We start from the raw sequence: 232,738 nt of genomic DNA, 5'->3' as shown, positions 1-232,738 counted from the left end.
GAGAATGTCATTTGGGCTATTTTAAAATTTCATTGGAAAAATTACATCCCCAAATTCCAATCCATTTATTCTTAGTTCTAACAGGAAGTATGTAGATGTCATTATAGCTTACATTTTGTTACATATGAAGTATAATAAATATGATTTCACAGTTTGTATTGCATTTTTCAAGATAAAGCTTGAATGCAAGCTTTTTCACTATTTACTATAAAATGTAAGTGGCCTTTTTGATATCCTGAACAAAATGCAAAAGGACTGCTATAGTTTGAGTGTGTCCCCTCCAAAATTTGGGTGTTGAAACATAATGGCTCGTGATGGCATTAAGAGTTGGTGCCTTTAAAAGATGATTAGTCTATAGTCTCCTCCCTCAAGAATGGAATTAAGGAACTCATAAAAGAGGCTTCACTTAGCCTTTGGCCCTCTTGTCCTTCCCTTCAGAAGATGCAGCAACTTCTGCATTACCAGACACCAAACCCACCAGAGCCTTGATTTTGGACTTCTCAGCCTCTGGAATTGTGAAAAATAAACTTCTGTGCTTTATAAATTACAGGATAGAATCTTGCAGTGGCAAAAACACAGGGAAACAGATATAACAGAAACATTTTCTCTTCAACAGCAAGTTCACATCTTTATTAACAGAATAACTTTCTACATTTCCTAAATTCATGATGGCAGGAGGTGGAGAGTAACAATTTCTCTTACTTTACTGCCCTAGAAGTTAAATAAGTATTACTTGGTAAAAAATGCAAAACTGCTCTCTTAAGAATTCTGCCGTCAACTACTAATTTTTCTTTTGTGCATTTATCCTGAGTAGGACAGGCTTTGGAAATGTTCCAGTTAATACAAGCAGAGACTTACTGGTTGTAGTGTTTGCTGTGATGTCCAATGTGGTAGTCAGCTAGGGTGGCTATAACAAATTTCTGTAGACTGGGTGGCTAAAACAACAAACATTGATTTCTCATGGTTCTGGAAGCTGGAAGCTTGAGATCAGGGTGCAGGTATGGTCAGGTTCTGGTGAGGACTCTCTTCCTGGTTATGTCCTCACAAGGCCTTTCCTTGGTGCACGAGTGCAGAGAGAGAGAAAGAGAGAGAGAGTGCTTTTGTCTCCTCCTTTTATAAGGGCATTAATCTCATCACAGGGGCTTCACCTTCATAACTTCATTTAAACCTAATTACCTTTCAAAGCCTCATTTCCAAATACCATCAATTGAGGATTAGGGTTTCAACATATACGTTTTGGAAGAACACAAATATTTGGTCCATTGCATAGCACCCAGCCCAGAACCCCCTTCAGGCTGGAGACCCTCATACTCTCTGGTGCAGGGAGTGTTGGCTGCTGACAGGTTACAGCTGAGGCCTCCCAAAGACTTGCCTTCAATGAAGGAAGTGGCCTCTCCCAAGGTCTCCTATCCACAGGGGTGAGGGGGTGGCTACAACAGGGGTGGGAGATGCAAAGATCCAGTCCTCTTGACTCAGTTCCAGACAACCTGAATGAGTCATCCCACCTCCTGAGCGCCCCTCCCCAAGAGGTCACCTCAGGCCAAACTCTGCCGCTGTCCTACTTCCTCATGCCCTCACAAGTGTTTTCTCAATAGACGCCTGCACACAACTCTCTGTCTCAGAATCTACTTCTTGGGAAACCCAACCTAAGACACAAGAAGACCTCATTAACAGCATATTCAAGTAATCAATAATCAAATGATACAGATTTCTCTACATTTTGTGTAGGTTAAGCCACAGTGTAAAAAAAGCAAACATGGTGGATAATGCTCAAAATATAGAATACATGATCAGACACTCCCAGGGCTTGCTGTATGCACTTCGCATATATCACACATACATTCGTGGAAGAGAAATATCTTAGGTCTGTTTGGTACCATATGATTTTGGCTGTCGCAGGAAGTAGTCTCTTTGCTCATTATAACTGATCTCTGAATTCATTACCATAAGAGACTACCAAGTTTTGATCCCATTATGCTAGAATTTATTTTTGTTTCTTAAAGATGTATAACAACAGGGAGCCCAGCTTCAAGCAGGGTATAGTTGGAAAAAATGAAGAGTAAATAAAATGAGTTTGCCACTTCAGCAGAGCTCCTTAAGAATTCCTCAGTATGGATTCTGCGGCTGCATCTAAAATATAGGCCTTTGTTTTTGAATTGATTTATTATACACATAACAATTCCTAGATCATAGATCGTTTCTACTAATTTGTTTCCATCATCAAAACTTATTCAGGCTTCACTTTTTGAGATTCTTTACAACAACTTAAAAAAAGATAACATTAAAACATTAACAGTATGTTTAATAGCAAGTTATTGATGAAATAAGTTATGATGTGTCCATACTATAAAATATCACGCATCTTTTTTTTTTTTTTTTTTTTTCTGAGACAGGGCCTTGCTCTATCACCCACGCTGGAGTGCAGTGGTGTAAACACAGCTCACTGCAGTCTCCACTTTCATGCATCTGTTAAATAATATTTTAATGGTGTGCTTATTGACATAGACTATATTTATTATATATTGGTAAGTTAAATTATAAAATGAAAAATATAGTTTAAAAATTTATAAATTCTAAAAACATTATTTTGGCAAAAGTATAGAAGTAAATAAATCACCATGATATGTGGTTTATGATTTATTTTCATTTATCTTATTTACATCTTTCTACAATTATGTAATAAAAATTAGTTCGATTCTTAAATAGTGCTGTGGAAGTAGGAATTTGCAAAGAATGTTCAGACTTTTCCCTTATGCCGCTTGGGTAGCTGTAGCTCAGTGTTTGGCAAAGTCCAAAGTATTTTTACATAGCACCAACATAGCCTAACTTACATGCAGAGATTCAGTTACAAAGAGGATCTGTCTTCAGGATTCTCTTATTTTTTTAAGGTTATTTCCCCATTATTTCCTTTTCAGTCTTTGAATTTTGTCGTTCCTGCTGAAAGTTTTTTTTTTTTTTTTTTTTTTGAGACAGGTTCTCATTCTGTCACTCAGGCTGGAGTTGCAGTGGCACATCATGGCTCACTGCAGCCTCTATCTCCCCATGTTCAGGTGATTCTCCCACTTCAGCCTCCTGAATAGGTGGGACTACAGGTGTGTGCCACCACTGCTGGCTAATTTTTTTTTTTTTGTATTTTTGTAGACACAAGGTTTCATTATGTGGCCCAGGCTGGCCTTGAACTCCTGAGCTCAAGCGATCTGTCTGCCGTGGCCTCTCAAAGTGCTGGGATTACAGACATGAACCTCTGCACCCTGCCGAAAGTCATTTTTACTGCATAATTATAGAAAGATGTAAATAAGATAAATGAAAAAGAAAAATTATCAATAATTCATAAACCACATATTATGGTGATTTATTTGCTTTCATACTTTTGCCAAAATAATGCATATAGAATTTATAATTGTTTAAACTATATTTCTCATGTTATAATTTAACTTACCAATACATAATAAATATAGCCCATGCCACAAGCACACCATTAAAGTATTATTTAATAGATGCATAAAGATGGAGACTTGGCCAGACATGGTGGCTCACACTTATAATCCCAGCACTTTGAGAGGCCAAGGCGGGCAAATCAAGAGGTCAGGAGTTCGAGAACAGCCTGACCAACATGGTGAAACCCCATCTCTACTAAAAATACAAAAAATTAGCTGGGCGTAGTGGCAGGCGCCTGTAATCACAGCTACTCAGGAGGCTAAGGCAGCAAAATCACTTGAACCCAGGAGGCAGAGGTTACAGTGAGCCAAGATCATGCCACTGCACTCCAGCCTGGGCGATAGTGCAAGACTCTGCAGTGTCACGGATATTGATTTTTCTTTCACAAAGAATCAATACTGTGAAAATGGCCATACTGCCCAAAGTGATTTATAGATTCAGTGCTATCCCCATCAAACTACCATTGACTTTCTTCATAGAATTGGGAAAAACTACTTTAAATTTCATATGGAACCAAAAAAGAGCCCAGATAGCCAAGACAATCCTAAGCAAAAAGAACAAAGCTGGAGGCATCACACTACCTGACTTCAAACTATACTACAAGGCTACAGTAACCAAAACATCATGGTACCGGTACCAAAACTGATATATAGACCAATGGAACAGAACAGAGGCCTCAGAAACAACATCACACATTTACAACCATCTGATCTTTGAAAAACCTCACAAAAATAGGCAATGAGGAAAGGATTCTCTATTTAATAAACGATGTTGGGAAAACTGGCTAGCCATATGCAGAAAGCTGAAACTGGATCCCTTCCTTACACCTTATACAAAAATTAACACAAGATGGATTAAAGACTTAAACGTGAGATCTAACTCCACAAAAACCCTAGAAGAAAACCTAGGCAATACCATTCAGGACATAGGCATGGACAAAGACTTCATGACTAAAACACCAAAAGCAATGGCAACAAAAGTCAAAATTGACAAATGGGATCTAATTAAACTAAAGAGCTTCTGCACAGCAAAAGAAACTATCATCAGAGTGAACAGGCAACCTACAGAATGGGAAAAAAATTTTGCAATCTATCCATCTGACAAAGGGCTAATAATCAGAACCTACAAAGAACTCAAACAAATTTACAAGAAAAAAACAACTCCATCAAAAAGTGGGCAAAGGATATGAACAGAAACTTCTCAAAAGAAGACATTTATGCAGCCAACAGACATATAAAAAAATGGTCATCTTCACTGGTCTTCAGAGAAATGCAAATCAAAACCACAATGAGATACCATCTCATACCAGTTAGAATGGCAATCATTAAAAAGTCAGGAAACAACAGATGCTGGAGTGGATGTGGAGAAATAGGAATGCTTTTACACTGTTGGTGGGAGTGTAAATTAGTTCAACCATTGTGGAAGACAGTGTGGTGATTCCTCAGGATCTAGAACCAGAAATACCATTTGACCCAGCAATCCCATTACTGGGTATATATCCAAATGATTATAAATCATTCTACTATAAAGACACATGCACACGTATGTTTATTGTGGCACTGTTTACAATAGCAAAGACTTGGAACCAACCCAAATGCCCATTAATGATAGACTGGATAAAGAAATTGTGGCACATATACATCACGGAATACTATGCAGCCATAAAAAAGGATGAGTTTATGTCCTTTGCAGGGACGTGGATGAAGATGGAAATCATCATTCTCAGCAAACTAATACAAGAACAGAAAACCACACACTGCATGTTCTCACTTATAAGTGGGAGTTGAACAATGAGAACACATGGACACAGGGTGGGGAACATCACACACTGGGGCCTGTCAGGTGGTGGGGAGTTGGGGGACAGATAGCATTAGGAGAAATACCTAATGTAGATGACGGGTTGATGGGTGCAGCAAACTACCATGGCACATATATACCTACGTAACAAACCTGCACATGTACCCCAGAACTTAAAGTATATTAAAAAATTAAAAAGAAAAGAAAAAAAAAAGAAAAAAGTGGAGACCGCAGTGAGCCATGTTTGCACCACTGCACTCCAGCCTGGGTGACAGAGCAAGACACTGTCTCAAAAAAAAAAAAAAAAAAAAAGCATGATATTTTATAATATGGATACATCATAACTTATTTTGTCAATAACTTGCTTTTAAACATATTGTATGTTTAAATGTTAACTTTTTTTATTTATATAAACAGTGTGTCAGTGGACATCCCTGTGAATAAATCTGTGTACACTTAGCTGGTTATTTCCATAGAACAAATTCTTAGACATGGGATTTCTAGATCCAAGAGTATGTACATATTTAAGATTTTTAAAAACACTCATTGCTAAATTGTTTTCATTTATATTCCCACCAGCAGTAGTTGAGAATACCCTTTCCCCACACCCTTGTCACACTGAATATATAATTATTTTTCATCTTGGCTAATGAAATAGATGAAAAGCAAGATCTTGGTTTTGGGTGCATTTCTTTGATTTCTAATAAGCCTGAATTTTTTAATAAAATGCTTATTGGCTATGCATATTGCTTTTTTTGTGAACTGCCTATTCATGTCCTCTGAACATAAAATATTGAATTCTAATATTTCTTTTATTGAGTTTTAAGAGCTCTGTCTACATATTTATCATATATGTAAAATTACATATGATCTAATGAGTTTTTCTCCAATTTTTCTTAATTTTAAATTTGATTTTCATGGCACAAAGAGTTTTAAATTAGTCAAATGTATAACATTTTTTATTTATAATTCTACCTATGTTGCATTGCTTAAAAAAAGACATTCTGTACCCAAGATCTAAGATGAATGATCTAAGAGGAAATTATACTTTCTCTCAGTAATTTATGGATTCATTTTAAAAAATTTATATTTAAATATTTAACCTACTAAACTTTTGATTATAGCTCCAAGATGGGACTCTAATTTTATTTTTTCCCATTATTTGTCAATTCCAACATTTACAAAATAATCCATTCCTTTCTCTCCTCAAGTGAAATGGTGTCTTTAATATATAAAAATTCTTCAATATATTAAAACCAGTTCTGGACTTTTTATTCTAATGCTTGTTTTGTCTGTGAGTTCTATACCTGTACAATACTTTTAATTAAAGTAATTTTAATGCATTTTGATATCTGATATGACTTATCTCTTCTTTATATTTTTTAAAATTATATTTTATGTTTAACTGTACTCTTCTTTGTCAAAATATCCATTATTCTTACATATTTATCCTTCCATATTTTTTAAATATAAATTTTGGCACATTTCCCCGTTTCCTCCATCTCCCAGATTTTTGGGGGGATTTTCACTGAGATACCATTTAATTTATATTTGAATTTAGGAAGAACTTACTTTTTATAATATTAAAATATCCAGAAACAGAGTTTATCCTTCCATTTATTTATGTCTTTATGACTCTTGGTCAGGATTTGTAGATTCTTTGCACAGGCCTACCACATTTCATGTTCAGTTCATTCTTTTATTTATTCTTTTGAGATAAAATCTTACTCTGTCCCCCAAGCTGGAGTGCAGAGGCGTAATCATAACTTACTGCAGCCTCAAATGTCTGGGTTCAAGTGATCCTCCCACCTCAGCCTCCCAGCTAATTAAAATTTTTTTTTGTTTGAAGATGAATTCTTGTTATGTTGACCAGGCTGGTCTTGAACTCCTGGGCTGAAGTGATCCTCCTGCCTCAGCCTCCCAAAGTGTTAGGATTCCAGAATAAGCCACTGTGCTCAGCCTATTATTCTATTTTTTTTTAAAAATAAGTTCTTATTCATAAATGTTATGGTGCTTTTGACCCTGCATAAGGAGAAAATTAATTTCTTTCAATCTGAAGTAGTTTTATTTTGAAAGTAAATCAACTAGTGAACTTGAATAACTAGTTCACAAATATCATGCAAATTTGAAAAAGTTAAAATATTAATAGTATAAACAATGAAATAAAATCTCCTTCCACCCTTCTCCCTGGCCACCACGTTCTTCTCCCTGTAAGCAACTGCTGTATTCTGTTAGAGCAGAGTTTTAAAAACAAACAAATTTTAAAAGTATATACCTATATAATACACACACACACACACACACACACGGGGAGACAGATATACGAAATATATGCAAAAATTTATCTATGTGAACAAAACAGTGTGCTAAGTAATTTTAAGGAATCAAATGGAAGGCTAAGACCTGAGAAGGAGTCTGGGAGTCTGTTCAAAAACAGAGAGAGAAGCAGATGAAAAAACTCTGGTACTTTTCCAATATTGTCAGTTACCAGTTTATTTAAACTCCAAATGCATTTTCTCACCAAGTTACAGCAAAAGATAAATCTAGAATCCATGCCACATTAACTGCACAAAATATAAATGTCCACCACCTAAGCTTTCCCCTGCGTCAGATGGCAAATAAGATAGGAACCACACATTCCTGGGAGGCAACAGATCAAGAGCGCAAAATGACAAATCAAATTTCTGTACCAAAATGTACTAAGCTTCTTCAATTAGTTGGGAGAAGCTTAAATAAATCAAAACCATGGCACAAAAATAACTTAAAAGCCGTTCCCCAGATAAATTTGTATTATGCTGTAAACAACTCAGAACAGCCACTCAGAATGGTGGTGAGTAAAGCTGGCAAGCTAGCTGGCTGGTGCAAGCCGGCAGCTTTCGTAGTCACTATAGTTCAGCCCAGGGGTCGGGGGAAGTGGAGGGACTGATGAAGCTCTGGGCAGTGGAGGCAGATGGGAGAGGAATAGTAGGTGATTGAGGGGGAGAGGGGGTTGTAGGGAAGGGGGAGGTGCTGATTCAAGCAAACCAAACTCACAAAAGGCTGATTTATAAACAGAAATGCCATTTGTTCATTAACCAGCACAGGGGGATTAGAGGGGTGTTTTATTCACTCTGCAGAAAAACCTGATGTGCTGTCCCATTCTGCAATAGAGTATTCTTACTCTGCGTGATCAGGGTACTCCTGGTCAATAAATACAGCTCTCTATTCCATGGGCAATGCTGGGAAAACCCAGATATATGTTATCCTGTGGTCTTGACTCTTTTTATCTTTTCATTCCAGTCCCTTGTGTTAACATATCATTCCTCCATATACGGACCACGATAATATCATGTGGACCAGACTCACTTTACAGCGTACTCTCTAGTCCAAGTTTCCTGAAGCCTTCCCTCTCTCCTCAGTCCCTTGGTGGGGGCTTTACTGTAGATCGCTGGGAGGTAAGAGTGATATAATGTGACAGTCAACTGCACAGGTTCTGAGCTCCGCAGGCTTTGTTCCAATCTTCGCCTGGCCATGTGCCAGCTGGGTAATCTCAAGTAGTTCTTTAACTTTTCTCTTCCTTGTCAGTGAAAATGGGAATGATAAATAGTACCAACCTCAGCAAGTCACTGTGAAGATTAAAGGAGCTAAGTCATTGCTGAACACCTAGAACTGTGCCTAGTGTATGTAGAACACTCAAAAGTTATTGGCCATTAGTGTTATGGCTACTGCTATGTACTTCTGTTGATTTGCAGTTGTCTCTGCTCAGGAAGAATAAACTATTTTTAACCTTTTGCCCAAATTAGGGAAAAGAAAATGAAATGTCAAATGAGAGACCAGTTTGACCTGATGGTGAAAAGTCTGAAACTTATTCCGTGTTTTAAAGAAATGCAATTGTATTGCTTCCAAATGTGAATATATTGCACCCTAAATACATGGAGAATAAGAAAATAAATAAATTTGTTTAAAGGTAGAGTAAGTTAAAAAAAAAAAAAAGGAGAGAGAACTTAATGTAAAAATACAATTTACAATAAGCAAGTGTTTCCAGAGCACCTAGTATCTACCTGCTTCCATTCTTGCCTTTCTGAAATCTATTTGCAACACAGTAGCCAAAATAATCTTCTAGAGGATTAAGTTTGATCATGTCACTTCTCTGTTCAGAATCTTCCCACCGCATTCAAAGTAAAAACCAATGTCTTGATAATGCTCTACAAAGCTTATATAACCTGCTCACCCCCCTCCTCGGCACCTTCTATGACTTTATCTCTTAATTCCCTCGCCCTTACTCATTCTGCACACTGGACTCTGCTGTCATTTAACTTGCCAGGCATTCCTGCCTTAGGACCTTGGTACTTATGGTCTCCTCTGCCTGGAATCCTCCTCTCCTTCAAAGTCACATCTCCTGCATGGCTTACTCAAATACCACCTTCCCTGACCATCCTACTTAAAGTTGTAACTTCCTCCCCACCCCCATCACTCAGTAGTTTTCTTCCCACCTCTATTTTCTCTATAGCATTTCACCATCTAACTTACTGTATATTTATTGACATATTTTGTTTATAATCTCTCTCACCTCACCCTCCCTGTAATAAAAGCTCCATATGACAGGGATTTTGGTACATAGTGTCCACTGCTACCTCCCTAGTCCCTAGCATAGTGGCAGAGTGAGAGCATTATTTGTGGAATGGATGAATTCAGGAATGATGCTAGGTGCTTTTACCTCTCAGTTATATCTTTTGGTAAAGGTTTGGTTTTCATAATAATATGCCACTAAATGGCAGCTGTTATTATAACCATGGATTTTTACAGATGCCAAGGCGAGCAGATCACCTGAGGTCACGAGTTCGAGACCAGTCTAGCCAATATGATGAAACCACATCTCTACTAAAAATACAAAAAAATTAGCTGGGCGTGGTGGTGGGTGCCTGTATTCCCAGCTACTTGGGAGGCTGAGGCAGGAGAATCATTTGAACCTGAGAGGCAGAGGTTCAGTGCAGTGAGCCAAGACTGTGCCACCGCACTCCAGCCTGGGTGGCAAGAGCGAAACTTCCTCAAAAAAAAAGAAAAAGGATTTAAAGCATCTTTAATTTCTTGAAGCTGGATTTTGAAAATCACTGTTTAACGTGGTTGTCTTTTAAAGGCACTGGACATAAAATTGAGATTCAGAGGAGGAAGTTGTTTTGAACTTTTTACTCAATATAAATGACATATATTGCTTCTGAATTAAGATAAATTATGAATTTTCATATACATTTAATTTAGCCTTTTCTATATTAGCACTAATTCTCCAACCCTTAACAATGATTCTTAAGTGTATTTAAATGGTGTACAATGGCAGATGTGCGGGCCTGGATGTCCTGCTTCTGCACTGTTGGAGATGAGGCCTGTCTACTGAATTTCTGGTTTCTATTACAGCTGATGACATGAAAGAAATGTTTGTAAGAACAAATGTTAGGTTCCAGGCTGTATCCTAATTTAATAGTGTAGTTGAAAAAGGAAAGTTGATGATTCATTCTAAAACCCCTGGGGAAGGAGGGGTGATTGTAAACAATTTGGAAAGGGGCAAGGGAGTCTAATATGAAACCATCGCAGCAATCTTAAACAACAACCAAAAAAATCTTGTCTAAACTTGATTGAATGCTGACTTTTTTTTCCAGAATGATATTAGCTGGGGAAAGACTGTTAACTTCAAAACTTTTTTCTCTCTGATCAGATTTGGGGAGCGGGAGGTTGTAACCATATTAAGTTTTGATAATTCCAGATAATATGAAATGTTGGGATGAAACATTACCCTGAGGTTTTCATAATCGTGGATTTTCCTCAAAGCAGTACACGTGATCGTAGTTTTTTTTTTTCTTTTTTTTTTTTTTTTTTTTTGTTTTTGAGACAGAATCTTGCTGTGTCGCCCAGGCTGGAGTGCAGTGGCATGATCTCGGCTCACTGCAAACTCTGCCTCACGGCTTCGAGCAATTCTCTGCCTCAGCCTCCTGAGTAGCTGGGATTACAGGTGTCCACCCCCACGCCTGGCTAATTTTTGTATTTTTAGTAGAGATGGGGTTTCACCATCTTGGCCAAGCCGGTCTTGAACTCCTGACCTCATGATCCACCGGCTTCAGCCTCCCAGATTACAGGCGTGAGCCACCGCAACCAGCTGATTGTAATTTTTTAAGGGGCCACAACCCTAGGCAAATTTTTACGGAGGAAGGAAGAGACATTTTTTAAAAATGGAAAAAAAAAAAAAAAGAACCCAAAATCTAAGGCACATCAGCCGTCTAAGTAGGTGGGGCAGACAGCTGCCATGGGCAAGGCCCCAAAACCCCTTCCACTGCTTGCTTGTTGATGCCTGCAACTTTGAAAATCAGGGATTTGTTTTCTTGGATTAAGATTTTATCTATTAAAATACGGATAGCCCTGCCTATGATCACAAGTTCAACTTTCTGGGCCATTTTTACCCTCATGGTTATGGCCTCACTGGCTCCAGGTCTAACAGGCCCGGGAGAAAGCACGAGGCCCCTGGCTGGGTGGAGATGAGGCGGTATGTGTGATGGGAGAGGGAGCTGCAGACACCCGTGGGTGGCGAGTATACCAAAGATCATCAGAGTGGGAGGTAAAGCAGAAAGAAAAGCTGAAACCCTTTTCCTGGGGAGAGACCATTTTTACACATTCTTACTAAAGTCTTCCTTCCCTGCATACTGAAGGTTGATATGGTAACGTGATACTAAGAAAGCCCACACACCTGACTCTCAGGTAACCCTAAACCATAGCCTGGATTATCATAGCAGTAAATCCCCCAGCATTAACCAAAACCACTCACTTAACTTTGATTAACGTCTATTGTTTCTCCATAACAACTAGAGACAATGTCTTTATCGTTTTAAAAGGTATTCTGTAAAATACTTCTAATGTGGAGGAATTAATCTTTCTCCCCCACAGTTCTATAAAGGAGTAAAATCAGTGCTGCTGTGTAAAAATGACTCCAGCCTGGCTGTTGTCTGTTAGGCTTTTTGGACTAGTGTTACTAGCTCCATGGTTACCTCATTGAGATAACATGACATTTTATTTTAACTTCTCACCATTTAACTTAGTTATGTTCTTTTATGTAACTTCCACAACAATTTAGTACCCAGGAAGAGGGAAAAAGGGATTTAATAAAATTTGGCTTATTATGCCATTTTTAAATGACGATTTCAGTACAGTACATATCTTTGTTTGTTAGAGCAATGGCATGGCTGTTCGAAAAGAGTCCTCTTGGCTTGTAAAGATTACCAGGTTTTTTCATCATCATTAATTTAATTACCCCATATTTAGCACATATTATATAGCAGACACCTAAGTGCTAGGTACTAAGGCTACAAAGCTGAGGTCTGCCATCCTGGCCTTAAGTTGCTTAGCCTAGTCAGAGCAAGGAGACAGACAAATGACTGTCTGCTAAGAACATGACAGGAGTCTGTGTGAGACTGTGGAAGCCTCCTAACCGATGCTGGGGCTTCAGAAAGCTTTTCTGTGGGGATATCATGTCAAAGTTGAGAGTTTTAAGGATGTGAAAAATGGTGAGAATTAACCAGAAGGGCCAAGCACGGTGGCTCACGTCTGTAATCCCAGAACTTTGGGAGGCTGAGACGGGCAGATCACTTGAGGTCAGGAGTTCGAGAGCAGCCTGGCCAACCCAGTGAAACCTCATCTCTACTAAAAATACAAAAATAGCTGGGTGTGGTGTGGGCACCTGTAATCCCAGCTACTCGGAAGGCTGAGGAGGGAGAATTGCTTGAACCCAGGAAGCGGAGGTTGCAGTGAGCTGAGATCGTGCCATTGCACTCCAGCCTGGATGACAGAGCGAGACTCCATCTCAAAAAAAAAAGAAAAAAGAAAAAAGAAAAAGAAAAAAAAATAGAATTAACCAGATGAAAAAACGGTGGAGAAGTGTTCCAGGCAGAGGGAACAGCATATGCAAAGAAACAAAGGAGAGAACATATTTTCCCATTTGTCTTTGCCTCTGTAGGACTGGGACCAAGATTCTTTCTCATCACTGTTAAAACAAAAACACAACAATGATAACAAAGAAAAGCCCCACTTTATCCTAGCAAGAAAGACCTGGTGCTGATGGTGGTAGCTGACAATGTGCCTCTTTCAGAGGAAGTTTAAGTTCTCTCAAGCTACCTACCAAGAAGGAGAGGGTTGATGCAAGCACTGCGATGGCTTTAACACATCTACATCAGAAAAAGCCAGAGGATAAAACAAGACACAAAGGATGTGAAGCCTTAAGTAGTGGAGTCATGTATCATAAATAGTGATATCGTAGCTCATGTATGTGTATTTCATTTCCTAACTGGTCACAATTTTTTCATATTATCTTTGTTAAATTGTTATAAAAGAGTCCCTTCTTTCTTTTAAAATTCACCACTTAAGAATACTGATACAGTATTATTTGATTCTGAAATATCTGATTCCAGATGAATTTAACCAACCATCTATGAGACCATTCGCCATATTCCAAATGGAAATGAGATATTGAGTGGTTTTACCTCTGCACCTACGAACCTTTCAGAGAAAAGAAAGGAGCTGAAAGCTGTGGAATTAAACTCAGAATATGATGACTTACAGTAGTATCTTGTTTTGTCAAAGGGATATTTGGATTTTTGTGGGAAAATCTATTTTGTATTGCCAGACACACTAGTAATCGAATCCAAGTTACTGAATTTTTTGGCTTTTTTTTTTTTTTTTAATAGATGGGGGTTTCACCATGTTGCCCAGGCTGGTCTTGAACTCCTGGCCTCAAGTGATCCTCCCACCTTGGTCTCCCAAAGCGTTGAGATTACAGGCATGAGCTGCCATGCCCGGCCATCAAGTCATTGAATTTTGATTACACATTCTTTTCCATTGATAATAGTTATGATTTTTAGAAGAGCAATCAAGATCGAGTGCTTGTTGTGAAACATCATAGACTTTCAGAGATGTAAGTTACTTTGGGGATCTAGTCCAACCTTTAGTTCTAAATGAAGCTGAGAGAGGTAACTTAACATGGTGGCCAGAGCAAGACAAAACCAGGGCCTCCAAATTCTATTATATAAGTATTTAAGGCCACTGTGGCTGGGTCTCTCCCAGAAACCAGACTCTGACAGAGATTTGCTTGCAAGAAACACAATGGGGAGTGCCCTTGGAGTAAATACCTATAGGGGAGTGAAGGATTTAGGGTTGGGCAGAGGAAGGAGTTGAGCTGATCAAGTGATTCCCCATGTGCTCAGAGCTGGAACGACCCCTCTGAGTTACCCTGCCTTAAGGCAAGGGCCTGGGGCCTCTATGCCCTGTCCCTAACCGACCAGTCATTGATACAGGCTGCTTTCATGGGGGCAGCATGACCTTGGGCAAGGTGGCAGTCTTTCACTGAGGGCAATTCTGGGAGAAGGACTTCACTGAAGGTGCTCAGTCACCATCACTCCCAGCAGCTGGAGAAGTGAGCACCACAGTCCTTCAGAAGGCTCCGCAGCTTCTGCTATAATGCCAAAGAAGAGATTGGTAATGATGTCTTCATACACGATTTCTCCCACTAGTTAACAAGACCCTCATCAACAGATCCCCATTTTATACTGGGCTCAAAAGAAGTATAAAATATATCATATTGCTAAGATGCTATTAGGAACTCAATAATATTTTTGACAGATAAAAATAAAATAAATTAATCGAAACATTAACTGTGGTTTGAAGACAGCAACCTTTTTTTTTTTTTGAGATGGAGTCTCACTCTGTTGCCCAGGCTGAAGTGCAGTGGCATGGTCTCAGCTCACTGCAACCTCTGAGCCCAGGTTCAAGTGATTCTCGTGCCTCCTTCTCGTGCCTCAGCCTCCCGAGTAGCCAGGACTACAGGCGTGAGCCACCACGCCCAGCTACTTTTTTTGTATTTTTAGTAGAGACAGGGTTTCGCCATGTTGGCCAGGCTGGTCTTGAACTCCTGACCTCTGGTGATCCACCCGCGGTTGGCCTCCCAAAGTGCTGGGATTACAGGCATGGGCCACCGTGCCTGGCCTGAAGATGGTAATTTTTATAAAGACATTTCCCCTCTTACTTTTATAAAGACATTTCCCCTCTTAATTAAAGCTATAATTTGAAATTAGAAATATGATTCATCATGTTACATTAAAATCTGAATATTAGAAAGCCTCTTTGCTTTTTGATTGGCTTTTAACCCACACCATTGTGTGTGTGGGGTGAGGGGGATTAGAAACCAACATATTATTTTAAGATGAAAGAACATGAGGGTAAGCCCAAAGATACAACTTTCATGAAAGGCTTCCCTGTTGTCCTAATTAATTGCACAGAATCCTACGAGGGAAAACCCCTGCTAACTTCTAAGTTAGCTTGATATTCTTTTTTTCATTTGTATCACCAAGGGGTACAAAGTGAATAAATCAATATCCCTGGAACATACATTTAAAAATGCTAAACTTTTTATCTCCCTAACAGTTTCTTGTTTCATTAAGAAATTGGATTAAAGAAAAATCTTCACATTTAAAGCAGGATGAAGACTTGAAGTCTGAAGGATACAACACTAAAATATAAGACATGGTATGTCACATGAAAAATGTGGGTTTGTATTGAATAGCTCAGGTGTTTTCATTCCATCTGGAAGATCATTTGTGCCAAAGGAATATTTAATGTACTTATATACTACTGTCTGTGTGCACAAAATAATTTTGGTCTAAGGAAAAGACATCCCTGTTTTAACCAGTGCTCCAAACAAGAAGCAACCTTCAAGAATAACAGTAACAACAGAAGAACTAAAACATCACAAATTGCATTGAGAACTATAATGAATGGCTTTTTGTGTCACTAAAGCAGCCCCTTGGCAGGCCCAGCTGCAGCTGTTAACATTTCGGGAGCATTCAAATTGGGCAGATGTGCCAAAGTGCGGCCATGCCCCCTTTCCAGGGTGTAGGACATCATGTTTCAGTCATGGGCCTAAAGGAGTGGCCTCAGGAAACCTCACCCAGGAAGTGGCTGCGGCTGTCTCAGGGTTAGTGGTGTAAAGCAAGAGGCTGTCTCTGGTATTCCCTGACTTCTCAAAATGCCAAATAATCAACTAGTTGAAGCTTCAGCTGAGCTTTACCTTTTAAGAATATCATGTACAATAAAATAATATTGATTTGGATATAATCATTCAGAGCTCAAAATAATTTTCATGGAAGTTTATAATTTTTTGCTTTTGTGAATAGTTTGCTAAATAATTTATGATGCAAAGAAAAGGTGGTGACTTCCTGTGGGTCGGAGAGGGCGTGGTGACCTACAGGGAGCTTTGCTAGGATTCCAGAACCAGTGTGTGCTATAGCAATGAGAAACAGGGCAAATATCCTCACCTCTTCCCCCTAAACTACCATACTTCATTCATGTAATGAAGTCACAGTCCACATTTTCCAGCTTCCGTTTTCTTTGAATGAGACATTAGTGTATCAACTGAGCTGCCTTCACTCTAGTCCCCAATATCTTTCCTTTATCAGGAGTGTGTCAACATGAAAACAGAACTATTCATGATTTGTTTTCCTGTAGACAAAGTCACCAGGTGATTATTTTGTCTACAAGTTATTATGTTATTATGTAGATGAATAAGTGCATATTTAGGCCAACAAAACAAAAAAAAAAGCCCTTTAAAAACTTTTAGAAAAGAATTCTGCAACAGAACTGTTTGCTTGGGTTTGCCTACTCCAGAAATGTAGACCTGGACTCAAATAGATATTGCTCACCTTAGCCAGGTATATATAATAATAATACAGGCTTGGCACAGTGGCTCATATCTATAATCCCAGCACTTTGGGAGGCTGAGGGAGGTGGATTGCTTGAGCCCAGGAGTTTGAGACCAGCCCAGGCAACATGGTGAAACCCTGTCTCTACAAAAGATACAAAAATTAGCTGGGCATGGCAGCATGCATCTGTGATCCCAGCTACTTGGGAGGCTGATGTGGGAGGATTGCTTGAACCTGGGAGGCAGAGGTTGCAGTGAGCCAAGATGGCACCACTGCACTCCAGACTGGGTGACAGAGCGAGACTCTGTCTCAAAAACTAAAATAACAACAATAATAAATAATACCAGAAGAGTTTATTTACTTGGAAGTTTATAAAAACCACAAAACATTCGTTGACAATGAAGTTACTCTCTAGAATTAGAACTGTATTTCATAGAAATATGCAATTTTCTTTGCATTATTTTTCCCCCAAACAAATTTAAAGGTTTCTGATATTCTCCATATCTTTCTAGTGAGATCTCTCAGAACAGTTTTGAAAGAACTGAAAACCTTCCAGCAGTGTTTTTTAGTGGGTGAGGGGAGAGGAATTTCAATCAGTAACATCTTAAACAGCTCTCAAATTGTCCTTGGACCAGACCACGGGACTCCACAGTAAGTTCCCCTCTCTGCATACCACAGTCTCAGGAATCTTTCTGATCTTCACTTCCATTGTAATCTAATTCTTGTGCCCTTGCAATTTGATACCTCAGACTGCACCTTCCTCCCCAAGTTCACTACTGCCTGAGCCAGAGACTGTGTTTCCCTTTTTCTGATATCCCACTGCTAAAGGCCATGCTCCCACACCCAGTTCTCAGTCTCTGTACCCTAACTCAAGTCAGCTGGATTCTCCAGTTGCAACAACGGCATTCTCTGAACTTGTGGGTTAATGCCCAGCATTTTGTGTGATCTTTGGTAGTGGAAAGTGATGATTCACACATCTCATGGTCCTCTGGTCTGGAAAGTTCTTAACCACTGTCTATGTAGCATTGAACCCTGGCAAATTCTGAGAAATGGGTTTTCAAGAACCCACTTTAAGAGTGTATCTACCACATCCTATCTATCCAAAAGAATTCTGTGTGTGCTAGAGAAAGCATCACAAGTTTGGGAGTAGACGCTGCTCTCTCCCTATTCAGTGTCAATTAGAATTTTTCCAGTGCATCCCAAGAGGCACCAGATATTGAAGGCAGGACTTTCTACTCTTTTTGCCCTTACAATTCTTACAGTTGACTTCTTCTAGAGGCAGGGGAGTATGTCTTGTTTTAAAATTTATTTTTTTAATTATACGTTAAGTTCTAGGGTACCTGTGCACAATGTGCATGTTTGTTACATAGGTATACATGTGCCATGGTGGTTTGCTGCACCCATCAACTCGTCATTTACATTAGGTATTTCTCTTAATGCTGTCCCTCCCCCAGCGCCCCCTGCCTGACAGGCCCTGGTGTGTGATGTTCCCCACCCTGTGTCCATGTGTTCTCGTTGTTCAACTCCCACCTATGAGTGAGAACATGTGGTGTTTGGTTTTCTGTCCTTGTGATAGTTTGCTTAGAATGATGGTTTCCAGCTTCATCCATGTCCCTGCAAAGGACATGAACTCATCCTTTTTATGGCTGCATAGTATTCCATGATGTATATGGGCCACATTTTCTTTATTGACTCTATCACTGATGGGCATTTGGGTTGGTTCCAAGTCTTTGCTATCGTGAATAGTGCCACAATAAACATACGTGTGCGTGTGTCTTTATAGTAGCATGATTTATAATTGTTTGGGTATATACCCAGTAATGGGATTGCTGGGTCTAATGGTATTTCTGGTTCTAGATCCTTGAGGAATCGCCACACTGTCTTCCACAATGGTTGAACTAGTTTACACTCCCACCAACAGTGTAAAAGCATTCCTATTTCTCCACATCCTCTCAGCATGTGTTGTTTCCTGACTTTTTAATGATCACCATTCTAACTGGCATGAGATGGTATCTCATTGTGGTTTTGATTTGCATTTCCCTGAAGACCAGTGATGATGACCACTTTTTCATGTCTGTTGGCTGCATAAATGTCTTCTTTTGAGAAGTGTCTGCTCATATCCTTTGCCCACTTTTTGATGGGGTTGTTTTTTTTTTCTTGTAATTTGTTTGAGTTCTTTGTAGATTCTGGATATTAGCCCTTTGTCAGATGGGTAGGTTGCAAAGATTTTCTCCCATTCTGTAGGTTGCCTGTTCACTCTGATGATAGTTTCTTTTGCTGTGCAGAAGCTCTTTAGTTTAATTAGATCCCATTTGTCAATTTTGACTTTTGTTGCCATTGCTTTTGGTGTTTTAGTCATGAAGACTTTGCCCATGCCTATGTCCTGAATGGTATTGCCTAGGTTTTCTTCTAGGGTTTTTATGGTATTAGGTCTGACGTTTAAGTCTTTAATCCATCTTGTGTTAATTTTTGTATAAGGTGTAAGGAAGGGGTCCAGTTTCAGCTTTCTACATATGGCTAGCCAGTTTTCCCAGCACCATTTATTAAATAGAGAATCCTTTCCCCATTGCCTGTTTTTGTCAGGTTTGTCAAAGATCAGATGGTTGTAGATGTGTGGTGTTATTTCTGAGGCCTCCATTCTGTTCCATTGGTCTATATATCTGTTTTGGTACCAGTACCATGCTGTTTTGTTTACTGTAGCCTTGTAGTATAGTTTGAAGTCAGGTAGTGTGATGCCTCCAGCTTTGTTCTTTTTGCTTAGGATTGTCTTGGCAATCTGGGTTCTTTTTTGGTTCCATATGAACTTTAAAATAGTTTTTTCCAATTCTGTGAAGAAAGTCAGTGGTAGCTTGATGGGGATAGCATTGAATCTATAAATTACTTTGGGCAGTATGACCATTTTCACAATATTGATTCTTCCTATCCATGAGCATGGAATGTTTTTCCATTTGTTTGTGTCCTCTTTTATTTCAGTTGAGCAGTGGTTTGTAGTTCTCCTTGAAGAGGTCTTTCACATCCCTTGTAAGTTGGATTCCTAGGTATTTAATTCTCTTTGTGGTAATTGGGAATGGGAGTTCACTCATGATTTGGCTCTCTGTTTGTCTATTATTGATGTATAGGAATGCTTGTGATTTTTGCACATTGATTTTGTATCCTGAGACTTTGCTGAAGTTGCTTATCAGCTTAAGGAGATTTTGGGCTGAGACGATGGGGTTTTCTAAATATACAATCATGTCATCTGCACACAGAGACAATTTGACTTCCTCTTTTCCTAATTGAATACCGTTTATTTCTTTCTCTTGCCTGATTGCCCTAGCCAGAACTTCCAACACTATGTTGAATAGGAGTGGTGAGAGAGGGCATCCTTGTCTTGTGCCAGTTTTCAAAGGGAATGCTTCCAGTTTTTGCCCATTCACTATGATATTGGCTGTGGGTTTGTCATAAATAGCTCTTATTATTTTCAGATATGTTCCATCGATACCTAGTTTACTCAGAGTTTTTAGCATGAAGTGGTGTTGAATATTGTCGAAGGCCTTTTCTGCATCTATTGAGATAATCATGTGGTTTTTGTCATTGGTTCTGTTTATGTGATGAACTACATTTATTGATTTGCATATGTTGAACCAGCCTTGCATCCCAGGGATGAAGCCAAGTTGACCGTGGTGGATAAGCTTTTGATGTGGTGGATAAGCTTTTGCCAGTATTTTATTGAGGACTTTCGCATCAATGTTCATCAGGGATATTGGCATAAAATTCTCTTTTTTTTGTTGTGTTTCTACCAGGTTTTGGTGTCAGGATGATGCTGGCCTCATAAAATGAGTTAGGGAGGAGTCCCTCTTTTTCTGTTGTCTGAAATAGTTTCAGAAGGAATGGTACCAGCTCCTCTTTGTACCTCTGGTAGAATTCAGCTGTGAATCCATCTGGTCCTGGACTTTTTTTGGTTGGTAGCCTATTAATTATTGCCTCAATTTCAGAACCTGTTATTGGTCTATACAGAGATTCAACTTCTTCCTGGTTTAGTCTTGGGAGAGTGTATGTGTCCAGGAATTTATCCATTTCTTCTAGATTTTCTAGTATATTTGCATAGAAGTGTTGATAGTATTCTCTGATGGTAGTTTGTATTTCTGTGGGATCAGTGGTGATATCCCCTTTATCATTTTTTGTTGCATCTATTTGATTCTTCTCTCTTTTCTTCTTTATTGGTCTTGCTAGTTGTCTATCAATTTTGTTGATCTTTTCAAAAAACCAGCTCCTGGATTCATTGATTTTTGAAGGGTTTTTTGTGTCTCTATCTCCTTCAGTTCTGCTCTGATCTTAGTTATTTTTTGCCTTCTGCTAGCTTTTGAATTTGTTTGTTCTTGCTTCCCTAGTTCTTTTAACTGTGATGTTAGGATGTTGATTTTAGATCTTTCCTGCTTTCTCTTGTGGCATTTAGTGCTATAAATTTCCCTCTACACACTGCTTTAAATGTGTCCCAGAGATTCTGGTACATTGTGTCTTTGTTCTCATTGGTTTCAAAGAACATCTTTATTTCTGCCTTCATTTCATTATTTACTCAGTAGTCATTCAGGAGCAGGTTGTTCAGTTTCCATGTAGTTGAGCGGTTTTGAGTGAGTTTCTTAATCCTGAGTTCTAATTTGCTTGCACTGTGGTCTGAAAGACAGTTTGTTGTGATTTCTGTTCTTTTACATTTGCTGAGGAGTGCTTTACTTCCAACTATGTGGTCAATTTTGGAATAGGTGTGGTGTGCTGAGAAGAATGTATATTCTGTTGATTTGGGGTAGAGAATTCTGTAGATGTCTATTAGGTCTGCTTGGTGCAGAGCTGAGTTCAATTCCTGGATATCCTTGTTAACCTTCTGTCACGTTGATCTGTCAAATGTTGACAGTGGGGTGTTAAAGTCTCCCATTATTATTGTGTGGGAGTCTAAGTCTCTTTGTAGATCTCTAAGGACTTGCTTTATGAATCTGGGTGCTCCTGTATTGGGTGCATATATAATTAGGATAGTTAGCTCTTCTTGTTGAATTGATCCCTTTACCATTATGTAATGGCCTTCTTTGTCTCTTTTGATCTTTGTTGGTTTAAAGTCTGTTTTATCAGAGACTAGGATTGCAACCCCTGCTCTTTTTTGGTTTCCATTTGCTTGGTAGATCTTTCTTCATACCTTTATTTTGAGCCTATGTGCATCTTTGCACATGAGATGGGTCTCCTGAATACAGCACACTGATGGGTCTTGACTCTTTATCCAATTTGCCAGTCTGTGTCTTTTAAATTGGGCATTTAGCTCATTTACATTTAAGGTTAATATTGTTATGTTTGAATTTGATCCTGTCATTATGTTAGCTGGTTATTTTGCCTGTTAGTTGATGCAGTTTCTTCATAGCATCGATGGTCTTTACAATTTGGCATGTTTTTGCAGTGGCTGGTACTGGTTTTTCCTTTCCATGTTTAGTGCTTCCTCCAGGAGCTCTTGTAGGGCAGGCCTCTCTCAGCATTTGCTTGTCTGTAAAGGATTTTATTTCTCCTTCATTTATGAAGCTTAGTTTGGCTGGATATGAGATTCTGCGTTGAAAATTCTTTTCTTTAAGAATGTTAAATATTGGCCCCCACTCTCTTCTGGCTGTAGGGTCTGCCGAGAGATCCGCTGTTAGTCTGATGGGCTTCCCTTTGTGGGTAACTTGACCTTTCTCTCTGGCTGCCCTTAACATTTTTTCCTTCATTTCAACCTTGGTGAATCTGACAATTATGTGTCTTTGGGTTGCTCTTCTCGAGGATTATCTTTGTGGCGTTCTCTGTATTTCCTGAATTTGAATGCTGGCCTGCCTTGCTAGCTTGGGGAAGTTTTCCTGGATAATATCCTGCAGAATGTTTTCTACCTTGGTTCCATTTTCCCTGTCACTTTCCGGTACACCAATCAAATGTAGATTTGGTCTTTTCAGTAGCCCCATATTTCTTGGACTCTTTGTTCATTTCTTTTCACTCTTTTTTCTCTAAACTTCTCTTCTTGCTTCATTTCTTTAATTTGATCTTCAATCACTGATACTCTTTCTCCCTCTTGATCAAATCGGCTTTTGAAGCTTGTGCATGTGTCATGAAGTTCTTGTGCCATGGTTTTTGGCTCCATCAGGTCATTTAAGGTCTTCTCTACACCCTTTATTCTAGTTAACCATTCATCTAACCCTTTTTCAAGGTTTTTAGCTTCCTTGCGATGGGTTAGCACATGCTCCTTTAGCTCAGAGAAGTTTGTTACTACTGATCTTCTGAAGCCTACTTCTGTCAACTCATCAAACTCATTCTCCATCCAGTTTCGTTCCCTTGCTGGCAAGGAGCTGTGATCCTCTGGAGGAGAAGAGGTGCTCTGTTTTTTGGAATTTTCAGCTTTTCTGCTCTGGTTTCTTCCCATCTTTGTGGTTTTATCTACCTTTGGTCTTTGATGTTGGTGACCTACAGATGGGCTTTTGGTGCGGATGTCCTTTTTGTTGATGTTGATGCTATTCCTTTCTGTTTGTTAGTTTTCCTTCTGACAGTCAGACCCCTCAGCTGCAGGTCTGTTGGAGTTTGCTGGAGGTCCACTCCAGACCCTGTTTGCCTGGGTATCACCAGTGGAGGCTGCAGAATAGCAAATATTGCTGCCTGATCCTTCCTCTGGAAGCTTCATCCCAGAGGGGCACCCACCTGTTTGAGGTGTCTGTTGGCCCCTACTGGGAGGTGTTTCCTAGTCAGGGTACTTGGGGGTCAGAGACCTGCTTGAGGAGGCAGTCTGTCTGTTCTTGGAGCTCGAACGCCATGCTGAGAGAACCACTGCTCTCTTCAGAGCTGTCAGACAGGGACATTTAAGTCTGCAGAAGCTGTCTGCTGCCTTTTATTCTACTATGCCCTGCCCCCAGAGGTGGAATATATAGAGGCAGTAGGCCTTGCTGAGCTCCAGTGGGCTCTGCCCAGTTAGTGCTTCCCTGCCTCTTTGTTTACACGGTGAGCTACCCAAGCCTCAGCAATGGTGGATGCCGATGGAGGGGAGTATGTCTTAACCACAAAGGCAACTGTTTGCAGATCTCACATGATGCTAATTTATCCTGACTCAGCCCACCCTAATTGTCCTTATACCTGACTTATAATTCAAGTATTTTGGTTTTCTACTGGTTTTAGGGATATTGTTAAAATTTCTTCAAGTCCACATTTACCCATTCACTAACCCTATCCACAAAATATTGACAAACTGAGTATTTGAAGAGTATTTGCCTTGCTTTACTTTTATCTGGTACACCTGTCTCCCTATCCTCAAATTCACATACAACAATTCCATATGCCACCTAGTCCATCAAAACAATGGCTTCTACAACTGCCACTTCCCTACATTCTCAGCTTTCAGCTGCAAATGAATTAGTACAAAAAAATTGCTTCATTATTCTACACCATTGCTCACACTGTCTGTTCTGTCCTCTGTTGAAGACCCTTTGCTTTATGCCCAGTTCTTTCTTCTCCCAACTCCCTTGAACTTGAACATTGTGATAGTCAGTGTTATGTGTCAGCTTGACCGGGCTAAGGGATGCCCAGGTAGCTGGTAAAACCTTATTTCTGGACGTGTCTGTGAGGGCGTTTCTGGAAGAGATTAGCATTTGAATCAGCAGCTGAACAAAGAAGATCCATCCTCCCCAATAGGGGCAGGCATCATCCAACTGGTCGAGGGTCTGAATAAAACAAAAAAGTAGAGGCAGGGCAAATCTTCTTCCTTTTTTAGCTGAGACATCCATCTTTTCCTGCCTCAGACATTGGTGCTACTCGTTCTTGGGACTTCAGCCTCAGACTGAGGCTTACATCATCAGCTTTCCCTGGTTCTCAGGCCTTTGAACTGATGTTGAATCACTATACCAGCTTTCTTGGTTCTCCAGCTTGCAGATGGAAGATTGTGGGACTTGGCCTTCATAATCACATGAGCCAATTCCTATAATCAATCTCTGATATTGTTTGAATATTTGTCCCCTCCAAATCTCATGCTGAAATGTGATACCGAGTGTTGGAGTGGGGCTTGGTGGGAGGTGATTGGATTATAAGGGTGGGTCCCTCATGAAAGGTTTAGCACCGTCCCCCTGGTGATGAGTAAGTACTTGCTCTGATTCATGTAAGATCTGGTTGTTTAAAAATGTGTGACACCTCCTCCCTCTGTATCTTGCTTCGGATCTCACCATGTGACATGCCAGCTCCCTCTTTACCTTCTGCCATGATTGGAAACTTCCTGGGGCTTCACCAGAAGCAAATGTTGGAGCCTGCAGAGCCATGAACAAATTAAGTCTCTTTTCTTTGTAAATTATCCAGCCTCAGGTGTTTCTTTGTAGCAATTCAAGAACAGCCTGATACGATCTCTTTGTCTCTCTCTATATGAATATATATGCAGTCACTGTGCCACATAATACATTTCAGTTAACAAACAGCATGTTCAACAATGGTCCCATAAGATTATAATACTGCATTTTCACTGTAACTTTTCTATGTTTAGATACACGATTACTTACTATTGTGTTACCAATGTGTATGGTATTCAGTACAGTAACATGTTTGTAGCCTAGGAGCAATAGGTTATACCAGATAACTTGGGTGTGTAGTAGGCTATACCATCCAGGTTTCTGTGGGTACACTCTGTGATGTTCACACAATGACAAAAGTGCCTAACAAAGCATCTTAGAATGTATCCCCATCATTAAGCAATGTAGTATTGTATAGCTATATACTATTGGCTCTACTTTTCTAAAGAGCCCTGACTAATACAGCCGTCAAACTGTTTCTTGCTTCTCACATCTGACCTCACCCAGGACTTCATTCTTTCAGGCTTACCCTGTGCCTCATGGCTACAGGGGGAAACTTATCTACGTTTTATGCTCTGGCTAGACTAAACTATTTCTTCCCTCTGCATAGGCTATTTCGTCTGCCTGGAATGACCTTCTTTGTCTTTGCTTTCCTGGAGAATGCCTATTTCTCCTAAATAGCTCATATTTTGCATATGCAAAGTTTCCCTCATCATTGCCCTCTTCCTCAACCCAAATTAACCACTGCTCATGGTGAGCTATTATGATACCTTGACATTACTTCTGTTGATTATCATACTACAGTAGTCCCCCTTATCCACAGTTTAGCTTTCAGTGATTTTGTTATAAGTGGTCAACTGTGGTTGGAAAATATATGGGAAATTCTAAAAATAAACAATTTATTAACATAAGTCTTAAATTTTCCACCACTCTGAGCCGCATGATGAAATCTTGCACCATCCTTCTCCGTCCTGCCCAGGATGGAAATCCTCACTTTGTCCAGCAGATCCACACTGTTGACACTCCCTGCCCCTGAGTCACTTTATTTGCCCTCTCTGTTATCAGATCGACTGTCACAGTATCACAGTGTTTGTGTCCACGTCACCCTTAATTTACTTAATGATGGTCCCACAGTGAAAGAGTGGTGATGCTGGCAATTTGGATATGCTGTCAAGTGCTTATGTTAAGTAAAAAGGTAAAAGTTCTCAGACTACTAAGGGAAAAAACTCATATGCTAAGGTTTCTAAAATCTACAGTAAGAATGAAACTTCTATCTGTGATATTGTGAAGAAGGAAAAATAAATTTGTGCATCGTATAGACAGAGTTTGGTAGTATCTGTGGTTTCAGGCATCCACTGGGGGTTTTGGAATGTATTCCCCATGGATAAGGGAGGACTACTGCATATAGAAATTATTTGTTTATGGGTCCACTTCTCCATTCTATTTGGATTTCTTGACATCAAGGCTACATAATGCTTAGGACATATTAGGCCTTCATTTGTTTATTCATTCTTTAAAAAAATATTAATAGACGACCTTATATGTTCCTGTTCTCACAGAGCAAAGGGGAAGGTGAAGGCAGAAATAGCTGTTTTGTGCACATGCATTTTAAGTCAAACTGCATTACAACTTGACCTGATTGCCTTTCTTTTAATTCTGTGATTGACCACTGCTCTTCAAAAAGGCCTTGATGGAGGCCTCATTCGAGTTCAGTGGTTCTCGATTCCTGTGTTTGCTTTGACTTTTCCTTAATAAACAAAACCAAAACTCCAAATGGTCAGTGACAGGCATAACCTTGTGTACCTGAGCATGGTAATGTGTCATTTTACCTCAACTTGGTGTTTTTCACTTAGGAAAAATTTTTGGTCATTATAATCCAGGATTTTTAAAAAAAAATACACCAATTTTTTTAAAATTAGAGAAAATTTAAGACTGAGACATTTAGTCATTTTTCTTGAAAATTTTGTTTTAAAGTTTTTTAAAAAGTTGTTCTCAGCAGAGCTGGCATAGGAGGCAGACAGTGTGGTTTGGTTTGGGGCAGAGGGGCCTGTGGATTCAAGCACATGGAGGTGTGCCAGCCACAGCTTCCTTCCTTCCTCCCCCAGCCTTTGGCGTCACCATTGAGACTGCCCTCTGGCTCAGACCAGAAAGACAGCCACGGTGAAAAAGCCTGGTTCCTAGGATGGGAGGGAAACTGGCCAAATCTGTTTAGACTGTAATGACAACACCAAGAACTACTTTATCACAGTTGCTCATCAGGAGCAAAGGAGGTTGCCTGGGGTTGGGTGAGGAGGGGGCTGGTAACTGTAAATGGGCACGAGGGATCTTACTGAGGGATGAAAATGATCAAAAGCTGATTTATGGTGTGTGGTTGCACAACCTGGTAAATTCACTAAGAACAAAAAACAAATCATTCAGGCCGGGCTTGGTGGCTCATGCCTGTAATCCCAGCACTTTGGGAGGCCAAGGCAGGCAGATCACCTGAGGTCAGGAGTTCGAGACCAGCCTGGCCATCCACCTGAGGTCAGGAGTTCAAGATCATCTTTTGGTAGAGATAGTGAAATCCCATCTCTACCAAAAAAATAAAAAACTCAAAAAACAAAAAGCACAAAACAAAAATTAGCCAGGTGTGTGGTGGCATGTGCCTGTAATCCCAGCTACTCAGGAGGCTGAGGCATGAGAATTGCTTGAACCTGGGAGGCAGAGGTTGCAGTGAGCCGAGATCGTGTCGCTGCACTCCAGCCTGGGTGACAGAGCAAGACTTATTTCAAAATAATAATAATAATAATAATAAGTGAAGGCCGGGTGTGGTGGCTCATGCCTGTAATCCCAGCACTTTGGGAGGCTGAGGTGGGCAGATCACGAGGTCAGGAGATTGAGACCATCCTGGTCAACATGGTGAAACCCCGTCTCTACTAAAATACAAAAAATTAGCCAAGCATGGTGGTATGTTCCTGTAGCCCCAGCTACTTGGGAGGCTAAGGCAGGGGAATCACTTGAATCCGGGAGGTGGAGGTTGCAGTGAGCAGAGATTATGCCACTGCACTCCAGCCTGGCGACAGAGCAAGACTCCATCTCAAAATAAATAAATAAATCGTTCAACTGTACACACTTGAGATGGGTAAATTATATGATATGCAAAATATACATCAATACAGTTATATAAAAAGCAGGGTGTACAATAGTGTATTTAATATGCTACCATTTAAATGAAAAAGTGGGAAACCAAAAAGAAAGGCAAAAAAGACTGAACTTTAATGAAAAGGTATGCAAAAAAATAAATGCTTTCAGTATCTCCGGGCTTAGTATTAACGTGCCAAAATATGAGCACAGGTCCTGGGGGTGGTAGCCTAGGGGGAGAAGGGCAATGAAGGATATCTGTACTGCTGGTCTCCACGGGTGCTGCGCTGGAGGCTTTGGTGGGATGCCTCTCTCTCAACATACTGTGGACTGTACATGAAGCTGTCCTGCAGGCAATTTGATTTCATGTGTGATCCAGCTAAAGCTCTATATGCCACATCAGCAAATGGGAAGGGGGCAGGAGCATACTTGGGTATCATCAGGTGGGCAGCATTAGCGTACGAGGGCTGAGGGGCAGGCCTTTGACAAGGTCAGGCGTTGGGGGTGAAATAACCTCCCCAGAAGGACATTATTCTGAGGGGCGCACAGCCGTATAAAAACATGTTCAGACAATGCCATTAGGGGAGCATGGCTGTCCACAGCAAACTGGACAGGAAAAAGAAGCAGTAACCCATGCTGTCCTTGGTGATCTTCTCTCCAGAGACTTCTGCCTGGAGTTTGGTGACCTGGCCTTGGAAGACATTGTAGAGAGAAGTGCCCAAGGGGTGAGTTTGGGGAAGAGATGTGCCAGTATAAGAATTCAGGTTTGATGATTATTATTTGTAGACGTTGAATTTATTTCACATTTTTGTTTCATGGAGCACAAACATGTTCCCTTTTAAAAAGTCACTGGTAAAGGATTGGAACAATTTACCCTGACTGTATACTGGAGACCCCAGGCACAGATCTACTGAACGACCTGGCCAGAGTCAAGGCCATTCACTAAGGACAGGACCAAAGTCATCATTACTGAAAGTTTTGTGAAAATATCTTTTTGTTTTCTTTTCAAATATTCATATATGTTCACTATTACTTTGAAAAAAAAAAAAAGCCAGATTAGTCCCTTAGAGTCCCTGGACTCTGGCCTTCTTTATTATACTTTGTTTTCAGCCAATTCTAACTTGCTAAGAGGCCAACCCTGATTTCATATGGTATTTACCTTCCTATAAACTGCAGGAACAGACTAAAATTTAGTACTGATTATTTTTAAAGGCTATTTTTTTCAGTTTATAAACCTAAAGGCTGTATTTTAGTGATAAGTAATGAATTGAATAGTGTTCCCCCCAAAATTCATGCTCATCCAGAACTTTCAGTGTCACCTTATTGGGAAATATCACCTTTGCAGATATAATTAATTAAGATGAGGTCACACTGGATTAGGATGGGCTTTAAATCCAATGACTGGTGTCTTTATAAGAGAGAGGAGTGGGAGATTGAGACCCAGAGATACAGAAACACACACAGGGGGAAAAAAAAAGGCTATATGAAGATGGAGGCAGAGCTTGGAACGATGTAGCCACAAGCCAAGGATTGCCAGCCGCCACCAGAACCTGGGAGAGAGGCATGGAGCAGATTCTCAGGCAGAGGCTCCAGAAGAAATCAGCCCTGCAGACACCTGGATTTCAGACTTGCAGCCTCCAGAAATATGAGCTCATACATTTCTGTTGTTTTAAGCCACCAGCTTGTGGCAGTTTGTTTTGGCAGCCCTAGGACACCCACACAGCACACATTTCAAAGTTGCCTTTACTTGAGCAACCCTGCACACCCAGCAGCCTGAGAGACTGTGTTGAAATGTGGAGCAGATCGTGCTGCAGCTCTGCTCAGAGAAGGGGAGTCGATGGAATGGTATGAATGCTGCATGATCTATGCCACCCCCTGCCCTCTCTTACTTCCTTTCGTGTCTTTTTTGCCACACATGCCTTTTTGATATTTTCCCAGCACACCTCATGCCCTTTGCTTTTGTGTTCATTCTGGAATGTTCTTTTGGTGATATACAGACAGCTCCCTAGCTCACCTCACCCAGCACCTATTTAATAAGACTTTCCCTAACCTCTCTATTTAACATCACCACCAGTATCCCTTAGGACCCTTGCAGCTTAATTTTTCTCCTTAGCACTTGTCACTGTCTAGTAGATTATATATTTTACTTATTTATTTCATGGATTGTCTGTCCTCCCCAACAGACAGGGATTTGAGTCTGTTCTGTTCACTACTATATCCCCAGCACCTATGTGCCTGCCACATAGCTGACGCTCAATAAATATTTGTTGGATGAGTGAATGCATACATCGTTGTGCAATTGTACTTTTATGTTTATCTATGACATGCCTAATTTCTGGATACCTTGCATAGGAATAGCTTCCAGAGCTAGCATTAGAACTTATGCTACTGTTTTGGATCCTTGACTTCCCTCCAAAGCTGGACATTTGGCAGCCCAGAGCAAAGAGCATCTGGTGTTCCTAGTACCCATGCTGTGTGCCAACAGAATTAGTATGGTTCTTGGAGGTTGGTGGATTAGTCTGCTTAGGCAAAAAAAAAAAAAAAAAAAAAACACCACAAACTGAGTGGCTTAAACAGCAGAAATGTATTATCCCACAGTTCCGGAGGCTGGAAGTCTGAGATCACAGTGTCAGCCTGGGTGGGTACTAGGGAGGGCCTCTTCCAGGTTGCAGTTGGCCACTTTCCCCCTGTGTCCTCACATGGGGGAGAGAGAGCAAATTCTATGATGTCTCTTCTTAGAAGGGCATTAAGCCCATCAGGAGGACTGTACTTCATGATATCATCTAACCCTAATTACCTCCCAAAGGCCCCATCTCCAAATATCATCACATAGGGGGTTAGGGCTTCAACCTGTAGAATTTTGGGATGGGGGACATAATTCAGTCCTCAGCAGTTAAGTTTCCTGAAACCATCAGTGTCACATCCAGTAATATGGGGCTAAGTAGGCCTTTGTGCAGTAATATCTTCTCTAACAAAAATGAATATAGAATTTTAAATACTAAATTCTTTGGAGTAATATAGGCTATATCTCATTCATATATTGACAACCACCTGAATACAGAAACATATCAATCGTTGATGACATATATGCAGAACCTGTATACACTGAATTATTTACCTCCCACTCTGCATGTTGTGGTGAGTGGTTTAACATGCAACCTAGGGTAGGTTGGAGACACAAATGAATCTCCCTTCTCCTTTCCCTCTAAGATGCTCTAATCTTAAGAATGTGTGCTGTTAACAAGGACAGCACCACAGGTTCTGTATCTCTCAAGTGTCCCTCCAGCATGCCCCAGTGTGAAGCCTTCCTACTCCACAGCAGATGTCTCAGCTGTGTGTCACCCGTTCAGGATGGCTGGGTAGGAGGGTGTGGATGAAGTCACTGCCAATCGTCCCTGCTATGAGAACAACCTAAAACACATGCCCTCCAGACTGTGGGTTAATCATATGCATTTCCTCATAATAATGAAAAGTGGCTTTCGAGGCAGGAAATCAGCTTGGCATCATCAAGTTACGTGACCGTGGGCAAGTCATTTATCCTCTCTGGGACTTGGTTTTCTCAAATTTGTCGGGTCAGCTTCCTTCTAAATTAATATTAAATTGTGACAATGGCCTGTTTTTGTGAAGTGAGGAAAAATAACATATAACCCACAAAGCAGAGAAAAGGGAAGGGCCAAGATGGATTACAATGCACTCATTTTGGAGAAAAAGGCAGATTGAGGGGCAGACCCCATTGCATCTGGCTGGAACTCAGAGAACAATTTATGGTGGGCTCTGTTCCTCCTGCACCTACTCCAAGCTCTGCTGTGTCCCTCCACTCTGCTATGTGGATCCTGGCGGCTACAGAATTTTATGTGCCTGAGGGGAGCATCTGGGCTTCTGAAAATGGCTAGAAATCAAAATAATAGAAATTCTGGGATACATAGAGCATTCTGAGCACCATACGCAAATTTTATGAGGAAAGGAATATTTGCCTTCTGGGAAATCCCTGAGAACGTCTAGCTGCCTTTTGGCAAGGCCACGTGGACACAGGAGCCGGTCACTTGAGGATATGGTCCGGGATGGGATCATCTATGTTCTGTAGGATCTTCTTTAGTTTGGTGCTTTCCAAGGACAGCACAAAATCATGCCTTGGATTGTAGTACTGTGAACACATCTGCCACTCATTTCTATATCCCAAGAAATCAAAATTGAAAGTAGTCACCTGAATGTTGACTATAACTTTTGTATTTCTTTAAAATGAGGTTTTGTTTGCTTTTAAATTTCCGATTTGGAAAGGTCATCTTTAAGTCCTCTGATTCTGAACCTAACTGCATGTTAGAATTACCTGGGGATGGAAGGGTGGATTTAAAATACATATACCTAGGCCCAATCCCCAGAGATTTTGGTATCATAGGTTTGATGGGAGCCCAGCATGATCTTGGAAGCAACTCCACAAGGTTTAAAGACATTGGTAAAAATGATGGCACTAGAAAGTTAGCTATAGGAGGAAATGCACAGAGAACACATATGGATCAATTCTGTAAAAGTCCAGCTTTTATTTTTGACCTATGTGTATGTGTTTTTATGGTTTAAATTGATTCTCCATAGCAAGTAGTTATATTACTTCAATTGAAAAGCTGAGGTAAAACAAAACTTGAGACTTTTTTTTTTTTTTTGAGACTGAGTCTCGTTCTGTCACCCAGGCTGGAGGTGCAGTGGTGCAATCTTGGCTCACTGCAAGCTCCACCTCCCAGGTTCATGCCATTCTCTTGCCTCAGCCTCCCAAGTAGCTGGGACTACAGGCACCCGCCACCACGCCTGGCTAATTTTTTTGCATTTTTAGTAGAGACAGGGTTTCACTGTGTTAGCCAGGATGGTCTCGATCTCCTGACCTCGTGATCCGCCTGCCTCGGCCTCTGAGACATTTTTATAAGAAGTAAAATAAACTCCTAATTTCCTCTATCCTACCCTGAGCAACTGTTTTTATTTTCCAAATTGTCTTCTAGTCCTCCACTAGCTCGTCTATTTTTGTATATTTATAATCACAACATAAATGTCATTTAAAAAATACTGCTTTTTAATTTAAGGTTTACCAAAATATTTTTGACATTTCTGCCACTTCCTAGTGTCCTTTTTAATGATCACATATAGGACATCTTGTTGATGCACTATGCTTTTCTAAGTCATTTTCCTGTTGTAGAAAATGATTTTGCTTTCAGATTTTGGCTGCTATAGATAGTGTTAAAATCTTTGTGCAACTGGATTTTTGCTTTTGTGGAATTAGTTCTTATGGGTAAGTTCCTAGGAGCAGGATTGCTAGGTCAGAGCGACAGAACAACTGTGCGGTTCTTGCTAAATGTTGCAAAAAAGGCAATTTTAAAATACTATGAATATATTTGCTTAGGTATAGAAAAATAGGTCTTGTTATAGTAGTATCAGGCCTGCATAAGCTGGATGAGGGCTGAGTGTACTCCAGTGTAGGAAGTCTTAGAGACATTTGAAGGCAAATACAGGTTTCTACAAGAATCTGAAATTAACAACGTTTTAGTCAGTTTTTATACATACAAGTCAATGGAAATGATATGATTTCCATAGGAATTTTGGAAGATTCTCATGACTATTTTATCTTAATAAAATAAGACTGTACACTCAAAACTTCATTTGAATGGTTGTTCTCCACACTATAGATCATTGCACTCCTCATGGGAATTTTAATAAAAGAGAAATAGCTGCTTGCTTTTGTGGTCATTTGGTATCCAAAACTAAATTACATTTCTTGCTCATAGAATGATGTAGAAAAAAGTATTAAATGAATGAATGTATAATTGTTCTGCTCATTGTTTTTATTTTTATTTATTTATTTATTTTTGAGACGGGGTCTCACTCTGTTGCACAGTTCGATTGCAGTGGTGCAATCTCGGCTCACTGCAACTTCTGCCTCCTGGGCTCAAGTGTTCCTCCCACCTCAGCCTCCTGAGCAGCTGGGACCACAGGCTCATACCACCATGCCCAGCTAACTTTTTTCTGTATTTTTTTGTACAGATGGGGTTTCACCACGTCGCCCAGGCTGTCTATTTTTAATATAATAAAAGATACCCGATCTTCAGATTGACTAATCAAATTAAAGAGAATTAAAGTACTTTTAAGAATAAAAACCTAATATTATAGTCCATGATCAGTTCACTACACACAATTTCCCACACCTCATTGCTTAATTTAAAAATTCAAATAATAATGGTAATAATATAAAATCAATGTCAGTTTAACAATTGCCTGTTGCCGGTGCTGGAGAGGATGTGGAGAAATAGGAACACTTTTACACTGTTGGTGGGACTGTAAACTGGTTCAAACCATTGTGGAAGACAGTGTGGCAATTCCTCAAGGATCTAGAACTAGAAATACCATTTGATTCAGCCATCCCATTACTGGGTATATACCCAAAAGATTATAAATCATGCTGCTGTTAAGACACATGCACACATATGTTTATTGTGGCACTATTCACAATAGCAAAGACTTGGAACCAACCCAAATGTCCATCAGTGATAGACTGGATAAAGAAATTGCGGTAGTTTTTGGCTAGCCAAGATGGCCGAATAGGAACAGCTCCAGTCTTCAGCTCCCAGCGTGAGGCACACAGAAGACAAATGATTTCTGCATTTCCAACTGAGGTACTGGGTTCATTTCACTGGGGATTGTCGGACCGTGGGTGCAGGACAGTGGGTGCAGCACACCAAGTGTGAGTCGAAGCAGGGCGCGGCATCACCTCACCTGGGAAGTGCAAGGGGTCAGGGAATTCCCTTTCCTAGCCAAGGAAAGGGGTGACAGATGGCACCTGGAAAATCGGGTCACTCCCACCCTAATACTGTGCTTTTCTGATAGTCTTAGCAAACAGCACACCAGGAGATTATATCCCACGCCTGGCTTGGAGGGTCCCATGCCCATGGAACCTCACTCATTGCTAGCACAGCAGTCTGAGATCAAACTGCAAGGCGGCAGCAAGGCTGGGAGGGGCGCCCACCATTGCTGAGGCTTGAGTAGGTAAACAAAGCGGCTGGGAAGCTCCAACTGGGTGGAGCCCACTGCAGCTCAAGGAGGCCTGTCTGCCTCTGTAGACTCCACCTCTGGGGGCAGGGCAGAGCCAAACAAAAGGCAGCAGAAACCTCTGCAGACTTAAATGTCCCTGTCTGACAGCTTTGAAGAGAGTAGTGGCTCTCCCAGCACGCAGCTTGAGATCTGAGAATGGACAGACTGCCTCCTCAAGTGGGTTCCTGACCCCCGAGTAGCCTAACTGGGAGGCATCCCCCAGTAGGGGCAGACTGGCACCTCACATGGCCAAGTACTCCTCTGAGACAAAACTTCCAGAGGAATGATCAGGCAGCAACATTTGCTGTTCACCAATATTCGCCGTTCTGCAGCCTTTGCTGCTGATACTGAGGCAAACGAGGCCTGGAGTGGACCTCCAGCAAATGCCAACAGACCTGCAGCTGAGGGTCCTGACTGCTAGAAGGAAAACTAACAAACAGAAAGGACATCCACACCAAAACCCCATCTGTACGTCACCATCATCAAAGACCAAAGGTAGACAAAACCACAAAGATGGGGAAAAAACAGAGCAGAAATACTGAAAATTCTAAAAATCAGAGCACCTCTTCCCCTCCAAAGGAACGCAGCTCCTCACCAGCAACCGAACAAAGCTGGATGGAGAATGACTTTGATGAGTTGAGAGAAGAAGGCTTCAGACAATCAAACTTCTCCAAGCTAAAGGAGGAAGTTCGAACCCATGGCAAAGAAGTTAAAAACCTTGAAAAAAGATTAGACGAATGGCTAACTAAAATAACCAATGCAGAGAAGTCCTTAAAGGACCTGATGGAGCTGAAAACCACGGCATGAGAACTACATGATGAATGCACAAGCCTCAGTAGCTGATTCGATCAACTGGAAGAAAGGGTATCAGTGATGGAAGATCAAATGAATGAAATGAAGCAAGAAGAGAAGTTTAGAGAAAAAAGAATAAAAAGAAACTAACAAAGCCGCCAAGAAATACAGGACTATGTGAAAAGACCAAATCTACGTCTGATTGGTGTACCTGAAAGTGACAGGGAGAATGGAACCAAGTTGGAAAACACTCTGCAGGATATTATCCAGGAGAACTTCCCCAATCTAGCAAGGCAGGCCAACATTCAGATTCAGGAAATACAGAGATCACCACAAAGATACTCCTCGAGAAGAGCAACTCCAAGACACATAATTGTCAGATTCACCAAAGTTGAAATGAAGGAAAAAATGTTAAGAGCAGCCAGAGAGAAAGGTCGGTTACCCACAAAGGGAAGCCCATCAGACTAACAGCTGATCTCTCAGTAGAAACTCTACAAGCCAGAAGAGAGTGGGGGCCAATATTCAACATTCTTAAAGAAAAGAATTTTCAACCCAGAATTTCATATCCAGCCAACTAAGCTTCATAAGTGAAGGAGAAATAAAATCCTTTACAGACAAGCAAATGCTGAGAGATTTTGTCACCACCAGGCCTGCCCTAAAAGAGCTCTTGAAGGAAGCACTAAGCATGGAAAGGAACAACTGGTACCAGCCACTGCAAACCCATGCCACATTGTAAAGACCATCGAGGCTAGGAAGAAACTGCATCAAGTAACGAGCAAAATAACCAGCTAACATCATAATGATAGGATCAAATTCACACATAAAAATATTAACCTTAAATGTAAATGGGCTAAATGCTCCAATTAAAAGACACAAACTCGCAAATTGGATAAAGAGTCAAGACCCATCAGTGTGCTGTATTCAGGAAACCATCTCATGTGCAGAGACACACATAGGCTCAAAATAAAGGGATGGAGGAAGATCTACCAAGCAAATGGAAAACAAAACAAGGCAGGGGTTGCAATCCTAGTCTCTGATAAAACAGACTTTAAACCAACAAAGTTCAAAAGAGACAAAGAAGGCCATTATATAATGGTAAAGGGATCAATTCAACAAGAAGAGCTAACTATCCTAAATATATATGTACCCAATCCAGGAGCACCCAGATTCATAAAGCAAGTCCTTAGAGACCTACAAAGAGACTTAGACTCCCACACAATAATAATGGGAGACTTTAACACCCCACTGTCAACATTAGACAGATCAGTGAGACAGAAAGTTAACAAGGATATCCAGGAATTGAACTCAGCTCTGCACCAAGCAGACCTAATAGACATCTACAGAACTCTCCATCCCAAATCAACAGAATATACATTCTTTTCTGCACCACACCTCACTTATTCCAAAATTGACCACATAGTTGGAAGTAAAGCACTCCTCAGCAAATGTAAAAGAACATAAATTATAACAAACTGTCTCTCAGACCACAGTGCAATCAAACTAGAACTCAGGATTAAGAAACTCACTCAAAACCACTCAACTACATGGAAACTGAACAACCTGCTCCTGAATGACTACTGGATACATAACAAAATTAAGGCAGAAATAAAGATGTTCTTTGAAACCAACTAGAACAAAGACACAACATACCAGAATCTCTAGGACACATTTAAATCAGTGTGTAGAGGGAAATTTATAGCACTAAATGCCCACAAGAGAAAGCAGGAAAGATCTAAAATTGACATCCCAACATCACAATTAAAAGAACTAGAGAAGCAAGAGCAAACACTTCAAAAGCTAGCAAAAGGCAAGAAATAACTAAGATCAGAGCAGAACTGAAGGAGATAGAGACACAAAAAACCCTTCAAAAATCAATGAATCCAGGAGCTGGTTTTTTGAAAAGATCAATAAAATTGATACACCGCTAGCAAGACTAATAAAGAAGAAAAGAGAGAAGAATCAAATAGATGCAATAAAAAATGATAAAGGGGATATCACCACCGATCCCACAGAAATACAAACTACCATCAGAGAATACTATAAACACCTCTATGCAAATAAACTAGAAAATCTGAAGAAATGGATAAATTTCTGGACAAATACACCTTCCCAAGACTAAACCAGGAAGAAGTTGAATCCCTGAATAGACCAATAACAGGCTCGGAAATTGAGGCAATAATTAATAGCTTACCAACCAAAAAAAGTCCAGGGTCAGATGGATTCACAGCCGAATTCTACCAGAGGTACAAGGAGGAGCTGGTACCATTCCTTCTGAAACTATTCCAATCAATAGAAAAAGAGGGAATCCTCCCTAACTCATTTGATGAGGCCAGCATCATCCTGATACCAAAGCCTAGCAGAGACACAACAAAAAAAGAGAATTTTAGACCAATATCCCTGATGAACATCGATGCAAAAATCCTCAATAAAATACTGGCAAAACGAATCCAGCAGCACATCAAAAAGTTTATCCACCACGATCAAGTGGGCTTCATCCCTAGGATGCAAGGCTGGTTTAACATATGCAAATCAATAAACGTAATCCAGCATATAAATAGAACCAAAGACAAAAACCACATGATTATCTCAATAGATGCAGAAAAGGCCTTTGACAAAATTCAACAGCCCTTCATGCTAAAAACTCTCAGTAAATTAGGTATTGATATGACATATCTCAAAATAATAAGAGCTATCTATGACAAACCCACAGCCAATATCATACTGAATGGGCAAAAACTGGAAGCATTCCCTTTGAAAACTGGCACAAGACATGGGTGCCCTCTCTCACCACTCCTATTCAACATAGTGTTGGAAGTCCTGGCCAGGGCAATCAGGCAGGAGAAGGAAATAAAGGGTATTCAATTAGGAAAAGAGGAAGTCAAATTGTCCCTGTTTGCAGATGACATGATTTTATATCTAGAAAACCCCATCGTCTCAGCCCAAAATCTCCTTAAGCTGATAAGCAACTTCAGCAAAGTCCCAGGATACAAAATCAATGTGCAAAAATCACAAGCATTCTTATACACCAATAACAGACAGAGAGCCAAATCATGAGTGAACTCCCATTTACAATTGCTTCAAAGAGAATAAAATACCTAGGAATCCAACTTACAAGGGATGTGAAGGACCTCTTCAAGGAGAACTACAAACCACTGCTCAATTGAAATAAAAGAGGATACAAACAAATGGAAGAACATTCCATGCTCATGGGTAGGAAGAATCAATATTGTGAAAATGGCCATTCTGCCCAAGGTAATTTATAGGTTCAATGCCATCCCATCAAGCTACCAATGGCTTTCTTCACAGAATTGGAAAAAACTACTTTAAAGTTCATATGGAACCAAAAAAGAGCCTGCATTGCTAAGCCAAAAGAACAAAGCTGGAGGCATCATGCTACCTGACTTCAAACTATACTACAAGGCCACAGTAACCAAAACAGCATGGTACTGGTACCAAAACAGATATATAGACCAATGGAACAAAGCAGAGCCCTCAGAAATAATGCCACACATCTATAACTATCTGATCTTTGACAAACCTGACAAAAACAAGAAATCGGGAAAGGATTCCGTATTTAATAAACGGTCCTGGGAAAACTGGCTAGCCATATGTAGAAAGCTGAAACTGGACCCCTTCCTTACACCTCATACAAAAATTAATTCAAGATGGATTAAAGACTTAAATGTTAGACCTAAAACCATAAAAACCCTAGAAGAAAACCTAGGCAATACCATTCAGGACATAGGCATGGGCAAGGACTTCATGTCTAAAACACCAAAAGCAATGGCAACAAAAGACAAAATTGACAAATGGGATCTAATTAAACTAAAGAGCTTCTGCACAGCAATAGAAACTACCATCAGAGTGAACAGGCAACCTACAGAATGGGAGAAAATTTTTGCAACCTACTCATCTGACAAAGGGCTAATATCCAGAATCCACAATGAACTCAAACAAATTTACAAGAAAAAATCAAACAACCCCATCAAAAAGTGGGCAAAGGATATGAACAGACACTTCTCAAAAGAAGACATTTATGCAGCCAAAAGACACATGAAAAAATGCTCATCATCACTGGCCATCAGAGAAATGCAAATGAAAACCACAATGAGATACCATCTCACACCAGTTAGAATGGCGATCATTAAAAAGTCAGGAAACAACAGGTGCTGGAGAGGATGTGGAGAAATAGGAACACTTTTACGCTGTTGGTGGGGACTGTAAACTAGTTCAACCATTGTGGAAGTCAGTGTGGCGATTCCTCAGGGATCTAGAACTAGAAATACCATTTGACCCAGCCATCCCATTACTGGGTATATACCCAAAGGACTATAAATCATGCTGCTATAAAGACACATGCAGCCGTATGTTTGTTGCAGCACTATTCACAACAGCAAAGACTTGGAACCAACCCAAATGTCCAACAATGATAGACTGGATTAAGAAAATGTGGCACATATACACCATGGAATACTATGCAGCCACAAAAAGGATGAGTTCATGTCCTTTGCAGGGACATGGATGAAGCTGGAAACCATCATTCTCAGCAAACTATCACAAGGACAGAAAACCAAACACTGCATGTTCTCACTCATAGGTGGGAATTGAACAATGAGAACACTTGGACACAGGGTGGGGAACATCACACACTGGGGCCTGTCATGGGGTTGGGGGAAGGGGGAAGGATAGCATTAGGAGATATACCTAATGTAAATGACGAGTTAATGGGTGCAGCACACCAACATGGCACATGTATACATATATAACAAACTTGCACGTTGTGCACATGTACCCTAGAACTTTATATAAATAAATAAATAAAAACTTATTCATGTAACCAAACACCACCTGTACCCCAATAACCTATGGAAAAATAAAACATAAATAAAAATAAAATTAAAATAAATTTTTAAAAAACCATTTGCCTGTTGCTAAAAAATTTAAAGGACATTTTTTAATCCCCCCAAATTTACATTTATTTCCACAGCCCTCTATGGCACTTTGTTTTCTACAGAGTAAAATTGATTATGAAAATAGGCTGGCACTAGGCATCAGCTGTCATTTCTTTTGAAGTTTCCATTATTTTAGTCTTTTGGATTTGAGTAATAAATAATTTATAATCTAATTTAAAATATAAATTCTTTCAGCTTTTTGCTTTTCAAAATGCGTGCATTTTTTAAACTACCTGCCTTAAATTTCACACTCTGGGATCATGAAGCATTCTTTTTTCTAAAGGAAGACATGGGTAGTGAAGGTATTAACCTATAATAGCCAAAAGAAAAATGTGTTTTAGACTTAAAATGGAGGCTGTATGAAGCAATAGACAAGGTGCTGGAGAGGAAGTTGGGAGACTGGGGTCTAATTTGCCTTTGTCTTCCATAGCTTTCTCTGAATGGCCTCCCAGCCCTCCTTTCTGGTCCCACCAATTCTCTTTCCCTGCTCCACAATTCCCCAATCCAACACTCAACTCTTCAGCATTTTCTGACCATGCCGTGCTTTTGCAAAATGTTCTGGCCTTGTACACACTGTTCCATCTAACTGTAATGCCATCTACCTCTCCACCTGGAAAATTCCTGATTATCTTTCACAACTCAATTAAACTGTCACTTCTACAGTTAACTCTTCCTTAACAACCAGCAACCTTTCCCTCATCTTAGCACTCCTCACCCGAAAAAACACTCTGACCTGGTCACAGAAGAAATCCGCTCATTTTCTTCTCTTAAGAGTCCTGGAGAAGTACATATTATTCCACTACCCAAATGTTTTGTAAATGCCTACTGTTCTGGATGCTAGGAAAACAGTGGTGAACAAAACTGACAAGCCTCCATGGGGCGTTTGGCCTAATAGGGATAAACAGACAATGAACTAAATAAGTAAATTATTTATGTAGGATGTTAGAAGATGGTAAGTGTTTATGGAGAAAATAGATCAGGGAAGGGGGAAAGAAGTGCTAGGGGAGGGGGTGTGTGTGGAGTAGAGGGGATGCTTACCACGTGAAATAGGGTAGTCAGGGAAGACCTCAGTGAGAAGGAAACATGGGAGTTAAGGCTTGAAGGAGGTGAGGGAGTGGCCAGTGCGGATGAAGACAGTTCCAGGCAAAGGGAACAGAAAATGCAAAGGCCTTTCAGTAGGAGCTTGCCAATATTTCAAGAACAGCTAGAAAGCCCATGTGGATGGAATAGAGTGAGCAGAAATAAGAGTAATGAAGACTAGATTGGCAAAAGGTAGAGTTGGAGGGCCAGATCTTATGGGTCTTGCAGACCACTGTGAGGACTTTGGCCTTTTTTTTTTCTTTGACAGAGTTTCGCTCTTGTCACCCAGGCTGGAGTGCAATGGCATGATCTCAGCTCGCTGCAACCTCAGCCTCTGGGTTCAAGTGATTCTCCTGCCTCAGCCTCCTGAGTAGCTGGGATTACAGGTGCCCGCCACCACACCCAGCTAATTTTTTTTTTGTATTTTTAGTAGAGATGGGGTTTCACCATGTTGGCCAGGCTGGTCTCAAACTCCTGACCTCAGGTGACCTGACCGCCTTGGCCTCCCAAAGTGCTGGGATTACAGGCATGAGCCACCGTGCCCAGGGACTTTGGCTTTTACTAGGACTGAGATAGGAAGCTGTTGGAGAATTTGATCAGAGAACTGACTTGATCTGGGTTACATTTTCAAAGGTTCCCAGAATCTTTGGTTGCTATAGAATATGGATTGTTAGGGGATAAGATGATAAATCAGGCAAGAGAAGATGAGGACCTGGGCCAGGATTGTAGCAGAGGAGGTAGTTGGATGTGGTCAGATTCTGGATCTATGTTGAAGGTAGGCCCAATAGGATTTCATGATGGATTAAATGCAGTGTATGAGAGAAAGGAAGAAATTAAAGATGAGTCAAAGGTTTTTTGGCCTGAACAACTGGAAAGATGAAGCTGCTAATGAAGTGAGATGAAGGTTGTAGAAGGGAGCAGATTTGGAGGGGAAGGCTAAGAATTTGGTTTTGTACATGTTGAGTTTGAGATGCTCTTTAGCCTTTAAAAGAGAGATAACAGGTTGTCAGTTGAATGTAAGAGCTCAGAGTTTTGGAGTGATATCTGCTGAAGATAAAAATTTGGGAGTCATCAAAATGGAATTGATTTTTAAAGCCATGACACTGAATGAAATAATGAAGGGAGTGGTTATGGGAAGAAAATATAAACGGTCCAAGGCCTGAACCCTGGTACTCCAGTGCTAAGTGGCTAAGCATACAGCTGTTATAGCGTGTTCACAAGTTATTGTAATCATTTATGCTTGTCTCACACTTCCACTAAACTGTCATCTCCTTGATGGAAAGAACTGGATCTTATTTCTTGTAACAGCTTTATGTGAAGTATAATTTATGTACCATAACACTGACTTGTTTAAATACACAATTCAATGACTTTCTGTTTTTACTAATTTTATATCTTCAATGACAATTATATGGTTAACACTTAATAAAAGTTTTTAAAATAAATGTTGAATTTTTAAATAAATGAATGAATGTATGTGATTTTTAGGTCAGCCCTTTACATCTCTCGATATCACTTAATTGCATGCAAAACAAGGTGGCTGACTAGAGAATTTTTAATTCTCTTTCAACTTTGAAATTTAAAGGTTCCAAATGTTTGTTTCTGAGGTGTGATAGTTACTTTTATGTATCAACTTGGCCAGGCCATGGGATATCCTGACACTTTATCAAACAATACTCTGGATGTACCTGTGAGGAAGTTTCTGGTGAGAATAATATCTGAACTGGAAGACTGAATAAAGCAGATTGCCCTCCCTAACGTGGGTGGACTTCATCCAATAAATTCCAGACCTGAATAGAACAAAAACCCGGAGTAAGAGGGAACTCCTCTTGCTTGACTGCGTAAGCTGAGAGACATCAGTCTTTTCTTACCTTTAGACTCCAACTGGAAAATCAGCTCTTCTTGGTTTTGAAGCATGATGGCTTCCGGACAAGCACTAATACCATTGACTCTCCTGATTCTCAGGCCTAAGAAGTTCAAGATAAAATTTTGGCAAATCAAATTCAGCAAGATATAAAAAGGAGATAATATGTAGTGAACAAGTGAGGGCTTATTCCAGGAACACAAGGTTGGTTAACATTGTGTTAATGTTTTGAACATTAATCAATGTAACTCATCATTTATTAAGAGATAAAAATCTCTCAGTAGATTTGGATTAAAAGGTAACTTTCTCAACCTAGTAAAGGACATCTACAATACAGAAACAAAAACAAAAAACTTAAGGTTAAGATCATCTTTAATGTTGAAAGATTGAATGTTTTTTTCCTAACCCTGGGAATACAGAAAACGTATCCACTATCACCATTTCTATTCAACATTGTGCTAGAGATCTGTCAAGACAATAAGGAGGGTGAGGGTGGAAAAAGAAGGGAAGAAACAGAAGAAACATAAATTTGAATGAAGAAGTAAAACTGGCTTTATTCACAGGTAAAATTATTGTATTAATAGAAAATCCCTAAGAACCAAGAAGAAATATAATAGAACTTATGAAATCTCAAGAAATAAGGCTATAGATCAGCATGGTGGCATGTGCTGATAATCCCAGCTACTTAAGAGGCTGAGACAGGAGAATTACTGGCACCTAGAAGTTCGAGGTAAGCTTGGGCAACATAGCAAGTCCCTGTCTCAAATTAAAAAGAGAAGAGATATAAAGTTAATATACAAAAGTCCATTGTATTTCTATACAAGAAAATAAACAATATAACAAGCAATGAACAACTGGAAAATGAAATTAGAATTCTGTTTATGGTAACATTAAAAATGAAATACTTATGGAAAATTAAATATACACGAAACCTATAGACTGAAAAATATAGAAGACTGCTGAATTTTAAAAAGGTCTAAATAAATGCCGTGATATATCATATTTATGGTATATCAGACTTTTTGTAAAAACTGACAAATGGATTTTAAAAGAACCAAGAATAGTCAAAATAATTTTGCAAAAGAAACAGTTGCAGAAATTACTCTACCTGATTTCAAGAAGCTATAGTGATCAAGACAGTGTGATTTGTCCAAACAATGGGCATGTAGAGCAGCATAATAAAATAGAATACATAAGTAAACACATACACCTATGATAACTGATATTCAACAATGGTACAAATATAATTCAATGGGAAAGTATAGTTTTTTCAAAAATGGTACCAAAGCAACTAGAAATCTACATGAAAAAAAATGAACCTCAACCCTATCTAACACCATACATAAAAATTTACTCAAAGTGGATTAAAGACATAAATATGAAAGCTAAAATGATAAAACTTCTGGAAAAAATGGGAGAAAATCTTTGTGGCAGTGGAGTATGCAAAGAAAAAGATGTTTTTGATAAGATACAAGAAAAGCATGATTCATGCTATGACAGAAATACTGAACACGTATAATAAAATAAAGTAAAATGAAATTTTAAAAGCACAATCCATACAAGAAAATAATGACAAATTTGATTTCATTAAAATTTTTTTTCTTTTTTTTTACAGAGTCTTGCTCTGTCGCCCAGGCTGGAGTGCAGTGGTGCAATCTCATCTCACTGCAAGCTCCACCTCCCAGGTTCACACCATTCATCTGCCTCAGCCTCCCAAGTAGCTGGGACTACAGGTGCCCGCCACCACGCCCAGCTAATTTTTTGTATTTTTAGTAGAGACGGGGTTTCACCGTGTTAGCCAGGATGGTCTCGATCTCCTGACCTCATGATCCGCCTGCCTCGGCCTCCCAAAGTGCTGGGATTACAGGTGTGAGCCACTGCACCTGGCCTAAATTTTGTTTTTAATTAGCTCTTCTAATGACTTCTTTTAAAATACAAAAATGCAAACCACAGACTGGAAAAATATATTTATAACACATATATTTGACAAAGGACTTTATTGAGAATATAAAACAAACTTTTACCACTCACTATTAAGAAGAAAAACAACCCAATTAAATAGGCAAAAGATTTGAACCAACACCTCACAAAGGAAGGTACGGGGAATGGCTGGTAAGTGCATGAAAATCCATCAGGGAAATGCAACTTAATCATCAAGAAAATGTAAATCCAAATCACAATAAGATATAACTTCGTGTCCATTAGAAAAACTAAAATTTAAAAAACTGGCAACCCCATCTGTGGGTGAGGATGTAAAGCAACCACCAATTTCTTATAAAACAAAATGTGCGCCCACCCTATGGCCCATCAAACTTACTCATAAGTATTTCTTACCCAAGGGAAATAAAAATATATGTTCACAAAACACCATATATTAATACAAGAATGTTCATAGCAGCTTTATTTATAATAGCCAAAACCTGGAAATAACCTGAATGTCCATCAGTAGAAGAACGGCTAAATAAATTGTGGTACGTCTTTACAAAAAAAATTACTCAACAATAAAAAAGCATATTCTTCCAATATATGCAACCATGTGGATGAATCTCGAAAACATTATGCTGAGTGAAAGAAGCCAGATACAAAAAACACACACCGTATGATTCTATTTGAAATTTTGGGAAAAACAAACTAATCAATAGTGACAGAAAGCAGATGCAGGGTGAAATCAGCTAGGATCTAGCCAGTGTTGTCTTGCTAACTAGTCATGCAAGCTTGAGCAGGTCACTAGACCTTCCTGCTCCTTCATTTCCTCAAATATAATAGATAATTAGACAAACCCAGGTCATATGTGCTAGCTGAGATTCAAGGTCTCTTCCAGTGCTAAATTCTTGGTCTCTTCTGCATCCAGACCCATGGTGATATAAAAGGAAAAAATGTATTCGTGATGCTTACATTGAATTCCTAAAACTTAGTATAATTGTCATGAAGTGGTTTTGTCAAAGAAGCGAATCATTGTCTAGATAATTTTTCTTTTGCCAGAGAAAGTTAGGAATTAATAATAAAATAGGCCAGAAAAGTGAAGAAAGGGTTCTAACTGCAGTGGCAGGAGGCCTGGGCTTTTGATAGAAAACGCTGAGTATGGTGGGGAGGGGGGGGAGGGGGGGAGGGAGGGTGGGGGGGGTTAGGCTAAGTAGCAGAAAGAAGTAACAGTTGCAAAAAAAAAAAAAAAAAAAAGAAACACAACATGCAATGAAACTGAAGGCTCAAATCACCTTCCTGCTACATCTAGGAAACTGTAAAGTTAGAACCATTCATTTCCCCAGTAACACATTATTCAAAAGCCAAAATCACGGTCAAACAAATAGACCCCAAAAAATGCATTTGAATGGGAATTTCACTTGGGTCTTCTAGAAGGGACACCTTGCCTGTTTCACGACAATCCCATAAGGGACGTACTGTGCTTGTATTTATCCTCCATTTTACAGGTGGGGAAACCGAGATACATACCAGTGTATTACCCTTCTGAAAAACAAGGCATTTTAAATTTGAAAGCACAACTGGCCTCATGGCTTTAGATAAGGGATTGTGGACCTATAATAACTAACTCGCTGGGTTGTGGTCTGGATTAAATGTGATGATGTATGTCAAGGCCCTGGCACATATTCAGTTCTCTATAAGGGGCAGTTATTACTATTAGAAGGAATAATTAATTTTAGTTGGTAAAATTTCTAAGGTGTCTTGGAGGATGCAGGATTATAAAGATCCTTGTGGCAAGACCACTCAAGACAAAGGAAATTGCTTCAGCCAAGTTAATTGTGTGATGGTGGAGGGTGTATTCTGGGAATGTGAAATAAGGAGATGGTACTGGATTTGAGGATTACAGAAGAGATGAGGCCAGAAAGCTTGGTTGGTGCTACAAATTGTGGATAGCTTGTTGACATGTAACACCAGGAGGCCTAAAAGCTTGGATCTATGGTTGTGGGGGAGCGGAGTTGAAATTTAATGAAGGTCGGACATGGGAATACAGAAAAAATAGAACGTTAGGAAGACTGGGAGGCTCAACCAGGATTTGGCAACCAATATTGGGTAGGGGAGGGTGAGAGGGGGATTCTGGAGCTGAAATGTTTCTGAGACTTCAAGTATGACTCACATCTAGCACAGTTATGACTTGAGATCCAGTGCTTCCATGAAGAAAAGGACTAGGCTTGTATGGAAGGATAAGTTCAATTCAGGATGTGCTGAGTCTGAGATGGATACAGAACAACTGATCAGAAATACAGGCCTGGGGCTGGGAGATGAGTCAGCTGGAGGCAGAAGGGGAGTTGTCCCCTAAAAGATCACAGTGAAACTACCCAAGTAGATGAGATCATTGAGAAAGTACATGTAGCATGAGGCAAATACTATCAATATTAGTAAGCATTACAGGGATGTGCATGTGCTTGGGGGACCTTGTAGTGGGAAGGGCATCATACAAAATTAAAACATCTGCACCTAAGTCCTTCCTGGGCTTTCATATGTATACTCTCATTAATCAATCTTTAACACATAACATTGTGAGGTAGAAAAAAGAGAGAAGAAGGGCAAGCGTTTGTGAAGGTTCATATTTTTGAGGTTAGGAAGAAGAGGAACTAGAAAAAGAAAGAAAGATCAAGTTTTTATAAAGTTGTAGTAAACCTCCAACAGCCAACTTATCATTGTCAGACAGAGATCCTGCCTCCAATATTCTTGAACCTTAAATGAAGATCAGGACTCATACCTAAGATGTGTGTAACAAGCTAAGGGGACATTTGAAAAGTGCCAAGTACAAGGCATAGATGACAAACACTAATCATGGATTGGGCTGGATTTGGTCCAGGAAGACTCAGAGGGAAAACATGTGGGCTGAGTCTTGAAGGACAGCAGGGCTTGGAGGAGTGGAGAGAGCAGAACAATGCAGACCAGGGGGACCCACAGCCCTAAAGGCCAAGAATTTCCTTCCTTCCTTCCTTCCTTCCTTCCTTCCTTCCTTCCTTCCTTCCTTCCTTCCTTCCTTCCTTCCTTTCCTTCCTTCCTTTCCTTCTTTCTCAGAGCCTCACTCTGTCACCCAGGCTGGAGTGCAGTGGTGCAATCTCGACTCACTGCAACCTCCGCCTCCCGGGTTCAAGCGATTCTCATACCTCAGCCTCCTGAGTAGCTGGGATTACAGGCATGCACCACCATGCCTGGCTAATTTTTGTTTTTTTAGTAGAGACGGGGTTTCACCATGTTGGCTGGGCTGGTCTCGAACTCCTGACCTCATGTGATCCGCCCACCTTGGCCTCCTAGGCTTGAGCCACTGTGTCCTGCCGAAGCCAAGAATTTTCTCTGACCTCATATTTACAACCAATGTGTACCAGAAAGTCTCATACAAACTCACAATGCTTACATACTTATGTGGTCATCAGATATGGCACAACAGTGGCTTTGATTTTCCTTTTATACAGGAGCACATTTCAGCTTTTCTTCCAGTTTCCTATTTATTTTAGTTCCAATGTTTAGTTAATACCTTTGATTTTTAAACATTAACTCTTCTAATGTCAGATTCTATGGCATTCTGAATTATTGACATTATGCCTGAAGATTTTAAAAGAACAACTAATTCTCAATTACTTCCAGTTTACTGGTCTGAATGTTGCTCCCCTCCACCTGCAACTTAGGAGGGACCTTGGAGCAAGGTCGTGTCCCAGATTGTTGAGGACGTTTGCTGCTCCTTGGCTTCCCAGCTCCTGTTCCTCTTTCTAAGAGCACTGTGAGTTGCTTGTTGGGAACTAATGGCTCCTCACTGTGGCAGTCCCAGTGGGACTGCTAGTTAAGGAAACTTGCTTCTTGCCAAGAGAGTTGGCCAATCAAATTTTATTCTAGACTAGTGTATCTTGAGCAGGGTAAGTCAAGGACTGTGTAAAAAAAAAAAAAAAAAAAAAAAAAAAAAGGACCAGGATTTCAACAATGATGCTCTGAAGAGATCATCAACCACTTTCTACCCCAGGGCTGCTCTTTCTGAGTCTCACTCTTCAGGTTGTTTTTTCATTCTGGGAGCTGTCCCACATCTTTCTCTTCTCTCTTAACTTAGCCAGGGTCAGTTTCCATTGTTTATAAAAACCAAAACAAAGCAAAACTCATTCACTGACCTGACCGGAAAACGTGATATTTTCAATTGTCTGCCAAAGTTCCCCCCACTGATGTGGAAAATCAAGAGTGATAAGGATGGTTAAAAGAGAATAATTGAGATATTGCGACAAATGATACTTTGTTGGTTTCTCTTTCAGTTACTTGAATCACTGTCGACACACTTGCTTGAAGAAGACACTGGAGAGCCATTCTGTCACCCAGGCAGGAGTGCATTCATGATAGGTAGCCTTACTATGCGGTTCTAGTCTGTACCCTGCTATCTTTTCCAGGGGATGGTTTGTGTAGAGCATGTAGAGTGGCTCCTGTGTTCTCTGGCTTCCTGGTTGAGTTTCGTCCTCCCTCTGCCTTGAGAGAGTAGGGTCTGGGTGTGAGTTCTCTTAGCTACCACCTTAAGAGGTTGCTTCAGTCTGTCTATGCCTAGTGGTGTGCTAGTAAATGTTTAACTGGCTTTCTGCAAAAAAAAAAAAAAAAGTTCTGGTTTACAGTATTTGCTGATTACCATGGTACCGTATTCCCACCATGACCGATTTTAGGCTACCAGTGTGACATCATTGAATACAAGTTGGGAAAAGATGCAGTCAGCTCTCATGTGTCCTATGAGGTGGCTCCAGCACATAGCTGTGTGTGTGTCTCCCAGCATGACTCCTCTCAAGGTGGCCCTGCACTCCACAATTCTTTCTCCTTCGAGCTCTAGGAACTTGCATGATCCCTTTGTGGTCTGCCTAATCCCTGCACATATCTTTGTAAATTGTCCCTTTGTAAGAAAACAAACTGTTCATACACATCCACTCACGTGTGCATGAGAAATTTCACAAATTACCCTAATTTGAAAGTGCCATCACATGGTGGTGGTAACTAGCCTCCAAGGTGGCCCCTAGTGATATCTTTCCTGGTACTCATGAACTTGTGTAGTCCTCTCCCATAATGTATCAGACTTGGTCAATGTGACCAGTAGAATATGGCAGAAGTGATGATGCGTTACTTCTGAGATTAGATCCTAAAAATCACTGCAGCTTCCTTCTTGTTCACATTCTCTCTCTCTCTCTCTCTCTCTATCTCCTCACCCCCTCTCTCTCCCCATTCCCTACCACCACCTCCCTGTCTCAGAGTCTCTCTGGAATTCTCACTTTGGGGAAGCCAGCTTCTGTGTCAAGCAGTCCCATGGAGAGACCCACATGGTAAGGAACTAAGGTCTGCAACAACCATGTGAGCGAGACTGAAAGCAGCTCCTCCAACCCTAGTCCGAACTTAGATGACTACAACACCTGCCAACAGGCTGACTGCAACCTCTTGAAAGACTGAGCCAGAACTAGGTAAGCTGCTCCCAGTTTCTTGACCTTTGAAGACACTGTGTGAGATAATAGATGTTGTTTGAAGTTGCTACATTTGGAGTAACTTGTTACACAGCAATAGAAAACTAATACAGGCACCCTGACTGATCACTCTGTCTTACCCTTCATATCTAGACACTCAACTCCTAAGCAAGACTCATCTGTTCACTTCTCTTATTCTCTGCTGCTGGCATCCTTGTCCAAGTCTGAACTGCTGCAACTGGTAACTGATTTCGTCAATGACTGCACTCTAGCTACAGTGATCAGTGGAAATCTGTTGCTGACATTCTTCTTATTAAAACCCTTTCCTGGCAACATATTGCTTTTAAAATTAAGATGAGAATCTTTATATGGCTCATGTACCTATGGGTGACCATAGCTTTCTTGCCTCCTCAGTTTGTCTTGGGCCGCCCTATGTACTCATGCTCACCTGCCATCTATGCTTCCACTTTACTGGTCTACTTTCTATCCTTCTATCTGCCAAGGTTCTTCCTTGCCAAGCACTGTAGGCACACAGCTTAAAACACCCTTTCCCTGCAAGCTTTTCCTACCTCCTGTCGGCTCAAATAATCTTTCAAGTCTCAGCTTAAATGTCACCTTCTGAGGAAGCCTTCCCTGGCCTCCACCAAGACAGGGTTAAGTCCACCACATTTTACTTTCAAAGCAATCTTATTCAATATTCATCCGAATTTATTGGACCTCTAACAGTCACTGTCTAGAGGTTTGGAATAGATCACATAATATTCCTTTGCCTGTGGTGAGTATGACAATTTTAATCCAAATAATGATTTGTTTTACTAACTGATTAATGCCTCTCTCCATTGTTAGATTGTAAACTCCATGTGGACAGTGACCATTGTCTGTTTGTTTCTCAATGTCTGGCTCAGAGTAGGTGTTCAATTAATATTTGTTGAAGAAATGAAATAGTGAGCTTTCAAGTTAGACAGATCTGAGTTTGAATACTTGATCTACTACTTACAAATAGTGTGACTTGGGCACAGTTTTCTCATCGATAAAATGTGAATAATGACAGTATCTGCCTCTTAGTGATGGAGTGAAGATTGAATCCCATCATCCATGCAATGTGCTTAGAACAGTGCTGGATACTTAATAAGTGCTTATGCAAATGAACCATTTATGATTGAAAACGAATTATATACTGCATTCATGTCACAGAGCTCATTTTGAGACTTTGTCCATATATTGTAATCTGCATTTTCCCAAGTCATTATTTTTCCCCAGAATTTATCATTTTGGTGTTGTTGCTCAGCTAAACTTACTCACTTCCATTCTTTCAGAAATTCTTTGACAATTTGAACAGATGCAACATTTTTTGTTTGCTATAAATTTCCCCACTTAGAGGAAAGATTTGTAACGTACATTTGGGAAAAATGGAAAATGATACACACCCTTCAGAAAGATTTGGTGTCAAGGAATTAACAGCAATAAACAGTAGTAGCTGTATCTAAAGAACATGGCAGATATAAATCAAACTGAAGGAAAAATAGGAAGTTGCATGACTACAGTGTTTGATTATCCTGATCAGGATTATTTATAGCAAATCTTGGCTTGCATTTTTTTTTGAAGGTACTAATTGCATAGAAGAAATAACTTAAAACATACCTGTCAAACTGTCAGTGGCAGGAGGCTTTATGTTTTAGTTTGTTTGGTGAGAATCCTTTATAAGAATGTATCACATGTGTATACACACACACACACACATGCCCACAAATATGATTTAATGAATAATAAATGTATTCTACCTCAGAAAGAAAAAGAGAAAGTTGAGGGAGGTTAAGCTGGGCTTCAGCTTCGTTTCTCACATAAATTTTATCAGCTATAAAAGCTATTTTTAATGTGAAGAAGAAAGTGAGGAGGAGCAAGGAGAGGGAAAATTGGAAAAAGGCAGGCTGGGTACCCAGACATATTTTTACTATGTGGCTTCGTTGTTACTTAAAATCTTATAAATTTCTAAAATGTTGAATGTTGTTCATCAAATATGTACAGATTGCCTTCTCTGTGTAAGTCACTGCTATACATGGCCTCCTGTCTAATGGGACAGATCAGACAAGCAGCAGATACTGTAACACCCTTTAGAAGGGGTTAGGTGCTGTAGCAGGAATGCATATCAAAGGCTAGAAAGGACGGAGAAAGCAGAAATCACATCAAGGGGAGGCACGTAACATTCTGGGAAGAGGTCACAGAAGGTGAGGCTGAGAAAAGTCTATTGTAGTACAGCAGAAAGTCAATACCATGCCAGAGGTGGAGACGACAGTGTACCATGAAGTGAGAAACTCAAGGAAGCTAATAGAGATTAATGGATCTTTTCTCCTAGAAATATGTTGTGTAAAAAATAGGGAGAGAGAATAGTAGATTGAGTGGTTGTCAGGGCTGAAAAAAATTTTTTCATTTTGTTTTTAAAATACAGGAGAACCAAGTAGGATTTTGGGCAATGAAAAAGAGTAAATATGTAATAAAGTATAGGCAAATTTTGGAAAAATGTTCCATACAAGGCATGAAAGACTGTGATGGACATAAGTGAATTTGTTAAGAGTTGGAAAAATATGGAACATTTCTTAACAATAGAGGGTCATCATAAGTATCATCTTAAATGGTGAAAATAGGCAATTGTAGAGATGGAAAAGACAAATACAAAAAGATAGTCTTAATCTTCTAAACAAACATAAAAAACTGAGAGGTGAGATCATCTTTTGGGAATGTGGGAATGGGGATGGGGTTTAAGAATATATAAAGTTTTGGTTCAGCTGTTACGGGGAATTTGAGAAGCAGAAAAAAATATGAATTTACAAGTATTGGCAAGCAATAGTGGGTAACTCAGATATGGAATGATCCAATCAATACTTTTTTTGTGACTTCCTGCAGCAACAGTTGATAGACTAGGAGTATATGTGATAGAATGACAGTAAGGGGAATTCTGTTTCAAGACCTCTGTGAGTCCATGGAGTAGACACCATGAGCAAAGCTTACCTTTCCATGTTGAAATTATTTATGGGCAAGACGTTATCACTGAAATTAAGTGGTGGCAGACATGTCCAAGGAATATTGTAGGGGATTCGATCCCTTAATGAATCTTGTAATGGATGAATGTGTGGAGATGGCAGCTGGTGGGCAACAGAGCAATACTGGAAAGGTGGTGATATAAGGAAATGGTGTCATCTTGTTAGAAATCTTGGAACAAGGATATATAATGGCTGTGTTCAGGAGAGACATTTATGTCCCCTCTCCAAAGGGCCTGTTTTGCTATGATGTAAATATTGGGTCATGTGTATTTTCATATTAAACTTTTTGTAAATAAACTTTTGTAACAGTCAAAAAACAAAACAAAAGAATGACAGTAAGGCATCCTAACTTGGGGACTGAAAAGGGAAGTATGAATGTAAAATTCAGGGAGATTCTAGCAATCTTCAGAAATGGGTCAGATTGCCTTAGGAAGAATTTAATCTGCTGTCACTGGAGGGATTTAAGCAAGGCTGGGTGACCACTTCAGGCTGTTGCTTAGGGTTCTTGAGTACTGAATAAGTGGTTGGACAACAGGACTTTCTACCCCTTTTATTCTTACATTTTGTGATTCCAGAGTAACATGAAGAGCCTCAATGAATTGGCTGAGCCTGTGGAAGAGGAAAGCAAGCAAGTTCTCAAGCCAAGGCTCCCCTCCAAACCTACTGAATCAAATAACGCTGGGAGCAAGACTTTGGCATGCATGTTAAAACTTCCACATTTGATTTTGCTGCATAGCCAGGATTGAAAACCACAGATATGTAAAATGCTAAGTGTTATTCCAGGCCCTTTACAATGTCTGCCTGGTTTAATTACATGTGTTTAAATATGAGGTCAAATGTAAATAATTTTTGGAAGATCTGCCACTTTGGATTTTTCATTCCACTGTTTTTTCTCTGAGTATGGATAATTGAGAACTACTCACTCAGAGAAGTGAAGAGCATGTGAAATAACATAATCTGTATGGAAGTCATTCATTCACAATTAATCAATAGATACATACACTCAGGTAATCAATATATTGAAATTTATTGCTTAACCAAACTGTTTAAACCATCTTAGAATATCTGTAGGCCACAGAACAGAGCTTGAAATCAGATTCTATTAAGACAGAATTAAAAGTGTCAATGAAAAAAAAAGCAATGCATCAAAGATTCACCATTGCTTACCATAGCAATTCTATTTCATTTTACAGTGAAAGTAAAATTAAGGCACTGAAAATGAGATCGAAACATTAAGGAAAGACTATGAGTTTTTCTTTTTATGGAGAGTTTAGAAAAGATTATAAATTCACCACAAGGAAAATGAGAACATTAACACAGGCCAGTGACGAGATTTCAAGAAACTTATTTTTAAAAATAAAAAGAGATGATGTCTTTCTCATCAAAATTACTGAATTATATGGCTAGGGCTTAAAATTCATTATTTTTAAAAAGGAGCATGGAAGTCAGGGCATAAATGTAAATTCAGTAGTTTTTAATATTATCATTCATGGTGTGCTATAGTAGAATAATATCTTTAAGCTCATTAAAGCTATTATAGTTAATTATAATTTTAATAATTATTCATAATATACTTAAAAATATGTTACTTGATGATTTCTTCTTTAAAAAGTTTACTAAAATGACTTTATAGTACTCGTGTGTGTCAGTCAGGGTTTAATCAGAGAAGCCAACCAATAGGATATATATATTGAGATTTATTACAATGAATTGGCTTACATGATTACAGTGGCTGGCTAGACAAGTGTGAAATTTATAGGGCAGGCTGTCAGAAAGGTGCAGGCAGTCCATAAGCAGAATTTCTTCTTCTTCTGGGAAATCTTGGCTCTGCTGCTAACACTTTTCAACTGACTGACTCACAACCAGACTATCTAAGATATTCTCCCTTGCTTAAAGTCAACTGTAGATGTTACACATCTACAAAATACCTTCACAGCAAATCCTAGATTCATGTTTGATTGAATAACTTGGGACAAATGACACCTAAAACTGGCCATTGCAACTTGGTATTTGATTTAATGCATTGTAATGTTAAGATAATATGTGGCATGTTATAGCATTGACTTAAATATAAGTAAGTCAAATCATGTCCTACTAATTCACTGTACTGGAAAGAGGTCTTAACTACATACCCAGAAACCTCCTGGGTTCTAGAACTGTCTTTATGACCTTTGAAGACTTACTCATTTTCTCTGAATCTTGTTTCCTCATGTATAAAATAAGATAGTTGGATTAAAGTCCCTTTCAGATCTAACATTTATAAGTAATTATGTCAACCACATAAAAAATACATATATAGCATGGTTACTACTTAAGTCAACATCAATTCTATATCACTATTTGACAGAAGATACAAAATCAGTGAAATATATCTTCCATTTATAGAAACACATATTATATATTTATGTGATGAATATAGGTTTTTTTACCCTAAAATTTGTGGCAGTGTTCTAACTATATAGAAATCGCTTGCTATATCAGTGATTATACAACATAGAAGTCTTTTGGTTGCAAGAAACAGAAATTTCAGCTCAAAATGGGTTAAGCAAAAAATGGAATTGTTGACTTGAATGAATAGTTCAGGCTAGTCTACTTCCAATATGATCCAGAACTCAAGATTCACAAGGATCCACACCTTATCTTTATTTCCTTATTATTAATGCCATTCTCAGCCTCCACATGGGAGCCTCCCACTGGCTCCAGACTCACCACCATGGATGCAGAAGTCCCAAACTTCACTGTGCAACTTTTAACCTCTAATTCTAATCATAACAGTAGATCATGGAATATCTTTTAACAGTCATTATTTTGTGTCACAAATTTCTAAGCGTAAGGAATAGATGCATTCTAGATAGAAAAAAAAAATTTTGTGGTCTCAATGCCTATTGCTGGATCCTTAACCTCTTTCTGTTTATTTTGGGTAAAGGAACTCATATTCTCAATGGACCTTTCTATCTAGGATTTACATCTTGATTGTGGATCTACTTTCTGAATTCATCTGACTGCAAGCTATCCCTGCCACAAGAACGTCCTAGTGTACTTTCATATTTAACTATTTGTCTTTGCCTAAAGTCGTGTGTTTTTTTCTAACCTTCCTAGTTTGGATCATTCCTCCTCGTCTAACTCATGAAGAAAGCCTGGTTAGGATAAGATGTTCATTAATAAAACCTCAAGGTGAAATTGGGAATACAGTAGCCCCTGTTATTTGCAGTTTCATTTTCTGAGGTTTCAATTACCTGGGGTCTACAACAGTTCAAAAATATTAATGGAAAATTGTAGAAATAAACAATAAATTTTTGAATTGTGCACCACTCTGAGTAGCATGGTGAAATTTTGCACTGCCCTGCTCTGTCCCACCCAAGATGTAAATTCTCTCTTTGTCCAGAAGATCCACACTATAGATGTTCCCTGCCCATCAGTCACTTAGCCTTCTTGGTTATCAGATCAACTGTTGTGGGACAGCAGTGCTTGTGTTCAAGTAACTCTTATTTTACTTAATAATGGTCCTAAAGTGCAAGAGTGGTGATGCTGGCATATTATGATTGTTCTGTTATTATTATTTGTTGTTAATCTCTTACTGTGCCTAATTTATAGATTAAACTTTATTACAGGTATGTAGTAGAGGAAAAGACATGGTATATATAAGGTTCAGTACTATCTGAGGTTTCAGGCATCCACTGAAGGTCTTGAAACATATTTCTGCCATGGCTATTATTAAAAAGTCAAAAAATAACAGAGGCTGGCAAAGTTGTGGAGAAAAAGTAACTAATTTACACTGTTGGTGGAAGTGTAAATTAGTTCAACCTTTGCAGGGACATGGATGGAGTAGGAAGCCATTATCCTCAGCAAAGTAACGCAGGAACAGAAAAGCAAACACTGCATGTTCTCACTTATAAGTGGGAGCTGAATGATGAGAACACAGGGGCACATGTAGGGGGAAACAACACACACTGGGGCCTTTTGGGGGTGGGGTGGGGGGAGGGAGAGCATCAGGAAAAATAGCTAAGGCATGCTGGGCTTGATACCTAGGTGATGGGTTGATAGGTGCAGGAAACCACCATGACACACATTTACCTATGTAACAAACCTGCACATCCTGCACATGTACCCCTGAACTTAAAATTTAAGTTGAAGAAAAAAAAATTTATTGCATGAATACCACATATTATGTATCCATACTTCTGTCAGAGGATACTCGGGTATCTTCTAACTTTTGGCTTTTATAAATGACGCTGCTTTAATAATTCTGTAATAGTGTATACAAATACCTGCTCAAGTCCCTACTTTCCATTCTTTTGGGTGTATACCTAGAAGTAAAATTGCTAGATCATTTGGTAATTCTATATTTAATTTTTGAGGGCCACCATATTGTTTTCCACAGTGCCTGCCCCATTTTATGTTCCCACCAACAACGCACAAGGATTCTAATTTCTCCATATGCATACCAACATTTGTTATTATTATTTTTTTAATAACAGCCATCCTAATGAGTATGAAGTGTTATCTGCCTCTTAATGTTAAAGCCCTTGATCAGTTACCATTTTAGAAACCCCTCCCAGTCAGTACTAGTTTGATTCTTCTAGCCCTGATTGTATTCTTTGATAAAACAGTTAATGGAGCAGTTAGACATAAATGAACTCTTGAGGTCACTTTGTCTACAGTTTTTCACACCTCATTTTTCAAACTCCCTCCTCAGTTTTCAACAAAACTACATCAACTCTGATTTCATCAGTTTCACATAGTGCATGTCCAAATAAGTAATTTTTTTTGTTTTTGATGAAAGAATTCTTCATCTCAAAAGAAAATCTTGAAAATATAGACCTAGTACATACTCTCTAGAATTCAGAGAAATTAAATGACTTTCCCAAGGTCCTCTGGATAGGTAGTAGCAGAGGTAGGATTACAGCAGAAATATATCCAATGAGACAGAAAGCATGCCTAATACCAGTCATTATATGTTCTGTGGTCTGAATTTGCCCCCCTAAATTCATGTGTTGGGAATTTGATCCCCAATGCAATAGTGTTGGCAGGTAGGGCCTTTAGGAGGTGACAAGGATGCCACACCCTGGGATGGCAGAGCAATAAGACAGCAAGAGCCTGGGTCCCAGACATTGTAAAACTGCCATGTTGACCTTGAGCTGCTTAAAGTTATACTTTAATATTGTTTGTGTGGGAGTTATTTAGGCCATGAGGGATCTATCCTCATGAATAGATTAACGCTTATAAAAAGGGCTTGCCAGAGGGAGTCTGGTCTCTCTCTTGCCCTTCCATTCCTTCTGTCACATGAGGACACAGTGTTCCTCCCCTTTGGAGGATGCAGCAACAAGGTACCATCTAACTGAGTTTGATCTTGGACCTCCAGCCTCTAGAAGTGTGACCCATAGATTTCTGTTCTTTGTAAGTCACCCAGTCTCATGTATTTTGTTACAGCAGCACAAAGAGACTAAGACAATATGTATGAAATCTTTTGATTACTCATTCATTACTTCAAAATATATTGCACACAATATTTAACTAGAAAAGAGACTTCACTTACAAAATAGACTAGACTAGTTGTTTTTTATCTCCTACCAACTGGATAAGGAAGATGGTATGGAATCAGAGGAATGGGACATGCTCTCCTAAATATCGTCATTTTAGTAAACAAGAGACCAACACTAAAAAGAAAACCTTACCCCTTCCTGCCAAGTGGATTACACATGAGATATGGTTGAGAAAGTATACGGACATAGTCAATTCTTTCTAAAGAGAAAAAGTATCATAAGTCCACAGTTTTGTTTTGTTTTGTTTTGTTTTTTTGAGATGAAGTCTCACTCTGTTGCCCAGGCTGGAGTACAGTGGCATGATCTCGGCTCACTGCAAGCTCCACCTTTCTGGTTCACACCATTCTCCTGCCTCAGCCTCCCAAGTAGCTGGGACTACAGGCGCCCGCCACCACGCCTGGCTAATTTTTTGCATTTTTAGTAGAGACGGGGTTTCACCATGTTAGCCAGGATGGTCTCGATCTCCTGACCTCGTGATCCGCCCGCCTCGGCCTCCCAGAGTGCTGGGATTATAGGCGTGAGCCACCGCACCTGGCCAAGTCCACGGTTTTAAATGGTTGAGGAATTAAAAATATTTCTGTAAAATACGCTGCACTAATACTATAGGAAATATACAGTTGAAGAAGGTAACATAAGCCATGCTTATAAGAAGATTATAATATTATACAGGGCTAAGACAAGAAATATGAATACTCTAAAGATCAGGGTAAAATAACAGTGCTGAAAGTTTTTTAGAGACTCAAAGGAGGAAAATATCATATTTGGTCAAAGAAAATCCAGAAAGGTTTTATGAAAGATATTTTAGGGGCCTGGCACTTTTAAATATAAAAGATATTTAGGGGCTCGTGCCTGTAATCTCAACACTTTGGGAGGCTGAGGCAGGCGGATCATGAGGTCAAGAGATCAAGACATCCTGGCCAACATGGTGAAACTCCATCTCTACTAAAATTACAACAGTTAGCTGGGTGTGGTGGCATGCGCCTGAAGTCCCAGCTACTTCGGAGGCTGAAGCAGAAGAATCACTTGAACCCAGGAGGCAGAGGTTGCCGTGTGCTGAGATCTCACCACTGCACTCCAGCCTGGTGACAGAGTGAGACTCCATCTCAAAAAAAAAAAAAAAGATATTTTAAAGGAAAAGTGCCATGGTATATACTTTGAAGAGTGGATAGATTTTCAACAGGTAGAATTTGAAGAATTGATGGGAGAGAAGGCCAATACAAGCAAAGAGAAAGCATATGCAAAGACATTAATGAGGACAAACACAAGTGGTATTCCAGAATGCTGTCTTTAGGCAGAGGATAGTCTGTATATATAGGGTGGCTGCAGGATAAATAACTAAAAACATGAGCTGGGAACTCATTGTGGAAATAGTGTAGAATGACAAGCTGCAGAGCCAATGTTCTTCTAACTAGACAGGTAACGGGGAGTTATCAAAGGCTTTTTTTTTTTTTTTTTTGAGACGGAGTCTCGCTCTGTCGCCCAGGCCGGACTGCGGACTGCAGTGGCGCAATCTCGGCTCACTGCAAGCTCCGCTTCCCGGGTTCAGGCCATTCTCCTGCCTCAGCCTCCCGAGTAGCTGGGACTACAGGCGCCCGCCACCGCGCCCGGCTAATTTTTTGTATTTTTAGTAGAGACGGGGTTTCACCTTGTTAGCCAGGATGGTCTCGATCTCCTGACCTCATGATCCACCCGCCTCGGCCTCCCAAAGTGCTGGGATTACAGGCGTGAGCCACCGCGCCCGGCCCAAAGGCTTTTTAAAGCACTGGGTTTTGGAGGCAGATGTTGTGGACAAGCAGTTTCTCTGGGCCTCTGGTTGTTACATGCAAAATGGGGGGATGTGCTACTCCTTCTCTAAGTCTACACACACTATAAAGGCTCCATGTTGAAAGGAGTAACATGCTTTTTGAAGATTCATCTTATATATTGCTCCGTCTCCTCAAATGTCCCATTTCAAGGAGGCAGAGGCAAAAGGTATGGCTGTATCAGTGAGGTAACTTGGTGCAACAAACACATGTTTGTGCACTGGAATAGGTGTAGAATGGATTGGAGCCAGGGTAGCATTTAGAAATCTATTACTACTGTCCAGGGAAAAGGTAGAGGCCCATAACTAGGACAGGTGTAAGATTAGACCACACTAGAAAAGCATAGGGGAAGGAAAAACTATAGGACTTTGCAATCAGTGGAGGAGGAAGAAAAAGGAAAGCACAGATAAGCATGGCTGAGCTTGCAATGATGAGTAATTGGATGGATTATGGTGCAAATCATTTTGCATGTAACGACGTGAGGCCCAGAGAAACTGCTTTTCCACATCACCTACCTCCAAAACTCAGTGCTTTAAAAAGCCTTTGATAACTCCCTCTTACTTGTCTAGTTAGCACAGCATTACTTTTAATGCAAAAACTGCAATTACTTTTGCACCAACCTAATATTAACAGAAGTTAGGAGTTATGAGTTAGGAGGAGAAGTCAGTCTGGGGGTGAGATAGTGGGAGATTATAGGTCTGGTTTGGGATCCGTTGATTTTAAGGTGCCAACGGCCATCTGGTTGTTACTGAGCAGGTAGTTGGATTAGATTAGAGGTAGGGCTACATTCCCAAGAATCATGCATAGTGGTGAGAATGAAATTCATGAGTAAGAGCAAGAGGGAGCTAGAGTTCTGAAGGGACTCCTTTGAGAGTGAAGCCTTGGCAGATGGCTATGTTTAAGAAGAACCTGAGGAAGAAGAGATAAGGATTGGTTGGAGGAGTAAGAAAGGTATCCTACTGTGCTTTGGAAACCCAGGGGTGCCAGATAGCTTATGTTTGCTCCAGATTCACTCTCTACCCTTCATTCTGCTGTCAGCCCCAGAGGCTACTACCCTGTATGGCACCATGACCTTTGTCTTCAGGATGGATCTAGTCAGAGGGGATCAAGAAGATCACTTTCCCCAAAGTGAGAGGTTGCCTTAAGCTGGTTATGGTCCTTCTCCAAAGGTCACTCATTGCTCCTCTCAAGGCACCTGCAAGGGCTGATTCTCTTTCCTTACAGGCTCCATAACTTTTCCTTTCCTCCTCCCTTTGGGCCCAAGAGGTAGTTGCTCAGCTGCTATCTGAATTCATTCTATCTCTTGTTGTTCCCTTAACCCTGCCTTGTATTTAGTCCCTTCTAAACTCTCCTAAACTGTCCTGATTTGAGTGTTCTCTTTGTTTCCTGTTGGGACCCAGACTGATATACCTGTTATACCTGGTAAATCCTAACATGAGCAGTAAGTGCTGACCAGGCCTATGACTGGGAACACTGAGGTTGTTCTATCCTTAATCAATAGCTCCTTTCACTGATTGGCATCAGCAGCAAAATTTAATTTCAACCATAATTCTATCTAGTCCTTGGACTCCTGTATAGATCCTGACATGCAACTGAGTAAGAGGGGCCATTGGTAATCAAACTGAGCTGCCTAAAATGAATACCACACTTTTATAAAGATGCTGATCTATGCATGAAGAAAGTGAATACACCCACAGATAAAAGGGAGGTATCCCTAGGTCTTGATTCACTCAAGATGCTACCAATGAAGTCCTCAGGCTTACTAACTCTCTTCCTCTAAATGTTTTAATCAGATCAGCTGAAGCCATCTAGCTATCACCTATAGTTAGCCTTAATCTTGTTTCTAGAACCATTTCTGGCCCTAGGTAGGTGGGCATAATGTTATTCATTGATTTTACACTGAGTCACTCTTACTCCTCATCCTGCATTGATGTGGGGAACTCAGTCCCTAGGACTGTGTACCTACCTGCTTTGTACTTTCACTTCCAGGTTCTGGATTCTTACTGTTGGAATTTCTTGACCTGAGCATTCCATCCATGTAAAGTACTGGTGATTGCTTGCATTCTCCCAGAATGGGTGGGTATGCTGGATCTTGAGTACTGAGTCTAGTCAGCAGTCTTTGTCTTGAACTAACTTTTTGGTTGTGGATCTGTCTTGAATACTTACATCCTCATGTGCTCATTTTAGAATCAGATTGGCTGTGCTCTGAGACTGTCACTTACAACCTAACCCAGCAGATCTGTCTTCATTCCTAAACCTGACAGGACATAATATGGCTCATTTCATTGCCACACAAGGTTTCCAGGAGATTAATAGTATTAGGTACATTTTTCACACTATGCTATGTGTTTTGCAAAACTGCAAGCATGGACATTCCCCATATATTAATTCAATAAGGAAGTTATTATTCTTGTTTTACCATGAAATAATAGAGGCTCCGATATGTTAAACAGCTTTCCCTAAATATGGAAAGGAAAAACTGGTACCAGCCACTGCAAAAACATAACAAATTGTAAAGACCATTGACGCTATGAAGAAACCGCATCAACTAATGGGCAAAATAACCAGCTAGCATCATAATGACAGGATTAAATTCACACATAACAATGTTAATCTTACATGTAAACGGACTAAATGCCCCAATTAAAAGACAGAGACTGGCAAATTGGATAAAGTGTCAAGACCCATGGGTATGCTGTATTCAGGAGACCCATCTCATGTGCAAAGACACCTAGGCTCAAAATAAAGAGATGGAGAAAAATTTACCAAGCAAATGGAAAGCAAAAAGAAGCAGGGGGTGCAATCCTAGTCTCTGATAAAACAGACTTTAAATCAACAAAGATCAAAAAAGATAAAGAAGAGCATTACATAATGGTAAAGGGATCAACACAACAAGAACAGCTAACTGTCCTAAATATATATGCACCCGATACAAGAGCACCCAGAATCATAAAGCAAGTTATTAGAGACCTACAGAGAGACTTAGACTCCTACACAATAGTAGTGGGAGACTTTAACACCCCACTGTCAACATTAGACAGATTGAGACAGAAAATTAACAAGGATATTCAGTACTTGAACTCAGCTCTGGACCAAGCAGACCTAATAGACATCTACAGAACTCTCCACTCCAAATCAACAGAATATGCATTTTTCTCAGCACTACATCACACTTATTCTAAAATTCACCACATAATTGGAAGTAAAACACTCCTTAGCAAATGCAAAAGAATGGAAATCATAACAAACAGTCTCTCAGACCACAGTGCAATCAAATTAGAACTCAGGATTAAGAAACTCACTCAAAACCACACAACTACATGGAAACTGAAAAACCTGCTCCTGAATAACTACTTGGTAAATAATGAAATTAAGGCAGAAATAAATAAGTTCTGTGAAACCAATGAGAACAAAGACACAACGTACCAGAATTTCTGGGACACAGCTAAAGCAGTGGTTAGAGGGAAATTTATAGCACTAAATGCGCACAGGAGAAAGCAAGAAAGATGTAAAATCAACACCCTAACATCACAATTAAAAGAACTAGAGAAGCAAGAGCAAACAAATTCAAAAGCTAACAGAAGACAAGAAATAACTAAGATCATAGCAGAACTGAAGGAGATAAAGACACGAAAAACCCATCAAAAAAAAAATCAATGAATCTGGGAGCTGGTTTTTTGAAAAGATTAACAAAATAGATAGACAACTAGCCAGACTAATAAAGAAGAGAGAAGAATCAAATAGATGCAATAAAAAATGATAAAGGGGATATCACTGCTGATCCCACAGAAATACAAACTACCATCAGAGAATACTATAAACACCTCTATGCAAATAAACTAGAAAATCTAGAAGAAATGGATAAATTCCTGGCCACATGCACCCTCCCAAGACTAAACCAGGAAGAGTTAGAATCCCTGAATAGACAAATAACAAGTTCTGAAATTAAGGCAGTAATTAATAGCCTACCAACCAAACAAAAGCCCAGGACCAGATGGATTCACAGCTGAATTCTACCAGAGGTACAAAGAGGAGCTGGTACCATTCCTTCTGAAACTATTCCAAACAACAGAAAAAGAGGGACTCCTTCCTAACTCATTTTATGAGGCAGCATCATGCTGATGCCAAAATCTGGCAGAGACACAACAAAAAAAGAAAATTTCAGGCCTATATCCCTGATGAACATCGATGTGAAAATCCTCAATAAAATACTGGCAAACCAAATCTTGCAGCACATCAAAAAGCTTATCCACGATGATCAAGTTGGCTTCATCCCTGGGATGCAAGGCTGGTTCAACATATGCAAATCAATCAACATAATCCATCACATAAATAGCACCAATGACAAAAACCACATGATTATCTCAATAGATGCAGAAAAGGCCTTTGGTAAAATTCAACACCCCTTCATGCTAAAAACTCTAAATAAGCTAGGTATTGATGGAACGTATCTCAAAATAATAAGAGCTGTTTATGACAAACCCACAGCCAATATCATACTGACTGGGCAAAAGCTGGAAGCATTCCCTTTGAAAACCAGCACAAGACAAGTATGCCCTCTCTCACCACTCCTATTCAACATGGTATTGGAAGTTCTGGCTAGGGCAATCAGGCAAGAGAAAGAAATAAAGCATATCTAAATAGGAAGAGAGGAAGTCAAATTGTCCCTGTTTGCAGATGACATGATTGTATATTTAGAAAACCCCATCGTCTCAGCCCAAAATCTCCTTAAGCTGATAAGAAACTTCAGCAAAGTCTCGGGATACAAAATCAATGTGCAAAAATCACAAGCATTCCTATACATCAATAATAGACAAACAGAGAGCCAAATCGTGAGTGAACTCCCATTCACAATTGTTACAAAGAGAATACAATACCTAGGAATACAACTTACAAGGGATGTGAAGGACCTCTTCAAGGAGAACTACAAACCACTGCTCAAGGAAATAAGAGAGGACACAAACAAATGGAAAAACATTCTATGCTCATGGATAGGAAGAATCAATATCGTGAAAATGACCATGCTGCCCAAAGTAATTTATAGATTCAACACTATGCCCATCAAGCTACCATTGACTTTCTTCACGGAATCAGACAAAACTACTTTAAATTTCATATGGAACCAAAAAAGAGCCTGCACAGCCAAGACAATCCTAAGCAAAAAGAACAAAGCTGGAGGCATCACACTACCTAACTTCAAACTATAGTACAAGGCTACAGTGACCAAAACAGCATGGTACTGGTACCAAAACAGATATACAGACCAATGGAACAGAATAGAGGCCTCAGAAATAACACCACACATCTACAACCACCTGATCTTTGACAAACCTGACACAAACAAGCAATGAGGAAAAGGATTCTCTATTTAATAAATGGTGTTGGGAAAACTGGCTAGCCATATGCAGAAAACTGAAACTGGACCCCTTCCTTACACTTTATACAAAAATTAATTCAAGCTGGATTAAAGACTTAAATGTAAGACCTAAAACAATAAAAATCCTAGAAGAAAACCTGGGCAATACCATTCAGGACATAGGCATGGGCAAAGACTTCGTGACTGTAACACCAAAAGCAATGGCAACAAAAGCCAAAATTGACAAATGGGATCTAATTAAACTAAAGAGCTTCTGCACAGCAAAAGAAACTGTCATCAGGGTGAACAGGCAACCTACAGAATGGGAAAAAAATTTTTTGCAATCTGTCCATCTGACAAAGGGCTAATATCCAGAATCTACAAGGAACTTAAACAAATTTACAAGAAAAAAACAAACAACCCTATCAAAAAGTGGGCAAAGGCTATGAACAGACACTTCTCAAAAGAAGACATTTATGCAGCCAAAAGACATATGAAAAAAAATGGTCATCATCACTGGTCTTCAGGGAAATGCAAATCAAAACCACAATGAGATACCATCTCATGCCAGTTAGAATGGTGATCATTAGAAAGTCAGGAAACAACACATGCTGAGAGGATGTGGAGAAATAGGAATGCTTTTACACTGTTGGTGGGAGTGTAAACTAGTTCAACCATTGTGGAAGACAGTGTGGCGATTCCTCAAGGATCTAGAACCAGAAATACCATTAGACCCAGCAATCCCATTACTGGGTATATACCCAAATGATTATAAATCATGCTACTATAAAGACACATGCACACGTATGTTTATTGCGGCACTATTCACAATAGCAAAGACTTGGAACCAACCCAAATGCCCATCAGTGAGAGTCGATAAAGAAAATGTGGCACATATACATCATGGAATACTATGCAGCCATAAAAAGGATGAGTTCATGTCCTTTGCAGGGACATGGATGAATCTGGAAACCACCATTCTCAGCAAACTAACACAGGAACAGAAAACCAAATACCGCTTGTTCTCACTCGTAAGTTGGAGTTGAACAATGAGAACACATGGACACAGGGAGGGGAACAACACCAGGGCCTGTCAGGGGGTAGGGGGGATAGGGGAGGGATAGCATTAAGAGAAATACCTAATGTAGATGACGGGTTGATGGGTGCAGCAAACCACCAAGGCACGTGTATACCTATGTGCACATTCTGCACATGTATCCCAGAACTTAAAGTATAATAAACAAAAGTTATTCTACTATTAAAAAAAACTTTGCCTAGGTAACTCAGTGGTGGGGTGGGACAGCAGACCTCCTGGTAGGGAAATCATTACAAATACAAATTACATCAATGCAAAGAAGGATGTTTGAGGAGTTCAAGGAATTTAGAGTAAAAAATAAATTTTTGGCTGGAATAGTTACAGATTAGTGAAGAGATGGGTCATAAGAAACATATAGGATTCTGATAGGTCTTTATATGGCTGGTATATTAATCAGAGAACCAATAGGATGTATATGTGGATGTGGAGAATGGGAGTGATGAAGGAAGAGAGAGACTGCCTTTAAAAAATGGCATATGTAATTGTGGGTGCTGACAAATCTGAATTCTGCAAGGCAGGCCAGGAGGGAAGAGTTGATGTTACAGCCAGAGTCCCATGGCAGTCTGGAGGCAGACTTCCTTATTCCTTGAGAGACCTCAGCCTTTTCCTCTTAAGAATTTCAACTCTTTCTCCTAAGGCCTTCAATTGATTGGATGAGGTCCATGCATATTATGACTAATTTGCTTTACTCAACGTTTACTGATTTAAATGTTAATCTCATCTAAAAAATACCTTCATAGAGACATCTAGACAGGTGCTTGACCAAATATCTGGGTACCATGGCCTGCCCAAGTTAACACATAAAATTAACCATCGAAGCTAGAAAGAGGAAAGGCAGAGTTGGGTAGGCTATAAATGTTAGATGAATGATTTGGCATTTTAAATTATGTCATGTACATATAGCACCGGGGGCATAGTGGCACACAAATTATAATTCCTTTCCTCTGTAGAAAGATTTTGAAAGTTGTAGGTAATTGAGCAGCATGATCAAAGCAACACTTATAAAAGATTTTTTTGGTAGCATTGGTATGATGTATTGAAATGGAATAAGACAAGGAGAAGGGATAACAGAACTCCATTGCCATGGATCGGGCATGAAGGAATAGATTGATCACTTACTATGTGTCAGGTATGAATATGTGCTTTAGATACGCTATTTCATGTAATGCTCATAAGCATTCTGTAAAGTAGATACTACCTGATCAATGAAAACCTGAGGCTGGGCACGGTGGCTCACACTGGTAATCCCAGCACATTAGGAGGCCGAGGCCAGAGAAACACATGAAGCTAGGAGTAAGAGACCAGCCTGGGCAACAAAGTGAGACTCCGTCTCTACAAAAAAATTTTAAAAATTAGCCAGGCATGGTGGCAGTCACCTATATAGTCCTAGCTTCTTGGGAGGCTGAGTCAGGAGGATTGCTTGAGCCTAGGAGTTCAAGGTGGCAGAGAGCTATGATTGTAGCACTGTACTCTAGCCTGGGCGAAAGAGTGAGACCCTGTCTCAATAATAATAATAAAGAAAACCTGAGACCTCCTCCCTCCCTCTGCCCAAATAAACTTGCCCAAGATCTTACAATCAGTAAATGGTGGAGATAGGATTCAGGTCCAAGCCTGAACCAAACAAGGCTGTTAGTAACAAAAGATAGCAGCAATAGAGCCGATTCTAATAACATTAAGGAATTGAAAGGATTTGTCAACTAATAAGTCTTAGTGATGGACAGAGACAAGGAGATAACTGCACAGTTTTGAAACTGGATAGACTTTTAGCAGGAGAAAACCGGATCTTCAGGAAAAGTAGGATAGTCCATATTTGGAGCTGATTTTAGAAGAGTTAGAGATTTGGGATTTATTCAAGAAGTGTTCATTTAATGGCAATCGTGTGCCAGGCATCATTCTAGGCCCTAGAGATCTATCAGTGAACAAAATAGACTAACACCCCTGTCCCTACAGTTTCCAGTATGGAGAGTCAAAAAATAAATAAGTAAATAAGTTTATGTCAGCACAAAGCATTGTGAAGAAAAGTGGGAAAGGGGAATAAGCTATGGTCAGGGTAGTCAGGGGAGACCTCGTGGAGAATTCATTCAAGTGAAGACTTCAAGGGGGTGAGGAAGCAAGTCATGCGGATGCCTGGGGGGTGGGGGGAGACACATTCTAGCCAGAGGGAACAAGAAGACTGAGGGGAAGGAGAGTAACAGACAAGGTCAGAGTCTCATTGTGTAGGACCTTATAAATTGTAAAGAATTTGGCTTTTATTCTGAACGAGATTGGTGTCATGGATGTGACTTCTATTTTAAAAGCATCACTTTGGCTGCTGTGTTTAAAATAATGTGAAGTGGAGACGGGCATAGTAGTGCACATCTGTAGTCCAAGCTACTTGGGAGGCTGAGGTGGGAGGCACTCGAGTGCCCAGGAGGCTGAGGCTGCAGTGAGAATGTTCAGAATGTTCTGTGTCGGCACTGATAGGCTCAAGACTACAGACCTCATGATGTTCATGCCACTGCACTCCAGCCTGGGTGACAAAGTGAGGTCCCAGTCTCCAAAAAAAAAAAAAAAAAAAAAAAAGAGAGAGAGAGAGGGAAGTGGAATAAGGGTAGAAGCATCGAGATCAGTGAGGAGGCTATTATAACAACCCAGGAAGAGTTAACGGTGGCTTAGACCAGGGTGGAGGCGGTGAGAAATGGTCAGATACTAGATGTATTTTGTAAATAGCAGTCCAGATATGTTGATGATTTGAATGTGAACTGTAGGAAGAAAATGTGTGAATTTCAGCGTAGAATATTTGTATTTAAGTAGCACTATCTAAAAGCTCCCAGTAACATGAAGACTGGAGTGTGAGGAAGGGGACAATAGTGAAGACAGAGATTTGAGAAACATTCACAGCAGTGCTATCTAAGTAAGGCAAACTTTAGAGAGGGTCTCTGAAGCAAAGTGGGTGTGTGTACAAGATGTAAATATACAGCTAGGGAACATAATGGAGGAGACTGAATAGCAATGTGAAGGTTTAGAGAGTAGGAAGAGGAAGCAAGAGTGACAGGGGAATAGGATATTTACCGTCATCAATTCTAACTCACTGGATTTTGTACTTTGTGACTCAGTCTTTGAAAGAGAATGAGTCAACATAGTACTATTATTGCTATTTTTGGAAGTCTCCTACTAATGGTGATATTATCCAATCTTATTTGTGATTAAGGCATTTATCGTTTGCATTATCACATAACACATCTAACAGTTGACAGAACTTTGATTTGACAAATCAGAGGGGTGACTGGTATTCTTTTACCTTTTGAGTGCCTTTTGTTTCAGGCTGCTTAATTTGTACATATGAAAAACGTGTTACACTCACCTGTGATGAGCTGTCTTCTTCTTTGCCTAGGCAGTAACCTCATTCTGGCTTAGATTCTTTTTTTAAAAAAAAATGTATAAAACACTAGGATTAATTCACTGTTCATTTTTTGTGCTTATACATCCTTAACAGGAGCGAAAGTGGCTTTCCCTTTATGTGTTCAAAGGACTCTGTGAATTATAGTTAAAAGCGAGTGTTACATAAGCAAGGACCTCTGTGCACAAACAAGTCCAAGATTGAGCGGCAGAGTGAGGCGTCTCCTCTTTAACAGAAAGAGGCATTGAACTATTCAGAATGTTCTGTGTCGGCACTGATAGGCTCAAGGCTACAGACCTCATGGAAGTGTGGAGTTTTCAACAAATGTCCTCCAACTTGACTAATTTGGATTTGGTTTTTCCTCATGGTCCTAGGTCAGCAATACTCTTTTTTTGCTTGCATCTCATCAGCTATGCTCACCACTGTGCAAACTCGCGGTTATAATTCAGTTAGGCCTCCTCTGCATCTCTACACCCTGTGAAGCATCCCCCTGACACCCTCTCTGTTCCACAGACCACAGAAATTTTTTTCAGCCTGGGAATGCTCCCTTAACCCTTTCCTACTGCTTTGTCTGAATATATTTAGTGACTGAGAACATGTTTACATTATGATTATCATTATCAAGAAATATCTTCTAATGCATAATGAATTCTGACCTAAAGATTTTTTAATTTAGAAGCTTCAGGTTTCAAAAAATATATTTGTACATTTTCTCACCAATACTAATTAACATAAAACAGACTGGAATGAACTTGTAATAGCACTAGCCAGCATCAATTGAGAGATTACCATATGCCAAGCATTTTCTATCTTTTAACTTGTTTAATTCTTAAAACAAGTCTATGAGTCAAGTATTACTGTTATACCCATTTTACAGATAGGACAACTGAGTCTCAGATCATTAAATGTTGTTAAACATGCAGGTCATACAGCTATAAATTGGATTTGAACTCAAGCTGTCTGTCTCTGCAGTCCACATGGAGTTCCTACACTCCTCTGCTTCTGTACTTGTTCAAGAAGAACACTTCATTTATTTTTATAGCTGAGCCCTTTGAGTTTCTTAAGGGTGACAGCATTATTGGCATTTTGGATGGGATAATTCATGGTTGTGCGGGACAGTCAGTCCCACATTTTGTAGACTGTTTCATATACTTAGTTCCTGGCACTGAAAGTCAGTGGTTCACTGCCTGACCTTCATCCATCATTGAGAAATGAAAAATGCCCTCATACCTTTCCAAATGTTTCCCAGTTAAATGTCTCTGGCTGAGAGTCAACAGGGGGAAAGCCTGTATCAATTAAAAATAAATAAATGCATGCGCCCCTGCTTTGTGTGTTTGTGTGTGTGTGTGTGTGTGTGTGTATATACCAGAAGTTTTCTAAAAGTTTCGTAAGTTTTTATAAATAAGTTTACAACTTTTAACAACTGCTATAACTTTAAAAACACAGCAACATAAGTGAAAGGCAGATAAAATAATCAGGTATGAAAATGAGGTCTTTTTTAGGTATGGCTGCAATGCTTCTCTTTATTATTTGTGAATAAACAATTTTGAGGCTAAAGATCATGTATAGTTTAACACTCATTATAAAGTAAGATAAACTCTACTGTTTACCCATCTGCCTAGCAAACTTTTTTTTTTAATAGTGCAAAGGTAAACTTGAATTCAGCCTGTGCCAGATCTCAAAGTCACACATCTGAAAGTCATGATTTTTTTCCTATGTTTATTTTTGGCCGTCAAACTTCAGACCACTACACAAATGCCTGTTGCCTTTTTACCAGCTCCAATCCTTCCTCAACAAAATCATAATAAGCAAAAATATTTAGTAGCGTAAAAGTGAATTTTGGGGTATTGTCTTTTCTAAGCTACGCTAGGTACCCTTTACGAGACTGTACAATTGGAGCTAAATCTTCAAGGTCATCACGTAACTAAACCACTTACAAGGCTGAAATGTGAACTTTTCTTAACTCCATTTTTAAATGACTCCTTCTCAAGGATGTTATAACAATGCTCTGAGCTATGTACTGGGAGGAATACATTTATTTAAGGAGGAAAAAGGGTCAATTATAAGATGTATCTTGAAATAGATACACTTAGAAGTTCCATCCCCTTTTCTTCGCTTATTAAAATAGCCTACCAGCTTTAAACAAAACATTTTATAATTTTATGATGTATCTTAGGAACTGTCAATAAGGTAACAACATTAGGTTTTGTTCTTGCCCTCTATTGCCTAGATGTTTTGCAATATGCTGTCAGTGCTTGAATAACATAGCAGATGAGATGCCTTGATGTCCCTGAGGATTTAAAATTTAGGCCTCTTATTATTAGAACAATTTAATGATGATGTTGAGATTTAAAATAAGAATATCCCTTTGAAAGCTATGATATGACAGACAAACCTACATACTCTGTGGTAGAGCAGAGTGTTGAAATTATAAATCAGGCAAAATGAAAGCAACTCACAAAAAAATGTTTTAGCAGTTTCTTAACATTTGATTTATTGAAACTTCCCTAAAATAATTTTATACCTGAGAAAATAAGGCAGCTCATACTTTAGGAAGTACTTTATCCATGTGTGTATGCATTTTTATTTCATTTTTAAACGTCTAACATGTCACCCATTTTTACTTACCCTTTCTTTGAGCAAGGGTTAGAGACAGCTAAGAGAAATAGGGCATCACTTGCACTTACCAGGCCCTTTTTTGTGAAAGAATATGGCAGTATCCTGTAACTGAAATTTCTGGTGGCTTCCTGCCAGGGGAGTTTGCTTAGCTTGATCTGTGAAAAAGAGCAAACTACTGGATCTGAATAGGTTTCAGATTCCTTATGAAGGTGAAAATGGTCCTTAAAGTATAAAAGGATCTTGTTGGTGAGAAAAATAAAGAGCACTTTAACTGAAATTAAAATTTTTTATCTGCAAAAGGCTGAGTGGATTAAAGGGAGACAGCAAGTAACAAGAGTGACATGTTTAGGAAAAGCTCAAGATGAAAAAAATTGTATTACTGTAGAATGAGGGTTCTACCTAGAAAAATACAGATGAATCAGACTAGGAGTTTAGAATAAGGCATGTAACCTAATCATTCACTAATTCAACAAATATTTGAGCAGATATTATGATGAGTAAGACATGGTCTCAAGCTCTGCTACATACTGGAACTGAGTATTGAACCAAGGGCTCAAGAGTCAGGAGTGGTTTTCTGAACTGGGTTTGGAACAGTGATACGGAGTCTAGCTAGATAAGGGGATGCTGAGGATGGCAAATGGAGTTCTGGGGGAGAGGGCAATGCAGAAAGAAGGAGAGAACTATATTAGCAGTCATAAAAGATATAGTTATCCTGAGAAACTACAATTTAATTAAGCTTAGTGAAATGAGTACACATTCTATTTATGTGGGAAGGAAAGGAACATAAAACAAGTTGGGTATTACAAAGATTCTACAATGGAGATCATGAAAAACTAGAAAGAAATATAAATATGGAAGGAGTAAAGAAAACAAGTTTAAAAAGTACCATCTGGATGGTTAAGAAGTTTAGGAAAAAATGGAAAGAATTAAACATGTGCATTTTATTTCAGCTATTTCTAAAATATATTTATACCTAAACAAATTCTCAGGGGGAAGGGAGGGATAGGGAGAGATTTGTTAAAGGATAGAAAATTACAGCTAGACAGAAGGAATAAGTTCTAGTGTTCTATACCATGTATAGATGTAGGATGACTATAGTGAACAATAACATAGTTTCAAATAGCTAGGAGGATTATGTTCCCAACACAAATAAATGATAAATGTTTGGGATGATGGATATGCTAATTACTCTCTCTGATCATTATAGATTATGGGATCCAAAAATCACAATGATGAATACGTACAATTATTATTTGTCAATAAAAAATAAAATTAAACAAATTCTCCTTCATCATTGAGCCTGACTTCAAGCAGTGAGAATGTTGCCAATGAAATGATAGTGTTGACATAAGTACCATTATTAAGAACAAGACATATGCTAAATTGGGGTAAAATAGGGGTTGTGGCATCCGTATGAAAGAAGTGAAATTAGGCTAAATAAGTTAAAGAAAGACAAAGGTTATCTAAAATAAGCTGAATTACAGGTGATGGGAAAAATCTAAGTCAAGAAAAAATAAGCAAGAAAAAGTTCAAAAGAAAAAAGCATGTACAACTTACTGGTGGAACTATGGTAGCTTAAAAACTGCAATTTGAAGATATATATATATATATATCTACATATACATATACATATTAATTAACTGGATAATGGAGTCAGGTATTTTAGTAATTATGTAGAAAAAATAAATCTTGCAATAAAGGGGAAAAGTTTGGGTTTGAACTTTATATATTGACTGAATTCATCACTTACAGAATGAATTCAATGAACTTTTAGAATGGCTAGAGTCCCTTCCTTTTTACACACACATGTACATCCACTCCTTTCCTATTTAGTTCACATTAAAGAAAATATTTAGGCAAAGATTTTATATGAACTGTTTTGCCCACTTATTTAAAAACAATGACTTACATGATTAAAGTCCAGTATAACAAAACATTGGATTGTTTTTCAGCCTTTTGTTTTATCATTGTATTGACTGCACACAATGTATCTTGTGTGTGAGAGATGTTAGTCTAGTTGTTTTCATATCTATGAAATTCTGCTAACATTTTTAATTTATGTGTGAAAAGTGATTTTAAAAATATATAAAATGACAAATAAATATTTGTCTTTTTCCTCTTATTGCTTCACAAAATCAAATACCCTATATAAAACTTCTGGTATTGCCATTGTAGTGGTAATGCCTACAGCAAACTAGAAATTCTTGTGACTGAAATAAAAAACCCACCAGGAATGATGGCATGTGATTGCTTGAGCCCAGGAGTTAAAGTCCAACCTGAGCAACATAGTGAGACCCCGTCTCTAAAAAACAAACAAACAACTCCAGTGATCCCCAAATACACATCTTTTGAAGATCAAGATCTTTACTTAACAATATATTAGTACAAATAAATATTTATGGTAAAATTTTAATGGTTCAACAGATGTTATTTTTTAAACACGTCACCCATTTGAATAGGCTTTATTTATGATACGATACATAATTTAATGATAAATATAGTCATGCATTGCTTAATGGGATACATTCTGATAAATGCACCACTATATGGTTTCATCATTGTGTGAACATCATAGAGTTTATTTACACAAACCTAGATGGTATAACCTACTCCACACCTAGGTTATATGGTATGGCCTATTGCTCCTAGGCTACAAACCTGTACAGCATGTTACTGTACTGAATACTGTAGGCAATTGTGACACAATGTTATGTGTGTGTGTATAAACACTAAAAAGGTACAGTAAAAATATGATATAAGAGAACAAAATGGTAACGTGGATAGGGCACTTACCATGAATGGAGCTTATAGGGCTGGAACTTGCTCTTAGTGAGCAAGTGAGTGCTGAGTGAAAGTGAAGGCCTAGGACATTATACTACTGTAGACTTTTTATATAAATACTGTACACTAAATTTATATAAAAATGTTTTTCTCTTTTCAATAATTAGCTTACTGTAATTGTTTTGCTTTATAAACTATTTTCTTAACTTTTTTTTTTTTTTTTCAGACAGATTCGCTCTGTTGCCCAGGCCGGAGTGCAGTGGCGCAATCTCCGCTCACGGCAACCTCCGCCTCCCAGGTTAAAGTGATTCTCCTGCCTCAGCCTCCCGAGTAGCTGGGACTACAGGCACTCGCCACGCCTGGCTAATTTTTTGTATTTTTAGTAGAGACGGGGTTTCACTGTGTTAGCCAGGATGGTGTCGATCTCCTGACCTCCTGATCCGCCTGCCTCAGCCTCCCAAAGTGCTGGGATTACAGGCGTGAACCACCACGCTGGCCTTTTTTTTTTTTTTTTTTGAGACAGAATTTCGTTTTTCTTGCCCAAGCTGGAGTGCAATGGCGCGATCTCCACTCAAGGCAAACTCCGCCACCCGAGTTCAAGCAATTCTCCTGCCTCAGCCTCCCGAGTATCTGGGATTACAGGCGCGCACCACCACGCCCAGTTAATTTTTTTGTATTTTTAGTAGAGACGAGGTTTCATCATGTTGGCCAGGCTGGTCTTAAACTCCTAACCTCAGGTGATCCACCTGCCTTGGCCTCCCAAAGAGCTAGGACTACAGGAGTGAGCCACCGCGCCCGCCTTTTTTAACTTTTTGACTCTCCTATAATAACACTTGGATTAAATCACACGGCCGGACGCGGTGGCTCAGGCCTGTAAATCCCAGCACTTTGGAAGGCCCAGGCGGGCAGATCAGGAGGTCAGGAGATCGCGACCATCCTGGCTAACACGGTGAAACCCCGTCTTTACTAGAAATACAAAAATTAGCTGGGGGTGGTGGCTTGTGCCTGTAGTCCCAGCTACTTGGGAGGCTGAGGCAGGAGAATCGTTTGAACCCGGGAGGTGGAGGTTGCAGTGAGCTGAGATCATGCCACTGCACTCCAGCCTGGTGACAGAGCTAGACTCTGTCTCAAAAAAAAGAAAAAAACAAAAAACAAACAAACAACACACACACAGACACACACACACACACACACACACACACACACAGCTGGATGCAGTGGCTCACGCCTGTAATCCCAGCACTTTGGGAAGCTGAGGCGGGCGGATTGCTTGAGTCTAAGAGTTCGAGACCACCCTGGGCAACATGGTGAAACCCTGTCTCTACTAAACATACAAAAAATTAGCCAGGCGTGGTGGTGCGTGCCTGTAGTCCCAATTACTCGGCAAGCTGAGGTGGAAGAATCACGTGAGCCCAGGAAATCAAGGCTGCGGTGAGCTGTGATGGCGCCACTTCTGCCTGGGCAACCAGAGTGAGATTCTGTCTCAAAAAAACAAAACAAACCCCCTAAAAGAAAAAACAAACACACATACATTGTACCCCTGTACAAAAATATTTCCCTTCTTTATATCCTTATTCTATATGCTATTTTCTATTTATTTACTTTATAAACTTTTTTGTTAAAAACTAAGACACAAACACACACATTAGCCTAGGCCAGCATAAGGTCAGGATTCTCAATGTCACCGTCTTCTATCTCCACATGGTGTCCTGCATGGTCTTCAGAGGCAATAACAGGCATGGAGCTGTCATCTCCCACCATAACAATGCCTTTGGATACCTCCTGAAGGAGCTGCCTGAGGTTATTTTACAGTTAACCCTTTTTTTATAAATAGAGGAACATACTCTAAAATAATGGTAAAAAGTTTAATATACTAAATATATAAACCAGTAACAGTCATTTATGATCAAGTATTATGTAATGTACATAACTGTATATACTTTACTTTTATATGACTGGCAGCATAGTAGGTTTGTTTACACCAACATCACCATAAACATATGAGTAAGCTGTTGTTCTATGACATTACAACTGATGTCACTAGGCCCTAAGAATTTTTCAGCTCCCTTATGATCTTATGGAACAGTTGTATATGTGGTGCATCCATGATGGAAACATCATTATGTGACTGTACAATAAACAAATATTTTCCAATTCATAAAACACAAGTAGAGGAAAAAGTTACTTATATTTTAAAATTTTTGAGACTGTAGTGCACATTCATTGTCCATTGTTCAAATGATAATCTGGTTAATCAAATTAGTTTTTAAAAGTTGTGGTACCAGTATTTTAGTGCAAAATGGCAGTTTAGTAAAAATTTGTTCTTCTAGTAAAAGTTATCTTATTACCACATTGAATTCATTGCATGTATGAAAACACTGCACAATTACTATGAAAGAAATTTGGAAACATTACCACTTGTTTTATCTTTTCTAACAAAATAAGAGCTCCCTGTTCTTCAGCATCTACTAGATGACAGGTATAAGCCAGGAACCACACATGCATTCTTTCTAATCTTGGCAACAGCCCTGCAGTGACAAAGATCACCAGTCGCCCGACACCTATCCTCGCCTTCCTTACTAATTGCCTCAGTTTGGTTGGAGGTGGCCATATGTGCAGCCAAAAACTACATTTCCCAGCCTCCTGTGCAAATGGAAATGGCCACGTGATATAGTTGGCAAATCAGATCAATAGTTGGACACTTAGGCACAGTTCTAGAAAATCTCGTTTTCTTTTTTTTGAGACGGAGTTTTGCTCCTGTTGCCCAGGCTAAAGTGCAATGGCCCGGTCTCGGCTCACTGCAACCTCTGCCTCCTGGGTTCAAGCGATTCTCCTGCCTCAGCCTCCCAAGTAGCTTACAGGCACCCACCACCACACCTGACTAATTTTTGTATGTTTAGTAGAGATGATGTTTCACCATGTAGGTCAGGCTAGTCTCGAACTCCTGACCTCAGGCAATCCACCCAACTTGGCCTCCCCATAGTGCTGGGATTACAGGTGTGAGCCAGAAAAATCTCTTTTTTAAAGGAAGGCCAGCTCAGCTGGCATGCTTTCTTTTCTCCTTCCTATTACTTCTACCAAACCAAACCTACAATACTTGAGGTGAATTAGGTAATTATGAGTTGACAAACACATATTGAGAATGGCTGAACAAGAAAACAGAGAAAGCTTAATGTTCCTGATGACATTATGAAGTACACAGTGGACAGATGAGGCCTGGACTGACTACCTCAGACATATGTGATAAAAATAACCCTCGTTTTTCAGGTGAACCCTTGTTATTCCCAGATGAATGCAACTCTCAATTGATTCATCCACAAAGAAAATGTTGACTTTTAGTCTGACAAGGGACAACCAGCTGGTAGAAAACAGAATAATTTGATACATAGATATCAGAAGAATTAATGATCTGATTTAAAAGTGTTTTGAGATCCTTGGATTTAAAGTGTTATATATCATGGAGAAGACATAATGTTAAGGGCTATATAAACATTTCCCTTAATTTTATTTCAATAAATTTCTACCTTGGGCAAGTTTATTTAACCCTAGTTCTCAGTTTACTCATTTTTTAAAAATTAGAGACAGATGGGGTCTTGCTATGTTGCCCAGGCTGGAGGGCCGTGGCTATTCACAGGTGCCATCCCACTACTGATCAGCATGGGAATTTTGACCTGCTCCATTTCCAGCCTGGACCAGTTCAGCCCTCCTTAGGCAACCTGGTAGTTCCCTGTCCCGAGAGGTTACCATATTAATGCCAAACTTAGTGCAGACACCCACTTGGCATAGCACACTATAGCCCAGAACTCTTGTGCTCAATCAGTTCTCCTGTCTCAGCCTTCTGAGTACCTGAGACTAAAAGTGCACACCACTATGCCTGTCCATTTACTCGTTTTTAATACTAGAGAAGTGCACTCAACTATTTCTAAGATTCCTTACAGAGAAAACTATTAACATGCTGTACACATTGGCTTATCATGAAAAAACAATGATGATGACAACCTAACCTGCTCCTGAATGCATAATTCCTCATAATCTTGTGAATACAAGTGAGCCATAAATGTTCATGATACAAACTTTAGTATGTAAGAATCATATTCTCCCTAAGAGTTAGAGGAACAGTTTACGAAGATATGTAGTAATAGATGCAGTACTGAGAATTCACATGAAAGTGCTGAATGGAGTCACTAAAAGAACATGGACTCCAGTCTTTATTTTTGCTTTTCTAGATAGATTGTGCTTTTATTAAAAGAATGATCAAAAGTACCATACAAATACAACACAGGATATAGTGAAAGTTCCCTTATCCAACACTGATATTGTGATTGGTGAAGGGAAAAAGTCAATTTAAACAGAGAAATTTAAAAATGATACATACATATCTTTAATTTTAAATTTTAACTTAAACTACAAATGTATTTCATTTGCCAACAAAATATCTGTAAATTTCTACTCACTTTTTCGAGACTTTTGCAGTTGTTTTGCTTATACTTAATTTGCCAGTAATTTCTTTAGTGACTGACTTTTGTTTCATATTTCACTGGTTTACCTATTTAATTAATTAATTTCAATAACAAGTTTAATTGGTATAAGCAGGTTTGAGAAAAAGGCAACTGACTTCAGTAGCATAAAACTTGTAGTAGGAGCAGAGGTTCACAAATGTATCAGAGGGAATTCTACTAGTTTTGAGCTACAAGCATGTGTTAAAGAACAAGAGCCAGACATGGTGATTTGTACCTGTAGTCCAACTACAAGGGAGGCTGAGGCAAGAGAATCACTAGAGCCCAGGAGTTCGAGGCTGCAGTGAGCTGTGATCATGCCATTGCACCCAAGCCTGGGCGACAGAACAAGACCCTATCTCTAAAAAGAAAAAGTAAAGAAAGAAGGAACAAGGAGCATCAGTTAATCTGGCAAATTAAGTAGATGTAACGAGAACTCCTTATGTGCCTATCATCAGTGATAGATATTGCATAATAAGATGTTAAACTATTTTATTCACACTTTCTTTTAGAACATCGGTCTTTGGAGATTAGTGAACTGAATATTAAAATGACATTCTCACTAACGTCCCCTTTTATCCTTCCCATTTTCCTGTGAGCAAATTCCTGCCTTACATGATACTTTGTTGATGGTCTCCCTGACATCTTCCTTTATGCCTGTGTCTCCCTTGAATCCCGGTTCCTATAGTCATCACAAGGTTGGGAAACCTGTCCCTAACCCCCAATTCCCACAGGTGGGCCAACAATAAGCATCGTCATACTTACCCAGCATTCTGCCTCTGAATTCAGATCCAGGTTCTTGTTCCATGTTGCTTTGTGACCCTGGACTATGTTAATTCATGTTACTTAGTTTCCATTTCTTTTTCTGAAAAAGTAGGAACACTTAGCTTACAGGCGTGTTAGATTAAATGACCATGGGGAAGCTCTGACACAAGTAGACAGTGAAGTGTCCGTTTTCTTTAACGCCATTTCCTTAATACCAGTAATATTTTGCCTTTGCCTGTTACTTCCCATCACATTCCTGACACAGCGCTCTGAACCCTCACAGGCATGCTTGTTGAATCTCCTAGAGGTTGACCACCTGCTTGCCAGCGTGGCATCTCAGCCCATCAAGAGTCCAGATGACTTGCTTGCTTGTCCATATTATTCCCATAGCTACCAAAGCAATCTCCCTGAAGAACTTGGCTGGGTCTTTAGTCTCACTGGTTAGTGTGGGCAGCTGTCCACTTCTCACAGCTCCCTCTGCATACATCCTCTCCACTTCTGATTTCCTCTATAATTGTCATTCAACACACATTAAACATTTACTAAATACTGGTTATATTAGGGTTCTCCAGAGAAACAAAAGCAATGAAAGATAGATCTATCTATCGATCTATCTATCTATCTATCTATCTATCTATCTATCTATCTATCTGTCTGAGATTTATTATACGGAATTGACTCACATGATCATCGAGACTAAATCCCAAGATTTGAAGTTGAAAAACTGGAGACCAGGAGAGTCAGTGGCATAGTTCTAGACTCCCCTGAAGGCCTGAGAACCAGGAGAGCAGATGGTAAAGTTCCAATCTGAAGGCAAGTAGGCTCAAGACCTGAGAAGAGCCAGTATTACAGTTTGAGCCTGAAAAACACCAATGTTCCAGCTCAAAGGCAGTCAGGCAGAAGGAACTCTCTCTTACTTAGCCTTTTTGTTCTATTTAGCCCTCAACTGATTGCGTGAGGTCCACCCACATTAGGGATGGCAGTTTGCTTTACTCAGTCTATAGATTCAAATGTTAATTTCATCCAGAAACACCCTCATAGACAGACCAAGAATAATGTTTGAGCAAATACCTGGGTATCCTGTGATCCAGTCAAGTTGACACATAAAATTAACCATCACACTGGGAATTGTGCTAGTTACTTTGCTTGTATTCTTGTTATTATTTCTGGTCTCAGAGAAGTCATTGCTCCATCTTTCACATCCTAATGACCCCATCTATGAAGCTGACCCTGTCCTCTCCTGCTCCAGAGACCTGCCATACCAATTATACCTTTCTCACAGCCTCAGTTTTTCCTTGCTCTTTTTCTACCTAAAAACATATTAGAGTTTTTCCTTTATCTTTTTTTGTGCAAAAAGAGAAGTTATATATTCTCTGACTTCATTCACTACAACTCCTAGTGATCTAATTTACCTTATTTCTTCTGTATCTATATTCCACTAAAAAGACGTATAGGCCAGGAGTGGTGGCTCATGCCTGTAATCCCAGCACTTTGGGAGGCCGAGGCGGGCGGATCACAAGGTCAGGAGATCGAGACCATCCTGGCTAACACCGTGAAACCCCGTCTCTACTAAAAAAAATACAAAAAAATTGGCCAGGCGTGATGGCAGGCACCTGTAGTCCCAGCTACGTGGGAGGCTAAGGCAGGAGAATGGCGTGAACCCGGGAGGTGGAGCTTGCAGTGAGTGGAGATGCGCCACTGCACTCCAGCCTGGGAGACAGAGTGAGACTCCGTCTCAAAAAAAAAAAAAAAAAAAAAAAAAAAGACTTATAGAAGACAACAATGGCTTTCTTAATCTAACATCTTAGTCTTTGCTTCATTTGATGTTTTGGTAATTTTTTAAAAAACCTACTTGCTTTTCTAAGAGCAAAAGATAAATTTTTTTTTCTCTTTGCTTTGAGAAGTCAGGTCCCTGGTTCTATACCCTCTTCTCTAATAATTTATAAAGTTCCTCTTTCTTGTCCTTTTCTCTTGGGTAAATGCTCCTCATAGTATTTGGAACTCTTTTTTTTTTTTTTTTTTTTTTTTTTTTTGGCATTTATCAAATCCCACTCCATGTTTTAGTTATTTCAATAGTACAGGCTCAAAAGGGAAACACCTGGACTTTGGTAAACTCTATCAGAAAGATTTTCCTGGTTAAAATGTAGTAACATATACATGCAAGCTTTAAGTGACTGGTTCAGATATCTAATAATTCTCTATGAAGGCTTAAGTAATTTGCAAAGCTATTAAAAATTTCTAGCTGAAACGCTCTTTCTCAAAAACTTTTATAAACTGTTTTCTCATGGAGAATACTGCAAATATAAACTAAACTTTCCAGGTGAACAATCTGGCCATATGTATAAAGAGCTCTAAAAATGCATTAATAAATTCCCATTCTTGACATTTATCCTAAGGAACTGGAGATGCCTTAAGTCATCCCTGACTCCTTTTTCTCAAACCCCACACTAAGCCAATAAAAACCCATTTCTCACCACCTTTACTGTTATCCCCACTGTCTAAAAGCCAACATCATTGCCCACCTGGATTACAGCAATAACCTCCTGACTTTCCCTGTTTCTACCCTCTATAGTTTACTTTCACAGAATAGCCAAAATGGTCAGATAGCCCTCTGTGCAAAACCCTCCAATGCTTTCCTATCTCTGGGCATAGAGGCCAAATTCCACTTAGCATCAGAAGTTCCTCTTGGATTTCTTCACCTCCTACAGCTTTCCTATGAACTCTGCTTCAGCTATTCTGGCCTGCTTGCTGCTGTTCCTTAAATATGCCAGATCCACTCCAAACTCAGGGTCTTTACATGCTTCTCTTTGCCTGGAATGTTTTCCTCCAATATCCATCTGGTTTGCTGCCTCACCACCTTCAGGTATTTGATCAAATGCCATTTTATCATTCTTTCCTGACCATCCTATTTAAAACTATAATCCCAAGGCCCCTACATCATCACTTCTTATTCCCCATCCCTGATTTAGTTTTCTCCAGAGCACTCATCACTATTTGATGTAATTTATAGTTTACATCCTTATTGTCTCTCTTTCCTCCTCCCCATGAGGGCAGGGACTTTGGACTGTTTGTTCACTAATGTATCTCCAACATTCAGAGCAGTAACTAGTGTTCAAAAAATAGTAGTTGAATTATTACAAATATCTATGTATAGGGCTGTTCAATGCAACATTATTTATAAAAGTAAAACATTTAGACATTAACAAAATGTCTTAACAGGAAAATAAATCACAATACATCTATGGGATAAATTATGCATTTATGAAAAAGTCATATTTTTACAAATTATTTAATGATATGAAAAATGCTCACCTTATGTTAAGTGGAAAAACACGAAAAAAAGAATAGATAATAAGACCCCAATTTTATTTAAAACATAAAGGAGGGAATACATACAAAAATGTTATTAGTGGCTATCTCTGGGTAGTGAGATTAGAAGTGATATTTGTTTTTCTCTATTTGTATTTTGCAAATTCTTGACAATAAGCTCTACTTTTAAATTCAAAAGACAGAAAATTGTAAAGCTTTGAGGGAAAAAATGCTTCCTCATTCAGCTTCTTTTTAATCCCCTCTAATCTGAATGAATTTCTCACTCCAATTAGAGATATAATTTGCACATATCTTTTGGCACTGATCATATTCTGCTAGTATTTTGTATCCTTATTTCCTCTATTAGGCCATATACTTTCTGAAGGCAAAAACCATGTCTTAATTAAAATTTTAGAGCCTACAAAACCTGTCTTTACATTCGATAATTAGCTGAAAGAAAATGTTTTAATCGCCAGGAATAATGTATAAATGTGTAGTATTAGTTGCTTAGGGAAGCCATCGAGTTATGTAATTTTCCTAAAATGATCTGATGTCCCTCATGACCATTTTGAAAATACTTAGGTTTAAAGCTATATTGTTAATAGAATGATGACTACAGCATAAGCATTTTTAGGGTTTGCCCCATCTTCCTGTTGCCTTTATTTACATATATTTTATTAGTTGTTGGTATATTATATTAAAACTTTTGATTCTGTAGTAAATTTGGAAATGATAGTAGATTTCAGGACATATTGTTAGTTAGGTTAAGCTGGCATAACAAATAGACCATGGCACAAATGGTTCCAAAACATAATGGCTCAAATACGACAGAAGTTTATTTCTTGCTTTAAGGGTGGATGTTCCTGGTTGGCTGACAGTTTTTCTCCATACATTTAGGGTCCCAGTGCCTTCTAATTTATGGCTCCCCAGGTTATACAGCATTGTTCACTGTATGCTATTTGTATTTACAAATCTCTGCTTCCAGCATGTTAGCTTATAAGCGTAGTGAGGGCATAGAATTGCCAGACTCAGCAAATAAAAACATAGGAAGCCCAGTTAAATTTGGATTTCAGGTTATCAACACATTTAGTGTACATTTTAGTATAAGTATATTCCAAATATCACATGGTATATTCAGTATAAGTATCACATAAACATATTTATACTAAAAATTATGTGTTTTTTATCTGAAATTCCAATTCAATTGAGTCCTGTGTTTTCTCTGGCAACCCTTTGAGGGTAGGGATTACATCTATCTCAGTTACGACTGAATCCCCAGAATCTAAAACAGTACCTGTCTACTATAAGATCAAGAAGTATCTCAATAATATTTAATGAACAACTGATTTTCTGTCAGAACCCTTATTGGCAAAGAATACTGATTAATACTAATTAATACTAATACTGCTATTAGTAAGGATTTGTATTAAGCATTAGTGAGGAATACATATTATTAATACTTGTTATTAATAAGAATACTTATTAAGTATCAGCAAAGAATATTTACCAACAGATAATACTTCAATATCAGCATAGCAAACTGCAAATGTTTACCTAAACTTCACGTCTTAGTCAGTTTGGGCTGCAATTACAGAATACCATAAAACTGGCCAGGCGTGGTGGCTCACGCCAGTAATCCTAGCACTTTGGGAGGCCAAGGCGGGTGGATCACTTGAGGTCAGGAGTTCGAAACCAGCCTCACCAACATGGTGAAACCCCGTCTTTACTAAAAAGACGAGAAAATTAGCTGGGCGTCATGGCAGGCACCTGTAATCCCAGCTACTTGGGAGGCTGAGGCAGGAGAACTGCTTGAACCTGGGAGGTGGAGGTTGCAGTGAGCCGAGATCGCGCCACTGCATTCTGGCCCAGATGACAGAGCGACACTCTGTCAAAAACAAAACAAAACAAAACAAAAAACCATAAACCAGATTGTTTATAAAAAACAGAAATTTCTCATACTTCTGGAGACTAGGAAGTCGAAGATCAAGGTGCCGGCAGATTTGCTGTCTGGTGAGGACCTGGTTTGTAGATGGTGCCTTCTTGCTCTGTCATCACATGATGTGACTGAGCTCCCCCAGGCCTCTTTTATAAAGGCACTAATCTCATTCATGAGGTCTCTGCCTAATCACCTCCCAAAGGTCCTGCCTCTTAATATCATCACCTTGGGGGTCAGGATTTGAACATATGAATTTTGATAGGACACAAACATTCAGACTACAGCACTCCAGTAAAATAAATAGATAAAATTGGGTTTTCCTGAGGTATCTGCACAGCTCTGTCCACTCTCTACTGAAACATCATTGACACCCTCAGTGACGCCTTTCCGTTCTCCATGTCTTAAACTCCAAACCTCCCTCTGCAGCACTTCATTTCCTTTCCCTGCTTTATTCTTCCTCTTTAACACTTAACGTGAATATACCACATATTATACTTGTCTACCTCTCCCACTAGAATGTAAACTTCATAAGGACAGGCATTATTTCCCGTTTTATTCATTCCTACATTCCCAGCTCCTACACACAGTAGACATTCAATAAATATTTGTTAAGCAAATGACTGAATAAACACCATTTGTCCTTTAGAAATGAGTTATACATCTTATTAGAATTTACAATTATCAGTAGCTTGATGATATTCACCTTATATGACACAAGATGGCTTTAATCACACAATATCATGATTCTGCCTGCATCAACTCAGTTCACCAAGTCCTGTCCATTCTATCATCACAATGTCTTTGATAATCCTCTTCTCACCTTCCCTGTTGCCACTTCCACAGTGCTTTTATGTGTTCTGTGGATTAATGCAGAAATTGTCAACTGGGCACTGTGGCTCACGCGGTGGCTCCCAGCACTTTGGGAGGCTGAGGGTGGGTCACTTGAGTCAAGGAGTTTGAGACCAGCCTGGGCAACATGGCAAAACCCTATCTCTACTAAAAACACAAAAATTAGCTGAGTGTGGTGGTGCATGCCTGTAATCCCAGCTACTTGGAAGGCTGAGACACAAGGATTGCTTGAACCTGGGAGGCAGAGGTTGTAGTGACCAGATTGTGCCACTGCACTCCAGCCTAGGCTACAGAATGAGATTCCATCTAAAAAAAAAAAAAAAAAGAAATTGTCTAACTCGTCTCCTTGCCCACTGTCTTCTCATTCTAATCCATTCTCCAAATCACTACTGAATTTATCTTTCTAAAATAAGAATCTGATTATTGGGTGTCTTAGTCTGTTTTGCATTGCTATAAAAGAATACCCAAGGCTGGGTAATTTATAAAGAAAAGAGGTTTAAGCTGGGTGCTGTGGCTCACGCCTGTAATCCCACCACTTTGGAAGGCTGAGGCGGGCAGATCACCTGAGGTAATGAGTTCTAGACCAGCCCGGCCAACATAGTGAAACCCTGTCTGTACTAAAAATACAAAATTAGCTGGGCATGGTGGCGGGTGCCTGTAATCCCAGCTACTTGGGAGGCTGAGGCAGGAGAATCACTTGAACCTGGGAGGTGGAGGTTGCAGTGAGCCAAGATAGCGCCATTGTACTTCAGCCTGGGCAACAGGGAGAGACTCTGTCTCAAAAAAAAAAAAAAAAAAGAAAAAAAAAGAAAAAGAGGTTTACTTGGCGCATGGTTCTGCAGGCTGTACAAGATGCATGCCTGGCATAAGACTCTGATTTTTTTTTCTTTTTTTGCTATTAATCTTGCCACATTATTTTCAATTACGTACAAAGATCTAACATGTCACCCTGGGACCATTTCACCCACTGCTCTGTTTGGCAGTCTTTTGTCTCTCTCTTCAGCAATGGTGAGGCGGATACCCTTTCCTCAGGGAAGAGAAATCCATAGTTTGTTGCCCTTGCCAATAACAAAAATGTTGGAAAGTTGAGTGGCAAAGCTGTTGCCATTGGCATCTTCCATGTGAACAATGTCAAAAGATCCAGGGTGCCTCTCTCTGTTGGTGATCACACCAATTCTTCCCAGGTTAGCACCTCCAGTCACCATACACAGGTGACCAGTGTCGAATTTGATGAAATCAGTAATCTTGCCAGTCTCCAAATCAATCTGAATGGTATCATTCACCTTGATAAGGGGATCAGTGTAGCGGATGGTGCGACCATCATGAGTCACCAGATGAGGGATTCCTTTTGTTCCCAGAAAGATTTTTCTCACTTTGCACAACTTGTACTTGGCCTCCTCAGGTGTAATATGATGTACAGCAAAGAGACTCTTGGTGTCATAGATCAGAGAGAAATTCTCTTCTGTCTTGTCAATGCTGATGGCCTCCATGAATCCAGCAGGGTAGGTTATATCAGTTTAGACCTTGCCATCAATTTTAATAAACCGCTGCATGCAAATCTTCTTTACTTCATCTCCTTCCAGGGCATACTTAAGTCTGTTCCTTAGGAAAATGATGAGGGGAAGACACTCTCAACTTGTGGGGACTGGTGGATGGACAAGGAGCAAACATACTGGTCAATTTATCCAGCATCCAGTGCTTTGGAGCTGCTACTCACTTCAGATGCTTCTTGGGACCACAAGCCATGGCTGCGTTAGGCAAGGAAAGAGCGAGCCTCTGCTTTTGGAAGCTTCCAATGATGGTGGAAGGGGAAAGAGAGTGGTATGTCAGATGACGAGAGAGGAAGCAAGAGGGAAACGGGAGAAAGGTCCCAGGCTCTTTTTAACAACCAGACCTTGCAGAAACAAAGAGTGAGAATTCACTCAATCCTCAGACAATGGCACCAAGCCATTCATGAGGGACTTGTCCCCGTAATCCAATCACCTCCCACCAGACCCCACCATCAATATTGGGGATCAGATTTCAACATGAGATTTGATATAGCCAAATTATATCATCAGGGTCACTCCCTGACCCCAAAACTTTGTCTATCACCCAAATAATAAGATTCAAAAATTTTTTAGTTGAGCACATGAAACTCTTCTTGACATGGCCCAGCATCCGGTCCTACCACTCTCCCACACATGTAGTTGCAGCTCGAAACTGCCCTTTCTTACCCATTCATGCATCCTCATGACTTCTGTCTGCCCAAATATCACTTCCTTTGTGAGAGTTAGGTGCTCTATCCTCAGTGCTCACAGTGCTCTTTGTACATTCTCCTAATAACACATATTTTAATAGCTGCCAGCAATAAATGATATTTTGCCAAATCTAAGATGTACATCTTTCCAATATTTCTAAAACTGGAATGGCATCTTACAATCATGGTGTCTTACAATGCTGTCACCAGAAGGTAGTTGTGATGTAGTTGTCTTAGCCTGAACATGTGCAAACTTCCTGGTTATTCCTGGTGGCATGATTAGACAACTGCAAACCCTTGACATTTCAGTCAACTAATCATTTAAAGAAAGGATTTAAATCCTGGTTGTGATCTGAAAACCCTTCATTGATACCTCTGAGTTGCAATAAGAAAGCACCAGCATTGAAACTCATAGAATGGACCCCAACAGCTTGCAAAAAAAACCCAAAGATAATAGTGGAATATTATTTTAAAAAATGTTGCATCACTAATGCTCTTAGCAGAATTCAATACAATGTGGAAAAATTCTATGTGTCATAGTTTAAGTAGCAGCATTTCCCTCCGGCCCCCTCCATGGTCCAAAAATAATGGTGTTTGTTACAACTCATGGTCTTAAAATTGATAAAATATGGTATGTTACCTCAAATTGTCAAACGAACCCTATAAGTCATCTTATTTTATGCCTGGGGTCTGCTGACATCATAATATTGTATTCTCATTATCTGTTATCTGTCTTGTCTTTCCACTAGATTATAAATTCTCTGAGGACCTAACACAGTGGCTGTCATATATTAGGTGTGGAATTAATATTAGTTGAAAGAATGACTGCAATGTTCATGTTCTTCTGCTGTTCCACTTTGATTCTAATTGTCAATCTGGATGTACCCCTTTTCAGGGCTGATCTTGAATTGTCTGAGACTTCAACTATTACTGTGAAACACCATTCATTGGAAAGATCTAATTTCTTCTTAATAGTCATCTCTACCAGCATTTTCTTTTGAGGGCTGATGTAACATTAGTATGACCAAAATTAAATTTCCTTAGATATGTATTAACTGATTACATTGGCTGGACAGTTTCGCATCTAATTTTTTTATGCTTATAACTTTTATATGTTATTTGATGTTCTCAACCTCTCCATATCGTTGACTAATGTGATCTCAAAGAGAGTAGTATAGCAGAGCGCTGAGGAAATGGTAAGACAGCTAAAAGAAACTTTGTTAGGTTACATATGAGGAACACTAAGTGTATCTGATTATTCTGCTCAGATGGCACATCTAGATATCATAAACCAAGTCATTGGCACATAATTATTTTTAAACTGTGTTACCCTGCTTAATTGGTTTAAAATAATTTAAAAGGGCTCTGGTTGGCTCTTACAAATGAATCTAATTCATCAGTTTTAATTCTGTTAGAATAGCTCCATTTCAACAATTTAGGTTATTATTTAAGCCAGGGTCACCATTCTTTCAAAAGTTTTCATATAATTTATTTATGCCCTTTTAAATTGGAGCAAGAGCATTAAGAAAACATTCCTTTAAAAGCAGCAGCAAAGATGAAGTTTTCTCCAATATACCTATTCTGACCATTGCCCTCCCAGAAAAATCTTCCCTAATTCTTTAGACTGTAACATTACAAGGCTCAGCACAGACTACTCTAACTAGTTTTCTCTCTAGCACTGCAAGAGCTCACTGTTTCTTCAGGTGAGTCTGGTGAAATACTTGTCTTGCATTTGGGGGCCACATTTTAGAAAAATAAGGCTGAATATAACCAGAATCTTTCTAGAATCACAGATAGAAGTTGAGTGAAGAAGAGATTCATGTTTTTCATCTTTTGCTCACTCCAGGGCCTAAGCTCACTAAGGGAAGAGCGGGAATCTCCAGCAGTATTTGGTTTTCTCTTTTTCTTTTTTGCAAAACATAGTTGAATTCATAAATATGCATATGATACAAATCCATTGTTAAATATATTGGTGATCACCCAGGGTTTTTTTTTTTTCCTCTAGTGTGCAGATTTATTTTAGGAGTTCTACTTAAAAATGCAGTTAACTCTAAAGTTTTGTGAATTTTTTAAGTTATTTACTGAGTACTACTAGATGCCAGGTACATACATTATTCTTATACATTAAGCATGTGGTTCCTAATCAGAATTATGTATAAGATTCACCTGAAGAACTTTAAAAAAAAAATGAAATGACCAAGGCCTATCTCAAATCTACTGAATTCCTTTCCTCTGGGGATGGGCACTTGGCACATTATTTTTTTAAGCCTTATGGGAGATGCCGATGTGCATTTCTTGGCTAATAACCACTGCTTTAGGCTATCATCCACCAATAGCTAAACTGTCAACCAGAGTCACTAATAATAAACTTGGCTTATTTCACAACTTTGTCTAGGGACTGCTTGTCAATGCTTCCTAGTTTCTGACTACCGCCTATGTATGTCCTCATTTCTTTCCTGGTCTGCCTCATCGCCTCACCTTCCACTATGTCTGGACTTCTGAACTGGACATGTAATCTCTGATCTCAGAAGTCATCATCATAAGCATAGGTTCTGATTATGGCTGGCTCACTGGACTTGGTTTTCCTTACCTTTGCATCTAACCCTATCTCTACTACATACTTTCACTTATGACCCTAGTATGACAACCTGCTAACACCATCGAGTCAGGGAAGAGCGAGCCATGATGGTGATGATGGCAGCAGCCCGTCTGAAGTGGCTGCTGCCCTGACGCTGGCTATAATCGGGGAGGCACGGCTACAGCCGCGGCGGTGCTCTATGGAGCCAGCAAGAGCTGGGAACAGGCAGAAGCCCTGCCCGCTTCCAAGTTGGAAGAGTGGGAGTCCTGCCCTCCTGAGTGCAGCTGCAGCCACCCAGTCATGGTTGTGGACCCATTCATCTCCGGACAAGTGGAGGGTAAGCAAGGCAAAGAGGTGCTTTGCTGAGCGACAGAACAGCTCAGAGGAGACCTGAGGGCAATGGGTAGCTTCTTTCTGCAGGCAAGTCATCCCAATAAGTGTCCAGCTCTTAGCAGAGAGGAGACCCACAGTGGGTAGTTCCTCTCAGCAGGCAAGTCATCCCGTCATCTTCTCAGCTCTCCACAGAGAGAAGACCCACTCTCAGGGGACCAGGAAGCTCCCTGCTCCCGCAGGCTTGGAAGTGCCTGCTCCCACTGCCTGGCCTCTCCCCGCTCCCAGCACCCGCTCTGATTTCAGAGCAAAGTTGTGACTAAGCCTGGGTGCTGTCACGACCCGACCAGGTGTGCACGTGCTTGGGGCAGCATTGACACGCAAGCCCCATGCTGCCTCAGTCCCCTCTGGACTTTGGGTGCTGATGAGCACAGGAGGGAGGCAGGCCGAGGCGGGAATAAGGACATCTCAGTGAAGGCCTGTAGGTACCACTTAGCATGAACAACCTGGGCGCCATGGGCACTGTGGATGGCAGGTTAATGGCAGCAGGATCCACACAGGCTCCTGGGCGGAAAGGGGTGGGTCCCCGGTAACGCCAGGGGTCAGGCTGCCAGTTCCATGCAACGGAGTGAGAACTTATGGTGCTTTCTCCAGGCCTGCCCATGGCTGCGCCATGGACCAATCAGCACACACTTCTTCCTCTCAGAAGCCCATAAAAACCCTGGAGTGAACCAGACTTGGGCAGACAATGAGATGACCTGCTTGCAGACAGGAGCTACCCACTGTGGGTCTATGGACACTGTGGGTCTCCTCTGTGGAGAGCTGAGCAGATGACAGGACCACCTGCCTGCTGAGAGGAACTACCCATTGTGGGTCTCCTCTCTGCTGAGAGCTGGACACTTATTGGGATGACCTGCCTGCAGAAAGAAGCTACTCATTGCCCTCAGGTCTCCTCTGAGCTGTTCTGTCACTCAACAAAGCACCTCTTTGCCTTGCTCACCCTCCACTTGTCCACATACCTCATTCTTCCTGGATGTGGGACAATAACTCGGGACCTGCCAAATGGCATGGCTGAAAGAGCTGTAACACAAACGGGCTGAAATATGCCCCTTGCTTGCCATGTTGTGGGCAACACAACAAGAGAAGAGAGAAGAAGAGAAGAAGAAAGGAAAGAGAAGGGGGAAGAGAGGAGAGAAGAGCTGTGGCCCTTTAGGAAGCCTAGACCTAGGAGCTCCCTGTGACAACCTCTTTGGGGCTCTGCAGCTCCTGGCATCTCCAAGCTTCCAGGTGCCACTGCATTCCCTGGTGCCAGCTGTGGAAGCTGCTTGCAGTACACCTGGACCAGCCACAGCCTTGCAAGGGGCCAGCCCCTAGAGCTGCCCGCCCTCCTGCAGCTGGCATGCCGGGCTGTATACAGTGGCCGGACCCCATGCTTGCTCGCTCACACACCCCTCGCTGCTCCGCACCTGGCTTGCACTTGGCAGGTGTGGGATCCAGGCCGTAGTATGAGCAGAGTGCAGCCTGCTGGGACTGGTGGGCAGAATGAGCCCGACCAAAATTCGGGCAGAGGTGCCATTTTTCCAGCTGGAAAAGTGACACTCCAAGGATCCTGTGACAATGGCTCCACTGAAAAATGATTTCGAATAACTGTAATAATAGGTAAGGTCATTGTGAACGCATGTTAATCTTCAGTAGTCTAGTTTGATTTCTTTCAAACATTGCTTCTACTTAGCAACGCAATTGAAAAATAAATCTCCAATTTATAGGGGAAAAAAAACCTCCATAGATTGGAATAAAGGCCCTCTACTGTCTAGATCTCACCTGTGTTTCTAGATCTTGTACTATTCTACATGCACCTGTTGCTCCAACCTAGCTGAACTTCACTGTTCCTCAGGAAGCCCTCAGCAATGCTGTCTTAACTTCCTTTCTTCACATTTTCAATGTCGGGAAGATCTTTTCACTAGCAGCTTCCCCTTCCTTTACCCATATCCAAATCCTACCAGTCCTTTAAGACAGTGTTTCTTAAAACTGAATAATGAACAGACTCCTAAAATAAATTCTTATGATCCTAGAGAATGTTTTCAGTAGGCTGGGGTCCACAGACCAGTTTGAAAAGCACAAATATAAAGAACTAAAGAGCAATTGTATAAAATTATGCAAATGATCAAGTTGAAAGACAAATTTCATCTTTATAACTGGTAAAATAACTCGTATTTTGCCATAGAACTCTGATTCTTATCTTCAGATCTATGATCCGTTTAAGAAACACTAAGGCAAAGCTGAAACCTTGGAAAATGTTCCTGCATCACCCCAAGGTAATACATTTTTATTTTTTCTGATTTGGTGTCTAACAACTTTCTGCCTTGGAGTAGCTAGTAATATGTAGCATTTTCCTAGAAAACATAAGCTCTTTGAAGACAGGGACCACATTTTATTTATTTTTTATATGCACCACACCTAATACACAGTACATCCTCAGCAAGTACTGGCTGTAAAGCCTATATTCCATGCTCTTATTTTGTAGTCCAAATCACTTTAAAAATCACACTTCTTCTATTGTTCATACTCATAGAAGAGCATATTACTCAAATAGCTCTGCTATAAATTAACAGTAAGTTTCAGAAGTTATACCAAGTCACGAGACTCAGATTTTTAAAAAGTGCCACAAAGTGTCTCTTCTGTGTCAATGTTAATAGAACCCTTTCTTTAAATGATCAGTAGGCAAATTAAGAATTTCCGGATAAAGAACAAACTCTGGAAAAACAAAGCTAGTGGGAGAGGCCCTGTAAATACCTACCTAGTCTTACAAGGGCTGTCTCTAACTCAGCTTGTATTTTAGGCAGCGTCTTCAGTTTTTCAACTAATGTGTTTGAGAAAACTGTTTTCCTCGGACATGCAGGCGTGGACTCCTTACTTCAGGTAAGGTGACAGCAGCTTGACAGAGAGTGCCTTCCCTCCCACGGCATTTGGGACGAGGCTGAAGGAAAGACACAGGCGGGGTTACGGGAAACCCATTCTCTGCGCCATCTGGGCAAGCTGAAGTCAGTTTTTCCGCTTTCTCACGAGGTAATGGATTATCATGGGCTCAGGTCCCCTTCAGCTCTGAAACAGGTATTCTATGGCTCTAAGTAAACACGGCAAGAGACAGGTTATTTCTTTGGTAAGATCAGTTGTATTTCCCAGAGAATAAAACGGGCAACAAACCATTTATCGATATGTGAGTCTTCCCCCTAGGCCCTAGCTATTTGGGGTTGGATAAAGAAAAAGAGGGTTTGCTTCCTTTTTGGCGGGTCCTCCAATGACAGGGCTCCTGGCCCGCTGCGGGTCCAACTCCCACCTCTCGTGGCTCCCCCGAGGCCGAGCGAGGCTCCGTGCGAGGACAGCCCCTCAACCGCACTCCCCAGAGGGAGCGCTGGGACTCGCGGAGGAGATTAGTCCCCGGTCATAAACAACCTCTCACTTCCCCTCCCCCGCCCGCGCCCGCTCGCGCCGGGGCGGCGCGCCGGGGCGGCCCTCCGAGGCCCAGGAACCTCCTCCGGCGCCCGCGAGGCCCCGAGTCCTCCTCCGGAGGGCGGCTGCGGGCCTGCCCTCTTCTCCTAACCAGGTGTTTGTCCACTTTACTCAACCCTTCTTACTCGTCCACGCTACGGCCACCTCACAGGGGCGGCTGACGCCAGCCCCTTTTTCCCTCCCCTCGACCCCTATCACCTCCAACAGCCAAGGAGAGGCCGGCGGCCCTGACGCGCAGGCTCACCGCCGCGGCCGCCCCGCGCGCGCGGACGCGGCCCCCGCCCCCACCTCGCGGTCCTTCCGCAGTCCGGCCCCGCCCCTTCCCGAAGCCCGCCTCCGGGTCGGCCCGCCCGCCCGCTCGCGCGCACCCGACGCCCCGCCTCTGCGCGTGCTCAATAACTGTCCCCGGAGCCGGCCTACAAGCTTCCCCCGCCCCTGAGCTGTTTAAATATGCTAATGAAAGGATAGGGCCTGACCAGTAGAACGGCGAGGCGGTGTATCACGTGGCTCGGGGACGTGTCAGGGGCGGAGCCTCCGCAGCCCCTGCCCGAGTTAAAACCGGAGTGTGAGAGAGAAAAGCGCTTCAGTAGCGAGAGGGGCTGAGAAAGTGGTGACACCGCCGGGGTGCGGAGGGAGTCCCTGAAACTTCTCCCAACAGCCCCAGGGCCAATCTTCCCTCAGCCCACTCCCCTCTTCGCCAGCTCCCAGGTCCCCACTCCTGTACCGGGGGTGGGGTGGGGAGCCAGGCCCGTCTCCCGCTGGGACACACACAGGGGCCGGGAGCGGGGACGGGACCCCCGAGGCGGGGGGGACGAACCGACAGACAGACGGCTGGGCGCCCGCCCCAGCGGGCAGGCAGGCAGGAGGAGGCGGAGGCGGGGGTACGACGGGGAGCACTGGGTCTGGGGAGTTTCCTCTCAACTATCGGGGGAGAAACTCCCCGCAGCCGGAGGAAAGACCCAGACAGTGTTTTCCTCCCGGGGGCCGTGCTCCCCCGCCCCGCGTAGCGGCGGTCGCCGCCACCGGCGCCTCCACCTCTACCATCTCCTCTTTCTCCACCACCTCGGGCCCCGGTGTCCCCGGCCAGCACTATGCCCATCTTACTGTTCCTGATAGACACGTCTGCCTCTATGAACCAGCGCAGCCATCTGGGCACCACCTACCTGGACACGGCCAAAGGCGCGGTAGAGACCTTCATGAAGGTACCGACTGACCGAGCCCGGGCGGCGACCCCGGCCCGGCGGCCCGCGGGCGGCAGGGTGGGGGAGGGCGGCCGGGGCGGGGGTGTCGGGGACCTGACTGCGGGAGCTGCCGGGCTCGGGGACCCCCTCCCCCACCGCGCGGGCGGGCGGGCGCTGCGAGCCGGGTTCGGCCGGGGCCCGGGCTCCGGCCCCGGGCGGTGTGTGGGGAGCGATCTGTGTGTGGGGGACGGCGTGGAGGGGTGGCCGCTGCGTGTGCGGTACTGTGGGGGCGGCGGGGCCGCTGGGCGCCCCTTCTCCGCCTCGTAACCTCGCCTCTGTGCTTCCCTGTCGCCCGCCCTGTTCCTCCTCCCGTCCCGCAGCTCCGTGCCCGGGACCCTGCCAGCAGAGGAGACAGGTATATGCTGGTCACTTTCGAAGAGCCGCCCTATGCTATCAAGGTAACAGCCCTCGCCCTCCCCCTTTCCTCCCTTCCCTTCCCTGTTCCTTCCTCGCTCGCCCTCCCCGCCCCCCCATTCACCCTTCATTATGCTCCCCTCCCCCACCCGCTGCGCTCCCAGCCGCTGAGGTCTCTTCCCTGCGGGCTCCCACCCCCTCCCCCGCTCGGCAGCGTCCTAGCGCGGCGCGGAGTCGCGGGGCCACCGCCGTCCCCTCCCGGCCCGGCCCGGCAGCGGCGGCGGCGGCGGCGGCGGCGGCGCTGCTATCAACATGGCCGACATTTCCCCTCCGCGGCGTGAGCGGCAGCAATGAACTGTGGGGGATATTTATTCAAGTTAGCCGGAGTGACAGCCGGGCCCGGCCGCGCACAGCCCCGGTTTGCATTAAAGGGGAATCGGCCCGGCCGGCCCGGAAGCCAGATGCGGGGCTGCCAGGATTGGTCTTGTCAGATTCGTCCTAAGAGGGCCGGTGGGACAGCTGCAGGTTAACTTCCTAAGTCCGGCTCCCATCTGCTTCCACTAGTACCTTCACATACCCAAATTTTGGGTATTAGATTAGGTAGTAAATTTGTCAGTGAAGTTATAAAGTATTAAGGCAGTTAACTACCAAAACCTAGAGAGGAAGCTGGGTTATTCCTGGGCCACCTTTGGAAGAGAGTTTCCTCAGCAGCGGTACAGTATTAACACGTTAACCAAGCCAAACCAACCAAAAGTGAAGCTGCTACTTGGTGAACGTCAGATTATAACGGCTCTGTGTACATGGCTTTAAAAAATGAAAAAAAAAAATCTTACATTTTTCTTTTCAGGCTGGATGGAAAGAAAACCATGCAACGTTTATGAATGAATTGAAAAACCTTCAGGCTGAAGGACTTACGACTCTTGGCCAATCCCTAAGGACAGCTTTTGATTTATTAAATTTAAATAGATTAGTAACTGGCATAGACAACTATGGGCAGGTAGGTTGAATAATAAGGTGGCAAAATAGTTGATTTTTCATTTTGTGGAAAAACACAGTCCAGTCCAAAAACTACATAACATGAAATGCAAGTATAAAACATTCCAAATTAAAATAGAATATGCACATTGTTCAAAGGCAAAACTCTTACCCTACTATATATATTTTACATCCCTCATTTTTTCCCCCTCTAAAATGCATTGGTATTCAGGATTAGAATCTGAAACTTTTGCTATAAAGTTGACATACATTGGTTTTAATCCCTTGAAAGTTCAGTAAAGACCTAAAAGGAAAAGCATCCTACCACACCACACTCATGTTGTATGTGCAACTATTATAGTGGCTTAGAGACACTAGTTCGTGTTCTTCGTTTCTATATTAGTAAAGATGTTAGAGGAAATTAATCTGTTTGTTGCATCAGGGTTTAATGTGACCATGTTGTATAACTATTCTGAAAGGTAAGAAGTTTTTCACTGGAGTACAGTCACTGGCTGAGAACATTTAAGTTTTCTTTTGAAGCATACACAGTTAACAACTATTGCAGGAAGAACTCTGAATTAAATTTCAGGCCCAGAGTTTTGATTTAAACTCCAAACCCTTGGAAAAAAAGACTGCTGGAAAATATGAAAGAACCCTTCGTTTCTTAACCCCCACAAGTCCTTTTATTGCACTTACTTTCATGTATTTGAGGATGAGAGGAGCTTTAAATCAACAATAATTCACTAAGGAATAATGCAAGGTGGTCTATTGTAACATTTTATGATATTATTGCCCTGGAAATAAAAGATACTGAACAATGTATAATGTTACATGTAACAAAGGAATATTATTTCCAAGGAGCTCAGTTCTTATGTTGTAGTGAAAAGCACTATTCCTAATTATATATTGGGTATATGTTGTATTTTCCCAAGTCCCACAGTCCCTAGTTTTGTGAGTTTCGTACATTTCAGGGAAATTCTTTCTGTGACTACAACTTTTATTTGCTTCCTATTGAAGGAAATTGACTTGTTTCTGTTTTAGGAAATTTTAAGCTTCTTAGGGATAACTTCAGTGCTTAAGTGTCTTTGGAAATAACTGAATTTAGTTCTATAACATTTAAAATGTACACTGAAATTCAGAGTGAGCTTACCAAATTGAACTTCCAACGTTTAGTTAGGTAAATATGTACTTTCTTACCACATTAATACTTTTATGTTTTTCCCATCTCTGCTGCTTTTATTTTGCAACTTTTAATAATTTAGGTAGATTTGCAATGAACTTTTTGGTTTGTTTCTGTAAAATAGTAGTGGATTTCCTTCTCTTTTATATTCCTTTGTGATATGTAGTGCAACACAGTCTTACTGCTTAAGGTTTTCATCCTTACCTCTTTGAGTTCAAAGAGATATTTAAAACTTGCCATTATTTGGTTACCTTTATTTGGTTGTCATGTTGTTAGTGTATGGCAGAACTATTAGTTTCCTCTTTTTCTGCATCACATTTCATAAGTGGTCAAGGCATTTGGACATATTCACCTCCTATTACCTATTAAAAATACTTCTTAAAGATTGCTTCCTTCGAAAAACTGCTTGTCATGGAGAGGCTGAGGACATTTGTAATTTAAACCTGTATTTTCCTTTTCCCAGTTGATATCTGCCCCCAGAGAACACTTTAGTTCTTGTCTATAAGGCTTACCAAAAGTTTGCGGGAAAGGTGGTCCTGTGCTGTTACCACTTTGACCAAGAGAAGAACCTGGAGATTGGGATGTTTTTGCATGTCAGGATTTATTAATTCAATAACAGAGAGGGATGATGCTTCTCACTTATTCTGATGAATCAGCAAAGATTGCAAAGCATAATATTAATGCTTATGTCTTGAATTGGCACATTAAAAATGACACTAGCATTAAAATAAGCCACTGTTTTCAAATGAAAATGATAATTTGAGTAAAGAGTATTGAATTGGAAGAAAACATTCTTCCAGAAGATTTTTTTCATCATAAAACTATCTGATTTAAACATTTCATGTTTTCTATTCACAACAAGGATAAATGATTAGGAATTTTGGATGTCTCAAATATTTAATACTGAATATTGTTCATGTGTTTTCTTCTTTGTAAAAGTACTTTGTATCTGCCTGTTTGCTGTGGAATACTTTTATTTTGTAACTTCAATGTCTTTACATAAGTATTTCCCCTTTCCTGCTCTATACTAGGATCTGTGGTGTTCACAGTACTAAATACTTGTATGTAACGTTAGTAGTTGAAGGAAATGAGAAAAGATTAGGTGGAAGATAGAACGTATATATTTTATAGAACATCTAAAAACTTTAATGTTCTGAATTACTTTCTTAAATGTCTGGGTTAATATATATATTTGTATATTTATGTAGATATCCACCATTCTCCCACATATATGCACATATATGATTTTTCATAACTAATTACAAGACTATTAAATCTATATTGCATTTGTTAACTTAGTTAACATACCTACAGATAAAACATCTTTGAATTATTAGCTAGGATGCTATCAGAATTTGCAGGGCATTAGTAAGGTTAAGTAACTGAGAAAAAAGAATGGTTCTTAGTGAATGTTTTCCTCAAGCACTTTGGGTATCCCACTAAAAAATTCCATGCCTACAGACATTGTTATAAATATTTAATTTTGATAATCAGTACCATTTACTGATATTTCTACAGTAATGGAGCAATGTATAGCCTTTAGTCAATCTTTTCCTTTATAGCAGTACTTTAAGTTGCATATCATTGCAGATAAATTTGATACATAAGTTTTTCACGTGTGTTCAACAGAGTTTCAAATAATGCTGATCCTTTGAGACCTGCTGAAAGTCTGAAGCAGCCTTAATATCTAAAATTAGGAAATGTATAAAATGTGAGAGGTCTGATTAAAGTTTTATATGTAGATGAGTTAATTTTCTTATTGTTACAGGTCATCCTGTTTTCCATCAATATATATGTATATTTTTTTTGAGACAGAGTTTCTCTCTTGTTGCCGAGGCTGGAGTGCAGTGGCGCGATCTCGGCTCACCGCAGCCTCCTCCTCCTGGGTTCAAGCCATTCTCATGCTTCAGCCTCCTGAGCAGCTGGGATTACAGGCTTGAGCCACCATGCCTGGTTAATTTTGTATTTTTAGTAGAGACTGGGTTTCTCTATGTTGGTCAGGCTGGTCTCGAACTCCTGAACTCAGGTGATCTGCCCACCTTGGCCTCCCAAAGTGCTAGGATTACAGGCGTGAGCCACAGCACCCGGCCCGATATTTTCAACATTGTCTTTTTTTTTTTTTTTTTTTTTTTTCAGTAAATTATGTTAGTTAAGATTAGCCAATATATCTTTACTCTGGCCTGCAAGTCCGTTTTTGTTACTGACCTGATTCCACACCCCTGCTACCTGAAGTATGTTAGTACTGATTAAATTGTTCCAGGAGTTAGAATGGCACCTTTCCTACTATGTGCCCTTGGTGAAGACAATCCTTGACAGATATCTTAAAAGGAGATAAAATATGTGCTTAATTTTTTGAGGATTTTCTATGGTGAATGTTTACCTCATTGAAAAATGGTGGCTTTCGTACAATATCAAATTTAATGATTCTCAGGGAAAAGAATTTTAACCAATTTTATTTTTGAGCATAAAGGTCTATTTTGTAAACTTAGGAGATAATACAGTTATAGTTCTAATACTACTTTTTTTTCCCTTTACCTAAATAGTACCCATTTAATAGGTAGTGTGAAATACAGGCTTCTTTTTGAAGGCTGGCAGGTGAAGTAGTGAGAACTCCATTTCCATTTGGGTGCTTGGTTTCTCTTAGATTATCAACAAATGTATGAATAAGAGTTTGATATTTATTAAGCTATAGACATCTTTTCAAATGAAAGTAAGTTAATTACTATACCTGAAATACTGCTGTGTTGAATATAAACTGGAAACACAATGATGAATAGTATTTTGTAAATTTTTTAATTCCTTTAATTAAAATTTTTTTTTAAATTGTGGTAAGAAACACCTAACAAAATTTACCATCTTAACCATCTTTAAGTGTGCAGTTCAGTAGTGTTAAGTATATTCATATTGCTGTGCAACCAATATCCAGAACTTTTTTATCTTGCAAAATTGAAACTCTATATCAAGTAACTCCCAGTCCCTGGAAACCTCTATTCTACTTTCTGTTTTTATGAATTTGTCTACTCTGGATATCACAGTTAAGTGAAATCATACAGTATTTGCCTTTTTAGATGGGCTCATTTCACTTAGCATAATGTTCTCAACATTCATTTATATTTTAGCATGTCAGGATTTTTTCATCCTTTTTAAGGCTGAATAATACTCTATTGTATGTACCACATTTTGCTTATCCACATATCCATTGATAGTCACTTGGGTTGCTTCCACTTCTTGGCTGTTGTGAATAATGCTGCAATGAACATGGTTGTGTAAGTAACTTTTTGAGATCCTGCTTCCAGTTCTTTTGGATATATACCCTGAAATGAAATGACAGGATCATATTGTAATTCCATTTTAAATTTTTTGAGGAAGTACCATACTGTTTTTCATAGCAGTTGTACCATTTTACGTTCCTACCAACAGTGCACGAGGGTTACACTTTCTTTATATCTTCACTAACACAATTTTCTGTTTTACTTTGACATTAGCCATCCTATTGGGTGTGAGGTCGTATCTCATTGTGGTTTTTATTTACATTTTCCTAATAATTATTTATGTTAAGCATCAACATACGCTTGTTGGCCATTTGTACACTGTCTTTCGAGAAATGTTCATTCAAGTCCTTTGCCCGTTTTAAAATTGTTTTTTGTTGTTGAGCTTTAGGATTTCTTTATATTTTCTGGATATTAATCCCTTATCAGATAAATGATTTGCAAATATTTTCTCCCATTATGTAGTTTGCTTTTATACTCTGTTGTTTCTTCAGTGCACAAAATTTTTATTTTTGTATGGTCCAGTTACATATTTTTACTTTTATTGCCTGTGCCTTTGGTGTCATCCACAAAATCATTGCTAAATCCAATGTCACTGAAGCTTTTCTCCTGTGTTTTAAGAGTTTTATAGCTTTAGATCTTCTGTTTAGATCTTTAATCTATTTTGAATTAATTTTTGTATATGGTATAAGGTAAGGGTCCAACTTCATTCTTTTGCATGTGGATATCCAGTTTTTCCACCACCATGTTGAAGAGACTTGCCCTTTCCCATTTGAATGGTCTCTGCAAATCCCTGAACTTTTGAGCCTCAATAATTTTTGTTGGTGGAGAGGGCACTCTCCTGTCAAACTTGCTTAAATGTTTTTTCCCCATCTTTATTGTGTAAAAGAAGAGCAGTGGCTAGAAATGTGAGAATTGGAATCCCAATCTTGGCCTCGCCATTGAATTATTATGTAACATTGAGCATTCACATTACTATTTTGAGCCTCTGCTACTTCTTATTCCAAGTTGGCAATAATGAAGCCATTGTACCTTTAATATAGAATTGTTGAGAGGTTTAAATGGGATGATATATTTAAAATGTACCTTATTAGGATGTCTCACTAGACAAAAGCATCCTTTTCCTCCAAAAGATTAGTATGTTTACCTCTAGTTTTCTATTTTTTTCAGCTTTAATTTTGAAATTAAAATTATAAAAATCTTCAAAGCTGATTATTACATGCTTTAAACATCTATTAGTATCACGAAGTATATGTTTTTCTTTGGGCTTTGTATTGTATCCCAGAAAAGCAGGTGTGAAAGAAAATTAATATAACTTGGCCAAAGTTGTCTCAGTGGCATTTAATAAGCATAGGATGATGTTTTTAAAGAAGTGTTAAAACAATTTAAATAATTTAGCAGATAAGTCAGAAAGTCATTCTTTTGCAAGAATACTTATGTGAAAAAAGCACATGCCTTAGGATTCTTTCAAATAGGGAGCTCCCCCTAGTGCGTTTTAGATGAGATTTACACAAGTTTGATTTGCAGGGAACCTTTTAGGAGCACATATGTTGGGTAAATCAAGGGATAGTTTAATAAGATTTAACTGAGCTCAAAGTAGTACAAAATGGATATGATTTATTTCCTATAGAGCATTAATTTAATGGTGGTATAATTTAAATGAGAAGGAATATCCCCAAACCCAGATTTTATTTTCTTTTAAAACATTTGCAAAATATTTCTTCAGAATTTTATACTCTAAAACTGTTTTCTAAAAGAAAAAATTCTCCAGTCATGATCTGAAAAAAAAAAAAAAAAGAAAAATGAAAAACACTATCCTAAGGATGTTATTGCATTCTTTTTTTTTTTGGGATAGAGTTTCACTCTTGTTGCCCAGGCTGGAGTGCAATGGCGTGATCTTGGCTCACTGCAACCTCTGCCTCCCGGGTTCAAGCCATTCTCCTGCTTCAGCCTCCTGAGTAGCTGGGATTACAGGCTCCCGCCACCACCCTCGGCTAATTTTTGTATTTTTGGTAGAGACGGGGTTTCGCCATGTTGGCCAGGCTGGTCTGAAACTCCTGACCTCAGGTGATCCGCCCACCTCGGCCTCCCAAAGTGCTGGGATTTACAGGCGTGAGCCACCGCCCCTGGCCATTATTGCATTCTTAATTAGAAATTGTTCAAAACAAATCTTAAATACAAAAGTCAAAAATAGGCCGGGTGCCATGGCTCACACCTGTAATCCCAACACTTTGGGAGGCTAAAGCAGGTGGATCACTTGAGGTCAGGAGTTTGAGACCAGCCTAGACAATGTGGTGAAACCCCATCTCTACTAAAAAAAAAAAAAAAAAAAAAAAAAAAAAAAATTAGCTGGGGGGTGGTGGCATGTGCCTGTAGTCCTAGCTACTCAGGACTCCTGGAGTCCTGGTTGGAGGATTGCTTGAACCCCGGAGGTGGAGGTTGCAGTGAGCTGAGATGGTGCCACTGCACTCCAACTTGGGCAATAGGCTGTCTCAAAAAAACAAAACAAAACAAAAACAAACAAAAAACCAAATAATATATTCTACTTTAAAGAGCATTTTACTTTCTTTCGATATAGGAGAATATCGATAATTATGTATTATATACAGCTGGAAATTAAAAGATCAGGAACAAATCTAATATTTGACATCATTGGACTTATTTGTGTATTTTGAATTAAGGTCATTTGTGGTCAAAATTAGTTAAAAGGATTGTTTATTTAGTCATGTTCATGTCATAGATTTCTACAAAGAGATTATATAGTATTTTATAGCTTGAAATGTTTCTCAAATATATAAAATGATTTTTGGCCATAATAACCTTGACTCAGATTTATACTCTACAATTAAATTAGTCTTGGTGGACTTTTCTTGTTTTTTGGGGCTTTTTAATTTTAAAAATGTTTAGATACAAAGTCTCTCTGTGTTACCCAGGCTGGTCTTGAACTCCTGGGCTCAAGCAGTCTTTCCACCACGCCTTCGGAGTAGCTGGGACTGCAGGCTCTTGCCATTGTACTCAGCTTAAAAAAGTAATTTCCTTATATAAACTTTATTTTTGTTTAGTCTTACTATTAGTCTATAAAAGTTTACCATGGTTGCCAGACTTTAAACAAAATACTAAATTTTTAAAAAATTTTGTTTTGGTTTGTATTTTCTGATCTCTAACATTTTTATTGAGATGTAACTTAAATAAACAAATCTGAAGTGTGAAGCTTAGTGAATTTTAAAATATACACTCTTAAAAAAATTGAACATTTGCATCTACTGACAAGTTTTCATTAAACTTTCTGTGTTTTATTATTATTTTCATAGGGCTTTAGAATGGAAGTGATTTTAGAAGTTTACTCAATTTTCCTCATTTTGTAGGTGAAGAAAAGGCATAGAAAGGTTCAGAGGCTTAATTTCTTCACATTTATGAAATATTTTTAAAAATTGTAATTGGTGATAGAACAGTTATGGAGATTTTATTAAGGATTTGTATATTATTTAATAACATTTTATTTAAATGTATAAGCAGTGGATCTGAGTTGCTTTCTTCAGTTTTGTGTATAGTTCTGTAATGCAGTATGATTTCTTTCAGTTCTTGTTTGAAAGCTAAGCTTTTCATTTTGTCTCTGTTACATTTAGTCTTTCTTGTAACATTCTATCTAAATACTGTTTGTTACAAAATTAGCTTTAGTTGGATTCCTTCCTCCCTTTGTTTGGCAGAAAGTAAATGAATTTAGGGCAGCGGTCCCCAGCCTCTTTGGCACCAGGCTGGTTTTGTGGAAGACAGTTTTTCCATGGATTGGTAGAGGTGGTTGGGATGGTTTCAGATGAAACTTTTCCACCTCAGGTCATCAGGCGTTAGAGTCTCATAGGAGCGCATAACCTAGACCCCTTGCATGCACAGTTCACAACAGGGTTTGTGCTCCTATGAGAATCTAATGCTGCTGCTGATCTAACAGGAGGCGGAGCCCCAACGGTAATGCTCACTTGCCCACTGCTCACCTTCTGCTGTGCCACCCATTCCTGATGGGGTCCAGGGGTTGGGGACCCCGATCTAGGGGATAAACCAGGAAAGACTTCTTAGAGGTAGTAGCATCTGAAGAATAAAAGTTTACTGAGAACCCAGAACCCTTGCAGGTTAGGGGGCAATGCAGAGTGAAGATCATGATCAATGGCCAGATGCGATGGTTCATGCCTAGTAATCCCAGCACTTTGGGAGGCTGAGGTGGGTGGATCACCTGAGGTCAGATGTTCGAGACCAGCCTGGCCAACATGGTGAAACTAAAAATACAAAAATTAGCTGGGCATGGTGGCGGGCGCCTGTAATCCCAGCTACAGGCACCCTCAGGAAGCTGAGGCAGGAAAATCGCTTGAACCCAGGAGGCAAAGGTTGCAGTGAGCTGAGATTGCGCCATTGCACTCCAGCCTGGGCGACAAGAACGAAACTTCATCTCAAAAAAAAAAAAAAATCATGGTCAAAAACATAGGAGAGGCTGTCCCTGTGGCTCACACCTGTAATCCCAGCACTTTGGGAGGTTGAAGAGGGAGGATCACTAGAGGCCAGGAGTTCAAGACCAGCCTGGCCAACCTGGTAAAACTCCATCTCTGCCAAAAACACAAATATTAGCCAGGCATGGTGGTGCACGCCTGCAATCCCAGCTACTCAGGTGGCTGAGGCAGGAGAGTCACTTGAACCTAGGAGGTGGAGGTTGCTGTGAGCCAAGATTGTGCGACTGCACTCCAGCCTGGGTGACAGAGTGGGAATCTGTCTCAAAAAAAAAAAAAAGGCTGGAGGTGGGGAGGCCTGGGGACGTATGGGATAGTTGACAGGATTTTATACTGTAATTACTTTAAGGCCTAGATTCTAATAACATACATAAGTATTTAATGGCACTTTTTGGTTTTGTGCTTCATACTTTAAGTTTCTGATGTGTAGCTAGTTAATATAGAGCTATTAACCTTGTTCATTAGTCAATTTTTCCAATGTAGTATGCCAACCAGTATTAGGGTTACATTTATAACTTTTTTCCTGGAGAGTTGATGAGTTAACTACCATATTTTCATTTAACTTAAGGTAGTTTTGAAAATTTCTAAGCATTATATCTTAAGATTCAGAAAAATAAGACCAGATCCACTTATGAATTTCCATTCCACTCGTGACCTGACAAGTCGTATAACCTCTCAGCCTCACTTTCCCCATTAGACAAATAGAATGAAAAGACCTATCTTGCAGAACTGTGATAAAGATTAAGGAATGTACAACATAATTTATTATTGTAACACAACCTATTAATCATTTTTATGTATTTTCTCTTATTTGAATTTTAAAAATTGAAATTATGGGGTACTAGAGGTTTTTTTAATCTTGCTTTTTTCAGAACAAGCAGCATGGTGGTATGGAAAGAACTGCTGTATTAGAACTGGCTGTGCCTGGTTCTGTCACTCACTAGCTTATATTGTATTGAAAAGTCCCTTAATCTCTCTGAGCATCAAGTTTCTCATCCATAGAATTGTGATTATACCAATGCTTAAATTTTGTGAGGATTAGAAGTAATATTTGTTAATCATCTAGCAAAAGTGCCTGCCTGGCATATGGTAGGGGCTCATTTATGATGATGATCATCATCTCCAGTATTACGGTAAACACTTAACAGGATAAAAGCTTTTTAGTCTGAAACCTTTGACAAAAACAGAATTAAGGTTGTTCCATAACCTATCATACAGTTATGTATCGCTTAACAATGGAGATAGGTTCTGAGAACTGCACCATTAGGCAGATCTGTTGTGGGAACATCATAGAGTATACCTACAGAAACCTAGATGGGATAGATGACTATACCCCTAGGCTATATGGTATATGACCCATTGCTCCTAGGCTATACATCTACCTGTATAGCATGTAACTGTACTGATTGCTCTAGGCAGTTTTAACACTTACAAGCATTCATGTGTCTAAACAGATATAAACATTGACAAATACAGTAGAAATATGGTATGAAAGATAAAAAATGGTATACCTAGATAGGGCACTTACCATGAATGTAGCTTGAGGACTGGCAGTTGCTCTGGGTGGGTGAGTGAGTTCGTGATGAGTGAAGTGAAGGCCTGGGACAGTACACTGCTGTAGACTTTATAAACTGTACACTTAGGCTACACTAAATTTATTAAAAAATTTTCTCCAATAATAAATTAACCTTAGCTTACTGTAACTTTATAAACTTCTAAAGTTTTAAAACTTTTTAACTCTTTTTAGTAAGATTTAAGATACAAACATAGCTGTATAAAATATTTATATCCTTATTCTGTAAGCTTTTTTCTATTTTTAAAATTGTTATTTTTTTAAAAACTTTTTTTTTTTTTGAGATGGAGTCTTGCTATGTCACCCAGGCTGGAGTGCAGTGGCTCGATCTCTGCTTACTGCAAGCTCTGCCTCCTGGGTTCACGCCATTCTCCCGCCTCAGCCTCCTGAGTATCTGGGACTACTGCCACCACACCTGGCTAATTTTGGTGGTTTTTTTGTATTTTTAGTAGAGACGGGGTTTCACCGTCTTAGCCATCATGCTCTCCTGACCTCCTGATCTCCTGACCTCATGATCCGCCCGCCTCGGCCTCCCAAAGTGCTGGGATTACAGACGTTAGCCACTGCACTGGCCTTTGTTAAAAACTAAGACTTACACTCATTTTTCTAGGCGCACACAGGGTCAGGATCATTAAGATGTCAGGAGGTGATAGGAATTTTTCAGCTGTATTATAATCCTACAGGACCACTGTCATGTATATGGTGGTCTGTCATTGGCCAAAACATTATGTGATGTCTTACTGTACATCCATCATGAGAAGCCATAAGTAGCTATCCAGTTTTTTCTGGCTAAAGTAATTTTCAAAGCAAGAAAGGTTTTAAACTTCTTTGAGAAAATTTAGAGTTTATTTCTAGGACTTTGTATATTTTAGAATTCACGTTGGTGATGGTTGGGATGGGGGTTTAGGGGAGGTGCTCTCCTCCAGAAGAAAAGTCAAGTGTAAAATATATAATTCCTTTTATTTGTCGTGTAGATTTGTGTAGGAAAAGACATAATAGGATAGGCCTAGGAAGAATTTTTTTATATGAAGATTTTTTTTTGAAGGGCATATATAATTGGAAATTGATTATTGGTATATGGAGAGAGAGAATTGTACATGAAAAGTACTATAACTTAAAAAACCTTACAGTTAAGAGGATTAGTTGTAACCAAAGGACAAATTTATGTCAGTCTAGTGATTAGTCCTATCAAAAATTATTCTAGCTTTCATATAACCTGTTTTTTATTGCCTGTTTTATCTGTGACATGTTGACATCTTCCTTCTATTAGTTTTTGCCCAAATGAGGTGTGGGACTCCTAGTGAAGGTCCTTGGAAGGATTATATTTTCTATAAAACTTTATTAGGGACATGATAACAGTTCTGAATATGTGAGAAAAAGTAATTGTATACTATTAGGTGATGCAGTTTGTAGCTAGGAAATGACAGAGTTGATGCTGGTGTGTCAGAGTAAAACTTTCCCTTTGTCTTAAAGCGAGTGAACCTTGTTAGGTACTAGGAAACAACAACAGTCTTTTGGTTATTCTGGGGTTTCAACACTGGAAATATCTAATAACAGAATTATTCTGAAATAATTGAAAACTATTTTAAATAAGGAATTGAAGATAATTGAATATGCAGTGTGAAAGGTCAGGCTGCAAGTGACAGTGGGTGATGTTGCAAGACAATGACAAGGTACAGTGCTTTTGGATTATCAGGAATTAGCAAAATGATGTCTTGGTGTCCTCTGGTAATTTCTGAGTTGTGAACTATCTTGCTTATTTATATACTTTGGCAGGTAATGAAATAATGAATGTAAAATTTTGAATTTTGTGTAATCACATTTCTTAAACCAATAAGTTAGAAAGGAAAACCAAGAGATTGCATCCACAAGATCAGGCCTAAATAGGTAGTAGAAAGAATAGAAGGTCTTTATTTTAAATTTTATTTTTAATTCAGAATGGGCAGTGTCTAATCACAAATGAGATTATAGTGAATGTAAATCTTAATGTAACAAAGGATTATCTTGCCATGTTCTTAAAGTTTCCATTTTAATGAGCTTTAGTAACATTCTAAAACATGTAGCAATCTGTGCAGTCATCCGTATGTGACATCTGCTTCTTCATGAAGTGCATTTCTAAGGTAAAACTATTGGTTTATTTGTATGTATAGTTAGGAAGGCTTATAAAACTTTTTTTTTTTTAATGATAGGCACAAGTATTATGTAGTTAGATTTTTTTTGTTTCTGGAAAATGTTATCTACTTTGAAAATTTTAAATCTATAAACACTTGGGAAGGTGTTTAGCACAAGCATCAATAAATGTTTCAATCAGAATCTAGCAAGAAAGGATTCTTAGAAACTTTTACTCCTGTACATGTACTGTGTAATGGATTTAGAGAAATTTGTTTCCTCCTAAAAAATCTTAGCAATGTTGGGTTAGTACCATTTCTTTCCTTGAAAACAAAAAAATCCACATTTTTTACGAACCAGGGCCCCTTAAAACTAATCTCACATTATGTCTTTTTTTTAATTATTATTGTTTTTGAGACACAGTCTTGCTCTATCGCCCAGGCTAGAGGGCAGTGGCATGATCTTGGCTTACTGTAATCTCTGCCTCCCAGGTTCAAACAATTCTTGTGCCTCAGCCTTCCCAGTAGCTGGGATTACAGGCAAGTGCCACCACACCTGACTAATTTTTGTATTTTTAGTAGAGACAGTGTTTCAACATGTTGGCCAGGCTGGTCTGGAACTCCTGACCTCAAGTGATCCTTCTGCCTCAGCCTCCCAAAGTGTTGGATTACAGGTGTGAGCCATCACGCCCGGCCTCACATTATGCCTTACCCAATTATTTTCAGATTGGCCTTCAGCCATAGCATATGGGAAACAATATACTGTTAGAGTTTTCCAAGTGCTTTTCATGAATTTTTTTTCCCTTTTTAAAATTTAATGCTTTATTGCTAACTTTCCTGATCTGAAACATTTATTAGGCAGTTCTTCATTTTCAGTTGTAGCCTTTAAGATATTTATATAGAAGGCTGTCATAGAATGCCATCTTCTTTTGTAGGACAGTTGTGTGTGTGAATTGATTTTTTTTTTTTGAGACCATATTTGTAGTGTGATGTGTAGAAGGAAGTAACCAGAATGGTTTTATCTGCTTCTTTGCCCTACATTCAAGGTCTGCTTGTGATAGTATTTAAAATTGAGTTCAGTGCTGAGTTCAAGATGGGATTTAACCAGACTTTTACAAAGGTAGCATCTGTAGATTTTGTAGCAGTCTACTCAAGGAGGTGATTAATCTTGAGAGACTAGACAGATTTCTTTTAGGTCAAATTAAATTTTACCATTATTGCTGTATAACTCCATTCACCTATCTTTGAAAATATGTTTACATCTTGGTTTTTATTTATACGTTTATTTTTAAAAAACATATTTCTAACATGTTTTTTATTACATGCTTCACTAGAATAAAATTTTCCCAAGTTATTATTACCCAGTTTATCCTGAAATCTTAGCCTCAGGCAGTCCTCCCACCTCGGTCTCCCAAAGTGCTAGGATTACAAGTGTGAGCCACCGTGCCTGGCCCCAGTCCATCTAATGTATGTATTAGATTCTTAGAATATTACTATTTATTAAGTAAAGTTATATTTCTGATAGCTTAATTACTCCTTATATGACAGCATAAACACTATTTGCCTGGCACTACTTTTTAGGCATTCCCCAGACCAGTTTGTTAATTTCATTCAAACTTTAGATTCCAGTTCAAGTATAAAACTCAAATTCTGCCAAATTATTAATATTTCAGATATATTGAGTTTATATTATCGTCTTTTGTAGTTATACTTAGTCTTATCAATTATTGAATTTCCCTAATGTTATTATTATTTTTTTTTACAAAGTCAAACTTTAGTGATTCTGCAGTTCTTATGGTGACTTACGATTTCTTACATTATTACTCTTCAGTCTATTATTAAATCAAATTCCAGGATGGAGTTCCTTAGTCGTTACATTAAAACAGATATATGGAACTCCCCCCTACTTTTGCTTAAGTCATAGTATTCCATCTGTTTTTAATGCTGTTGTATTTTTAACATAAGGAATTACGTGGTTGAATAAAGGAATTGTATCGGAACACAGTCGTGTAACGGAGTTACTTGAAACTAAAAATATATTTCTTATACTGTGGAATTCTAACATGTTTTCTGTAGCTGTAGACCTTAATGTATTCTGTTACCAGATTTTTATATTCTAGCAGATTTTATTTTAGAATACCAAACACATTTTTAATTTTGAAGAGTATTTGTTTTGAACATATAATAAATGCACATGGTTAAAAAAAAGTTGAAGTATTATAAAAAGTTACCCAATTGTTTACTTCCTTTCTATGGAGGCAACCATGGCTAATCAGTTTCTAACGTATCCTTCAGAGATCTTTTTTATGTGGTCAAAGGTTTTACAAGGGTTAATGTCTTAAGATGAATATTTTAGAGTTTGACATCAAAAGACTCATTTATACTACACTACCTGAGATTTTAACAATAAAAATAATAATCTTACTGAAATCTAAAACAAATGTGAAATTTGTAATTCTGGCCTTGGAATATTGATTTAAATATAAGCATGTTAGGCCTTTATTGACTTAAGTAATTCTGTTTTGTTTGTAATATGTTATTACCCAGTTTGTGTATTTATCCCTATAATTTAATGAACCTCCTCCACCTTTAAAAAAATTAACAGTATTAATGACAATGAATTATTGACTTGACAAACATGATTAGCACATCAGAAGATTTTATGACCCGTTTAAGGGTAAGGTAGCATTCCTATGCCCCTCCTCCACTACATTTTCAGTTTCTTAGGTAAGTGAAAATAATTGTTTTCCTGAGATCAGGTTAGTTTATATTTGGAGGAAATTACCTTTTCTTAGTATTTTCAAAATTTTTTTTCAAAATTTGTTGTAACATTGCAAAAGCATTTTCTTTCAAAAATAACATAGGTTATAATAGATAATATCTGTTTACATTAATTCTTTAAATTTTCTTATTATTGAGATTTTATGCTTTAACTGAGTAATTTAACACCATGGTAATTGGTTGTTGAGAGAACTATAATAGGAAATTTTAAGTGAAGTAAAAGGTTTTGCTTTATATTATCTTGTGGCAGAACTCTTACTTGAGGTTTTTGACCAAAATTAAAATGAAAAATTTTTAATGACAGATTGACTCCTGTTAGTAAGTAGCTCTAGAGCTAGAACATTATATTTTGCATTATATTTTCTAGTGATATGTTTGGATTTCTTTATGACAGGAACCACTGCTCTGAGAGTAAAACGTGAATTTATTCTGCTAATAGCAAAAGTAAACTTTTAGTCCCTCTACTGGCTGTCTTTGTTGTAGCAGAGCTTAGATTTTTTTTTTGTTTTAAATATATCATTATAATTATGATAAAGGCTACTTATAACTTTATGGCCAAGGTGAATATTGACAGAACTTCTAAAGGATTGTCTCCCAACTGAGTGACTTTATAAACATACTTACTTAGGAATAACAATGTAAAATAATTGCTCTTAAATATAAGGATTTGGGAATTATTAAATTGCGTAGGCTTGACACCAGATAGTGAATAACATTATATTGCAGTAATTAAGTTGTAACTCTCATTTAGACTTTGGAGGTGTTAAAACTTTATTTTTTTGTAAAACATGACAAAAAACAATACTGGCAGACAACTAAAACTTTTTTAATTTGCTGGGTAAACAATGTTGACAGAGAAAGATGACATTATGCAGCAACAAAACAGTGCAAAACAGTATATAAGAAAACTTTCTTGGAGCTACATGTTCACTTTCTGCTAGTGATGTAGAAATTCATGCTTAAATAAATTTGTTAATGTCAAACATTTATATAATAGAGATGGGGGCACATTTTTCCTGAAGAAATAATAAAACAACCTTGTGTGTATAAATTACATTAACTTAATCATTATTCTAATTTTTGTAGTAACTGATTATTGCTTTTCTTAGTGTGATTCTTGACTAAGCTCTTTAATCTTAGAGGGGAAAGAATCTTAGGCATGGCGGGATAATTGGTACAATGAGGATGATAATAATATTTTTCTTTTTTCTTTTCTATGTTTGATCTTTATCTGACTTTTCCAAAATTTAAAGTCACTAAAGAACTTATTATTTTATCTTGTGTTTGTGTATATACTCTCTGAAAGTTGAAGTTATATTGTTTTTAAAAGTAAACATTAGTATATATTGTGTTTTGTTTCAGTGTGTGTTGGGGGAAGATACACTGATTTTATACATCAAGAAATTAATGGCTAAGTAATTACAGAATCACAGGAATCTACCAAGTAAAGGAATAGTTTTACTATAGTTAATTTTATTGCAGAAAGGATATATTAAAAACAAAACAATCTGATTATAATGCCATTCCTTGTTGGGTAAATATGGCACAATCCAGGTTAGTATGGAATTATGTCCAAGAGAATTTAGCAGCTGCCAATAGGACCTCCAGGTGGTACAGAAAGACCATGTGGATTTTAGAATTAGAATAGCTTAATAAGGTTCTGGCTTTGCCACCATCTAGGCCACCTTGAGTTATATCATTTAATCTCCCTGAATATTTTACCTCACTAAGTTTTTTTAGGGTCAAATGAGATAAGTGCTTTATTGTTATTATCAAGACGATAGCAGTAATGTTATTGTTATTATAGTAATTTCAGGCCCGTTTAAGGGTATCCTCTGTGGAGAGTATTTTGTGTAAGACTAGTCAAGTTTCAACTAAAAGCTTTGTTTTGTTGTCTAAGAAAAAGTAACTTTGGTTTTAGTGTTTGAATTTAGCTTAATTAAATTTAATAACTCAGACTTTCTGTTAAGTTTTAATATATTTTAACTTAATTTTGTAGACATGGGCCTTTAAAAAGTATTACCTTTCGGGTGGATGTCATCATCTATATGAGTCTGCTACATGGTAGATTATTTTTCTTTAATTAGAAGTATGATTAATCTCTTGCCTCTGAAAGATAATTCTAAGTGTGCTTATACAGGAATAAAAGTGAATGGGTGTCAGACTTTTGGTCAGAAAATCTGATTTCTTTTTTTGAGACGGAGTCTCACTCTGTCGCCCAGGCTGGAGTGCAGTGGCACGATCTTGACTCACTGCAACCTCCACCTTCTGGGTTCAAGGGATTCTCCTGCTTCGGCCTCCCGAGTAGCTGGGCACTACAGGCATGTGCCACCACACTTGGCTAATTTTTGTATTTTTTCATGGAGACGAGGTTTTTCACAGTGTTTCCTAGACTGGTCTCGCAGTCCTGACATCAAGTGATCCGCGTACCTTGGCCTCCCAGAGTGCTGGGATTACAGGCATGAGCCACCACTCCCAGCCTGATTTTGTTTTATGTTAAAATGTAGAAGTGATATAGAAGACCCTACTACAAATATTTGGTCCATGCTGTGGTGGCTTTTAGAGCTTTGCTGATTTTTTTTTGAAAGGCACCAAGTCAACAAAAGTAGTTTAGCTTAAGGGTGGAAGCAAGATAATATAGTTTCGAAGCTATTAGGACCTCTTGGTTTTCTTTATCTCCCTTAGGCAATTTTTGAGCTAAAATACTGGTAGAGACCAAGAGAGAGATTTATTGTTATGTGTACATATGTTTATTATGTATGAGAGTAGAGATTATATATCATACACTTAATAGTAACCACTCAAATCTTTGAATGGCCAACACGAATGAGTAGATAGTGGATGGCTGAAAGACACAAGAGGGAGATAGTGCTCCTTTTTATACTCTAGTAGCCCAGCAAATTCATGAGTTGTTATGCGTTGAATTTGGGGAGTACACATTTATATTGAGGTAAAGGTAACATACATTTTTTGAATCTTTTTGAAGTTTGAGTAATTCTAAATGGTTCTGTGAACCCAGGCTGATTTGTATTAAGCTATATTCAGTGAGTCAATGAATAAGTTGAAGTGTTTTGTGCCCAGTACCTGCTTAGTGGTGTGGAAAGAAATATGACATATTCTTTGCCTTCAACATGTTCAAACACATGAAAAAATAGCAAGCAATACAAGATGGTGTTTTTTTTTTTTTAATAAATTGTGGTAAACACAACAAAATTTACTGTCTTAACCATTTTTAAGTGTATACTTCTGCAGTGTTAGATATATTCACATTGTGTAAGATGGTGTGTATTTAAATTCATATTTAAATTAAAAATTATTTGAAAAGGTGGGAGGATAGATGTTGTAGGGAAGTGGTATTCAAATTGTGCTCCATGGAACCACTCAAATCCAATTTTAAAGAAACATTTTATTTACCTTATTTATTTAATTTAAAGTGTAAAAACTACCACTATTAGAATATGGAGATGGAAAGATGTGATTACTAAAGGCCATAGTAATCAGGGAAGGCTTCGTGGAAAATGCAGAGATTTAAACTGGGCCTTAAGGAATGAGTGGCAGTTGGGTAGGTTTGAGGAGGGAAGAGGAAAAGCATTCTACTTTAGGGAAACAATCAAAGCTAAGAGTTGGGAATGAACATTGCCTGAGAAGACCTATATTATTAGAATTTATTATATATTTTGGGGGTGAATGGTATGAGAGACAATATAATGTAATGTAATAATTCCCCAAAATGAGTTCTTTTTAACATGAATATTACAGAGGAAAAGGAGGGATAAATTAATTCATGTTTTCTCCCTGCAAGACTCCTGTGACATTTTAATGCTGCTATGCATTTAGAATCTTCTAGAGATTATATCTAACATATTTTAAGTTTATTTAACCAAAGGAATCTTTCTCCCCCGGAACCATTTTTTTCTTGGGCACCAATTAGAAAAGTGCACGTGTCACTTACAAGTTGAATGATTTGATCAAGACGATCTATTACATGTCCCCCTTCCCACTTTACGATGATTAGGTTATAATCATATAACTAACTGTGAATTCATTCAATAAATATTGCGTATATATTATAATATGTTAGGAATTGAGAGTTGTAAGAGAAAGGTTATAGGACCATAGAATATTATATGTTTATAACTCTTCTACATTCTTGTTGTTCTAAGTATGGTCTGTGGCTATTAGTGTCTTCTAGCTGCCAGTCTTGTTAGAAATGAAGAATCTTAGTCTTCATCCCAGACATAATCAGAAATTGCATTTTAAGATCTCCAAGTGGCTCATATGCACATTAAGAAATTGTCATACACAGTTCTACATTTTATCCAAGAAAGCTTCATTCAATTCTTGGTACCATTAGTGGCAGAGAATTTGATACCTTTGATTTCAAATACAAGGTTTACCCTCTTGAAATTTATATCCTTTGGTCTTAGTTCTGTCAGTCCTTCAAATGGGAGCCATTTATATGTAAAAGGCAAGCTTATGTTTGTCTTAGTCCCTTACAGATGTGTCGCCTAGAACTCATCGTTGTGCTAGTAGAGTGGGTTGGCCAGAGATTTGAATGGAAGCTATTGAAGTTATCTCACCTTCTATATAGAGCATTTGAGAACCCGTGCTACTCTGTTCCATTGCTTTTGCTACCACTATTTTTGTACTTTTCTCTCCAAGCATTTTCTTTAGGTAACCATTTTTAATTTTAACTTTTCATCTTGTACTGTTGTTAAATTTTTGCTGAATTTAGAGTAGCTCTACTATTTCCATAGAAATAGCTCTTAAAATCTTTCAAATCATTTACCTAGTTATTTGCTTAGACATTTCGATTACATGCATACCTTGTGGTAATGTTCACCTACTGTCTTGCCTTCCTTTTTAAGAAAGTTTCTCAGGAAATGTTCTTTTTTTATTGTAACTTGTAATATCTACAAAAATCAAATTATTAGAATTGAACTACTAGGGTCCCTTTTAAGAAATTAAATACTCTTAGTAACATAAATATACTCCCTCTAAAAATGAAAGCAATACACAAATTTATAAAGAAGTGAAAAATCCACCTCTTTCTCTACCTAATCCCTCTTTCTCAGGGTTAATCACTGTTTAGTTTATGTGTCGTTCTATATCTTTTCTTAAAATGTACAAACAGGTACATACTACATGTAAAATGAAACTAGAAAGGGAGATCGTATATATGCTGTTCTGAGAATTGACTTTTTACTTTGTAAGCCAAAGTCTAAATCTTTGTATGATCAATGTGTTTTTTGACTTTAGGGAAGAAACCCTTTTTTCTTGGAGCCAGCAATAATTATCACAATTACTGATGGGAGCAAGTTGACTACCACCAGTGGAGTCCAGGATGAGGTAAGTTGTGCTTATATTACATGGATTATGCAAATGCAGTTGAACAATCCTTTATTTTTGTAGGATACTGAACACCTTTAATAGGTTCTCTCGTTGATTATTTGATGCAATTTAGAGTCATCTGTCTCCTATGGCCCATCTTTGTTTGTAGCAGTGTTCTTATTTTCTTGAATAAGAATCTCTTCTGTGAGAAATGTTTGAGCATACCCACACCTCATTTGTATGTGTAATTATGAGTTTATGTGAGGGTGACAGTTTCAGTCTGTCATAAATAGTAAAATGAATTCCTTAGTTTTTTTCAGATTTAAAAAAGGGAAACAGCGTTCTAGTAATTTCTTCCTATATTTCAGTGGATTGTCGTTGGCAGTCCAGCGACTGTGGAAACTCCTTGGCTAGAGTATAGCAAAGCCAAGAAGAGGTGTTAAGACTAGGAAAAGTAAGGTTTTTCGACATTTTTGTTTTCTCTAAGTCAAATGTATTATACATATATATATATATATATATATATTTTTTTTTTTTTTTTTTTTTTTGAGACAGAGTCTCACTCTGTTGCCCCGGCTAGAGTGCAGTGGCACAATCTTGGCTCACTGCAGCCTCCACCTCCTGGGTTCAAGCGATTCTTGTGCCTCAGCCTCCCGAGTAACTGGGATTACAGGCATGAGCCACCATGTCTGGCTAATTTTTGTAATTTTAGTAGAGATGGTGTCTTGCCATGTTGGCCAGGTTGGTCTCGAACTCCTGACCTCAGGATCCACCTGCCTTGGCCTCTCAAAGTGTTGGGATTACAGGTGTGAGCCACTGCACCCAGCTGTATAAAAAATTTATAGCTAACCTTATCTATTCTACAGCAACATTCATTATGCAGAGTTGTGTGTGGTGTGGTATAATGAATATAATAGATTTTTTTAATTTTAAGGTGTTTTTACTATGGTATTTGAACTGCTCTTTAACATGGGCTGATATAGAAAGGTGATTGTTTTGATGGAGCTTTATTGTTTGCATTTGCTTTAGTATCTTAATTCCCATGGTATTTATAAGGGTTTAATTAAGCAGGAAAAGTATACATTTTAAGTTCAGTAGCTTTTAGAATTACTTTATTTGTGTGACATTGTGGAATACAAATTGGACATGGAGTCAGGGCATGTGGGTCCTAGTCTTTGTTTATCTACTTTCTAGCAGTAAACTTTGTACCAGTGACCTGACTTCCTAATTTCTATCCTTCTCCATGAAATAAAGAGAATAACATTTGCCTTACTTCATAGGGTTATTGGAAGTTTGAAATAATGTATATGAAGGTACTTAGTAGGCTGTAAAGAGAAGTATATAGTATTATTCTTTCATGAGGCATTGGAACCACTAAAGAGATATAATTCTCTGCTCTTATTTGGGGGAAAAGAGCTAAAATTGTTTTATTTGAACAGTTGATAATAAAGGGAATTTAGGATATAATTCATGGAGATAGAGCTGAAAAATTTAGGTAGATTATAATCCATGATTAAATAATTTATAGTCTATATATAATCAGTAGCCTTGGAATGCTCTGTAGCTGAACTTGATGGGCTTTTGGGCTTTGTTAGATTAGTTGACATGTACAGCCAATTGTGGTCCTGCTACTTTCAGAAACAGGTAGACGTGGATTATATAAAAAGCAAGCAATAAAAATTCATTTTAGCCGGGCGTGGTGGTTCACACCTGTAATCTCAGCACTTTGGGAGGCTGAGGCGGGCAGACATGAGATCAGGAGTTCAAGACCAGCCTGACCAACATGGTGAAACCCTGTCTCTACCAAAAATACAAAAAAATTAGCTGGGCGTGGTGGCGCACACCTGTAATCCCAGCTACTCAGGAGGCTAAGGCAGGAGAATCACTTGAACCCAGGAGGTGGAGGTTGCAGTGAGCTGAGACCGTGCCACTGCACTCCAGCCTGGGCAACAGAGCAAGACTCCGTCTCAAAAAAAAAAAAAAAAGAAAAAAAAAGTCATTTTAAATTTGAAGCTCTCAAATTAATTTTTCTTCTTAATAGGACACATAATAGTTAACAGCTTCATTCAACTTTATATATTAATAAATTAAAAGTCTTTTGAATGTTTGTTTTGTTTTTATCCATAATGATTTTGCTTGAGAAGTTATTTCTGTTTTCTGTTGTAAAGTATTCTTATGTGCGAGGTGATGCATTTGAGGTGCTGTCTACTGCCTTTGTAGAAATGCCCTTTGGGGTACAATGTATTTTGTTTCCATATGTCTGGATCTGTTTTGTTTGTAAAATTTGTTTTGTGGAGACCTCTTCTAGCTTAAAAATATCTTGAAATATACATGTGTATTGGAATTGCTCACCTTTCTTCCTATGTCTTTCCTTGGGAAGGATTTTGGAAAAATAGGGCAATGTGTTTATAACCTGAAACTACCTTGCTAGTAAGGTTAGGAAGATTTTCCTGTGGGCAGAGTTTTTACCTTTTAGTTCTATCTTTTACAATACTAGCATAGTATTGACAACAGAGCCTATATTTTTAAAAAGTATTGATTATAAACATTGGTGTATTGAATCTGGTAGTCATTGAGTTCAAAATTGATTACCGTTGCACCTTATTATCTGAGGTGGAAGGTTCATTTGTTTTAAAGCAAAAGTAAATTATTTTGAAGTTGGAACATAGGCCGGTGAGTTGTTTCAAGGTTAGGAATGTCTTTGATTCCCTGCGTGTTTTCTTCTTAATGTACCAACGAGACTCTCGTTGGAGCAATGAGAAAGTTATCCTAGATTAATTTTTGCTAAATGTTGTGAGATATTGTGAAATATTCTAGCCTAAATAATTATGGGATTTGTTTTAAGGAGCTTTTCAATTCATAGAAAAGCATAAAGATGCTTTTTGTATTGTTCTTCTGTGTTTGTATTGTGCACGTGCATGAATGCTAGATATGATCTGTATTCTGGTTCCTACTAGGGAATAACAATTTTGCCTTTATATCACTGTCTTTTCACATCTCTCAACCTTTGCCTCTGGCAGAACTTGATTCTTTTTTAGATTTATTCAGTGTATGAATGTGTCATTAATTTCCACATTAGAGATATGTGTACATAATTCCTGTTTGGCTTGTGGCTGGTGTTGGTATGACCTATTACTTTTTATGGAGTTGTATAATTCCACCTGTATGATATCCTTTGCTTAAGAGTCATGTTATCCAACATTGTATATTATATCTGTTCTGTTGGTGCTGTTTTTCAGGAGTAAATGTTCTTGCTGCTTTAAAATCATCCTTATATCATATGAGGAAATATAGAACTCATTTAGTCTTATATTTTACAAATGAGAAAATTGAGATCCAGGGAGTCAGAGTGATTTGCTTAGGTTATAACATTTGTTACTGCCAAAATCTAGATTAGAATTTATCAATTCCAAAGACATTCCAGCACCTCCAGACCAGTGCTTTCTTCCTGATACGGCTGCTGCCTTTTTGCTTGATTCTAAATTTGTGTGTTCTTAAAATTTACCTTCTATTTATCTGATTTCTTATTTGTCTACTTCAGCTTTCTATGTAAGTGTCTTTTAGGTATTCTGTTCTTATTCAGTGTTCCATGAAAAACTATTATGACCAGAGCATTTCTAGGCAATGAGGATAACAAAGATAAACAGGACATATCTGGTTCTTAATATTTAAGTTCACAGTGTTATGGGGGAAATCACCTATTAAATGGTTTTATGAATGATAAAATAAGGATACATACTAAGTGTGTGGGAGTACTAAAGCAGGGGAAGGGTTAATATTACCTTTCGTGTGTCAAATCTTGTATAATGTGCATTTTTATAGTATAATTTCATTTTTGAATGACTGAATTCAAGGATCTTATGGATGATTTGGCATAGGGTGTGGCTCCTACCTTGTATCTGTGAATTTTAGGAAGAAGCCCAGTGTAAAGTTGTTTTGAGCCTAGAAAATAGTTTTCCTAGCGGCAGGAAAAATGTGGTGCCATATTGTCTCTTGACCTGGCTAAGTATGTATAGGCCCAAATGAACCAATTTCTTATAACTTGTTTGTCAGAAAAATGTAGGAATACTGTTCTCTGGGACAGCTCGTCACTTAGCAATGTGTTATGAGTTAGGAAAGAAAAGTAATAGATACATTATGAATGAAAATCTTGAGCTGTATATGATCATTTTACATTAATTTATGATTTCAATTATATCCTTGGGCCTCATTTAATAAAAGTCCAGGCCATTGTCTGAAGTGTCATGAATGTATTTCTAGTGTAGTCTTTTTGGATAACTGTCTAGGATTTCTGATGATTACTTGGATTGAATTTTATGTGTATATATTTGGCTTTTTTTTTAATGCAGCTATTTGATAAAACTGGTTGTAGCATTTTCACTTACGAGGAGTGTGTTTGATAGGACTTTGAATTCTGAAACACGATAAAACTATATTACTTACTTCCTTAGTAGTTACCGTTGATGTTGATAAACATACCTGTGTCCAGATACTCAGTACTGTTTGTCATGTTATATAACTGATATATCAAATGTTTTGGTAGAATCAACAAATTAGAGTTATTGAAAAGGATTTTCTTCTGATATCTGCAGATAATCCTCTCTAGTACTGCTTTGCAATGGAAAACTATTCTGTACTATGATTCCAGGAACACATGGCTAATGAATATTGCTCAATAGAGGAGCCCAGAAGAAATCCTGCCAGTACTTTCTTAGTGATGAATGACATTCCAGGATAGTGTAGCAGTTATTTTTCTCTTCCTTGAAAGTGCTAATAGTAGTATTGTCTTTCAAATATTGAGATTTCTATATGCTGACAAGTCCTTCTGCATCTCTTTACCAATGTTATGATTGCTGTGGAGGCTAACGTTGAGAGAAGGTATTTGCAGCCAAAGTAATCTGTTGGGAAGAGTTTTACTTGCTTATTAGCTGTCCCAGCTTTTTAAGCCCAACTAGGACAACTACTTTTGTAACTTCATGGGATAGATATTCGGTAAGGGCATGTCTTCATAGAAAGAGAATGAGTAGTCTCAGCTGTGTATTCAAATGGCTGTAGATTGGGGTCTTCTATTCCAACTTGTGGGTTCTCAAAAATGGATGCAAAAGTCCACCATGCTTTGAGATATGGATAATTCTAGGCATTGTAAATGGGTTTAGTTTAACTGGTGAAGATTATAATTATGATGTGCATTTAATTCTTAATGATTAAAAGACAGGCCAGAAATTTTTGAAATCAGTTTCTAGTATCTGAAATGATTAAAAAACCACAGCTCCCTCCCCTACCTCCCATAAAATGTTTTTATTCACTAAAATCACTAAAAATATTTGCCTTAGGGTGTCAAAACTCTGATTTCATTGTATACTTTTAAATATATATTTAAAATAGTTGCTTTTCCTAAGACACTTAGAATTTTGGAGAACTTTCTCTTTTTTGAAAAGATCTGTAAGGAATTTTGAGGGATGCCACAGTGGTGTGATAGAAAATATAAAACATTTTATCTGTGTTACATGTGTTTGAATTTTCATGTTTATCCTGTAGTAGCCTCTTCATAGTGATATTACTAGGGACTCAGTAAAAATCTGAAGATTAGCTCTTGTCTTACTGATTTGCGATTCAGATGTTCTAAATACATGCATAACACTACTGTATATGTTAGTCTCTGTCAATTCATCTTTCTAAGAACATTTAATAAGAATTTGTTGAATGTAGACCATTTGTATTTCTTTTTCTACTCATATTTTTGGCCCTGTTCTCTCAACCCCTGGATTTATTACTGCTGGTATGTTATAGGAATATATACATCTGCAATTATTAGTAGTTTAAAAATATGTAATTATAATAATGCATAATTAAAGAAGTTGATGAAATATTTCAATTTAATATAGTAAGTTTTCAGCAATTTACATTTGCAGTACTCTTATTGATATACTTTTTTTCAAGATCATGTAGTAAGAAAGACTCTTCAGTACTTCTAGGCAAACACAACAATGGAGAAATTTAAAAGAAATGCTGGTTGATCATTCTAACAAAGCTGTATGGCCACAGTAACTAATCCGCTATCTAGAATTCTTTGTTAAGATATATCAAAATAGTTTTTATTCAGAGGGTGAAGCAATTTCACCCTGTGTTTATTAGCCTGTTAGAACCAATAAGCAATAAGAGAGTCTACATATGTAAGGAAAATTTTATTTAGAGATGTTTCTATTATCCAATTCTAGCTCTTATATATATAAAGTACTGTGGTATTTAGAACAGTAGCTTTGAAATGGCTGCAGGCTGCATCAAAATCACCTGGTGTGCCTTATAGAATACACATGCCTTTGTTCTTATTCTGGAAATTTTGTTTCAGTTGATCTGGGTAAGGACCTGGGAATCTGTATTTTTACAGTGTCTCATGTGATTCTGATGTACAGTCAAATTTAGAAACTATAGTTTTAGAACACAATCTAACCACAATTTTTTTTAAGCTACACAAAAAGCATGTGAAAATGAACAACTTTAACAAAACAGGTTAGAAAGTTAGAAATGTTTTTGACTTAGAAGGCCACCAAAAAGTATTTTTTTAGGATAAAAATAATTCTTGACCTTTAGAATTGTTAAATTTGGGAACGGGTTTCCAAGGGATATGGAACTGGCCTTCTGTGAATATTTTTAATAGGATAATTTCTAATTTGCTTGATATTTTAGAATAAGTTATTGAATAGCCCCCAAAAATTAACTTCTGTGCTGACTGCAGTCAATCTGCAGTTACTGCTTACAGTGTGCTATATTGAGGACTCTCCTTAGACCCCATATATGAGGAGAGAGGCTAAGAAGAGAAGAGCAGTTAATTTATATTATCTGTCATGTGTTTCTTATCCCTGGCTTAGGAATTTTTATCCAAAGGATGGTATAGTATTCTGGTATCCTTACTAAGCCATAATTCCTGATTTGGATGTCCATGTAATTAGCATTATACACACACACATGCACACACACACACACCCCCTACCTTACCAGATGAGAGCAGTTTATAAAGAATTGGTGATAGTTACACTTAATTTTCTAGACAGTTGCTGCAAAAATACCCTTCCAGAATGAATTCGTTAGATTTTGAATTGTGAAAGTATATTTTAAATTAATTCAGCAACAGTTTTCCTTGTGATACATAGTTACTTTGGCTGTGTATAAGAATAGCGGCAGCTCCATACGTTTATATTTAGTTCTATATTTATGTTCTAGGTACTGGGGACACACAGATGGAATTAAGCAAGGCTAGAAAACGTATTATCTTTGAAGACAGGCAAGTAAATAAACATTTGTAATACATTAAGATAAATCTCATGGCAGAAATAAACAGAAGGTTCTGAGACAGCGTAAAGAAAGGAGTAAAGTTTTGAGGGAAGAGTAAGGAATTGAGCCATGACATATCAGGAAGAGAAAACAGTATGCAAAAGCATGAAGACTTGAAAACAGTGTATCAGGAGATTATAAATTGTACACCTGGAGTATGGAAAGTATAGGTAGGAAGAGTAGAAGCTTGAAATGTAGGTAGAGGGCAGGTAATAGCACCCTAAGGAGACAGGACTTCATTCTGTTAGCATTTGCAGGGAAGGTATTGAAGATTTTAAGCAGGTGAGTCACATGATCAGATTTGCATTTTAGTAAGATTACTGTGCCAGCAAGGTGAAAGGTAGACTGGAGGGTGGTAAGATGGGAAGAGTTAGCAAACTACATGTAACAACCTAGAAGATATGGGGAATGCCAAAACTTAGCTAGTGCTGGACAGGAAGGCAGAATTCTGAGAGGTTCGGTAGGTAAGCTAGGCAGGTTTTCAAAGATGATTTGTAAGATAGGAGAAAAAAGGCAAAGTATTTGACAGGAGCCCTGAACCTAGGGTCCATGCTTGGTCTGAGGAGAGTTCTGTGAATTCCCTGACATCCTGTCTACACATTGTCCATCTGTGTGCATGAACTTTTTTCTGGGTAAAGAGATCCATAGCTTTAATCATATTCTCAAATAAGTAAAAATATACTGGTTTAGTATTATTTTCCACTTTCCAACTTGGGCATCTATGTGGATATTTGGTAGTGTTAACTGAGATGTGGGTGATAAAAAATAAAGGAGGAGAAAGGAAGGTAAAGTAATTGACAGACAAAGTATCATTACCTTTCGTGTAAGGATGTTTTAAAGGATTTATAATTTAACATTTAAAACAATTACCTCAAAGACTTTTTCTTGCCTTTTAACATTATGTTTTAGGAAAATATTTTGTATTTAAAAATTGAAATGAGCAGATTCTGATAGTTAAATTTTTTTTTTACTTTGAAGCAGATTTAAATAAATAAGCGTTAAATCAGCTTTTAAAGTTTGTTTGAAATTTAAGGACATATGATATGAACATTTAAAATTGCTTATTTCAAGCAAACATTGAAAATTCTACAGAATGCTAGGTTAAGAGCAGTGTGTGTGTGTGTTTTACTCTGTGTACTGGTGTCAAGTAAGTCAGAGGATACTAGCCTAATTTTTTATTTAATAGATTGGCACTTTTCTGTTAAACTTAGCCTATTTGGGTGTTTCATGCTTCTCCATGTCAGATTTCAATTTTGAGAGAATGAAAATGTTGAGTATGTGGTTTTCTGATGGTGCACTCTCTTGTAAATAACCCTTAGGCTGCTAGTCATTTATAAATACCTTGATAATACTTATTTAGCTGTATTTCCATAGTGATTTTATTTAACTTCCACTTTCACTTGTTCTTTTCAGATGTAATACTGTAGATATTAAACTTTTTAGACTTTTATATTAGGAATAACCTTAGTGCAGTGACTAGAAAGACATTGAAACTATGGGCTTTACATCAAGGCAAGGCTGCATTTTGATCTAGACAAGGCTGTTTTGGTATATTTTTCCCCACGCTCTGTCTTTTCAGATTGAATTACTGATTTTTCCCCCTTTGTTTTGTTTGTTGTGGTTTTGATGTTTTTTTTCCTTTCAGCTAAAGGAGCAGCCCAGTGGTTTTCAAGAAGTGCTAAAGTGCACTGACTGTCTCATGATGACTGGTGCCTCAGGGAGGGTCATGATTCCTGGATACAGGATCGACCTGATCCTGGATGTCACTTCAAGCAGTCAGATCGTGGGGAAAAGCCTTGTCTAATGGCTAGCCTTCCTCAAAAGTCTGATGCTAGTCATCTCGGAAGGCCTCAGAAAAAGCCTTAAAGGTGAGCAGAGTAGAGTGTAGTTCTCTCTGGGGGCTATGACTATTTGTTGGAGAATCTGATTCAACATAGAATGACAACCCTAAACTGATAAATCCAGGTTCAATTGGTAATTAACTTTGAGCTTATAAATTGGTTGATGATGATTATCAGACCCCAGCTTTTGAGTTAGTAGAACCACCTTGCTAAGCTTAAGATCTGTAAGTGAGGAACTCGGTATTTCCTGGGGCTCTTCACAGCTTTAGGTTAGTATCTGTTGTCTTAGACCGAAATAGCCTTGCTATCATAGCTAAGGAACACTTTGGTTACAAAATTGCACTTGGTTGTTAAGTATGGATAGTTTTTTTTTTTTTTTTTTAATTTAGCTAGCAAGGTATTCTCTTGATTTGTATATTTATTAGATACCAGTTATTTGGTATTACCAATTATCAGGGTTTGGAAGGATAAGTTTGCATTTGCTTTGTCTGTTATAATAACCTTTTTTAAAAAAACATAGCTACCTTTGAACCAAGTTTGGATTTATGTAGCTCGTATTTTATTGCATTCTGTTGAAGAATATTAGTACTACCTGCATCATTTCAATGACATTTTTAGCACCAGAAAAAGATTCTCCAGAGATGTTTTGAGTATTTTGGAAAAAGTTTAATTCTGGGCCTCTTTCTCTGTGATTTGAAGCACTCACAGAACTCAGTTATTCATGTAATAACATTGATTGCTAATAACGTTGATTACTAAATTTAAATGCTAAAGCTTGTCCTAAGACTTAACTTTTTTTTTTTAAATGAACCACCTATATTAGTAAAAAAAAAAAAAAATTAAGTATGTACCATTCCCAGTGTATGCACATTTTTAAATTTAGAAATTATATATGTGACTACTGCATTAATATTATTATGTTAAAAACATATATTAAAATAGAACTTTAAAAAGATGAGAGGAAAAAATTTATACAAAGGAAATTCTGATCTTTGCTTCTTGAATAACATGGATCATGATTTATACTAGGGGTCAGCAAACATTTTCTTTGAAGGGCCAGATAGTGAACATTTTAGGTTTTTCAGCCTGTATAGTGTGTACTGGAACTATTCCACTGTTGGAGGGCAAAAGCAGCCATAGACAGTATGTTAAATGAGTGAGAGTGGCCGTGTTCAATAAAATTTTATTTACAAAAAATAGGCTCTGGGCTGGATTTGGTTGGTGGGCTATAGTTTGCTGATCGCTGGTGTATACCCTGTTTTGTAGACTACTGTTCTAGACCTTGGAGTTGTATTGTACTACTTCTGTTAGATCCTTTTCACATTAGTTTTAGAGAGTGGACTTTATGGAATTGATTTTTCCTTTATGAAGTGGGTAGAACACCACTAGTAGAGAGTATTCAGTTAAAGTGAACAGATGCTTATTGAACAGTAGTGAAGTTCAGATGCAGGGTTAGGTACTGGCTCATGAGTTTGATATGAGAGGTACAGTTATGGCATAGTGTAAGATGTAAAATTATTAAAGCACAAGCTAATAAGATGGTACAGTTGAGAAAGTGAGGCCGGAGCTGGCTCTAGGAAATGTCTTGAGTTGGATTTTGAAAGGTTAATTCAAGTTTGTGAAGTAGATGTATGCAAAGACATAAAGGTCACTGAAGAGAGTTTGGGAGAACTGTATGTACCTCAGTATTGATAGCTGGCAAAGTGTTCAAGAAAAACAGCAGCAGGAAATGAGACTAGATAGATTGGCATGGCACGTCCTATATTCTCTGCCAAGGAGTTTCGACTTTGTCTTACAGATTGATGAAAACCTTATAGATTGAACCTTACAGATGGGAACCTTATGGATTGAAGAGATTTTAGTAGAGGAGAAAGTTATTAGATTTGCATTTTAGAAAGAAGTAGCGTGGACTATACAAAGAGCAGGTTTTTTTGGCACCTCATCTGTTTTCACTTCCTCATAAAAGAGGACATGATTGTAGGTTGAACTATACCAGACATAAAATTAAGAAACTTGGAGTGCTATTTAGCAATAAAAAGGAATGAATTGTGACATGCTACAACATGGATGAACTTGAAAAACATTACCCTAGATGCAAAGGACCTCATATAGCATTATTCCATTTATATGGAATGTCCATAAAGTTGATTAGTGCTTGCCTGGAAGTGTTTGGGAGACTGACTGCAAATGGGCACAGGGATCTTTTTAAGATGTTGGAAATGTTCTAAAACTGCATGGTGGTGATGGTTGTACAACTCTGTAAATTTACTAAAACTCGTTGAACACATAAAATGGATGAATTTCTCAATAAAGTTGTTAAAAAATTAGAAAGACTTTACCTTTGCAATTTGTTGGGGTAAAACTTTGTTGAAGAAAGTATTTCAGTATTGCAGGTTGTCAAGTGATTGCTCTTTCCTCTGAACAAATATTGACCTTAAACTACTAGAAGCTAAAAAAAAGTTTTGATTTTTTAATCAAAAATTCCTTTTGGATGTACATTGGATATTCCTAAGGATACACATTTTTAACTGTGGAGTGTAACAATAGGAACTAACAATAAATAATTGGGTTGGCATTAAGTTTTATGGGATTCACTTTGACTTTAATAATTTTTTTTGAGACAGGATCTTGCTTTGTTGCCTAGAATTTCTTAATTTTCCTTTCCTTAATAAATATGATATGAGGAGAACCTTCTTCATTGCTTATATTGGATAATAGTATTAAAGTTAGAAATAGCCTAAGGGAAATTTACTTGATTTTTTTTTTTCAAGGAAATATACTAAAGAAAAAGCTGATATAGGATGCTTTTAAATTTATAAATTGTTTCCTCATAATCTTAACAGTTATAGGAAATGAATAAAGAGAATGCAAAACAATTGGAAAATGGTTAATTTCATTCAATAAATATGTATTTAGGGCTTACCATGTGCCTAGGCACTGTTCTTAGAAACAGATTGTGAAGGACTGTTACTGTATTACTTTCTTTTATTCCTGGCTACTAAAATAATGTATGAGGTTGAGCTTAATTATTTTAAAAAATGTGTAAACTTAAGTGTTTAACTTTTATTGTTTACAAGGTAATTTCACATCTCCTGTAATTCTCAATTCTGTGACGGTGAGGAAAATGTCTTAGTAAGGCTGATTTCTACCTAAGAGGCAGAGCTAGGACTTGACTGTTTGTTTTATTTTTTCAGGTCCATTGCTCTTTACACTCTAGTGTGGGATTAAAAGAAAAAAACAAGCAACAGTATTGTACTGCATAAGGACAGTCATATAGGTCAGTGAGATAGAATTGAGAGTCTAGCAGCAAAACACATACATTTATAGTCAGTCGATTTTTGACAAGAGTTAAGACAGTTTAATGAGAAAAGAATAATTTTCTGGCCGGGTGCAGTAGCTCACGCCTGTAATCCTAGCACTTTGGGAGGCCAAGGCAGGTGGATTGCCTGAGCTCAGGAGTTCGAGACCAGCCTGGCCAACCCGGTGAAACCCCATCTCTATTAAAAAATACAAAAAATTAGCCGGGTGTGGTGGCATGCGCTTGTAATCCCAGCTACTCGGGAGGCTGAGACAGGAGAATGGCTTGAACCTGGGCGGTGGAGGTTGCAGGGAGCTGAGATCGCGCCATTGCACTCCAGCCTGGGTGACAGAGCAAGACTCCGTCTCAAAAAAAAAAAAAAAAAAAAGAATTTTCTTAGCAAATGGTTTTGGGCCAACTGAATATGCATGCACATGCAAGAGAATGAAATTGAACCTCTACCTTATATGCAAAAGTTAGATCAAAATGGATCAAAGACCCAAATATAAGAGCTAAAACTTAGAAGAAAACATAGGCTTAATCTTCCTGACCTAGGATTAGGCAAGTTTTAGTTAGACATGACACCAGAAGCACAAAGAACAACTAGACAAATTGGACTTCAGAATTAAAAACTTTTGTTTCAAAGGATACTGTCAAGAAAGTGAAAAGATAGTAACAGAATGAGAGAAAATATTTGCAAATCATTTATCTGTGAAGGGCATGATATCCAGAATATATAAAGAACTGTAACAACATAAAAATAAAAAGACAATCTAATTTAAAAATGGTCAAAGGATTTGATTAGACATTTCTCCAGAGAAGATACATAAATGGCTAGTAAGTACATGAAAAGATGCTCACCATCATTAGTCATGAGGGAAATGCAGATTATAACCATAATGAGATAGCAGTTTACACCTACTATGACATATAATAAAAAAGATGGACAGTTACAAATGTTGGTGAGAATGTAGAGAAACTGTAACCTTCATACTTTGCTAGTGAGGATGTAAAATGATGCAGCTGCTTTGGGAAATAGTTTGGTGGTTCTTCAAAAAGTTAAACATAGAGTTACCTTATGCTAACTCCAATAATTCTATTCTGGGGTATATACCTAAAGAAATGAAAACATGTCTACACAAAAACCTGTAAGTGAACATCATATTAATGTCATTCATAATAGCCAAAAGGTGGAAACAACACAAATGTCTATTACCTGATGAATGGATAAACAAAATATGATACATCCATACAATGGAATATTATTCAGCCTTAAAAAGGAATACAATTCTCTCACATAGTGCAACATGGATGAACCTTGAAAACTAAGTGAAAGCCAGACACAAAAGGCTACTTGATGCAAATTTCCATTTATATGAAGTGTCTAGAATAGGCAAATCCATAGAAACAGAAATAAGTGGTTGCCAGAGGCTTGGGATAAGGGTAGGATGCTAATGTATATAGAAGGGTTTCATTTTCAGGTGATCAAAATGTTCTGAAAGTAGACAGTGGTGATGATTGTACAACTCTGACTTCCTGGTTCAGCCACTTTAAATAGATGAATGAAACAAATAGAAGAACTTGTATCTTTACTCTCATACACCCACACTATTTTCCTCTCTGGTGCCTATCTTCTCTATTTCCTTTTGCAACAAATTTAGAGATCATTTCTGTTATCTCCTTGACTTCTCTACCTCCTTTTAAATCTATTACAGTCTGACTTTTGATTCTACCTTTGTTAATAAGATCACTAATAATGTCCTTATCTTCCAAATCCAAATTTGCTTTTTAGTTTTTCTTTCATGATGTTTTGCCAGCACTATTGAACACTGTTTTTTAAAGCTTCTCTTGACTTCTGTGTTTACACTTTCCTGGCTCTGCTTTGGCTTTTTGTTTTGTTTTAATTTCCATCCTTGACCTTAGTGTATTTGCCTGTCCCTGAGTGTTACTGGTTTAGTTTTAGATTTTCTTACACGTTTACTGACATACTCTTGGACAATTTCATTCCCGTGGCTTTATCCGTGTTCATCTGCACAGAAGTGTGTGTATTTGGCCTAAAAGGCTTGGTGACTCAACTTACTCTCAAATAGTTTGTCAAATATTAATAATTATATATTACTCTACTACTCCATTTTCATGCTGCTGGTAAAGACATACCCGAGACTGGGCAATTAATAAAAGAAAGAGGTTTAATGGACTTAAAGTTCTACATGGCTGGGGAGGCCTCACAATCCTGGTGGAAGGCAAGGAGGAGCAAGTCATGTCTTACATGGGTGGCAGCAGGCAAAGAGAGAGAGCTTGTGCAGGGAAACTTCCTGTTTTTAAAACCATCAGATCTTGTGAGACTTATTCCCTATCATGAGAACAGCATGGCAGAGACCCATCCCCATGATTTAATTACCTCCCATGGGGGTTTCTCCCACAAAATGTGGGAATTGTGGGAGTTACAATTCAAGATGAAATTTGGATGGGGACACAGCCAAACCATATCAATCACCATTATTATTATTGTTATTATATAAAAGAGAAAGAAGTAAATGTGACAAAATGTAAACTGTCTATGAATCTAGATGAATGGGACCCTGGAGCTCATAGTACAATCACTGCAACTTTTCTGTGAGATTGAAATTTTTCAAATAGAGAGATTTTTAAAGAATTTTTTTTTTAAGTGAACGGTTCTGTGCCATTTAGTACATCCTTTCCTTTAAAAAAAAAAACTCTCATACTTGTCAGGGTATTAAGTTGCTATAACAGAATGCAGTAGTTCTTTAATTGTGAGTTTCTTATATATTCTAGGATAGGCAGATCTGTTTAGTATACCTTTTTCCACTGCATCATTTCAGTTTGGATATTCTTGACTTTCGAATTGTTCTTGGAAATAATTAGAAAGAAGTAGGGATTGGGATTGTTGGACGGTGAAATCATAGGGAGAGAAAGGAAGTTGAGGAATTCAATCTTGAGTCTTAGAACTGTGTGTGTGTGTGTGTGTGTGTGTGTGTGTGTGTGTATAGAAGAACTACATACATACATATATAGAAGGAAGAAACGGAAATGAATCTATAAAGGCCTGATAGTACTTACATATTTTCTTGTTATTGTCTGTTATGTTATGAATAGGACCTGCGGCTGTATTATATTTGAGAAATAGGATTTAAGAAATACCCACTCAGTTTCACCAAAAATGTTAAAATTTTATTTGCTTTAAAAAAAGCTTTTATTAAGCTTCTTTTCCATCTACATTATCCAAGCAAATCTGAATAATTGGGACTAGAGTTGGACTAGATGTTGGAGGGACCAACTTTCTATTTATTAAATCACGGAAAGATTTAGCATTAGTTTGATTAGAATGGGTGCTTTCCTGCCCTTAACACACATACAGTGCCTCTTTGAATGCATATTTTCTGCAACAAAGAAAAACAAATTAACAAACAACTAGTTGAACCTTCAAGGATTCTGAAAAGCTTCTGGCAAGGTATATTTTTTAGGATATTGGTTCAGCTTCTCTATTGGGACAAAAATAGCTGGTTTAAAAATACAGAAGGCTTTTCCTTTCACATCAAAGATAGAACTGGTAGTAGTCAGGGAAGTGGAGTGGTTCTGCTCTAAGCTATTGTCTAGGGTTCCAGGTTTCTTCTACTTTGTTCCTCTATCTTTGCTTTTATCTGAATGGTTGATGCTGGTTTCACAGCACATCATACAACTGGATTTCAGCCTGTGGGAAGGAGTAAAGGCACACAGCTTCCTAATATAAGCATGACCTAAAACATAAATGACGTTGCAATGAGACTCCATCAACTAGAATTTGGCCACACTTAGCTGTAAGGCAGAGTGGAAACTAATCCCTGCTTGGGTGGCTGTGAGTCCAGTTAAAATTTGGGGGGTTTAATTAGTAGAAGGAAGGAGAGACTAGATGTGGACGGGCAGTTATCAGAAATTAAAGGGGTGATAAAGTAAGCTTGAAAGCTTCTTTGCTTTCTAGTGTGACAGCTTGTTCTGAGCTTATCTTGTACATTTTTGCTTCAGACCTGAAATCAGGTCAGGTTCCATGTATTAGGACGTGGTATATGGAAACCATAGCATGGGTTTTAGAAAAGGGTGCATTGCCATTGAGTTAATCATCATTTTCAGGCTTTTTCAGTACAGAGCTAGGAAATATTTTTTTCTGAAAGAGAAAATAGGTCATGAATCCATACTACTATTTGCATTTCACTTTTAAGGTAGATATTTAAAATGTTAAAGAATGTGTTTCTGTCATAAAAACCAAAGTTTGATTCCTGGTTCTGCAACTTATTAGAGGTATAATTTTTTTGCTCATTTTGAGTTTCAGTTTTCTCATCTTTACAATGGGGATAATAACTACATCTCATGGTTGTCATATGATTAAATGAGATAAGTGCTCAGAAATTTTTACTGATTTTATTATTCTCTATCACAATACAAAAAGGAGAGACCCCTAATTCTTCTTACAGGGGTTAGAGAAGACTTAGAGACACTTGTGCCATCAGGGAAGATTGAATTTTAAATGGGATATGGAGGTTTAGTGAGAAGAAATACCCAGGTAAGGGACCCAGCAGAGGCTGTGATCTGCATTTGTCAAGGCTGGTGCATAGGATTCTATTTTGACCCTTTAAAAAAAAAACTTTTTTCTTATAGTATTTATCATAGTGTGTAATTAAGTAGTAGTTTGTGTGCTTATTTGCTTACTGTCTGACTGCCTTTCTGTCCCACAGTGACAAGGAAGGACTATCCTGTCTTTCTTTTTGATTACCATTATACCTTCAGTACCTGCCACATAATAGTCACACAGTTGCTGTTCAGACCCTGAATAAAATTTTGAAGCATTTATAAATATCACGAAATTTCGCATTTGATTATATACATAAATAATTCTGCACTTATTTCAGTGTTACCTACTGAGGGTTGCCTACTAGTTGATCTAGTTTCTTCCAAGTCAATAACTTTAATTACTCTGGAGAATTTTGCACACTTGATAGCATTAGTTCTTTATCAATTTTTATTGAAAGTAAATGAATGAATTTGCTGGTGTTCCAGTCTGTTTGGATCAGATTCTGAGCCACAATGTGGATATACTGGTATGTTGTGAAATGTGTGCCAAGTAATTTATTGTTAACAAGAGTTTAAAGTACTTCAGGTATCCCTTATAATGAAACCACTCTGGTTTTTCCATTTTATTATGTTGCCTTAAGAGGGAGAGAGCTGCACATACAGGTTATTCTCCCAAGAATTACCTGTAGTACTCCCATGGGAGAGAGAGAGCTCACGTGTGCGCTTGTGAGCCTCAGCACCTCTGTGCTGCATCTTTTGTGTCCGCATGGAAAGATTCAGAATGAGAATTCTCACCTGGATCTTTAGGGAAGTATTCTGAGAAAGGAGGCAGCATGGTACAATATAAGACACTAGATCCTAAGTCAAATGGCATTTGCATTCTAGAACCTTTTCTTGTTTGGCTACTAAATACATGACACTCACATTTTGCATATGCTTATTTTTGTTGTTGTTATTGTCCCCTTTGTTGAGGTATAATTTATATATAATGAAACAGCAATTTCAAGTGTAAAACTTCATGAATTCTGACAAATGTTAAGTAATGTATTTAATACTACAACAATAGTATAAAATATATGTTACTCCAAAGAAATTTTCTCATTTCCCTTTGTAGTTCCTATCACCCTCCCTTGACAACTGACCTGCTTTCTGTCACTATTGTTTTGTCTTCTCTAGAATTTGGAATTATACAGTGGACACAAAAAATTATACACTGTATATAATATGTGGCTGGCTTCTTTAGCATAATGCTCTTGAGATTCATTCTTGCTGCATATGTCAGTAGATTGTTTCTTTTTATTGCTGAGCCATATTCCATTGTATGGCTATACTACAGTTTGCTTATCCATTCACCAGAGGGAACATTTGGGTTTTTTGACCATTATGAATAAGCTACTGTGAACATTGGTATACAAGTCTTTTTGTAGACCTATGTTTTATTTCTTTTGGGTGTATACCTACGAGCATAATTGGTGGGTCATATGATAAGTATATATCTAGCTTTATAAGAAACTGCAAAATTGTTTACCAAAGTGTTTGTACTATTTTGTATTCCAACCAGGAATGTATGAGAGTCCTAGTTACTCTACGTCTTTCCAACACTTGAATTTTTTCAGTTTTTAAAGTTTTATTATCTCTTTTTGGTTTTAGTTTGCATTTCCCAAGTAACTAAATATATTGAAAATCTTTTCATGTGTTTCTTTTCTTTTCTTTTTTTTTTTTGAGATGGAGTCTCACTCTGCCACCCAGACTGGAGTGCAACGGCACGATCTCAGCTCACTGCAACCTCTGCCTCCTAGGTTCAAATGATTCTCCTGCCTCAGCCTCCCGGGTAGCTGGGGTTACAGGTGCCCGCCACCATGCCCAGCTAATTTGTGTATTTTTAGTAGAGACGGGTTTCACCATGTTGGCCAGGCTGGTCTCGAACTCCTGACCTCAGGTCATCCACCCTCCTCAGTTTCCCAAAGTGCTGTGATTACAGGCGTGAGCCACTGCACCTGGCCCATGTGCTTGCTTGCTTATTTATTTATTTATTTATTTATTTATTTATTTATTTATTTTTGAGACAAAGTCTCACTCTGTCACCCGGGCTGGAGTGCAGTGGCGCGATCTCGGCTCACTACAACCTCTGCCTCCCGGGTTCAAGCAATTCTCGTGCCTCAGCCTCCCGAGTAGCTAGGATTACGGGCACCCGCCACCACACCCAGCTAATTTTTTTTATTTTTAGTAGAGACGGGGTTTCACTATGTTGGCCAATCTGGTCTCAAACTCCTGACCTCAGGTGATCCACCTGCCTCTGCCTCCCAAAGTGCTGGGATAACAGGTGTGAGTCATGGTGCCCAGCTCCATGTGCTTATTTTCTATCTGTATCTCTTTGGTCAAGTGAGCATCCTGACCTCTTGGCTGTTTTTTATTGGATAGTCTGTCTTCTTGCTAATGAGTTATAAGAATTTTTTACATATTCTGGATAGGATACAAGTTCTTTATTAGATATATGTTTTTCAAATACTTTCTCCCAGTCTTTAGCTGCCTTTTTATATTTTAGAGTGTCTTTTGAAGAGTAAAGTTTTATATTTATTTTTTCTTTTTAGTTTGTGTTTTCTGTGTCTTATTTAAGAGATCTTTTCCTAGTCTGAGATACTAAGGATTTTCTCCTGTATTTTCTCCAAGGAGCTTTATAGTTTGTGCCCTTACTTTGAGAGAAATAATTCATTTAGAATTTCTGTGTATGATGGGAGGAAAGTGTTGAGGTTTATTTTTGACATATGGATAATTAATTGTATCAGCATTTTTATTGGAGAGATTATCATTTCCTCATTGCTGAAGCATCTTTATTGAGTCAATTAGCCATGTTTTTGTGTGGCTGTTTCTGGACTTTCTATTCTGTTTTGTTGATAACCTGTGTCTTCGGCAATACAACATGGTGTCAACTACTGTGGTTTTATAACGAGTTTTGAAATCATTTAGTTAAGTCTCCAACTTTGTTTTTATCCAAATTGCTTTGTTTATTCTAGGTCCTTTGAGTTTACATGTAAATTTAGAATCAGGTTTATTAGTTTTTATAAGAAAGCTTACTGCAATTTTTATTGGAATTACATTGAATCTATAAATCAGTTTGAGGGAAAAATGACACTTTTTACCTTATTGGCTATTCTGATCCATGAGCATGGCATATTTTTCAGATTTAAGTGTTTGATTTTTTCAGCAATATTTGTAGTTTTCAGATGGGAGTTTATACATATGTTGGGTATTTTATATATTTTGATGTTATTATTGATTGGTCTTTTTACTTTCAACTTCTGATGATTTGTTGTTAGTACATAAACAGTTGATTTTTTTGCATCTTTACCTGGTATCCTGTGACCTTTCTAAATTTTCTTGTTACCTAGTAGCTTTTCTAGATTCCTTGAAGCTTTTTACGTACAAAATCATCTTGTCTGAATATAGACAGGTACACTTCTTCCTTTCCAAATCTGTCTGCCTTTTATTTCTTTTTCTTGCTTCAATGTACTGGTGGAAGTAGTGAGAATGGACATTGTTGTCTTGTCTTGAAATCTAGAAGCTTAACATTAATTTGTTAACATTAACATTTAATTTTAAGGAACACCAATTGTTCCTTAAAATTAAAAAAAATACTACCTATGATGAATTAGCATTGTAACAAAAAAAATACAAATAATAAATTACCTAACCTATATCAGACAGCACAAATAAAGGCAGTTGACATTGCCAAATTTCTGAGAAAACAAATAAAACTATCAAAGCTATGAGATGGTATCATAACTGTTTCACTGACTATGAAAAACTGTTACTGAGGAATCTAATATCTGTCCAAAGCCAACATTTAAAAGATAAGTGTTATATTGGCTGGTAGTTTGTAATTGAAATAAGAATATAAATATTCTCCTAGAAAGTACGAATGAAATACTCAGAGTCTTTAGTATACCTTGAAGTTATACTATTATTATTATTATTATTATTATTATTATTATTATTATTATTATTATTATTTGAGACGGATTCTCACTCTGTCACCCAGGCTGGAGTGCAGTGGTGCAATCTCGGCTCACTACAACCTCTGCCTCCACTGTGCCCAGCTGAAATTACATTTTTCAAACTCATGGTGCTAAAAAGGTCAAGATCATTAAGCACACGTTATAAAATATGACCCTGATGCTCTGCTTAACTTCTAATGGCCAAAAGGAATTTAATTAGTAGACTTAGTCTGGGGAAGGCGTAGACTCAAACTCTGTGATACTCAAATGCTATGGAGCTATGATATGGAAGAAGAAAGGGATATGCAGCTGCCTAGATAATTTTATGCTATAGTTGGAAAAATTTTTATGCACATTTAATGTTAAATTTGGGGAAGCAAAGAAATATATTAAAGTGATGATACACCTTAGAATTTAAGTTATAGGTTTTAGGTTTGTTGGAGGATTAAATAAGATGATTAAAGCAAGGTAACTCATTGAAACCTTGTCACATTATAAGCATTCAGTAAATGATGAATTATCAGTCTCTTAACTTGTGTGATTATGGGCAATATTTGGTGTGGTCAAAAGGTCTTTAAGTTTTTTTCCTACTTCTTTGAGTTATCAAGAAAGAGATTATTATTTTTTAATACAACCTAGTTTCACAAATAGGGACATACATAACATACTACAGAAGGTTTCTGTTGATGTTTTTGTGCTTGAGGCATTAAGTGCTCTCAGTTACCTGGAAAAATAATGGCTCTCCAAAATGATTCAAAGCTTTTCCTTTATAATTTTTAAGATTCCTGGCCAATGTGCTTTAAATGAACTTTCTGACTTATTAATAAAACTCAATGACCGGGTGCAGTGGCTCTTGCCTGTAATCCCAGCACTTTGGGACACCAAGGAGGGTGGATCACCTGAGGTCAGGAGTTCAAGACCAGCCTGGCTAACATAGTGAAACCCCGTCTCTACTAAAAATACAAAAAGTTAGCTGGGCATGGTGGCAGGCGCCTGTAATCCCAGCTACTCGGGAGGCTGAGGAAGGAGAATCACTTGAACCTGGGAGGCAGAGGTTGCAGTGAGTCGAGATTGCACCACTGCACTCCAGCCTGGGCAACAAGAGCGAAACTCCATTTCAAAAAAAAAAAAAACCCATCTCAATGGTTTATTCTAGTCTAAATGTTTTATGGTAGATTCTGAATAATTTGGGCTATTATTTAACAATTATCTATAGTTATACTTTAGCATTGAAAATGTTATTGTACTTTTTTTTTTTTTTTTGAGACCGAGTCTCACTCTGTTGCCCAGGCTGGAGTGCAGTGGCACGATCTTGGCTCACTGCAACCTCTGCCTCTTGGGTTCAAGCGATTCTCCAGCCTCAGCCTCCCGAGTAGCTGGGATTACAGGCGTGTGCCACCATGTCTGGCTAATTTTTGTATTTTTAGTACAGACGAGCTTTTGCTGTGTTGGCCAGACTGGTCTCAAACTCCTGGCCTCAAGTCCCAAATTGCTGGGATTTAGGCATGAACCACTATGCCTGGCCATACCGTACAGAAACACTCTTATGGTGTATGTATGCGTCTATTTGGAACTTAGTTTTGTAGTCTTTTTTTAAAATCATACTTTATTATAGTACCTTGTTATCATTTTGAATATGTTAAATCAACACTATAATAGTTAAGGTAGACAGAACATTAGGACATACCGTATTCTATATTTTTTCCTCTGTATTTGGTATCAGTCCCTGGATTTTTGCTTTTATGAGTCTGTTTCTTTCATTCCTATTATTTTTGTTATCAATCATCCTAGTGCTTTTTTAAATGATTGTGTTAGCTTTCTAGCTTGTCTTGGCTGCTTTCAGTCTGTCCTGCAGGTTGCAAAATTATTTTAAAGCATACCACTTGAGTGTATTACTCTACTGTTCACAATGTTTCATTGCTTTCCATTGTCTACTAGGTTGCTCAGTGCCCTTCACAACTTAGCCAGTCACATTATTTATTCATCCATCCATGTATTCATTCAGCCATATTTATTAGGTTCTATGAACCAGACAGGATGGAGGAATATGTGCTATGAGAGCTTATAATGAATTAGATCTGGTCAAGGAGGTCATTGGAGAGCCAAGATCTGAAGAGAGTAGGATTTGTTACTCAAAAAATAGAAAAGAGGATTGTACCAGACAGAGGGACTAGCATGTACAAAGGCTTTTTTTTTTTTCCTCTGAAAGGAATATATTTTGAGAATGAAGAACTGAAAGAAGGCTACTGTGGCTTAGACACAGGGGTGTCCAATCTTTTGGCTTCCCAGGGGCACATTGGAAGGAAGAACAATTGTCTTGGGCCACACATAAAATACACTAACACTAATGATAGCTGATGAGCTAAAAAAAAAAAAAAAATCACAAAAAAATCTCATAATGTTTTAAGAAAGTTTACAAATTTGTGTTGGGCCACATTCAAAACCATACTGGGCTACATGCAGCCTGTGGACCACGGGTTGGACAAGCTTGGCTTAGAGCATAAAAGAAGAGGGATCGTAGTACAAGATGGAAAAGAAGGTTGGACTTGACCATACAGGGGGCTTCCAGACCATGCTGAGTAATATTATTAATATAAAAGCAATAAGAAGCCATCCAAGGGTTTTATTTAGAGGTAGGGGGTGGAGGAGAGGGAGATAAAAGTGGTCTCCGTTGGAGCATTGTTGTTTAGTCTTGACAATAGCTTGGTCAAGGAGGTTGGTGATGGCAGAAGAGTTTCAGTTTCAAGAGATACTTAGGAGGTTAAATCAGTAAAACCTGCTGACATATAATGCAGTTGGGGGTGTAAGAAACAGGGAGGAGGTGACGTAAGAAACAGGGAGGAGGTGGTTATCCATTATTCGATAAATGATGCCATTTTACTGAGTTAGGGAATATTGGAAGAGGACCATTTTGGGTAGAGGAAAATCTTAAGTTCAGTTTTGAACATGTTTAGTTTGACATACCCTTTGAGCCATTCAGGGGGGTGTGTCATGAGGCAGAATATTTGGTGCTCAGAGAGAGATAGAGGCTCAAAATACAGTTTTTATTATTTGATTATTGATAGGAATTGAAGCTGTGAGTAGTAGGGTTGGGGGTTGAGACTATACATTGGGCAAGACCTAAGACTGATTCTTGCGGATCTGCAGCACTTACTAGTTAGGTATTGGAGATTGTGTCTAGGTTAGGGGTGAGGATGGAAGGCAGTAGCAGCCAGAGGAGAGAAGGAAAACCATGAAAATATTTCAGCATGAAAGCCAAAGGAAGATTCCTTTCAAAAGACTGGGAAGTAGTTTTGAATGCTGCTTGGAAGCCAGATTTGAAAATCTCCAATGGATTTAATGACTCAAGGAGAGATCTGCTGCTGTGTAACAAGTCATCCCAAAACTTAGTGACTTAAAACAACAGTTTATTATTTCTTAAGAATTTGTGAGTTTGTTACATAAGCCCCAGGCTTATCCAGGACTGGAACGTACAAGATGGTCTTATTTATATGTCTGGGGCTTTGGTGCTGCCAGTTTTCTGGGGGACCTTGCTTCTCATCTCTGTGGCTTCTGTCTCCATCATTTAGTAGCATAATTCAAGCTTTTTTACATGGTAGCCAGCTTCCATGGAAGTGGAAATAAGGCTGCTAGGCCTAGTAAGACTTAGACTCTGAATACCTTTGAGTGCTTCGGAGTACTGTGCCATCTACCAGAGTAACCAAGCCAAAACAAAACAAAAACCCATTGATGACTTAGTGTAAGAGTTGTTTATGAAAAAAAAATTAACAGTAGGGAAATCCAAGAATTGATAGGCTAAGTATAACTCCAAAAGACAGATACATTGAGAGGACTGGGGAACGAAGAAAATTTCCTAATTATTCCTCTGCATTTTCTTTAAGCTTGACCTCAACTGGGCTGCTGATTTCCTGAACACTTCCTCTTTCTTTCCTCATGTACTCCTTTTCCCTGGACGTTATTTCTCTATCTCCCTATATTAAAATCCAACCCATCCTTAAAGGATTAAAGGCTTTCTTAAAAATCTTTCTCTCCTCCTTTGCACTGTATTCTCCACCAGTTCTGAAGTTTAATTTAGTTTTCATCCCAGTATTTATTATTATTATTTCTTGTCTCCTATGTGTTTGATCATGATCTTCACTCTTCATTACTCCCTAACTTGCATGAGGTTCTGGATTCTCAGTAAACTTATTATTCTTCACACTTGCTCAGATGCTACTTCCTCTGAGAAGTCTTCCCTGGTTTGTCCCCTAATCATTTATTCTTTTGTACTTTATGCATATTTTTATTGTTGTACATATCATAACACATAATTGTTTACTTACATGTTTTTGAAAGTAGAAGATTACAATGTGTAATGTGTTGCCTTTCATTAAATAAATCCTGAGTTATAGCTTGATTTCTGATCCCTATTTTAATTTTTTTTAAAAGTCCCCACATGTTGACAATAAAATGTGTATATTTATCATGACCTAATTATTTCTTTGATACTGTGCTGAGTTCATTGGTACTAGGCCACTGCAGTAAACGGTAAAGAAAAGTTATGATTTGGTATATGAAGTTAAAAATTACAAGAAATAATATATGGTCAAGTTTTTTATATCTCTTAATAAGGCAAGAATGAATATATGAGGTTATGTTTCATGTGGGCCTCAGTGGAAGTATGTACATATGTAAATTCTCAGTATACATCTTATACATTGAGCTGGATGGAGTGTTTGTTATGGTGCCAGCTTATGGAATATGTGTTTTTCCACACCTTGTTCAAGGTGTCAGGTAGGCTTTGCAGCTCATGTGTTTGTATTCTCTATGTATGGGCACGTACAAGGGCCATAGAGATGAACTGGTTACACACACAGGGAAAGAATAAGACTTCCAGCTCTTGGAGATAAGACTGGTTCTGTGACTCGTGACTTACATTAGCATGGAAACTTTGTATCTATGTGTGTTGGGGTGGAGGGAGCACAGTTTTGTTTTTTTTTTTTTTTTAGTTTTTGCTTGTTTGTTTTGTGATGGAGTCTCCCTCTGTCACTCAGGCAGGAGTGCAGTGGTGCTATCATGACTCACTGCAATCTCAACCTCCTGGGCTCAAGCTATCCCCCTGCTGCAGCCTCCCAACTAGCTGGGACTGCAGGTGTGCATCACCACGCCTGGGTTGTCTCTCTCTCTCTCTCTCTCTGTGTGTGTGTGTGTGTGTGTGTGTGTGTGTGTGTGTGTGTATTTGTAGAGATAGGATCTCACTATGTTGCCCAGGCTGGTCTCTAACTCCTGGCCTCATGCAATCCTGCCTGCCTCAGCCTCCCAAAGTGCTAGGATGACAGGTGTGAACCACCACATCTGGCCAGGAGCACAATTTTTATTGGCAGGACACTGAGAGGTGCTTGTGATCTGATTATAACTCTAGCTTTGCATCTCTTTTACTTTGCTTAGACCGCATGAGTGGAACCTCATTTATTATTTCATATGACAAATACTGTGGGGGAAACAAAAGAATCAGATCCTTCTCCTTTCCCTTTTCCAAACTCGTGGGATAGGCTGCGAAGTAAATAGGTCATTAAAACTTAAGTGGGAAGCATGATTATGAGAATACATATAATTTGAATTACTTTGATAATAGAACCAGTTGGCAGAACTTCCAAGTTCAAGAAAGGGGAAATCTTTTTCTTTTTTTTTTTTTCTTTTTTTTTTCTTTTTTTTTTTTGAAATGGAGTCTCACTCTGTCCCCCAGGCTGGAGTGCAGTGGTGCGATCTGGGCTCACTGCAACCTCCACCTCCTGGGTTCAAGCGATTCTTCTGCCTCAGCCTTCTGAGTAGCTGGGACTACGGGCACGTGCCACCACGCCCGGATAATTTTTTGTATTTTTAGTAGAGATGGGGTTTCACTGTGTTAGCCAGAATGGTCTCGATCTGCTGACCTCGTGATCCGTGACCTTGGGCTCCCAAAGTGCTGGGATTACAGGTGTGAGCCACCACACCCAGCTAAGGGGAAATCTTGTGTTGGTACAGATCAGTCCTGACTCATGGTGGGCTCAGGTTTGATCCTCATCCAGCCAATTAGGTTGTATGCTAGGAGACATCTGTTTAGATTCCTGAGTTGAAGATGTTTTAAAAATAAACTTCTTTTATCTTTTTTTACTGTTTGTTGGTTTCTATTTTTTACATTCTACAGTTTAAAAAATAAGTAATAATGTATGAGAATTTTGGTTATCTGAGATTTTATAATAGCTTTTCTTACAATGAGCTAGCTAAAAGGTGATCTCAAATCTTGTTTATTTGGCGTAGTTTATCTACATTAAATCCTGAAATCGTGCTGTGTTTATGGTAGGTGCTCCATGAATAACTAAATAATTAAAATTTAAGTTGAGCTTTAGTCTAATTTTAGAAAAGTCACAAAGAGGAAATTGCACTTTTATAAGTACATAAAATTGAGCATACCTGGTGATAACTGTCACCTGCCTAATCTGCCATTTGTTTTTCAGACCAATGGAGAAGTAGGTTTTATTCTTTTTCTTTTGGTAAGAAGTTGAAGATGGACTCAAAGGTGAAGGGGCAGTAAAGTCTCCAAGGGAAGCTAGGAAAAATAGGACAGTCTTCCCAAATTTAAATTGAAGTTGCATTTCCTTTTCTGTTGGCTACGAAGATGATGACGTAAGATATTTGGGTTGGCGATATTACTAAAATTAATCATTTAAAATAACAATATGGAAAACCTCACTTGTATTCAAGCAAAAAATAAACTGAATGTAAACAATAATTTTCTCTGCTTATTAGTCCATTAGACTGAAACTTTGCCCAGTATAATTTTATAAGATTCTAATAAAGGCCCACAATATCATGGTTATGGGAAAATTACTATATTATTGAATCACACATGGTTTATTCAGTTCTTAAAATTGCAGTCCTCCCTCCCTAGATGTTCCAGACTTGATGATATAGCATGGGTTACTTGAGTGTGTTCTCCAAACAGATGTCTCCTAACATACAATCTTATATTACAGTTCATCTCTGAAAAGGGGATAATAATAGTATCTATCCCATTTGCTTGTTGTAAATACTGTATGTAAAGCTCATGGAATGGTGCTTGGCACACAGTAAGTGTTCAGAATATGCTAGCTATTGTTGTTTATTGTTATTGCCCATGTTTTAAGAAATGGAAGGGAAAAGCAAGAGGGAGAAAAATATATTGCCACTCCTTTGTATGAAGAGTAACTAGGGGAAAAGCATAGGACCGTGCATTATAAAAATAACCTACAGTGTTTATAAGATGTATTAATTAAGGACTTAAAATCACTAGATTGATACAGAAATTAATTTAAATTTTTTTTCTAAAAGTAGTTATTTTTATAATTAAGGTTTTCTTTTTTCATTGAATACAATTAGTTTTTTTAATATTAATTCAACATTTGATTTTTTAAAAATGCAGATTATATTTCCACTCCTGGTTAGGCAGTATAATACAGTGTTTAAGAGCACAGTGTTTAAGAGCCAGACTTACCTGGGTTTGAATTCTGTCTCCTCACCACTTACTGTGTACCTTCAGACAAGTCCTGAAGCTCTCTGTTTGTTGTTTGTAAATGAGGACTATAATAGTGCCTATCTCATATGTTTATTTTGTGGGTTAAATGAATTAATATATATAACGGGTTTAGAATAACTTGCGCCTTCTAATAGTAACCACTATAAAAGTATTATTGTTATTAATGGCTATATTTTTTAAAGCATCATTAGTTCAGACACTTCCATTTGAATACTCATACTAGAGTTTCTTGGGATTAACTCTCAGAAAACAGCTCTTATGAAACTCTTATCCCATCCAGTGTTCAGAAATAAAAATCCTATTAAATATCTTGTTAGCTAGTACTGTGATTCTCAGTTTTCTTCTTTCTGTTAAATACAGCTCTGAAACAGATTCCTTCAGGAACATGATCCTTCTGTTTAGAACTCTTAAAGTACTGGGTGTATTTTATTATTTATCTTTAAATCCTCAGAGCCTAAACATACCTAATATTTGGTAGGTACATAAAAAATGATGAGTGAATGCATATATAGTTTTCAGGAAGTAGTCTACCTTCTTGCAGTGTATTTTAATGGCTGATCAAGAATAACTCTTTGTTAGGGGTCCTTACAAATGTCTGAGCTTTGGAGTTAGTAATTACTGTACTTAATCTTTCTCTTGTTCAGTTGAGGCATATAGGAAGTTTTCTTGTCTTTGGTTTTGTATAAAATAATGACATTATTGGAAAAGAGGTACAGATAACTACTTGAATAATTTACTGGCTTTTGACAATTATCTTCATATTAATATGTTTCAGTACTTTGGATAAGAATAAGGAATATAAAAGTTTCTGCCATATTTGCCTTGTTCTTTTTGTTTTGGATTTTAAAAAATTTAATAAGTGAAACAGAACATTGCAGATTGATAGTGTGTAGTCTCCCTTGTTCCCCTACTCAGTGTCACTTTCCTCCCTCTTTCCCTTCCCGTAATCAACAATTGCAAATTTGATTTATAGTCATTTAGTCCACATTTTCTTATTTTTACTACACATATCTAAAACTATTCTAAACATTGTTTACTTTTAACAATGTGTAGAGATGCTATTCTGTGCATCATTTTGCATCTTGCCTTTTTTTCCTTCCATGTAATACTGTTTTTGACACAGAAATAGACTACCACGTGTACAGTCACCCGATATAAGAAAGAGGTGACATTCTAGTGCAGCATAGAAAGGATGGCCTGTATCAATTGGATATCCATTTGGGAAAAAAAATGTATCTTTGCCCCTATTTTGGACCATACTCCAAACTCAATTTCAGATGTATTTCAGGTTTGATTTTAAGTGGGAAAATAATAAGCTTTTAGAAGAAAACATGGGAGAGCATCTTCATTATCTATGAGGAAACAAAAAGCACTAACTGTGAAAGGAAAAATATATTTAGATAACTTCTGTTTATCAAAAGATACCACTAAAATAATGGAAGAGGTAACAGAGTAGAAGATATTTGCAATACTATAATGTATCCAATAAAGCAGCTGTCCCCAACCTTTTTGGCACCAGGGACTGGTTTCCTGGAAGAAAGACAGTTCTTCTGTGGACATGGGTGGGTATGGTTTTGGAATGAAACTGTTCCACCTCAGATTATCAGGCATTATTTAGATTCTCAAATAAGGAGCGCACAACCTAGATTCCTTGCATGTGCAGTTCACAATAGGGTTCATGCTCCTATGAGAATCTAATGCCACTGCTGATCTGACAGGAGGTGGAGCTCAGGCAGTAATGCTTGCTTGCCCACTGCTCACTTCCTGCTGTGTGGCCCCATTCCTTAACAGGCCACAGACTTGGGGATCCCTGCAATAAAAGACATCTGGAATAGATTAACAATCCTCCAAATCAATAAGAGAAAGCTAGACAACCCAATTAAAAATAATAAGCAGAAGACTTTAATAGTCACTTCACAAAAGAGCACGTTGAAATGGCCAATAAGCGTATGAAAAGGTATTCCACTTCCATAAACATCAGGGAAATTAAAACCCCACCCCACTACACACACGCACACACACGCACACACACACACACCCACAATGGCTAACATGAAAAAGACAGCCAAAACTAAGTGTTGATGAAGGAGATACAGAGCAACTGGTTCTGTTATACGCTGCTAGTAGGAGTATAAATTGGTATAACCACTTTGGAAAACTGGCAGTATCTGATGAAAGTAAACATATTCATATCCAGCAATTCCACAACTAGGTATATACTCAACAGAAATGCATACATATATTTTCCACAAATACATGTACTGTAATTTCATAGTTACACTATTCATAACATACCCAAACAATTCAAAAGGATAATTACGGAGTTTGAGGCCAGACTGGTGAAGATCCCTTCTCTACAAAATATTAAAAAGTGAGCTGAGTGTGGTGGCACGTGCCTGTAGTCCTACCTACTTGGGAGGCTGAGGCAGGAAGATCTCTTGAGTCTAGGAGTTTGAGGGTGCAGTGAACTATGACCATGTGACTGCATTCCAGCCTGGGTGACAGAACAAGAGCTTGTCTCTAAAAAATAAAACTAATTATGATATACAGATAAACAATATGGCAATAGGAATGAACGATCTACCATTGTATGTAGCAGTATAGGTGATTCTTACCTTTACAATGATGAAAGAAGCCATAAACCAAAGAGACAATACTCCATTTTTATAAAGTTCAAAATCAGGCAAAACTAGTCAGTTGGGGAGGGGCATAAGTTAGTAAAGTTATCTTTCTTGATACAAATTTTAGTTACACAAAGGCATTCAACTTGTGAAAATTTGTTAGGCTGTGCTTTCTGGATATATGTTCTTATATGTATGTATGTTATATTACCCAAAAAACATTGTTTTGAGATCTATCCATGTTGGATGTTAAGAGTTCTAGTTTATTCATTTCAGATGTGGTGTGTGAACAGACTGCAGCTTATTTATTGATTCCCTTATTGGACTTCTAAATTGTTTCCCGTTTTCCTCTGTTTCAAATAATGCTGTAGTCAATTGCTTTTTTTTTTTTTTTTAAACATCTTATACAAATAATATGAGAGTTCTTCTAGGAGTTGGCATTGTTGAGTTTTAGGGTATGCTCATGTTTAGCTTTATCAGATACTATCCAATTGTTCTCCAAATGGTAGTATAATTATAGGCTCACCAGAAGTATTGGAGAGTTCCTATTGCTTTATATTCTTGTCATCACTTGGTATTGTCAAATTTAAAAAATTTTTGCTAATCTTATTGTGAAATGATATCAATATTTTAATTTGTGTTATCTGTTAACTAGTGTATTTCATCATCTTCCTACATGTTTATAGGTCATATGGATTTCCTTTTAGGTATCCTTATCTATTGCCCATTTTTTGCTTTTGGGAATTGTCTATTTTTATTGCATATTTTTCTAGTGACTAACTTTATATTTTTCTTCATTTATGTGCAATTTTCCTTGATTCTCAAAGTCCATATATTCAGGAAGACCTCCCCACCCCCTTTGATTTTTAAGACATTACTGGAATTTCACCTGTAAACTTTAAACCTGGAGTAAGTCAATCCTCCTGAGATTTTTCCTTCAGATTTTAATCTTTTTCCTGTTTCTATTTGCCTGCCATTACTCCTTATTTTACTAATTCATTTAAACTATAGCGGATTTTCCCCTTTTTTGGTTTTGGGAGGTTGGTGGTGATTTGCAGAGGGAGAAATGAGAAGCAATAGAAAAATAAATAAAAATTTGCCTAAAGTTTATAAAATTGATATAGCTATGTGTAAAATGCTTAGAATATGCTTGTGAACCTTGCTGGGGTTTTTTTTTTACATTTGAAATTCATTCTAGATTCAGCATTGTACAGCCAAAGGCCATTTATTTCATTTTATATTGTCTGCGTTGCAGATGCTCATCATTACATGATTAGTTTGTGTGTGTGCATGTGTGTGTGTGTGTGTGGTCCGCGCAGTGCCTGTTTTCCCCCACATTCTCAAGACAGTTCCATGTATCTATCCATTATTCTGCAAAGCAACTGCATTAACAGTTGAAACTTCACGCAGTACCACTGGTGCTTTGACATTTTTGTGATATTAGAGAGAAAATGACCAAGTACTTGGTAGCTGTGTTTCCCAAATACTTTAAAGGTGGTTTAAAGGGTAAAAGGAGATGATGTAAGTAGTGCTTGCTTATTTATCTTCTGTCAGGGTGTGGTAATAGCAGCAAGGGCCTGGAGCTCCTGAGCTGTTTACAATTGTCACAGAGCCTGTGAGGCTGGGAAACCTTCCTCGAGAATATGCTGGCCCAGATTTCTTCAGCATTCCTTCTCTGTTGCTTCTGCCTTCTGCCTTACGTGCCAGAGAAAGAACTCATGACTTCTGTCCAGAGTCACAAAATCTTGGCTGATCTTGATGAAGGAGTCTTGCAGCATATTCTCATGGCATGAATCTTTTGAAGAGAGGTGCCAGTATAACATAGCTTCACTAGGAAAACTCTTCCTAGAATAGAATTGGATTTCTTTTTTTAATGGTTTGATGTAAGTCAATGAAGAAACTTGAGTCTATTTTAGTGTAGAATGACTTCAACCCCCATCAAGTTTGGAAGTCTTCTCTGTGTGAGATTTAGAAAGGCTGTACACAATACAATTAGGTCTTGCTTTGTGAAGAAATTAGTATAAAAAATGACAATTAATTTAGAAGTGATCATTTTAAAGCATGTTTTGTATAAAAATATACTCCAGTATTTGTAGAAAAAAGCCCTAAACTGAGTCTTGATTTTATTTTTAAAAAATTTGTAAGTGGTAAGGATTTTGGTTTTCCTAAGCACCATATACTTAAATACCATTATCACACTTAAAAGAGTATTAACAATTCCAGTAATATAATCTTGAAATTTCCTGATTGTCTCAAAAATCTTCGCTTTTGCCTCTTTTATAACAGTTTTAACTCTTCAGATTCCCTTCCCTTTGCTTTTTTATGCCACTGATTTATTGGAGAAACCAGGTCATTTGTCCTGTATAATGTTCCACATTCTGGATTTGACTGATTGCTCTCTTGTGCTGGTGTTTAACTTGATCCTATATCCCCACTATTCCCTGCAAACTGGTAGTTAGAACCGAAGGCTTGATTCAATTCAGGTCGAATCTTTTCTTTCTTCCTCTTTTTTTTGGTAAGAATCCTTTATAGTTGATGTTGTGGTATTGCATCATGTCATGAGAAACATAGTGTCTGGTCATCCTCATTGAGTGATACTGAGATGAATATGTGGATTCTGTTTGTACACTGTTACTCTGTTGGTATAGAAGGGCCCATTATAGTCATTTAAAACTTTTTAAGATGCTTAAGAATCTCAGAAAAGATTCTAACTTAGCAGGTGTAAGGGAAGAAACATCTATTATTAATAAAACATGCAACACATACAAAAACCCCCAAACCTCTCTACATTTACTCAGATGTGGTAAGAATCACTACATTTAAAATGTAATTAGAGTGACAAAAATTTACTCTTCTACAAATGCTTTGAGATTGTTTATCTTATATAAAATGAAGCATATTTTAAAATATTAAGAGCTGTAAAGATGTTTGAGATTGCTGTGGTGTAATAAAAAAGTACTGACTCTGGACACAGGAGGCCAAATCATTTTTTTGAGGTCTATTTTTTTTTACATTTAGAAAATAATAAGACCGGGCATGGTGGCTCACACCTGTAATCCAGCACTTTGAGAGGCCGAGGCGTGTGGGTCACCTGAGATCGGGAGTTTGAGACCATCCTGGTCAACATGGCAAAACTCTGTCTCTACTAAAAATACAAAAATTAGCTGGGCGTGGTGTTGCGTACCTGTAATCCCAGCTACTCGGGAGGCTGAGGCAGGAGAATTGCTTGAACCCAGGAGGCAGAGGTTGCAATGAGCCAAGATCGTGCCTCTGCACTGCAACCTCAAAAAGAAAAGAAAAGAAAAGAAAAATAACATATCTATCACAGGGTTGTTTTAATGATTAAATGAAATTATTTATTTGGAAGCAATTCAGCACCCAGTAATTAATTGAGTCTAAATCTGAAATTCATTCCAACAATACAGATTTTTTTCAGTCTATATCTTCAAAGTAAGTTTAAGAAAATTAAACAGTATCATGTGCTGTTTTAGCTATGTCTGAACAAGTAAGCTTTTATATTTGAGCTTGTTTTTCAAGTGATAGGAGAGTTGATGCAGTTCTAACGTAAGTGTAATTAAAGTAGGCTTTTTGAAAAAATAGTCTGTGGAATTCTTATTACTGTTTTTCCCCCCTACTTTCAGCTTCATTTACCTCTTAATTCTCCTTTGCCTGGAAGTGAATTGACCAAGGAACCTTTTCGTTGGGATCAGAGACTCTTTGCATTAGTGTTGCGGTTGCCTGGCACCATGTCAGTAGAATCAGAACAGTTGACAGGTGTGCCTTTAGATGACTCTGCAATCACACCAATGTGTGAAGTGACAGGCGGTAAGTTTTTTGCTGGCAGTAATTTGGTAACTTAAAGCAGATTTTATCTGAATGTTTTAAAAGTGTACATTCAAAAGCTCCATGTTTGTTTTTATTTCACAAGTTAATATTAGGAATTAGGCATATATGCTTTTAATAGTACATTTATTGCTAATGGTCTATGATCTTCATTTGAATAGAATGTGGGTTACTATTGGACATGACAAGGAATGGTAATATTTTTTCTACTTGTATAGAAAATGCTATTATTTGAAGTTGTTAAACTAATTTTCTTATCTACAAAGATTGCCAATGATTTAGAAGTACCATAGCATTATTTTTTGCAAAAACAGTCTTGAGAATCATCTCTGTGTATTTGATGAGGTATGCTTGGTTAAGTGCAATTTTTCCCAGAGGCAAAGAGATTGATAGATTAAAGGAAACAGATAGTGAGGTCTTATCCAGCTTCTGTTTCACTTATACATCAGATTAGGTAGGTACTATGCCAAGTGAACATCAAGGAAAATCTTGAAATACAATATGTAATCAACTCAGAACTCATTTAATATAGAATTGGCTAACAGGTGGATTAATTTCATATAGGTATGTATTGCGTGCCTACTGTGTACCAAGTATCGTTCCATGCTTTTGGCATTCAGTAGTCAGTACAGACACGGCATTTTTGGTTTCATGGAGCATTTCAGTTCTCACCTGAGAATTGTATTAAAATAATTTTAATATCAAATTCTGTATTTGATATTAAAATGTGCAAGTCTAGCATTCCACTATTTTACTTATGATAAGGGCCTGTGACATAATCTGCAGACACAGTTGGTGCGCTAATGAGATTCGTCATAGCCAGCTACATAAGAGAAAATGTAAGTTCTAATTAATATTTTAGGTGCATTTTTTCTAAAATTCTATGGATTTTGGAAATCTGCAAAATTCACAGACAAAAAGGGATTAACCTTACACAGGTGTGTGAAATAGATAGAAAGCTGTTATTCATGTCATTAAATGCTTTCATTTTATAGAAATGCTTTTTGTGAACTTTCGTAATGCCTTCACAATTTAATTAACAAAGGGTAAAAAAGGCATATATGTAATTTTTTTTAGGGATAACCTGTCATCTACATTTGAAAATTAATGAACAATTCTCGTTACATAGATAATATTTTTCAGTGACAGTCGTATTTTTTTCTGTGGGAGGGTGCACATTTATATTCATGAAATTTTAGTTTCCAGCTTTGAACTGGCACCCTTGTTAAAAATTCTGATTTTTTTTTTTTTTTAAACTCTGGGGATTTTACTTAACAGGTTCTGAAAGGCTTGGAGGCTATAACATTCTCACATTGGAAATTCCTTACTAGGAATTACTTAGTTTGAACTTAGAATGATGATGAACTTTTGGGACTTAAATATACTATAACTTTTGTCACTAGGATCAGGAATATTCAGAGTGTGAAGTCAAGTGAGTGGTGTAATCAAAGAGTCTGAAAAGAACCATGAGACATCATGTAGCAGTCTTGCCTTTAGGCAGTAATGTATTAAAGCTACTTTGCTTATTCTTTGAAAGGAACATCTCTAGAGAAGTTCCAAAGTCATCCTTGGTGATATCTTTCAATGATGCAGAAATCTTAGTCAAGAAATTAGGAAGTCTTCCCTAAATATACATTCTGAATCCTTCCTGATGTGATAGTTTATTTGCCCCTTTTCATGCTCTTACTAGCAATAAGAGTAAGCCGCTCAAATGTCACTCATCTTTTCATATCTCTGAATAATGTGTTTCCTTTCTTTTTTAATTTAAAGGATGTTCACTAAACAAAGTTTTGGGGAACACCAGAAAAGTAGAAAGAACAAAAAAGATAATACCCACTGGTATTGCACTATCCAAATATGTAATCACTGCTAACAATTCCTGTGCATTTTTAAAACTTAAGGTTGGCCGGGCGCGGTGGCTCATGCCTGTAATCCCAGCACTTTCGAAGGCCAAGGTGGGCGGATTACCTGAGGTCAGGAGTTTGAGACCAGCCTGGCCAACATGGTGAAACCCCGTCTCTACTAAAAATACAAAAATTAGCTGGGCGTGATGGCACACGCCTGTAATCCCAGCTGTTCGGGAGGCTGAGGCAGGAGAATTGCTTGAGCGCAGGAGGTGGAAGTTGCAGTGAGCTGAGATCGTACCACTGCACTCCAGCCTGGCTGACAGAGAGAGACTCTGTCTCACAAAAAAAAAAAAAAAAAAATTTAGTTGTTTATGTGTGTATTTGTGTACATTTATTTTTCCCATTATGGAGTAATTCATGTTCACTAAGGAAATGTTGGAAAAAATTCATCTGTATTGCCAAAATAATAATATATTTCTTTCTATGTATTTTTTTAATTGCATAATTGTAGTCATTGTAAGCATTTTTCTTTTGATATCAGGTAATTAATGAGTGCCCACTCTATGCCAAATAACTGTTACTGGGTGTTGGGAGTACAGCAGGAACAATAGAAAGCTTATGTCTTTGTACTGAGTGACAGATAATAATCATGGAAAATAAATAAATGATATTTTATAGTAGTACTACCTACTACTATTGTAGTAGATAGTAGGGTGCTACCTACTATGAAGACAAAACAGAGTAAGGGAGTGGAGACTAACTTAAGGCAGAGAAAGCATATTCTACCTAAGTTTTCGTCTGAGGAGGTAACATTTAAGCAGAGACCTGAATAATGGAGTTAATTACACAAATATCTAGGCAGAGGAAATGGCAAGGAAAGGGACATGCTCTCTATATATTTGGAAGCAACAGGAAGGCTAGCATGGCTGGAGCTTACATAGGGAGGAATAGAGTAATAGCTAGGTTTAGAGAGGTAGGCAGGGGCCAAATATTGAATGGCTCTTTAGGCTACAATAAATATTTTTTGAGGAAATGGCAAGGAAAGGGACATGCTCTCTATATGTTTGGAAGCAACAGGAAGGCTGGCATGGCTGGAGCTTACATAGCGGGGAATAGAGTAATAGCTAGGTTTAGAGGGTAGGCAGAGGCCAAATATTGAATGGCTCTTTAGGCTACAATAAATATATTTTTATATTCCAAGTATGATGTGAAGCCTTTTGAAGGCTTTTTACGGGAGGTGACGTCTGATTTCTATTTCTGAAATACCACTTCACCTGTTAGATGAGAATATAGAGTGGCAAGAATGAAAGCAGGAAGACTAGTAGTAGTACTTTGTTCTATGCTAGCTTTGGAGGTCCTGAGAGGTGGCTTAATGCAAAAGAGAACCAAGGATGAGGACAATAAGGGAAGAAGCAATCCAGGATGGTTCCCAGATGATTCAGTTGGTCCGAACCACTAGAGATGGATGGCTGTGCCAAGGACTGAGATGGTACACTGGGGAGAAGCAGGTTTAGGGGAGGTGCAAGGATGATAGCAAATTTTAAAATGTGTAATAGACATGTTGTTAAATATATCAAGAATTTTTTAAGTATTTTATAAAAATTATAGATATTTCTAGATTAAATACATTTAACTTTCTTAGCCTCTGTAAGGACTATTGACCAACTTAGAAATGTTCATTTGCTTCTTCTCTATTTGACAAAGATGCTAATACTGCCTTTAGACTCACTATATTTAGTTTGACTTTTTTGTGGACTCTACATAACCCAAAGTGAGACAGCTTCTTGACTTGAAGGTGTGTGCTAATAAAACTTTTTTCACAAATACAAGTAGTGATCCTAGAAACTTTATGCATTAGCACAAAGTGTTGTATATCCCAAGGAGTAAGTTTTGACATAGACAATAAGTACACATGAGGAACATTACGGAGGATATAGGCTCACTTTGTAAAGAAAGCAAAATTTGCTATTTCTGTTTAACTTTTAAAATAATTAATAGATTTTTATTACCAAATGACTCATTTTATTCTTTTTCTCCAATTTTTGTAAAATATACTGATTAGTAATTTTATTTCGTGTTAAGATTGATTTGCTTATGTTTTCTTAATTGATGACACAACTTAGGAGAGCAAGATAATTGTCATAGTTTATATACTTTAAAATTTTTGCTTTTTAATGACATCTTAGGAATATGCTTAAATTTCATGAAATAAGATACTCAACCTTTATGTAAACTTCTAATATTTTGCATGTAAAGATGGTTAGCCTTTTTATGGATTGCTTTTTGTATATACTTAAATTGACTTAGAAAAAAATTTGAATTTACCAATTCTTTCAAGTAAGCATGACTTCATATAGATGCTGTATTTTAAGTACTGATTTCAAATTCACAGAGGATTTCCAAGGGACAAAGGATATCCAGAATAGTTTCTGATACACTGTAAGGGTTTGAATTGTAACTCTATCACTATACTAACTTGGAAAAGTTAGTTAGCCTCTCTGTGCCTTAGTGTTCTCATTTGTAAAATGGGGAAAATAACCCATACAATTGTTGCTGAGATTAAAGAAATTAATAATCATAAAATGATTGGAACAGTGCCAGGCACGTAGATACTCAGTAATTGGTAGATATTTGTTAAGGTTATAATCATCATTATTTTATACAGTTAAGTTGTTGTATTTATTTTTTCTAAGTAAAGCTGACTTTGAGGATTTGAATCACCATTGTCTATAATGTTCTCTTTTCTGAGTAGCCTTTAACAAATCACGTTAAGTGTAAGTTGATATAAGTAATTTGATGTGTCAAATGTAATGATGTAGCTTGTGTTGTGAAATAATTGGTTGAATGTGTAAAAGAGTAGGGCATCATATTGAGCTTATTACAAATAATGTTGCAAAATATTTGGCCAAAGATTGAGTTTTAGCTGTCAAGGTTTTTAGTGTTGGTCTGGATCAGAACTGTATAATAGAAATCTGATTCAAATTTCATATGTAATAAAAAATTTCATAGTAGCCACTTTAAAAATTAAAAATAGATGAAATTAATTTTAATAATATATTTTATTTAAATCAATATATCCTTATTACTTCAGTGTGAGATTGATATTTTAAAATTACTAATGAGATGTTTTATATTTTTTCATACTAAGTCAACAAAATCAGGTGTATATTTTACTTACTATACATTTCAATTCAGACTAGCTATATTTCAAGTTCTCAATAGCTACATGTGTCTAGTATATAAAGTATTGTATAGCAAAGGTCTAGATATTTTTGTTGAAAATTCCTCTTTAAAAGATCTTTTCACTGGTATCTTTTTAAAAAAATCACTAGTATTTAATGCTTCTGAACCAAAAGTAGTATAAGTTAAAACGTACAAAAGGGGAATTCACGTGAGACAGGTAATTCCCAAGTGTTTACATAAGCTAAGTGAAATTCAGAAAAGCACACGCTACCATCTGTATATTAAAATGCAAATATTTAAAATACTTAAAAACTGCCAGTAAACAAGTAGTTATTACATACCTACTATGTGCACAGTAAATCTTAGTGATAATACTTTTGTTAAGCAGGAATAAGATTTTGGGGAGACAGTTACTAGATGTGTGTGTGTATATGTGTTAAAGATAAATTGTATTGCATAACAGTTGGAGATAGTGTTTTTTATATATATGTTTTAAAAAACATAAAATATGTGACTTGTTTTCATGTGTTTTGTTCAGACCAAGAATTCTATGTTCCAAATACCTGTAATTAGAAGAAAAAATGTACATACTCTCACAAAATGGGATTGTTGGTTGGTTGGAAATAATGATTTTTGTGCATTCTTTCATAAGATAATGAAATTAGTCAACTTTTACCATTGAACTTTTGTTAATTAGTACTGTCAGAAACCCCACAGTTGTTTTTTTCTTGCTAATGATAGGAATTCTTGCAACTAACTAGTTTACTATATTCTTCTTCTTCTTCTTCTTCTTTTTTTTAATCTCAGGCCGTTCATATTCTGTGTGTTCTCCAAGAATGCTTAATCAGTGTCTGGAGTCCTTGGTGCAGAAAGTACAAAGTGGGGTGGTAATAAACTTTGAAAAAGCAGGACCAGATCCTTCCCCTGTAGAAGGTATTATTGCACTTTTCTTTTAGACATTCAAAACTTGCTTTATTGTTTATTCAACTAGAACTGAAAACTTACTGTGATTTGGCCTTAAGATAGGCAAGGCCAAATTATTAAGACAGAAAGGCTGTTGGTAAAGAGGGAAGATTAAATAGGAAAGTCAAGGTAAACTAATAGTAGTCTAGTAGCATCACCTTTTTGTATTAATGATTGTCTATTGCCTGACATTTTGATGAGTCAAAAGCCTTTTCAAAGATTTATCGATAAGCAACTTTATAATTTCTTTGTAGTATTATACAATTGCCTCTCAACATATATATGCTTCTCCTATGCCCTTTAATTCCCAAAGTGTTCAGTCCTAGATGTTTAACTCCTTAGCTACTTTTGTACCAGGGATCAAACTGATTGAAAGTAAATGGTTTATTGTGGGTCAAAAATGAGGAACCAGGCTTTGCCATTAAGCTTGATTCTTCTAACTCTAGCTGAGTCCCACCTGGCTTTTTCTTGGCTTCTGTAATCATGAACTATTTCCAATAGCCAGTGGATATAAGGAGTTATAGTAGAACCAATGGATGGTTTATAGTTGAGACCCTCTGCATTGTATGTTACCTATTTCAAGATTTAAGAGTCATTGCTGGGCACGGTGGCTCACACCTCTAATCCTAGCACTTTGGGAGGCCAAGGTGGGTGGATCACCTGAGGTTGGGAGTTTGAGACCAGCCTGACCAACACGGAGAAACTCCGTGTCTACTAAAAATACAAAATGAGCCAGGCGTGGTGGCGCATGCCTATGATCCCAGCTACTCGGGAGGCTGAGGCAGGAGAACTGCTTGAACCCGGGAGGTGGAGGTTGCGGTGAGTGGAGATCACACCATTGCACTCCAGCCTGGGCAACAAGAGTGAAACTCCATCTCAAAAAAAAAGAAAAACAAAAACAAAAACAAAAAAAAACAAAACACACACACACACAAAGATTTAGAGAATCATTTAATGATAATTGGCAGAGGTGGTCCACTAAAGTAGGTACCTGGGAGAAGAGAAAGATCATAGAGATGAAAGAATGGGGGCACTGAGAGGGTACTATAGGGAAGGAATGGGTGATAACAATAAGTTGTGTCATGTCTGCTTTAACGAAACCAAACTTAAAAAAATTTTAATTGTTACAGTGTATTTATTTTAAATTATTTTAATGCTTTGTTTAGAGTTTGTTACTAGTAAATGTTTACTGGATTGTTGAAGATAGTTGCTGTTTTGCTAAAATTATTTTAGATTAAAGGTAGGTGCTTTGGTCTAGATTTGCTTATTAAGTTCTTTTTTTAGGCTTCGGTTAAAATGATTTCTAAGAAATACTCAATTTGCAGTACTTATTTATTCTAGTATTTATTGTGTGCCTGGCACTGTTTTTGACATTTGGGATATGATGATAAAGGTGGCAAATTGGGTGCTTGCTCTTATCATCTGATGAAGAAAACATGCCATTCATCAAACAGATATTCACCGTAAAGTATGTTTTGTGTGTTCCAGTTGGGAAGGCAAAGGATGCTGCGGACCTCCTTTGAACTGGCGAACTCATAGTTGGAATTTGTACTTATTGTCTAATGAATTACAATCTAGTCTAAATATTCAGCAGACATAGTGTTCTGCCATTTAAGAAAAATAGGAAAACCTGGAAAAAGATATTAGGAATTTTTTATTAATTTAAGTAATAATTGATATAATTTAACTTTTTATGCTTATCCCCCCTTATGATATATGCTTTCTTTGTCTTAATTTCTTTGCTATAGATGGGCAGCCAGATATATCAAGGCCTTTTGGATCTCAGCCTTGGCATAGCTGTCACAAACTCATATATGTCAGACCAAATCCTAAAACTGGGGTTCCTATAGGTCATTGGCCTGTTCCAGAGTCTTTTTGGCCAGATCAAAATTCGCCAACACTAGTAAGTACCAGAGACTGTAACTATGTAATAGTAACCATTCAGCTGTCTTTCCTATTAGTTTCAAATTCTGTTGTCAAAGCTGTGATTAATTTATGGGGATTAGACAGATGTTCAAAGTGCTATGATACCCTGTTACTTGCTTTATTATGTTGCTTTGCTATGATAACCCTGTTACTTTGTTTATTATGAAGTAATAGAAAAAAGGCATCTCCTTCGTTTAGAATCTAATACTATGCTTGCGATTTTTATTCTTGGCTTCTGGGTTCAAAATTTCCTCTTTAGACTCTAAATGAGGATTTGTCTCTGGGACACAATTTAGGATTTAAATGAAGGCTTAGAAAATAATTTTGATAGTTTGCCTGCAATTTTTTAGGACTTAGTCTTAAATTCATATTGATATGTATGGTTTTAGTTATATACAGTGTTGCAGATTGGAGGTTTAAGCTAGAACAGATTTTCTGATTTTGTTTACCTGAATTATTTTTAGGAAAAATGAAGTTTGCTGAGCGATCATGGTGAATTATCAGTATTCATTATATAATTCTTAAAATAATAGGGTACATTTATACAAATTAATATCCATTTAGTCGTGTTAGTGTACTCTTTTTTTCCATATTTTTTTTCTAAGTATCTGAGGGCATTAAGGGATATTTTGTGGGAGAGCATGGCAGTGGTTCTCCTTGATTTTACCTTTAGAAAATAAGAATTGTATTTCAGAGATCATTAAGCAGTCTAATAATGTTTGATACAACAAAACCTTTTTGAAACCTTTTGTACTTCAAACCTGTATCAGCTTTTCAGGATAATTTTTATTTTGAGTTTATAAAGTGATATTTCCTTTATTCATTAGGGATTTAATAAAGTAGTGCATGAAGTTAAGGTTTTCTAAATTTCATTGAAGTATCTTCATTATACCTTTTCTTTTTTTCTGATAGAACCATCATAGTTTTTTAGTCTGGCTTTATGGAGAAACTTCCAATTTCTTTGGTCATTTTACTTTCTTTTCTGGAGCTCTTTCAACTCTTACAGAACAGATACCGTATTTGTATGAAATATTGTCATGTTGGTTATTTATTCTATTTATTTAACATGTACAGGAGAACATACAGTACCTGAGTTGTAATGGAAAGAAATCCAAAACCAGTATCAGAACCCTTATCTATTAATGCTGCTCTAGCAGTCTATCACAAATTCTTAGAAGCCATAGAGGGTAGGTAGGACTTCAATTGGAGAAGGAAATAGTATGAGAAAAAAAATATGGAAGTGAAAAAGAACAAGGTATGTTTAGAGGAGTAACAAGTAGCTGAGTACGGGTGGATCATAACATGTATATAGGACATTGAGAGTACTATTAAACTAACCAAATTGCTTATGACTTTAAATGCAGGGTTAAGGAATATTAGCTTTTAAACAGTGGAGTTCAAAGAGCAGTCGAAGATGTTTTTAACAGACATCTTTAGAAAAATTGATTTGGTGGTGGTTATATGCAGTAAAATTAGAAGGGGAGATGAGTTGAAAGGCAGGTAGGTTACCTATGAGGGCTATTGATATGGTTCACGTAAGAGATTTTAAGTGGTTGAATTATGATGATGGAAGAGAGAATAATAAATAATATTGGAAAGAACTGGCAAACTTTAGTAACTGAAGGATATTAGGGGAAGTGAAATTTTTATAAATTACAATATTGAAGAAATATTGCTACTGAAGTTAAGTGTAATTTACAAGATGTGAATTTGAATCACGGCACTATTAGTTATTAATTAGTACCTTTGGTTATCTTTTGTAAGCTTCAATTTCCCATCTGTTAAGTGGCTTATAGCTCCATCTCATAGGGTTGTTTTGGGAATTAAACAAAATCATATATGCAAAATTTTCTTGGCCAAGTTCTAGAGGATCTTTCCCTCCACTTTCCCTCTTGGATCTCCGTATTTTTATTCACAGAATAAGTGTGTTTTGTGGACTGATTCAATAAACTGTGTGTCAGGTGCATGCTAGGCACAGGAGCACAAGATGAGTAAAACAGTGCTTCCCCTCTGAACATTACCCATCTATGGGCATGTCAGACACGTACACATCATAGAGTACAGTGTGCCAACTGTAATGGAGGGGTGGGGCAGAGCCAGAGGAGGTGGGCCTGACAGCCTGGTGTGTTTTTGGAGTACAGAGTGGGAAGGGGTATGAGGGAAGAGGTCTTTTAGAGGTTGTTACATGCCAACTCATTTTTCTAAACTTTGTTTGCAATATGCAAGGGAGAAAATAAGTACTTGGCATGGCTGAAGTATGGAGTCTGTATGGCGTGGTGGTGGGAAGGCAGATAGGGACCAGATCACTGAAGATCTTTATATGTGATATTAAGTGTCTAGACCCTATTTTTAGGTGATTGGCTGTTACTTTTACCGAACAGTTTTAGATAGGGAAATTATATGATCCTATTTATATTTCACTGCCATGGATTGATCAGACAGGGACTGATTAGAAACTAAACAAAGCAAAAAGCATTTGTACTAGTCTAATCTGAGAAATGATGAAGGCCCAAATTAAAGTGGTAAGAAATAGAAGATAACATTTCTAGAGAGATGAGAGTTTAGTATTGACAGAAGGCAGCAACTAGTAATGACTACCTACCATGTTTATGTGTTCTGGTAAGTGCCTTAGAATTTGTGATATCAGTTTATCCAGGTCTTTGTGACAGTTAAATATGGAGGATGAGGGGAAGATATCAAGAATAACGGCTAGGTTTTTAGAACAGGTTTTGTAGCTTGGGGGAGAAGAAACAAATTGTACATATTGTGTCTGAGGAACCTGTGGAAGATTCAGGTTATGTCTAGTGGGTAGTTAGATACAGCAGAGAAATAGGAGCCATCTGGCCCCAACAGTAGATTTGTGAACCACCAGGGTATAAGCAGTAACTGAGGCCAATAGAGTCCTTTATAGCTATGACATTTAAAATTATTTCCTCATAGCTCATTTTGTTCACAATTTGTGAGATTTTTAGGAAGAGGACTATTAAGAGGTAGATTGGGGAGTAACATGCCTTTTTAAAAAAAGTATTACTTTTTTATACCTCTAGAACAGGGGTTTCTAAAATAAGGGTGTGTATCCTATAGAGTTTACCAAAATGATTGCTGGAATAGGGAAGGAAACATTAGAAGTTCTATTTATGGTTATTTTTCTCCTATTTTCATACCATTTTGGTATATATTTTGTTATGTACATCTACATTTATAATTTGTATAATTAGAAATATATAGTGTGTTCAAAAACTGATCAAGATCTATGATTACTTTGGAAGTCGCTACTCTCTATAAGTAATTGCTACAAATGAAGACTTGTGAGAGTTTCTATATACATTTCTAATTTTTTGGATGTAAAAATTAATGAATACTCAATTACTAAATTTTGCGTAAGACCTAAAAATATTTTCATTTCTATAGATTTTCAAGTGTTTATCTTTTTGTTGTGAATATTACATAACTTTAGCATTACATTTTCAAGTGTTTCCTTTCAGCTTAATGTTGCTTTTAGCAGTAAATCAAACTCTTACTAGCAAGACGGAGGAACTGAGTAAATTTTGATAATGAGGAATATTTAGTTTTGTTTCTGAAATTTCATGTAAGTAGTAATTACAAGACTTTCCCCTTTAGCCACCTCGTACATCTCATCCTGTAGTGAAGTTTTCCTGTACAGACTGTGAACCAATGGTTATTGATAAACTTCCTTTTGACAAATATGAGTTGGAACCTTCACCACTGACTCAATTTATCCTGGAAAGGAAATCTCCTCAAACATGTTGGCAGGTAAGCTGAACAACTTACAGTGACCCCAAAATTTAAATGAGGCATTTCTTAAAAAGCTGAATTGAATCAATGGTTTATGTAACATTCTTTAAAGGTTATTAAAGTTTTAACCGCTCCTTTTTAACAGGTGTACGTGAGCAATAGTGCAAAATACAGTGAACTTGGTCATCCTTTTGGTTACTTGAAAGCCAGTACAGCACTGAACTGTGTCAACTTATTTGTGATGCCTTACAATTATCCAGTCCTTCTTCCCCTCTTAGGTAAGTCATTCTTGTCACTTTCTCCTTGGCTTAGCATATAAAAGTTCTCCTAAAGCGCATTTCTTTGTAGTTTTTCTTGTCTTCTGGAAATCAATGAAAATATTTTGAATATTCTAAAATGTTGAACATCTTTAAGAAAATATAACAATCTGTTCGTGTTTACAGTAAATTAAAAGATGATATTGAAACACTTTTTAGTCTGCAATTTAATAAAGGTATTTTTTTTTGCGGGGGGGTGGGGGAGGGAGGGGACGGAGTCTCGCTCTGTCACCCAGGCTGGAGTGCAGTGGCGTATTCTCAGCTCACTGCAACCTCCGTCTCCCAGGTTCAAGCGATTCTCCTGCCTCAGCCTCCCTCCCAAGTAGCTGGGACTACAGGCATACACCATCATGCCTAGCTAAGTTTTTTATTTTTAGTAGAGACAGGGTTTCACCATGTTGACCAGGCTGGTCTTGAACTCCTGATCTCAGGTGATCCGCCCGCCTTGGCCTCCCAAAGTGCTGGGATTACAGGCATGGGCCACTGTGCCCGGCCAAAGATATTACATTTTAAATTTTTTAATTAAATATTCTAACTTTTCTGCAAGTTAGATTTCTAACAGTTAGAATTGGTAATGTAGGCTTTCTGTTTGAAATGAGACATTTTGTAGAAACATAGTATAGTTAACAAGATCTGAGTGCATTTTCTAAGAATTTATCTACACTTTAATTTTCATTTGGCAAATATTTTTTAAATAAAGGAATTTGTTCCAAAATAATTTGATAAAAGCCTAAAGTTAGTTTCTGGGTACAATCTAGCTATCATTTTTGAGGAGTGCTGTTGGAGAAAACTTACCTTCCATGAAATCACATTAAATTTAAAAGTTATAGTCAAAATATTAGTACGTATATTTTATAGAAAACATTGTGCATGCTTTGTTTCTGTCTTCAAATCTGCTTTGTGTCTAGGTCTAGGGAGGGCATAGATTTTCCTTGTGTGTTTTCTGATTCTAACTTAATTCCTGCATGTACTTTTAGACCATAATTGGCATCTTTTCATTTTATAGAAAATGACAAAACCGTAAATCTTACTTTCATGTTAAAAAACGTCTGATGTTACTCTCTCAAAAATAACAAAGCAGACTTTAAAAAGGAAACGTCTTTGACTTGACTTCTATGTGTGAAAATAATGAGTAGTGATAGTTTGTTCACATTATACGTTTCTAGATGACTTGTTTAAAGTGCATAAAGCAAAACCAACATTGAAGTGGAGACAGTCATTTGAAAGTTATTTGAAGACAATGCCTCCCTACTATCTTGGGGTAAGAATATTATTTAAAAGAACTTGTTGGCCGGGCGCAGTGACTCACGCCTGTAATCCCAGCACTTTGGGAGGCCGAGGCGGGTGGATCATGAGGTCAGGAGATCAAGACCAGCCTGGCCAACATGGTGAAACCCCGTTTCTACTAAAAATACAAAAATTAGCTGGGCGTGGTGGCGGGCGCCTGTAATCCCAGCTACTCGGGAGGCTGAGGCAGGAGAATCGCTTGAAACCGGAAGGCAGAGGTTGCAATGAGCCAAGATTGTGCCACTGCACTCCATCCAGCCTGGGCAACAAGAGCGAAACACCGTCTCCAAAAAAAAAAAAACAAAAAACTTGTTAATTATATTATGCTTATGGTTTATTGTGGGTATTATAAACTTTTATTTATTGCTTTTATAGATTAAATGACATGAAAATTGAGCATACAGATGACCACTATAGGTATAAAGGTAAAGAGAGGTTTCAGTGATTTGCAGAGTAGTGATGATGATCATGATCATGAGAACATTTATGTACTGCTTACGTAGGCCAGGTACTGTCCTAAGCAACATCATTAATTTATACAGTTACCCTATGAGGTAGAAATGATTATTGGTTCTGTTACATAGATGAGGAAACTAAGGCATTAAAAATTAAATAATTTGCACAAGGCTACATAGCTAATATGTGAGGGGATGAGGAGCCTGAAATTCAGTCTGGCTTAGATTTAGGCTTTTAACCTCGAGTGTTGTACTACCTTTTAAAATTACAGTTTTATGATTATAGTTGTCTCTCAGTATCTGTGAGGGATTGGCTCCAGGCTCACCTGTGGACACCAAAAGTCACAGATGCTCAAGTCCCTCATATAAAATGGCATAGTATTTGCATATAACCTACACACATTCTCTTGTATACTTTAAACCATTTCTAGGTTACTTAATATGTATATACTTTTATACTGTATTGTTTAAGGAATAATGTCAAGGAAAAAAGAGTCTGTATATATGTTCAGTACAGATGCAACGATCCATTTTTTTTTCCTAACGTTTTCAGTCTGTGGTTGATTGAATTCACAGAATACGGAATCCATAGATATGTAGGGCCGACTATATTTATTTTTAAGGGTGCACAATAGTTTTTGTTGTATTATTTCCCAAATCTCTAGAAACACTTTGTAAGGTGGATAAGTGTATATTCTTATAGAACCATATGCTTTAGAGGACTTGATTACTTCAAAATAGTGTATCATAGTAGGTAAAACCAATAATGTGCATTTTATTAAATACATGATTTAGTTTGTGAAAGATAACTTTTTAACAAAAGTACTTAAAATCACTTATGTATTCTGTTTTGATGCAGGAATATTATAGCATTTGGCTATAAATAATCTTTCTAAATCATCCCTAATATAATTAGGAGATTAATTTCTTGAGCTTTAAAAATCATGACATTTTATAGTTCTAACAGATAAGTTGTGTTGAATGTCTAGCACACAGTGCCTGGCAAGTAGAAGGACAAAAAAGAACAAACACTTCGAACAGGAACTGTTACATATGTTGACTCATTTACGTTTCATAGCAACCCTGAAGATTTAGCCAAGCCAGATAGGTGTTAAATATCAGGGCTGGGATTTGATTTCAGTTTGACACCAGTGCTTATACACTTTCTAATATGTCAATGATTATCATCCTTTTTCTGGCTCTATCCGATTCACAAATGCTAGACACTCTTGCTAGTGATATTTTTCATCGTATAAAGTACTTCTCAGTCTCTCCTTACAATTGAAAGTTTTTTTTAACTTTCAACTACCACATCCATAATAAATATTAGATTGTTTTTTCCTCCTGCTTATGTTTCCTTCAGAGCTTTTTTTCAGCTCAGCATATGATAATAATAGTAATGATTAATAATTTGTACCCAATGGTTTTATAAAGTGCTTTATGTGTATTAACTCATTTAATCCCATGACAACCCTGTAAGAGTAGGTATTGTTATTATCCCCATTTTACAAATGAGAAACTAAGCCACAGAGAGCCAGAGAGCTTATTTATAATCTGATCTAGAATCATATAACTAGTGAGTGGTTGAGCAGCTAATTACTCAAAAGTAGAAATCTTGCATTTTCCTTGAGTGTTTTTCACTTACTACCCATGTTTTATCAGAGCTACCTCTAGAATGTGTCTTCTGTCCATTTATTCCAAACCTAGTTTCTCCCAGTGGTACCAAGGAAGACCAGTATCTTATCCTTCTTGTCTTGGGGAGTTATTATGGCCTCTAATCCTTTTTAACTACTTCAAACGGCCTTTCATCCCACTGACAAACATTTTACTGAAACATAAATACGATTGTGTTACTTCCTTATTGAGGAAAAGAAGGGGAAATAATTTTTTGGAGAAAATTTTAAGACAGACTATACATGGAACCATAAGTTTTTAATAAGCTTAATATTGAATGATGTTTTCTTTTTTCCTATAGCCCTTGAAGAAAGCTGTTAGGATGATGGGAGCACCTAACCTAATAGCAGACAGTATGGAATATGGACTTAGTTACAGTGTCATTTCATACCTCAAAAAACTGAGTCAACAGGTAATATCAAGAAATAGAGTGAGCCATTAAGTATTTTGAATGGTTTTGGCTAGGATGGTTAAACAGGTTAAAAGCTAGTTCTTGATGGTTCTAATGGAATTCCATTATATTAATATATTACATTTTAGAGCCATATATTACATAATTCTGTCTCACATCCATGGTGTGCTATGTTTTGAAACATTAATTTGAAAATTATATAATAATTCCTAATTTATGAAAATGGCTTCATGAGTGTGGTCCTAGACTTGCTATATGTGAACATTATTTATCTTTTGAGAAATTTAGATTAGAAAGTCATTTTTCCTTAAAAAAGAAAAAAAAAACTCTTTATGTTTTGAAACCTGCAGATTTTTCTTTCAGAATGGGAGTTTCTTTGAAATGTTTGTAGAAAACACTGAATTTTGTCATTCTGGCCATAAGTCACATTAATAAATACTATAGTAGTCAAGCAGTATATAGTTTAACTGACTGTGAAATTATTAATGTCCTATGAAATACATTATTTCTCCAGTACTTCTGACATTGCTACCTTAACTACAAATCAAAAGGCAGTTTGGGAGGAGTCAAAACATTGCTTCTTGCTTTCCAGGGAAGAACTGCATAATTATTTGCCATATTGATGTGCTAGTAAAAATGTCTTACATAATGATGATTTTAAAAAAATAATTTACCGTCACCCCTGAATTGGGAATACACATTTTTGTTTAGTGTGCATTTATATTTCATGGTTTAGGTATAGTGGGTATTAATAAATAAAATAATAAATTGAAATTGTGTTTGTCCTGCTCCAAAAGTTTAGAGTTGTAATGATTTAAAATCATAAGACATTGTTGTTTAAACTATGTTTAATTTACCCAATACTTGACATAAACTATGCTACTTGAGTTTTTAACTTCTTATATACTTAAAAAATATATATTTAATTTATAGAAGATCATAACCATTAGTATCTGATTTATTAATTTAGATTTTATCAAGATAATTCTGACTTATTTTTACTTTAGGCCAAAATAGAATCTGATCGAGTCATTGGATCTGTAGGCAAAAAAGTAGTACAGGAGACTGGAATAAAAGTCCGGAGCCGATCACATGGTTTATCAATGGCATATAGGAAAGATTTTCAACAACTCCTCCAGGGAATTTCAGAGGATGTCCCTCACAGACTGCTAGACCTTAATATGAAGGAATACACTGGGTTCCAAGTTGCTTTGCTGAATAAGGTAATAATCATGAATTTAGTGCTACTCTAGTTATGTTCTGTTATGTTACTGGATAAATCACATTTTCTGTTAACTCTGACATTCAGTTTATCCAGACTTTAAAGAGTACTTCTGTACTCTTGTAGACTAATGATCATTATACTGTCACTGCTAGAATTAAAACAGTGTACATGGTGTGTGAATGAATGGATAGATTGATGAAGAGTAAACTAACTTGTTTATTTTATAGATGAGAAAACAGAGGTTTAGAAATTGCTTTAAGTTGCAGTAGTGGATGGTAGAATTCACTATAGTTTTGTACTTAAACTGATGACCCTATTAGACCCACAGCATGATCCAAAAATGCTTTGTGAGTACTCATGGTTACAGATATCTTTATCCCAGCAGCCTTTTTGTAGAAATAGGCAAGCTGATTCTAAAATTTATATGGAAATGTAAAGGTCCTGGAATAGCCAAAACAATTTTAGAAGAATAAAGTTGGAAGACTTATATCATCTGATTTTAAAACTTATTGTAAAACTTACTACAGTGATCCATGCAGTGTGGTGCCATCATAAGGATAAACATAGGAGATTAGTGGAACAGAATTGAGTCTAGATGTAGGCCCTCACACACACAGTCAATTCTTAACAAAGATATTAAAATAAGGTAGTGGATAAGAAGACAGTCTTTTAAACAAATGGAACAATTGGATATCCATATGCAAAATAATGAATTTGACCATTACCTCATATTATTTGAAGTGGTCGTGATCTTAAATGTAAGAACAAAAACTATAAACTTCTAGAAGAAAACATAGGAAAAAATCTTTGTGATGTTGAGTTAGCAAAGATTTCTAAAAGCACATAGCAAAAATGTTGATAAATTGAATTTCATTAAAATAAAAAATAAACTTTGCTCTTTAAAAGAAACATTAAAAATGAAGAGGGAAGCTACAGCTTGGGAGAAAAGCACATATCAAATAAAGGACTTGTATCAAAATATATAAAGAATTCATATAACTCAATAATAAAAGGACAAACATGGGCAAAATATTTGAACAGACATTTCACCAAAGAAAATATGCAAATACAAATAAGAACATGAAGTAACACTCAGCCTTATCAGCCATTAGGGAAATGCAAATTAAAACCATAACGAGATACTACTTCATAACTGCTAGAATGAATAAAATTTAAAAGACAAAAAATACAGGGATTGATGAGAATGTGGAGCAACCCTCCTAACATTACTGATAGAAAATAGTTGATATTTTCTTAAGAAGTGTAAACATAAATTTGCTGTACAATCAGTCATTCTACTTGTAGGCTTAGCATGCCAACATGGCAGCATTTTTCATAATAGCCAAAAACTTGTAACAGTCCAAGTGCCCATCAGCTGGTGAATAGATAAAGAAGATGTGGTGTGTCCATATAATAGACTACTACTCTGGAATAAAAAGGAACAAACTACTGATACATGAATAATGTCAATGAATCTCAAAAACATCATGCTAATTGAAAGAAGCCAAGTACAAAAGATTAGACGTTGCAAAATTCCATTTATAAAATGGAGCATAGAAAGAAAGCAAGTCACGTGGTTGCCTGGGGATAGGAATAGTGATTGACTGCAAGTGGGTACAACAAACTTGGGGATGGTGGAAATGGATTATGATGATGGTTTCACAACTATAAATTTACTAACATTCATCAAACTATATACTTAAAATAGGTGATTTTATGGTATATAAATTACACATCAAAGCTGTTTTTTAAAAAACTTCAGTTTTTAAAATTTGGAGATTGATTTTTACTTAAATGAGTTTACTTCTTTTATCCAGAATATATAATAAAATCTTTAGAGTTAGATGGTGAATTGAGATTGTTTGGTTGAGCTCACTACCAAATTTTCATCTTTTGGCCCTGAACCGGTACATTAAGATTATATCATATGTCTTTATTTTATTTTTTTTAAGCTAACCAGTTTATATATCTTATTTCCAAACCTATGCTGCAGGCTAGAGATTTTAGTCTCTTGTAATTCTATGTTTGACAATAAATTTTGTCCTCGAATGTTGTTTAATAGGATTTGAAGCCACAGACATTTAGAAATGCTTATGACATACCAAGACGAAATCTTTTGGATCACTTAACAAGAATGAGATCTAATCTTTTGAAGAGCACTCGCAGATTTCTGAAAGGACAGGACGAAGGTTAGAACATAGTTTCAATACTGGTATTTTTAATTTTTTTTCTTTATAGTCTGAAAAAGCATAGCATGGTGATGTAAATTTCAAAGAATTATTACAGTACTATAACATTCTTATTGTAAGTTCAAACAAATGAAGTAAAAGGTGAATCATCCCTGATTCTGTACCTTTCTTCCTACCATCACTGTTGCCCCAAATTCTCTTCCCTAGAGGTAACAACCTTTCTTAACAGTTTAGTTTCCTTTTATAGCTTTTCTCATGCATTCATGCGCGCACGCGCGCGCACACACACACACACACACACACACACACACACCCACTTATCAAACTGTATACTTAAAATAAGTGATTTTTCTTATCTCAATCATTTTCTTGAGATAATACCAGTATCTGATGGTTTAACTCTGGATGGCCAGTTTCATGACATTTTCTGATAATTCCTTCTTCACCTTTATCCATGGCACCTACTATAAATCAAGTCAGATGAGACTTTAAACGTTTGCCACCTCTGATTTAAGAGTTCTAACAATAATTTTATATAAAAGAGTTAGCTATGCGACTTTTTTTTTTTTTTACCATACTGTACTTCCATTTTCTACAAATTCTACTATAATTAAATTCTGTTTATTTGGAATAGCGCAGAAGAGAAGAGATACATCTTTCACGGTAAGATCACACATACTTTTTTTTTTTTTTTTTGAGTCAGAGCCTTGCTCTGTCGCCCAGGCTGGAGTGCAGTGGTGTGATCTCGGCTCACTGCAACCTCCGCATCCTGGGTTCAAGCGATTCTCCTCCTTAGCCTCCCTAGTAGCTGGGATTACAGGCACGTGCCACCATGCCCTGCTAATTTTTGTATTTTTAATAGAGATGGGATTTTGCCATGTTGGCCAGGCTGGTCTCATTCCTTACCTCAAGTGATCCGGATGTCTGCCTCAGCCTCCCGAAGTGCTGGGATTACAGGCATGAGCCACTGCGCCTGGCCACACATACTTTCTGTATGTGTGGAATTAATGGCAATGTATGTATGTGTGAAATTAATGGCAATTTTTGTTTTGTTTAGATGATGAGATCAGTATTTTAAATTTTATTTTAAAATATTTTGTCGCAGTGGTTATAATTGCACCAAACAAATTTAGAATATGTTGGTAAAGAAGACTGTCTAGAATAACACTAGGTAGCATTCATATATAAGGAAACATTATTTGAGAACTAATTGGAGGTTAACTTTTTTTGCTGTTGTATTCTTTTTGAAAGATCAAGTGCACAGTGTTCCTATAGCACAAATGGGGAACTACCAGGAATACCTCAAGCAAGTACCTTCTCCACTAAGAGAACTTGATCCTGATCAGCCACGAAGGTTGCATACATTTGGCAACCCCTTTAAGCTGGATAAGAAGGTAATTTTGAAATGTTCTATTATGTAATTTGTTTATGGTAGGCACTGTCAGTTTTATAGTTCTTAATTTAACTGAAGTAAGCTGAAGCTATTTTCCTGGTAGAGTATCTAATAAATATGAACAGAATATAGTTACCTTCATTGGAATTGACACTGGTTGTGCCATTTAAACATTGTTTGTAAATTCAAGAAAGTTGTATTCTTTTTTGCTAAAGGGTATGATGATAGATGAAGCAGATGAATTTGTGGCTGGACCTCAAAATAAACATAAACGACCCGGAGAACCAAATATGCAAGGGATCCCTAAAAGACGTCGGTGTATGTCTCCACTACTAAGAGGCAGACAGCAGAATCCTGTTGTAAACAATCATATTGGGGGAAAAGGACCACCTGCACCTACAACTCAAGCACAGCCAGATCTTATTAAACCTCTTCCTCTTCATAAAAGTAAGAATTGTTTTTTTCTTAAACATTATTTGCTGCCTTTTGGTTCCTTTTCAAGGAAGATATTTTTGTTATAGATTATAGAAGGAAATTGATTAGTAGTACAATGAGTGAATGAATGTATAGAAAATTTGTTTAAATGAGCATGTAATCATTTTTGTATGTCTTTTTAATGAACATTTGAACATTTCTTATTTATGATGCTTTATTAGCTATTATGTTCTAACATACATTTGCAAATCTTTCAAAATAATACTTTCGAAAGGAGCATTATCACTATCCACAGAAAGATGGTTTTCAATTTCAGTTGAAGTCAACTAATTATTAAATATGTATGCTATTTTGGATAATGCTGTGCTTTGAGGTATACCACTGAAGACAGGAGTGATCTCTGCCCTCATTTATAATCAGCAAGGAAGGTCAGTCATTGAACAGATATTGGAAGTATGTTGAATGTTACGAAAAAGATGTCAAGTATATTCTGGAAGCATTTGGCAAGAGGATTTAAGTCAATGAAGTCAAGGCACTTAACTGAAGAAGTTAATGCTTAAGCCAAAAGCTGTGCCGTTTGCTTATGCTGGAGCAATAGTATGTGCAGAGGCATAAAGAGAAAGACATTAAGGGAATTTAAAAAATTCCAGTATAGCAAGGGTGTTGGGAATGAGGTAAGGTGAGAACTGAAAGATAGAAGCCAGATTATGGAAGGTCTTGGAAGCTATTTTCAACTTTATTCTAAGGACAGTGAGAATCCACTGAAAGGCTTAAAATGATGGTGACCTAATCTGATTAGCATTTTATGAAGACCAGGTTGACTGTAATGTGTGTGGACTATTATCAGAGAGGAGCAAGAATGAATGTAGGGAAACCCTAATGAATTAATGGACTTATCAATTATATATAGTGGTCATACTTACAGCATGTTAACTGAAGGGAAACAAAATATTATATGACTCCTGATGGAAGTATCCAATACTGCCTTTGAAGTTGTCTTACCCAAAAAAAAAAAAACCAAACACCAAAATTGAACATCAATGTAATCAAACCAATTTATAGGAAATACAGGGGACAGAGAAACATGTGGGATACCGTTAGTAAAATCCAGATTGTAGAAAACTCTACAGGACAAAGAATCTGTTGGGTTTTTTTCCTGGAAAAAAAATATTTTTTCCAGAAAAATAAAAGGGGTACGGAAGGATTTTACAGATTCAAATGTAGTTTAAGAGATATATAAGCCAGTTGCAATGTATAGGCCTTAACTGTACTCAGAATCAAACAAAATCAAACTTTTCCACAAACAGAAAACATGTTGGAGAGTATGGACACTGACTGTATATTTGATGTTATTAAATAATTGTGCATGCACAGGAATCAGTTGGGAAACCCGGGGAACAGATGCTGCTGACCTGACAGTGGGGTTTCAAGAAGAATATGTATTTGAGAAATACCTGGACATACCACTGAAGGACTTGGTTACTGGTCAGATGTTGGGACCAGAGCAGGGGAGGAGTCAGACGTATGTCTTGAGAGACACTGGGTGGGTGGAAGAAGAAATGATAAATGAGTTTAGTTTAGAAGTGCATATTAGGTCATCAAGTGGAGATCCTAAGTTAGAAGATGAATATTGAGTTTGGGCTCAGGAGAAGAGGATTGGGCTAGAGGGGTAGTATGAGAGGCAGGTTACTGCCTATTGCACTGAATAAAATCTCACCAAGGCAAAAAGAAGAAAAAACGCTCAGAACAGAACCTTGAAAGTGCCAAAGTTAAGAGGAGAAAGCAGAAAAGGAGATTGAGAAGGAAGAATTTTAGAGCTAGGAGAAAATAGGGGAGAATTTAATGTCATGGAAGCTAAAGGGCAAGATAATTGAGTGGGTAGTTGTCCCAAATACTTTAAAAAAAAAAAAAAAACTGTTCAATCAAGAGAAATGGAAAGATTCTGTGGTCTTTGGCGATCTTAGCAAGAGCAGTTTCTGTGGAGTAAAGGGGCAGAGCCTAACAAGGGGTTATGGGAGGAGTGAGAGGTGAGAAAATGGAAACAATGGCTATGAGTATAAACGACCAGTTAAGTTTAGTTGTAAAAGGAAGATGGGAAAAGAGCATGGTATCTGGAAGAGTTCACAGGGTTTTGAAAATGGTGATTTTTCTTTGTTTTTAATATCAGAGATGCTTGAGCATGTTTCAGTGCTGGTGGTGGAACCAGTAAAGAGGGAGAGGTTGAAAATAAAAATGAGAAAAGGCATACTCAGCACAAAATTACTGAGAACGCAAGAGGGAATGGTCTAGAGCATAGATGAAAGAATGCTCCCTCCATTGACACTGAATGTGGGGGAAGTGGGGCGAGGGTGTGTGCAATTTAGTTAGAGGAAGGTAAAGGAAGTCCCTTAATCATGGCTTTGCTTTTCTTCCGAGCTCTGTGAGGTAGAAGGTGAAGTATACTGCTGAGACGGAAGGGGATATTGGGAAAGTCAGAGGTTTGAAGAGAGTGAGGGAGTTTAACAATCTCTGTGGGAGAGAGAGAGAAAAGATTGTGATAAGGTTGCTAGACAGTGCCTGGGATCCAAGTAGAGATGGTGATTGTGACCACTCTGTAGAGCTGGGCCCTATTTCTCCAGCAGCGCTCATGATTCCAAATGCAAGTCTGGGGCAAGCAGATAGTGAGTCAAGAGATGGGATTTTGCTTGGCAGATGTTATGGGAAGACAGTAGAATAAGAGAAATTCAGACATTAGTAAAAGTGATATATCACTTTTACTTACAGGGATATAAGCCTGATACAGAATTGGCTACTTAGAAGGGATATGGTTAATAGGAGGAAGAAAGTAGAGGAATTGCTAGAGTCAAAGTCTGGCTGAGTTAAGGAGCAGTAGCGGGAGTACTGTGAAGATGATACTCCTCCATCTCTGAATTTGTCTGGATGTGAAAGGCGAAGGTGTAAGTGTAAGTTCTTTAGAGAGAAGCTGGGGAATGGGGAGGCCAGGTTCTTAACAGGTGATCTGCTTAAACACTGAAGTCACCACAGCACTTCTCAGACTTGAATATGCATGTGAATCACCTGGGAGGTCTAGTTAAACTACAGATTCTCATTTATTCAGTCTGAGGCAGATGAGCATTTCTAGCAAGCTCTCTGTTGGTGGTACTGCTGCTTGTCCACACACCAGACTTCGAGTAGTAGTAAGAACCAAGAATGAAGTCAGAAGGGCTTTGGGGGTGGAATGTGCATGGCAGATGTGCTTGATAGCAATAACTGAAGCATACCTTGAGAATGACCCTGCTTGCAGACAACACCTGCATGCGGTTGGGAGTTCTGAGCTAGGGAATAGGGTGGCTAACCCAAAGATCCATTCCCTATCTATAAGGAACATCTGTGCCCCTAACCCATTGTGAAGTGAATGCAGGCCAGACAGGGGATTGAGGCCCTTTGTTTTGGGTTAAATGAAGGTTGCCAGGTGGAGGTTGTTAGGGGGAAGAGTGCTAAGTGAAAATACGATATAAACTGTATACTTTTTGCAAGCAGTTGCCATTTTTCTGCCCAGCCTGCTGCCACTGGGCCGTGCAGTTATCCTGTCCAGCCCACCACCATTGGACTGTATGTAAGGTGCTTCTCCTGCCTAGCTTGCCACCACTGGGCTTGCTCCCCTTTATGTAGCCCCCAACAAAACGCCTTGTCTTGTTTGCTGGCTCTGGGTCTCTTCTTTGGCTTCTTGAACTTGGTGCCATCCCCACTGGAGTTGATAGGGGCTCAGCACAACAGAAGGAAGGCTATGAACTGGGTGCCAGAGACAACAGTGGCTTACAGGCTTGTACCCTGGAGATTGGCCTAAGATAGTGATAAGGAGAGACAGCGTGAATGGCATGGTTGAGTCTCACAAGAGTGCAAGGGAGTAATTTTGCAATAGCACTAGGAAGTGAAGGAATCAGTGACTCCATGTCCTTTTATGCCTATGGAGATTGTGCAAGAGAAAGCAATTTCTACTTTTGGTCTGGAAAGGAGAGCAGTCTCCATACAGGAGAGCTGGGTTTCAGTTAAAGCATAAGTTGTTGTAGAGAATATTCAGTAAAGAGGAGTTTGCAAATCATGGAATCGAATTTAGGAGAGAGTCAGGAATTTGGGGGATTTGTGATGAGTGTATAGGGGAATATGGGTAAACTAAGTTTATAGTTTGGACAGGAAATGAGGACAGTAGAGATGAATTCAGCTGGGATCCTGGAGGTTGGTGAGCAATCAGAGAACTTAAAATTCAGCTGCTTTCTGTGGGGCAAGTCTAATAATCTGGTGTTAAGAGGAAGGCTTGCGAGCTTTCAGTTTTAGTAGTCTAATAAGCTGAAGTGGGCACCAGGTTGCTCTGCACTGGTAAATAAATGATGACTAGATTCTCTAGTTAGAAGGTATACTGTAAAACATTACCTGTTTGGTGGTATGTTCCCTGCAGAATTTGGAACAGTTAAAGGCAGAAATATAAGTGGAAAGTAAAAACTACCCAGTGTTTACTTTTGCCTCTAAATGATACCAGATGTATAAGGCATATGTGTGAGTTAGGGCTCTCTAAGGTAGAGATAGATGACCGTGATAATTTTGATCATAGATATTTCATTGAAGTATCAAGAACCTACTTGTTTCAATAAAATTGCTATAGAATAAACCAGAAAACTAAAAACTACTTGAAATTGGCTTTATTTTTTCCTCCAAGGGTAAAAATTGTAAATATTTTGTAAATACTGTGTATGTGTCACATTGAAATCTACCGTATCTTTGGCAATGCTTAAAAACTATATCACATTATTTGTTAACTTGCATTAGTCAAGGAAAACAGTTGACTTGCTGTAGTAATGTTCTTTTGTAGCTTTATTTACTGTATGCTTTGAGACTGGATCCCATAATTTTTTCCCCGTATCTTTGTTTTTAGTTTCAGAAACCACTAATGATTCGATAATACATGATGTGGTTGAAAATCATGTTGCAGACCAACTTTCATCAGACATTACACCAAATGCTATGGATACGGAATTTTCAGCATCTTCTCCAGCCAGTTTACTGGAACGGCCAACCAATCATATGGAGGCTCTTGGTCATGACCATTTAGGAACCAATGACCTCACTGTTGGTGGATTTTTAGAAAATCATGAGGAGCCAAGAGATAAAGAACAATGTGCTGAAGAGAACATACCAGCATCTTCACTCAACAAAGGAAAGAAATTGATGCATTGCAGAAGCCATGAAGAGGTCAATACTGAACTAAAAGCACAAATAATGAAAGAGATCCGAAAGCCAGGAAGAAGTATGTATAATAAGAGACGAACCTCAGATCTGATTTCTGTATGTGCTCAAAAAGCAAAAAAGAAAAAAAAAGTCAAGTAACTGTAGTAAAAGAATACATATGATTCTAGATCTGTCTTGAACAACATCTCAGTTAAGATCCTTTATTCATCTGACCAACACCAAATATCTTCTATTTCCAAGGTACTAGGTATGGTGGTAGGCAGCAGGGACTGAGAGCAGAGCAACACTGTACAGATAAATTGACAGGAACCCATAGTCTTGAATATTCTGACCAACGATGGAATTTTAATATAGCAGCTAGCTCACAAGAGATATAGTGAAAATTAAATGACTTCATGTCTGTAAAGTTCTTGTCATAGTGCCTACCACTATGTTTAGTAGTTAAACTGTGATATTATAGGATATGTTTAGGCCAAAAAACTAAAGTTATGAAAGCTCTCTGGTATATGAACACAAAAGAACTTCGTGGGAAAAAGTTCAGTATTATTGGCATTCATTTAGAGGATGTTAACAGATCACTTGCCCTGGGGTAGTAGAATGACCTGGGTGGTCCAGAAATGGGAACAAATCAGTCCTTGGAGTTCAGACGTTTATAGCCCTTGCAGAGTTTCATATGAAAACTTTAAACTGAAATAACACTCTTAACCTGTCTGGTTTTTACCCCCACTTCCCAGTTACCCCCATGTTAGCTGTTAGAATTTTAAACTGTAAGGATGGAGTTTTGTAAAGGCCACTTGTTCTTATTTTTTAGTGATACTACCATAAAGCTATTTACTCATCCTTTTAAGCTTTATGTTTGATACCTTAATAGGAACTTTTACTTACAAAGCAGGGTTTGATTAGTTGTTTTATCTTTGTTGCTGTGTACTTACTTTTACATATATGTTAAAATATAAAATCTCTAATGAGTGGTGAAATTTTTATGTAGAATGTTTTTATCTCAGTATATCTTAATATCATAAACTGCAAAAGAAGAATATTGAATAAGAATACAAATGAAAGGCACTTAATTTTTCTTTTTGTTTCTTTTGCTTTAAGAATATGAAAGAATCTTCACTTTACTGAAGCATGTGCAAGGCAGTTTACAAACAAGACTAATATTTTTACAAAATGTCATTAAAGAAGCATCAAGGTAAATAAACTATTGCATATAATGAAATGGTGATGAAATGAGTCCACAGTTTATATAGGCAGTATTTTAATAGTATCCGTTTTGCACTTGTATTGTTTATAAATGTATATGGCATACCAACATATAAATAAATTCTTATTCTTTTTTAGTTTATTGAAAGAAATTCACTTAGAAAACAGCCACACATACATTCTTCAGGAATTATGGACCTTTTCTCCCTACAAATTACTGGATACTTGGAGAATTCTTGTTATTCTTCTCTGTAGCTTTTTGATATCTTTACATTAATATTTTATAACCTTTAATTTTTCTCCTTTATACATTAATATTGGTGACTAAAAATAACGTACTTGAGTGTCATTTATTTTTACATGGGAAAACGTAATTAAGGAGACAAGAATTGGACAAATGGGCCTTATTCTGATTGTTTCAGTAGCCCAGGATCATTAGTACATTGGCCCTCTGTATCCCTGGGTTCCACATTCATTGGATTCAAGCAACCACAGATTGAAAGTATTTGGAGGCGGGGAAATGGATGGTTGTATCTGTATTGAATATGTACAGGCTTTTTTTTTCTTGTCATTTTCTAAATAATTCAGTCTAATTCATATCGTATTTACACTGTATTAGTATTATAAATAATGTAGAGATTATTTAGAGCATATGGGAGAATGTACATAGGTTACATGCAAATATTGGGCCATTTTATACAAGGGACTTGAGCATTCGTGGATTTTAGTGTTCATAGGGAGGCCTAGAATAAATCCCCCATCCATACCGAGGGATCACTGTGTAAAGAAGGTGGATAAAGGTTATAAATGGTAATTAAGAAGTGCAATTAACTGGAAAACATAGTTGTATGAGTTTAAAAACATTTTTTATTTTCCCTTCAAGATTTTGGGGATTTTAGTATTATAAGAAAACTTGGGGCTTATCACATCCCACCTTCTAAATGTAAACACACTTATACTTTGTCCCCCTGTCTCTTCTATGCTACACATGAAGATTTTAGATAAAGTTGGTTTTGTTTCTGGTTTTCTTTTCTTTTTGTACTTTTGGAGTGGCTAGAGCATAGGCCAGTTTGCAGGATCAAGATAAGGCTATAACTTTTCATGTAATTTTGAGTATTTAACCTATTATGCTCTTTATGGTAACATTCTGTCAGCTAAAACCTCATTAGGAATTTATATCCCCGGTATCTGTACTTCACTTCTGCCACCTTTTAGAGAGTTGTGTAGTATTATGGTGGCTATTTATATTAGCTTCTAAGTAGCAAGGAAGTAGGAATAAAATGTCCAGTGTCTTGGGATATTCTTAAAACCGTCAGCAGTTACGTATACAGATGCAATTTTAGTCTGTCCATATTTGTTACTGAAAATCTTTAAAAGTTGTTACTTGAACTTTAACTGCTTGCTATACTCTGTATTATAGATGTCTATCCTTGATTTGCTAGCTCTCAAATTGTAATAGAATACCATGGTTTTTAAATGCTGCTGACCAATTTTCATTTCTTCTTCCATTTTGTGGGAGATTATATTCATACTTTGTTCACATTCCTTTCAATATTCAGCTTACAAAGAGCATGAGAAGAAGCTATTGAAGTATTTGCTTGGGGAGCCCAAATTTCACTAGAGTGTTTGCAGCCCTTGAATATATTTTGAATATATTAGTTTTTTGTTTTTTTGTTTGTTTTTTCCTTTTTCTTTTCGGTTGTGGAAGGAACAACCTCTTTCCCATTGTTTAGCCCTAGAGTGTTTTAGGGACAAACTATAATACTGTACTAGGATAATAATTTGCTAATCTTTCAACATATTTTATATTGTCGTAGTATTGATTTTTCTATTTTCATTTCACTTTGAAAAATCTTCCCAAAATTTTCTCTCCTTTCTTAAAAAAATTATACTGATATATACTATTCATTAAAAAGTAATTGAGAGTACTATTTATTTTTTCATACAGGTTTAAAAAACGAATGCTAATAGAACAACTGGAGAACTTCTTGGATGAAATTCATCGAAGAGCCAATCAGATCAACCATATTAATAGCAATTAAAAGAAAATAGAATGTGGCCACTTATTTCACTATCTTCTTCAAATACAAAGTAAATACAAGACTGTTGTGATCTTGCATTCATTTTCTGACATGCATTGTTGGCTATTTGAAATACTAAAAGCAAATCTACAGATCCTTTTTCCATCATTTTACAGTGACCTTTTCTTCATTTTGGTTTATTTTTGTAATGTGAAAAGTATCACTCTAAAAAACATTTTTAATTTAACAAACTAAAAATATTCCTCCAAATCTCTTGCTTGTCATTGACTCTTGCGTGTCAATTTCCCTCAGGTTCTATTTTCTTAAACCAACCTTTAAAATTGTCACCTCTGTTAAGGTTGAACTTTGCCAAAAAAAAAAGAAGTTACTTTGTAATTTTTGGGGAAAAAAGCACATACATTAAAACTAGGTAATGTTTTGTATATACAGTTATTTTGGATATATTATTGTAAGTTGTACAAATGTATTTTGAAGAATATTTAAGAAAAGCACTTTTGTTATTCCATCAATAAATGCTCTATTTTACTCTTGTGTGGTTTAGGAAATAATCACATTTAAAGTAATCATTTAAAAACATCCTAAGATAATGGAATTTTAAAGGCCTTGCTTTTTAGCATTGGAAAAATACACCACTTGAAGTTCATGTTTGTTAAGCCTAACTGTAATTACATGTTACATAATCTGCATTGCCTTTTTACTATATGTTCGTAGTTTTTGTTGGCCATGCCAACATACTCCCATTTCTGCCTAGATTATGGGAATGACTTTGTATGGGGCAGATAGACAGATACTTTAAAAGCTATTTAAAAAGCAAACAACTTTGGATATTATTGGTTTCCTTACTTCAACACCTTTTCCTTTATCACTAGGATTGTGGATGGCACGAAGCTGAAGCTGTTAGGGAGTGGTAGGTTTGGAGTACAGTACATGCTCTGAAATATCTAGCCTTTAGCAGCTTCATGCCATGCTTGCAAAAGCCCACAACAAATTGGAGGCCTCCTTGTTCTGCTCTGCTGTTCTCACACTTAAACTCTGTTTTATTTATAAGCTAAATGGAAAGGAAACACCTTTAAGATGACTTTGCTCATTTTGCATCCCCCCTGAGTTTCACAGGATAAGGAAAACCACGCTATTCATTCTCCACCCTCAATTCAACATGGCCTAGAGTATCCGTACTGAGGAAGCAATCTTATGGCCTGACTCACTCACCATTCATGATCACTGCTGTGCCTTTTAGTGGTTTGGGGGGTAAGCAGTAGAAAAGAAGGTCAAAATAGATTTGGATTAAGAGTAGGCAAAATAAACTTATAACATTTAAAAACTGAAGTATTTTTAGGTTTATAATATTGAAAATCACATACCCTTAGCTTTTTACACTTTATCAGACATTTTTTTAAATTTCAAGGGTATAGCAAAATGAAATTATAACTTTATGAAGAAAAGCATTGATGAAAGTGGAGAACATGCATTTAGTCTAGGGGATTTGAAACTCTCCCAATACTGAAGACAAACCCTGTCAAGAAAAAGAAGAATTTAATATTATATAGTATTTTCATATGCAGTTCTTTAAGCTTTGTTTACTTCTATACAAATACTTTTAAGTAATGCAAGATAACATTTAATAGATGGAATTGTTAAGGTAATTGCCTGTAGTCACATTGCTAAATTCATTGAGAGTTACACAAAATCCAGAATATATTGTCTGTTCCTAAATTATATATATTTAGATTCTGGAATTACTAGGAGGAATTAGAAGTCATTCAGATAAAAATTCATACTTAACAAGAGTATCTAGGAAAGAGATTCAGCCCATCCCAATATTGAGCAGCTTTCCTTATCAGAAAGTTTTATTTTCTGTTTCACAGATTGCTCATGACCTTTAATACATTTTTCTGAATGAACCCTGGAGGGAGGTGAGAAGTAGCAGTTTTGTTCATCTCTTCTTTTTGTCCTTTATCTCTCTGCCACTGTTCTCACCTCATCCTAAAACCTGGTCAGGAGGGTTTGAAACCTATCAGAACTAAAGGTTAATATCTCATCTCCCTCAGGCTTTTTTCATTTAAAAAAAAAATGGGTATATTAGTTAAATTAGAATACTTGTTGTAGAATTATTGTCAAAGGGGAAGGGAAATACATCTAGGGGAAACATCATGTCTTTTAGGCCCTTTATGTCACTGAATGACTTAAGGCTCGACAAATGATATTCTTGGAAAGTTTAATCTTGAGGTTTTCAAATCTTTTTTTTTAATGTCTCCCATGTTTCTCATTTGCTGATTGATTCATTAGTTGCTCTTAGTAAGATTTGTCAGTTGGAAATAATGAAGGCTGAGACTCATTTCTAAACTCTTCCATAACCATCACCAGAAGAGCAGCCACTGTGTTGTGTGATGTAGGCTAATGCCTCCCAGATAGAGGTAAAGTCACAAGGACTATTAGAATTCCAGTGGATTGTGGAACTGGTTTTGGATTATCCTTATATTTTCATTCTGATTACTGAGGCAGTTCTGAAAACTCCTACCATTGAAATAGTGGTGTGTCTTTTCCTTGTTTAAGGATTTTACATCATTTTTATGCACTTGAATTCCAAAATCAGAATCTCTCTTTTACCTATCAACCTTTATTGGCTATTGGCTTTTGGCAATGACCTTTCTGTTCAAATGTAGTCCTGTCTCTTTGTTTCCTTAGGGAGTAGAACCTGTCCTTTTTCTCATCTTTCATTTTTTTGACGTGTCCTTTCTAAGAGAAGGCTCTCTGCCGCCTGTTCTGGGTGATAAGTGATATTTTCATCTAATCGTTATGTGGTTGGGATGATCATGGTGAAATACTAGGAAGACATACTCTGTTGATGGACTTTTTCTCTCCAAATAATCCCAAATAGATTATTTTCTAGTGAATGGTTTATATCTTTCTCGTCACAAAAATGTTCCTTTGATTTCTAGCACAAGGTACAGCAGGATGCAAATGATTCTCAGATAAAATGATGTTGACAGTATTTCCTTAACAATTTATGTAAAACTATGCATAATTTTCATTCTAACTTTTGACATTTTTCTCCATAAATAAAAGTAATGCCTGATGTTTAGTTAAAGTAGATCCACCTTTGCTTGATTTTATTAGTCTTGTTCTATCCTATTTCTTTTTAATACACTGTTTAGACTTGCCAACAACTCTTAACTGAGAATCTCTTTTCCTTCCTAGGCTAAGTAATTGTGAGTGGGGGAGGAAGAACATTAAGAGAAATAATCTAAAGACTTTGTTCAATATTGTCGAAGCCTAAGAATATTTGTGTGTCCTTCTGATGTACTGAGGCTTTGCCGGTACCACACCATCTTTGGATTACCATAAGGTTATGTAGTAGGACTTAAAAGTACTAGGGCAAACATTTGATTTTTGAGAAAGATCAACAGAACAGTATAGAAATCCAGGTGCATTCATTAGAATACTAGGATCACAAGAGGACTACTCTGGTGTACTCTAGTGACCTGAAAAAACTCTAAAATGATAAGAAAGCTAGGGGACAAAGGGAAAAAAGGGCAAGATTTATAATTTATTTTACTTTCATGATTTTTCCAAGTGTCTTCAGAAGTAGAAACCTATAGCATTAAAAAAAAAAATCTACATTAACTATATATGAGCTGAGAGAATGAGAAGGTAAAAAACATGGAGGATAAGTTTCCTTTGTACTTACGAAATAGTCCCCTTTCTTAGGATAGAAGATAGCAACTGGGTAGCTTCTGAAGCACCATAAAAACAGCTAGAAAGAATGCTTATTTTTGAGGGGATAGTGGACAAATGAGCCCTTGTTGCTAGAGAGACACTGATAAATTATCTGAATCCTGTCAAAAAATACTGTAATACCTGTGTTAGGTTCTCTCAGGAAATAGATGAATGGCCGATCTGCTTTAAAAATAGGAATCCGAGACCTTTTCAATAACAACAGAGCTGCAGGAAAGAAAGAAAAATTCCATTGCATTTTCTGTGCATTTTTAAGAAAATAACTATTGGTTATGAAGTAAGTTAATTTTTTAAGAAATCAAAGCATCCTAATGGCATTTGATTGTTTACTGTTGTGATGGGGGTGCAGATGGGAAAATTAAAGAGAAAAGATGCCATTTAGCCAATCCTGTCTCCTGTTTTCAACACATTCCATGGAATAAATTCCTTATTGAAGGTAACTTTCAGAATTATTTTTATGGGATGGATATCTCTTCTTCCCCGTCATTTTTCAAAAACTTTTTGTTTTCTTTAGTGTTCCTTTTTAAAAAATACTACACCACACCTGAACTTGGGGGTTATGGAAAGATTCAGAAGTGTGAAGATTCAACTAGGTAAATTTCAGAAAGGTAGATATGGGTAAGCAGTGTGACTGGGTATTCTCTGAACATACCTGTGGCTCCAGATGCCTTGGTGCCTTCCTCCAAAACTTCAATCTTGGCCTTGTGGATTGCTTCAGAAACATAAAAGCCATCTTGGCCTAACCACAGAAAATGATAAAAATGTGAGTTGCTCATTAACATTTTTCTAACACATTTAGAACACATTCTTTAAAAATGTACTTACAAAATTTATAGTATCCAATGCTGCTTACTGTGTAGCTAGGGAAAGAGTGGAAAATTCTGTTTTTGTTTTTACTGGAGGCTCAGGTAGCTGTTTGGAAAATTCTTAAGACTCAATATGTTACCAAACTTTAATTTGTTATATATATTTAATTTGTTAAAATATGTAATCGCTCCCAAAATAATATTCAGAGCACTGCCCCATTTTTTCAGTGGTTCATTTTCAGAAATGATTCTAGTTAAAACTACAATCCCTCCTTCAGCCAGTATTTCCTAAACTTCAGTGATCATAGGGTATGTGTTAAAATGCAGATTCTGTAGCCCGGGAATCATTTTCACCAAGCTTCAGAGATCATTTCCCTTGAATGCCTTTTTGGACTGCACTTTAAGAGCCACTTTTAAATGACAAAGTCACAGGTTTTTATTACAGGCTTTATTGAGGCACAATTCAGAGTAATATGAATGTGTCTAGTGTTGCATGACTGTATTCTGTATACTTAGGTGTATCAGTTATGCAATTAATTTGCCTCATGGGCTAGAATCTACAAAGCAAATGAGAGGTTAGTATAAATGTTCTATGTGCTAACAGTTTCACAGATTATAAGTTTAGCAAATAGGACTAAGTGATAATTTAGAGGAATTGGCTGATTTTTGTAAGCTAATCATTAACCATTTTTAAACAGCTCCAAAGATGAAAGGATACTTGATGACACAGTAAAAAATGAAAGATTTAGAACCAGAAGAAACTTAGGAAATCATTCAGTCCAATCCTTTCATTTTAGAGTGAGCTGTGAACTCACCTGAGATCACACATTTGAAAAGCAGAGTTGAGAATATTCTGATTGAAAGCCCACTCCCATCCCACCCCTCTCCTCCATTCAAACACTGCCGCCTTTCAGAAAGTGTATGCTAGTCAGCTCCAACATGCCACTGGGAGGTATCTGTGGCATGAATGTTAAAATGATCAGTTTGATGAACACATATTGTGTGAGGGAGCTTTGTTTCATCTTAGACTAACGCTTAAATTGGTTTGTGTTTGTCACGCACACACAGGAGATAGCCCATGAATGCCATGAGAGAATAAAACCAGACCAAAATAAAGAATATGCGGCATTCCATCCATCTTGTAAGATGTGCACAGGATGTTGGGAGTTGGCTATATTCACTGTAAGGAACAGTTATTTTCCAGCATCAGTGAAGGGGACAGGAAGGGCCAGAGGAAGTAAAAATCAATAGAAACATTCACTAGTGTCACTTGTCCTAAAATCAGCAAAGAATTTGATTTATTTTAGCAGTTGGTCTTTTTCTCTAGGGTCTTTAAGAAACAAATTTCACTATCAATAATTAGCCCCTCTTACTAGCTAATTAAGCAAACTGAAATGCAGTGCCAAAGTTACAAAGAGCTTTAGGGTTAAAGAATGGTTATTTGACAGTCATGAGAGGCTTTTACTAATCTCCGAGACTTCATGACTATATAGGATGGTGTCTGAACATTTTAAATGAATGTTGGTGAAATAAGCAGAGATTCACTATGAAACCCCTTATCAGCTAAAATACAGTAAATGTGTCTGTATTAGTCTGGGCACCTTGGCAGTGTGAGAAATGAGACCAGTTGATGTGGATGAGTCTGGTTAGATGGGCCAGGCTATTTCAGTATTTTGAAACTGCAACTGAAGAGTTTCATTTAAACAGTTTCTCTCCATCAGACTATAGGAGTGGTCCAATAATTGACATTTATATGTTTGCACAGCCATAAACCAAGGTCCATAGCCTATGTCATGCCCCAGCATCAGCATCTTTTAAATTTTATCTCTGGTAAGAGTTGACATTTCAAAAGACCAACATATGCGATAAAAATGAGAATATGGGAGTCATCTATGGTTTTGCATTTTTCCTCCCACTTGATCTTGTATTACAGATTCCTATTATTTTTTATTGAGTAGCTATTGAAATATTACAGAACTAATGAAATGAACCTAGAAGTCAAGCACAAAGGGATTCTCCTGGTCTTTTTCTACTCCCCTGAAGTGTTGACAGCTGCTTAGTGCCATTGAGGGACATACGCCCTATTTTCCCAAAAGTTGTTCTCAAGATTGTTTATAGGTGGCATTCTGTAAAAGGGTTCCATGATTAATTATATGTGGGAGATGCTAAACAGTTTTGCACTTTTGTTTTCAGTAGGGGACTTCTTAGAGCTGCTAATCTGCTAACTTTTATAGTGAATCTCTACAGGACAATTATAATACATAGCGTTTAACCATAGAACCACCCACACCATTCTCTGTCCCAGATTTACAGGATTAGCATTTTGGGAACATACTTTGGGAAACTGTAGCCCACCATAAACTCGCTTGCTCCTACAATACAACATTCTATATACAAAGCAAAGGGGTGATACTCTTCCTACCCTCCCTCCTGGCATACTCTCCACTCTTCTTCCATAACATCTTCTATGGGTTTTTACCTTCCTTTTTAGACTATTAGCTCCTAGAAGCATAAATGATGTCTTAATCATTTTAAATATTTCTTTGCCCAACTTACATTAAAAATACTTGGTACATTAATGTGTTTAGTAAATGCTGGATGAATTAATAATAGACACCCCTTACCACTATACGAATGGCCTTAATGTTCTTTAACCTTGTTAAACTTGTAAGGAAATGCTGATTGGTGTTTGTAGAACCATAAAGGCGTGGCATAGAATGGGTCATCTGCAAGTCTCAGCCAAATGATTGTTTCAGTGCTTTGTTGGTGGACACCGTTATTCTTTGTGTATGGCTGGTCATACTCAAAAGGTTAAAAGTCTTCAAAACATGACGTTGTATAAACATTGTGTCCCAACATTTCATCCTCAGCTTCTCATAAATCAGGATAAACATATCATTTGCTGTTTCTTTTGTCTTTACAATTATTTGCTGTAGCCAGTGTTAGTGGCTTTTAAAATGTTATTGCCAGAACTTGCTTCTAGTTTATCTTTTTCATCTTGTCACTTAGTTGCTAACACTAAGTGTTAGGGAGAGGGGGCTAGAGAGAGAAACACATAGCACCCGGCCCAGGAGAGGGAGAGAGAGTGCTAAGAAGAATCTGAAATGGCCTTTGAAATTAGGCTATGGTTAGTTGCTTTCTCCATTTGTCTCCTCTAGCCCACTCTGCACCTCTTTCTATTGCAATTCTGACCAGACATCTGGTGTGGCATAAGTTAACTTACATAACTTCCATACTCAACCAAACAACTCTGGTTTGTTCATTTAAGTCATAGTAACAGAGAACTTGTACTTCTTACCGAGCAGAGATTGGAAACTACCTACTTATAAAAGCCAAGAACAAGACAGTTTCTTCAGAGTTTCAAGTTTGTGCACAAGGAGTATTTTGTGGACTAGGAGGCATGGGTCTATATCAAAGCCTGCTGATCCTAAAGCCAGTGGGATTGCTTAAGAAGAGTATCTTTAGCTGGCATCTTCAGTGTGAGTGAAACTGGAATTACTCTTAAAAGCTGCATAACATCTAGTATCAAGGAGACTGGGGGGGAACTACACTCTGGTTTCAGCTGGGCCTTGAGATAATATTGAATGAGTCCTTAAGGCAGCAAAAAAAATATTTGATGCCAAGAAGGAAGAGATAAGTGACTTGTAAATGGGGAAAGAGAATTTGAGTAAAATGATTCTGGGCTTTGGGACCGAAAGGCCAAATGTTTGCTGTGGTGGTTGGAGTTCCATCAGTAGTACAAAACTGCTTGGTAATCCCTCGTAAACTGGAAGAAGAGAGGAGAGGCCAGTATTTTCTGATCACTTACTCTCTGGCAAGGTCTCTGCTGATGTCATACTATAAGTAAATGATTTTGTTTCTACAATTAAGATGTGTGGTGAGTGGTAGTTACCCCATTTTAGGAATGAGGAAACTATTTGTTGGAGAGATTTGGTGGCCCTGTCTCTAGAATATTAAGTTGAAAGCCCATTTGGGCAGAGAAGTGGTTAGTCTCTTGATTATGTTTAAAGAAGGACATTAAGAAGCAATAATTTGGTTGGCAATCTTTTTCTATAAAGGGCCGGATATTAAATATTTTAGCCACTGCAAGCCATATGGTGTCTGTCTCAACTACTCAGTTTTGCTGCTGTAGCAGGAAAGCAGCCATAGATGATTTATGAATGAATGAGAGTGGCTATGTTTTAATTAAACTTCACAAAAGCAGGTGGTAGGCCATTGTTTGCTGACCCCTGCTTTAGAGGAACAAAACTTCATGAGAGAAAATTAACAGACTGGCATGTTTTGTCAGTAGGAAATGTGAATGCAAGCTTCATACTTGGCACATGATAATTGCTTCATAATTATTAAATAAGCCAGATCTGCCTGCCTACCTTTCTGCTGGTTTGAGCAAATATAAGTAGATTTGAATAGCGTTAAAAAAAAAAAAAAGGTTTCGTATCAAAAAAGGTACTTTTAAAACTAGGTTATTTATTAGATCTTGCCAGAGGAGTTTGTGGACCTTGGAAGCCTTTACCAATAGGGGAGCTACATGATGTGTGTTAAGATCAGTCCTGTTTGAGGACAGAGGGTTGATGGCACATTAGGATGTACTTTTAGGACATAAAAGGGAGAGCTTTAGGAGTTATGAAGGGACAGTCAGTAAGCCCTAGTGATTCACGGAATACAGTGATGTAGAAGAAAATACAGCGATGTAGAAGAAAATACAGTTTTTAACTCTGATCATCAAAATCACCAGCAACAACAGGGATGCCATGGCTGAGCTCTGGAGTTGCAAGAAGACACTGGTTAGATTTTGCACATTATCAAACATAGAATTCTCTTAAGTTCTTCATCCCTTGCTCTTTCCTTGCCCTCCAATCTTTTCACTTCAGTATTCCTCCTTTGCTTGAAATGTCAGATTATGCCTGTGTCAGTAAGGAAAGTTTCTGTTTGAGTCATTTGACCAAGTCAACAGTATTTACTTGGTATCCAACTGTGTGCCAAGCATCGTTGTGGACACAATGCCCAAACTTGACTATTGCTTTGCTATCTCTTTGCGTGTTCAGGCAATGAGTACAGAGCTGGTAGATTTTAAACTCTGTAGAATAGATTCTCACTCCTGTGTTTTATTTGATAAGTAACTGTCAATCTGGTCACATCTAAAGCCCAAACCAAGACTTCTCTTGTGGATCAAAATCTCAATTTTCCTGTGATTCCTTAAGAAGGAAGATTCTGAGCCAAGATTTAGAAAAGTCCACATTATGATGTTCTAGAATTCAAAATAGTGATTTTCAAGCCCTTCAGGTAAGGGAAATGTCAAGGCCAATGGAAATACCAGCTACAGTATCATCTTTGCACAGATAATTTACTATCCAGAGTAGAAACAAACCTGAGCCTTTGAGTTGGCAATAGTTTAGCCAATGGTGTCTTGAGAGGATTGTAGAACATAGGTTCTGGCATTCACTCCCTGTTTATATTTGATATAAATTTCCTATAATACCATAAGCAAACAGCACCTATTGATTGGTAGTAGCAATTCAACTTTGTGCAAAGAAATTCAATGTGGTTGGTGGAAAGGAGAACATTTTAAGGCAAGGTTGTAAGAGTATGGGTAATTTGAAAAAAGGAAATTGGACAGATGAGGGAAGGTTTCAAGACTAGCTTATTAGAAGAGGACAGAGAAGGTATTGGGAAGGAGGGAGGAAAAGGGTGTAGAAACAAAGGGTGACTGAAGCTGATGGGACAGCAGGAGGTCATAATGAAGAATCTATTGCTGCAGCAATGCCTTGGGTACACTCCTAGTCATGACGGTTAGAGGGAGGGTCTGTTTACTGTGTGCTGTGGACATTGACCCCATGGTGAAGGTCGTCTCTGAAAACCATGATTAAGGCCTGAAGAAACATCCCTTCCTCACAAGATCTAACCCAAATTTGACTGTTATTAGAAGCAACACATTCTTATATAAAACAGAGCACCTTTCTTATTCTTTTACATAATGTTGACTCTGAAATGAGAATCCCTTAATCAAAGTATGATAAAACTGCCCCAAATACACGGCTAGAACGTTTGGAAGAAGAACCGTTTTTACCTGAAATTCCTTTCAAGTTAGCTTTGAGTGGATCAAAAAGATCGGTGACTCCCCAAGAATTTAAAATGCTTTTTAAGTTGAATTGATTTTGGATCCTAAACCTAAAAGGCAAAAACAAACCATCAACTTTCAAAATTCTCACTCAATATACTTTCATACACACCACATGAAGTCCAAAATCCCTAACTTGGAAGTCAGGCTGGCTCCACCAGATTTATTTCCAGCTTCATCTTCCATGGCGCCTTCCCATAAGCCCTAATCTGACCACACAGGGCTCTTCCCCACCTCTGTACTCTTGTTCCTGCTGTTCATTCTAAGTCTTCCCATTGACTTTGATTGTCTTTTAGTTATTATCCATTTTTCAGTTGTTACCTCCTCCTCTTTTCTTCAGCTATTTTGTGACCTTTGGTTCTTAAAGCCCCATTAATACCTTGTTCTGCTCTTACGATATATAGAACATTCTGCTTCCTATTAGTGTCATTTATGTTATTGTAAACTACCTGAGAAAAGTGGCTATCCCAATTCATTTTTTAAACACTTTTTTTTTTTTTTCTGAGATGGGGTCTCCCTATGTTGCCCGGGCTGGACTCAAACTTCTGGCCTCAAGTGATCCACCTGCCTTAGCTTCCCGAGTAGCTGGGACTGCAGGTGTGCCCCACTGTGCCAGGCTCCAATTCATTTGTATTTCTTAATAAAAATTAATATTTAATGAGTGCTTACATTATGCTAGATACTATAAGAGCTTTATGTGGATTATCAGACATTTCATCTTCATATAACTATGTTATTATTATCCTCATTTTACAGATGGGAAAATCAAGACTTAAAGAGTTTAAGAAACTTGCCCAAGATGACATAATGAGTATGTGATGGACCTCGATTCAAATCAAGCCTGTGTGTGTGCAGAGCCCATGCTCTAGTCACCTACATTTTGCTACCTCCCATCTCGTGTGGCATCTCACATATAGTAGGTGCAGAAAAGAGGCTGTTGACTAATTGCCTTATTGACAATTAATAGAGTATTTTATTTAATAGAGTGTTTATACTGGATAAAATATATTTTCATATTTGCTGTGTGCACTTTATGCCTTTGGAGCACAGTGGGAAAAGAATGGAACTTAAAGCCTTGGTTTTCCTAGTAAACCCTTTGAGCACAAAGAATCACTACACCAATTTTATATTTCCCCAGGGACAAGGCATTTAAAAATTTACTGTTGAAGGATACTTTAAAAGGGCTGCTGATATTATTTTTCTTTGAAAATAAAAAAGATCAAAATGGAAATTAGATGGTCTTTTTCTATAAATAATACAGAACTTGCAGGAGAGTAAAAATATTGAACAAGACCATTTAATATCAAAGGTCTTCATTGCTATACAAGACAGTATGACTCATACTTTAAACAAAAGTATCATACTTTCTCATAAAGGTATGTTTTGAATCTTCAGAATAGTTTCCAAAAAAGAAATATACTTTCTCCAAGTATGCTGACATTTCTCCAAAAAACTTTTGGACTATCTCTTACGAAATTTTCTTAAGTACTGAAAACACATCCTTTTTGAAAACTCTAAATGCTGAAACAGTGGTTATGAGCATGGACTTGGGAATCCAATGCCTGAGTTTGAATCCTGGATCAAGTAACTACCTGCAAACTAGTTACTTTACCTCCGTGGGAAGTTACTTTGCTTCTCTTTGTCACAGTCCTCACTTGTGAAATGACCATAATTGTAATGCGTGTTTGTAGGGTTGTAAAGATTAAATGAATGAATCCTTGTAAAGTGCTTGGAACAATCCCCAGCACAGCCCATGCACTTATTGTTACCATTGTGATTTTTAAATTATTTTTCAATTATGTTGAGAAAGAGTTAATTAAGGGCTATTTGAAACTAAATATGATTATGGTGGGTAATAAAACTGGATAATATCATTTTTCATAAACTAAAAACATCAGTAAAAGTGAGATATGACTATAAAAGATTAGAGTGATTGTCTTGTATGGCTATGAAGGCAGATCCAGCAGAAATGCTACAAAAATAACTTGAGTAAAAAAATACCCTTTACCAATACCAGACAAGGATATTACAAGAAAGACAAATTACAGACCAATATACCTTATGAATATAGATGCAAAATCTTCAACAAAATACTAGCAAATTAAATCCAATACCATATAAATCTCACCATGACAAAGTGGGATTTATCCCAGGAATGCAAAGTGGGTTCAACATATGAAAACCAATTAATATAATATACCATATTAATAGAATAAAGGACAAAGGCCACATCACCATCTCAATAGATGCAGAAAAAGCATTTGACAAAGTCCAACACCCTTTCATGACTAAAAACAAACAAACATCAAACATACAACAAACTTTGGATAGAAGGTAACTTCCTTAAATTGATGAAGGGCAGCTACAAAAACCCCACAGCTAATATCACACATTACAGTAAAAGACTGAAAACTTTCCCCCTAAGATCAGGAACAAGACAAGAATGTCCACTCTGACCCCTTCTATTTCACATGGTACTGGAGGGCGAGTAGGACAATTAAATGAGAAAAAGAAATAGAAGGCATCCAGGTTAGAAAGAAAGAAGTAAATCTATCTCTATTCACAGATGACTTGGTCTTATACATAGAAAACCCTAAAGAATCCACACACACAAAAAAAAACCTATCAGAGCTAATAAATGAGTTCAGTAAGGTACAGCATACAAGATTAAGATACAAAAATCAATTGTGTTTGTATACGCTATAGAACAATCTGAAAATGAGTAAAAATTAAAAGGAGTAAAATACTTAGAATAAATTTAATGAAAGAAGTGCAAGACTTGCATAATGAAAACCACAAAACATTGTTGAAAGAAACAAAGAAAGACCTAAATGGAAGGAAAGATATTCTGAGTTCATGGCCCAGAACATTTAATATTGTTAGAAAGTAATACTCACCAAATTGATCTGCAGATTCAACACAATCCCTGTCTAAATCCCTCCTGCATTTTTGGCAAAAATTGACAAGCTGATTCTAAAATTTATATGAAAATGCAAGGGGCCCAGAATAGCTAAAACAATCTTGAAAAAGAAGAAAGTTGAAGGACTCAAACTACAGTAATGAAGACTGTGTGGTACTGGCAAATATACAAATATCTATGCCTATAGGATAGAATTGAAAGTCCAGAAATAAACTTAGACATTTATGGGCAATTGATTTTGACAAAGATGCCAAGAAAATTCAGTGGAGGAAAGAAAAATCATTTTAACAAATGATATTGGGACAAAGGGATAGATACACACAAAAGAATGAAGTTGAATCCCTACCTCATACTATATACAATAATTAATTCAAAATGGATTAAAGACCTAAATGTAAGAGCTAAGCCTATAAAGTTCTTGGAAAAAAAACATACACCTAAATTTTTGTGACCCTAACTAGACAGTGGTGTCTATTCAATATAATATGGCATCGAAAGCGCAAGAAACAAAAGAAAACATAGATTAATTGAGCTTCATCCAAATTAACAACTTTTGTGCTTCAAAGGACACCATTGAGAAGTGAAAAGAAAAACCACAGAATGACAAAGTATTTACAAATCATATATCTGTTAAGGTACTAGTATCCAGAATAAAGAACTATTACAACTCAATAATAAAAAGACAACCAATTTAAATATGGGAAAAACCTCTGAAATAGACATTTCTACAAAAAAGACATTTCTCCAAGTACATGAAAAGATGCTCTACCTCATTAGTCATTAGGGAAATGCAAATGAAGTCCACAATGAGATACTACTTCACACCAACTAGAATGGCTAAAATAAAAAGATGGTCATTAACAAGTGTTGACAAGGATGTGGAGAAACTGGATTCCACACACATTACTGGTAGGAATGTAAAATGGTGCAGTGACTTGGAAAACAGTTTGATAGTTCTTCAAAATGTAAAATGTAGGGTTACCACATGACCTAGTAATTGCATTCTTAGGTGTATATCCAAGATAATTGAAAATATATATACACAAAAAAATGTGCACTTGATTGTTTCTGGTGGCCAAGAAGTTAAAACAAGCCAAAATGTGTCTAGGCACTCAAATATCTATAAATTGATGAATAGGTAAACAAAATGTACTATATCAATACAATGGAATATTATTCAGTCATAAAAAGGAAGATAGTATTGATTCATGCTACTATGAACCTTGAAAATATTATGCAAAGAAGCCAGACACAAAAGGCCACATATTGTATAATTGTACAATATGTAATTGTATAATTTCACTTACATGAAATTCTCGAATAGGCAAATCTATTGAGAGCAAATAGATCAGAGGTTGCTGGGAGGTGGGGAGGGGAGCTGGGAGTGACTGCTAATGGATATGGGGTTTCTTTTTGAGGTGATGAAAAGGTTCTGGAATTAGTAGTGATGGTTGCACAACTTTGTGAACATACTGAAAACCTCTGAATTGTGTACTTTAAAATGGTGAATTTTATAATATGTGAATTATATCTTGATTTTTTAAAAAAGAAACACTCCTAGAAAAGCATAAACCACACACCATGATAATCAGCAGCTCCTGGGAGGAAGGGCAAAACTCATTTTGAATATGTGGGATCTGGTGGATTTTAAGAAGATATATATTATATCTAATATCAAAACATGCTCATGCTCAGCCTTCTATGTTGACCTAATAATCAAATGTTTTATTCATTACATACATATTTGGCATTATTAGTCTTTCTTGTGGGACATCATATGATTGTGGTTATAAACAACCCTTAACACATTCTTGGTTTTCTTGATTATTCCTTTAGTATGCTAAGCGTCCCTCATGAAGATTAACAGTCCCTATGCACTTTTTTTATTTATTTATAAATAAAAGGTTACTTTGGAAGCTAGACACCATAATTCGTCCAGAATCTACTAGTGCACTGCTTGGTGATGTCTAACCTGAAAGCACATCTCATAGTCACACAATTTTGCATTGCTACCCACAGTGTGCAAAATTTTTTTGCTCTTGTTAAACGAAAAATGCCTGCTGACTGCAGAGCAAGTCATACTAAAAGAAGAATGAGTGATTTGAGAGAATGAGAGGTAAATCCCTGCCTAAAAGCTGACTTTGTGTCTACCGTGATCCAAAGTTTATACCTAAATCTAGACCTAAGAGAGTTTTTACTTTTTTTGTTTTGTTCCCCAAAGGATTTAAAGCTAGCTTAAAAACAAACAAAAAAAACTTGGTTAGTTTTACTTGTGAAATAACTTCATTTTCCTAAAAACCTCTATCCTCCTTGGACAGCAGTCTTGGTAGTCTTAAGGAGATTTAAAAAAAATTATCAGAATGAGGTTAAGTGCTAACTAATAGTTGTGTTACTAAGATTTCTGCCTTGCCTTGCCTTCCCTGCCTGCCAGTGTTTTTCAGTTTTCAAACTGCTTGAGGGTTTGAGACTCCTAAAAGCAGAATCAGGACGGTGGAGAGTTCTCAGTGGAGCTGGGAATTTCCCCGGGGTCTCTTCCAGGGAAGAACTGCTCGAGGATGAGTCCCACCATCTGTCTCTTAAACCCAAAAAGGTTGTGGCGAATTCTCGCACCAGCCTCCTTTTTCTCTCTACTTTTGACACGGAACGCTGCTCTTCCTTCCCTTGCTGAGTTTCTCTCAAATATAATAGGAAGATTAGGGTTGCTTCTGCTCCCTCCCTGAGAGATCTGTTGAAATATCCAGTATTTGGGTTTTGGTTTGGGGTCCAAATATTTAGTTTTGAGAGATACACTTTACCTTAGAGTTAAGTGCACCTTTTGCCCTGGGTTATGCCAGATCTCACTTTAGACCTTGGCCCTTAACTTACTGGGTCTCTCTTTGTATTTTTTCCTTCTAGTGCATAGATTTACTTTTAACTCCTCAAGGGAGTACTGCCAAGGACTTTGCCTTTGCCTACTGGAAGCCCAGGCAGTGGAGAGAGGCCAAGGCATCTAGTGGCTACTGGACAACATTCCTTGCTTAATGCTGGTCAAAAAATGGTTATAAATTTACTCTGATTTCAAATACATCACAGAAGCTCATCATTTAAAGAAGCCCTAAGAGGAGTCTTTTTGTAAAGTTATGAGTTTTGCTAATAGATTTTGTTTTGAAAAAGCAACATAGAATGCCACCACTTCACTTTTTGATTTGTATTTGTACCTATTGGGTCTTCTTAAAGGAGAGTTCACCTCCATTTAGAAAGAATGAGAACCTTCTGCACAGAGACTTAAAGTGTCAAAATTTTATGCCTTAATTTGGCGTCTGATCAGAATTTTATCTGTACTTGCTCAATTACGTAAGTCATCTTATCTCTTTGGTTTTGGAAAAATGACAGTTGTATACTCTTAGGATGGGATAAGATTTGGGCAACGTTCCTACAAGGGAACCACGAGCATTTCCTTTCCAAAAACTGGTCCAGCCTAGGGCTGGATCAGGGGGTCCTGGGGGGCTCCATTCCAGCCCAGTGAAGGCAGAATATCTTGTCTTGGAAAGACTCTGGGAAGTTAGTTCATTTCAGTCTGTGCTGTGAGCTAGCCAGCAGTGGCTCTGAAATGAACTCAAACTCTAGGGTCACTTCCTCTTGGTCTAACTTCTGGGGATACATATTAAACAAGTCATCCCAGTGGCTAAGCACAGACCCTGGAGGCAGACCACCTGTGTGCAAATCCACGCTCTTCTGACTGCTGGCTGCACAGCACCTGTGAGGGGGACTCAGCTGCTCACCTGGGCAGGAACACATCCATCCTGGCTCTCCTCAGGCTGGTGGTCCAGAGGTGGATGGTGCTGGCTGTGAGGTGTGGCTCGATGTGGCTCAGGGGGGTGTCTTTGTCACGGGGCAGCACCAGGAACAGACTCACTGCACTTCCCAGGTAAGGAAGCTCCAGCACCCCCACCTGATGGCCTGCAGTGTCCTGGAACTGACCTGAGGGTACAGTGGATCAGAGGTCAGCTCTGTCCCAGGAGCCAGGAGAATGAACCAGTGTCGGACCCTGAGAGAGGCTGGCTCAGAGGACTGGAAACAATAAAACCGAGCATCCACCTCACCCTCAGGAGGCGGTTTCAGGCCAAAGACTGTTGGGCGATATGGTCATTTTATAAAAATCCTAGACCTAGAGTCTTTAAGATACCCTCACAGGACCAGAGTTAGAGGTTCTCTAGGACTGGGTATGGGGGGGGGGACGATGGCACATGCAGAACCACATAGAGTAGTGCCCCCTTATCCTTGGCAGATATGCTCCAAGAACCCCAGTAGAGGCCTGAACCTGTGGATGGTAACGAGCCCTGCATATACTATGTTTTCTCGATCTGATGACTGAGATGGCTACTAAGTGACCAACGGGCATACTGTAGACAGCCTGGGGATGCTGGACAAAGGGATGGTTCATATCTCAGGTGGAACAGAGAAGGACGTCAGGAAATTTCACCACACTATTCAGAAGGGCGTGCAGTTTAAAACTTGAGAATTATTTGTGAAATTTTCCATTTAATATTTTCTGATGCGGATAACTGAAACCTCAAAAAAGCAAAATCATGGATAAGGGTACAGGGTACTACTGTACCCGATCTTAAAGGAGCAGCCATTCAATCCCGGCCTATTGTGCCTGCCAGGGTGGCAGTTTGGTCCAAACTCTACTAGTGCAGAAGGAAATGTCAGGCATGAAACTGAGTTTCTCTTCCACATCTGTGTCCTCACTGTCCTGTCAGAGCACACTGTCCCACACTCCTCTCTAAAGTCTCCGGGCACCTTAGTCTTTCCTTCCGCCATGCATGCCCAGTCCAGCAGATGGACCCTGCGGAAACACATCCCGATCCCTTAGGAGCAGGGACCTGGCCTCCTCTCTCCTGCCCTCAGGCCCAGGCTTCCTCTCCCTTTAGACAAACCAGCAGGGGCAGAGCTCACCGTAGTTGACCTCGGTCGTTTGGTGCATCATGGGGACCTGAAGGACGAGGCCATAGGCACAGGTGAAAGGCAGGATCTGTGTGTCTGTGGAGGAGAATCTCTTTCGCCAAGTGCCTTGGAAGGACATGGTGCTCACAAGCACAAGCTGAGCAAATGCTGCACTGACTTGCTCCCACGGCCAGCCACCAGGGCCCTCACTGGGGCCCCCACCTGCAAGCAGGAAAGCAAGGTGGCCATGGGTTAAATGTGCATTGAAACTGAACCGAACCCAGTGTGTGTGCGGACAAGGAGTGCAGAGTTAAAATGCGAAAATGCAGGTCTTTTTGCTTAAGGTGGTCTCTCTCTTCATCTTACAATATCTTTTTAGTCTACTTAAGAATATTTAATTCCCTGTCTCAGCTCCTTGTGCTGTCAGGGACCCAAGGCACCAGGAGCTGCTCTCAACTTTTGGGGACTGTTGAGCGATATGGTCATTTTATAAAAATCCTAGACCTAGAGTCTTTAAGATAACCTCACAGGGCCAGAGTCAGAGGCTCTGTAGGGCTGGGTATGGGGGCGACAATGACAACCCCTGCTGGGGGATGAGGGTGTGGAGAGGGAAATGGAAAGTGAGAACTCAGAAGTCCTGACACCTGGGTGACCAGTCAGGGGAGGTGGGGGCAGTGAGTCATCTCTGGAGTTGGGTTGGTAGAGTATTTATTAAAATATGTTCATTGCAAATTGATATGTGTTTATAACCAGCTGTTGCTGAAGACCCTGCTTTTTATTCTTTTCTGAACAGGTTGGGATGCTGCTCCTGGTTCTGTTTGGGGCCATTTCCTAGGAATTATTAGACATTCCCTCCCCAGGCAGACCCTTGGAAGGAGTATGTGCTGTGATGGGAGATCCTGCACATTGTCGCCCCCAGTCCCCACCCTGCCCCGCTGCTGAGCTGAATCTCTCACTGAGCCTTTGCTTAGAAAACAATATTCAAGGTATGGTCTTTGTAGGGCTGCAGTTAAAATTTCATGCAGTGTCAGAAAGAGGAGCTGGCAGACCACCCTTAAGGGGATAGTTTTTGTCCCAGCTGTTTATTTGTTTAATATGCACACACTTTGTGATAGGCTCTGTTCTAAGTGCTTTAGCAAATCCTCACCGACTCCTCCTAACAGTTCTATTATTATTCCCTATTTCACAGGTGAGGGAACTGAGGCTCAGAGAAGTTGGGCAAGGTCACATACTTATGAGGGGTGAAGCCACCATCCACCCAGTTACCCAATGCAATGTGGATTGCATTGAAATAGAACCCTAGCAGCTCCATGGAAAGCTTGGATTTGAACCCAAGCAGCCTGGCTCTGGACTCTGTGCTCTGAGCAACTGAGCCAACTGCCCCTTTTTCTTAGAGGACAATCAGCCTGCACTGGGAGCTGCTTCTCTGGCCTTACGCCCTGGCAGCACAAGGATGTGAGCAGGGAATTAAACATATTTAAGTAAATTGAAAAGACATGGTAAAATAAAAGAGCATGAGAGAGAACTTTATCACAAAAGATGTTAATTTTTGCATTTAATTCTGCCATCCTTGTCCACACACTTACTGTTTTCCATTCAGTCGTAGTATACATATCACTTCCTATTCTGCTTTTTTTTTTTTTTTTTTTTTTTTGAGATGAAATCTCACTGTTGCCCAAGCTGGAGTGCAGTGACGCAGTCTCAGCTCACTGCAACCTCTGCCTCCTGGGTTCAAGCGATTCTCCTGCCTCAGCCTCCCCGAGTAGCTGGGATTACAGGCACATGCCACCATGCCTGGCTAATTTTTTGTATTTTTAGTAGAGACGGGGTTTCACCATGTTGGCCAGGCTAGTCTCAAACTCCTGACCTCGTGATCTGCCCGCCTTGGCATCCCAATCCTATTTTGCTTTTTAACCAACACTGGGTCTTGAATGTTCTCCACATTGCTATGAAACTTTTGAAATGATCAAGGATGCTGGAGCCGGACCACCTGGGTTAGAATCCTGGCCTGTGGACCCTGGGCAGGAGGCTGAGCCTTCTGTGCCTCAGTTTCTCCATTTATAGAATGGGGAGAGTAATAGCGCCTACCCCTTAGGATTATTGTGAGGGTGAACTGAGACAATCAACTGGGAGCAGTGCTAACTAAATAAACTAAACACTCAGTAAACGTTCATGATTTTAATTATCTTTCATAATAATTACAACTGTATAACATGCAGGTGCTGTGCTACACTGATTCACACCTCATTGCTGGGCAGCGAGGCTGTTTGTAAGTCTCTTTCTTCAATAACACTGAGCTAAACATCTTATTGTGTGTAACTTTTTCTTAAATTATTTCCTTAACCTAAATTCCCAGGAAACCACTTTTTTTGGCTCCTGTTGCACTTTGCCATCACAGGTGGTTTATTATAAATGAGAGCAGAGCTCAGTCGGGGGACAGTTGCATGGGAGAAAGCCTGTGGGGTCCTCCGAGGTGGGAGGCTCTGAAGAGCACAATTCTGTGTTCTTGTGTGCTCTTGTGGCTCGTGTGTGTGTGTGTGTGCCCATGTGTATATTTGTGTGGGAGAGGGTCAGAGCAGGAAGAGAGGCAGAAAGGGACTTAGTGTCCCCTTGTCATTCAAGGGTAGGATCTCCTAAGAGGACAGACTTCTGCTGTAATTGAAGGTGGCCTGAGCACCATGGCCTCTGACAAGTGATGGGTGAGACTCTGTCTCTGCAGCCCTCTGCCTTAGCCTTGTTGAAATGTACAGTTTTCTTTTACCTGCAGTCTCTCTGGAGGCCCCTTCGCTAGTCTGGATGGCGGTGCTATTGGGCTCACTGAGGTCGGCTGGTTCCAGGCTGCTGTTAGCCCACCAGGAGACGTGCTCCACAAAGCAGGGGGACAGTGGCGTTCCCACTTGCACAAAAAGGCTGCAGGCCAGCTCCATCTCGGTGCCTTGGCTGGAGGTGGGTAGTGTGGCATAAACAGCATGCAAGAAATCTTTCACCCTTTTGTCTGTGAAAAACAAGTTGGGATAAGTTGACAATGGTGAGTGTGAGTAAGGAGTTAGCACAACCTCCAGCACACATTGCATTGAGATGGAACGCCAGCAACTCCACTCTTGCTCATAAGGTTCATCTACCATACAAAGCCAGTTTGAAAAAGTCATAGCTAATGTGCTCAGAAATCAGCCTGGATCCACCAATTAAAAGTTGGGAAGAAACCATGCTAGATATGAAAGAAATCAAGCTGCAATGAAGTCAAATAGAAAAACACTACCAACATCCAGTAGATGAATAGAGGATATTCTTCCTTAATTTTCTGCTTTAGGAAGGTTGATGTGTGTTGGAGTAGAGATTCTAGGGCTGGGAAAACAGCAGGTCCAGGGTGCAGGGTGATGGGGTTTCAAACACATCAGGAGATTTATGTGCAATGTTACAGTGACAATGATGGGAGGTGGCCAGGATGTTGTGCTGTCAATATGTCTTGTACGGGGCTTTAAATCCATTCCCACAACTGCGTGTCATGAGCCTGAGTAACATTTGGATTCAGCCTTGTGTAGAACTATGCTTTCAATTTGAGAAATACAGAGGAAAAGTAAGAACTCCTCCCATCCCCCGTTTCCCTAAGACCCAGCAGACAGCTTGTGTTATTAATGTCAGTGAAAGGCTGCAAGAATGTCAAGGAAATAATAAGCATTTGAGGGAGTCGATAGCTTCCACCTTCGTGGATGGCAGCTGGACTTCTATTTATTTACTGTTTATACAGGAGATTGCTTCCTTCTTTCCATGATCAATAGTGGATTTTGTTTTCATGTTATTATTCACAAGCTGCAGCTTCTGTCCTCCCCCAGGCATCCCATAGCTGGAACGAGGGCTCTTGCCCACTGGTGAGTCCAGACACAGTGGCGTACCCCAAGCTTCTCATTCCTGACACATGCAAGCTGAGTGTTTCCAGAAGTGAAGCCCCCTTGCTTAGGCTGCTTCTACTCCCTTTTAGGCACAGCCCTGCAGTTATCTACAAACCCTCCCTGTAAGACAAAATGCTGGGTATCTTTTCCTCCACTACCTGGCTCCGGCTGGTTTTCACTGGGATGAAACTCTCACTCACTTGGGGTCTGTCCCCTCTGACACCCTTCATGTTGCAGAAGCCAAGCCAGGAGGCAGCAGCAGACCCCTGAGTTTCCTGGCTAATGTTCTCTGGAGGCACGGGAACCCAGAGTCCACCCTGGCCAGGGTCCCCAGCCAAACGAGGCTGCAGAGGACAATAGTAGGCAGACATCACTTGTCCACAATATGTTCACTACCGAAGCTGCTCCTGAGAATCCACAATTGCAAAAGACTGACTCAGAATCTTGATCTCATGAATCAGCCTAACTTAAGTGCTTGCATTTGAGTGTAGTAAGAAAAAAATGGATAAAAACATACTTATAATCAGATTTTACTCTATCGAGGAAGGTCACATGTATTTCTGAGATCACATTCCTAGGAATGTTGACTGTCTGCAGAGAAGAATTGAAACACTTCCCTTGTCCATAGTGTGGTGTGACCTGAGGAATGGTCACAGAACTCTCCTCTCCATCTTTCCACCCTCTCTGGGCCAGGGGACCCACATTCTTTTAGTCAGAAACATTAAAATAGTAGAGTAAGTTGGCTTGAAGTGAATTTTTGTGTGAAATCTTTTCTCTGCCCTAGCCTAGTTTGTCCATGCACATTTGCACACAGGAAGAACATTTTTAGACCTGCCAGAATATGCAATGACAGGGTAAAAAATGCCGGAGGTTGACTGTGTTCATAGACATTGTGCTAAACACTCAACACTCCTGATCACACTGAATGCTTTTGACAGTCCTGTGAATTGAGGGCTATTATTATCCCCATTTTATATATGAGCGAGCAGAGGCCCAGACAGATTAACAAAGGTGCTCAGTGTCACCCAGGTATAGGTGGTGGGGCTTTACTGCCCTGCTCACCCACAGGGTGAAGAATGGGTAGGCCGGGATGACCCTGCCTAGGACAGCTTCATTCCACTTTGAATGAACGTGAGGCCGCAGAGCTCATAGCCTCTTTTTTTTTTTTTTTTTTTTTTGTTCTGTCTTTGCTGAATTCCTAGATCCTAGTCTAGGAAGAAAAATGTTAATGTGTGTGAGTATCTGTTTTAGCTGGAGTTGGTAGATTGGTTCTGAGGCCAGGCATTGAGCTGAGGCACTGAGCGTAAGCAGAGGGGAAGCTGACCTGGCATTCGAAAGACTCATGCTGCTGCCGGCAAAGCCGCTCTAAAATACATAATCCATAGAAATAAGCTGGCAGATCTGGCACTGGCTAGAAGTCACAGATTTATAAAAGCAGGTTGGTCAAAAGCATGGGCTCTTAAACCAGGCAGCCTGGGCTTGAGTCCCAACTCTGTCACTTATTGGCTCTGTGAACTTGAGCAAGTTGCTTCAACTCTCCATGCCTATTTGCTCATCTCTGAAATTGGGATGATAATAAAATTATCATCCTCAACAGAGCTGTTGTGACAATTAATTCAATTAATGTTTGTAAGTGCCTCCAGCACTGCCTGGCACCTAGGAAGGCACTATGCTAGGGTGTGTCAAATGAAACTGAAACATTGCCATGAAACCTATTAGGTTAGAAGGGAACCTTAAAATTCAAGGGTCACCACCATCCCAAAGTCTGAATGCCTTCTGTCACAGACCTGTCCAGTGATCACTCTTCCCCATGTGCACACCATAGGGAGCTGAGCTCCCTATCTCCCAGGTAGCCTGAGCAGCAGGGTGAGCTGGAGAGAGTGAGTGTGAGTATGAGCAGCAGGGTAAGCTGGAGAGAGTGAGTGTGAGTGTGAGCAGGAGGGTGAGCTGGAGAGAGTGTGAGTGTGAACAGGAGGGTAAGTGAGTGTGCACGTGGGCAGGCCTCTTACCATGGACAGTGTACCCCAGGGCATCTGCCAGCTGCTGACCAGTGCTCCCTTCTGCTCCAAACTGCAGGATCTCCAGGGGGAGGGACACACCAGCAGGAGAGATGACAAAGTTCGTCTCATTTCTACACGCGGCCACACTCTGGTAGAGGTGAAGTGCAAACTCAGTCTTCAGCAATGTCATTCCTTCACGGAGGTGGCCATTTGCTCGGAGGCAGCAAGAGTGAAAGAGGAAGAGGGTGATCAGGAAAGGCGGCATGGAGGCTGGGAGGGTTCCTGCAATTCAGAGGGAAGAGATGCAGGGTAGGCTGGAAGCTGGTGATGAAAGAGGGCCATGTCCCACAGAGGACTGGGACCCCCAGCTCTGTTTTTAGGGGCTAGGGACGGCTGAGGGAGAGATGCATTGAGCTGTCTTGGTTACCTACCCTGAGGCCCAGCCGTCTGGGCTGCAGAGCTGCACCCTCTTGTTTCAGCATTAGAAATACTCACTGTGGTCCTTTGGCAGCCAAACTGTGGGTCTGAAGATCTGCTTCGGCCACTTACTGGATGTGTGACTTTAGCAAAGCCCTGGTCAGATCAGAAGCAAAGCATTATGTTGGGAAAAGAAATGTAAGAGGTAATCCTACTCATTGTTCTTGGTATATAGTCAGCTTATAGCTGTGCTGTGTCTATCAGGAATAATAATAAATAATTATCTACTATGTTAAAAAGGACTTTGTACATTTGCAGTTAATCATCCCAACAATCTCACTAGTATCTGTTATTATATTTCATCTATAAAGAGGATGATTGAACCTTTGAGGCCCAGTGACTCATTTGTATGGGGAAAGAAACAGTGCTGTGACTCAAATCCTGGTCTTCTATGAGTGGTATATAAAATTTTGAGAATACCTATGTGAATTAAAATATTGATACATGAACTAATTGTACCTCGAATATCAGAATTCTTGTGATGCAAATTAGTCTCTAAAAAAGAATATTTTCACAAAGATAGTTCCTACCCCAGAAATGTACTCTTCCAAGGAAGAGAGATCATTAACTAGAAAATAATGCAAGAAGAGAAAGGCAAAGTAAAAAAATGTTTTCAACGACCATGCCACACATCCAGCCAGCAGCAGTTTTTGTTAAGTTGTCTGACTGTGGTATCATACCAAACTGATGTAAGAAGAGGTCCAGAGTCACTTCCTGGACTCACCAGTGAGCAGCTCACCCTGCTACTCACGCTCACACTCACTCTCTCCAACTCACCCTCCTGTAGAAGTTTACAAGCAAGGCCACTGAGCACGATGGTGCCTATTTTAGGTAAAGGTCCAAGATAGAAAACATCTTCTCTTTTTTCCAACCCTTCCTCCCTACAGCCAAGTACAAATGCAGTGCTTGGATGACCTTGGTACATAGGGCTCTCTCTCTCTCTCTTTCTTTCTATGTGTGTGTGTGTGTGTCCCAGCCCAGGGTCATTTGCAAAACTCTTAAGCCCCAGGGTTCTCACAGCTCTTATAACCTCCCATCTCCCACAAGAACACTCTCAGCAATCAGACCTTGATGCCCCTGGGCTCCCCATGAACAAATCCCTGTCATGGCTCACCTCGAATGAGCCACGTACTCACAGACTTTTGTATCACTGTTGCACGTTTCCTTGCTCGACTCTGTTCTTGTGGGTCTCCAGCATTCATGTGCTCCCCTTTTAAAAAAGTGGAGCAGAATCTGCTTTGAATCACAAGACAGCACAGAGAGGAAGCTGGCGATTGCCGTCTCTGCCGGCGATGTCTCTACCACTCGGTCCAAATTCCTGGAGCCTGGAGGTCCTGCAGAGAGCCAGGAGAAGCAGCCCAGCCCAGGGCAGCAAAGCCCAGATCGGGAACAGAGCAGGGCCGTGGGGGGAGAGCCAGCCACACCCGTCAAGCCTTCTTAGGCTTGTGACCTGGTTGTACCAGCAAGGAACCCCTCATCCAGCCCTTTGTCACATTGAGGAATTCCACTGATAACTTTGCTTGTTGGGCTTTTGCTGGGTACCAGGTACCTAATGCTTCCCCCCTCCTCCTGTGAAGAAAACAATAAATCAGTCATTGGGCATGACTTAAAACTTTCAGCAAATGAAAAGAAATTCTGCAAAAGAGAAAACAACGCAAGATATGGCACGATCAGTTCGGAGCAGGGTGACTTGCCTCATTTATTATTTATCAAAGTGAATGCACTAATTTATATATGTAACTTGAGTTATTAATAATCTGGTTCTTCTCAGATACAACAGTTCGTAAGTCCAATGACTAATTTGAGAAAGAGACCATGTTGTCAACGAGTAGACACATATTTTTGAAAAATATGAGCAGGTTCTGTCAAAAGTCTGTCCTTGTGATCAATTCAGAATTACATACATTTTTATTAAGGACTTAGGCCTTGTATTAAGTTCAAAATAGATGGTAGCTTATATGTGGTTACAGATTAAAGAAGAACTGAATGCAATTCTTAATAATTATCTCTCAGGCATCTGTAAGTGTTAATATTTGAAAATCAATGGACTGTTTTCACTTGACAACTACCCCTGTAATCAGTGGGTAATTCACTTTAAAGAGTTTTATTGCTGACACCCAAACCTGGGATTGTTTACAGGTCTTAGGATAGTTACAGTTCTATAATTGCATCACATAAAATATCCCCAAATCTTTACTTTAGATTCAATGCAATTGTGAATGGACAGGGTATTCTCTAAGCCATAGTATGAAAGGAGAATAAACAGGTTTAACTTATTCTATAGCACCCAGAGAGGGCATATCATTCATCCATCTGTCCATCTGTCCATCCATCCATGCATCCATCAATCCATCTGTCCATTCATCTGTCCATCCATCCGTCTGTCCGTGCATCCATCCATCCATCCATCCATCCATCCATCCATCCATCCACCTATCCATCCATCCAACAAATATCTCTTGATCACCTGCTTGGTCACAAATCACTGTGCTGCTAGGTTCTGGGCATATGGCAGTGAACCAGTAACCTGGGCTCAGCTTCTATGGGACTTAGAGTCTTGCTCACTGCCTGCGTATTTTAGATGTTGATGGTGATGGAGCGGCAGTAACTTGTGAGGACTGCCTTGTCACATTGTGAGCTGCCTGTAGCAGGAATTCCAGGGGAAACAGCTGATTCACTATTTGCCAGTGGTAGCAGTGGAGAGAAGCTTATAAAAAGATTTCCCAAATTAAAAAAAGGTTGTTTGTGTAACTTCTACAAACATTTCTTTCTAACTCTATGAATATGCCATTCTAACTTGCTTTTAAGAAGCATCCTTCGGGAAAAATGCTAGGGAAATTTAACATACAGGATATATTTTCTATATAGGCTAAACATTTCAAAGTGTGAATGAATGAAAGATGAACTGCAAGTGATTTTTCTTCTGTGTACTCAGCCTTGAACCTGGGTAAGTCACTGTGGTCTCTGACCATTTAAGCAGAGATTATCATGTTTATTTCTATCTTGCTGGGATGGATGTTCATTATACTGCTAAGTGAGGCTCCATTCTTGGAGATATTTATTTGTAATTTTAACAACATATATAGAGAGCATTACTGAGCACTTACTGTGTTCCAGCTACTCTATTAGACCCTGTCCATTCACAATTGCAATGAATCCTCACAGCAATCCTATGAGGAATGTATTATCATTCCCATTTTGCAGATGAAGAAACTAAGTCTGAAGAGCTTAAGATCTTGCCTAAGGTCCCACCAGGCCAAGCTGGGGTTTGAACCTAGGGCCACCTTGACACTAAGGCACATGCCCTTCATCACAGTCTTGGTGCTGTCAGGAGCCAAGGGATGAGGTCTCTTAAAATCCCTCTTGGCTGTAGGATTCTAAGCCTTTCGATGGCCAGCCCAGACTGTTTTGCTCGTAATGCGTGTTCACTTTGCCCACATTTACCAGGAATGCTGTGGTGAATCACCTGTAGGTAGACTGCTATGAGGCCCAGCACTTTTAAAAATTATGGTTTAACATTTTTCACTAGCCGATTCTTATAAACAAATCACTTTCAAATCCAAAGGTCTACCAAACTAATGTGATGGATAGAAGCATTGCATTTCAATTCAGTAAGGACATAATTAATAGGTAGGCATCTCCTTTGTGCTTGTATGGGCTGCCTGTCTGGGGTTGTACAGGAGGAGTCCCATTTGTAGCCCTGACCTTGAGGATTTTGCCATGAAGAGAGAGCACACCCACTGAGGAAGACATGGGCACTGTTAAAAGAAGTCTGAGGGAACAGCTAGAGCAAGCCAGAGGGCAATGCAAGGTAGCCCAGCACATGGTGCTGCACAGCCAGATGAAATTAGCAAGTACTTCATGGGAAATGGTGCAGGTGAGCCTCCACCTGTCCTTCCAGGAAGGCAACGGCAAAGCGCTGCCGCTGGGCTTCCTGCTGTCCCGGCTGATAGCTGCAACACGGCCCTCTGGTACTTCACAGCTATGCAGTGCATAGACTCAAAATGAACCTGGGCCCCTCTACTTTTTGATACCTTTCAGAATGGTGTGCTGGAGAGAGCACAGTGGGCTGGCAGATTTTGGGCAAGTCACTGAATTGCTCTGAGCTTTAGTTGCCTCTTCTGCAAAGTGGGTGTATGATACCTACCTCTCACTGTGAAGATGACAGCAAACAGCCTTATCATGGTGCCTGATAAGCAGGAAAGGCTGAAAGCATCAACTTCTTTGGACTATGTCCCCATCTCTCATCTCATCTTACTTAAGAAAGGACCATCGAGGTCCTTTCATGCTCACATAAGAAGGGGCTTTGGAATCGTCATGTAACCGGCTGGACTATGAATCTATGCTGTTGTATCCAGAAATATGTTTTTATTTTTTTAATTAATTTTTTTTTGAGACAGGGTTTTGCTCTGTCACCGAGGCTGGAGTGCGGTGGCACGACCTCGGCTCACTGCAACCTCTGCCTCCCGGGTTCAAGCAATTCTCCTGCCTCAGCCTCGCGAGTAGCTGGGATTACAGAGGGCTGCCACCATGCCTGGCTAATTTTGTATTTTTAGTAGAGATGGGGTTTCGCCATGTTGGCCAGGTTGGTCTCGAACTCCTGGCCTCAAGTGATCTGCCTGCCTCAGTCTCCCAAAGTGCTGGGATTACAAGCGTGAGCCACCGCATCCAACTGGAAGTATGTTTTTAAATGTCTTGCAAGAAATAGGTTGGAAACTTTAACAAAGATCTCTAGACTTGAATTTAGAGCTAGTTTTTAATCTAACTTGTAGAAACTAAGTTAATAACTTACTTTGTTATTATGTTAACTATTATGTTATTATGTTAACATAAGTTGTTGCTGCCTCAGGTGCAGAGGGTTGAGTTAATCCTCCTCCTCAGTTCATGCCACATAGTCACACTGTTTCATGCAAGCACCCCTCTCTTGATTGTCATTTTGTTTCCTCTTAGGAATATGCTTTGAAAAAGATACATTGTTGTTTTATGTGCATGCATTTTAAATTTACATACCTGCTTTTATGTTATGTATTTCGTTATTCCCTAATGTTTTTGAGTAAACACTACGTTTTTTAAGATGTAGCTGTGTGGTGCTATGCATGCATCTGATCCTGGCTTCCAGCTTCTGGGCGATACTCGACAGTGTGCAACTGCCACATTTTCTTTATCTGCTCTCCCAGTGATGAACATCCAGGTCGCCTTTAACTCCTCGCCAGCGCAAACAGCCCTTGGACAGCTCTTGTGGACTGTGCGGGAATTTCCCTAGGATGTTTACCAGAGAATTTGAAGGTTATACACTATGCATATATTTAATTTACTACGTAGCTCCACACTACGCTCTGGAACATCTACATCCTTCTACACCCCGCCAACACCCCACATCTCTGCCAAGTATTTCCCATCACTTTTATTTTTCAAGTTTAATAGATGCAAAGTCGTATCTCATTCTGTTAATTTGGATTTGATGGGTTACCAATGATTTTGAGCGTCTCATAATATGCTTGTTACTTTTCTGTTTCCTCTTCTGAAATTACCCATTTATACCCTCTATCCATTTTTCTATATTGTGGTTGTTGTTTTCTTCTTGATTTGTAGTCCACATAGAGTATACATCCCTTGCCAATTTTAGATATTGCAAATATTTTCTCCCCTTTTGGCCATTATCTATTTACTCTCTTCATGATGTCTTTTGTTGAAGAGAAATCCTTAATTTTCATGTATTTATATTTATATTGTTCTTTGCCACTGATGTGTAGTGACCCTTCTCTCATGTGTTAGATCACTGGATACACATGGGTATGTTCTGAGCTCTCTTCTCCATTCCATTGTCAATTCCTCTTTACCAAATTGCTTTCATAACTACGGCTTTAAAATATGTCTTTTTTTTTTTTTTTTTTTTTGAGACGGAGTCTTGCTCTGTCACCCAGGCTGGAGTTTAGTGGCATGATCTCAGCTCACTGCAACCTCTGCCTCCTGGGTTCAAGCAATTCTCCTGCCTCAGCCTCCCAAATAGCTGGGATTACAGGTGCCTGCCACCATGCCCAGCTAATTTTTTGTATTTTTAGTAGAGACGGGGTTTCACCATGTTGGCCAGGCTGGTCTTGAACTCCTGACCTCAGGTGATCCACCTGCCTCGGCCTCCCAAAGTGCTGGGATTACAGGCGTGAGCCACCATGCCTGGCCAAAAGATGTCTTATTATATAATAGACAAGTTCTGCTCTTTACTATTCTTTTTAAAAGTTGATTTAGCTTTCAAAAACGTTTATTAATTCTCGAAATAAATTTTAAAGTAAGTTTATTAAGCGCCTCAAAAAAATCCAACTAAAATGGGATTATCATGACACTTAATCTATTGATTAATCTGGAAAATTTTAACAACTTAATAAGTTATCCCATCCAAGACTGTGGAATGTCTTTCCATTTATTAAAATCATCTCCTATCATAGATTATTTTAATAAAATTTTAAAGTTTTAAAAATTTAAGATCTTGTGTGTATTCTTGACTAAATTTCCATGCTTTGTGCTCTTATTGCCATTTTTATTATTAATAGACTGTTTTAAGAGCAGTTTTAGATTTCCAGAAAAATTGAGCAGAAAGTATGGAGTTCCCATAAACCTCCTCTTCCCTGTCCCCAGTTTCCCCAATTATTAACATATTGCATTTTGGTATATTTGTTATAATTGATACATTGTCAAGTAGAGTCAACAGTTTACTTTAGGGCTTACTCTGTTGTGCAGTCCTATGACTTTTGTCAAATACATAATGTCATGTGTCCACCATGATAGTAACATGCAGAATGGTTTCATTGTCCTAAAATTGCTCTGTGCTCCATACATTAATTCTTCCCTCCTCCCTTTCCCTCAACCCTGGGAACCACTGACCTTTTTACTGTCTCTATAGTTTTGCCTGTTCCAGAATGTCATTTAGTTGGAATCATACAGTATGTTGCCTTTTCAGACTGGCCTCTTTCACTTAGCAAAATGCATTTAAGCTTCTTCCATGTGTTTTTGAGGCTTGATACCTCATTTCTTTTTATCACTGAGTAATAGTCTATTATGTAAATGTACTATAGTTCATTTATTCATTCACCTATTGAATGACATTTTGGTTGCTTCCAAGTTTTGGCAATCATGAAGAAAACTACTATAAACTTTGTGTGCAGATTTTTGTGTTTTCAATTCAATTGGATAAATACTTAGGAGTCAATTGCTTGACTTTGTGGTAAGACTATGTTTAGCTTTGTAATAAATGGCCCCTCTGTCTTCCAAAGTGGCTGTGCCTTTTTGCATTCCCACCAGCAATGAATGGGAGTTTCTGTTGTTCCCCATCCTTGCTACCATTTGGTGTTGTCAATATTTTGTATTTTAGCCATTTTAATATGTGTGTAGTGGTGTCTCATTGTTGTTTCAACTTGCAATTCCCAGATGACATGAGGGGCAACATCTTTGCATATGCATATTTACCATCTGTATATCTTCTTTGGTTAGATGTTTGTTCACATCTTTTGTCCAGTTTTTAATTGAGTTGTTTTCTTATTGTTGAGTTTTAGGCATTCTTTGTATATTTTGGATGTAAATCCTTTTTCAGGTAGGTGGTTTTTAAAATTTTTTTCCCCAGTTGTGGCTAGTCTTTTCAGCTCTTAATGAGTTACTCTTTTCTATTACCATTTATAGAATGTAAAGTGGTAAATGTCTGCCAAGTGTCAAAGAAATTTAGGTGATAAGATCAACAGGTGGTTTGTTGACAGTCTTGAAGGGTGGATGTCACTAAATCAGAGAAAGTGTTGGGCAGATGTTAGATGCATGCATGGTGATTTTTTAAATTCTCATATTTTGGTTCTGATTAGAAAGAGTGGATTTGTGGTTGTAAGAAGTTTAAAGTTTAGATGTGGTGTGAGAAGCCATGTACTATGAACCAGAAGTAAGAGACTAAGTAATAAGCCAAAGAGATGGAAGGTGTCTTTGCTCCTGCTGCTATAACAAACTAACTGGGTAATTTATAAAGAAATGAATGTATTGCTCACAGTTCTGGAGGCTGGGAAGTCTAAGATCAAGACCAAGATCAAGATATTGGCCAATTTGGTGTCTGGTGAGGGCCCATTCCTCATAGATGATTGTGTCCAGGTGTTTCCACATAGCCGAAGAGATACAAAAGGCTAGCTAGTTCCTTTGAGCCCTTTCATAAGGGCACTAATCCCATTCATGAGGGTTCTGCCCTCGATTCTTAATCACCTCCTGTAAAGTTTCAACATATGAATTTGGAGGACTATAGCAGAAGTGTTTTGGGGACATCACAAATGCTGGGGACACATGCTCAGGGCTCATCATGGTATTGATGAATTTGTGTGAAACAGTGTGAATAGCACTTCTGCCTCAAACACTTTCTGGCTCCAAATAAGGCCTTGGTATGAGTTCAAAGCAATTTTATTTAGCTTGGAAAGTAATCCTAAAAACAGAGAAAATTCAGCAGAAAGTAACTAAGGTTGAAAATGGAAAAAATGCATCAAACTGTGTTTGTATATTCTGTTTCTTTAAGTCTTGCTTTCCATCCCATTTTTTTCATATATTTCTGTATAATTTGCACTTTGACCCCTTTTATAGAGTTAGATTTTAAAAGTGAAGAAAAAAAAAGGAGAGTTGGGGTTATCCCCTATTTTTCTCCCTAGCACCTAGGCTGGATAACAAGACAGACAGGTGAGGCTGGTCCTCGCTAAGCCAGCCTCGCTCTTCAGGAATTGGCAAGCATAGTTAGTAGGAAAAACCATCCCAGGGGCTGTAGGCACAGGGCATGTGTCTTTCCTTCTTCTCCAAGGAGTGAGGGCATCCCTGATTTGTTACAACAGTCCTTCCCAGTGAGCTTGGCCATGACCTGCAGTTCTTCTCAGTAGCACCTGGAGCCACTTCCAATAAGTCAAAGTTGGTGTGTGAGAAGAAACACATTTGCCATCCCTGAAGTAGCCTGAACTGTTTCATAAGGACCCTTTGGCTCAGCTCTGAGAAACTCCATGACCTCCTGTGAACCCACAAAGTACAGGACTCCACTGGCTACTGGATGACACGCTGGGCAGCATGTGGGCAAGCCGCCTGGTGGAGTTATTACACAGTGGAGAAACTGACGGGTCACAAGCATGCCCAGGTGGCCCTGAAGCTCTGAAGCCCAGAGAGGGAGCTCCCAGGTGATGCCATGGGCTGTGGTCAGCCACTGCATTGGCTGTTATTCCTGTATATCCTTTTCATTTCCCACACACTATGGCCTGAGTCAAACACATCAGAAACATTTGTTCCTGGTCATATTGAGGCCACAATCTCAGAAAACAAATCACGAGCCACTATGAAGCTGCACAGGAGTTCATGAGTGGGAGTGAGGACAGCAAGGCTGGGGGAATTCCGTGAGTCTTTCAATAGTGGCTTTAAACAAATTCTGCTTGAGGGAGAGATTAGGGCTGGGGGAAAGGGGCACGTGGTCTCTGGCAGACCCTGCAGACTTCAGGAAAGAGCCTGGGAACAGGATGCCATGTTGATACATCAACACAATCCATTCTAGTTCAAGCTGAAGATAAAGCAAGATGACCACTTTTTTTTTTTTTTTTTTTTTTTTAGTTAGCAAAGGAGGGAAATAAGAAGATAAGGAGGAGGTGGAGAGAGCAACAGTTGGGTTTAAAGCATTTTGCAAATGAAAGTGGGCCCCTGGCACTGTGATGTGTAATGTGCTCTGCCCTTGGGGTACCAGGGAAGCTGCACCTCCATTTTCCAGGCTGTTCCTGGAACAGTGCAGCAGGGCCTAAGGGACAAGGTAAGGAAGATAATTAAAAAAGCAGAGGCAGAATTGCACACATTCTGCGAACATGCCCCAGAGGAGATCAGAGGTGGGAGGAGGTGGGAGGCTGTGAGATCAAGATTTCTAAACTTCGTTATTTCTATTTTTGTCACAAGAGTGACGGTGATGTGGTTTGGTTGGAGGGAAGTGAGTGCTGTGGGAGAGGCAGCACAGAGAAACCACAAAGGCTGGCACTGTTCTGGAATGTTTCTGGATGCAGGAACCTGGACACAATGTCTGTGTGAATAGCAATGACACCAAGACACAGACTTGGTGCCCAGTGCTCTGAACCCAGCAAGCCAACTGGGAAGCAAGGTGTCAGAATTAGGTTGCTGACGGAAGGCAGTGAGGCAGTGAAGCCTCCCTGGGAGGCTGGTGGATTGCCCTTTCGGGTGATGAAGACTGTTGGTCCTGCTCACCTCTTAGACAAGGGTATGAGGGATGGAGGTCTTGGTGGACAAGTCAGGGGCTCTCCCAGGGTTCTTACCTTGGGCAAAATGTCCCACCTTCAGGGCCCACTGCATCACACCTTGGAGCAGCTGCACTCCAACAGAGCCCAAAGCTGATTGTTTATAAAAAATGGAAAATTTCAAGAACAGTGGACTTCCCGGAACCTCTTTGTTGGGATTGGCAATGCACATAGTAGTATAAATGGGTTTTTTATTCTGAAGAATTACACCTTTAGTCAAAGCTAGAGCCTGGATTTAGCATGCCAAGGAGTGGTATGCACACCTGTAGTTACAACTACTCAGGAGGCCTAGGCGGGAGGATCACCTGAGCCCAGGAGCTCGCTACTGCAGTGGGCTATGATTGTGCCACTGCACTCCAGTCTGCCACAGAACAAGACCCCATCTCTAAAAATAAAAAATAAAAAGGATTTTAAAAAGAATGTCAATGAGTGGGAACCATCAGACACAAAAACACCACCTAGTTTAAACAGGGTTCAGTTATTTATTTCCTTCAACAAGCTAAGGGGCACCTGTGAGCCAGCAAGAGGGGGCCGAGTGGGGAAGGCACGTGCCACCTGTCAGGGACTGGCCCATCTCCCCCTTGGCTTTGGCTGCCACTCACTCTCGGTTGATGCATCCAGTGGTCTCCACTGGCAGAGATCTTGGTCTCCATCTTCCCCAGGGCAGAGTCCCTTATGGGTGGCATGTGGTGAACTGCAGCCAGCTCAGGACACACCGGGAAGATGTAGGGGGTCATCAACACTCACACAGTCTGGCAGCGGGTCTCTGTGTTAACTGCAGAGCCTGGGAACTCTGGACTTGCCTCATAGTTTAATGGTTTGTGGTTGGATCTACCATATTGGTTGTACTCCAAAATTATCTAAGCCATTACATCATTGGCTGTATATGTGGTTTCCAAATTATATCACAACTTACCAATTTATGCCATAAATTTTCTGTACAGTCTAAAATATGTTTATGACTTTGGGGTAGAGCTGTTTATTACTTTTGAAGGAGGTAGCCTTATGTTTATTGGGAATGGGGTAAACATGTTTATAATTTTAACTACTTTTGAGAAAAACATGTTTATAAGCAAAGGAATGTTTTTGGTGGAAAAGCTTGTTTACCAGTTTTAAGCACAGCAAACAGGTTTTTATTTATGCCTGTTAAAATGCAGGATGAGATATCCTTTACAAAAATTCACTTTGCATATCACAGACTAGACAGTGAATTACCCTTGGTACCTATTGTTTGTTTCAATGTGTATTGAGATTAGTTTGTATTTTCCGATACACTGGGCTTGTCATCCTAGAAGCAGGGCAGAGCTGCTTTCATTTGGGAACTTTCCATTGAAAAAATGTTATAGAAAATACTCAGAATAATAATGGAGCTCTGACTGTACTGACTGTTGGTGGCTTAGGGTTTGAATTTTCCGGACATTCTACTCCATGAGGATAGGGGGAGATTTTTCTTGTTCATAGCTCTGTTCCCAATTCTGAGAATAGAGTCTGGCATATGGAAGGTGGTTAATACATAGTTATTGAACAAATGAATGAATCAATCAAAGAAAGGGACAGTAGCCTTTTTAACAGACACTTTGTCATCCCACTCTCCATGCCAAGGAGTTTACAGTATCACATAGATCTTAGTTTTTACTCAAAACCTTTTTCCCTATGAGATAAGAAAACAGCAGATATTGAACCATTATATAAATAAGAAAAAATAAAGACTTAGGAAGCTTTGCCCTGGGTGGATTCATGGTAAAGTGGGGACTCGTGGTTCCTTATCCCAAGCTCAAGGCGACTGGCCCAGCAGCCAGGTGGGGCAGCTGTGAGATGCTTGCCTGCCTGCCTGCCAGAGGCAGCCTCCTGTCCCACGCTAGCCTTGGGGCTCTGCGTCCTGCCAATCACACTGGGGAAGGTGCCTCCCTCCTGCATCTCTCAGGCCTGGGGTTTATCCAGATTCCACACAATGGGAGGGGCTTGTGGGGATTAGAGGACTAATGCCTGGTTTCTAAACTCAGGAGTTAACTGGGAGCCCAGGGTCATGGATAAATGCCAGAGAATGCTGGGCTTCTTTTTCAGAGAGACGCAGGTGTGAGCTGCAGTGCCACTAAGGCGGCAGGACCTAAGGCCCTGTGAGCAGGGGGTTTGCTCTGGGGCCCCGCAAGTCAAGTCAGTGAGCAGGATCCCCATCATGTCCCACAACTTAATCCCGACCCTGCCACATTGCTCCGTGCTGAATTGCCTGGGCCCAGTCATTTTAATGTCTTTGGGCCTCAGTTTCCTAATCTGTAAACCAGAAATAATAAGTGTGCCTCAAGTTTGTGTTTAAGTCAAATAATGAATATGAAAGTACTTTGTAAATCCTGAAGTTCTTTAAACATATACTATCATGCATCACTTTAACAACAAGGATAGGTTCTGAGAAATGCACTGTTAGGCAATTTCATCATTGTGCAAACTTCACAAAGTGCACTTACACAAACCTAGATGTTAGAGCCTACTCTACACCCAGGCTAGATGGTATAGCCTATTGCTCCTAGGCTACAAACCTGAATAGCATGCTACTATACCGAATGCTGTACACAATTGTAACCTAACGGGAAGTAGTTGTGTACCTCAACAAATCTAAACATAGAAAAGGCATAGTAAAAATACAGTATAAAAGACTTTAAAATGGCGCACCTGTATAGGGCACTTACCATGCATGGAGCTTGCAGGGCTGGAAGTTACTCTGGGTGAGTCAGTGAGTGAGTGGTGAATGAATGTGATGGCCTAAGACATTACTGTACACTACTGTAGACTTTATAAACACTGTACCCATAGGCTACACTACATTTAGAAAATATTTTTCTATCTTCAATAATAAATTAACCTTAGCTTCCTGTAATTTTTTGACTATATAAACTTAAATTTTGTTTTACTTTTGACTCTTTTGCAATAACACTTAGTTTAAAACACAAATACATTGTAGAGCTGTGCAAACATATTTTCTTTCTTTATGTCCTTATTCTATACGCTTTTTTCTATTTAAAATTTTTTTTTTACTCTTTAAATTTTTTTGTTAAAAACTAAGATATAAACACCTGCAATTAGCCTCGGCCAACACAAGATCAGGATAATCAATATCACTGTCTTCCACCTCCACTTCTGGTCCCACTGGAAGGTCTTCAGGGGCCATAACATGCATGGAGCTGTCACCTCCTATCACAACACTTCCTTCCTCTGGATACCTCCTCAAGGACCTAACAAAGGCTGTTTTACAGTCTTTAAAAAAGTTTTAAAAACTTTTTCTTTTTGTAGAGACAGCGTCTTGTCCAGATTGCCCAAACTGGCCTCCATTTCCTGGGCTCAAGTGATCTTCCTGCCTCATGACTAGCTGGGACTATAGGCATGGGCCACTATGCCCGGCTAACATTTTTTTTTCATGAGTATAAGGAGTACACTCTAAAATAAGGATTAAAAGTTAGTATAGTAAATACATAAACCAGAAACAGAGTAATTTATTATCAAGTATTATGTACTGTTCATAATTGCATGTGCTATACTTTTATATGACTGGCAGCACAGCAGATTGGCTTACACCAGCGTTACTACAAACATGTGAGTAATGAGTTATGCTATGACTTTATGATGGCTATGACATCACTAGGTGCTGGGAATGTTTCAACTCCATTATAATCTCATGGGACCACTGTCGTGTATGTGGTCTGTCATTGACTGAAATGTTATTGTGCAGTGCATAACTGTATTATTATTTTTAATTAGATTTCTAAAATAAGAGCCTATTTTTATTGAGAAATGCTGTGCAAAGCCTTTTACAAGCATTATCTCATTTAATCTTTATAATGATCCTGTCAGGTAAATGTTCTTTATGGTGATTTGAAAAATATTTTTGGCTGGGCACAGTGGCTCATGCCTGTAATCCCAACACTTTGGGAGGCCGAGGTGGAGGAATCACTTGAGGCCAGGAGTTTGAGACCAGCCTGGCCAATATGGAGAAACCCCTGTCTCTACCAAAAATACAAACATTAGCTGGGCATAGTGTCACATGCCTGTAGTCCCAGATACTCGTGAGCCTGAGGCACAAGAATTGCTTGAACCCAGGAGGCAGAGGTTGCCGTGAGTCGAAATTGCATCACTGCACTCCAGCCTGGGTGACAGAGTGAGATTCTGTCTCAAAGAAACAAACAAACAAACAAACATCATAAAAAAAGAAAAATATTTTAACAAAATAGAACAATATAAAGGAGAAAAACCAAAAGTCCTTAAAATTCCCCTCATCCAGTGATATTGTTGGGTATTGTTGGGAAGGTATCTCTTTCAGAGGAAGAAAGAAATTTGAGTTGAGGGGGAAGGGCTGGGGACAAGTATGTGTGTGCAAAGGTATGCATGTGTCTGTGCTCTAGCACTGACTCTGGTGGCAGTGGGGTGGTGGTACCCTCAGGAGGGTGCATAAAGGCAGGAGGGCAGGCCTGAGCCTGTTGTCCATGACCACACTATGTTCTCCCCAGCAAGTGTATTACAGATGGCTCTCCATAGAAACAGAACCAACCCACGTGCGCGCGCGCACACACACACACAGAGCACAGAAGACAGAGTGAGAGCTAGAGAGAGAGAGACAGAGAGAGAGAGAGAGAAGGAATTGGCTCATATGTTTATGTAGGCTGAGAAGTCCCAAGACCTGCAGTCAGCCAGCTGGAGACCAAGGAGAGTGAATGGTGCAGTTCTTGTCTGAAGGCTGTCAGTCTTGAGACCCAGAAGAGCCAACGTTTCAGTTTGAGTCCAAAGGCAGAAAACCACCAATGTGTCAGTGTCCCAGCTAGAGGCACTCAGGATGAAGTTCCCTGCTACTCAACCTTTTATTCTATTCAGGATTTCCAAAAGAGAGGAGGGCCACCCACATGCAGGAGGGCAATCTGCTTTCCATAATCAACCAATTCAAATGTTCATCTCATCCAGAAACATCTTCACAGACACACTTAGAATAAATGTCTGACCAACTATCTGGGCACCTTATGGTCCAGAAAAGTTGGCACATAAAATTAACCATCATAGCAAGGATGGTAAAGGTGGTGAATCTCAGTTTCTGAAACCTCCAGATCCTTCTCCATGCCCCTGAAGCCTGCTGTTACTTATTGTAAAAGCTGGGAATGCAAACTTGTTTGAACAAGGGCAAAACCTGCCATCAATAGGAAGGTAAGTCTCCTGGAGAAACATAACCCACTGCCGGTTCTAGGAGGTCCTCCACCCACTAGGGACGGCCACGGCCACAGCACTGGGCGTCAGGGCTGAGTGAGCCAAGCCCTGGAGGTAGCGGCAGGGCCCTCTGGTCTGAAATCCTGGGGTGAGAGTGAGGCTGGCCACGCCCACCAGTGAGGGGAGCTTTGACCACACAATAAGCTTGAGAAGAACTCACTGAGTCTGGGATGCAAATTTATGCAAAATAGCAGGTGGGCCCATGAGTCCTGGCACTTTGTTCTTACCACAACAGCAACATTGTTCTGATTCCCCACTGGTCTCACATTTTGCTTCTCCCATTGCGTGCCCCTCTGCAGGCCTGGGCAGGGTATTCAGTTCATCTCTGCTCATTAAGGGAGGCAGCTGAGGCTACGGAGCTGGGCTGGTGGGGGGCACGGTGGGAGGGTGGGCGCTGGGTGGACATCTGGGTTGGCTGCCTCAGCCAGGTCCCCTGTGGCGAGTGCATGGCAGGCCTCAGTACTCCCGAGAGGGCAGAAAGCACACAGGTGGTGCTGAGAGCTTGCTGGTGCCGGGTGCCAGCAGCTGATGCAGGGCTTACCCGGGTGAAAGAAGAAACAGTCCCTGCTCTAGAGAAGCTCACAGTTTAACAGGGAGACAGACATGCCAACAAATATCTGTATTAAGTTTTGTAATTATAGTGTGTACAAAGGTTACAGGAAGACAGAAGAAGGAGAAAATAGTCAATGTATTTAATCATCCCAGCAACCGTGGGAGACAGGAATTGTTGGCTCATTTTCACAGATGGGGAAACTGAGGTAAGAAAAATTTCCTTCTTGCCTGCCTTCTCTCTGCCCCTCTCTCTCTCCATTGGTCTGTCCATCCTCTGCCCACATTGTACCTTTCTGTCTTTCCTTCCTTCTTTTTTGTTTATTAAATAAATATTTACTGAGCATCTCCATGTGCCAGGCATGGTGCTAGGTGCTGAGAGTTGGCAGGGAAGAGGATACGCATAGTACCTGTCTGCACAGGGAGTCACCGTCCTGTGGGTGTATAGTCAGCACACGAATCATACTGTGGAGAGCAATGTAATTACTGTTATGGCAGGGAAAGGACAGGTGCAGTGAGAACAGTTACTGGAGGTGTGGACAAAGTCCTGCAGAGGGTGAGACTGGCCTGGTTCCCTGACTCCTGAGTCTCAGCTCTTGCTCCATATGGGGTAAGGGAGGGAACATTTGAACACCTCCCTGGGTAAGTTGTGATCAAGGATTTCCTGAACCTATGACTGTGACTTAAGGGAAAATCTCCAGCTGAATGACTGTGGAGTTTTAATACTAGCACGTAGGCTGTTTCTATCTGGCATTAGGCAAGGGCTCCCAGCCCAGACCTAGTCCTCAAGGACACAAGCCACATCTGCACCAGTCACAGAATCTCAGAAGAGTATCCTTTCATCTAACATTTATGGAGTGCTCCAGGGCTGAAGGCACAACAAAGGGAGTTGTGTGGAAAGGGGACAGGAACAAGCACTGCTGGACTCCTTAGTATGTATAAGCTGAAAATGAATTTGACTCGGACACCATGTCTGATCTGGAAAACTTAGCATCTTTGTGGAGAAGAGAGGCTGAAATCAATTAACTATAACAAAAAATATTAATTCACTCATGCATATATTAATTCATTCATCCATTCATCCAAAATTATTACTTTTTCAGCATAGATTTTGGGCGAAGGCCTTAGGCTGGGTGCAAGTGATTTTTAGAAATCAAGCAATCATATGTAGCATCGAGTCTGAGTGGGAGGGAGACTGAATTTCTATCATGTGGTGAGTGTGCTGTTGGAGCCATGCCTGGGGCCCTAGAGCAGGGGTGCCTAATGTCAGCAGAGCGAGTACTGGGCAGAAAAGGTTTTCAGGAGGGGAGGGGATGTAAAACAAGGCAGGGGCTTGGTTGGAGAGGGTTCTTATTTCCTTAGAGGGAAAGTGCATCCCATCCCTCAAGTGTCTGATCTGTAGAGTGGCCTCGTCAGAGCTGCATGTGGGATGGAGCAGGTGGAGACCAGATTGGGGATAAATCTAAAGGGATAGGACAGCCTGCAGGAGAGCATGTAGAAGGCTGAGACAGGGCTGTCCTTAGTGCTCAGGAGGGGCAGAAGCAAGGCCTGTGGGAGCCTCAAGGAGAATTGCTCGGTTGTGACTTGGAGGGAGAGGACCAGGGTTCACCCAGGAGTTGCTGCGAAGGATTGGCAGGGGGTGGGGAGGCGAGGGCACACACCAGGCAGAGAGGAACTCAGGCACGACCAAGGGCATAAATGCATATGGCATGCTCAGCTTTTTCCCAGCCCCTACTGGCTGGTAGACAGCAGTTGAGATAGCTGCAAAGGCCCTTCCATTGCCTGCCCAGATCCACAGGGGCAGGCCCTGGTAGCCAGGTTTGTACCTTGTTACACAGCAACTCTGGCCTAGATAGTTGGCCAAGACAGAGCACCTGGCCCACTGCCTTATAGGTTTTTCTCTCTTAGATTAGAAGTAAGAAACCCAAAGGCTGGGAGTGGGCAAAGCACCTGAGTCTCCTACTTTGGGCCCCAAGCTGTCACAGATTCCTTTCTGAACCCCAGTTATTCAACTCTCCTTCGAATTCTCTGAGCTTTTCCTTCCAAAAAATTCTTTTTTCCCTCATTAAGTGGGTTTTTGTTATTTGTAACCAAAATAATATTAACTAATACTCACCAGCCAAGGTGAATTTGTAAAACAAAAATAATAAATCTTTTAAAGCTAATTTCAGGTACTTCTGAAACAATCTTGTCTAAAAGTTGATTTAGCCAAATTACATCTACATTCCCGGTCTTATAAAATTTGTGGTTCTTCTAAAACCACCTGCCCACCTCGGCTTGGACATGGAGGTGGCTTTCAGCATGGGCCAGGCTGCCAGCTGCCTCTGGGGTATAATGGAAGGGGAGCTAAAGTCTTCTGCCACCCACCTGCTCTGACATGGGCTAGACATCCTGGCTTTAGCATCCCTGGGGCCTGGTTATTCCCAGGGTATAATATGAGTCTGCCCAGGCTGGAGCTTGGAATGGAGGGCATAAGGAGAAAGAAAAGTCCAGGGCGGGCCTGATCCTCACCACAGTGCCCACCCCTCATTCAGTGTGACTAGACTCCACTGGGACCTGAATTTGAGGGCTTTGTAAGCTCAGGCCCAAGGAGGCTCAATGACAGTGATCCAATTGCATGTGTGTCTTTTCTTCTAAAACATTGTCAGAATGCATTTTAGACATTCTTATTGGTCAGGAGGCAATGTTAAGCCTCTCCCACAGGACTCAGCAGGGAGCTAGAACAACTTGCATTCTGGGTGCATTATAAATTTAATTAATTTGCACAAGAATATTTCAATTGCTTTCTCCCTCATATGAATGAAATCCACGTGATTTCCAATCTGTTTCTATGGTTTCCTTCCTCTGTTCGGATACATTAATTAGCTTGTCAGTTTATTATGGATTTTGGTACCTTTTTCTCCCTTCAAATTTGAGCCCCTATTAATTCAGTTTTCATGTCAACAGTGTTTAAAAATAGAGCAAAATTATTTTGACTGGCACACAATCAGGCCTCTGACTGTTGAAAGAGTTTGCCACATGAGTGTAGATTTTCATTGCATTTTCTCTTGCTTGGATGACATGTGGCTGTGATCTCCTGTTTTACCTTGCAGCAAGGTTAGCCAGCCTCAATCTTCTCTGTAATATTCAGCTTGACTTAAAACCCTTGGCTTTTTGGCTTGGTAAGCAATTGTATGTTCCAAAAACACCAGGACTCTCCTCAGGGTTGGCCCAGGCAAATGGATCTTCATGGAGAGGAAGATTAGTTATGCCTTTTTTATTTAGTGATTCAAAAGCCCAAAAGCCCTGGACTCCCTCATCCCAAGACACTGAGAGCCATCATTTAATATTGCCCCAAAGAGCTGATGATTTTAATCCAAGTGCTCTCTCCAAGGCTGCTAGCTCCTGCCAGCAGGGAAGAGGAGACTGGTTCTCCCGCTGTTGACTCTGTCCTCCCGTCTCTGGCTGCTCACCTTGTTTCACCCCCAGGATGGAGGTGCACAAACCTGCCACACTTTTGGGTCCCCTGGAGGAACTTTTAGAAACTACTGATACCTGGGCCCCATCCCAGCTCAACTGAGTCAGAATCTCTGGGGATGGGGTAGAGACATGGGTATTTTTTAATACCTAATGGGAGCTAGGTTTGAGGAACACTGATTGCTCAAAGCATGGTAAAGAAGTGTGTTATGGGTTAAACTGTATCGCCCCCTGCGAAAAGACATGTTGAGGTCCTAACCCCTCGCACCTCCGTATGTGCTCTTATTTGGAAACAGGGTCTTCGCAGATGTGGTCAAGTTAAGATGAGGTCACTGGGCTGACCCTAATCCCCTATGGTTGGTGTCCTCATAAGAAGGGGAAACTCAGGGACAGCACATGGGGGAAGGCCATGAGAAGATGAAGGCAGAGGTGGGGCAATGTCTCTACCAGCCAAGGAACACCAAGGATTGCTGCAAAGCAGCTGCAGTTAGGAGAGAGGCAAGGAACAGACCCTCCTTTACAGCCCTCAGGAGGATGAACCCCATCCACACCTTGATCTTGGACTTTTGGCCTCCAGAACTGTGAGACAGTAGCTTTCTGTTGTTCTAAGTCACCCAGTGTGTGGTACTATGCTATGGCAGCCCTAGGAAATGAATTCAAGGATTTATCACCCTGTTTGGAGATGTCCAGCCCTGTTGGCAGAGCCAGGGAGCTGCTTTGGGATGTGTGTAAACAAGGAGGCATTCCTCACAGGCCTCTCTCCTCCAGTCTGGAGATTCATGCCGGCAGTGAGCGTGTTACTGTAAAAAGTGTGGCCCATGCACCTGTCTCCTCCGGCCATTGTTCCAGGCACACCTGGCTTACTCCATGCCATCCAGACTCTGCTGCAGATCTACTGTCTTATCTCTGGAATTGGGTGTTGAGTCCTTCCACGCTGCCCTGCACTGGCCATTGATTGACTCCAGTGCCGCTATGGGCTGGCTCTATCTATACCCATGCCCTGTCCCTGTGCCTGAAACCCCAGCATGGCCTAAGCCTTGATTTCCTTCTTGCTCGGGCTTGGACAGGCCCTAAAAATGCCTGGGTCCCTCCCTCTGGTACCAAAGATAGGGGCTAGATCTGGTTTCTGGATATGGGACATCCTCACATCTACTGTGTTGGTCGTTGTCGGCCGTCCTCTGGCGGGAAGCCCACTTCAACTGGTTTCATAGGTGTGAACATCACAACACTTCTCTTTATGAAATAAACATCTCTAGTGACTGGTACTACAAGATGCATTCTCTGGCTTGCTTCTTCCAGCTAAAACTCCTCATGAAATCTACATGGATGGATGACATGCAGGAAGAAACATAAGCCATTTCTTCTCAGAGTTCACCATATCACTAAGAATGATCAGAATGATTGTGAAGCACCGGAAAACTCCTAAACATGAGAAAAAGAAGATAATTTAGAGTTTGTTTATCAGAGCATCCAGGTAGGAAGTAGAAAACACAGTTTGCCATTCAAATGTTTATTTTATAGATTTGAATGGAGGAAATGTAGGCCCTGAATTTTTCACTTCTTACCTGTTATTGCTGTTAGGTCTTAACAACTGTCTCCCCCTACCCTCCTCAACAGAAGTAACTGAAGCAAGGCACCTATGAACTCTGCCTTCCTGGCTCAGAAGCCAGTGCTGACCAGGTCAGTAAATACAGGAAGAATCTATCTCCCACCGTGGGTAAGAAATGGAGTCAGTCTTGCTATTGTTATCCTGAGAGCGTTGCTGGCCTGAGCCCTTGTTTGCTGAATGCCAGGGGCCTCGCCTGTAGGCAGTGGGGTGGAGAGGTTAAAGATGTGAACTTCAGAGTCACACCTGGGCTGGGTTGCTGATCTCTCTAGCTATGAGATCTTGGGTTGCTTCCTAAGTTCTCCAAGCCTCTGATTCCTCTGTAAAACAGGGGTAATAAAGACTTACCCCTTAAGGTTGCTGTGACGCTCAGGGGAGATGACTCCTAGAAAGCACTTGGCATAGAATAAATTCTCCACTAAGCAGTAACTACAACTGTCTTTAATGCCTCCCCTCTTCCTGTTACACGCTCCTTGTTCCTAGGGTTTCTGATGCTTCCATCTCAGGTACAGGCCCCATTCTGAGACCAGTGACTATCCCTGGATTCTGGCTGTGCTTGGTCTAAGTGATGACAGTTTACCTAGCTGTGATAGTTAATTTTGTGTGTCAACTTGCCTGGGGTATGAGATGTCCAGATACCTGGTTCAACATTCTTTCTGGGTGTGTCTGTGAGGGCATCTCCAGGAGGGATTAGCACTGGAACTGTTGAACTGTATAAAGCAGATGGCCCTCCCCAACGTGGGCGTGTATCATCCAATGCATTGTTAGCCTGAATCATAAAAAGATGGAGGAAGGTTGAAGTTGCTCTTTATCTGACTGCTTGGGCTAGGACATTGATCTCCAGCCCACGGTGCTCCTGTTTCTCAGGTCTTCAGATTTTGACCAAAATCTATACCATCAGCTCTCCCACTCTCAGACCTTCATTCAAATGACACCGCTGGCTTTCCTGGGTCTCCAGCTTGCAGACAGCAGATCTTGTGACTTAGCCTCCATAATTGTGTGAGCCAGTAGCTTATAATAAATCTCTTAATCTCACTCTCTCAATAGGTATGTGTGTGTGTGTGTGTGTGTGTACAGATAGATAGATAGATAGATAGATAGATAGATAGATAGATAGATAGATAGATGATAGATAGATAGATAATCTCCTATTGGTTCTGTTTGGAGGACACCAACTAGTACACTAGCCCTTGTCAAGGAGCTAGACTATGACTCCCGAAATCTCTTGGGTCTGCTTGGGACCCTACCTCAATCCAGATGGACCACAGAAAACTACAATGTATCCCCACCTGAATTCAGGTCTTACCCTTGCCCAGATAGACCCCTAAGGTGCCGTTATAGACAAAACACCAATTTGCAAAGTGAGGTAGGAACCTCAATAAACCCTTCTGAGCATGTGTGTCAAAATGATCCCCGGCCTCATGGGCTCATTTTAGCCTCTTCAGTGAATGGCCTGATGAGTCAGGATTATACAAACCCCAAGTCCTACTCAGTACTGGTCTCTTATTTCTTGTTTACCTGCCTGCCTCCACCAGACTGGGAGCAGCTTGTAACCAGGTCTTTCTTGTGTTTCTAACACAGAGCTAGGTTTCCAGCACATACTAAGTCCTCAGTAAATACTGGGCAAACACTAGAACAAGGTCCTGTGACCATCTCCCACTCACTGCTGTTGCCTACTTGGCCTGCACTTGTTGATTTTCTTTTTTTTTTTTTTAAAT

The 232,738-nt window shown here is 38.8% G+C and overlaps 2 protein-coding genes, 2 long non-coding RNA genes, 1 other non-coding gene and 3 pseudogenes across 18 annotated transcripts in view, besides 14 other annotated features; 3 read left to right on the top strand and 5 right to left on the bottom strand.

Moving 5' to 3' along the window:
- The window catches only part of LOC124903175 (uncharacterized), a 3,028-nt gene extending 1,387 nt beyond the window's left edge, over positions 1-1,641 (bottom strand). The window contains exons 1-2 of the long non-coding RNA XR_007063804.1: positions 1,535-1,641; positions 859-1,055 (exon numbers count right to left, since the gene is read on the bottom strand). This is a non-coding gene — a long non-coding RNA (uncharacterized LOC124903175). The remainder of the gene's footprint in view (positions 1-858; positions 1,056-1,534) is intronic.
- Positions 48,116-48,265: an enhancer, noted in NCBI's record as "active region_7774". NCBI's record gives its function as "activates an Ori minimal core promoter by ATAC-STARR-seq in GM12878 lymphoblastoid cells {active_cell/tissue: GM12878}" and the evidence as "EXISTENCE:reporter gene assay evidence [ECO:0000049][PMID:35858748]".
- On the top strand, positions 54,478-54,876 carry SNRPGP11 (small nuclear ribonucleoprotein polypeptide G pseudogene 11; annotated as a pseudogene).
- Positions 70,933-72,132: an enhancer, noted in NCBI's record as "MED14-independent group 3 enhancer chr13:52052769-52053968 (GRCh37/hg19 assembly coordinates)". NCBI's record gives its function as "activates an origin of replication core promoter dependent on BRD2, BRD4, P300/CBP and CDK7 cofactors, and independent of MED14, by STARR-seq in HCT116 cells {active_cell/tissue: HCT116}" and the evidence as "EXISTENCE:reporter gene assay evidence [ECO:0000049][PMID:35650434]".
- On the bottom strand, positions 80,718-81,012 carry RN7SL320P (RNA, 7SL, cytoplasmic 320, pseudogene; annotated as a pseudogene).
- Positions 89,385-90,260, bottom strand: RPS4XP16 (ribosomal protein S4X pseudogene 16; annotated as a pseudogene).
- On the bottom strand, positions 96,049-97,420 carry INTS6-AS1 (INTS6 antisense RNA 1). Its single transcript, NR_103812.1, has 2 exons — positions 97,347-97,420; positions 96,049-96,762 (listed from the first exon to the last, which is right to left on the bottom strand). It is a non-coding gene; the product is annotated as an INTS6 antisense RNA 1 (long non-coding RNA).
- Positions 96,964-97,283: a silencer, noted in NCBI's record as "silent region_5374". NCBI's record gives its function as "represses an Ori minimal core promoter by ATAC-STARR-seq in GM12878 lymphoblastoid cells {active_cell/tissue: GM12878}" and the evidence as "EXISTENCE:reporter gene assay evidence [ECO:0000049][PMID:35858748]".
- Positions 97,374-97,573: a silencer, noted in NCBI's record as "silent region_5373". NCBI's record gives its function as "represses an Ori minimal core promoter by ATAC-STARR-seq in GM12878 lymphoblastoid cells {active_cell/tissue: GM12878}" and the evidence as "EXISTENCE:reporter gene assay evidence [ECO:0000049][PMID:35858748]".
- Positions 97,694-97,743: an enhancer, noted in NCBI's record as "active region_7773". NCBI's record gives its function as "activates an Ori minimal core promoter by ATAC-STARR-seq in GM12878 lymphoblastoid cells {active_cell/tissue: GM12878}" and the evidence as "EXISTENCE:reporter gene assay evidence [ECO:0000049][PMID:35858748]".
- On the top strand, positions 97,729-216,360 carry INTS6 (integrator complex subunit 6). Of its 11 annotated transcripts, none has more exons than XR_007063673.1 (22): positions 97,729-98,350; positions 98,710-98,787; positions 99,591-99,740; positions 120,382-120,471; positions 155,282-155,465; positions 161,321-161,446; positions 163,225-163,379; positions 167,024-167,176; positions 167,304-167,436; positions 168,642-168,736; positions 171,193-171,303; positions 172,311-172,526; positions 174,591-174,717; positions 175,969-176,111; positions 176,326-176,557; positions 181,455-181,826; positions 182,867-182,960; positions 184,920-185,062; positions 196,429-196,588; positions 204,312-204,504; positions 205,738-205,787; positions 206,286-216,360. XR_007063673.1 is itself a non-coding variant. In NM_001306091.2 (20 exons), the coding sequence occupies exons 7-20, from the start codon at positions 155,387-155,389 to the stop codon at positions 185,011-185,013; spliced, it is 2,130 nt and encodes a 709-aa protein (NP_001293020.1). In that variant the 5' UTR covers positions 97,729-98,350; positions 98,710-98,787; positions 99,591-99,740; positions 120,382-120,471; positions 127,675-127,735; positions 129,431-129,653; positions 155,282-155,386; the 3' UTR covers positions 185,014-189,188. The 11 variants fall into 11 exon arrangements, 7 of the variants coding, with proteins under 7 accessions (NP_001293020.1, XP_011533342.1, NP_001035026.1 ...); XR_007063676.1 differs by having other exon boundaries at positions 205,738-212,832; positions 214,960-216,360; XR_007063675.1 differs by having other exon boundaries at positions 205,738-216,360.
- Positions 97,804-98,063: a silencer, noted in NCBI's record as "silent region_5372". NCBI's record gives its function as "represses an Ori minimal core promoter by ATAC-STARR-seq in GM12878 lymphoblastoid cells {active_cell/tissue: GM12878}" and the evidence as "EXISTENCE:reporter gene assay evidence [ECO:0000049][PMID:35858748]".
- Positions 98,304-98,573: a silencer, noted in NCBI's record as "silent region_5371". NCBI's record gives its function as "represses an Ori minimal core promoter by ATAC-STARR-seq in GM12878 lymphoblastoid cells {active_cell/tissue: GM12878}" and the evidence as "EXISTENCE:reporter gene assay evidence [ECO:0000049][PMID:35858748]".
- Positions 98,584-98,703: a silencer, noted in NCBI's record as "silent region_5370". NCBI's record gives its function as "represses an Ori minimal core promoter by ATAC-STARR-seq in GM12878 lymphoblastoid cells {active_cell/tissue: GM12878}" and the evidence as "EXISTENCE:reporter gene assay evidence [ECO:0000049][PMID:35858748]".
- Positions 98,714-98,853: a silencer, noted in NCBI's record as "silent region_5369". NCBI's record gives its function as "represses an Ori minimal core promoter by ATAC-STARR-seq in GM12878 lymphoblastoid cells {active_cell/tissue: GM12878}" and the evidence as "EXISTENCE:reporter gene assay evidence [ECO:0000049][PMID:35858748]".
- Positions 98,924-99,083: a silencer, noted in NCBI's record as "silent region_5368". NCBI's record gives its function as "represses an Ori minimal core promoter by ATAC-STARR-seq in GM12878 lymphoblastoid cells {active_cell/tissue: GM12878}" and the evidence as "EXISTENCE:reporter gene assay evidence [ECO:0000049][PMID:35858748]".
- Positions 99,144-99,193: a silencer, noted in NCBI's record as "silent region_5367". NCBI's record gives its function as "represses an Ori minimal core promoter by ATAC-STARR-seq in GM12878 lymphoblastoid cells {active_cell/tissue: GM12878}" and the evidence as "EXISTENCE:reporter gene assay evidence [ECO:0000049][PMID:35858748]".
- Positions 179,585-180,084: an enhancer, noted in NCBI's record as "H3K27ac hESC enhancer chr13:51944817-51945316 (GRCh37/hg19 assembly coordinates)". NCBI's record gives its function as "activates a minimal SCP1, AML or CMV promoter by ChIP-STARR-seq in primed H9 embryonic stem cells {active_cell/tissue: H9 hESC(primed)}" and the evidence as "EXISTENCE:reporter gene assay evidence [ECO:0000049][PMID:30033119]".
- Positions 186,030-211,074, bottom strand: SERPINE3 (serpin family E member 3). Of its 4 annotated transcripts, NM_001386375.1 has the most exons (10): positions 211,022-211,074; positions 209,904-209,981; positions 209,418-209,690; positions 206,280-206,513; positions 203,531-203,740; positions 202,354-202,552; positions 195,622-195,722; positions 189,401-189,487; positions 188,872-188,955; positions 186,030-186,526 (listed from the first exon to the last, which is right to left on the bottom strand). In NM_001386375.1, the coding sequence occupies exons 3-10, from the start codon at positions 209,671-209,673 to the stop codon at positions 186,483-186,485; spliced, it is 1,215 nt and encodes a 404-aa protein (NP_001373304.1). In that variant the 5' UTR covers positions 209,674-209,690; positions 209,904-209,981; positions 211,022-211,074; the 3' UTR covers positions 186,030-186,482. The 4 variants fall into 4 exon arrangements, with proteins under 4 accessions (NP_001373304.1, XP_047286500.1, XP_047286501.1 ...); XM_047430544.1 differs by lacking the exon at positions 186,030-186,526 and having other exon boundaries at positions 188,662-188,955; XM_047430545.1 differs by lacking the exon at positions 186,030-186,526 and having other exon boundaries at positions 188,662-188,955; positions 209,418-209,981.
- Positions 202,126-202,198, top strand: MIR5693 (microRNA 5693). The gene has a single exon (NR_049878.1). It is a non-coding gene; the product is annotated as a microRNA 5693 (primary transcript).
- Positions 219,332-219,461: an enhancer, noted in NCBI's record as "active region_7772". NCBI's record gives its function as "activates an Ori minimal core promoter by ATAC-STARR-seq in GM12878 lymphoblastoid cells {active_cell/tissue: GM12878}" and the evidence as "EXISTENCE:reporter gene assay evidence [ECO:0000049][PMID:35858748]".
- Positions 221,647-222,146: an enhancer, noted in NCBI's record as "H3K4me1 hESC enhancer chr13:51902755-51903254 (GRCh37/hg19 assembly coordinates)". NCBI's record gives its function as "activates a minimal SCP1, AML or CMV promoter by ChIP-STARR-seq in naive H9 embryonic stem cells {active_cell/tissue: H9 hESC(naive)}" and the evidence as "EXISTENCE:reporter gene assay evidence [ECO:0000049][PMID:30033119]".

Source organism: Homo sapiens, chromosome 13 (genome assembly GCF_000001405.40).
Source record: "Homo sapiens chromosome 13, GRCh38.p14 Primary Assembly".
Taxonomy (NCBI): Eukaryota; Metazoa; Chordata; class Mammalia; order Primates; family Hominidae; genus Homo; species Homo sapiens.
This window is presented reverse-complemented; position numbering and strand designations above follow the sequence as displayed.

Bases quoted from the DNA above. Each gene is read 5' to 3' on its own strand.
- SERPINE3 (XM_047430545.1), bottom strand. From the start codon at position 209,673: ATGCCGCCTTTCCTGATCACCCTCTTCCTCTTTCACTCTTGCTGCCTC. The intron at 203,741-206,279 runs GTAAAAGAAAAC...TCCTGCTTGCAG, and splicing joins GGCCTCCAGAGAGACTGCAG to GTGGGGGCCCCAGTGAGGGC. The intron at 195,723-202,353 runs GTGAGCAGCTGA...TTTGCCTTTTAG, and splicing joins ATGGATGTGTTCCTGCCCAG to GTTTAGGATCCAAAATCAAT.
- INTS6 (XM_011535040.4), top strand. From the start codon at position 98,240: ATGCCCATCTTACTGTTCCTGATAGACACGTCTGCCTCTATGAACCAG. The intron at 120,472-155,281 runs GTAAGTTGTGCT...CCCTACTTTCAG, and splicing joins CCAGTGGAGTCCAGGATGAG to CTTCATTTACCTCTTAATTC. The intron at 161,447-163,224 runs GTATTATTGCAC...TCTTTGCTATAG, and splicing joins AGATCCTTCCCCTGTAGAAG to ATGGGCAGCCAGATATATCA.